This window comes from Canis lupus, chromosome 34 (genome assembly GCF_003254725.2).
Source record: "Canis lupus dingo isolate Sandy chromosome 34, ASM325472v2, whole genome shotgun sequence".
Classification (NCBI taxonomy): domain Eukaryota; kingdom Metazoa; phylum Chordata; class Mammalia; order Carnivora; family Canidae; genus Canis; species Canis lupus.
This window is the reverse complement of record NC_064276.1, coordinates 28084478-28329296: the sequence shown is the minus strand read 5'-3', so window position 1 is coordinate 28329296 and position 244819 is coordinate 28084478. Positions and strand designations below refer to the sequence as shown.

The 244819-nt window shown below is 35.1% G+C and overlaps 1 pseudogene; it reads right to left on the bottom strand.

Moving 5' to 3' along the window:
- Window positions 1-18265: 18265 nt before the first annotated feature.
- Window positions 18266-195893, bottom strand: LOC125754325 (tigger transposable element-derived protein 1-like; annotated as a pseudogene).
- Between the last annotated feature and the right edge of the window lie 48926 nt (window positions 195894-244819).

The following is a 244819-nucleotide window of genomic DNA, read 5'->3' as shown; positions in this document are numbered from 1 at the left end:
TACTGGATATCCAAGTGACAGCAACCAGAAAACAAAAAGAAATAAAAGGCATCCAAATTGGCAAGAAGTAAAATTTTCACTATTTAAGAAGATGTGATACTTTATATGGAAAACCTAATAGATTCCACCAAAAAACTGCTAGAACTGATACACAAATTTAGTCAAGTTGCAGGATATGGAATCAATGTCCAGGAATCTGTTGCACTTCTATACACCAGTAATGAAACAGCAGAAAGAGAAATTAAGGAATTGATCCTATTTGCAGTTTCACCAAAAACAAAACAAAACAAAACAAAAACAAACAAACAAAACAAAGAGACACCTATGAATAAACCAAGCCAAAGAGATGAAATACCTATACTCTGAAAATTGTAAACCCCTAGGAAAGAAACTGAAGATGGCACAAAGAAATGGAAAAACATCCCATGCCCATGGATTGGAAGAAAAAATATTATTAAAACATCTATGCTATCCAAAGCAATATACACATCTAATGCAACTTCTGTCAAAATGCCAACAGCATTTTTCTCAGAGCTGGAACAAACAATCCTAAAATTCATATGGAACCACAAAGGACTGCAGCCAAAGCAACCATGAAGAAGAAAAGCAGAGCAGAATGCATCACAATTCCAGATTTCAAGCTGAATTACAAACCTGTAGTAATCAAAACAATACAGTACTGACACAAATATAGACACATAGATCAATGCAACAAAATGAAAAACTCAGAAATGGACTGACAACTATATGGTCAATTAATCTTTGACAAGGCAGGAAAGGATATCCAGTGGGAAAAAGTCTCTTCAACAAATCATGTTGGGAAAATTGGGCAGCAACATGCAAAAGAATGAAACTGGACCACTATCTTACACTATACATCAAAGTAAATTCAAAAATGGGTGAAAAACCTAACTGTGAGACTTGAAACTATCAAAATCCTAGAGGAGAACACAGGCAGGAACCTCTTTGACATGGGCGGTAGCAACTTCTTTCCAGATATGTCTCCTGAGGCAAGGGAAACAAAAGAAAAAAAGAACTATTGGGACTTCATGAAAATAAGATGCTTCTGTGCAGCAAAGGAAACAGTCAACAAAACTAAAAGGCAATATGTCATTTATCAAATGACATATCTGATAAAGGGTTAGTATCCAAAATATATAAAATACTTAGAAAATTCCACACTTAATAAATGAAGAATGCCATTTAAAAATGGACATAAATAAATAAATAAATAAATAAAGACAAAAAACATGAATAGACATATTTTCAAAGAAGAAATCCAGATGGCAGACACATGAAAAGATGCGCATCAGGAAATGCAATCAAGGGACACCTGGGGGTCCAGCGGTTGATCATTTGCCTTTAGCTCAGGGCGTGATTCTGGAGTCCTGGGCTTGAGCTCTACATCAGGCTCTCTGCATGGAGCCTGCTTCTCCCTTTGCCTATGTCTCTGCCTCTCTCATGAATAAATAAATAAAATCTTTTTTAAAAAAAGTAAATGCAAATCAAAACTACAATGAGATATCACCTCACGTCTGTCAGAATGGCTAAAATGTACAACTCAAGAAACAACAGGTGTCAGCAAGGATATGGAGAAAGGGGAACCCTCTCTTACTGTGGATGAGAATGCAAACTATTGAGGCCACTCTGGAAAATGGTATGGATTTTCCTCAAAAAGTTAAAAGTAGAACTACACTATGATCCAGCAATTGAACTACTAGATATTTACCCAAAGGATACAAAAATACTAATTCAAAGGGATACATACACCCTAATGTTTAGAGGAGCATTATATATAATTGCCAAATAATGAAAACAGCCCAAGCATCCATTTACTGAAGTATGGATAAAGAAGATGTGGTATAGACACCACATCTTTATGTATTAATACACACACACACTGGAATATTGCTCAGCCATAAAAAAAGAATGAACTGTTGCTATTTGCATACACATGGATAGACCTGGGACACCTGGGTGGCTCAGCGGTTGAGTGTCTGCCTTTGGCTCAGGGCATGATCCCAGAGTTCTGGATGGAGTCCCACATCAGCCTCCCTATGAGGAGCCTGCCTCTCCCCCTGCCTGTATCTCTCCTTCTCTCTCTGTGTCTCTCATGAATAGATAAATAAAACCTTAAAAAAAAAAAGACATGGATAGAGCTAGAGAGAATAACGGTAAGCAATATCAGTCAATCAGAGAAAGACAAATACTGTATGATTTCACTCACATGTAGCATTTAAGACAAAACAAATGAGCAAAGAGAGACAAAAGAGAGGGAGACAAACCAAGAAACAGACTCTTAACTATAGAGAACTGATGGTTACCAGAGGGAAGGAAGTGGGGGGAAAGGTGAAACAGGTGACGGGGATTAAGAAGTGCACTTGTGACGAGCACTGGGTGTTGTACGGAAGTGCTGAATTACTATATTGTACACTGAAACTAATATTACTCTTATGTTAACTGATATTTAAATAAAAACTTAAAAAATATTTTTCCGTACTAATATTTTTCTCCTCACCTTCTAACACTCCAATGACAGAAGTATTATGTATTTGGATATTATCTCAGTGAATACTGGTTCTGTTCACTTGTTTTCTTTTTTTCCCTCTGTTCTTCAGCTTGGATGATTTCTAGTGACCTATCATGAAGTTTGCTATTTTCTCTATTATTGCCATTCTGCTACTGAGCCTATTCTGTGAACATTTTTATTGCAGATATTGTGTTTTCCAGTTCTAAAACTTCCATTTGGTTCTTTTTACAGTTTCAATTCTCTGCTGAAATATATCTTCCCATTCATTTCAAGAGTTTTTACTCTTCCTTAAAAAGCATGGTTAAAGCTGCTTTAAAATTTGTCTAATGACTCCAACATTTGGTTGATCTTGAGTGGGCATTTGTTCATTTGGGAGAGACCAAGAATATGTATTTTTAATAATCACCTCTGTTGCAAGTCATTTATAACATCTGAATGAAATAGATAATATAGAATAGAGTAAGATATCTGACTTACTTCTTAACAAAAGTATTCAATCTTAAAGAAAAAGTTTAATAAAGACATATTCTCTCCCCAAAAAGGAACAGAATTATCCTACCTTATAGTGTCCATCACCATTGATAAACCACTTGCTATGATCATTTTGTTTTTTTGTTCTGTTGTTGTTTGTTTTTTAAAGCTTTTATTTATTTACTTAACCATCAGAGTCACAGAGAGAGAGGCAGAGACTTAGGCAGAGGGAGAAGCAGGCTCCTCACAGGGATCCTGATGTGGGATTTGATCCCCGAACTAGGATCACGCCCTGAGCCAAAGGCAGATGCTCAACCGCTAAGCCACCCAGGCGTCTCTACCATGATCATTTTGATGTAATTATATTATTTTAATTAGGGATATACTATCATACAAAAATGTTGATACCTCTTAGATTACTGGTGTGTATGTATATATGTGTGTGTGGCGGTGTGTTTGTGTGTGTGTATGTGTGTCTACTAGAGTAAGACGTCTGAGTCTCAAACATATAAGAGAATGCTAAGCAAAAGAAAAAGTCATTTGTGCATAATTAGATGCATAAAGCCCATTTAATAAGACATATTGAGAATGTTGAGTGCATAAAGGCCCAGTTTTAATCTGATTGGTACTGTCTGTGGAATTGACATTATAATTAATAATGAAGAAAGAAATGCTCATAGAGCCACTAAAGCTTTTTGTTCCCTGGATACAAAAGGTCCAGTTGGAGCTGCTTACCTCAGTAATTGTAATATTCTCATCAAAAACCTAAGAGTAACAAGAAAAAAATGCACAGAAAAATTGCATTATAGCTTTCCTCCAAGAAGATTATGGCATAGAGAAACAAAGTCTCTTTTCAGTTCTCTTCCTTTATATGAAAAGTGCAAGTTAATTCTCTCTTGTCCCTGGAAGAACAACAAAATTCTAATCATATTTACTTTTTTCAGCTTCAATTTTTTGCATGTACATATTCATCCATGTAACAAGGAATCCCTGATCCATCTCCTCTACCTGAATAGCTTTTCTCACCAGAAATTTTCAATTTTTCTCAAGCTACTAATCCATAAAGAATTATTCCATCACAAAGACTGCTAATTATCCAGACAGAAATCATAGACAGCACCACTGTTTTGTAATCATGATAGTTTTTTATTCATTCAGTTTACTCAGGCAACAGATATTTCTTTAGTCCCTACTTTGTGAAAACATTGTGTTAAACTCTAAGAAGACTGTGAAGAAACAGGTCATAAATTTGGCTTTAAAAAAAAACAGCACCTTGATTCCTTTCACAATCACTGAGTATACACCATATTTGCACAAGGCACCACACCATGTATTTATACGTGTATATATATATTTCATATAATGTATATATATGCAGAATTTTAATTTATATTTATAAATATTCTGAAATAATAGAGCTTAGCTTCACTAATACTTAATATGCATCAAGATATTATATATGTACATATTTTATGAATAAGCATACATGTATTAAGTTACATACTCAAAAACTTGAGGAAATGTCCCTTTTTGGATTCTGATGCAGCCATCATAGTAATACCATATTGAACTTTAGTTTGTTCCTTTGAGAAAAGAAAAATTAAGATTTCTTATTCCTTAACGTGCTTTGCACAATATTTAGCAGCTTTACAAAAAGAAAAAAAAAAAAAACAAAAAAACAAGCTTGAATTAATTAAAGAGATGATAGCCACAGAAATATGGAATCTATGACCTATGGTAGGGAATTATACAAAGAAGTTATTCAAAAGGAAATTTTGAGAGAGTATCAAAATGGTAATAGAAAGTAACCTAGTGGGTCAGATAAACAATGCAATACTTTAAATTGCTTTCTATAATAATCCCTTATGGATTTATTATTACTATTCTATTTAGTTTCTTATAAGCATTATATGAATAAAACAAAATATCTATGCCCTCTATATGGAAAACATTTGTTTTAACAATATGTTTTTGTGGTAAATCTATTATTAAGTCATTTGAATTTTTTTTTCTTTCAAACAATGTGTTTACTGAGATGTGTATTAGTATTCTTGAACAAAAATTGCCATTTTACACCTTTTCATTTTATGTAAGGCTGGAGAACATCTCCTTTGAGCTAGCCAAGCCATAGAAGCCAGGGATAATTACCTATTTTTTTTTTTCAGATATGACCCATGCATTCTAAAATACATGCAAGGGCTGACAAAAGAAGCTGAAAATGAGCAGAAGGAAATAAGCAGTAAGCAAAAAGAGTGCAAGGGGCCTGACAGGACCAGACTTTTAAAAACAACTACCTACATAAATAATCTTGTAGAAGAGGAGGGGCTCACCCTGAAGTGCAAAAGTTGAATTTCCTGTTTAACACAAGAACATGGAACTGAGTGTATGATGTCTTTGGGCAGAAATCGTGCCAGACCTAGTATCAGATGCCATAAGGGATGCAAAGTTATTCACAAACATTACATGGACTAGCAATTTTTACAGGAAGCAAATTTCTCTGTGACCACAAAGGAAAAGGAACTTCTAAGTTGAATAATCTCCAATAAAGTGGCCCTTCCTATCTTACACCAGCACCTCCTGCAAGAAGCCACACCAGAATATTCAGATCCATCATTTAGCAGAAATAAAAACAAACTGACAAGAGATATTTTTTAATGCAATAAGAAAACATGTAAGAAAAAATCCAGTAACAAATAATACTCAATAGATATTTTTCCATAGGGTAGAATAAAATTCTGATCAACATTTTGCCGCAAATAAAGAAAACAAAATCGTAAAGACATAATCACTTCTATTAAAAAAGGTCACAAAGCAGAAAATTAAGAATTAGGGTCAAAATGGAATGACAAAAGGATTTGAAAAATATCTGGATGACAGGGGAAAAAAGGGAATTAAGACTTAAATGTTGGAATTAATATGTATCACAGTCCAAGTCCTCAAAACAAAATAAAACTGATCCTGAAGGAAAATATAAGCAAATGTTGAGAGTGCAATTTCAGGAAAACAGAAGCTAGAGAAAAGGGGAATGAAAGAGAACCAAAGTTATAGAGGGCTTTCCTGTACTGGCGATAGCATCACGACAAGCATTCCTTACTGCTTTTATTGAGGGGCACTTTCTCAGAGGCCTTATTGGACTCTGGAACCATCTATCCTTGTGGGGGGAGATTTATCTGTAGGTTTCTGTACCCTATCAATCAAAGTTTGCCCAATGGGTCTTCAACTCTTGCATGCTCTTGAATTGTACCAGTCCCCCATGGCCCTCCACCCAAACAATTGCTGCAGAAGCCAGTGCCCGAGAGAGCAATAATATCATTGTGGGCCCCACACAAGTCAGTGAACTCTCATCTGTTCACTGTTGCCTATAGGTTTAACGGCCTGCCCTGGTATCTATGGGTGACAAGCACACCCTGCTATTTTTTATGCCTCATTGGCGTCAGGGAAGCCCTGGAGCTAAGGGGGGTGGGAGTAGAAGTAAAGCAGGCATCAGAATACATATCATTGGGGCTTTTTTTTTTTTTCTGTATGTGACTGGGAGGACCTGGGAGCAATGCACCAAAGCAGAATGGTCTTGAGAGTTTGCAGTAGCAATAATACCCCTAACTTCCTGCTTGTTGGAAGAGCAAGTCTGGCTGGGGTCCTGTGGCCAGATAGCAAATGAGTTCACAGATTCAGTGTGGAAACTGACTCCAGTGCAGTGTGACAGATCAGGATGCAGATATAACATGCAATGAAAATGCAGGCATAATGCAACTAGAAACAAATCTAAATGTAAGGGAGAAAGAAAGTGGTAAGCAGGGTAAGTTTGCTAACTTGGAGTAATTGGCTAACATAAATAACAGTTGCAGATGGAGCCTCACTTCCATCTATCATTAAGATAAGGCAATAGTCCTTGTATTAAGGCAAGGGACGTCTCTTACAACTGTCCAACCAAGTAATAGAAATATAAGCATATTCGATAGTATAAATTAAAACAGTAAGAAAAATTAAATCACCTCTTAAATTTAAATGGTAGAGGACAGAGATGGAAGAGAGAGAATAGTTATTCCTGTCAATGAAAATGAATGAAATTGAGAGGCCTGGGTGGCTCAGTGGTTTAGTGCCTGCCTTCAGTCCAGGGCATGATCCTGGAGTCCTGGGTTCCCTGCATGGAGCCTATATCCCTGCCTATATCTCTGTATCTCTCTCTCTCTGTGTCTCTCATGAATAAATAAGTAAAATCTTTTTTTAAGAAAAGAAAGTGAATGAAATTAACTTGCCTAAAAGAAATCTAGTGATGTGGCCAAGGTCCACAAAGTTATTAAGAAGTAGAAACAGGGGCAGCCCAGGTGGCTCAGCGGTTTAGTGCCACCTTCAGCCCAAGGTGTGATCCTGGAGACCCGGGATTGAGTCCCACGTCAAGCTCCCTGCATGGAGCCTGCTTCTCCCTCTGCCTGTGTCTCTGACTCTCTTTCTCTCTGTGTGTCTCATAAGTAAATAAATAAAATCTTAAAAAAAAAAAAAAAAAAGAAGAAGAAGTAGAAACAGGAAGAGAGTACAGGTCTTCTGATCTTTGGCAAGTGCTGAAAGAGTGCCCAGTGGAGTACTGTTCCATAATACTTAAGAAGCAAGTGGTAATCCTTGGAAACTTTTGAGCTGTAAACAACAGGCTTTATGAAAACACATGAGGGACTGTGGGAGCACACACACATTCATAAGAAGACACCTTAAAAACAGTATACCTAGCTTTGTTATTTTAATAAACCCTAAGTTCAGAGAGGGTAAACGTATGTTCTCCATTTTTGTTTTATTTTGTTCCAATTTGGACATTTAGCTTTGTGATATAAACTTTTTTTTCAAACATTTAGAAGAATTGTGACAAAAGACAACCTGCTGCACATGAAACCCTAGGAGGGACTCCTCTATGACAAACATGGTCATATATTGGATGAATAGCATCCTATAGAGATGGAAGTGTGCTGCGCTACTCAAGTACCAGAGAAATTTACAAAATTGCTGTTCATCTTATGCCTAACATCCCTCTTCTTTAGAAAAACAACCTGGAACAAGAGCACCTGGGTAGCTCAGCTGGTTAAGAGTCCAACTCTTGATTTTGGCTCAGGTCATGATCTCAGTATTGTGAGAACGAGCCCCGTGTTGGGCTCTGTGCTGGGCATGAAACCTGCCTAAGCTTCTCTCTCCCTCTCTCTCTACACCACCCTCCCTCTCGCCAAACAAACTGGAATAAAAAATAGTTAAATTTCAATCACAAAATGCATTTTTGGAGCATATCTCTGGAATGTGATATAGACTTATTTAGACCTGCAATTTGGGCTTTCAATCTTGTTTCCGAATTTTTGCAACTCATTACTTTTAGTTCATTACAGTCAGAATTAGAAATCTTATAGCCAATCTTTCTTTCTTCTGCTATAAAAGTATATCTGGCTGCTCTATTGTTTAACTTGAGTTCTTTCAGCCTGAAATATTGAACAAGAAAACAGTGAACACGACCAGAGTAATAATCTTACAAATATACAGAAGAGTTAGAGATAAATGCCCCAAGAGTCAAATGACAGACCTCCTTTATTTGGCACTGTTTACTCGGGCCCAGCAAAGAGAAGTCTGACAGACAATCTGCATCCGAGAAGTGTCAGCAGGTCATCAAGCCAAATCCTGGCTTGAAGTTCCATGGCTATTTGCAATACAATCTTGTACCAAGGGTCACAGAAGCTGAGCTTAGCTTTTCATTTGATGCTGGGCTATATCAATAAATTTAAGAAGAGGGTGCTGCTCCTGGAAACCTTTGTGAGCTGTGGTGCAATAGAAAGGACTTGCCTAAACCAGAAGAATGGCTGCTTCGACAGAAACCATTTGGTATGTGGCATAGCTAGACCTCGAGGGTGAGAAACAGTAGTCTGTTAGGGCTGCTTTTTTCCCTCCTGAAACACAGAATCCCAGCACATATTTCTCTTCTGGCCATGGCTCAGTGATCATCAGAACCAGGAAAACAAGGTTTGACAGACTGATGGGTGCAGCGAAAGAACAACAAAGTATGATAAAGCGGTGACTAACCTAGTGGCCTGTGGTTCAGATAACGCTGCCGCAATGATGGCCTGAAACCAGTATGCTCTTCCAAGGCTCAAAATAGTGAATCCCAAACTCGCTGCCACTGCCACTTGGCTGATGTCTGAAACAACTTAGGACAGAGAAGGGCCGGAGAGTATTTCAGAAAGTCACTGCCAACAAGAGTTGAGGGAAGGGCATCTTCTGTTTGTTGTCATACAGAGGCCAGTTTCCAAAGTTCTCAAACACTTATAAGGTCTCTGGGGTTGAGACTATTGATTCTGAATGTCCTGTTAAGGGATAGTGTAGATAAATGGAGGAGCCATCTCATCACGTAAAGAGACCTATGGCTTTCACAGGGCTATGCTTACATGACGTCTCAGACAGGGCAGGACAGGCAGCTAGATTTCTTCATTTACTGTTTAACTTTGCAAGCAGCAAACTGGTAAAAGGCAGACTTCATCCATCAATGCCTTCAGACCCAGGAGGTCAAGCCTCCTATGGATTCTTTATGGCAATTTCATCTAGTTTCTGTATATTTGGTGTGTTACATGACTCTGCAGGTTGGAGTGCTTTTAAAGACAAGTGCTTGAGTACCCAGAATACATTTATGGTGGATGAAGCTCATGGGGCAGAACAGATTGCTTTTATTGTAAGATTAACTTCCTCCCCTTGAGATATAAGGTTATGTAGAATTTCCATCAGTGACAAGCCACCACTTTTGATGTTATGCGTTGCTCTAGCCCAGCACCAGTGTGCGGATACATTATGATGCTACCATTTCTATACCACCTGCATGCCTTAAATGCATGTGCCTGACACAAAATTAAACTCTGGAGTAATTGGCTAACATAAATAACAGTTGCAGTTTAAAGAAAAAGACTGGAAACCCACAGTAGAGCTCAGAAAAATTACCATGAATTAGAGTTGACTCTCTCCCAATATGGGAGGAATAAAGCTACAATCTCATTGCATACTGCCTGCCACCCCAATACAGTGAAGTGGTTCAAATATAGACTTTGATACCCAGCAAATCACTGTGAGTAATTTCTCTACCACTTCCTATGTGGCTTTAGGCAACCATAATCTCTTTAATCATCAGAAAATTCACATACAAAAAAAGGGAAAACAGATGGAAATCATACTGAACACATGCAGCTTTTAAAAAGGATTAGAAGAAGATAAGGTTAAAAAGTGCTTAGCATAGAGCCTAATCTAACAAAAGCCTGAGAAATGTTAGTTATAATGATAACTCTTATCATATCACTGTTTAGTTTGATAAGGCATTTTTTTTTCCCCAAGAAATCTCTTTCTAGTTGGCAGCTCTGTTATGGGATGGCCATCCAATCAACATTTGTGACAATGGCTTAATTGATTACACTAAAATTGTAGAGTGGATTTGGAATAGAATGACAGATCTAACACAAGGCAGGCTGAATCGAACCTGTTACTAGCTCAGAGGAGCAAGAAGGGCTTGGGCATGTGCACAGGATAGCAAGACTGATGAAGAACGCCCTGAAAAACAAGACCGATAAATCAGGGGAACAAAACAAATTCATCCTATAGGTTTTTCACTAGTTGTTTACAGTGGAGCCTTCCCATCATTGTTGAAGGCAGAAAATAAATCCAATGCAAAGAAGATAACCACTTTACTGACAAAATCCAGAGCCTCTCATCCTGTCGTCGGCTCATTAATGCACTCCATGATAGCAAAAGTTTCTCAAAAGTGAATCCCTCAGCTGTTATGGTCTCTATGCAAAATGCAAGAGCATTTCAGATATCACCCAAATCCTCTAATGGAACCTGGGATTTCTTTCTCTGGATCTTTTTTCGCAGATCCCTGTGATCTCCTGTTTCTCTCTCTCTCTCTCTCTCTCTTTTTTTTTTAACTGGAGGGATCATTCACAGACCGGCTTGTGGCTGAGAAGCTCAGACAGGACCAGATCCATGACAATGTGTTGTGAGCGTAAAACACTGCTGAATTTTCACGTCTAGGAAATCAAATGGCCAGCAACAAACAACCCTCTTCTAGAGCACTGTGTCTTTAGTACTACTGTAAAATTGCCATAGGCCTCAGTGACAGAAAGATACGAGTTCAGGTGTGAGCTCTAACACTTAGTGATTCTATGACCTTAAACAAGTTACTTTTTCTAGCAAAAAAAAAAAAGTAGGTAATAAGAGAAACTGAGAGTGTGTGTGTGTGTTTGTGTATGTGTGTGAAGAATGTATTCAGTGGCAGGGATAATAGGAATCTTAAATAATTGCTCAGTGATCAAAAGAGTTAAGAATGTTTTTCAGTGTCTTAGCAGGTAAGGATACATTTCCAAAACTATGGGTCTGATCAAAAGATGTGAGAGAAAATGAGGAGAAAAAATGAAGTTATGGTCACATGGAGAAGCATTCTAGCAATTGGCACAAAAAGATTTTCTGATTAAAAAACAACAACAACAACAACACACTAGGATGGTTCTCTAGGAAGAATAAGGATGACCTCCCTTTTTTACTGAGAACAGACTCGATGGGTTCCCAAACAGAGAGTGAAGAGAAACTGTGGATGGTGATGACAATGTATGGAAAATACAAATCATAAGGCAGCTGGTCAGTGTGGCTATGAGCCAAGAGCTCTCAAGATAACTCCAATCCCCACTCTTCAAAACATACACACAACTTTCAAGCCCTCAATAGGTTTTGACCTTGGAGCCATGTAGCCAAGAGTTCTAAGTTAATTTCAATATTCCTGGAACATTTGGGGCCTCTTCTGAAATGGCCAAATACCAGAAATACTATCAATGAATGAAAAACATGATACCAGAGATAATGAAGAACTTTCTACAGTACGTAAAATTTCACTCAAATATGTTGTAGCAAAAGGAGCAGTACAACTGTGAAAGCAGTAGTAAAATCACTTTCTGTAGTTAGGAGGAGTAAGCCATATGTTATAATAATCCAACTCTAAGTAAAATGTGTACCTGTCTTAGAGTTAACGACGTGGGTTAGCACAGTAGTCAAGAAGGTAGACAATACAGGATGGAGAGACATAATGAGAAAAATAAATTATAACATGCTTCATAGCCAACAGGATATTAAAATTTGGCCTTTGAGACTACACATGACAGTACTTGTACTACGAGGACTGACCTCATCCACTTAATTACGTGGGGATGGGTAATTACAGCCTGAATTACCACGGAGAAAGATACCAGAGTTGAGGCAAAGTGATCACAACTGACTAAAGAAGGAACAGAAAGGAAACAAACAGTTCAACCCTCAGGATTATACTTCTTGGCTGAGGACTGCATCAATTTATATTTTTTGAGCTTTATCATCACATTTACTAGATTAATTTGTACGCAATACCAGCCAGGCTGCCTTTTAGTATTATTCATGGAAGATATTTCCATAGGCTACAAAATAAATAGCACATCCAACAAATTCAGCAAGCTATTCTTTGAAAACATGAAAAGCACAAATAGTCTCCAAATTCTAGAGTGTAAACTTAAACAGTTAAATAGATTATATAAGAAAATAAGTCAGTCTTTTTCATACATATCACAAATATATCAACAGTCTCTGGTAGCTGTTCCAGCTTTAGCTCTGTCTGGGGTAAAGAAGAGAAGAGGATTACCATGATATTGTGAAATTATCTGCAGGTAGGCAAAAATGAAAGGAAGCTAAGAGGGCTGTGGGACCAGACTTCTGCCTTATTTGGCACCACTTCTTAAAACTAGAGCTGGCAATATTGTAGGCAGATACTTATCACTGTAAATTATTAGGTGCCTCGGGCTTAAAAGTAAAATGTATTGGCTATATCTCATGGTTTCCACAAAGTCAGTATTATTGGACAAAATAATGGTACTAGTGAGACAATGAGCACAGAAAGGTGCCTCTGGTTGTATTTTCAATTTATTATTCTCCAAACACTTCATTGTAACTTGGCCAGCTTTTTAGTTCAAAGGGTACACATTCTGAACAAAATGAATAGATGATGAGGGAACCACCATATGCCTTGAACATTCATCTAAGCTTTAATTTTAAGGATAATTAATAAATTAATGATTTTTACAATCTGTGTTCCAATGGAAAGAGAAAATTAGCACAAGAAACAGATAAAGGGTAATAATTCCATATGATAAAAATGCTTTAAGGGAAATTAAACTATAGCTTTGGTTTAACATTTTCTTATAACTTGTCCTATGCTGGTTTTGAATTCATCTGTCACTTAGGCGTGCTCTCAGAAACCCAAAAATCGACATTAATAACAATCGAAAAAAAAAAAAAAAAAAAGAAAAAAATAACAATCGAGTAAAAAATAGAGAAGAATTAATTACAGTTGTGACAAATGGTATATATTAAAAAATTTTGAGTCCAAATATATACCTTCATATGTTTATTTGCTATTACTATTAGATTAATGGATTATATATGCCTGAAGATTATTCATGAATCAAGGTTAAATATGTGATTGTATTGTCCTACATAATCATTTGTTGATTCAGTACATTTATATATATAGGAAAATATTTTTTGTCAGGAGAACATATTAATATTTGACTTTAAAATTTAGAAAGTGTTAATACATTTTTCTACATCTCATTGGCAAATGTGGATTTATTAAAAAGAGAACATCTGACTCAAAGTAAGTGATTTGTCTTGACAAATAGCTCGAGTGGAGTTGCTAATAGCACCTCTGCTGTGTATTAAAAGGGCATTAGATTAGAAGTAGAAAAACCTGGATATTAATATGGGCTCTGCCATTAACTCTCTCTGAGTGATCTGAGCAAGCTGGTGGAGGTTTTAATTTCTGTACAAAACAAGAATTGTCCAGGCTGTGCAGATCCAGAGGAAATAGAATCTGGAATTTCTTCATCTTGCCAAGTAGGAGAAATGTCCAAATCAGAGACTGATTTCATTTGATCTTGTTTTCACATTATTGCTATGGGAGCACTCTGTAGTACTAATTTTGATCAAATAAGAGCATCAGATGGCATGTAGTACTTTTATGCATTAGGAGTTTTTTGAGCAAGATTTGTATATTAATGAAGTGAGACTACTCATCTTTCTACATGTATTTGTAAAATGAAATCAGCAGTTTCACGGATACTTACTACTTATATACTATGTACCAGCATAATGGTAAGCTCCAGAGGGATGCAGGATGATCCAGACATTCAAGATATCAAAATTTACTTGAATTCTTAAATGAAAAGAAAGTTAGTATTAAAAAATAAAAGATAGGGCAGCCTGGGGAGCTCAGTGGTTCAGCGCCTGCCTTTGGCCCAGGATGTGATCCTGGAGTCCCAGGATCGAGTCCCACATCGGGCTCCCTGCATGGAGCCTGCTTCTCCCTCTGCCTGTGTCTCTGCCTCTCTCTCTCTCTGTCTCTCATGAATAAATAAATAAAATCTTTAAAATAAAATAAAATAATAAAATAAAAGATATCATGATGGAGTACAGGGTTTTTTTCTGTGTCAAATATAGTGAATTCTCTCAGTGGGTAGCATTGTTGTTTGCTTACTGGAAAGGAATAAACAATTGGGAAATAAATCATGTTTTTGGCATTGCCCTTTTATCTTCATCCTGTTCAAGTGCCTTATTCCAGGGAACACTTACAAAACAACAAATGCCACTTGGCATTTTGCTATAAAATATCAGATTTGTTTTTCAGCTCTCAGTATAGAAAATGACTTTATAGTCTCAGGAAATGTAATTAATTATCAGTACATTTGCAATAATTTAAAATAGCCATATCAATGAAGAACACTTATGACATTCAACTGAGCTCATTTATTATTGGGTAGACTTTTAGCATCTCTATAGTTAATGGCCTCTCAGTATCTTGTTACCAACACCATTTTTTATAACTTTAATTCAACAAGATTGGAAATAAATCTGTTTGGGGGCTCAGGCTAAAACCTAGTACACCAGTTTCTAGGTGAACCACAATTATATTTTCATCATTCATTTTTAATCAATTGAAAATTTAAAACTAAAAAGAAATTTGCCCTTATACATACTCATGTGTAATCTCAAAGGCTAAATTTTTAATATATTATGGGATATGAAGTATTTTATAATGAATATATATCTTTAATATGTAATATAGATCATAAGCAGATGCTGCACTAACCCATTTTCATATATTTTTTGTTGATTTAACATAAATTTTGAGAATCTACTATGTGTCATGCCTATTTAAGGCAATAAGTGTACAACGATAAGAACAGATACAAGATCTCTACCTTTATGGCACTCCCAGTGTGCAAGGAAATAATTAGTTATAAATAAATATAAAATTACCACTGTTATAAAAAAATTAGCACATGCTATTCTGAGAAAACATAACCTCATGTTGACTTCCCAATTATATAGGTAAGAAGTTCTATATTTTGCTGATGGAAAGACAGTTGTTTACTTAATCTCTATAAACCTGAATTCTCAAAAAATGAGTAAAGCCAAGATTCAAACAGAAGGTATAATTAATGCCAAAGCTAGCATTCATAAGCAGTAAATGATAGTCTTTAAAGCTTCCGTATTTGTGAAAAATAGTATTATAGCATTTGTTCATACAATTCAGGAGCAGGCTTAATAAGAATAAATGGCATGTACCTCAATTCAGGTTAAGATAGGAGTTTAAATCACAATCATTTTAAGATATAAATTATCTGTGATAAAAAAAATAAATAAATTATCTGTGATATATATTCTATCTGTAGTTCATAGATAGAACTATGCATAGCTATATGTTATCTTTAATTACCCTTTCTCAAACTTTTTTTTTCTAACAAATCAAATAAGGATATTGAACCATGGCATCAATAGTAAATATCAACTTACTATTATTATTTTAGTGAAAGTAGATCTAGCAAATATCAGACTATATTCAGACCTTAAGTGTAATGACATCACAATAACATCTAAGACTATCTAAAAGATACTTTTTTTTTCTATTTTCTTTTACTATATCATGAAAATAAAATTGGATGCTTTTTCCTCCCCTAACCATTTGCAGGAAGAGCAGGCAGGACATAAGATGTCAATAAGGCCATGCGGCATACATGAAATTTGCTATTGAGGACAGGTGTAATTTCAAAACAATTCACACCCGAAGTCTCAAAAGGTAGATATTCAGAACTACTAGGGTTGTTTTGTAATCTAGCTGTTTCTCACACATGCAGCTCAAGGTGGCATATTCCAGGGCAAACAGCAGCAGGGATTTAATTATTTAACAAAGGTCAACAATTCTCCAGAGCAACACCATCTAGGCCTACTTCACTTGTGTATATAAGCATACTGACAAAGACATAGTGCAATGTTGTAAAAGCATCCTTGTTGTCTTGTCTTCTACTAAACTATCACAAACTCCACTTTTTGTCTTTATAGAATAATACCTTCTCCTAAAGTGAGGTTATAAAATAAAATGTATGGAGGGCATTAACAGTATACCTGACATGTTTTCTTTTTTTCTCTTATTCAAACATTTTCTTCCTTTTCAGCATCTGTCTTATATGTTGAGAGTGTGCCCTACTGAGTTATAATTACAGATCCCTCTCATGAAAAGGCAATAAGTAACTGAACTCATGGTACTGGTCCTCACTACTAACTTCTAACCAAATAAAACAAATAATCTTTAAGGTACCTAAATATCTGTGAATGGCTAAAAGTTTGTAGAAAAGTACCTTAAGAGACATAAAAACTTGTAAATATAGAACTGCTGAAATGAAAAGTGGTATGGACTCACCACTGTAATAAAAAGAGTAATATATCAGTATAATAGAAGAATATACCACAAAGAAATGTTAGCAAGAGGCAATTGGTAAACAAATATGTTTCAATGCATTTGGACAAGAATGGTATGCTTAACAAACACTGCTGGAGATCATACATCTGAAAGTAAGCAGTGCATAGAATCCTTCTTAATATCACATATAGTTTATATAGGATAATAACTATAACTACATAAAGGAAAATTTGAAACATAATAAAAATAATAAATTATTTTAGAGCACACCTTTACATCCAATCAAGAAACCCAGAAAGGATTAAGGAAACAAGGCAGATTTAGCAAAGAAATTTAAAAAGCTAAAAGATGAATAATGGCACGGGGAAACACAGGCACCATACATAAGAAATAGAGAGTTAATCTTATTATGCAGAAAATTTATACTACCTGATTTTAAAAATAGAAATGAAAAAATCCAACGTAAAAATCTGCAAAGAATCAATAGATATTTGAAAACAAGCTGAAATGCCCAGTAGCCAGGGAAATATAAAGCAACAGTACAGTGATAGATCAATTTTTCATCTATGAGATTTAAAAAATTAAGAAACACCATACAGAGGGATGGGTGAAAGAGATGTTGGGGATTAAGGAGGGCAATTGTGATGAGTACCGGGTGACATATAGAATTGTTGAATCACTATATCATACACTTGAAACTAATATAACACTGTCAACTGTACTAGAACAAGAAAAGAAAAGAAAAAGAAAATAAATGAAAAAGAAAAGAAATTAGAGGTTGAGGAGTCAACAAAAGAGACTGAGAAATAATGATCCATGAGGTAGTATACTCCATTTGACCCTTATTGCAGTGTGTATGTGTATTTGTCTGTCATCCTTTGGGACTAAGTCCCTTATGGAGGGAAGCCATTTCATATATCACAAAACCTAAAATAGGACAAAAAATAGACGATTTTAAAATGTTGCCTAAGTGAATAATGTATTTTCATTATAATACATATTTTTATAACTTTATACAAGCTATTTCCCTATGTATTTGGTAGTTGCTCATGTTTATAATCTAGTAAAGTTGTCCATTCTTATGTAGCAAAAAAAGAGAAGGAAAAGAAATACTGCACAAGCATATCTCAGAGATATTGCCGATTCAGCTCCAGACCACCACATTAAAGTAAATATCACCAGAAAGCAATCAAATGATTTTTTTTGGTTTCCCAGTGCATATAAAAGTTATGTTTATACTCTACTGTAGTCTATGAGGTGTGCAATAGGATTATGTCTAAAAAACAATATGCATAATTTAATTCCAAATACTTGATTGCTAAAAAAAAGAAAAATGATAAACATTACCTGAGCTTTCAGAAATCATCATCTTTTTGTTGGGGTCGGTCTTGCTTTGGTGTTACTGGCTGCTGAAGAATGGTCAAGATGATGGTTGCTCTAGGGTGAGGTGGCTGTGTCAATTTCTTATGACAATGAAGTTTGCTGAATCAATTGACTCTTTCATGAACACTTTCTCTGTGGCATGTGATGCTATCTGATAGCATTTTACTCAGAGTAGAATTCCTTTCAAAACTGGAGTCAGTCCTCTCAAATCCTGCCACTGCTTTGTCAACTAAGTTTATTTAATATTTTAAATCCTTTGTTGTCAACTTCACCAAGAGTAGATTCCATCTCAAGAAACCACTTTCATTGCTCATCCACAAAAAGCAACTCTTTATCTGTTTAAGTATTATGAGATAACAGCAATTCAATCACATACTTGGGCTTCATTTCTAATTCTAGTTCTCTTGCTATTTCTATCACATCCACAGTTATTTCCTTTACTGAAGTCTTGAACCCCTGAAAGTCATCCATGACGGTTGGAATCAACTTCTTCCAAACTCCTGTTCACCTTCATATTTTGACTTCTTTTCATGAATCACAAGTGTTCTTAAAGGCATCTAGAATGGTGAATCATTTACAGGTTTTCAACTGATTGCCCAAGTCCATCAAAGGAATCACTGTCTATGGCAGCTATAGCCTTATGAAATATATTTCTTAAATAATAAGACTTGAAAGTCAAAATTACTCCCTGATCCATGGACAGCAGAATGTATATTGTGTTTCAAGGCATGGAAACAATATTAGTCTCATTCTGCCTCTCCATCAGAGATCTTGGGTCGTCAGGTGTTTTGTCAGGGAGATGTAATATTTTGGAAGGAATCATTTTCTTCTGAGCAGTTTTCAGCAGTGGGTTTCAAATACTCAGTAAACCATGTTGTAAACAGATATGCTGTCATCCAGGCTTAGTTATCCCATTTATGGAGCACAGGCAGGGTAGATTTAGCATAATTTGTAAGGGCCTTAGGATTTTCAGAAGGGTCAATGAGCATTGGCTTCAATTTAAATCCACCAGCTGCATTACCCCCTAATAAGAGAGTCAGCCTGTTTTTTGAAGCTATGAAGCCAGGCATTGACTTCTCTCTAGCAATAAAAGTCCTAGATGTCATCTTCTTCCAGTAGAAAGCTGTTTCATCTACATTGAAAATCTGTTGTTTTAGTGTTGTCATTTTCATTAATTATCTGAGCTAGATCTTTTGCATAACGTGATGTAGCTTCTACATCAGCATCTATTGCTTCAACTTTTACTTTAATGTCATGGAAACAGCTTCTCTTTTCAAACCTTATGAACCAACCTCTGTCAGTTTCCCTCTTTTCTTCTGTGGCTTCCTCATCTCTCTAAGCTTTCGTATAACTAAAGAATTAGGGCCTCGCTCTGGATTAGGCTTTGGTTTAAGGGAATATTTTGAGGCTGGTTTGATCTGTATAAACCATTCAAGCTTTATCTGTATAAGTAATAGGGCTGTTTCTCCTTCTTATCATTCATGTGTTCAGTTGGGTAGCACTTTTAGTTTTCCTGGAGAACTTTTCCTTTGTATTCACAACTTGCTTACCTGTTTAGCACAAGTTCATTTGAATATTTAGAGCCCATCTTAGTTTTTTTTTTTATTTTTTCATCTTAGGGTTCTTAATTGACCTAATTTCAATATTATCGTGTCTCAGGGAATAGGGAGGCCTGAGGTAAGGGAGACAGATGAGGAACAGCCAATAGTGAGGCAGTCAGAATACACACATTTATCAATTTATTTGCCATCTTTATGGGCACAGTTTATGGTGCCCCAAAACAACTACAATAGTAACATCAAAGATCACTGGTCCTAGATCACCGTGACAAATATAATAAAAATGAAAAAAAGTTTGAATTATTGTGACAATTACCAAAATATGACACAGAAATGCAAAGTAAGAAAATGTTGTTAGAAAAAAGACACCAGTAGACTTGCTTGACTCAGACTTTGCACAAACCTTCAATTTGTGAAGAATGCAATATCTATAAAGCATGAGAAAGTGAAGCACAATAAAACAAGGTATGCCTATACATTAATGATATATTAATCATGCATTTGTGAATTTCTACTGCTGTTTGGGTTTTATTCTAGCAATATATTTTAGAATTATAAATATGAATGCCCTTTGATCTAACAATTGCACTTTTAAGAAATAACTTATAGGGCAGTCTCGGTGGCCCAGTGGTTTAGCACCGCCTGCAGCCCAGTTGTGATCCTAAAGATCTGGGATCGTGTCCCACGTCGGGCTCCCTGAATGGAGCCTGCTTCTCCCTCTGCCTATGTCTCTGCCTCTCACTCTTTCTGTGTCTGTCATGAATAAATCAATAAAATCTTAAAAAAAAAGAAATAACTTATAGAAATAATTAAAGAAATATCTTTTAATCAATTCAGTGGTTGCATTGTTTCTTTACTAATTTTGTTCACAGTTTTAAATTTTTTTGCAACCATTCCTTCTAAAACAACCTGTATACTAAATACATTTCTAGGTTTTTCATAATATAAAAATATCACAATATATTATCTTTTCTTCCTAAAGAGTTCATATTTGGGAAATTGCTTAAATATCATGCCAGGGATTTCAAAGGAGGGAAAATTTATTTTATTTAAAATCAGGAAATTTTCATGGATGAAAAACTTTTAAATGACATGAAAAGAAAACTAATTTTAGCAAATTAAATATAAATGAAGCTTTATTTGAACTTCTAGGTAGAAATGGTAAAAAAGACACACACGCAAAGGTATATCAGAATATTTCCTCCTTCAGTACTGAGGAAATATAAAGAAAATAATAACAAAAAAAAACAGGAATAATCAGAGGAAACTGCAGAAGGCAACTTCACACCACATACCGTGAGAAATATGGTACAAAGAAACATAACAAAAAAAAAAAGAAATAAAAGATTCCGACATGATTCAGTGTCTGCTGGCTCTATTCTTCTCCCTCTATCCCAGATGATGGGAAAAAAAGCGCACCAATAAAATCTTAACATAAAATCCTATTATCTCTCATTCAATATCATCTAACTTCCAGAAAAACAAACTGTGACATCCACTGCCAATGGTCAGAGTCTCATGAGAAGAGGAAACATTGCAAAAGATTGTTTATATATAAACATTGCAAAAGAAGGCTCACTATTAAAATAAGACATCTATCCAAAACCCAGATATATTCTCCATAATGAGAGAATAAAATCCAACTGGGTGAACCAAACTCTTATTTACATATATAATGACACCATAGCACCAAACCCCACCAAAGTTACACTGTACTACAACACTCTATCTCCAACTACAAAATAAATATGACAACAATCATTACTCAAACTAGATAAGGGTAGAAGAAAAGCAATTCTCAGATAAGATAATATGGATATTAACAGTAGTTTACTCATGTTAACTAGGAACAAATTAAATGTTTGGATAATGCTGCTAACTGAAACAATCAACTTGAAAAGAGATTTATAAGGGAAATTTTGCTAGCGTACTAAGGAAAACAGGTAAAAGAAGAATACTAGGCAGAAAAAAGTAAAACATGCTGGTCTGGAATAAAATAATCTTAGAAATAGCAATACATCTTTCCCAAAATGTTTTGTACACTGAAATAATTAAAATGAAAATAATTTCAGTAAATGGAAACCTCGGAGATTATATGACAATACAGAGAAGGTGGAAAGGAGAAACGGGAAAGTTAAGGAAATCAGACCTACGCTGTTAAAGGACTAATGGCCAATGGCCTTCGTTCAAAGACTACCAAGGACCCAACTGTTGAACAATGAACTTAGTGATGCCTTTCAACAATGGAGATCTCACACCATGGGAAACCATGGGATATATCAGTATGAGGAGGTTAGAAAGAACTTATTAAAGGATTTGAGTGTATGTTAGGTGCTTTGGGAAAGACTTCAAAGAAGCAAGACTCTACTCTGGATTAGATGCTCTTAGAAAGGAGGGTAATTCTATGATTATCTTTAATTTTTTTTTCAGAAAGAAAGAAACAACAAAGTGAGACTAAACATGTAATTGGAAGGAAACAACAGTCATTTATATTAAGCAGGATGGCAAAATATTTAGTCTTTTATTATTCTATTGATAACCTCTGTGTTTTGTTTGCAGACATGATTACAGAGATTTGATTTTGTGTTGATCCATCATGGTCACATAGTGACTTAATCTGATGTCAGTGTTCCGTGAAATTGTTTGGGTTCAATGGGAGAACTCCAATGTCAAGTTGGGATACAAGTCCATCTCCTGAAAATATCAGGGCCTCAAAGCAATGCTAGGCCATTTCCAGGCTCAATAATTAATTTTCTTTCTTTCTTTTATCTTTTAAGATTCTTCTTTTTAGTTAACAAATTTTATTTTTAAGAGCATTTTAGGTTCATAGGAAAATTGAGCAGAAAGTATAAAGTGTTCCCATGCATGCTCTGTCTTCACACATGCACACACTCCCTCACTCACTACTGACATCCCACTGAACAGTGGCAAATTTGTCAAAATTGATGAACCCACATTGACATGACATGTCATTATCAATCAAAATTCATAGTCTACACTAAGGTTCACTCTTGGTATTGTTTATTTTATGGGTTTTGACAAAAGTATAAATATGGATTGATCATTAAAGTATCAAACAGAATAGTTTTCACTGACCTAAAGACACTGGGCTCTACATAGTCCTGCCTCCCTCCTCCTAGTCTTGGGCAATTGCTGATTTTTTTATTGCCTCCATAGTTTTACCTTTTCCAGAATGTTATATATTTGGAATAATACAGTGGGAAGCTTTCAGAATAATTTCTTTCACTTAATAATATGTATTTAAGGTTCCTCCTTATTTTTTCAGGGTTTGACAGCTTATTTCTTTTTAGTTCTGAGTAATATTCCATTGTGTGATGTATCACAGTTTGTTTATCCACTTACCTACTGAAGGCCATCTTAATTGCTTCCATGTTTTGGCATTTATGAATAAAGCTGCTGTAAATATTTACATGAAGCTTTTGGTGTGGACATAAGTTATCAGTTTATGTGGGTAAATGTCAAGAAATATGATTGCTGGGCTATATGGTAAGGGTATGTTTTATTTTATAAGAAACTGCCACATTGTCTTCTCATTCTCAGCAGCAATGAATGAAAGTTCCCATTATTCCACATCCTTATCAGCATTTGGTGTTGTCAGTGTTTAGATTTTGGCCATTCTAGTAGGTGTTCTGGTATCTTGTTGCAATTTTCAATTTTCTAATGATATATGATGTAGAACATCTTTTTGTGTGTTTATTTGTCCTCTTCATGCTTATTTATATCTCCTTTGGTGAAGTGTCTTTCCTGTCTTTTTGCCAATTTTTAAGTCTTTTTTTTTTCCTTATCATTGAGTTTTAAGAATTCTTTGTATATTTTGGGCAACAGTATTTTATCAGATGTATCTCTTGCAAATAATTTCTCTCAGTATGTGGCTTATCCTTTCATTCTCTTGACATTGTCTTTCACAGCACAGAAGTTTCTAATTTTAATGAACCCCAGCTTATCAATCTGTTCTTTCATGGATTGTGCTTTAATATTTTATTAAAGAAGTCATATCTTATACAAGGTCACCTACATTTTCTGTTGTCTGCTAGGAGCCTTATAGTTTTGCATTTTACATTTAGGTCTATGACTCATTTTGAATTAATTTCTATTAAGAATATAAGGTCTATGTTTAGATCCTCTCTCTCTCTCTCTCTCTCTCTCTCTCTCTCTCTCTCTTGCATATGGTTGTCTCACTGTTTCAGCACCATTTGTTGAAAAACCTGCCTTTGCTCCAGTGTATTGCCTTTGCTCCCCCGTCAAATACTAGTAGACTACTTATATGGGTCTATTTCTATTCCATTTATATGTTTATTCTTTTACAAATACCACACTATCTTAATTATTGTAGCTTTATAAAAAACCTTGAAGTTGAGTGTTATAAATCCTCCAACTTTGTTCTTTTCAATATTTGGTTGGCTATTCTGGATCTTTGGCCTCATTATGACCAAGTCCCTTTGGAGTTTTTGAGTATACGTTGTCCACATTGAGCTTCCAGAAATCTGTCAGTTACAGTTTAGGTTTTCCTATCCTGGTACTGCTTCCCATGTTCTGTTCAGAGGTTTCTGCTCCAGTAAGTTGTGATTCTGTGTTCCTATCCTGTTTTTCTCTCAAATTTTGGGAGCAACAGCCTTATGACCTCACTTCTAACAGATCTAAGAGGAGTTGTTAAATTTTCAGTTTGTTCAGCCTTGTATTATTTGTTAAAACAGAGTAGCAGCTTCCAAATTCCTAACAAGCCAGATCAGAAAATAATAGTAGTCTGTTTTTCTATTTCTAAAAAAAAAAAAAAGAAAAGAAAGAAAAGAAAAGAAAGAAAAGAAAAGAAAAGAAAAGAAAAGAAAAGAAAAGAAAAGAAAAGAAAAGAAAAGAAAAGAAACCACCAGTGGGAGAATAGCTATGGCTGAAAATTCAACTATTGACTTAGAATAAAAGTCGTGAGATTGCAATAATAAAAGAGAAAAACAGTTGGCAAAAGATGAAAATTTACAAAAATAACTGGCTTCCATGAAGTAGAAAATAGAACCAAACAATATTCAGAGACAAAACCAGAAGAATGGAAAGAAGATATAAATATTCAGATTGAAAGAGAGTATCAGTTTTAAAAAAAAGGTAACTGACTATGAGTAGTAGTTGAGGAAATCTAGTAGCCTACACCTCACCAGAAAAGTAAAGGTCTGTAGACATTTGTAAAATTTCGTAGAAAGCTTTACCTTAGAATATGACAGCCATCCATTCTGTTATTAACTAGCAAAAACAAATGATAAATTTTCTCACTGATGAAAGAACTCAGATAATACAACCCTGATGAGTTCTTCTGACATAATGTGAAACAAAATAAAGCAAAACAAATAGCAACATGAACAACAACAAAAAACAACTTGATGAAATCCAGCCAACTAATAAGTGAATGAATAAGTTATTAAATTTCAGTAAAACTAAATGTGTTACTTTTCTCGTGTAAATAATCTTCTAGTTTTCTAACCATTAAGAGAGTATCATTTCATAGATTTTTCCAACTCATTGTTTATCTTCTCTTATTTTAAGAATTATGACTGTGTTACATATAAGTACACGACTGTATACTAGAATTTAATAGGAAAAATATTAAATTTCAGGAATTTATGAACTTCAGATTAATGTCCCATTAAAAGAGATACTCTTAAAATTTCCAGTGAGAGCAAAGCAAATTATTACATTTTACAATTGATTTTATTGTAAATGTTCTTTAAATTTAGGTTCAGGAGGGCTCATATTCTTGAGCTCTTTCATAGGTAAGAATGGCTTTCTATCTTCATTAAACCTGAATAACCATGTAACTACAAATAAAATTTTCATTGATCAAAAGTTATTTTTAAAAATTGTCTAGACATTGCATCAAATAAAATGGAGAATTTGTGGAGAGTTGTGATGCTTTCCCTTTATATAGAGAAAAACTGCTTTTCTGCTTGCTTATCTGGCCATCTAACACTTTCTAAATACACTTAGATAAATATTTGAGAAAATGTTCAGCTGGTGTTAACAATGTAATTTATGATGATTTTTTATGTATTTTCTATTTTTTCTATTTTTTTCTTGTCTTTTATACTTATTTACTTTATAAAGTACTATTTACTTTATAAATACTTATTAATGTATACATTTTAAATGAAACAAAGGCATATTTAAAAGAGAGGAATAATAGAAGTAGTATGGAACACAGAAACAGATTTAGTGGAAAGCACAGAATATATTTGAGGAGAACGCATGTAAAGACAAATGTGCAGTTGTTGCATAAACTGAAGAAAGTCTTCCATGCTAAGGTGAAGAGTTTAAACATAGTCAAAAAAAGAGAAATTACTGGAAGGTTTTGCATAAAGCATCAGAGGAAGATATGCTCTTCAAGAGAATCTATATGCCAGATATGGTCAGAGAAAAGATATTAGGTAAAGAGACAATTAAGAGACATTTGATACAGAAGAAAAACTGCAGTTTCTTTCTTTAGCTGATATAGAACAGGTAATGAGGCTTGCAGTGAAGGAATGATGAGGTTTTTAGTTCTTGGTTTTGTTTTGCTTTTTTCCTTCTAGCAACCTCCTCACAAAAATGCTGTGTGGAGTCTACTGAAGCATATGGAAAGTACTAAGGTCACACTCAGGATAGACTTAAAACACCTGAGCGCTGTGATCGGCTCCCTGTCCTTAGCTCCAGATCAAGTTACCTAAAAATGCATTGCAGCTATTATAACAAATCAGGGAACCTTGGATAAAGAATGAAAGTAATGCAGCTCTTCAAAAGTTGTCTTTTTAGATTTTAGTTGCAAAATAACCAGTGTCAGTGTCTTAAGACATGGGTGGTTTAACCCATGGCTAGAAAACTAAATAAGCAACATTCTTTCCTATATAAGTTCCATTTTCTGTTTGAAGTTTTTTTGTGGGTTTTTTTTTTTTTCCAGTGTATCTGTAAAGTACTAAAGTTTTAAAAAGAAAATCACTCCATTATTTTACCTAACACCAATATAATGTCTGGAAGATTCTCAAATGCCAAAAATATTACATAGCTATTTCATTCTCAAGAACCTTAATCCTGTTCTAGCCTAGGGCTTTAGGATTGTTTCCTCCAACAAGATTTTCTGGTCAGAGCAATTTATAATCTAAATTTTTTTACAGAACTATAAAATATATCTACTAAATGACTGCTTTAGAGGGGAGGGATTGTAGGATATAAATTAGATCATGTGCAATTTTCCATGGAAATAAGAACAATTTTACATCATTTTGTACTTTCTACTGAGTTTAATATTTTAATTCCAAACATTCTATTTTCTTCACTTTATATAAAAATGTGTTATCTGATAAAACAGTGAAGCAGGCTAGGAGTTTAAAGAATACATCTTTAGTTTCATTTTTTTCTAATAGGATGTCACTCTTCTATTTATAAACAAAAGTGATGAATTAAAATGCAGTTCTAAAAATATAACCTTATGATTTTATAATAGTATATTAGAATGCTATCTAAATATTAGGAGAAGGCAGGGGCATATGATTGGTTCAGTTGGTAGGGCATGTGACTCTTAACCTCAGGGTCATGAGTTCAAGCCCCAAGTTGGGTGTGGAGCCTCCTTAAAGAAAAGACAAAAAAACAAAACAAAACAAACAAACAAACAGAAACATTGATTGCCAAACATTCAGGAAACATACATACATTATTTTATATAATAGCCTTGATTAAACAAATGATTTGACTGACTTTAACTGAAACCCTACAACCTCCATCTATTAATCAAATGACTTTTAAAAGCAGATCAAATTGAGCTTAAATGTTACAAATACATTCTAATGATGCAATCCAACTTCTGATAATGAATCAAATCCTAAAAATTACTCCTCTCCCCTTGAATCCATATATTTAGAATCATATTGTGCTCAAACCTAGACTCACAGTAGTTTATACTATTAATTTAAAAGGAGACAGGGCACCTGAGCGGCTCAGTTGGTTAAGCATCTGACTCTTGATTTCAGCTCAGGTCATGATCTCAGGGTCTTGAGATTGAATCCAAGTAGGGCTCTGTGCTGACTGGGGAGCCTGCTTAAGATTCTCTCTCTCTCTCTCTCTCTGCCTCCGTCCTTTCCCCCTGCTGATGTGCACTCTTTCACTCTCTAAACAAAATAAAATAAAAATAAAAGGAGAAATATATTTGCCTTTTCCCCAATCTTTATTTCAATATTAATGCCTACTTGATAATTATTTTTACATATAATTTTTTAAACATCAATTGTTTTTGCAGCACTGGATGCATTGCTTGAGTGTCTAGAAAGTACAATGTGTAGTAAAGGATAGAAAAAATTCTTAGGGTAACACCATTGAGACTTTATCAAGAAAATATAAACAAATAAACACTTTCACATCTCTAATTCTAATCTCAATGGCAGTCTCACAGACAAAATAACAGACTAAACGTTTGTTTCCCTTGTTCACAAATAATTTAAGATTTATACTGACAAATCATTAATAAAGGGATTAAGAACAAGGTGGACCAAAGAAGCAGTAAACAGGTTCAGTTAAATTTTTAGATTTCTACATTTGGCAGCCATATACTTGCAGGAAAAGCATTTTTAATAGCTGTGTTTCCATGTTTTTTTTCTCCTCCCCTCTTCTACCTATCACAGTTAGACACATTCTTCATAGACCAGCTCAAGTATCAGTTCTTACATGGAAACTTCCCAATCAGTACCTCACTTCAAAAGAAAGTTAATCTCTATTTCATCTAATCATGTGCATATCCACTTCCATATCTATGTCAAAGATATTATGCAATTTATATTTTAAGACTTGGATTATGGCATAAACACCAATATTTGTGATTGAAATTTTGAAAATAACAAAGTAGCAAAATGGCCAATTATTGAGTTGCTCTTACCTGCCAATAAACACTTGCTGCTTTATTTTTAATTCTAACAGTGTTTCATAATAGGTGTTAGTTTGCTCAAGGTGATACAGTAGATTCAAATAGGATTGAATCTAGAGATGCCAGTCTCCAAATCTCACACTTTCTCTACAAATATATTCTCTCTTATTCTGAATAAAATAAAATAACATAGACTACCTCAAGATAGTCCTTACACTCATTCTGGTCATAATTTAATATTGTTCTCATAAATTATTTGACTGATGTCAACAAGATATGCTCAAGTTTCATTTGAATGCAATAAAAACATTTATAGCCCCTGTGGACTTAATAGAATATAAATGTCAATATTGTCTCTGGGTAGGCTTGCCTGCCAGTAAAATTTGACTATATATATATATATATATATATATATATATATATATATAATCACATAGAAATTCTTCTAAGTGAAACAAAAATTGAATATGTAAGAGGTGGAAGTCTTGTCTTAAAACAATGGTGTCAATGAATAGCAAATAAAAGGAAGAGCAAATTGTGTCCTCTTCTCACCAAAGGCATATTTTATCCACATACTGATGTGCCTCTCACTGTTGGTTGTGGACCAAATGACTAATTTAAAATATTGGATTTTCCTCCTATTAGCCTGAACTAGAATTAGCATAAATTGCTAATAGGTGAATGATGGTGCATCAAAAGCCTTAGGATCAGAGGATCCAGGATCACCACTAATGTGCTTAACCATATTAAAAGGAACTACTGAAAAATTCTACTTGCATTGCTTTTTATTTGAAAAGAATTTATGTTCGTGGCTAAATTCAAACCCAAATCATATTTTAAGGGACAACAAACTCTTTGGTATTTTATCTAATAGTTTCCAACTCAATAGTACTCCTTCCTCTTACTTTTGATTTTTTTAAAGAGTGAAAACTTAACTATTTATCTTTCATCATATTAATGAAACCCCAGGATAATTGGATGAAAAATTCTTGTAACCTTCTTCACAACGACAGATATTTTAACTTTTCTTAGAGATACCCATAAATTAATTCACATATGTATTCATCCTACCTTTACCAATTCCCTTACCCATGCCACATGCATAAAGAGATAAAGAAGGCCTAGATCATTCCCTTAAGGAATTAATAGTCTGTGGCTGCCCTGTGCCATATGGTAGCCACTAGAGCATGTGCACTATTATGCACCTGAAATATAGCTACTTAAAATGAGAGGTGCTATAAGTATAAATTACCCACCAGACTTCCAAGATTTGGATTTTTTTAAACATACATAGTATCTTATTAATGTTTCAATACTGATCACACGTGGAAGTGCTTATATGCTGAATATGCAGGGTTAAATATTCTATATTTAAGGCAATATTTCATTTGCTTCTTTTACACTTTTTCATAGTTGCACTAGAAAATTTAGAATTACATCTGTGGCTTGCATTATGTTCCTTTGGGAGTGCACTAGTCTATAGAGTCACAGACATAGTTTATAGATTTACGAGAATATACATTTGAAATATGTATTCGAATATTAGGTGTACAAAAACATGTCACCTGGGGCTTTTCTAAGAGTTCCATCTAAGCTTCAAAGCTGAACTGAAAGAGCTACAAATACATGAAATTTTAAATAGGAACGTTAACACATAAATGCAGGACTAACTAAAAATGAGGCAAACAGGTTGAGTAACACCGGTCCTCAAGGTACACTAGCTTGGCAAGTCTTGATTGGTTGGACAGGGGAGCTGTAATAGAGAAATTGGCAGGAGAATAGAATCCTGCATCATTTCATCTTTATCCCCACAGCAAAGAGGATAGGGATTTCCCCACCCTCACCCCACCTAAGGCAAGCAAAGGAAACACCAAGAGAACACTTTCAGAGGCTACAGATGCTTGCTAGAGGGGAGCTTACATCCTACTACCAGGACTCTGAGCTGCTTAAATTCTTCAGCTTGTCCAGTGCAACCACCAGGACAGAAGCCAAGAGCACTCTTGGGAGAGCTTTACATATATAGGTTACAGGTGGGGCATAGATACCTATACCAGCTTTTGCCTAGAATAATCTAAAGACAGGTGGCTGCCTTGAGCAGCCTGCAAAAAGAGAGAAAGAGAGGGAGAGAGAGAGAGAGAGAAAAAAAAAATGGGAGCAAGCTGTCCTGTGCTTGGTGGGCAAGCTCGCCTCCGGTATCTAAGGCAAGGTAGATACCACACAGGTAGCTAGAGTTGACATATTTTTAAAGGATACTACCCTAAAGCAATCTCTATTGTGGCCAACGGATTCCCAGAAGAAATAATCTGTAGGGGATCCACTACAGGATAACAGTTACAGGCTGGTGACTATGAAGTCAGCCAAAGAGCATATGGCCAGATCATGGGACAGTGAGATTCAGGGGCTTTACACAGTCTTTGAAAGAATGGGCTAGTAATCCCACACAAAAAAGCAAGCATTAGAACACCTGCTTTGAAAAACAGCCTTCACTGGCTGACTCTGAACTGCAGTATTCGGCTAAATAGAGAAATATATGCCCTCCTTACCATGCTGCTTTACTACTAGCCCGACTCTACTTGAGCCAGAAGTGGGGGTGAGGAGTCAAGGAAAAGAAGTAAATGGAACAGAGAGGGTCCAAAACAGACCACAAAATTCTTTCCTATTGCTTGTCCTCAAAAAATAGATCAGGCTAGAGATGAGGGTTCAGGGAGAAAACTGAAAATAGATGTGAGAACAAAGCTTTGATTTAGACTTGTCTTAAATTTTAATTCCTCAAAATGAAGTGGTTTTAAGGTCTCAAAATAAACAATATTAATGGGGTCTACCCAATATGTCAATTATAGGGTAAGAAATTCACAACTGATGTTTTAAATAAGTGGTCAGAAAAAATACAGTAATTCCCTGATCATACAATCCATTTCAGCCTACTCAGAACCTGTTAAATGGAAATGTGCTGAACTGTGAAAGATAACTTATTGGGAGCAATTCACCAATGATTTTGAAGCTTTCTTCTAATACAGATTAATTTTTCATACTGTCAAAGGAAAGGAACTGCTATTCTTATTTGATATTGCCTTGAAATTCATTATATAAAGCTTATTAAATTTTAAATGTTCCAGCATGATACAAATTATAAACCCTCACTTTTTTAGCAATATAGGAACCAATTAAGTCTATCTTACAATTTAAATTCCAAGCCTAAGTTAACTAGACAAGTTTTCGAATACATAGGCTAGTGAGCCTCTTATAGGATGTGAAGTGTAAAAGGTACATATGAGTGTGTGTGGAGGAGGGTGTGAGGAGGAAGGCCCTAGAAGTGGCTTAAATAGGACTAGAATAAACTCATCAAGAAATAGGAACTAATCTCTGTCTGGGAGAAATTTATAGCCCAAATAATTAATAGAATTATAGAAAATCCATGCCCCAACAAGGCTTCAGCACCCATGTATCCACAAAGAACCAAGAGAAATTGTCAAGATTGGAGCAGCTTTATGTCAGTGTGGTAGCTATTTATCTCTTGAAAGAAGGCCATCAGGGTGATGTACAAGATTTATTAGAAGCATGATCCAGTCTAGGAAAAAAAAAAAAAAAAAGGAGCTCTAGGGATGGGGAGAGCTTTAGGCAACATGCTTGAGTTTCTGAAACAAACCTTTGTTCAAGTGATAAACATAAAACACAATCTCAGTACAGAGAAGATAGGCCAGAAAATAAGAGGTGGGGTTAGGAGCAAAAAAAGAAGTCTGCTTATATGTAACTCACACACATATATATTCTTAACATTTGATTGGATTGTAGTAGAAAATCAAAGTGCAAGCATTGTGTCAGCTTGATAACTTTGCAAATTAAACACACCTATGTAACCCGAAACAGACTACTATCAGCGCTCTAGATGCTTCAAAAATTCCTTCCAGTCATTACATTTTCCCAGAAGTTCCCATTCTCCTGACTTCTAAGATTGATTCTCATTGCTGAATAATATTCCATTGTGTCAATATACCACAATTTGTACACTATTCCTACTGGGAACCTGGATAATTTCTAACATGAGGCAATTAGAAATCATGCTGCTGGGATGCCTGGGTGGCTCAGCAGTTTAGCACCACCTTAGGCCCAGGGCATGGTCCCAGGGTCCTGAGATCGAGTCCCACGTCAGGCTCCCTGCATGGAGCCTGCTTCTCCCTCTGCCTGTGTTCTCTCTCTCTCTCTCTCTCTCTGTCTCTGTCTCTCATAAATAAATAAATAAATAAATAAATAAATAAATAAATAAATAAATAAATAAATAGAAATCATGCTGCCATAACATTCTACCTCACATCTTTCTGGGTGTATATTCCTTCTGGGTGTATATGTGGGTATTAATTGCTTCATCACGAGGTACACAAGTCAACTTTAGTAAATGCTGGTTAACTGGTTTTCCAAGTTGTTTTAATAATTTATATGCCCACAGGAATATAGGAAATTTTTGTTGGATATACACTTTCATCATTATTGACTTCTGTGTCATTTTAGCCATTCTGGTGGTATCACACTGCAAGTTTTGATTTGCATTTTTAATAACAATGAAGTTGGACAACTTCTCATATCTTTGTTGGCCATTTGAATCTTTTCAATGTTGTGTCTTCAAATTTTCTGTCCATTTTTGCTATTATATTTTTAGTCTTTTCTTTATTTATTAGAAGTTCATATATTCTGGATAAACCTATTTTCAGGCATATGTATTGTAAATATTTTCTCCTTCTCTGTGTGTTGTTACACAAATTTACTGGTGCCTTTTGATTATGAAAGTTAATTTTAATATAGTCTAGCTTATCTTTATTTACAGTTAGTGTTTTTTAGTGTCCATTTTAATAAATCTTGCCTACTTCAAAGTAACAAAGACATTCTCCTCTAAGTTTTCTTCTAAAACTTTCATTCCAGGAGCATTTCAATACCACATAAATTAACCCAGGTGGCTGGGCAAATGGTTCTGTCTAAATCCCACTAACTTGAACAGAAGTTCCTAATACCATCAGACCAGGCAGGGCTGTAGGTTCAGAACCAAGACAGGACCATGCCTACTTAAAGCAGGACTTTTCAAACATTGACCTGAGCTCTGGACTACGATTTTGAAGAAAAGGAATAAGCCAATTTCAGGACACTTACTGTCTGATTATGATCCCAGAAGATGTATGAGAGTAGGAGTTAAATAACTCACTAGTTGTTACAATAGCAGTGATTTCCATAAGCTGACATCGGGCTGTTCCAGGCATGTCTGAGGCACAAGCTACGGATACACACAGGTATAACAGACTTCCACTCCTATCACATCTTTAAGAGAGTTATTTGAATCTTCCATATAGAAGAATTCAGGGAGGTAGAGACAAATTTGCAAATGCTTATTTATATGCCAGTAAGTTAGATATTAAGACAATCATTGGTTGCTTGTTACAGGTTGATTGATCTACTGATAGCATTAGTGGTAATACATGTTTAGATATATATCCCAATCTACCCTGATGACTGTTTTTTCCCAAAATCTCCAAGGTCTAACTTTATCATCCTGTTTATTATCCCAAACAGATTTCCAGGAAATACGACTATAGCAGATACTCTGACATTTGAGGGTGTATGTTAGGAATGGCCCATTCCAGGTAACATACTTTTATCATGTGGAAACTTGCAAAATTCAATTGGTACTTTAAGGTCTTGATATACCTTAGGGAAGCCAGATTGTTCTATAATCCACACTGCAAAGTTCTATGTATTTAGAAATTTTGACAAAAAGTTGAGATATTTGTTCATATTCACCTAAGATCAATACATTTTCCCAATGAGTAGATGCAGAGGAAAAAGAAAAGAAAAATTTCAGCAGTTAGCTCAAATTCATTAGTTCCTCTTTAGGCTAACAAAAACTATATTTTACAAAGTCTAATATATAATACTTGGAAGACAATGTGTTTTACTCATAGCTAAGACATGCATTCTCTAGCACTATCATTATTACCTGTGTAATTAATCTCTATTTAAGATGGCATTTAATGCCTCAGCAATATTTATAATTCAGAACATCTGTATTATTTCATAAAATGCACATTGCTCACAGCTGTTCATGGTACTGCCTGCAGCTGTGGGATAGTTTGCTTAGTAATGCCTGGGCTTCCTGTTTTATCTATGAGAAGAAAAAAATGAAGCCCAGATGTCCCATATCAATTATGCTGCAAAAAGTTGGCTGGTCTTCTCCTTCTCTGTAGGACTTCTATTGATCTCAGTTCTGTCAGGATCTGATACAGTGATTGTGAGCAAATCACTTTGTCTTTATGGTCTCATTTTCCATACTACTAAAACAAAGATGTCAGTTTCAATTCTATGTTTTGCTAAGACTTGAGTTTTCATGGGGTCATAGAGTAGTACTGCAGTCAGGCTGGGAGTGACAATGATAGGAAAAGCAGACATAGTTCCAGAAATTTCTGCTCCTCTTTCATATATTGGAGTTCCAAGAAAATATTTATTTGAATAAAATATTGTTCTTTAAACCTCTAAGCAAGATTGACAACAATGCCCTTTGATAGTGGAATGATCATTGAATCCCTAGTAAGGAAAGGCAGCTTAAAAACTCTTAAGGATAGCCAGAACTACGGTTTGATCATGACTGTAACTCAACCAGCTTTAAGGGGGAAAACAAAATCTCCCTCTCTTTTGATCACTTCAGCTATAAGAAAAGAAGATTGTAAAAGTTAATGCCTCATAAAGTTGATGAGTAATATATTAAATAATCCATGTAACTGCACTTAGTACAGATCTTAGCAAATAGTGGGCACACACAAAAATATCAGTGCTCTTTCATTTTCTTTGTCATATATAACTTGTACTCTCGATCAAATGTAGTAATAGTATCAAAGTGAAACTGATTGTTATTGTTTATAGTACTTTTGTAATAACCAGTGAAAGGCTACACTCAATAACACAATTTTGTATTAGTTTCTTAGGGCTGCTATAACAAACAACAACAAACTGAATGGCTTTAAACAACATACATTTATCCTCTCACAGTTCTAGAGGCTGGAAGTCTGAAAATAAGGTCTCAACAGGGTCATACTCCCTCCAAAAGCTCTCGTCAAGAAATCTACCTTACTTCTCTAGCATCTGGTGAGTACCAGCAATCCTTAGAACTTGGCTTGTCTCTTTCTGCTTCCATCTCAACATGGTCATCTTCTCTCCATATGTGTTTTGTTTTTTCTCTATCTCCTCAACCTTTCTCATAAAGACACTGGTCATTGGATTTTAGGTCCATCCATATTTAGTATGACCTTGCCTTAACTTGATTGCTTTGGTTACAACTTCAAAGAATCAATTTCCAGAAAAAGGTTACATTCACAAGTAATGAGGGTTAGAACTCCAATATGCTTTTGAAGAGGACACGATTCAACTGCATTAGGCTCCATGCAGATATAAACAGATGTTAAGTACAAAAATGCTAAATAATATAATAGAAGTATGCACATTCTGAAAATAATTAGGCATTAATAATTACAATAAGCTGAAGAAGTCTTGACATAATACGGAAAATACCTAAATATTTTGACAGTATGCCATGTTAATGTATGGAAAACTCAATAATTTATGGTGTCCTGAAAACTCCTCCACAAATTACCAGTTCAATTCAATTCCAGTCAAAATAACAAAAGATTTTTTTTTTTTATTTTTTTTATTTTTTTTATTTATTTATGATAGTCACAGAGAGAGAGAGAGAGGCAGAGACACAGGCAGAGGGAGAAGCAGGCTCCATGCACCGGGAGCCCGATGTGGGACTCGATCCCGGGTCTCCAGGATCGCGCCCTGGGCCAAAGGCAGGCGCCAAACCACTGCGCCACCCAGGGATCCCACAAAAGATTTTAAATATGCATGCAGACCTTAACAAGCTAATTCTAAGATTTGTAGGGCTCTACAAAGGGTCAATAATATCCAAGTCAATTTAGAAGGAAAGGAATCTGTTTGTAAGCTTGAACTATTATAAAATGAGACATTATTAAGCTACCATGATTATAACATTCTAGCATTGGCACATCAACAAAGAAAATAGATAAATGGACCTAATTTACTACTGCAAAAACAGACCCAAATAAACATGAAAACTTGGATTGCAGATCAGTGGTGAACACTTAAATGGTGCTTTAACAATTGCTTATTCATAAAAGATAAATAAAATTGAATTCCTATGTTACATAACAAACAGCTCCAGATATAAGAAAACTAAATGTGAAAAGTCAACTTAAAACTTCTGAAAGACATGTAGGAAATTATTTCTATGATCTCTGGGTAGATAGAATTTCTCAAAAGATTCTAAATTCTAAAATGATATGTTAAAAAAGTGATACCATTAATAACATTAAAATTCAAGTCTTCTGAATTATAAGTAAAAGTGTAAGAATGTGAAAAGATAAGTCAAATCTTGGAACAACAAAAACCATTAGAAAAAAGGAATTCTACACAGCAATAAAAATAAATAAGCTATAACCATTAAAAATGAGTTAAAAAACAGTTTGCAGATAAACTTAAACAATGGCATCCCATTTGTATGGAATTAAAAGAATAAAACAAGGCTTAGAAATGAGAAAAAGTAGTTTTTCCAAAGAGGATGAAAATAAGAATATTATTATTATGTTGGGATATACATTTCTGCATATGAGAAGTGGTCCATGAATATTAATGTATTATTCTTTACACCTTTTGTATGTATAACTTTTCACAATATTTTAAAAATCACATATCATCTAATAATAAATTTCAGCTTGTCGATTCCTTTCTTAGATCACAAAAATGTGTTTTAGCATCTGAATATGTTTTATGACAAATTTCATAAGGAGGTTCTAAGAAGATAACAGCATTTTTTTGTACAATCACCTCTATCTCTCCATTTAAAAACAGATGGGGAGAACCTAAGAATAGCAAAACAAAAATCTATGTACAACATCAAAAACAAAGCTAGTTTACTACATTATCCTTAGCTCTAAAATATAATCAGATGATGCAAACACAGACAACAACAAGGATTGTTTGTGTTTTGCCCACAATTGTGCAAGAGAAAGCAATGGAACATCTGACTAGAGTGAGAATTCCAAAAGTTACTCATTGTAAAGCTCAGGTAACCAATAGGAGAATGGTAGCTGGCATGAGGAAGAATAGGATTCCATAGAGTTCCACAGAAAGGTTTGCAGGGCCCACAGCAGTATGGTTTCGTAATTTTAAAGTGTGACATAGAAAAAAATTATCCTTTATCATGTTTCTCTTAAAATGTTCAAGTAGGGGCATCTGGATGGCTCAGTTGGTTGATTGCTTGACTCTTGATTTTGGCTCAGGTCATGATCTCAGGGTCCTGGGATTGAGCCCTGCATTGGGCTCTGTGCTCAGAACACAGTCAGTTTGGGATTCTCTCTCTCTTTCTCTCTCTGCCCCTCCGCCCACTCGTGCTTGCTCTCTAAATAAATAAATAAGAAACATCTTTTAAAAAAAAAGTTCAGGTAATCAATTGTTTGTAAAAACAGACAACACAAGGGATTGGGTCAAAGTTGTTAAAAGAAGGAGAACAGGAGCAAAGTACATCCCTACAAACAATAAAAGCTTGCCAGAAACATGCTCAAAAATTTGAGAAAAACAAGCCATATAAAAACCAGCTATAAGATATTAAGAAAATGTTATAAAGTATTGAAGAAAACTCAGAATTAGAAAACTCATAAGTGTGGTGATAGGACTCAAGACATAATTAAAAATAAAAGAAACTATTATTTCAGAAATAAGTTTTAAATTTGAAAAAAATACATAAAGGTGTGTGGGGTGTCTGAGTAACTCAATTGGTTAGGCATCTACCTTCAGCTCAGGTCATGATCTCAGGGCCCTGGGATCAAGGCCCATGTTGGTCTCAGCTCAGGGGGGAGTCTGCTTTTCCCTTTTGTGCTCTCTCTCTCTCTCTCATAAATAAATAAAATATTTTAGAAAAAAAGAGAAAAACCATAAAGGGAAATAAACCCAATATATGTTTACAGGAAATAAACCTAATATATGTTTCCTTTAGCAATAAAGAAGGTAAAGGGGCAATACAGAGAAAAAATTAAAACAGAAAATAAATGGATAAGGAAGAAATGATTGAAGAAAGAATAACAAATTTAGATCAGTAGAGGAGACCAAACCTCCATCTAGTAGGAACACCTGAAGACTTAATACTGAAAGATATATTTAAGAAATATTCATTTAAAAAATTATTTGAATCTATACACAATCCACTGCAATTCTGGCATTGTGCTATTTGGATTATGATGGAAACAAACTGAAAAGGAAAAAGCTTCTGAAGCAAAGAAAACAGATTTCTAGAGGAAATGTAATCAACGACTAAATATTTGATTATATTAAGAAATAACTGGTAATATTGTAGTGTGCCAATGTTATTGGAACTATGTTCAAAAAGTTTCTACCTTTTAGAAATTCATAGGAAACATAGATGAGATGAGGTTTGTGCTTTACTTCAAAATAATCCATTGACACAGTGGGAACAATGGTTAGTGATCTAAATAAAACAAAATTTGCCATGCTGTTAATTGTTGAAGCTGGTGAACACTTACCAGCAGGGTTGTTATAATATTTCTCTCTCATTATATAACATTTTTTCTTACTCTATATATGTTTCAAATTTTTCACAAAATGTTAAGAAATATAAAAACTGATATTAGGAGGTAAACATCAGTGTCTTATAACATAAAGAACAGAACACAAATTATGAAAAATGAAAAAGATGATTCACATTGAGGGCAAAGAATGCCACTGTCTTCTTCTCAAAATAAATTATTATCATTTAAAAGAATTAAGTTTAAAAACTTAATTGGGAAAATTTTTATGAATTGAAAACAAAAGTACAAATAAATACATTGTTTTCTTCAACTACTACTTTCTTTAGCAAGTGTATTGAGCACAGCCTATGGGATGTATATTCTTCCAGATATAGCAGTTAATCAAATAAGAAAAAAATGAGTCTTACAAATATTTCATGGAAAATTAATATTCTGATAACTTTTTAAAAATAAGGATAGTTAAAATAATCTTACATGCAACCAGGTAGTGAAAAGCATTTTCATTCTAAGTAACAAAAGTCAGTTCTACTTTTTTATAGCATAGAATATGAGGGGAAAAATTACTAGAAATAAAATCAGACTTTTTCAACTTGTAGCAAATGGAATTAGGGTGGAATTAAGGTGGCGGAAGACTGATAGGGTTATATGGGAAAAAGAAATGGAAATAAGTGAATAGAAACTGGTATAGAAACTAAGAATTGTGTTAAAGACTAGTTAAAATATTTTTATTAAAGGCTATAATACATTTTGAATGACACATCCACTCAATTTGGGGCTAGGATAAACCAAACTGTTTTTTCTTTTCTTTTTTTTTCCTTTAATTTTTAATGAATATAAATTATGTTGGGCCAACTCAAAAAAACTTTCTAAATTAAAAATATAGGACTGTGTTTGTAATTCACCACAACAATTCGAGAAATATTCCCAATAGCCACCAGAGGAGAGGAGGACCTTGACCCCTTTCTATAAAAGTGCCCATGTTCAGAAATTACCATGCTTGTTATTATATGAAACATGTTAAAGTGTCACTGTGGTTGTTAGTACTGTTTAAGAAGCCACAGTGCTAGCGTTCTGACCATTAGAAAAACAAAAAAACAAAACACTTGCTTGTATACTATGTATGTGCACTGAATGAAAATAATAATAATAATAATAATAATATAATAATTATAATAATAATAATAATAATAATAATAATAATATATTCTCCAGGAAGTAGATCCAAAGCAAAAAGTATTTTAGCTAAAGACAGAAAATTGTCAGTGAACCAAAGCAGGTTGTTAAATTTCTATAAAGCCATTCCTCTAAAATATTAGTGATTGTTAAATGTCAGTTAAAAAGCCTCCCTTTTATTCTTAAGTCAATTTATGATCTTTGGTATTATTCAATAGTTTTTTTTTTATTTTTTTATTTTTATTTATTTAATCATGAAAGACACACACACACAGAGAGAGAGAGAGAGAGAGAGAGAGAGAGAGAGAGAGGCACAGGCACAGGCAGAGGGAGAAGCAGGCTCCATGCACGGAGCCCTATGTGGGATTCGATCCCGGGTCTCCAGGATCACGCCCTGGGCCGAAGGTGATGCTAAACCACTGAGCCACCAGGGCTGCCTTATTCAATAGTTTTAATAGGCAAAAAGTATTGATATTATAGACTGCTCAGCCATTTCTTCAAAAAATCATTAAAGTTGAAGGAATACACTAAGCAATCAAGATGTTTCAATAAATCTTTAGTACTAATATTTTTTAAATTAACTCAATCAAGAACAGAATTTTTTACATGGAAAGTGCACTCTTTTGGCTTTCCATTAATTTATTACCACCCAACACAAAAGATAACTTCATGAAAGCTGTCAGGAACAACTGACTTCCAGTGTAGTTCATGGACTCACTGTAGAAATACTAATATAAACCATGAAAATCCTATATTGTCTTTGAATACAGTAAATGTTCATAATCACTCTTTATTAACCATTTTCAAATTTTTCCCAGTTGATTGTTTGGTGCGTATTTTTTACTGTATCCAGTAGTATTGATGATACTAATATTTAATGGGTATTGAGTACATGTGTGTGCCAGGCACTGTTCTAAGTGTTTTATATGCGCTAACTTTCTTTCCTTTTTTTTTTTAAGATTTTATTTATTTATTCATAGAGACACAGCTAGAGAGAGAGAGAGAGAGGCAGAGACACAGGCAGAGGGAGAAGCAGGCTCCATGCAGGGAGCCTGATGTGGGACTTGATCCCAGGTCTCCAGGATCAACGCCCTGGGCTGCAGGCGGCGCTAAACCGCTGCGCCACTGGGGCTGCCCTGTGCTAACTTTCCATAAGAATCCTATGAGCAAGATGCTTTGGTTACTGTATTTTAGAAATGACAAAACTTGACCTAGAAAATTAAGTAATTTGGATAAAAGTACACAAGTGGACAGGAAATGAAGATAGACTTCACACTGAGATAGAATCTAAAGCCTGCAATTTACTGCTTCAAAATACCACGTCCATGAGTCAAGTCTTACAGACACTGATATAAAAGTTATTTTTAATAAGTTCCAAACATCATATGTAGGAATCTCTAATGATTATATGAAGGTAGAGCATATAAAAGTGTTCCTTTAAATCACACATCATGTCCTAGAAATTTCCCTTCCAAATAAAGCATTTTTATATGTTTGGATTATTTCCTTTGTAATTCTTGTTTTATTTGCTTTTGGAGGGATTATAATATATTTTCTCTCTGAGAAAGATGTTTATGTTTTCCAATTTAAACCTGATGTTCTTCTTTTTTTCCAAGCTTAAAGTATACTAGAAACACATTCTTAAATAGGATTTTTAGAGGTGAGCCTATAAGCCTCTGCAACTTTCCAGAGAACCAGCAGATTAAAAAGATCATCTCCCCTTCACTTCCACTTCCTTCTATTATAAATCTGTGAAGCTTATACACTTTCCAAAATTCTCTTGCTGTCTAAGGGTCAGACTGAAATTTAGAGAGGAGAAGGTGTGCTAAGTTCAGAAAATAAAAATACAGTATGCCCAGTTAAATTTTAATTTCAGATAAACAACAAAAATGGAGTATTATATTTTATTGGGCAATATTGAATTAGAGGCATACAAGAGGCAAAATAGAAGAGACATTTAAATTAACATTATAAATTATCTTTACATATTGCTAATTAAAATAAGTCACCATCAGTCAACACAGCTCTGGTAGATAGGTCACGTGACTCACTGTCCACTGCCAGACATCTCTGATCAGAAAGTAATTAAGCTGGGGACCATCTTGGCAGGTTCTGGTGGTCAGTTCCATAAAGGGGACAAAATAACATTGGAACATAAGTATAGAAGTAGAAGTGTAATAATATGTAGATAAAACCATGTGCCAGAACTCTGCTCAGAGGGGGAACTATATGATTAAAAGGAATAATTTGAGATCCTGCTTTAGATCCCATGGATTTTTGTTAAACTATCTTCTAAAGAGCATCAATATGTTAAGCAACATGTCCTTTTTTCCCTTCTTTCTTTCCTTTTCTTTTTTTTATAAATTTATTTTTTATTGGTGTTCAATTTGCCAACATATAGAATAACACCCAGTGCTCATCCCATCAAGTGCCCCACTCAGTGGCCGTCATCCAGTCACCCTCCTTTTCTTATTTTAGTGAAATAAGAAAGAAAGTCTGAAAAAAAGTGCCACATTGCTTACTGTAAAGAGATCAAACTTGTCAATAACATTTATTCTTTCCCATTCCTCTTATTCCTACAACTTAATGACTCCACCTAGTTAATCTTGAAAAATAGTTTTAAGAATATTGATTTAAATGGAATCCACAATATCATCCTTCCTAGGCCATCAATTTTGACGTATTTGATATACCTGGTATGCTGGCAAATCAGTTGTGAGAAAGGATAGGGAGGTTGATTTCTAGCATGTACCAATTTCCATGTGTAAATACTACAATCATGCTCAATTTCAAGTTCCTCAAACTGGCTTGTTAAATCCCTAAATATTTAGTATACAGCTCCCAAAAGATTAAAAGAGCAGCCCCAGCACACATGTCCCCACAACACATTCTACCTCAAGCTTGAAACTACAAGAAAGTGCTCAAGAGCCCTTTCCAAAAGTAAGTGACACCCAGGAGTTCTAGATCCATGAGGCAAAACTCAAGGACTGAATAACCAAATCCTTGAATCCAAGGAGAGAAGAGGGGAGGTAGAGAGGGATGTCACAAATGCAGGCTAATTTGAGTACTTCAGAAATGTTAAGCTTCATACTTGTATTTACAGAAATTCCTTTAGGTATTTGTTTAATCTTCATATCTCTCAAAAGACCTTCCATGATCAGTTTCTAAAGCCCTGGAACATTCTCTTCTCTATACTTACAAGAATACATAGTATGTTTTAACTCTCAGTAAATAGTCAAACATTTTTATCACAATTAATTTTTAATATCTGTTTAAGTATCAATCATAACTGGCTATGATATCTCTGAAGCCAGAGACAGGTATTATTTGTATCCCAGAATTTTTCAGAGTCCCTGATATATTGTAGAAGATTAATAAAATACAGTTTGATAGAACTCAATATTAAAAATCCTTAACCTGATTAGAAAAAGAGCTGATACTTATAGGATTCTTATGTCATCACTTCAATTTTAATTTCCAAAGAAAAAAGAACACTTATTGTCCTTTTTAGGATGACAAGTAAACTGAGTTTCTTGTGATTGTTTATTGCCCTCCATTCAAAATGTTGATAGAATTTCCTTTTTGAAGGTGAAAAAAGCTTCATTCAATTATCTCTATGGTGAACTCTCAGAATCAGAGCCCCTGCTGTAATTTTACTATATAGTTTCTGTGACTCATATAGACAGCATTTCAACAGGAGTCATCTTGTGATGAAAGTGTCAAGTTCACACATACTGATCAACAGCATGCAATTGATAAAAGTGGCCTGTCAGTGACAGACTGATGAGAATGTATTTCATTTCAGGCCTTATGCCTAGCTAATGATGAGAAATAAGAAAAACAGGGCATAAATAATGAATTTTCTGAATTTGTTTTGATATTGTATAAAGCAATGTCATTTCCATTAAAATTATTTTCTCTTAAAAATTATATTGTTTCCATTCTTAAAGTTTACAAAACAAAAACATAAACATTCATCCCTTAAGGAGTAAACTAAGGTAAAACTCTGAATTAAGGAACTTTGAATCATGCCATAGACATTTTTGAAATATGTTTTTCACTCAACTTTTTATGATACAGTGATGTATTAATGTCCTCTGCATAAAATATTGAACAGCATTTAAGATAAAGTTAACAACAATCCTCTGCTTAACTTTGAATTACTAGGGAGAGAGTGTCTAAAAAGCAGATCATGAAACATGATCTTTCAAACTCCAGAAGTCACTGTTAAGAAGCACTATGAGATAAAACAAAATAAAAAATACTTACCCATTTATATTTTAAACATATAATACACAGAAAAGTTTTATATGGAACTTTTTTTTGTAAATGGAAGCATAACAGAACAAATCTATGGAAAGTGAAAATATTTCTCCATTATATTAATTAAAGGAAATATGCTTGTTAGAAATAACTTTCAGGAAACAGAATCAAATGATATCATATTGAACTGATAAAAGATCCAAAAGCAATGTTTGTCAAATCAGTTAACTGGTATAGACAGTTTATTATTAACTCTATTGTTTCCATTTGACATTTTGAAATATTATACCAGAACTTCAAAACTACTCTAAGAATGTCTAGATATCTAGGAATTCTAATAAATAAGCATAGGACATAGCTTAACTATTAAAATACAGAGAGAAGACATGTGCTTCAGAAACCAAAATAGGTACCAATTCTTGAGGATGGGTTTAAAATAAAGCCAATGATCTAATTATAGAAATTAGTTTTAATGCATACAGCAAAAACATATGAAATACAAACATTTTTTTTGGAAAAAAGATACTGTTATTGAAAGGCATTCTACTGAATCTCTGGTTATGTAGTCTTTATTAGAGATGGACAGGGTTATGATGCTTTCCTTTTTTTTTTTTAAGACTTATTTATTTATTTTAGAGAGATAGAATGCATGAGCACGGGGAAAGGGCAACAGGAAACGGAGAGAAAGAGGCAGAGAAACAGACTCCCCACTAAGTGTGGAGCCCAATGCGGGGCTTGATCCCAGGATCCTGTGATCATGACCTAGGCTGAAACCAGAGTTGGTAGTTTAACAGACTGAGCCAGCTAGCTGTTCCGACATTTTCCTTTCTCTTAATCTGAATTTACCATTAAACCAATTTCTTTGTGCCATTCAGATATAAAAATAACAAAGAAAAGGCACATTTCAGGCAATTACTAGAGAATGTTGTTTCATCTTTAAGATGGGAGAAATAAGCAGTATATTGTATGTAAGTGACAGAGACCCTAAAGAGGGGGTAATATTAAAAACATAGGTGAAAGTCCATAGAATGGGACATAACTCTAACTAACCACTCCCTTGTGGAATTTTGATGTAAATGAACTAAACTACCAACACTCTTGGATTCCTCTGTAAAGCACACTAGCAATGTCTGGCATATTGAACAGTTATAGATAACAAATTTCTCTATAGATAACATATCTGCACAATTCTGCAACAATAAGGTCAACCATATAATTACAAAGAATCAGTGGGTTTTATCCAAAAATCTACCTATGTCAGCTATACTTATCATTATGCAAATTAGCTTTTAATTAGGTAAAGAAATAATATACGAATGTTTAAGAAAACTGTAAATATTGTCAAACTATAAAAGAGAAGCACTCATAAAAATGTAAAAGAAGTTTGCACTAAGATTTATTTGAAAGTATCTTTAAGTTACTTTCCACTTAAAAGAAATGGAAACTTTAATGTTATCAAATATTTTGTGAAATTCATTTATAAAGAAAAATTGTCAGATCAAAAGAGCACATACTTATTTAAAAAGAAGACTTGGAAATGCCTAGTCTGACACAATCAAGTCTCAGTTAGCTCTAGACTGGTGTAGTAACACAGAGACCAAATGCTGCATGCAACAGGCAAAGAGATTGCAGATAATGGGAATGAAGACAAACCCAGCTCTTTCAGAACATCAGGGAGCACACAAAACACATAGGAGACACCCCTTAAGCACCAGGTTCTGGTGAATAGGGGAAATTGCACTGCAGGGCAGTACAGGACCTCTTCTTCATAAAGCCATTACTTTTAAAAACTGGAGATGCAGCTGACTTTCCCAACACATAGAAACAGACACAAAGAGCTAGACAAAATGAGGGGACAGAGCAATATGCCCCAAAAGAAAGAACAGAGAAAATCACAGCAAGAGAACTAAACAAAATAGACATAATATGGCAGATAGAGAATTTAAAGTAATGTTTAAAAGACACTCACTGGACTTGAGAAAAGACTGAAATATCTCAGTGAGGCTCTCAACAAAGAGATAGAAAACATTAAAAAGAACCAATCAGAGATGAAGAACTCAATAAATGAAATTAAAAATACCCTATGGGGAATAAATACTATACCAGAATAAGCAGAAGAATGGATCACTGCCATGGAGGACAAGGTAATGGAAAGCAATCAAGCTGAACAGAAGGGGAAAAAAGAATAATACAAAATAGAAATAGATTAAGGAAACTCAGCAACACACTTGAACATGATAACATTTTTATTATAGGGATTCTAAAAAGAGAAGAGAGAAAAGGGGGACAGAAAACCTATTTGGGGAAATAATAGCTGAAAGCTTTTGAATCTGGAGAAGAAAACAGAAATCCAGACTCAGAAAGCAACCTCCAACAAAATTACCCCAAGGAGGTCCATACCAAGATACATAGTAATTAAAATGGAAAAAAGGAGTCATAAAGAGAAAATTGTAAAAGCAACAAGAGAAAATAAGTTACATAAAATGGAAACCCCATAAAGCTATCTGATAATTTTACTGCAGAAATTTTATAGGCCAGAAGAGTGGCATGATATATACAAAGTGTTGAAAGGAAAAAAAAAAATGCAGCCAAAAACATGCTATCCAGCAAAGCTTCCATTCAGAATAGAAGGAGATATTAAGAGTTTGTTAGACAATAAAAGTTTCATCACCACTAAGCCAACCTTAGAAAAATATTAAAAGAGATTCTTTGAGTGGAAAGACCATAAGCAGGAGTAAGAGAAGTAGGGAACATGAAAACAATAAAATTAAGTATATCTATAGAAATCAGTCAAGGGAGGGGCACCTGGGTGGTTCATTCAGCTGAGTATCTGACTTTTGAATTTGACTCAGATTATGATCTTAGTCATGAGATTGAGCCCTATATCAGCTCTGTGTTCAATAGGGAGTCTGCTTGAAATTTTCTCTTTCCCTGTCCCTCTGCTTCTTCCCCCACTTGCTTGCTCTCACACACACACTCTCTCTCTCTCAGATTAATAAATCTTTTTAAAAAAAAGATTTTATTTATTTATTCATGAGAGACAGAGAGACAGACAGAGAGAGAGAGAAAGAGAGAGAGGCAGAGAGACACAGGCAGAGGGAGAAGTAGGCTCCATGCAGGGAGCCTGATGTGGGACTAGATCCAGGGTCTCCAGGATCACACCCTGGGCTGAAGGCAGTGCTAAACTGCTGAGCCACCTGGGCTGCCCAGATTAATAAATCTTTTAAAAATCAGTCAGTGGATTCACAAAATGAAAGGATGGTAGGTATGACACAATATACATAAAGTGTGAGGGGGAGAGAAATAATAATTTAGTGCTTTTAGAATGAGTTCCAACTTAAGAGAGAGCATCAATATAATATAGATGTTATATATAAACCTAATGGTAACCATAAATCAAAAATCTTTAATATAGATACATAAAATAAAGAGAAAGAAATCCAAGCATATCACTAAAGTAAGCCAGCAAACCACAAGGGAAGAGAGCAAGAGAAGAAATGATTAGAGAAGAAATACAAAAACAACCTTAAAACTTGTAACAAAATGTCAATAACTACATACCTATCAATAATTACTTTGAGTGGAAATGGACTAAATGCTCCAATCAAAAGACATAGGGTAACAATATATTATCTGATATGATAGAAAAGGAAGAGTCATCTATGTGCTGCCTATAAGAGACACATTTTCAGACCTAGAGACTGAAAGGGAAGGGATGGAAAACATTCACCATACAATTAAAAACACAAAAAATGCTGGAGTAGTAATATGTATATTTGACAAAATAGACTTTAAAACAAAGACTATAATAAAAGACAAAGAAGAACACTACATGATCATAAAAGGAACAATTCAAGAAAATATATAACAATTGTCAATATTTAAGCACCCAACATGGAAGCACCCAAATATATAAAGCAACCATTAACTGACTTAAAGGAAGAAATCAATAATAATAAAATAAGAGTAGGAAACTTTAACACCTCACTTGTATCAAAGGATAACTGATCCAAACAGAAAATCAACAAGGAAAAAGTGGCTTTGAATGACACACTGGACTAGATGAATCTAACTTATATACTTAAAACATTACATAAAAAATAGCAGAATACAGATCCTTTTCAAGTACAGATGGAACATTTTCTAGAGTAAATTACATGTTCAGCCACAAAATGAGTCTCAACAAACTCAAAAAGACTGGAATTATATCACATACTTTTTTTGATTTGCAACAGTATAAAACTAAAAATCAAACACAGGAAAATTCTGGAAAGAATACAAATACATGAAGGTTAAATAACATGCTACTATATGATGACTGGACACCAAGAAATCAAAGAGGAAATAAATATGTGGAGATAAGTTAAAATGGAAACAAATGATGTAAATTCCTAAAGATGCAGCAATAGCTGGTCTAAGAGGGAAGATTATTGTAATATAGGCCCTCTTCAAGAAGCAAGGAAAACCTCAAGTAAACAACTTAACCTTATACCTAAAGGGGCTAGAAAAAGAAGAACAGAGGTGCCTAGGTGACTCAGTCAATCAAGCACTAGACTCTTAATCTTGGCTAATGCTTCTGATATCAGGGTTTTTGAGTTTAAGCTCCACATTTGGCTGCATGCTGGGCATGTGGTCTTTAAAATACAAATACATACATACATACATACTTACATACATATATATGGAAACAAACAAACAAACAAACAAAACCCAAAGCCAGAAGAAGGAAGGAAATAATAAAGATGAGAACAGAAATAAATGAAATAGAGACTAAAAACAAATAGACCAGATCAATGAAACCAGATGATTCTTTGAAAACAAACAAACAAATTTTTAACTCTTTAGCCAGACTCATGAAAAACAAAAACAAAAACAAAATATTCAAATAAATAAAATCAGAAATTAAATAGGAGAAATAACAACGTCACGGAAATAAAAAGGATTATAAAAGAATACAATGAAAAAACATACTGCAACAAGTTGTACAACCTAGAAGAAATGGATACATTTCTAGGAACATATAACCTCACAAAACTAAATCAAGAAGAAATAGAAAATTTGAACAGACCAATGACTAGCAATGAAATTGAATCAGTAATCAAAAATTTCCCAACAAGCAAAAGTCCAAGACAAGCTGGCTTCACAGGTGAATTCTACCAAATATTTAAAGAATTCTTAATACCTATTCTTCTCAAATTTTTAAAAAACTAAGAGGAAGGAAAGCTTCCAAATTCATTCAGTGAAGCCAGCTTTATCTTGATAACAAAACCAGATAAAGACACTACAATCAAAAGAAGAAGAAGAAAAAGAAAATAAAACTACAGGCCAATATCCCTGATGAATGCAATGCAAAAATGCTCAACGAAATATTAGCAAACCCAAATCCAACAATACATTAAAAAAAATCATTCACTATGATCAAATGGAATTTATTCTAGGTATATAAGTATAGTTAAATATTTGCAAATTAATCAATGTGATATAACACATTAACAAGAGAAAGATAAAAATCATGATCATCAGAATAGATGCAGAAAGAGCATTTGACAAAGGACAACATACATTCATAATAAATACTATCAACAAAGTGGGTCTGGATAGAACATATGTCAACATAATAAAGGCCATATACGAAAAACCCACAGTTAATCACATACTCAATATTGAAGAAATGAAAGCTTTTCCTCTATGATCAGATACAAGACAAGAATTTTCACTCTCACTTCTTTTATTCAACAGTGTACTGGATGCCCAAGCCACAATGATCAGAAAAGAAAATAAATAAAATGCATCCAAACTGGTAAGAAAGAAGTAAAACATTCACTATTTACAGAAGACATAATGCTATATATTGAAAACCCTAAAGACCCTACCAAAATGCTACTAGAATTGATAAATGAATTTGGTAAGGTTGCAGGATACAAAATCAATCTACAGAAGTTCACTGCATTTCCTCTATACACTAATAATTAAGTACCAGTAAGAGAAATTAAGAAAACAATCCCATTTACAATTGCACCAAAAAATAGTAAAATACCCAGGAATAAACTTAACTAAGGACATAAAAGAGCTGTACTCTGAAAATTATAAAACACTGATGAAAGAAATTGAAGATGACACAAATAGAAAGATATTCCATGTTCATGGATTGAAAGAATTAATATTTTTAAAATGTCTATAGTACCCAAAGGAATCTTTGCATTCAATGCAATCCCTACCAAAATACCAACAGCATTTTTCACAGAACTAGAATGAATATTCCTAAAACTTGTAATGAACTGTGAAAGACCCCAAACAGCCAAAATAACCTTGAAAAAGAAGAGGTATCACAATCCCAGATTTTAAGATCTACTACAAAGCTATAGTCATCAAAACAATATGATACTGGCACAAAATAGACACATAGATCAATGGAATGGAATAGAAAACCCAGAAATAAACTCACAATTACATGGTCAATTAATCTACAACAAAGGAGGCAAGAATATGCAATGGGGAAAAGACAGTATCTTCAAGAAATGGTGTTAGGAAAACTGGACAGCTATATGCAAAAGAATAAAACTGGACTGCCCTCTCATGCCATGCATAAAAAATAAACGCAAGTGGATTAAAGTCCTACATGTGAGACATGGAACCATAAGAAACATAGAAGAGAACACACACAGTGATTTCTCTGATGTTGGTTGTAGCAACATTTTTCTATATGTCTCCTGAGACCGGGGAAACAAAAGCAAAAATAAAGTTCCGAGACTAGTTCAAAACAAAATCTTCTGCACAGCAAAGGAAACAATCAACAAAACTAAAAGATGACTTGCTAAATAGGAGAAGATGTTTGCAAATGATAATAAAAGGCTATTGATAAAGGGCTAGTATCAAAAATACATACAGAACTTATAAAGTCAACACCAAAAAGCCAAATAATTCAATTTAAAAATGGGCAGAAGACAAGAAAAGACATTTCTCTAAAGAAGAAATATAGTGGCCAACAGACACCCAAAAAGATATTCAACATCGCTAATCATCAGGAAAATGCAAATCAAAACCATAATGAGATATCATCTCACCTCTGTCAGAATGTCTAAAATCAACAACACAGGAAACCAGCGTTCACAAGGAAGTGGTGAAAAAGAAATCCTTCTGCACTCTTGGTGGGAATGCAAACTGCTCTAGCCACTGTGGAAAACAGTAATGGAAGTTGCTCAAAAATTAAAATAGAGTTACCATATGATGTAATAATTCCACTATTGGGTATTTAGTCCAAAAATATTTCAACACTAATCCAAAAAGATATATTCACCCCCATATTTATTGCAGCATTATTTATAATAACCAAGTTATGGAAGCAACCCAACTGCCCATTGACAGATGAATGGTAAATATATATGATATCCAAAATGTCAAATATATACATTTATATATATATATAAGTGTCAAATGTCAAATATCACCATTTGCAACAATATGGATGGACCTAAAAGATATGATGCTACATGAGATAAGGCAAATGCCATATGATTTCACTCATATGCGGAATTTAAGGAACAAAACAATTAAGCAAAGAAAAAATAGACAAACCAAAGCAGACTCTTAAATATAGAGAATAAACTGTTGGTTACCAGAGGGGAAGCGGGTAAAAGAATGGGTGAAATAGGTGAAGAAATTATGAGTACACTTATGGTCATGAGCACTGAGTAATGTATAGAATTTGTGAACCAGGGACACCTGGGTGGCTCAGTGGTTGAGCATCTGCCTTTGGCCCAGGGCGTGATCCTGGAGGCCCAGGATCTAGTCCCACATCAGGCTCCCTGCATGGAGCCTGCTTCTCTCTTTGCTTATGTCTCTGCTTCTCTGTGTGTCTCTCCTGAATAAATAAATAAAATCTTTAAAAAAAAAAAAGAATTTGTGAAGCACTGTATTATACACCTGAAACTAGTGTGACACTATATGACAATTATACTTGAATTAAAAAATAAATTTAAAAAAAGCCTTGGACTTTTCTCAAAATGTTGATGAAAATATTTTATTTTATATTAAATTAATCTCATTTCTATTAGGTAACTATAAAATGTTTTAAATATGTTTGAATTGTTTTGTGTGATTGGCCAGTAAAATAACTTAATTAATTGACCATTAACAGCATCAATCAGTTCGGATGAAAATCTTAATACTATGTGTCTCAAAAATCTGTAATATACCTAAAATGGTAGAAAGGGAGGAGGTTTATTTTTTTTAAGATTTTATTTATTTATTCATGAGATACACAGAGAGAGGGAGAGAGAGAGAGAGAGAGGGGCAGAGACACGGGCGGAGGGAGAAGCAGGCCCCATGCAGAGAGCCCGATGTGGGACTCTGATCCTTGGTCCTTATTCATTTTTTATTATATTATTTTTTCTGTAACATTTCAACATAAAAGACCTATTTATTTCAACCTTATATTTTGTTATAATTTTATTTTTAATGTATTCAAGTAAGTTTTAAACTTACTTTAAACCTCCTCCCTGGGCAGCCTGGGTGGCTCAGTGGTTTAGCACCGCCTTCAGCCCAGGGCATGATCCTGGAGACCAAGGATCAGAGTCCCACATCGGGCTCCCTGCATGGAGCCTGCTTCTCCCTCTGCCTGTCTCTCTGCCTCTCTCTCTCTCACTCTGTGTCACTCATGAATGAATAGATAAAAATCTTTAAAAATATATATACTGAATAAAATTTCCCATTGTATTTTAAAACCTAGAAAATGATTATTTTTTATTAAAAACTATAAATAGTTAATATTGATACAAAAATATGAATAGACAATTTGTATTAAAGCAATCAAATCCTATAGTCTAAATTCTGCCCTGCTTTACTAGGATATAGGTATTTTATGATTTTGCTATCACAAATCTATCCAAATATTGAAAATCCCTTTCATATACTAGTGGTTTTAGAAAACAGAAAGTAGAAAAAAAAGAGGAGGCTATTTTCAAGACTAGATTTACCTTCCCACCAGTCACTACAAAAAAATAAAATTATAGACTACTGCTGTTTATGAATGAGGCTATGGAAATCCTAAATAAAATGATAAATTACATCATACCATAAATAACTATATCATATCTCATTCATGCACAAAATTTGTTCAGCATAAAAATTTGCCAATATGGTAATTATCTAAATTAGAACATTAAGGGACAAACTATGATAATTATTCTAAATTTTAAAATCTATAACCATTTCCTTTTTTATTTTTTTAAATTTTTATTTCTTTTCTATAACCCTTTCTGATTAAAAAGCAATGTATTATCAAACTAGAAATGTTGAGAAACTTTGCTAAGTTGATAAAAGATATTTTCCATTAATATCAACAGCAAAGTTAAGATAAAACCAGAATTCTGTTTCTAGTAAGGACAGGGTTGTCCACAATGACCAATTCTGTATAATACCTTCTGGATTTTTTGCCAAGAAAAATAAGATCTAAAGATACAATGAAAAAAATCCATGTACAAACTATTAGAGCCATCCGTAAAGTTAAGCAAGGTTGCAGTACACAAGATATATATAATCAGTGGCATTCTTATACATTAGTAGTAATAATTAGAAAGTGTAATAGACAAAAATATGCAACATAATAGCAACAACATACAATTAACTTGTATTACATTTTTTAAGAAGCACAAGAAGTTTGTGAAGGAAATACAGTTTATTATTAATGATCATAAAATAGATTATGAACAATTGAAGAAACCAAAACTTCATTAAATAATAGACACGCTGATTTTCTCAAGTGTAATCTATAAAGTCAGTGATGTTACTACAAAATTTAAGTAGAATTTTCATGGAACTAAGAACTGAGTCTAAATTCATGAAGTAGAGTCATTTTCCATGAATAGTTAACTTTGAAACAGAAAAATAATGAATAGATTTGCCTCTGATACACGAAGATTTAAACAGGAAATATCATAATTAAGAGAATATGATACCAGTAACATATAGACAAACAGACCTATGGAATTTAGGAAAGATTCCCAAATAGACCCAATTATACATTTAAAGATAAAAATGTATTCATAATAGTGTGGAAGACAGATTATGAATTTAATGCATTCGTACAAAAGACTTTTTGATGAAAAATATTAGATCTGTATTAACAAATACACAACAAACTTAGGTATATTAATAAATCAAATGAAAAAACAAATTTTTTTTAATTAATTTATTTATTTAGTTGAGAAAGAGAACGAGTAAGCAGGAGAAAGGCAGGACAGGGGGAGGAAAAGAATCCCAAGCTAACTCCCGCATTGAGCGCAGAGCATGATACAGGGCTGGATCCCAGGACCCTAAGAACATTACCTGAATGGAAACCAAGACTTGGTTGTCCAACCAACTGAGCCATACAGGTGCCCCAAATAAATTTTTAATTAAGTATAAAATTGACTTTATGGTCTAGGGGCATAAGTTTTTTCTTTTTTTTTCTGAAAAAGGCAAAGAAGTTACAAATCTTAAAGGAAAATATTCATACATTTATTCACTTAAAAATATTGGTGTGACATAAAAAAGAAAAACCTCTTAAAGTTTTTAAAAAGAGAGAGGCAGATGGAAAGTATTTGCAAGATGTAACTTGCTTTCCTATGTAATGTTATAACATTTTTTCTATTTCTGGTGTTAATATAAAATAATATATTATACTTTAACCTCCAGACAGTAGTTCATAGCATAATATTTGATATTTTAGATATGTATTCCCTTCCTGATGGACATTTAAGTTGTTTCTAATTTTTTTGCTGGCAAACTGTGAACTATAGCCCTCTGTTGTTAGCAAATGTGGAAGTTTCCTTACTCTCAGAGCTTCTAGTTCCCAAGCAGTATCCGTTTAATGGTCAAAAGCTCTCATTGATGCTATTCCATATAAAGCCTACTTTACTAATTAGGAAATGGGGCTCAGAGAAATTAATTTCAAAAGATCATCAAGCTGATTTGTAGGGATCCAATATTTGTACACAGGCTTAGCTCATTCAAGAAACACTGTTGTAATCAAAGCAAGTATAATATATACCGAATTCACAGAAGTTGATTGTTATACTAATTTTTCCCCATGTTTTCACAAAGAACATATTTTTCCCAAACATGTAATTGATAGCAATGCCGGTGAATATCATTCCCTAAATAAGCTAAAATCCAACTAATACAAAGCTTTATTTTAAAAAAAGGATACAATTAAAAATATTTTTACTTGGTTTAAAGGTTTAGTTACAAAGAAAGATAAGGTTTGATGTAAAAATGATTGACTGTTATGCACTCAGTTTAAGACAATCAGATGATAAGGAAATAAACTCATGGGATTACTGCTGGGTGAAGAAAACTCAAGTTTATCACCTTCAGGTCACAAGTTTGAATCTTTGCTAGCCTAATGCACACTGAAGATCACTACTCTCTGACAGCTGTATGTGTTTCTTTTTTTAATCATAAAACAATAGGAATCAACATTTTCATCTCTGCAAAAATGCTTCAGTAACAAAATAAAAGATAAAGTGATGGTCAGGTTCTCTCCTCTCAAAATCAGAAAAGCAGAAAGACAGAAAAAAAGTGTTCACAATTAATGAAAGTTCCACATTTTAATAACAGGAAAGAAAATGTTCAGAATGTGTCCATGTGTTATGAATTAGGGAGGTGATAGGAGTGGAGTGAGATCCTCTCAGACAATGAAAATAGGTAAATATTAATTTCACTCAGAGAGAAATGGTACAAAACTGGAAATCTGCCATCTGAATATTTGCCAACAACCACAGATTCCCTCATTCTTTTATCACACTCACTTTTCATCAGAAAAGTTAAACAGGACACAAACAAAATTTTCCTTTAAAGCAGTCATTAAAGAGTAAGTGAATATATACTAAAGTTTTCATAAAGTAGATTTGGCTACTAACACTTTGCAAATATATTTTCAGGGACTGCTCATTATTTAGAAATGTCAGATATTTAGGGCCCTGAACATGCTCAAAGTAAAAATTTAAAAATCTTACCAATATGAAACATTTAATGTCAATGGTTTCAGGCTAGACTTAAGATATCAATATAGGCTTTCCTGCAGAGAAAGTTTATTTCCTTTCTAAATCACCCTGCTTTTTAAGTGTATATAATTTTTCTTTAATTAAGAACTATTTAAGAATACTTTAGTCATATAGAATGGATATTTTTAAAGGGATTTTCCTTATAAGTGTTGATGAATGGGGCAAAAACACGATATTTATGACATAAATAACCAAGCAAATAATTTGTACAGAAAATATATTACTCATACAAATCTATAGGAAATGAAGCAGTGTAATAGGTAAAATAAGATGTTCCGCAGAACAGAAAATACAAATGGTCAATAAATATAAGATGACCTCCATTATTAGAATTTAGAGCAATGCTACTTAAAACAGTAGGAAATGATCGCAAACACACCAGGTTGACAAAATTAAAATGTTAAACGATGAATAGTTTAGGATACAGAGGACCAGAAACTCTCATTTGTTATAGGTGGGAGAGAACCCTGATACAGTCACTTTGGGAAAGACTGTCATATAACCCAGGAAAACTTTATAAGACCCTACCCTGCAAATCCACATCATGTATAACCTAGAGAAAGCCTTGCCTTTGTTAATCAAAGATGTGTACACAAATGATCATAACAGCAGTGCTAGTAATAGCAAGAGATTGGGAACAACCCAAATGTATCCATAAAGGAGAAGGAAGAATGAATAGTGGTGTATCTGTAAATAGAACACTGCAGCACTACAAAGGAATGGACTTCGTCCTCTACATCATTATAGTTGCATCTGAAAAGTATGACATTGAGTGATAAGTCTCAAAGGGATACAATACTGCTTACATAAAGTCCAACACTTGCAAAATTAACAAATATTCTACTAGTAAATAGCTGTGTAGTCAACTATAAAGCCAAGCAAGAGGATAATACAACATTCAAATTAGTAATTGCCCCTGGATTCCAAGGCACGGGATCTGATTGTGAATGGGTACACAGAGATTTTCAAAGACTTTGGTGTTATCAGTATCCTATTTCTTAAGCATTTTCTAAAATAAATATAAAACTGAATGAATGAATATTGGTGCAAAGGAATAAATGAAATCAAAAGATATAATTCTGCCATTGATAAATTCTGTGACTTCAGTGAAGTTTTCCACCCTTTTACCTGTAATTACACATTGATTAGATGAAGACATTATATGGGACCCTATCCAAGATCCCTTATGGTTTTAACACGCTTTGATTCCCTATAATAATTTCTGTGACACACACTATTTTGATAAATGTGGGGAAAGTATCTACAAATTACTTAGAAGCAGAGGCTTACCCTCTCATAGTTTTCTACATCTGGTAAGCCTTTACCTAATCTTTTCTCTGAAAAAATAAATCCCTAATGAGACCCACTGAATTAATTCCACTTCTGTAAACAAAGATTAAGAAATGTTAAAATTATTGATCTATGTGTGAGCTAATATAATACCACATCTGCAGGTACCAAATATTGTGTTGCTCATATAAGCAATGAGAAATCTTCATGTACTGCATCCAGATAAAATTTTGAGAGTACTAAAATTTTCATATTCACAATCAACTTTCTACCATGAGGAACTATGAATACTTGTTTTACTCAACTTTAAAGTTAACTTTGTTCTCGAAATTATGAATGAATACATAGACGAAGTTAACTTTGGAGTATTCCTCTCCCTTTGCTTTCCCGGAAGTTATCCTGCATCTTGTTGAAAAGCTTTCCTGCCAATTTTAAATCTGAAATGAAAGATATTTGATCAGAATTTTGTGGGTACCTTAGGTTCAATCCATATGCAAACCATTATATCCATTTGTTTAAAAAAATCAATTACTGAAGTGGATAAGTTTCTTTCTGTGGGTCACTTAATATTTCTTTTTTTTAATTTATTTTTTATTGATGTTCAGTTTACTAACATACAGAATAACCCCCCGTGCCCATCACCCATTCACTCCCACCCCCCGCCCTTCTCCCCTTTCACCACCCCTAGTTCGGTTCCCAGAGTTAGCAGTCTTTACGTTCTGTCTCCCTTTCTGATATTTCCCACACATTTCTTCTCCCTTCCCTTATTTTCCCTTTCACTATTATTTATATTCCCCAAATGAATGAGAACATATAATGTTTGTCCTTCTCCGACTGACTTACTTCACTCAGCATAATACCCTCCAGTTCCATCCACGTTGAAGCAAATGGTGGGTATTTGTCATTTCTAATAGCTGAGTAATATTCCATTGTATACATAAACCACAACTTCTTTATCCATTCATCTTTCGTTGGACACCGAGGCTCCTTCCACAGTTTGGCTATCGTGGCCATTGCTGCTATAAACATCGGGGTGCAGGTGTCCCGGCGTTTCATTGCATCTGTATCTTTGGGGTAAATCCCCAGCAGTGCAATTGCTGGGTCGTAGGGCAGGTATATTTTTAACTGTTTGAGGAACCTCCACACAGTTTTCCAGAGTGGCTGCACCAGTTCACATTCCCACCAACAGTGTAAGAGGGTTCCCTTTTCTCCGCATCCTCTCCAACATTTGTTGTTTCCTGCCTTGTTAATTTTCCCCATTCTCACTGATGTGAGGTGGTATCTCATTGTGGTTTTGATTTGTATTTCCCTGATGGCAAGTGATGCAGAGCATTTTCTCATATGCATGTTGGCCATGTCTATGTCTTCCTCTGTGAGATTTCTGTTCATGTCTTTTGCCCATTTCATGATTGGATTGTTTGTTTCTTTGCTGTTGAGTTTAATAAGTTCTTTATAGATCTTGGAAACTAGCCCTTTATCTGATATGTCATTTGCAAATATCTTCTCCCATTCTGTAGGTTGTCTTTGAGTTTTGTTGACTGTATCCTTTGCTGTGCAAAAGCTTCTTATCTTGATGAAGTCCCAATAGTTCATTTTTGCTTTTGTTTCTTTTGCCTTCGTGGATGTATCTTGCAAGAAGTTACTATGGCCGAGTTCAAAAAGGGTGTTGCCTGTGTTCTCCTCTAGGATTTTGATGGAATCTTGTGTTAATATTTCAAACAGATGCAAACATAGTTTTCTTTTAACTTCCCCTCCTTCTCAGATTTTTGAGGAGCGTTAAAGTTGAAAATATCCAGTTGTATTTCCAACCATGGGACCTAATTCTTGTGCATAGTAGAACAATATGTTACTAATCAGTAAAGCAGATATGGAAGGATTGCTCTAACATTCCATTTGCCTTTTTTAAAAAGATTTATTTACTTGAGAGAGATGGGATGGGAGAGGGGCAGAGGGAGAAGGAGAGAATCTCCAGCTGACTCCTTGCTGAGTGAGGTACCCAACTCAGGGCTCTTCCCAGAATCCTGGGTTCATGAGCTGAGCCAAAATCCAGAGTCAGACCTTTAACCAACTGAGCCACCCAGGCATTCTCCTCTTTGCCTCTTAGAAGAAAGACAGTTTCATTTAATAAATGACACAAGGAATTGGAGGAAAGGCTGAATGCCTGATAGTAAAAGGTCTCTGTGCTCACTATAAATAATGGAATAGGGCCAATAATTCTGTGAATCCTCCAGCCTCTCTCTCTCTGCACCTCCATGGATTTTAGTTGACAGCAGTTCTGAGACCACCATCTTTCCTGCAGTCAAGGAATAGTGGGTGAGTCAAGGCCAACTAAAATAAATTGCTTTTTGAATTCTTATTTGATATTCATCAGGAGCTTGGCCTATGCCAACTCTTTATGGAGTATTCCTCTCCCTTTTTCCCTCCCTCCTTCAAATTGAAAGCAAAGCAAATGTTTTGTTTTAATATTCAAAGACCTGTTATTATAAGACCTATTGATCAAGATCTAAAGAAATAATAATTGCTGAGTATATATTAGAAATGGTCTATTCATGCATCATCTAAAACTCATTAAACCATTTTTGAGAACCAAAACCTTCCTCATCTTAGTTTTATCTCTTTAAACATATGCCTCATCGAAGAGATGAAGCAAATGATACTGTAAATTTATTCTACTCTTCTCTTTAAGTTTTTTTCATATTTCTTAAAAATGGATTAACAGAGGATGGTTATATGGATATTAGGATTTGACAGGAGATTACCCAAATACAAAAATGCCTTGCAGATTGTTCTATAGTCAATGGAATAACTCATCATTGAGGTTTAAAATTTTACTAAGTTGAAATAGAGTGAGTTCTAAACATTTACCACCTACTATATGGCATATTTGATTTCTGATCTTTGGCAAGCAGAAGCAACATTTCCCATGCAATAATTTAAACATTTTTATACTGTACCCTATTTATAATAGTATATTTTTAATTTATATTTGCTCATTTAATTTTCAAAATATGTTTGGAAAATAAGCATAGTCATCCACATTTTATAAATGAGCAAACTAAGGTTGATATAAAGTCCCATAGCTAGCAAATGGCAGAACTAGGATGTACTTTCCTTCTTCAATATTAATGATTTTAAAAAGGAAATGTAAAATTATATTTGTGGAAGATAGATGTGTGGAATGGTGTTAGACTATATATAAGAATACAAATCTAGCTGCTTCTTTCTAATCTGTCTGCTGAACCTCCTACCTAGTAGAGGAAAGGGGGATAATTGGACGAGCTTTAAATTTGTGAATCTCAGCATTTCCAGGTTTTATGGTCTCTACTGAGGGATTGATACCTTCAGGTACAAATTCAGACACTTACATTAAACTCCATAATAGAACTTCCTATCCAGGATGCCATTAGCTTGGTGCCATAGAAAATCTGTAAGTGTGGGTCACCAGGCAGTAGGTGTACTGGGGACAGGGTCCATATGTGTCATTCTCTAATTCTAAGTAGAAGTGAGTAGATGTAAAGGTAGGTATCCTGGACTATGTCCTCTGAACCATCATCTCTCCTCTCATGCCTTCTGATGTTTAAGGGCATCTACTATTAATCCCTGCCATCCCTGCTATTGGTCATCAGGATCCTGCCTACACCGATCCTCAAAATGACCTCTGTGGAATAAAAGTACCATCAATACTTTCACATACACTGCTAGGTATACAAAAAACATCTGGACCCTTGTACATGGGGTCTGGAAAGCCAGAAGCTTATAACCATCCACTTCACACCACTGCTATGCTTTCATTACTTTCTTGCCAGATATGGTTACCTGCAGGGCTTCTCCCTGGGTGTGATTTGTAAACTTTATTGGTCATTAAAACTATCCAGGAGGCCCTGAAAAATACCAATTTTGCAACCGACTCTTTGAGACTGATTTAATTGGATTTGTCACCATCAGAAAAATTAAATCAGAATTTTAAGGGATACAGGGAAACACTGGTATTTTTTCATATTTTTCAGCTAATTTGAATGTGCTATCAAGACCACTTTCCTGGAGTCTGGCAGCCTTTCCTGGACTGTTTGCAGGAAGTTATCATACTAGTCTTTGCACCCATGTTCTAGGTTTGCCTCATATATGCCTCTATGGCTTAACTGTGCCACGTGCCTCCTTTCTTACTCTACTATATTCTAGAGAAGAAAGAAATAAAAGACAGTGTGACCTGTTCTCTTTACATCCTTACAAATCTCAGCTTTAATGATTACACTTGAATAGAATATTATTCATGAAAGAAAATAAATCATACTACCCATATCAATTATTTATCAAAACAAAAGTTCTACATAAGCATTTATTTACAAAATAAATCAAGTTAAACAAATTACAAAAGGTAATCACATAATCGGATTTAAAGTTCTTTGATCACAAAAAAATAGTAATCCCAGCTCCATCCTAAGAGTAAATTGCAATAAGATGAATTTGATAGTATAAAACATGGCCTAAAGATGAGTATTAATGAATTATAAATATATATATACCTATTTCCAAGAAAGAAAGTGTTTACGCCTGATTTACTTGTAAATTTGTACTAATTTACAATTCACATTTCATACTATAAAATAATATATGTTCCTTAAATCTATTTAGTTTCTTTTTTTTAAGAATATTTATTGAGTACTTCCAAATCCTACAGAAATTCTGAGAATCATTATTCCCAATTTATAATGTTAAGGTAATACATACAAGTTTACATAGCTACCAAATGAAAAAATTGAGGGCTAAACTTGGTTCCACCTATATCTGAGAAATGCTTCAATGTTCATGAAATCCTTCACCTATGCAAAGATAAAGCAATGCTATAATTGTTTTGTTTATTTGTTTCTTCTGTTCAGTTTTGGAAAAAAAAAAAAAAAAACTGCTGCCCTAGACACATTGTTTCCTCTGAGGGACTGCATATACACCACTTCTAGCCCTGCAGCACTGGTTTTCCCCTCCAGATTAGTCCCCATCTTTTGAGGTCTTTAACAATATGATGCCTCCCCACCCACCCCACCTCCAACACTTTCCACTACTTTATCCAGCTCTATTAAACTGAGATTTATTCGGGTGGAATTATCAATCCAAGATAAACTTTGCCAGTACTCTGAGCTTCTGCCTTTCTGCACCGTTCTTCCATCAAGGACATCTGGAGTAGGTCTCTTTTCCTGCCCTTAGACCAGAATAATACCAAGGTTCCCATCTCACTTTGCAATCAAGGTCAGTTTCTGGCTGCCCAAGATGCTGACATCAAATGCTTCCACTTCGTTCTTATTTTCTATTATCATCTCTGCCTCTCGACATCTTCCTTTTCCTTGGAAAGCATTTGATTTTCAGAGTAAAAAAAATGAAAAATCTAGTTCTGCAGTCTTTGTAGTTTTCCAAGCTGGCACTGTTATTAGTATCCAATTTTTCTGTGTTTTAAGAGGCCAGATACTTTCTGTATTTCTAAACATTTTTGTCTATTTGATTATGTAAGATGACTGTATAACAACATATTAATATATATATATATGTATACATGCATATAAATATACATACATATACCTTCACATCAGAGCAAATGCCATATCATGATAGAGGGGAGAAAATGGTCCAACTAAAATCAATGTACTTCTTTCTTTTCTCTTTTTTGTTCTGTTTGAATTTTATTAACCAGTTTACATTTAATTTCCCCCCAATCAATTTTAAAAAGACAAGTAGTAATCCTGCTATGCTCCTATCACCTATCTTTGTAAAAATAAACACCACTGAACTCAGTAACTTTTTGCTATTTGTAATTGAATTTGAAAAAAAAGAAAACTTTGACATTCTGAGAGTTCAAGTTAGGAAAACAGCCCTCCTTGTTCTGATTTGGGAGCATAATCATTGTGTATGCATACATTCCATGTCCTTCAATGGTATTGCTATTATTAGATAAGAGAGAAAAAAGAATGACTCAGAGCTAGGATGAAATTTGTCTGAAAACTTACAATAGAATCACTTATTTTTTTCTATCTGAGGGCTAATCTGTCAGCAAACAGATATGCCACTATGTCAGTATTTATGAGAATATTACATTTCCTGTGAATTATCTATCATGGAGTATAAATGTATTCTTTTCAAAATTTAATTGCAAATAATATTTGCATTTTCCAATTCTTGTATTTTGCTATTAAAGCAGAAAATGATCAGAATTCCTGTCAATGATATCAAAACAGTTTCAATACAATCAGAAGTCCATTTATTTATTAGAAACAAGAATTTACAACAATCTATGATTTACACTTTTTAAAATTATCAGCAGTTTCACATTGTAATCTGAATTTGAAAAAAAAACTTTAAGGAAGCCAAGTATATTATGAGCAACTTTATGGTATTTTGTTACAGTTGTAACCAATCTTCTTCTGCCTATGTCTTTGCCTCTCTCTGTGTGTTTCTCATGAATAAATAAAATCTTTTTTTAAAAATTATAAAAAAGAACTGAGAGGCTTATTTGTTTAATCAGTATGATATAAATTTAGCTTCTCATATGTTGCCACATGTTTAATTTGTAAATAGTAACCTGGTGAATCATACGATTTTAAAAAGCAACAAAAATAAAATAAAATAAAATAATAAAAAAATAAAAAAGCAACATTAAGTGTCTCTCTTTTTAAAGGGATGTGTTTGTCCATAGAATGTTGTCTTTCAACTCTTAAAAGCTGATTGTTACAATGTATTTGTAATAATATTAACTAAACACTCATCAAGGATTATTCTTAAAGCTGACTTTGAAATAAGTTTCTTTAAGTTTAATCGTGTAACAATGTATTCTAATTAATTCATACCATTATTCAGATCCTAATTTTCTGTATATAGATGCAAAAATCATTCTAGTGTAATTTTCAAGAGACATTAAAATGCAAACATATGGTCTTCCAAAAGAATCTAAGTTATTTGAATTTTCTATTCCACAACTTTATAAAGTCTTCTATTATTGCTTCTGGGCTAAACTCATTAATTAATTCTTGATAGTAGTAAATTCAATATTCTAATTGCTAATTACACTATCATTATGGATGTATATACTTTTGTTTCACTGCTGATTCAATAAAGATTTTGACAGAACAACATTTTATTTTTTTCTTCATTGGTATAACATTTTAATTGCTTTTTAATAATTTCTGTGGGCTCATTTTTTTACCTTTCATAAAACTATTTAAATGGATTATTTCTGGTGTTAGTTTGTTAACTAAATGTAAACATCTAGATTAATACAAATGGTATAAGCGCCTTACTCAATAGTGAAGTTTAAGACCTTGAAATATTCTCAGGTAGACATTTCAAATAGTTGATTTGATAAAAGATGTTGTGTTAGTCACATAAATTTTTGTGCTCAATTTAAAAAATCTAATTTGTCAGGCCAATTGGTTCAGAATTCAAGTTTCTGTCATCAATTTTTTTTCTGATTATAATATTGTACATTCCATGATGGCATGTATTATTTGTAATATAAACGTACTTATATTTTGAAATAGCATTTAAATAGTAGGTACTATGTGTCAAGCAATATTCTAAGCATTTTTCAAATAATAATTCACTGAATTCTTGTTTTACAAATAATGGAGACAAAGCAAAAAGGAGATTAAATAACTTTACCTAAATCACATAGGTAGTAGGAAAATACAACCAGAATTCTAATCCAGGCAAGCCCACTTGAGAGTCCCTGTAAGCAATTAAACATTGCACTCTACTGTCTGGAAGAAATTTTTATAACAAAATGGAACAAACTGGTAGTGGCTGCCATAGCTCTAAATTAAATTATCATATTTTTAGTTTTGGAATCAGTCAGATTAGATGATTTCAGGCTATAAACCCAAGGGAGGGACCATCTGTGTTTACCATTCATCAGTGGTGACTCTGTTGTCATGGTCTCCCCACTAATCAATGTATTTGGAATCCTTTAAGTCCCCTGGCTCAATGTTCTTATTTAACTTTCAACTGAAGATATAGACTTTTGCATACGATGTATTTTGAAGGAAGACTCTCCAACTAGACTCCCTGAACTACATGGAATTTTTTCCTTCTGGGCTCTTAATTCCTGTGAAGCTATGAATGTGAAGTTTAAGTTCAGTTTGGCAAATGTCCTCAATTTTCAATGTCAACTGTAGAGCTCTACTTCTCTATCTACCTAGATTTTAAAAATGAAAACTCCTTACTTTGTTCCTTACTCATCCAATCATTTCCATTTAAAAAAAAAATCCAGGATATTAGCTGTTTGTAGTGAAGAATTGATCCATGCTCCTCCATAATACCAGAAACTGGAGTTTATTTTAGGTTTTCTTTAAAAACATGGTATTCAATGTCTCTTCATTTTGACTATCGATGCTTGTATTCAGTCATATTCATAAGGGAACTTATTGAATGTTTCAAGGAAGCTTAAATGGTACAAAGGGTGAGGACAGGGATCCCTGGGTGGCGCAGCGGTTTGGCGCCTGCCTTTGGCCCAAGGCGCGATCCTGGAGACCCAGGATCGAATCCCACGTCGGGCACCCGGTGCATGGAGCCTGCTTCTCCCTCTGCCTATGTCTCTGCCTCTCTCTCTCTCTCTCTCTCTCTCTCTGTGACTATCATAAATAAATAAAAAAATTAAAACAAACAAACAAAAAAAAAAAGGGTGAGGACAGGAATGCTTGCCATAAAAACCCATATCAGGTGGTTATTTAGAATAATAATGTATGCTACATTCGTATATTGGTTTTCCAATGTGAATCAATATCATCAAAATTGTTTTTCTTTCATCTTCAGATCTAAATATGAGAGACTGGAGATAAAATGTTTGGAATCCAACTTATAAAACTTTAAAACTGTTATTCTACCAAATTTGACTTACTAATAAAATTTTATTTTTTTATCTTTGAATTTATACATTTTGCCAAATACTTGGTTTCCAGATAATTTTATTTACAAGTGCTATGTTGCAGTTAAGTGTTTTGCAAGCTGTATGTGGAAAATACTAAAATGAAAAGGATGAAAGTAAAATATCTATCAAAAGGTTTGTATTATTATTTTTTTGGAGAGAGAGAGCATGAGTAGGGGTTGAAGGGGGAGTGGCAGAGGGAGAGAGGGAGAGAGAGAGAGAGAGAGAGAGAGAGAGAAACCTAAGCAGATTCCATATCCAGGATGGAGCCCAATGCGGGGCTACTTCTCATGACCCTGGGATCATGACTTGAGCTGAAATCACGAGCCAGGTGCTTAATCGACTGAGGTACACCTAAAAGATTTGTTATCACTAATATAGGACAAAAGCTGAGTGTTTGGACAACTGACTTTGCTACTGAAGTCAAAGATATCATGTGTCAATAGAAATTATTATTAATTATAATGGTTACTTTTATTCCAAATATTCTCATAGAGAAATTTTTATAAATGATGTAAGAAGGAATTGGAATTTTAGATTAGTATTTTTATATACTGATTGGATAAATCAACTGTTTTAATAATGTGGCTAGAGGATGCTTCTATCTCAGAAGGGAGTAATAAAGTTCCCTTTAGTTTTGTATTTATAATTATTAGTCATATCAACTCAGAATAAAGTTTACTCAAGGAGTAAGGCCCTGTTGATTTACTATTTTCCTAATGTAATACAGACCATGGAATTACTACATATTTTCAGAGAGAGAAAGCTAGGGTTGGAGTGAGCTTTAGAGACTCAAACAATATAGATCAAGGAATGAAGGAATATAATAGAGTCTGTCTAAAAAGTTTGGTGGTCCAGTTGGAAAGATAATATGATTTTGTAGAATTATTAAGGAAAAATATACACACCTTTTAAAACAAGAGAAGATAGGAAGAATTATAAGGAAAAAAGGAGCCTAAATAATATAAATATGTATCAACTACAGTATGTGGTTGATGAAAAGATAATCTGCTCAATCATCTTCTCCAAAACCCCCTCACAAAATGAAATAGAGCAATAAAAAATAGACAACATTAAAAAATATGACCTATAATATTATAATGTCAGAAGAAAAAACTAAAACAATTTAGTATTGAGTTTGATGTTCTGTATTCAAAGGAAAGCCCCAATGGTTTGGGAGAGAAGAGTGCCCTTCAAGCAGTAGAATGCTGTTCCCAAAGTTTGGGGGGCAAACATGACCTTTACAGAGTGTCAGAAAAGGCAATGTGAATACGGTGTATGATTGGCAAGGAGATTAGAGATTTTCTTACAAGGCAGCAGGAACTGTTTTCTAAGGTAAGTAAGGTAAACCAACTAAAGCTGAGTTGGAGAATTGTGACTGGCCCATATAAGATTTCTTACAGTTGTTTTCCAAATGCAAGCTGACTTAGGTTTAGATTTGTGATGTGGGCTGGGTCACGGGGGCAGCCTACATTTTGTGAGTCCCAATATACAAATTAACTTAGCAATACTACACATATTTTTTTATATATATAGCTTTCCTTTCCCAATTCTAATGTGGGGGGATAGAGGGGAGAGGGGGTAGGATTCCCACAGAACCAAGCAGTTCGCCGTGACCAGTGGGGTGTCCTATAATTTAACTCAATTCTGATACTCTCTATCTGGGGATGGAACCTGATTCCAAAAGGTAAGGGCTCAGCTCCACTGCCCCCATCCCACTTTAGTTGCCAATCACAAGTCTAGGCTGTCATCTGTGCTTCTTTTTCTCCTCCTCCTCCTCCCCCTCCTCCCCCTCCTCCTCCTCCTCCTCCTCCTCCTCCTCCTTCTCCTCCTTCTCCTCCTCCTCCCCTTCTCCTCCTCCTCCTCCTTCTCCTCCTTCTCCTCCTCCTCCTTCTTCTTCTTCTTCTTCTTCTTCTTCTTCTTCTTCTTCTTCTTCTTCTTCTTCTTCTTCTTCTTCTTTCTTCTTCTTCTTCAAGATTTATTTATTTCTTCCAAAGAAGGAGTGCAAACAAGGGGATGGACAGAAGGAGAGAGAGAATCTCAAGCTAACTGTGTGCTGAGCATGGAGCTCGATGTGGGGCTCAATCCCAGGACCCTGGGATCATCACCTAAGCCGAAACCAAGAGTTGGCTGCTTAGCTGACTGAACCACCCAAGTGCCTCTCTATGCTTCTTTTACAAATCAGTTTCCCAAGATCCCCTCCTCAGGTTTGATCAATTTGCTAGAGTGGCTCACAGAATTCAAGGAAATAGTTACTTTTGTTCATCAATTTGTTAAAAGGATACAGATGAACAGCAAGATGAAGAGATACATAAGCAGTGTCTGGGAGGCTCCCAAGTGCAGAAGCTTCTCTTCCTATTGAATTGGGATCCCTTACCATCCAGGAATGTGGATGTGCTCACCAACCCAGAAGCTTTTTGAACTCCAGCCTTTTGGGACTTTTTTTTTTTTTTCTTGAATCTCCATTTCACAAGCATAATGGATTAAATTATTGGCCATTGGTAATTAATTCAACCTCAAGCTCTGCCCTCCCTGGGAGTCAGGGTAGGATTTGGGGTGGAAAGTTCCAACTGCCTATTCATGGTTGATTCTCCTGACAAGTAGTTTCATCCCTGGATGCTTTCAAAAAGTCACCTTATTGACATAAACTCAGTAGTGGTGAAAAGGGGCATGTTAGGAATTATAAGAACCCTATTGCACCTTTATAAAGTGGCTTCAGGAATTGAGGACAGAGAAATTTTTATGACAAAATTTGGTCTTACGCTCAGGAAATTCCAAGGGTTATATGTGCTATGAGGCAGAAACCATGAATGAGACCAAAATATATACGTATTTATTATAAATCAAAATATCAATATATATTTATATATATACACCCCCACACACAATAGCAGACATGCTAGCTCTTCAAAATACCCTATGTTGATCAAATGACATTTGTTAGATGGTAGTAGGTAGGATAGTGAGAAAAATAGAAACCCTATTGTTTCATTAGAAATGATTCCTTGAAGGAATTAGAGGCCCATAATCAGGTGGATAAATACAGAGTAATGAGATAGCTGTCTTCAGAGAAATTGGATTTGTTGTGCTTGGTCATAAGGATTGAAATTAGGACCAATGATAAAAGCTACAGTAAGATAGGATTGAACTTTATGTTAATAAAGAAGAATTTCCTAATATTCAGAGCCCTATTTTTAATAATATGCCTACTTTAGAGGTAATAAATTTGTTATTTTAATTGTTCAAGCCATAATTAGAGTCACTTGGTGCATCACCATAGATGTCATCCAAGCTTAAGATGTGACCTTATAGTTAATATCTTTAAGGTAACATGTTAGACTACAAACCATTTGAAACTAATGTAGGGGGATCAATTTAACAGGATTTATTAAATTTTTTAAGATTTTATTTATTGATTTGAGAGAGAGAGAGAAAGAGAGAGTGAGTGCACAAGCAGGTGGAATGGCAGAGGGAGAGAGTGAAGCAGGCTCCCCACTGAGCAGGGATCCTGATGCAGAACTCTATCCCAGGACCCTGAGATCATGACCTGAGCTGAAGGCACTTAACCAACTGAGCCACCCAGGTTCCCCTAACCTTAATTTTTAATACCCCCTCGTTTTTCCCTTTTCTGAATGGCCTAGCATTCCTGCCATAAGGAATAGAGAAAGTGGGTTGATTACGAGTATAAGCTATTATAATCACTGCACCATGAAGCCCAGCTAAGGAAATAGAGGTTGTCTTTTCCCTGCATATGTTTCCAGTAACTCAAATCAGTAAAAGAGGCAAAACAATATAAATGTACTGACCTTGACTTATTTATACTGGGTCTGTGAAGAGTCTTTGAAGCACCTGAGAAAATTCAAAATGCACATGGTTCGATTGTATTTATTAAGTAATATCAACAAAACAACAGTGAAACCTTCATCCTGTGCTTCCTTTTATAACACCCATATTTCCACCTATTTCCTTTTTAAGGATACCTTTCCTGACCCTGGATACAGCATTGTACCAACACTTTTATTATCAAAATTTTATATTATATCAAAATTTTACATTGTAATATGGGGAATGGCATGAATTAGTCCCACCTGAATTAATTCTGAGTAGATATTCCTTTGAGATAACCCTAATGTGATTTGTTTTCCAAGGAAGTATCAACAATATTATGTTTTTCAAGATTAAAACCTTGAAAGAGCCAGCCCTCTGCTTTTCTTTCTCTCCCATTGATGTCAATTGGTATTAATATATCTTTTACCCAGCCTTCATATTTCTGGTTCTCTTTTCATGAGAAAACTTTCCTTTCTTTAGATTGTAATTACATATTTCAAAACACTATCTGAACTCAAATATAGTAAATATATTATATTGGAATTTTACTCTTTCAACATTATATTGCAAGCATAAAATACTTAGCATAAAACTTAGGAACCTTCTCAAAAACAGTATTCAAACACAGAGTAGTTTATTATTATCTGAATAGCAAATCTTCTTTCCGAGGAATAATTAGAAATAGACTTGAGATAGAAAACTCAAAAGATTCCACCAAATATCTGTAGAATTGATATATGAATTCATTAAAATCATAGGATACAAAATCAACATACAGAATTCTATGCATTTCTATGCACCAAAAATGAAGCAAAAGACAGAAAAATCAAGGAATTGATCCCATTTTAATGGCACCAAAACCCATAAGTAATCAATGAATAAATCTAACCAAAGAGGTAAAATATCTGTATTCTGAAAACTATAAAACATTGATATAAGAGATTGAAGAGGACACAAAGAAATGGAGAAACATTCATGCTTATGGATTGGAATAACAGATATTATTAAATTGTCTATGCTACCCAAAGGAATCTATAGATTTAATGCAATCCCTATAAAAATACCACCAGCATTTTTCATTTGCATGGAATCACAAAAGACCCTGAATAGCCAAAGCAATCTTGAAAAAGAAAAGCAAAACTGGAGACAGACAATAAGTTACATTACAAAGCTACAATGATCAAGAAAGTATGGTACTGGCACAAAATCGAACACATAGATCAATGGAACAGAATAGAAAACCCAGAAATGAACCCATAACCATATGGTCAACTGATACTTGACAAAGAAGGAAAAAGTATCCAATGAAAAAAAGACAGTCTATTCAAAAAATGGTCTTGAAAATCCTGGACAGCAACATTCAAAAGAATGAAACCAGACCACATTCTTACATCATACACAATACATAAAAATAAATTTAAAAAAAGAGGCACTTGAAAAAAAGTGGTGGGTGCACTTGCATGGCTCAGTCAGTTGATCAGCCAATTCTTGGTTTTGGCTCAATTCATGATCTTGAGGTCCTGTGATCAAGCCTCATGTTGGGCCTCACTCTCAGGAGGGAGTCTGCTTGAGGATTTTCTCCCTTCCTCTCCCTTTGCCCCTCTCCTCTCTCTCTCTCTCTCTCAAATAAGTAAAATAAATCTATAAATTAATTAATTCTAAATGGATGAAAGACCTAAATGTGTGACAGGAATCCATCAAAATCCTAGAGAACACAGGCAATAACCTCTTTGACATTGGCCATAGCAACTTCTTACTAGATATGTCTCCCGAGGCAAGAGAAATAAAAGTAGAAATAAACTATTGGAACTTCATCTAGATAAAAATTTCTGTACAATGAAGGAAACAAACAAAACTAAAAGGTAACCTATGGAATGGGAGAAGATACTTGCAAAAGATATATCTCATAAAGGATTATCCAAAATATAAGGAACTTATCAAACACAACACCCAAAAAACAAATAGTCCTGTTAAAAAATGGGCAGAAGACATGAACAGATATTTTTCCAAAGAAGACATCAGATGGCCAACAGGTGCATGAAAATATGCTCAACATCCTTCACCATCAGGAAAATGCAAGTCTAAAACCACAATTAGATACTACCTCATAGTCAGAATGGCTAAAATCAGCAATACAAGAAACAAAACATTGGAGAGAATGCAGAGAAAGGGGAACCTTCTTACAACTGTTGATGGAAATGTAAATTAGTGCAACCACTCTGGAAAACAGTATGAAGGTTCCTCAAAAAGTTAAAAATAGAACTACCCTAGGATCTTGCAATTGTGCTACTATTTACCCAAAAGATACAAAAATACAGTTTTGAAGGGATACATGCATCCCAATGGTTATAGCAGCATTATTAGCAATAGCCAAATTATGAAAGAACCCAAATGCCCATTGACCAATGAATTGATAAAAAAGAGATTTTATATATATATATATATATATATATATATATATATATAAATTCCAATGTGTGTGTGTGTATATATATATGTGTGTGTATATATATATATATATATATATATATATATATATATATATATGAATATCACACAGCCATAAATAAAGAATGAACTCTTGCCATTTCAAAGACATGGATGGGGTTTGGGATTATTATGCTAAGCAAAAAAGTCAGTCAGAAAAAGACAAATACCATATGATTTCACTCATATGAAAATTAAGAAACAAAACAAATGAAGATGTGGTTAAGAGAAGGAGAGAGAGAGACAAACCAGGAAGCAGACTCTTAACTACATTGAAAAAAACAAGGGTTGCTGGAGGGGAAGTGTGGCGGGGTGGGCAGTGGGGGCCTGGGTCAAATGGCTGATGGGTTAAGGAGTGCATTTGTTGAGATAAGCCCTGGGTGTTGTATGTAAATGATGAATCACTAAATTTTACACCTGGAACAAATATTACACTGTATATTAACTAACTGGAATTTAAATAAAAACTTGAAGAGTTTTTAGAAGAGGATTTGATAAAAAAAGTCACTGTGATATCTGAGATTTCACCTCATTTTGTGATCCTATAACTTATATAAAATATCTACTTGCATATATGTCTTACTTTAATTCACATTATAATAGGGCCTTAGATTATCAGTACATTTTTTCCTGAGAATAGCACTCTTCTGAAAAGATAACTTTATCTCTAAAATGAAAATCATAAAAAGTCTTAAACATTCCTATAATCAGATTATCTTAGTTTTTATTAACTATTCCTTCATCTTGTGTATTTTTCAGTGTTTACCAAAAATAGTCATTTTATACACTCTAGTTATATTGTTTTAATTTTTGATTAAAAAGAAAAAATATTTTTATTTTATTTTATTTTATTTTATTTTATTTTATTTTATTTATTTATTCATGAGACACAGAGAGAGAGAGAGAGAGAGAGGCAGAGACACAGGCAGAGGGAGGAGCAGGCTCCATGCAGGAAGCCTAATGTGGGACTCGATCCCGTGTCTCCAGGATCCCGCCCTGGGCTGAAGGCAGAGCTAAACCTCTGAGCCATGGGGCTGCCCTGAAAAAAATATGCTAAAAGAAAAATACACATATAGACGCATTTCCTAAATTTATTTCCCATACAAGTGAAACTTCTGAAAGTTTGATAAACCATACCTTCAGTGTCTTAGCTCATGTTACTAAAGTATAACCTGGGCAAGGATAATGAAAACAGAAATTAATGGACCTGCCAGTTTGAGTCTCAATTCTTTCATTCAAGCTATTCTAAGCTATTCCTGAAAAATACAATCTTAATGCTTAAAAGCAAGGCTTTTCCTAAGGCCCTCTTTTAGTTCCCTGAGAACATTAGCTTCGTCTTATTGTAGTTCCTTTATTTCAAGCATTCTTAATTTTTATTAAGATGGAGTGACTTAAGATAGTTTCCAAAATAGGAGGAAATACTAAAACCATACAATTTTTCTGTCTAGTATAAACATGGATATTTCTGTTTACTCTTCCTCTTTGTACCTATTGCTGTTGTTCTTAATGGTCACCTTAGTCAATTCCATTCTATGAGAATAATAATTCTCTTCTCAAATTCCAGCAAGCTAACATAGCAATGTAGGTTAACCACTGTTAAGATTAATACATCGCTTAATTTAATCAGCATTTCAAGATATTTTATTAAATCTATTTAATGCATGCAATATAAATAATACATGTAATTAAATATAAATACAATATATAAATATGTTAGAAACTATTATTAAATACATAAACCACTTCACTTATAAATAAATACTTGCTCAGGCATTGCTCTAAGGCAGGTTTGCTGCAACATTGTTCATTGAGAACTATAATTCAATCTAAATGCATTTATCCTGACCATTCTATAAAGTCACTCTTTGCATAGTCAAAAGATTTTATGAAAATGTAGCTTCAACTTGTAATAGGTCTCCCAGTGTGCTTCGCCAACCTCATATTGTTTAAGGGGAGCCTCTTAGCCTAGTAAAACACGAGGTTGGCCTCTCTTACCAGTGAGCCCTATGGCTTGAGGCAACTACTGTTCTCTTCAAAGGAACCTGACAGTACTTGTTACCAGGCTTGTTCAGCAGATTGGACAACAAAACAGTTAAATCACTGAGACACTGGGTCAGCCTATGCCTACCTCATATTGATCTATCCACAACCTTGGTCAGAGATTGTAAGCCTTCCAACTAACCCCTTTGTTGGTGCACAGGGTGGGGACAAGTGGTGTCAAAGGCAAGGGCACATCCAAGGATGCCATTTATCAAGCCGCAAAGTGCTCAGGATGGTCCAACCCACTCCTCTCTGATGCCTATCAGAAGAAAAACTAGAGTTAGAGGTAGTCTTGAAATCCTAAATCTGAAAATACATGCAAATGTAGACATGAAAATACATGCAAAATATATTCTTTTCTATTTTTTATATAGACTGCCACCCCAAAAAAGTAAAACACTCTATTTGGCTATATCTGTTTTCACATGAGTTTTCCACATGTCCTCGAATTGTACAGACTCCTAGGTTGTGTTTCACACTGAGACTGCCATTCTCTTTCTAAAGGGTTAGAAAGCATCTACAGGTAAAGTGGAGGGGCTTGCTTAGTGGCTGTGACAAATGCAGCGATATGTGTCTGTTTTGTGTCTATGAGACATGCTGACACAATGCCAACGGAGTGTGGGAATTTTATCATGGCGACAGCCACTTGTCCCTTTAGACCTTCAAGCATTTTCTCTCTCACGCACACATGTGCCCCCCCACACACACACACACTCACACACACACACACATTCTACTCTTGCCTCACTGTGCCTTCACTGGAACAGGACTCTTCCACAATGTCATTACAAGCTATTATTCTCTTTGTGGCCGGTAAGCCCCAAGACCCAATTTTTCTTTATTGGCAGGTCCTAATGTTCACATTCAAGGGAAGAAAGCATGAGCTTCAGGTCCAAGCCGAAGTCTTAAATACAGTTTTACGAGCAATGCAGTGCTCGGGGTATTTTAATTCTCACTTAGCTCCTTAATGCACTGCTCAATTGTTCAGTCTCTGGAGTAGAGGCAGGTGAATGAATGAAATCCCCCCAAATCTCCCATTACTTCTGTGAGCAGAGTAGTTTTATATAAGCATGCCAATTATTTAGATTGGAAAAAAAATCCATTTTAGGTGTTCAGAATATTGAAATATTACCTTAGTTAATGAGCTAACATAGTTTGCTAAGATCCTTAATTTATAATTTACCAAGATGCTATGAAACTATGCTTAAAATAGCATGGCCAAAGACAACATACAGTCAGGATGTGATCATTGTATTCAAATTAACTTTAGTAAAGTAATTGTTTAGAATCAGAGTACTGAAACAGGTTCACTATTAACCAAAAGGCCACAATTCATCACAGAACATCAGTATTGGGCTAGAATGGAGAGGACTTCAAATCTGAATCCCTCCCCATATAAATGAAGTAATTGAGGTCCAGGGAGGTTAATGAACTTGCCTAAAGTCGCCTAGCAAATGAGGTGAAGTAAGAAACGTAGAGCCAGGCTGATAGATTTGAGCAAATGGAAGCACTTGCCACCCATTTCGGGGAGTGTCTGTGTAAAGGATCAACTAGGAAACAACTATTTAATCACAGCAGAATCATTCTGACTAGTAGTAGAATAGCTTTTTTCAGGATGCATATTTTAGTAATAAAGTTTTAAAACACAGCAACTACCTTTCAAGCATGAGAGCCTGAAAGCAAATTTCAAATGGTTTCCATAACTTGGAAATCAAGCTATGTTTATTTGCGGGTTTTAGAGATGTCTGAATCTGACATAAACAGCAGATATATCACAGAAGTACTGGGACTTTAAAAATCCGTATGTTGCATTGTAAGATAACATGAAAGTGTATATTTTATTTCTATACCTCAGTGACATGAGATGCTTGAGACAGCTTTGAAACCAGCATTCAGTCACCTTAAGATGAATCAAAGCAAAATTCTGAAGGAAAATGAATGAAAAACATAAAGCGATTCTGTTCCTAGAGATGATTGAGCACACAGAGAGTTTTACGATACACACTCTGTGATGGAAGGTGACTTAACAAGTAGCAATTTAGCCACAATTTCCTATTTCCACTTCAGCTGAAATGTTAATCGCACATACCAAAGGGAAGGATGGAAACATAGTCTGTAATAACGGAGACATTGAAAATTTAAGTATTAAAGGAGAAATATAGGTATTTTGATATCATAGTCTTCAAAATTTTAACCTGTATATGTCACCTCACAGAATGCCTCAAACCTATTACCTTACCAATTTAAATAGAGGCAGAGATCATTAACAAAGGCAGCGTGTTATTCCAACTAGCACCTTAGATTAATTTAATAGAGAGTTGATGATTATTTAAACAGTTTAACAGCTATGTTGATCTTAAAAATTTCTCAAAAACTAACTTGGCAGAAGACCACAATGTCCATGTGGTATTTTAACAGCAAAATTTGAATATTTTCTAAATGTCCAAGAATCATTAGTAAGCCATTTATCGTTGATAATGATAGATTTAGGAATGAGTATTGCTGACATAATAAAAAGAAATAAAGGATATAGGAAGTAGGCTAGGGAAAAGAATAGTAACCTCGCTATTCCAAGTTTGTGGAAAAGACTCACTCTACTGCAGTCATGTGTTATATTTGGAAAAAGATTTTTCCATGAGAAAATCAGATTTTCTGAATTTTTTTTTTTTTTTTTTTTTTTTTTACCATTCACCAATGGTATGATATTCTCTTCAGTCTTAAGTCTGTGGCAGATACATGCAGTGATGAGATAATCAATGCTCTAGCACCCAGGAAGCCTGGCTTGGCAAAACAAGAGCTTCAGAAAAGGGGCTTAGAAACAGATGCAAACCACTCCAGGCCTTAGGGTTGTCACCTGAAAGGCAATGGTTCCATGCTATTTTGCAACATTAGCAACATCCCCTGGTTCACCTTCCCTTACCCAATTCCATAGTAAAATGAAAAAGCAAACAAACAAATAAACCCCAGAAACAAAAACAAAAAAGAAACCCTTTTCCTTCATGGTTACAGATACTTTGCTATTTGTGTTTTTTAAGATTTTATTTATTTATTCATGAGAGACACACAGAGAGAAGCAGAGACATAGGCAGAGGGAAAAGCAGACTCCATGCAGGGAGCCTGATGTGGGACTCAATCCTGGGAATCCGGGATCAGGCCCTGAACCAAAGGCAGACACTCAACCGATGATCCACCCAGGTGTCCCTATTTTTGTTTTATATCATATATTAAAGTTACAATTTACCTCCATATTTTCAATGTCTGTGTCTCCCTTGAGAATATAGCATTCAATGAAGAGGGCACATTTTTGTCTTATTACTTTATCCTTTATGTTTTGGTAGCATAGTGACTGGGACAATAAACATAGGGAGAATTTTAAAAATAATCAATGAATGAATATTGGGCATTCTCATCCTTGTGTTTGTAGGATACCTATGAGTTTTCAACTGTCTGTATTTCTAGAATATAGACAGCTACTCTTACTTTGGCCCAATTCCATCTCCTAGGAGACTATTTTAATTTCCAGTCCCTCTAGTTTTGTACTAAATTGGCTTCCTCAGTAAGCAACATTATCTGCATTGATAAAGAGCTGCACCACTTTCCAGAAATCATAAGGTCACACTCCTGACTAATTCCTTAATTAGATCTTTCTTATATATTGACACATGCCTGAAATTGAACTAGAGCTTCACAACACTCCTCAGAACTTGGCTGTTGCAGTTGTGGGTAGCTCAGGAAAGTCGGGAGAGCAGGTGCAGACAGAGAGCACTGTTGTTTCTCTCTTCCAGCACTTTCACTATTTAAACTTAAGTTTTCCCTATTTCTTATATGTCCATATCTCCAATATTGTAGCTACCATTGTGTATAGCAACATTGTAGTGTATATTTACCCTCTCAAGATTGACAATTAATTCTAAAAATACAGCTGTGTGGGGGCCAGAACTCATGACTATGAGACAAGACATTGGTACACCTGGGTGGCTCAGTCAGTTAAGCATCTGTCTTCAGCTCAGGTCATGATCCCAGGGTCCTGGGATTGAGCCCCACGTTGGGCTTCACTGCTTATCAGGGAGTCTACTTCTCCCTCTACCACTTCCCCTTCCCATGTTCTCTCTCTCTCAAATAAATAAATAAAATCTTAAAAGAGAGAGAGAGAGAGAGAAATGGGACACCTGGGTGGCTCAGAGTTGAGAGTCTGCCTTTGGCTCAGGGCATGATCCTGGAGTTCTGGGATTGAGTCCCACATCGGGCTTCTGCGTGGAGCCTGCTTCTCCCTCTGCCTGTGTCTCTGCCTCTCTCTCTCTCTGTGTCTCTCATTAATAAATAAATAAAATCTTTTAAAAAAATTAAAAAAGAGAGACTAGACATTTGATAGGGTCTTCATACATTTAATATCCTCAGCCTTATCTTTCATAGTACCAATTATCCATCATTCTATTCAATTAATGTGAGACTTCACATATACTTTGAGATTTGAACAATTTTCACACTTGTTCATTATTTTTATCTTATTTTAGTGTGTGTGCATACAGAATACTTGTAGTGAATGGGTTTCTAATTTTTTTAAAGTGTCCATATCTATAGCTCAGAAACCATTTTTTTCCCAAATTTATGGTTAAGATCTTTGGAAAAAGCTATCTTTGTTTTCTAGCTAACCAACTACTAAAAATTGATATGAAATACTAACTCTCAGAGGCCTCCAAGAATTTATAACAGAAAGGAGATAAAAATATCATTAATAGAGGCACGTGGAACATGAAGTAAAATACTGTAATAGAACCTGAGTGAAATAAAACTCAGATGGAACATCAAAGAAGACTTTTCAAGGAAGAGTGTATTGTCATAGATTCACAGGGAGTCATCGTGGGAGAGGAGGAAACTAAAGGCTTCAATATGCCGTGTGCCAAAGGATGGGCTTTATTTCTTTGCTTACTTTCTGTCATGGCCTTTGGGAGAAAAAGTTGAAAAAGTTAATAACACCGCAAGGAAATTCAGACCATGAGAAACAACCAGTTTCCATCCTGCTTCACAGCAAGGAATGCATTTAGACGTATCTGAGAACCATTCAGCGTTTCAACCTCAGGCAGAGTTTCTGGACAGCAAACAGAGAAGAGAGCTGGAAGTACAGCAGGGAGAGCTATTTTTTCCACTTGTTCGGACATGACAATGTTTATTTTTAAATGCCAACAGACACTACGTGACAATATTTCTGGCCCCTTAGGCAAGTGCATATTTCGCAGTCCCAGGTATCAGCCATGAAGGCTAGGTCTCTCTAATGAAGAAGAAACTTCTTGAAGAAGGTCAAAGAGTTTTTTAAAGCCCAGTTCCATTCTAAAATTACAATAAATATAGAAAGTTAAAGAAAGCAAAGATAGTGATTTATGTGACTAAGTTATAGTCACTGTCAATTTCCAGTAAACTTAATTTTACAGGGCCTTGAACCTAGTAAAGTCTCAATATATAGTAAATAAATAATAGAAAATGTCAATACTGGGGGGCAGGGGCAGCACCTGGGTGTCTCAGTTGGTTTAGCATCTGCTTTAGGCTTAGGTCATGATCTCAGGGTCCTGGGATCGAGCCCTGGGTCAGGCTCCCTGCTTAGTGGGGAGTCTGCGTCTCCCTCTCCCTCTATCTCTCCATCCCCCACCTCAGCTAATGCTCTCTCTCTCTCTCTCTCTCTCTTTCAGATAAATAAATAAGATATTTTTTAAAAAGTCAATACTGGTTAGTATTTAAATGATACACAGAACATTTTATAGTAAAAAACCAGTTACTTCAATAACTCAAGGATATTCACTGATTCTGAGGCCTTTAAAACTCCTAAAATAGGGCATAAGTAAAGATCATACCCCATTTACTAAGCATGAAAGGTTGGAGAATGTAAATATTTGAACTAAGTCATAGTATTTTACTTCAGACCGCAGCCAGAGAATGTCATAGTTAAAAGCGTAAAGTAAATGAAATTTGCCTTTCTTTGTGATACTGTTCTTTCACAACAATTTCCTAGACAAATGCCTTGTCCTGGATACCACAGAACTTACCTCCTACTCATTTCTTTTCTTTTTAACCTGAAATTCTCATTTCCATGGATTCTAAATCTGTACTTCACTCTCCTCATGCCTTTAAAATACATTCATCCTTGGAGTGCATGGGTAGCAAAGTCAGTTAAGCATCCAGCTCTCGGTTTCAGCACAGGTCATGGTCTCATGTCCTGAGATGGAGCCCTGTGTCAGGCTCCATGCTCAGCATGGAGTCTGCTTGAGATTCTCCTTCTCCCTCTGCCCCTCCTGCTTGTGCTCTCTCGCTCTTGTTCTCTATAAATAAATAAATAAATCTTTAAAAAACAATACATTTTTTAAATAAAATATATCCATCCTTTATTTCGTCTAATCTAAGGCTGCAAAGAGGTCATATGCTAAATGAGTCCCTCACACACAGCAGAGAGAGTAGCTCCTTCATGCAATATGATCCTGACCTTTGATAAATCCTTAATTTTTAACCCAGGTATAAGAAAAAATTTACTGAATTGTTCACTCTAAATTTTCGCCTCCAGTTTGGCATGCCTGAAAGGACAGTTTGGGGGAAACCATGAAAGGTAGCAGTACGGAATCTGAAAACTTTATTTTAGCAACTGTGGAGGGGGATTTGTTAGCCAGTTTATGTGGTTTTGCCCTGCTACTGACCAAGGATATACTAGAAAAGTCCTAGGCTCTCAAGTCTCAGGCTGCTGCTGAATACCTAAGGATCTAGAAGGCAACATTGAGATCCTATCCCTAAGGTAAGCATAATCAAAGTCACAAAATCATGTGTGAATCATCGTGACTGTTTTCACACGACCACATATTCTCTGACACTCCGCATTACAGCAGAGTGGCCATCCTTTTCTCTTGAAGGTAGGCTGGCTGGGACTCTTTTGACAGAGAGACTAACCCAAATAACACTAGGTGACCCTTGGCCCAGCCATTAAGAGACCTGACAGCTTCTGTTTTGTTCTTTGGGAGCTTAAAGCCACTGTGTAAAATGTCTGACTGCCGTGATGGAGACGTCTACACAGAAAGAGAGAAGAGCTCATTTGAACCCAGTCCCTCCAAGATACCAGGCTTTTAAATGAAACTGCCAGGGACCTTCCAAACCAGTTCATCTGACAGCTGAATAGACCAAGTTTATTCTTCTTTGCCATGTGGAGCAGAGGTATCACCCAGTCAAGCCCTTCCCAAATGTCTGACCTACAAAAAATATGAGATGTCATCACAGGGGTGTTATTGTAAGACAATAAATTTTGGGGTTGTTTATTATGCAGCAGCCAATAGCCAGACGGGCAGAGTGTGCTGTGTCATTTTCAGCAGCTTGGCTAACCTGTTCTTGTACCCAACTGGGAGAACTCTAAACTGCTTTTTCAAAGAAATTCACTAAATCTGCACAAAGCTGGAGACCTATCTTGACATCAGACTTTGAAGACCTTTCTAAATGACAAGTTTCTATTCATGCTCTATGAACAAACTGTTACATTAATAGGTAAGAGTATTAAGTGCTTTGGTCTTGCAATTGCCTCCTAAACAGAAAGAGTGGTTGTAGGGGATTCAGTTAAATAATGTTAATAAACTGTTTGCGAAGTCTAAAAGAAGCCAAAAATAAGATACTACGATTGTCAAGGTTTTATGAATACTTCTCTCTCTGAAACATTTTGGACTAGAAAACATTTAGTCTGGAACCAGGGGAACTAAAGTATAATGATACTGTTATAAGAAAAGCACTGTTAAAGCCAACAAACAGGCGCACATGGGTGGCTCAAGTTGAGCATCTGCCTTCAGCTCAGGTCGTGATTTCCAGGTCCTGCTATCGAGTCCCAGATCAGGCTCCCCGCAGGGAACCTGCTTCCCCCTCTGCCTGTGTCTCTGCCTCTCTCTGTGTGTCTCTCATGAATTAAAAAAAAACAAAAAAACGGGAAACTTTTCAAATAGATTTGAAAGCGATGGTTTCTTTAGGAAATGTTTAAGATAATTCACAAACCATAAAATGCATGCTCTTAAGGTACAGATCTCAGCAGTTTTTAGTATATTTCCAAAGTCATGCAGTCATCACCACTAATTCCAAAACACTTTTTTTGTTACCCGAAAACAAACCTTGTACCCAGAAGGTATCATTTAGGAATAAAAAAAAAAAAAAAATGGGGCAGCCCGGGTGGCTCAGCGGTTTAGTGCCGCCTCAGCCCAGGGCGTGATCCTGGAGACCCGGGATCGAGTCCCATGTCAGGCTCCCTGAATGGAGCCTGCTTCTCCCTCGGCCTGTGTCTCTGTCTCTCTCTCTCTGTTGCTCATGAATAAATAAATAAAATATTTTTAAAAAATGTTGATGGTGATAATCAGAATTTAGGACAAATACATAGGTTTAAATATAAAGGAAAAAAATCAATGGAGTTACAAGTAGGGAAAAGTACAGAAAATTTTTTCTGTGTGTACAGAAAAAATATAGGCCAGCCACAAGGGTTGGCTCTCAGCTTACATCTGGGAACTTGACTGATAAACAGGCACCCACGCTGATATGAAATGTTCTGTGAATGATAAGAGTACCTCAGTGTGTAAACTGTACAAATTATATGATTCACAATGGGACTTCACTTCACTGCTGGGAGTCTGGAATTTTGGTTTGTGATAGGCCAAAGTGGCTGCATGACCCAGTAAACACTTGGCATTTGATCTCTAATGAGCTTCTCTGGCAGAAGACACGAGACTTGTTGTCACAACTTGTTGCTGGGGGAATTAAGCCCAGCTTGTGAAACGCCATTATGACAAGACTCTTGGAAGCTTGTGCCCAGTTTGCAATGGACTTTGACCTATGTGCCTTTTCTTTGTACTAATTTTGATTCGTATCTTTCACTACCATACATTTTAGACAAAAGTTTGACTAGATACTATGAGTCCTCCTATGAATCATGAAACCTGGGGGTGGTCTTAAGAACCATCCAACAAAACATGTTACAGAGGGTCAGTCTTTAATTACTCCCAAAAGCATTTTACAATTCTGCTCTAAGATCTTTCCCTTAGCTTCTTGACAACCACATCAAGTTATAAAAATGAACAGCTAAAACTGTGCCCCAACTTCCAAGCTGTCTGTAACTTTATTGTTAGGGAGACAAAAGGAAAGTGTCCAGCAGAATTAGAAAAGAAATTTTGTCAAGCAGCCTTGGAAAAGTAAAGAAATGTAATTCTTATATGCTACAGAGAAGCAGACTATATATACAGAGATATAGTTACAGTATAGATATGCTATATATAGTACGTAGTATATATACTGGATGGAAATAGATTGTAGAGTTCTAAGTTTGTCTGATCAGGGACATGAAATCAACATGGGAAGAACAAATATTATAAATACATATTGAGCAAAAAGTCATTTTGAAAATTCCTGGAATTATGAAGAGTTTTTTTTCCCCCATACCTACACCCAGTTAAGTTAATGTATCTTATGAAAATCTTTCCTTAAATATTCCATCATGGGAATTGAAAATAAGTAGATTGAATGTCACTAGATTTCTTTATAAAAGAATATATTGTGTGACAACACATTATTTATTTGTAAAGAATCATCAGGAGAGAGCTTAAGGAAAAGATATAATAGAAATTGCCTTTGCTTGAAGTTGAACTGAAAATAGTTTTCTTTTTTTTTTTTTAATTTTTATTTATTTATGATAGTCACAGAGAGAGAGAGAGAGAGAGAGGCAGAGGGAGAAGCAGGCTCCATGCACCGGGAGCCCGACGTGGGATTCGATCCCGGGTCTCCAGGATCGCGCCCTGGGCCAAAGGCAGGCACCAAACCACTGCGCCACCCAGGGATCCCAAAAATAGTTTCCTTATTGAAGATAGAAGGCCATAAAAATTGAAGAAGAATCCTGAATAAGAGATGTGTTCCTTTATACATTTTAGTGAAAAGAAGCTGAACTACAACAAAAGACACACACACACACACACACACACACACACACAAAGAAAAAAAACCCTCTTAAAATCAAACTATAAATATAAGGAATTACAGTGAGAGACCAGGCTTTTATCAGTGATGGATAACATAAATATTATAAATAATGAAGTGGTCATCTGTAATTAGCAACGATTTTAAGTATTCTTAAAAGGTACATGATTCATAAGCACTGCTGTGAAGAAGCTATTGTGAGCTTAGTATAGCTTAAGTCTCTGAGAAAAACAAAATAACATAAAGCCCACTTGTCATTTCAAATTGTGATTATGAGTTCAATAAATACCAGCTGTGTCTGTTTGCAAATGATGTGTCAATAAAGGGTTAATAACCAGAATATATAAAGAATTATATAAGTCAACACCAAAAAACAAATATTCTGATTAAAAACTGGGCAGAGAACTGGAAAACAGATATTTTTCCAAAGAGGACATACGGATGACCAACAGCTGCCTGAAAAGATGCTCAATCTCACTAATCATTAGGGAAATGAAAATCCAAACCACAACGAGATTACTACCTCACACCTCTTAGAATGGTTAAAATCAAGAAGACAAGAAACAAGTGCTGGAGAGGATAAGTTAAAAAAAAAAAAAGAACTCTTATGTACTATTGGTGGGAATGTAAATTGGTGTAGCCATTGTGGAAAACAATATGGAAGTTCCTCAAAAAATTAAAAATAGACATACCATATGATCCAATAATTTCGTTACTGGTTATTTGATCAAAGAAAACAAAAGCACTAGTTTGAAAAGATATATGCATCCCTATATTTTTTACAGCCCTATTTATAATAGCCAAGATATAGGAATAACTTAAGTGTCCATGGATAGATGAATGGATAAGGAAGATGTGGAGTGTATATGTGTATGTGTATACATACATATTATTTTAAATTATATTGCATTATATCATATATTATAATATCAAGCAACCATAAAGAAGGATTAGATTTTTCCATTTACAACAACTTGGATGGACCTAGAAAATATGATGCTAAGTGAAATAAGTCAAACTGAGAAAGATAAATACCATATGATTTCACTTACATGGGGGATCCAAAAAACAAAACAAATGAATAAACAAAAAGTAGAATCAGACCCATAAATATGGAGAACAAACTGATGGCTAACAGGGAAAGAAGGTGGGGAGATGTACAAAATGAGTGAATAGGAGTGGGAGATACAGCCTTTAGTTATGGAATGAATAAGTCACAAGAAACTAAGACACAGCATAGGGATAGCATTGTATGATGACAGACAGCAGCTACACTTGTGGTGAACGTAGCATAATGTATAGAAATGTTGAATCACCATGTTGGTGAATTCAGCATGAATTCATCTGAAACTAATGCAGCATTATGTGTCTGCTATACTCAGATTAAAAAAATAGATAAAAAGTCTATTCTCTCTTACTCATAATTGAATCTTTTCTGTTTACTCCATACTGATTGGTTATCTCAAAATCACTGTTTCTCTAATAAAGTTCATTTTAACTTAAACAATTCTGTAAGTTAAGCTCAATCAAGTTCTTAATACTATCACTTGAAACTCACATTTATCACTTACCTTCACCTTTTATTATCAAAACAAATCTCATGTCTTCGTGTATATACTAAGGAGCACGGAAACTGACATTCCTCCCGTGCATCTAGAAGAGAAAGAACCAGAATGTTTTTGAAAAGTCCAAATGATTATTCCAACTCATTTTGACAGTCACTTAAAGATGTTTCCACTTCGGCCTACTTAAGGAACTACATAGGTGGTAGCTGCCATCCAAAGAATACAAAGAGGCACAAAGAACTCACTATCGTTGACTCGGAGTACGCCAATGATCTTATTTTGATAAAAAAATAAAAAATAAAAAAAAAAACTAAATTTTAAATCATTAATTTACTCTAAACCCTACTAATCTGTGACCCAGATGTTATAATAATGATAATGATTCATTGGTAAAAAAAAGTCACAATAGCTTGCTCTTAGGTTTTTAACATAAGCCTATGACTTTTCATGTTAACTCTAAATACATTACTGACTTCGAAAGTATGTACATGTACTACCTTCATAAAAATGTTTTTTAAATGTATGTTATTAGCTAGTGGTAAATAAGAACATACAGGGAAGGAACATAAGAATGTTATAAATGTTACTATAAGATTATATACCAGGTTGTGAAGGAATAAAATAATCACAGAAAATACTGAACCTTGAGATGTGCCCCATTAATTATTGCCAGTGCATCTTGTATGGATTTCCTCTTGTGAACAGAAATGACTAGATATCTTAGATTCAATCAATGATCCAAACAGTATTTGTGAAATGTTAGCCAACCACTGGATGCCTTGGAATATCTTGAGTCTAGGACATGTGTCTGAATGGTTTATGAGGATATGGATTGAGAAGATTATGTGCCTAGTAAATTTGAATGCGGAGTTTTTAGGCTTTTTTCCTCATCTCCACTCCTGAACAAAATTCCACAGGTTAAATCCAGAGGCTTTACCTCTTAAATAACCTAGGACCGCCTACAATCTCCAGGTCAAACATCAGCACTAACACCATATAGATCTTCATTATGCTGACTTACGGGTGTTTTCTGCTCATCTCAGAAAGCACTCAGACATTGCTCTTTAAGATATTCCTAAATAAAGTTTTAAGGTCACCCTATAACATCTAGGCATTTAAGATGAGTCCAAGAAAATTTTCTTCGACCATTTCTGCACTTATAGGACATCAGACCTAATAAGATACATTCATGGGAAGTCTCTCACACCACCAAAGGTAAGAGAGAAAATACAGTGACTTATCTATTCTTTAAACTTCATTTTGAGGCCTTCGTTTTATCCAATGCTTACTTTATTTTTTTTTTAATTTTTTTTTTAACTTTTATTTATTTATGATAGTCACAGAGAGAGAGAGAGAGAGAGGCAGAGACACAGGCAGAGGGAGAAGCAGGCTCCATGCACTGGGAGCCCGACGTGGGATTCGATCCCGGGTCTCCAGGATCGTGCCCCGGGCCAAAGGCAGGCGCCAAACCGCTGCGCCACCCAGGGATCCCCAATGCTTACTTTAATAAACCTTACATAGGTGGTAGGGGAAGGTGCTAGATATCACAAGTCCTAAGGAAGTTTAACTTTTCTCCATCTTTGTTTACATCATGAAAGCAGTGCTCTAGAAGCATAAAGAAGAGGCCTGATGTAATTGTGTGTTTGTGGCAAAGGGAATGATAAAATGTCTAATTTAGGCACTAAAGAAATGTAGCAACAGAAATAATACTCACCACTTCTGATTTTTTTTTCTTCACCTAATGGGTATTCAATTACCATGACCCATGTGGCTCCTCTCTGCCCTTTATAAACTCTTCCCCAAAAAACTATGAGGAAAAAAAAAATAAACTACTTGCTGAGCTGACAGACGCTTGAAGCCATTGAAATATGCATTATATTGATTATGTTACTTGCTGTCCTCAGCTGGTGAAAGTTGGAATTTGCTAGAGACTTTGTTGTTGTTGTTTTTAATATTTTTTGTATTTATTCATGAGAGACACACAGAGAGAGGCAGAGACATAGGCAGAGGGAGAAGCAGGCTTCCTGTGGAGAGCCTGATGCAGGACTCGATCCCAATACCCTGGGATCATGACCTGAGCCAAAGACAGGTGCTCAACCACTGAGCCACCCAGGTGCCCCTTGCTAGACTTTGAAGCACGTAGTGAGGACATGAGGAGACTCCTCAGTCTACTGAATAAGATGAGAGTATAGGGAAGAATGTTGGCTAACTTTGCAGTGGTCTCATCCTGCTTGTGCTCTAAACAGTAGAACTTTCTTTTGGGAAAGACTTCCTTCGTTTTTTATGGTCCTAGTGGGGATGTCATAGTATTCGTTTCCCCAGGCTGCAGCAACCGTCACCTAACACAGACCCTGAAAATTCTCATGCCTCAGGCTGCAAGTAACCCAAAAATGGCCCTCTACAGTTGGTAATCTGCTTTTCAGGAGTAAGATATTTTTTCCCTCAGAGAGAACTTACTGGAATGGTATGAGCCTAGAACTGCCAATTGTCAATGTCTCTGCCTTGCACATAGAAACTACACAAAATTAATCTGAGTGGAGATAGAAAAGAAGATTTTTGGTGCATTGAGACCCTTGTTCCAATCCTTGAGGCTCGTTTACCTATTCTGCACTATTCTCGCATCCTCCCCAGTTTCTTGAATCAGTTTTTTTTTTTGTTTTTTTTTTTTTTTTTTTGCATAAATTTGTTGCATTGGGTCCTCATCAATGACAAAACTTCAGTCTTTTGGAACTAAACAGAGGTAGAGGTGTCTACAAAAGATCATGCCATATACTCCATAGAGTTTTATAATTTAATGAAGCCATGATGACTGACCACATCAAAGGAGTAACTCCCATGATTTTTTTTTTTTTTTGAGATTTTATTTGTTTGAGAGAGAGAGAGAGCAAGAGAGAGAGAACAGGAGCAGGGGAGAGGGGCAGACAGAGAAGCAGACTCTGCTGAGTGGGGAGCCCAATGCAGGACTGGATCCCAGGACCCTGAGATTATGACCTGAGCTGAAGGCAGACACTTAACAGACTGAGCCACCCAGGCACCGCGCCCCTAACCCCCTGGGTACTCTTTATATGGCCATGAAAAACAGCACTGGCAAATGATAAAGTAATGCAACAGAAAACACATACCTTCACAAAGGCCAGGAAGTGGGGGTCGGGGGGTGGGAGACAAGAGTGAGCATCATTGTACAGGGTATAAAAGAAATCATGAAAGATGATTATAATAACTTTAAGATTTAGATACATCATCCAAAATTTAGAAGTAACACTAGACAGTGTTTGAGTTATGAATTTGTCATACTTTAAGCTATTGTTTTTTCTCCATACAAGATCTACTATCAAATAATTAGTTTTTCTTAAAAAGCTTTTTTTTTTTTTTTTTTTTTTTTTTTTTGTCCTGAAACATCAAGGCCAGTATTTTGGCAAGAAGCTTGATTTTTTTTTTTTTTTATTACTTTTTTTGCTGGAGCCAGAGCCAACTGATCTTGCCTTTGTGCCATAAATTCTTCTAGCCTTAGGGATACATAATGAGCCCATCTCTACTAAAATGAAACTGAGTTTTCACATTTTAAAGTGAATATTCCTAATATATAGAGATAACCTCAGTGCTGACATTTTCCCAAGAGATCTTAATAATGCTGATAATTTAAATATTAAAATATTATAATTTGAGTATATTAACAATTGCAGGGCTGATCCGGTGTTCTTTAAAAGAATTGAACCTAGGGCAGCCCCGGTAGCTCAGCAGTTTAGCGCTGCATTTGGTCCAGGACCTGATCCTGGAGACCCGGTATCGAGTCCCACGTCAGGCTCCCTGCATGGAGCCTGCTTCTCCCTCTACCTGTGTCTCTGCCTTTCTCTCTCTCTGTGTCTCATGAATAAATAAATAAAATCTTTTTTAAAAAATTAAATAAATAAAAGAATTGAACTTCAAAATGTCTCAGTTTCAATTATTTTCTTCTGAAACAACAGAATAATAAAAGTATTTTATTAAACCACCTAGAGTTCACCATCTGCCCAAAACCTTTGAACCATCTCTCTATATTGTGGCAGTTCCTAGATTATACATCCTTCCTTTTTCAACAGAGAGGAAAAAAAAAAAAAAAAACAAAAAAAAAACAAATACTACATTTCCCATATTCCCTTGCCACCAGGGTACAGTTATGTGGATGAAGTTTTACCAATGTCACCTGACTTTCTGAAATGATGATGTGAGAGGGACAAATATGAGGTGATACCTGTGTGAAAGAACTGTCTCCTGCAAGCAGGGTGGGAAAGGTATCTGCCTTTTCTGGAGTAGCTCCATGTGCTCACAGAAGGCTCAGCCCTGAGCCCCTCAGGACCGTTAATTAAGTCATGAGGTCTGGGGAACTCTGTTACTGAGGACTTTGTCCTAGAATCCGAGCCTGGATTCCCCAGAACCAGGGGGTGCGTAAGATATCAAATACCATGACAGAAGCCACTTTCTGCTTAAATTTGCAAGAGTGAATTCAAATGTTTCAATTAAGGAGTAATAACTGTAGGTGTAAAGCTTAAAAAAAAAAGGAAAGGATACAGATGAAAATGCTCAGTAAACCTTTACCTACTTCATAAATAAAAGATGGTATCATCCTATGCTGGTTATTACATGCCCACAAATAATTCTCATCTGTGACTCTACCACACTTTTGGTTTTTGTATTTCTTAAAAACAATGAAAAATATGTATACATTTTATATAAAAAACAAAACAAAACCAACAATTATGCTAGGTTTTTAAACCTATTTCACCCTACCATTTCCTTCTTTATACTGGATACTACTGGACATAGGAACAGAACAAGTTTGTCCCAAAGATTTTAAGTATCGTGTCTGAAATTGTTCAAAAAAATGAGGAACAAGGAATGCCATGAGCGAACAACGCTTTCAGCTAACTATGAAAGTGAGGAGGGCAAGAATGACTCTGACAAGCTCATGTTCTTAAACTCAGCACCACTCTATGCTCCGTCCCAAGAGGATGCCTAAATAGCTCTAGAAAATGGAGATATCTGGTAATAGGGCTCATTGATACAGAAACATTACACACATGTAAACGAGAACAGTCAACTCCCAGAGGAATCAGCTAGGGAGCAAAATTGTCACTCCTTATAAAAAGAAAATACACACATGCATATCCAAGAGCAGCGACAGCAGTAGTGGCAAGGGTAGGATTATAAGTAACAGATCAGCCCTATTTAATACATAATACAAACAGCATCACTGAATTTTTAAAAACTTATTTTCAATAGAGTATCTTAGACATGCTTTAAGAAAAAGATATTGATGGAGACTAGATGAGTTTTAAAGTGAAAAATATTTCCAGAAATGTTCTTTGTTCACATGTAAAAGAACATTAACTTACCTTTCAATTTTCAAACTCATTAAACAAAAGATTTTGCACCAATTGTCCTGCCGGGCTCCCTTCCCCCTCTGCCCCCTTGCTTACATCATACTGTAAACACCTTCTCTAGGGCAAAGCCATTCTCTGCTTTTCTTTGCCTCTTTCTAGCTCTGGTTTCTGCTTTCAGAGCATGGACTACCACATGCTCTCCATTTGCAATGAGAAAGCTCATTGAGATCACATTGGATCTCTGAAGTTAAAGTGCCATCTTGTGCCAAAAGAAAGCATCTCAATATAGACTTTATTTAGCCTTAGCAAGATACATGATCATTTTCATATAATAGAGATATATCAAATATATACAATACTTCCAATATTAAACTGCTCAAATATGAACATTTTAATAAAAATAGATATCTGGCTTTATTTCATTTTGTGAGCAGCTTCATGTTCAGCTTCATTTGGGTGGTTGTAATCATGCATTCTGTATGCTGCATGCTGCTGCACTCCACCTGTGGTTGTTGCAGTACTATCAGCTTAAAATGGATGCTATAGACCTCATTCTTTCACACAACAATAAAGATTAAGACTTAAGTAATAGTTCTTTAGTTCTTTCATGACCAAGGGCAAGCCCCGGCCTCTCTAATAAACTTGTACTGCCTGTACCAATCATGCCACTTGGAACTGATCCATTCTATTGTAAGAATTTAAATGGCAGCAATGCTCAAAACATACCCAGGAGGAAAGGCCAGTGCCAGTGCACAGTCAGCGATGGCAAGGAATTCCGTACAGCAAACGAATTGGTTTCCTGCATCTGGCCTGACAGCTTTCAAAAGCTGCCTCATGGGACTGCCAAGAGGTTTCATCATACCTGTCATGCTAACACTGCTGTGATCCTAACGGCACACAGGATCGCCATTGACTTGGTATTATAATTCTTCACATTAATAATGTATAGGTGGGAAAACTTTACAAAAAAAAAAAAAGGATCTAGACTATATTTCTAAAGTGTAGTCACTAATATAAACCATGAAACAAAGAACAGTCAACTATCTGGAATGGAAAAACATCTCTCAATAAACCCGCCAAAAATATATTTTTCATACGACCTCAATCATGATGAAAGAAAAGCAGTTACAAAAATAGAGACACTATTCTAAAGGGAATGTGAAATCACTTAGAATTCCAGGAGAGCCCAATTTAGGGGTCAGTGGATCTGATGATTCATAGATAATTAAGAACAATTAGTGTCCAAATATATTGCTAAAATATACCCAAAGGCTCAGTAAAATAATGATAAGATCATATAAAGGTTAGACGTGTATTAAATTATTCTACCCAAAAAATATACTGTCTTGATCTTTTTTTCTATATAAATTTTGTAATATTGAAACTCCTCAAAATATCATTTCTTTACTTTAAACACAGTCCTTGGAGGAGTCATCATATAGAGAAATATTCTTGAGGGTATTTTTGTCAACTTTGGTACATCAAGAAATAAACAATACCTGTTGAGTTTCTTTTTTAAAAAGATTTTTACTTATCTGAGAGAGAGTGAGCGAGAGAGAAAGAAAGAGAGAGAGAGAACACAGCGAGGGTGGGGCAGGAGTAGAGGAAGAACCAGACTCCGCACTGAGGCATGGAGCCTGTTGCAGGTTCAATCCTAGACTCTGGGATCATGACCTGAGCCAAAGGCAGCCAAAGGCAGCCACTTAACCTATTGAGCCACCCAGGCACCCTTGTTGAGTTTCTAAATAGCTTGGCCCTATATCTAATTCTGCTCTTTTCGTTGAAAGTTGTCAGAGGATATGGTAGGACTCAGGAGGATTATTCCTAGTATTAATCTCCTCTAAAATATGGTAATAAAATGGCATCAAATTTTAATCTTTTGTTTAAAGATTTAGCAGGTAGCGTTTTTATAATTAATTATTTTAATTGACCACAATTATATGTCTATCACTTGACTGTTTAGAAAATTTATCTTATTCAATCCTCACAACAGCTCAGATCGGTAAAGCAAATTTTCCAAGATCAAATAGCTAATGTAGGTTGTAGGTGGGATGTAGCTTTCTTTTTATCTATCTATCATCTATCTATCTATCATCTATCTATCTATCTATCTATTTATCTATCTATCAAGGATTTTATTTATTTATTCATGAGAAATACAGAGAGAGGCAGAGACATAGGCAGAGGCAGAAGTAGGCTTCCTCCAGTGTGGGACTTGATCCCCTTTCCCAGAACTCCGGGATCATGCCCTGAGCCAAAGGCAGAGGCTCAACCACTGAGCCACCCAGGCCTCCCGGCAGGTAGCTTTCTTTTTAATTTTTACATCTGTTAAAACCATACTTTCAACCACCAGCTTTCAACAACCACAGCAATCAAACAGGAAAATATGCTCTTTGTTCTTCATGTAATGGTCAAAAACTATTACTTCAGTTTCAACATCGTTTTAATAAATGTATATTTCACTTATACATGTAGTTTATGTAGAGTTTAACTTACAGAATATAAATGCTCTTGATGTATTCTGTTGAGTTTCCTCCTAACAATTAAATATATGGAATGTGCTGTATTAAGTTCTTCTGCTAAATATCTCAGGATATCAACCCATGAATTAAGTTTAGTGACATCTACTGTCCCTGTCACGTCCACTGGGCCTCTGGGTATTACCGTGCTTCATTACAAAATGGCTTTCCATTGTGTTCAGCTGTTTTCTCTCATCTAGTTGGATGTCTATAGTACATGCTGTGTCTAGAGTGGCAATGTCAGTGATATACAAGAACCCTGAGGCAATGCTGGTAACATTCTCACTTCATACAGACATGCTCCTTACCCCACTCCACTTTCCCCTCTCTTTCTACCATCCTTCTCTTTCACTCCTTTGAGTGGGTGAGGTTGTGAGAATGGATATTTTAGGAGCATTGCCCACAACTACAAGATACACAGACTACCAGTCTTGAAAGAAAACAACAAAAACCATTAATGGCTTAATCACTTTGCTGAAGCACAAGCACCATTGTGTGATCTTCCAGTAGACATGCCACATGGTACAGACTACAAATCACTCAACACTCTGAAGGTCACATTAACTTCAGGTCACTAATTGACAAGGGGCCCTTGAAATCCATAACGAGGTCTGGTGGCAGCTCAATGTTTTAATGAATGAAAATCATGTCCCTTTATGACCATCAACCACTCTCCTTTTTTCTTTTCCCTATTCTTTGGGTTCATCAGTTGCATTTTGGAGGGCATGCAGGTCTGTAGAACTGCTAAAGACTTTGACCAAATAACTGATCTTTTTTTTTTTTTTTCTTGGTAGCCAGATTTTCCTTTTAGAAACTCCCCTTTTCCCTCTCTACATAAACACACACACACACACTCAGACACACATTTTCAAATATATTTCTGATGCAATTTGTACAAGGTGGGGGAGAAAACCCATGCTTCAATTTAATGCATTTCTATTCAAAAGAACTGACAATACAACATACTGAATGCCTGACTATTCTCAGGTCATAAAGCAAAAAAACATAAAATGCAAGCCATTTCCAACATGCCCATGCTTATATGCTATTATTGATTAGTTTTGAATCCCTCTTTACTCTGACCCCAACTACTGCAAGCAAAAAAGTATCTGCCCTTCTGAAGCTTCTAACACAAAAATATGAAAAAAACATAACCATACACTTGAAAAATAAGAAAAAAGATGTGCCTGTCTCACGTCTCCTGTCTTGCCTCTGGATACGATTCTATCAAGGCGAGTGGCAGCTTTTCCTGACAATGTCACCCACATCTGCCCTCCTCCTCTTCTCATTCAAATTGGCAAAATGGAAATCTGAAGCTGTAAAGTGGATTTAAAGGAAAAAAATAAGCTGGAACAGAAAGACTTGTGTATTGTGCAGAAGTATGACATGTACTTTGAGTTTCCCTCAATCATCTCAAGTTCTTCTCTGCCCTAGAAGGATTGAAATGGTGTCACATGCCCAGAATGCAAACCAAGAAAGCATCCTTCATGTTTTCATTCATTCCTTGCTTCCATAGCCACTGTTTGAACATCAACTGGGTGCCAAGTGCTGGGCTAGATACTCAGCATAGTAAGACAAGAAGCAAAATCTCTGCCTCCACATTACTGAGAGTCCAGGACAAGAGACTCCAGGAACCAAAAGACAGAGCAAGAGAAGAAGGCACGGAAGGAGGGGTTTCCTGCTAGTTATGTGAGCTGAGTCATAGGAACAATTAAGCATTATCCCATTGGAAAGGGGGCTATTGATAGACCAATAAAAGCAGAAGACACTTCATGCTGTAAAGCCCAGAGGTCAGAAATAGTGGAATATACATGTTGGTGCAAACAAGGAATTTGCCATTGTTTCAGATTTCCAACATCAATCTTCTCAGGACCACATAGTTTGGTGTGTTTTTTTCTTACTTGTTTCTTCATTGTATAACATATTACTCTTTATCTATTAGGGGCCTCACAATGAGTCTTAACTTACTTGATAGCAAGAAGTTTGGTACTGTCAGAATGAATTCACGTCACTCTTTTCGATAGCCTGAAGATCACAGGTCCCCTCTTCACTACCTATTCCATGAAGCTATATTAAACAATGTCTGATGAAGAGTGCAGGGTACATAGAGGCTTTTAAAATTGTCATAATCTGATTTATATTGAGTTTAGTACTAAGAATAAATTCCCTTTATAATAGTTCCTTATATTAAGCCATTAGAAGTAAGGGAGAATTCCTACCTAATACCTATCAATATCTAGTCTTAGTGGATTTCCAGATAAACATTTAAAACCATTTCTAATGTAGATGATCTGATGCATTTTTTGCAGGGAAGAACTCTCAACCCAAAGATCTACTTCTTAGGTTATGGTGGTTTGAAGAAGAGGGTTTTTTTTTGTTGTTGTTTTTTGTGGGTTTTCTTTCTTTTTTTTTTAAGATTTTATTTATTCATGAGAGACAGAGAGAGAGAGAGAGAGAGACAGGCCGAGGGAGAAGCAGGCTCCCTGCAGGGAGCCTGACATGGGTCAATCCAGGGTCTTCAGGAATACGAAGGTGGTGCTAAACCGCTGAGCCACCTGGGCATCCCTGAAGATGTTTTAGTTTAGAGCTAGGTCCAATAGCTATTAGAGAATATATACTTTGTAATTTTTCCTTTTGATATTATAAAACATGTCTTTGAATTTTTAATAAGGTGTCAGAACTGATAAAAATGATTGACAAATGCATGTGTTTTGCTTTGACCACATGTCAAATGACCTGTGAAGTCCAACCCTATTGTCATAATTTGGGGGTTTAAAATAATGTTTTTCTTAAAAAAAGTGGATCTCATAATTTAAAGTCTGCTTTACTACAGTTATTTGACCTGAAATATATGATGACTAACTTCTCCCTTCTTTTTTTTTTTTTTAAGATTTTATTTATTTATTCCTGAGAGACACAGAGAGAGAGCAAGAGGCAGAGACACAGACAGAGAGAGAAGCAGGCTCCATGCAGGGAGTCCGATGTGGGACCCGATCCTGGGACCCGATCCTGGGACCCCAGGATCAGGCCCTGAGGCGAAGGCAGGCACTCAACCACTGAGCCACCCAGGGATCCCCCAAACTTCTCCCTTCTTATTGTATACTTAGTTTTCTTCCAAAGTTGTATAGGAAAGACACTTTCAATTCACGTATTTTTTTCTCTGACAGTCTTATCATTCTTTCTGCTTCTTGCTCTGAAAGATATATCTATATATCTATCTGTAACTTACAGATATATATATATATATATATATATATATATATATATATAAATTCTTCTTGGTTTTTATGTTTTCTCCAAGACAGAATCAATTTGATGAAGTTTACGCTTAATGGTGAACCTAAAAATGCATCCAGTGTCATAAAAATCACAAATAATTAAATTATTATTTGCCAAAATCTCCCTGCAAATGAAAAATGAATGCATTGATTTTTCTTGCCACAATTTCAACCATTTTATGTTTTATGTCAAATGTGCAATAGATTTCCTAACCTAAATTATTTTAAAATCCCAATTTCAACATCAATCCCACGATATGCTGCCTGCACACTGAGTGAATAACATGATCAAAGTTACTAAAGAAAGTAGAAATAAAAATCAAATCTACCTAATTTTTTTCCAATACTGTTTAGCTTTATTTTTAATCAAGTATTTAAGGCACTTTGCTTTTGTAATATTTCATCGTTCTCATGTCTTCTTTACTAGATTATCCATCCATTGGAGCTTGACTGTATTTCGCATACATTTCCATGTCTCCAACATTTAGCATATTTTCTATACACAGATGACATTCAAATTATTTTCTGTGAACTAGTTAAAATTATATAAGCAAAACAATATAGAAAGATATTATGAAGGGATCTTGCTAAAATCATTACTGCTATAAGAGGCTAGCTAGTCTTAGTCATAGGATTTAGAATATCTAAAAGGATTTAAATTTAAAATACATATTGTCTACTAACACATACATAAAATAGCTGATTTTGAGAATATGGAACAATTTGTGGCAATTTTTCTACCCTCAGATGTACTGCCTTTGTACTTTCTTTACCAATTCTTTTACTCTAACCTCTTTTGCATGTTAATTCAACCTCTTTGCAAAGGAAATCAAATCAAGTCTACTTTAGATATGTACACTGTCAAGCAATTAAAATGATTTGGGGTAATCAGAGTCTAGATGTTATGTTCATTTTATATCAAGTATTAAACATAATTATCCTAGACCTTTGCTAAGGTAACAGCAGTCATCTTGTTAGAATAAATATTTCTAAACAGTATCTCCTAAAGTAAAAAATATCAATAATTTGTAAAGTAGTAATTACTTATGTAGTCCACTCTTTTATGGTTTTCCAACAAGTTAAATAAACTTCTTGAGCAAAATTCCAGTGTGAAAATTAATGATTGACCCAACTCCTGGTATCTCTAAGGTTTTATGCTATATAGTAAGTTTCAACTTTTTATAATATTACTTGTAGATGGTCTTGTAGATATATATTTTGCAAGATATTATTCTAAGTGTGCCTACCTCATCATCTCCAAAGCACCCCATAAAAGTCACCCGCAAATAATTGATGTAGAGGGAGATACATGACTATGAGACTTTCTACAGTTTCAGGAAGCAGCTGAGGTGATCTGGAGCAGGGTAGGTGCCTAGAACGATGGACTAGAGTGGAGTCTTCTGGGGTTTTAACTTCAGGCTACTGTGAGCACTTGAATCACAGCAAGACATCTACCCACCTGAGTCTCAAGAGCCATGTATGCCCAAAGTTTTGGCTGTGAAAAATCACAAGTAATCTCTAGGTAGAAGCTAAAGAAAGATAAATAATTTTTAAAAATGTTTTTCTAGAAAAGAGTGCCTGTAGGGACTTAGGAAAAGTGATTATTTTCAGAAAAGTTACTTTAGATAAACCATCATAAAAAAAAGCATTACTATTATTACTTGAGAACATAGAACACAATGAAAAGTCAGAAACCAGAAGAAAAATAATGAGATTAAATGAAGATGTGAGCATAGCATTCCATCTCTGAATGAACTAGCTGTCTTCAAAAGCATGTTTGGGGTGCTAGGGTGACTCAGTGGGTTAAGCATCTGCCTTCAGCTCAAGGCCATGATCCCAGGGTGCTAGGATCCAGCCGCTGTTGGGCTCCCAGCTCAATGGGGTGTCTGCTTCTCCCTCACTCTCTCCATCTGCTCCTCCCCAACTCATGCTCGTGCTCTCTCTCTCTTAAATAAATAAACAAACAAACAATCTTTTATAAAAAGATTGATGTAAGGTTTACATAAAAAAATAATAGGAAAGATTCTTTAAAGCAGTAATTGCCAAATACTTGTGTACATTAAAATTAGCTGGAGCACTTTTTAAAGGCAAGCTCTTGAGTCTCTTTTCCCATGATTCTCATTTTGATTTGCTGATTAAGAAATTATTGAGGAAGAATTTTATTTTTCCTCTTCAATTAACATCATTCCTTTCTAAAAGGTATTTTATGTAAGGTAATGTGGTAATGATTTTTGAGAATGACATCAAAGCTTTACTTTGAGGATAAATGGGCAACTTTGGATTTAGAAACATTTTCCCCAGAAAATAAGCGAAATCATTTATTTTGAATAGTACTATTTTAACGGAGATATAATGTAGAACAACATTGGGAAACCTAATGCCTTACATGAATTTAAAACTACTTTTGTCATTATTAGAATTATTATCTTGTAAAATATTCCTCAACAACAAAAATAAACAGATTGAAAGGAGCTATAGAAACAGACACATGAATATCACCCATATACAGACATACACAGAAAGTCATACCAAACTGCAGAAACATAGCCTAATGTAAACTTAGATAAAATTAACAGTCATTTGTGGTCAAAAGGCATAAATACTTACTTTAATACACTCAGGCACTATTTTCTGCTGTTATAAAAAATCAGAATTATGGGAATGACTTTTGCACAATGATTATATATCTAACGGAGATATGTCATCCATTTTAAAGTATAATATTATTAATAAAAGCATAGCTAATAGAAATAGTTCTCTAAGAAAGACAGAGTCATTTAGAAAATGCACATTTCAAAGGTTGTTTTGGTTTCATTTTCTCTAATCTACATTTTTCCTTGTGGAGGTCATGGTTGACCTTTTATACTCAAGAAAAATAGGACAAATAAACTAGAAAATTTAAAAATAAAACAAACAAACAAAAAAACTTTCTCACAGGCTGAAAGGGAAAAATTCCAGTGTACTTGAGTCACTCTTCCATGACTCACAGAGGAGAAGCTCCTTTGTCATGTATGAAAAAAAATGAATATTCCCTAATGATTTCTCCTATGTAAAACAGAATCATGTAAATTAACTATACCAATAAAACAAATTAAAGAAACCCCAAAGAATTAAACACAATAACTTGATATCTGTGTGAAAGTGTGTTTCTTGGCATTAAAATGCTCTGATTATGTAATGGTTTGATTTTAAGGGAAGTAACTGAGAAAACAATAAAGAGAAACTCAACAGCATTCAGAAAGTAATTTCTTTCTTATTTATAGGCAATATTATAAAATAAGATATATCAAGATTGATGTCACTATTTACTGAATGAATAAAAGATAAACCAATAAAAAAAGAACCAATAATAGGAATCTCTAAAACAGTGTTTTAAAAATCATCATTCTTAGATATATCTTTTACTTAGTAAGCTTTAAATTGCTGTGTAAAATTAATTATCAAAGCTTTCCTGAAGTCAATTAGTTTTCTAAAACTTGTTTTCACACTCAAATATTTAATAGTCTAGCCCTACAAAAAAATTTATGTGAGAATGTTTGCCTTTCAATATAAATAGATTTTGGAAAAGGATTTATATTCAGTTATCGACCCAAACTCTCATAGTTTTTTACATCTCTTGACTGTATTTGAAATTTCAACATGATTTCTAATACCACTGATAGGTATTTATGGCAAAAATCATTCTAATCTTTACTTCCTAAGTGGTTCCTTGAATTTATTTTCAAATATTAATAGTTGTATCATCCCTTTTATGAGAATAATTGTCTCGGATTTGTTTCCTCCTATTTTCTTTTTGATTCTGCCAAATGACACTCTACACTATCTCTCTCCGAAGTGGAATGACAGACTGACAGGTGTTGTCAGCAAGAAGTCTGATGACTGAGTGACGTGTTCGTCTTCTAATAGATTCAATAAGGCATAAAGGAGAAGCAAAGCAGCAGTGCGTGCAGCACTGGGAAAGCCTTTGGCAAACCCCCTTTGAAAGATGTGAGATCTCTGAATATTCTGATCAAGGCACAGATAGTTACAGTCTGCTCTGTTGTCTTCTTAAAATATTCAGCCAACATGCCTAATGGCATGCTATTATCTAGAAAACAGTGATACATATCATAATGAGGCCCAAATATAACCGATTTTTATACTGCCAAAAGAAGCTGTGGTCTAGTGTTGTTAGAAAATGACATAAAAATCTCTTAAAGGTCTGTTATCTCTTATTTCCTCTGCAACATCGCGACTGTGCTGTGAGCATCTTCTCAGCAGCACAGAACTCAAGCCCGCTGTGAGTCTTTACACCCTCAGCAAGACTTCCTCCCCTCTTCCTCCCACCTTCATTTAGTTCCCCTAAGAAAACACTGTGTGCTGTGTATTCATTTTCTGCAGCCCTCGGATCCTGAGAGTAGCTGAACGGAAACTGACCAATTCCGTAATAAACAACCTCTTCAATTAGTCACACTGTCACCTGTGATAATATAAATTCTTCTTTGTGATTCTAATCATCAGCTGTCATTCATATAATGCCAGGTGCTTGGCAAAGCACTCTGGAATTTTTCATCCATCTGTCCAGTCTTAGAAATGACCTTCCATTACTTTCCTTTGTACACATGTTATCTTTAAATAGGGCATTTGCATAATAAAAGAATTCCTCTGCCTACACTAGGAAGTTGCGTGGTGGGAGAAGTGACTGTATGTACTATGGCCTTTGTAATCCATATGATATCAAAGGCTGTTGCCATTCAGCCTCAGGCCACCAACACTTTATTTATTTAAGGGCAGCGAATGCTAATTGTTAACAAAAATACAGCTCTCTCTTTTATCAACCACAAATGTATTAGCAGCAGAAAGAAATCTATCCTACAAATAGGTATTTATATTGTGAATGCTTAAAGGAGCAACTAATGAGGCCATTTATTGTCCAAATTTGACTAATTATTATGCTGAGAAACTGCCTGGGAGCCAGTATGTGCTTCGAAATCAAGCATTTTCAGTAAGTGCATCAAAGGAGTGGGAACCAAGCTAACAGCAAGAACTTCAGAAACCTGTCTATTCGTAAGGATCCCAACTTGCACGGTGTTATAGAGAAACTAGGTGCAGACACTTGAAAAATAAATGGTCACAGGTAAACATAAAGCAACCATAAATAGCCTCCCAAAGAGACTTATTGTAACTAGATTGACCATATAACTAATCCTCCAGACTGAAATACTTTTGAGTGTTGTTGGATAGATCAAGAACTTCTGAACTTGTTTTCTTATCACACAGTAACTTGGCACTCAGTGTATGTTCAATAAACATATATGACTTTGAAATGACATGTTAGTAAAATATAACAGTGAAATGAAATGTTAAAAACGGCAGTATAAACAAGAGGAATCAATAGTCCTTTAATTCTAAGATGTTGAAAAACAAGTCACCACTCATTTCATTTCTACTTCGCCATCTCTGTCATTCGCACACTAGGTATAGAGGAATAGAAGAATGAATGTGCATTAAATAAAACTCTTTGTATGATAGTAACTAAGACACCAGAAATGAAAATTGTGGTACGATATATCATATACTCTTAAAGAAGTGTGCATTAAAGTTTTATTTTAGTTTGAGAGGGAAATCACTTCAATTTTATACAGTCAACATAAATAACAGGATACAGGATCAGTAAATTCGCTATAAAGACATTAACTTAAAAAAATCATCAGGAAAAAAAGAGGTGCATATAAGCTGAAATAAAGAAAAACCCAGTCTGTCTTTTATCAATTTTTATAGACTTTTAAATGTCAATTAATAAGGTTTGGTTTATAAGATGTTATAATGAATATCTATACATATATATATTCTTCAATATACTTATTCAATAAGAATCTTATTGAATAATCTTATTCAATCTTATTCAATATCTTATTCTTATTCCATATATATTCATATATATTCTTCAATATATATTGATATATTGATATATTCTTCATATATATATAAGAATATATATTTGTATATATATTGTCTTGAGAAAAGACTGCAAAAATGAACTATTGTCACTGTAGGGGTCCATAACTAGTTCTCCCAAAATGTGCCAATTTGGCATGTAGACTATTTTGGGCTGAAGGCAATCAAGAGCCTGTAGACTCAAGAGAAATACTTGTTCCTCCCTTAAATCCCTAGAAGAATCTTCAGTGGGTGTCTTTCCCAGAGTAAGAGTTATTACCAGAGAAAAATTTTATCTGAGTGACCCAGCTGTATGACAGGGCAAACATCTAATTCCTAAACATCTGCTCATTTTCTTACCGAAGAAAGAATTGTTTGTGAATTGCCCTCTTCACCTTTGAAGCCCCAGAAACCTATCCCATTCTTTAGCTCAGAATGGCATATATACCTCATTTTATTTTTCTGTTTTTGAATCTCTTATGCATGTGGAGTTCTCCTACGTATAAAATTAAATTTGGTTTTCTCCTGTCGATCTGTCTCTTGTCAATTCAATTCTTAGACCAGTTAGAAGAAACTTTGAAGGACATTGGAAGATTTTTTCCTCCCCAACACCACCATATCACTGAAAATTCGAGAAATGTCAAGGACTGAAAGGTCATTACATGAATCTACAATGGAAATAAATTAAGGTCAAAGTTCATTTGACCCAGAATTATCATATAAAGATTAACAAAGAATTTAACATTCTTGTCTATCACAAGCCAAATTTTACTTTATAATTATGAAATTATTTTGGCAGTTTCCTGGCATATCTAATTTTGGTCTTTGCAAACAAAATGGAGCAAAACATTTTATCACCAAAATATAATAGACTAAATTTTTTAGCTGCTTCCTAAAGCTAAATAAAGCTTCTTTTCATTAAGATTTGAAGAATTCAGAGACTACTGGGCACACTTTAATATGATTGGATCCCTTTACTTTTATCCTTCAGCTCCTAACAAATGCTTTTGATCAAAATTGTGTCCTCCCAAGTGAAAATCTCATTGGTTACTGGATAATACTGTTCACTTGCATGTTAGGAAACTAAATTTTGGAACCAAAGATATAGGGGAGAAAAGTCACTATACACAAATACTTAAAAAGGGGTGTGGGTAAGGAGAAAAAAGCATCACACTAAACAAAGGAAAACTCCGTTGTGGAATGTTGCAGTATTAATTAAATACAGATGACTTAATTAATATTCAGGATAACTTCTATTTTCACCAGAAGCAGTTAAATATAAAATGTATAAATGACCAGCTAAAGTCTCGTGAAGTCTTTTTCCCTTAGGTTTAAGAATGGGTTAAGATTTCCCGCTGGGAGAATTGCATTATATTATATCTCTGAGTCTTGGTAAAGAAGTATGGGATGAATTTTCTCATTGAACTTCTGTCCTGCTCTAAGCTGAAAAAAGAAATGAACACATCAGTGAATGGGGGGTGGAAGGAGTGGTTAGAGTAGCATGATAAATGCAGAAAAATACTTTTTCTTCCAGGGCATTGCAGATACTGTTCAGCAGTTTAGTCGTAGAAAAATAAAATGTGACCCTTTATAAAACAGCCAAGGTCAGTAAGTATTGGTCAGGCAAGTTAAAGTTCCCTCAGCCTTTTCAATCTTTTACAAGATTTTTCCCTTTTTCCAAAGAAGAATAAGACCTTTACAGAGGGTTGTGGCGTCCATTTGAATGTCTCAGTGAGCTTTCTAGTTTCTTTTACTTGCATTTCTACCAAAACTGTTACTAAAGGAAATTCTAAAACACCCGGGATCATTTGGAAAATTAAAGACACCTCATGCTAAGCAACAAACTTATTTGCTACAAATTTTGTTTCAAGTACTCATGTTGCAACTGAGTAATTTTTTGGTGCTAGGCATATGGACTGACCTCATTTCCTCCATAATTTTGAAATCTTAGAGTGAAGAGGGACTCCACAAATATAAGCTGCATGAGGCAGAGATATACATCTGAAGGTCCACTTTTGCTTGAAATTTGCATTTAATTTATCAAAAAAAAAAGTAACTAAAAATTTACATATTTAAATTCAGCAGTTGTTAGGCTTGGATATTTATTATAGTTTGAGATATTAATTTACTATCTGGTCACTGTCCTTGACAAGATAATATAACTAATAGCTCAAAAACACAACTTCTTTAAGGGAAGGTTCCTCTCTCTCTCTGTCTCTCTGTCTCTCTCTTTCTCATATCCTATTGTTTGTTGAGTAGCTGGAATTGCATAGCACACAGAAGACCTCCACTAAATATTTTTCAATAAATGAAAGAATACATAAATGAATGAATGATTGACTCAGGCATTGAACCTATACTACACATAGATTCACAACTAACCTTATAATTTAGCCAAAAGAGAAAAAGGTTATTTCCAGGATATGAAGAAACCAAAATTCTGAATAGGCCTCCAACCCAAAATTTCACATTTGGTTTATAATATTCCTGAGGATATCATTTGATTTATTTATTATTTATTAAATTTATTAAGTATGATTTGAAGAGAATGGAAATATCCACTGAGGACTGAGAGATACCCACTGTGGTCCTTGCCTGTCCTTGTCCCCTGTAGTTGTTGCTTACCTCCCCTGTCTCACCAGCACATGGCCTGAGCCTCAAACTCTCCCTCTCTCTTGCCCTTGGTAAAATCCAAATAGCCCAAATAATGGTTGTTAATCTGCAAAATTAATTCCTTCCTCTCCTGAGTGTCATCCCTGACCAACCAGTGTCAAAACTAGCATAAAAGAGTCAGCCGTGCCAAGTTGGTCTCCAGGCTCCTTTGGAGCTTTCTGGTGCCTGGTATTTTCAAATCAAGATTTATGCTAATTGTTCTTGTTTGCCTTTCTTCCACAAGAGAATCATCCATTTTAGAGCCAGAGTAATAGATACATGTGACTGGGAACACGCATCTCACAGGTCAGAACACTGAGGTCTCAACCTCAGCAAGGAAGGTAAGATAGGCAAATGTTTTCCTGTTTCTCACTCTATGGCCATCAAGCCCCGAACACGTAAGTATAAAGTATATGCATACATTTTAAATTATGGGGCAAAACAAAAATTCTATACTTTTAGCACTTTGTTTTCATAAAAAAATTAATTTTTTAACTCCTCTCAATTATTTTCTTAGAATTTAATGTAATTTCAATTGAGTATTAGTTGAGTTTTTTGTTTGCCTTGTTTTGTCATGGTTTTTTGTTTGTTTATTTGTTTTGTTTTGTTTTTTAGTTCTGGAAACAAACATGTATGAATAAATTACTCTTTGAAAGTACCTGTGTCTTGCTCTTACAAGACCTCATCATGAAGAGGATGAGCTCTTCAGGTGTTTTTTTGATGAGAAGGCTTTGATGTTCATTTTTCTAGAAGTATCTCTAGGAGCAGTGCTTATACCCAACCTAGAGATCCATGACATTCATCAGCAAACATATTTCTTTACCGACAAAGGAGAAGCTGTACCCTCTGGACTATGCTTGGTCCTTCTCACTGCCTGTAACAGGAAGCTGATTACCAGGCTTCCTGCTAATTCTACTACTGAAGCCAAGACCATGAAGGTCCCCAAAGGCGTCCTCAGATCACAGAGAACAGCCAGCAACAGGAGTTACCTTACCCTTTGTGCCCTGAGCACCTTGAGACAAGGCTACTACTACATAATACCCATCAGAGTATTTCTGAGATTAACCCTTTAGTAGTCATTTGCCCAGTTACTATATCTGCCAGGTTTTGTTTATGACCCCAAATATAAACTTCCCTAGTTACTTGTGCTTTCCTGAAACTCTCTTTTATTCTCAAAGTAATCTGTACTTTCTTCTCCTTAACCCCATGTCATTTCTTCTAAACTTTTTACCACTCCCCCTCAACCATTCCTTCCACTGTAGGAAACATTAAAAACAAACATACCAACAAAAAATAGTTTAAAAACAAAACAAAGCAAAATAACAAACTCTACATCAACTACTTTACTGAGAACCCCTCCATCTTCTTGACATAACTGGATCCTGGTCCCTACCTAGGGCCACAGATTTTCCCAGAACTTCCCAGAGTGGAGGATTTTCATATCATATAACTCAAGTTTCAAAGGAAAGGTAGCATCCTAATTTTCCTGAGTGCTTTTGCCAGACTCTCTCTATATAATGCTCATATTCATGATAAAAAATAATGCTCATATTAAAATCTTCCTCCAATGACACTGAGGACAGATTGAACTCTCCCTCGTTACTCTCACTACCGACCTCCTGATTATTCCTTCTCTTTCAGAGAAAACAATTTTAGCCCTGGCTTTTGGTCTTCCTCTCTACCACAGCTCTGCTATTCAATAAGGAATAAACTGAAACAATAGGTTTAGCTTTTTAAATTTCTCATTTTGTGTTCCTACTTCTTCCTCTATTCCCTTTTAGCCACCTAAACTCATGGCCACACTAAAGCACTTTTGCTAACTCTAAATTGTTCTACTTCTGAAATTTAAATAATAATTAAAAATACCACTTTCTGAAAATATCTTTTATCTCCCTTTGGTCTCTCTTATAATCACCCAAAAGACTTGTACTTCAACCTCACAGGGACTCCAGATTTTATTTTCTCCATAACCTCTGCATCTCTCAGAACCTTCCTGCTTCCACTCTAGCTTCATCAATTTCATAGAATGTTATTTTAATTCATTTCTTTTTAATGTCAACAACTGATCTTTTGTATCTCTCTGACACATCTATTTGGAAGAATCCAGTTCTGCATCATTTCGTCATTCAGTATCTTTGTACTTATGTTTGGAATGTTCAGTAATTGTTATAAGAAAAAAAAAGACCACAATGCTACAGATTAATGTCCTATAAAGTCACAGACAAGTTTAACCAAATCCTTTGAACCAAGATATAGAAATACTGGGAGTACAAAAACAAGACTTTCCAAGGAATAGCAATGAAAACATTCAAACAAACAAACAAAACGTCTTGTTTTAAAGCAATCTTTTTCCCTGACTTCAACCTCTGTATGGATTCTATTCTAAATAATATAACTGTCAGAGAGTCCCAATAAGTATTGACCAAATAAAATACAAAACAACAGCAACAATAGCAGCATATCAATAGCTAATTCTAGGGATTAAACTATAATCATAATGGAATATTAATAGGTAACAATAACGTGGAGATTTAGAAAGTGGCAAAAAGTTGCTAAATTCATCCAGTGCTTTTTTTATTTGGGTGGAAGATAGAGTAATAAATTTTAACCTTTTCATTGTGAAGTTTTCACGTCAGAAATTTAAGAGTAACCATTAAAAGTACAGAATACCTAACTTCTGCAAGCAAAATAAGAACAAAAAGTTAATAGAAATTGAACCATATGAGAAAAAAAAGGAAACACCCATCAAATGCATATTAAGTAGGGAATACAAACAAAAATGCTAGAAATAAAGCTAAGTATATTAGGATACGTATCAATATGGATGAACATTTTGAAATATGTGATGGTAAGGGAAAAAGGTAACTACAAACACCACAAATCATATGACATTCTTTATGTAAATTGTAAGCATTCCCTGAACAAAATAAATATATGTTATAAATAGTATGAAAAAATTTGCATAAGAAGCATATATATCATTTGCTGAGTTAGTAAAGGAAAGGAAAGTAGATGGGCTGTGGAGTAGGGTAGACTTTTTTTGTATTTATATACTCTTTCAAAATACATCAAACAAATATGGGAGTGTGCCAATATTAACTAAATCTTCAGAAGAATACATTTATAAGTAATATATCATTTTCTTTATGAATATTCAACACATTTTAGTATTTTATACTCAAAAACAAAAATAAAATTATGAGGTTTTTCAACTAATCAATAAATCAATAAAATTAATGAATTGAGCCAAAGTTCAATAATAATGTATAGAAAAGTTGATGAAATTCTAAGATGAAAATCAAGGCATGAATTTGACTCCACATAATTTTTCACTAAATATCCATTCTTTGAGGGCATCACTGAATCTAAGTATTTGATAATAACAATAATCTTTTATGGACTCAAGTGTACACAGCATTTCATATTTCAGATGAAATTTATGATCTAGATTTGACTTTCTTAGAAATAGCCATTTGTAATCATTTATTTCATTCATAAGCATTGTTATGTAATTTGTCCTTTCAACTGCTTGCTTTTATTTTGGGGCATTACAAAATAATAATCAAAATAAATTCCTGTTATAACTAATTTCTCACAATTCAAAATTAATTTGTCTGTCCTGGATATGATTGATATGGGAAAGATGTCATCATTTAATATGATGCTCTACTAATTTTAATAACTCCTTTAAAAATAATAGTAAAATAGCCGGAAAGCCAACTTGCAACCTATTTCAAATGATACAGTCTGAAGTGTTAGCCCCTTGAGCACAGGACAGGAAAAGAAAGGGAGAGATAATACATCTAAGGGCCAGGAGACAAGGCCATGGTAAAATATACAGACTAATATAGAATATAAAACAATATAGAATGGTAATTATATAGTATATAGGTAATACATAGAATAATATAAAATATACGTTTAATAGTATCATGCATATAAATTGAGTTCAATAGTGGCTACATCTTTCCTTCTATTTTTTTGTAAATGGCAAACTTTTTATAAGTAGATAAACGCTTATAGTAGCTTGACAAAATGTATTATGCAGGTAAACTTAAACTCATAGTCTTTTAAATTGTTGTAATAACATATACCATATTAACTATTTAAATTAATATCCATTATGTCCTTATTTTTTCTCCTCATTTAACTCATTTTAAAAGCTAACAGTTGGCTTTTAAAATCATGCATTTAACACTATAAGTATTTCATGGGGTTTATTTGTTTTTAATTTCAAAACATTTTAGCTATCAGGGAAAAAAAAAAAAAGGCATAAAATTGTAGCTTTCAAAATGTCTTAACCAGAAGTCTCATGAATCAAACATACTGAAAGTTGAGAAACTCCTTACAGAATTCCTGAACGAGGCAATAAAAACATAAAGTTATGGGACCAGTAGGAAAATGAAATACTACAGTAAACACAAGAAAGAACAATGAAGATTGAGAGGGATTATGATGAGAAAGGGGCACAGGTCCTGTCAAAAGGGGCTGTCACAACTCATTTCAGGCCGAGTGCAGCCCTGTTGGAATATGGTTCTAGGGACCCATATGTTATAATTGCTCTTTTCAAATAATTGCTGGCATCCAAATATTTGGTCAATGTAACGAGCTTCATCCAGTATAAGATAATAAGTATTTATTATTAGAAATTGCCAGAACACAGGAACTGTGTGCGTGTGTCTGTGTGCTTTTTAAACACATCTTGGAAACAGACATCCTTTACATGGGTCTTTGTTATAAAATATGTCCTTCATTTTCTGTGAAGTCATCTTAATGTATTCTATCAAATTTGGAATGAAAAAATTCAATTCATTTGGCACTTGAATTTTTGATCAATTTCTTTCCGATACAATGGTGATAAAGTTGTCAAGTTCAAAAGTTAAACAATCTTACAGATTTTATTTGAAGAATATGATATATCATGAATGGTTTTAAGAAAGGCTTCCTTAAAACTCGTAGCATTTTACCATCTCTCACTTAGTATCAATCTTGAAGCTTAGACCTGTGGACATACAGTGCTTAGAGCAAGCATTTACAATGATCTCATACAGCTGGCTCCCACACACTGAAGAAACCCTCTAGGACAGAATTTGTCCTTTTACTCATGCTGGAGCCACACCTACAATGAGATGGAATATTGTACAAATTGGTATGATTTCATCATTGTTAATCATTGGATCTGTTCTCTGGTTGGAAATAGAACATGTAGCATATTCCTAGTGGTGTCATCCTCGCTGGCACCCTTGGATTGAATGATCCACATAGACAGGATTCAAAAGCTTCCCAGGAGTATTATAAAACTCCACAGGTGATCAACTTGCAGCCCACATTTCCACTTCTTCAGTCCTTACTTTTGATGCTTTAGTTGTGACTAATATCTCTTTGTCAGTCATTTCTGTATAAAAACTTGTTCCCCACTTAGCTCTATTGTATTCAAACAGGTAACCTAACCTAAAGGAGATTTCTTTTCTGAACAAAATACTGGGGAAAAATGGTGTGACTTCTTTGTTGCTTTCACTTGAAAGCTATTTTCCCTCATTTTGTGTTGGAAGGTATCATTTGACTATTAGTATTACACTCTCTTTCATCCTCTTTGAAAATGATTTTCTTCACTTTTTCTCGGCTGCAAATGATCTGGCTAACAGCTTGTCTAGGTGAGGAAAAAAATCCCCCAAAATGCTATTCCACTTAACTAAAAATCTTTCCTTTTCAATTAATATATGGGTATTAATAACAGATATGTGAGACCCTATTGGTGAATAACCAACTGAAGGACTATATACAGTAGCTTTCAAATACTTTATAACAACAACATTTTAAAATCTGGTCTCTGGGAAAGACACAAATGGTGAAAACAGTACTAAACCAAGGGCCTGCAGATGATGCTTCAAGTTCAGGAAACATCACTAAATACTGTTCTGACCTTGGGCTTAACCACTCTGAGACTTCACTGTCCTGTTCTCCATGATGAGAAGATGAAAACACTTATTTCCCAGATGACGTACTTGTGGAAAACATGTGCAAGTGAGACAAACTATGCGACAGAATTTTGTAATAAAATGCTATTGAAACACAATCAATCACCACTACTGAACACTAATCTGAGCTCTCTTCATCCAAACCTTCCCAATCACATCTCTTCTGGAGGGTGTTATATTTCCAGAGGTCCCATTTCACAGGATGAATTCTCAAGAAGTGAGGCTGGACTTTGAACCCAATGGAACGGTACTTAGTCGTAAAGGACAATCAAAGACACCCTGGCGTCTGTATCTGGGCAGGGACAGGCATTAAAAGACCCAACAATTCTTTTTTTTTTCTTTAAGATTTTGTTTATTTATTCATGAAAGACACTGAGACAGAGAGAGGTAGAGATACAGGCAGAGGGAGGAGGATGCAGTACTCGATCCCAGGATCCCAGGATCATGCCCTGAGCCGAAGGCAGAAGCTAAGCCACTGAGCCACCCAGGCATCCCAAGAGTGGCCAGTTCTTATCAAGCAGGAAAGCCAGAAATCAGAGCCTCCATAAACACAGAAAAACTCAGGAGAAAGTTTTCAGGAGACAGGGCCTCAGGATTTTCTAAGAGCCAAGCACTCAGCAGAAGGAAATTTTTGTTGCATACTTGCAGCAGGGATAGTGAAATGGTGAGAACAATTTGACAAGTTTGATGTAAGATGAGAAGATCCTGGGGCAGCATTTGGCATTCATGTCCTAATGTAGTCTCTCCAACATTCGTACACAGTAAATGCAAGCCTACCGCTGATTTGTCCATTTAGAAAGAAGCATATTAACTTTTTGTAGCCAGTATCAAATTTCCCTATTAATCTGTCATATGGATTTATGCCTCTGTCAATTCAAGCCAATGGCAGATATGAAGAGAGCATGAGAAGCGTTCAAGAGCAGGGCACCTGGGTGGCTCAATGGTTAAGCATCTGCCTTTGGCTCAGGTTGTGATCCTGGGGTCCTAGGATGGAGTCCTATATCAGGCTCCCCTCAGGGAGCCTACTTCTCCCTCTGCCTCTTTCTCTGCCTCTCTCTCCATGTCACTCATGAATAAATAAATTAATTAAATAAAGGGACGGGGTAAAAAACAAAATCTTAAAATTAATTTGTAATATCAGTATTAAAACAAAATATTGTACTCTTTGTATTTGTTTATTATTTTTTTCAATTCCACCTCCCCCATAACTATACCCCAAAGTAAGCTGTGTGCACAAATAGGGAAGAGTCCTAGGTTTTAAACTATCATTCAAGGTTATTTTTCGTTAAGGAATGCTTTGTGAAGCAAAGCGGAAGTAAAGCAATAGAACATTTTGATCCATTCAGGCCATAATGTTGAATTTATTTAAAAATAAAGTTTCAAATAGGATAGTTCATTTTTGAAATAATTGATGCAACTTCTAAAAATGATGAAGCATTAAAAATCAAAACAGAGGTTTATGCCAAAGAAATCAGGATAAAATGACTGGAACAATTTGTTTCAGCCATAGGTTATACTGACATTTTTCTTGGTTCAAAATCTGTCAGGCTATCAAGTTCCTTTCCTTGGGACATTTCAGTTTTGAATTCTTTTTCTCCTAAATATTGATAGAACATTAACTCTGATTCTCTTAGATAAGAGATCCAGATTTCTTTTGCATATAGCTATCCAATTGTCACCATGACACTAATTGAGCAATTTATATTTTTTCCAGCTATTTATTTGGCTACCGTAGCCATCTACATAATCCCCAAATACAGTAAGTCTGTTTTTTATCTTATCTTATTCCAATTATTATTCTTACTTTAGTATTACATCTTTGAAAACTGCTTTAGATTTTATCTAGCATGCACATCAGCACTGTCCAATAGAAATACAATGTCGGCCACATCTATAACTTTACGTTTTTTTAAAAGCCTTATTTGTAAAAAAAGATAAAAAGAAGCTAGGGACATTAATTTTATTTAGATATTTTTAACTCAATGTATCTAAAACTTTTTCATATGCACTTACATTTAAAGATGTAATCAAATATAAAATGGTAGTTAATGAGGTAGCATATGGTACTTTTCATGTTAAATATTTGAGAATTAGCATGTAGTTTATACTTAAAGCAGATCTCAATTCAGATCAGTCATGGTTCAGCTGGCTACTATATTAAACAGTACAAATATAGACAAGAAAATGCAAAAGAAAAGAAACATTAAAAGTCTTGAAAGAAGATCATCTTTCTGACAAATATATAAAGAGTTGTAGAACAGTAGCCTTTAAGAGCTTTCAGGATCAGAGTGGCCTGCATCCAGTACTTCTATGGGGAAATAACATTGGGCGGAGTAAAACATACGACCTTTCCAGGTAAAAATCAAGCATCTCCTAATTAAGCTACTTCTACTTATTGTTCTTTCAAGCTTAAATGAACTTCTCTTGAATCAGGCCCAAAAGCATACAACAAAGTTCACAGTTGTCTCATTTAGTAACTACGTAGAAAGTTTGTCAGTATTGTTTAATAAAAATATCAATTGTAATTCTATATTCACTGGGGTATTTGCATTGAAATTAATTTTATTCATCATAGATTTTACTCATCATCATAGGCATCTGTAGCAGCCTAATTTAATTATTTTTTTCTAAATAACTTCCTGCAAGGCTACCAGTTCCATCCTACTCTCCCCCTCCCCCCAACTAGTTCAATCTCCACAGGGGGTAATCCTTTTAATATATAGTCAGGTCAGGTTACTCTTTTGTTCAAAACCCTCCAAAGAAATCTTGCTCATCCACAGCCAAATCCAACATCTTTACAGTGGCCTATATGACCCACAGAGCTGACCTGTTCTTTAACCTCATCCTTGACCTCTTTTCGACTCCATCCAGACACACCGGGATTATCACTGCTTCTCAGACTCAGCACTTAATGTTTCCTCTGGTTAAACATGTTTCTGCAGATCTTCACATGACCCTGCCCTCAGCTCCTTTAAGAGTTCTCATGAATGTCCACTTCTCAACAGCGTCTAATCTGGTAACATTACAGCATCTCCCATCACCACTCATCCCTGTTCTCTACTTCACTTTTCTTCATACAGTTATCACTATCTAAAATAGTCTAGTTTTCTATTACTGATTTTGGTTGTTGATGTTTCTTCTCCTCTACAATATAAAGTCCAGGAAGGTAGCAGTTATATTCTGTTTGATTTGCTACTATATCCCCATAGCTAGAATAGTCCTATCATTATTTGTCAAACTGAAATATTTGTTAAAATGATTAATTTAAATTTTTGACTAAGGCATATATTTAAAAGAACATGATAGAAAACATACACCACAAATATCACATATTTTTAATTTATCTGATTATGTTTATTTTGATGGTCTAAAAATATGAATGCATTTTACATGCGTTCTTTATAGCCAATATTTCAAGGAGCAAAATGCTTACAGCCAATATTACAGCTAATATTCCAAGGAGTTAAAACTAAATAAATTAATGAATTAAACATGATTATACTGTAGACATGCAGCTTCTCAATCCTGTTAGCACTTCATTGGTAGGTGACAGTGACAGGATTTGAAAAAATGAGATAAACATATTGTCTGTTCACAGTTATAATAGAGAGTTAAAGCATTCAAAAACATTAGAAATTTAAATGATTTGAGAGATTTCTGAGACAAAATTTTATGCTTTCTTCCACATTACTAAAAGCAAATGTTAAGTAAAAGAAATCTCAACCTTAAACTGCTGGAAATTATCCAAGGGTGTTTTCTTTCTTTTCTAACAAGCAATTGTTCATATTTTTGAAAATTAAATAAACCACAATTATCACACTGTCTTTCAAAAAGCCTTTGAAGTTTTAGAGAAATGTGAATTTTTACTGCCTAAGTTTTAAGAATCATGAAACAATACTACATACAAATTAAAAGCTATATTCACAGAAGGATTGAATTAAATACACCCGTAACTCACAATCTGAGGAGTTAAATGTATTTTAGGGGGTTTATAGATTTTATTAAGAGATGCCTAATGATAAATATAACATCAATTAAAAATGAGCTGCAATTTTTGAGAACTTACTATATACTACTCACAATGCTCAGGATATACATTCCAAAAATTCTGAGAACAAACCTGCTCCTTCTGTGATGGTCTGCATTTCATTAAAGAGAACTCCATATACCCAGGTACTTGGCCCCAACGAAATTAGTCATCTCTAGTATGAGGGAAAATGGCCATCAAAGGATACCATGTTGTATTTAGTTATGTTAGCTTATAAGGAAGAAGAATCTTTGCAGCTGTATTTAAGAATCTTGATATGGGGAGATTATACTGGATTATCTATCTGGGTCTTAAATCCAATCACAGTGTCTTTCATAAGAGGCTGAGGGACATTATACATATATAATGGAGAAGACAACAGGACATGCAGTCAAAGATTAGAGTGATTTAGCTATAGGCAAAGAAATATTACCAGAAGCTAGAAGAAGCAAGATAGGGAATCTGCCCTAGAGTCTCTGGAGGAAATGTGGCCCTGTTAAAATTTTTTATTTCAGCTCAATAAAACTGATGTTGACCTTCTGGCCTCCAGAATTGTGAAGGAATAAATTTCTGTTCTCTTAAGTCAACCAGTTTGTGGTAATTTGTTATAGCAGCCTTAGGGAATTAATACAGATTGTGGTAGGAAAGTGGGGTGCTGCTATAACAAATACCTAAAAAATGTAATCAGATAGTGAGTAGAGACTTGGAAAAAATTTGAGGTAGATGATAGAAAAAGCCTGGACTGCCTTGACCAGAATATGAACAGTAGAAGTATGAAAGATGACTTTGATGAAAACTCAGAAGGAAATGAGAAATATGTTATTGGAAATTGGTGGGTAGATCATCCTTTTTATTTACTGGCAGAAAATTTGCCTGAAAGTGTCCTATTGCCATGTGGAAAGCAGGACTCATAAGAAAGGAATTTAGATTTTTGGCTGAGGAGATTTCTAAGCAGTGTTGAAGGTGCAAAGTTGTTTCTTCTTGCTGCTTATAGCAAAACACATGGGGCAAGAGAGAAATCCAGCAAAGAGTTACTAAGAAAAAAGGGAATCAACACTTAAAGATTTGGGAGATTATAAGACTGTTCAGATAGCAAAAGATGCTAAAATTCAGAGACTAGCTCTTAGGAAATTGTGCTCTGGAAAGAAGGCCACGTGTGTGGCTAGAAAAATTTCACTGAAGATATTAGTTTTGTGACTCATGGATTCACTCCATCATCTCAGCACAAGCCAGGAATTGAAATGGAATTATCTAGGAAAGATCTATGGAGGACTCTGTTGCTAATGTTCTAATTCCCATGAGATAAACAGAATACCCAATAGGTTTTTGAGAACGTTATACCTGCAGAAACATTTCCAGCTCGGGATCAAAGAGACAGAGACAGGACAAAATGAAGGAAAACTGTCAGGGTTTCAAAATTCTATAAGTAGAAAACATACTGATAAAACTAGTCATCTGAAAACATGTACTACCCTTCAAGAAGAGGTAAGGATATGTTGACGGTAGAGCCATGGTCCCAAAGAATGGAGCTGTAGTGTCAAAGGCAGATGCCCAAGCCTAGGAAACAGAGCAGAGCCATGGGCCCAGAGGGCAGAGCCTAAAAATACATGGAATTATTTCTAACTCATAAAACATAATGGAATTTTACCTGTTGGATTTCAAAATTCTTTGAGAACACTGACTTCTTCCTCCTTATATTTTATCCCTTTTGGAACAGACATGTCTGTAACTATTATCCTAAGCCAGCTGATAAAGGAAATTTTCAACTTTTAACATTTGTGGTTCCTGCTCCTGGGCTCCCAGGGAAGCTACACTTTAACATTTACCAAGGTCAAAACGACTCCACAAAACCTCAAAGCATGGGCTCTTATTTCTACCCCAAGCACACATTGTATGTCTGCTTTGTTAAAACAAAACACCAAACAAAAAGGAGCATTCCAGACATAAGAAAAACAAAAAAAATTTCCTGGTTCCCAAAAGATTAGTTATACAGCCTTGCACATACTAAAAACATAAGATAAAGTCTACAACTTTCTGCAATGTCCTTTGTCAGGATGATTTGTAATTCTTTATGTGAAAACAAAACAAAACAAAACAAAACAAAACAAAAACAAAAAAAGTATGTAACTCTACTGAACATTCCTTCCCTGGAGCACTCTCTTCTTTGTAAAGATTATGTACTTTGGCCAACAGTCCTAATTAGGCTTGAATAAAATTCTTTTCCTTTCTTTTTAAAATTTTAAGAAAAGATTTGTTTATTTTGTGTCGACATGGCTTTACATTATGTTTGGGGACCAGATAGCTAGATTTCTATTTTCACAGGATCAGAGATGGGGATGAAATTTTTCCCAGGATGGAACATAGGCAGAATCTAAATTATGCTGATTTTGCTTATTTAAATAATGAGATTTGAAAATTTTGAGTCGGTGATATTTAGATACATTTTGGGCTTGTGTTGATGCTGTAATAGATTGATACTTTTGAAGACACAGGGATGGAATAAGTGTGTTTTGCATGTGGGATGGATATGAATCTTTGGAGGCCAGAGGGAAGAGTGTTGTAGACCGAAATATTCCCCACAAAGATGTCTGTGTCTGAATCCCCAATTCCACATTCCCATGCCTGGGGACATTACCATCTACGTAAAAAATCAAAAACAAACAAAGACATTGAAGATGTACTTTGGTTAAGGATCTTGGATTATAGAATTATCTAGCTGAGCCGTAAATCCAGTAAAAGTGTATGTGTAAAGGGAGGCAGAGGGAAACTTGAAACAGTGAAGAGAAAAGGCAATGGAACAGTGGAAGCAGAGATGGAATAATCTGGCCACAAGCCAAGGAATGTTAGCTGCCGCCAGAATCTGGAAGAGCAAAGAGCTGATTTTCCTGTAGAGCATCTGGATAGAACGTGAATACCAAAGAAATAGAAAATACTGATTAAAAGCTAATAATAATAAAAATAAACTCTCTATGTGTCAAAACTTGCAAGGCATTGCTGAACCTGACTCACAGGAAACTTTATAGCCCTTAATACCTTTATCAAGAATAAGCAAGATCAGAAACTGAAAAGTCTGGCTTTTGGCACAATTAGAAGTAGAGTGCAACAGAGCAAATTCAAAGAAAGAAGTTCACAAATTATAAATGTAAAAAGAGACTCTCTGCTCTTCCCCATTCGACAGACAACCTCATCTTCTGGTGCAGTGCCAGCTGTGTCCCTGAGACACAATGGCTAATATTAAACAGATCAGGCCATACTGGGCACGTGGTGTCACCATCAATGACCATGACCCTTTCTTTGACTTCAACTACATTGTCTACCTATTCCAGTATATTCCTCCCAGGACAAATTCAACAGCACAGTCAAGGCTGAGAATGGGAAATTTGTCATCTATGGAAAGCCCATCTCTATCTTCCAGAGGTGAGATCCCACAAATATCAAATGGGGTGATTCTGGTGCTGAGTATGTTATGGAGTCCACCTCATGCTCACCACCATGAAGGGGCTGGGACTCACTTGAAGGGTGGGATCAAGGAGTCATCATCTCTGCCTCTTCTGCTGATGGCCCCAGGTTTGTGATGGGCTTGATGACAAATCCCTCAAGATTATCAGCAATGCCTTCTGCACCACCAACTGCTTAGCTCCTCTGGCCAAGGTCATCCATGACAATTTTGGCATCATGAAGGGACCCAGGGCCACAGTCCATGACATCACTGCCACCAAAAAAATTATAGACAGTGCCTCTGGGAAGTTGTGGTGTGCTGGCTGAGAACATCATCCCTGCTTCTGCAGGTGCTGCCAAAGGTATAGCAAAGTCATCCCTGAGCTGAATAGTAAGCTCACTGGCATGGGCTTCCGTGTCTCCACCTCCAATGTGTCAGTCATGGATCTAAACTGCTGCCTAAGGAAAGCTGCCAAATATGATGATAGCAAGAAAATGATGAAGCAGACATTGTAGGGCCTCTTCAAGAGTATCCTGGGCTACATTGACCAGGTTGTCTCTTGCAACTTTGACAGTGACATCCATTCTTCCACTTTTAAGCTGGGCCTGGCATTGCTCTCAATGACCACTTCGTCAAGCTCATTTCTGTTATGACAATGAATTTGGCTACAGCCACCAAGTGGTGGACCTAATGGTCCACATGGCCTCCAAAGGAGTAAGAGCTCCCTGGACCATCAGCCCCAGTGAGAGCAAAAGGAAAAGAGAAGCCCTCAGATTCTGGAGAGTCCTTCATCCAACTCATCCCTCAACACACTGAGACTCTCCCAACCTCTCCTCCCAGATCACCTGAAGAAGGGGTTGAGGAGCACTACCGTGTCACGTGCCATGAATAAAGTGCACTACAGCCAGCTTAAAAAAAAAAAAAATCTAGAATACCAATAAGAAAAGGAAAAGACAAATATAAATAAATATATTCTGAAATTAAAAGGAGAAATATCTACAGATAAAAATAAGATATAAAACTACTAAAATTATGTTAAAAGTATGAATTTCTGCCTCTAGTCATGATGGAGTAAGAAGTATCAGACACACTGTTCCACTATGACCAAAGAAAAATCTAGATAAAAGAAATAAAATATTTCTTTCAAGCACTGGAAAACAGGCATGCAAGGCTACGAAAATGGGAAGGTGGAAAGCAAATGAGATGACCCATACCATCACTCTGACTTTTCAGTAATTTCTAGACAGCTTGTGCAGGATTGGTTAAAAAGAGAGAGAGAGTGTGTGTGAACTCAGTGATATTAATGAATTAAAGAGATAAAAATTGAAGTTCTGGAGGCTGTAGAGGATGGAAGTTGCAGAGTTTCAGGGAAGGAAGGGGGCTATGAAGAAAAAGAGTCTCCAATATCTGCTTAGAAGGCTCCTTGATACTTCACTGAATATGAGGCCACCTACCTCCAAGGTAAAAACCCTGTGAAGCCAGGCAAAAGAGAGTGCTTGTGCTCTCAGTTTAGTAATATCCAGGGTTCAAACATGTTGGTAGACCTTTGAGTTCTTACCAGCCAGAATTAGGAATCCTTGGCAATCACGTGAGACATTCATTAGGGTGTTACCTTGGTAATAAGACTGTATTTGAATTATCCCTGGAGTGAAGGCTACTCAAGTCCACCCTAATAAATCTTTAAAATACTCCCCGATGTATTGATTCCATAAATCAATTAGCCATTTGATAGAATAAAACTGAATGATCTATAAAAAAGTACAACAAAACCCCAGTAGTATTCAACAATGTACCAATCATCATAATTATAGTTGAAAAGCTTAACACTCCTCTATTAACAATTGATGGGACAAACAAACATTAAATTTGTAAGGATATAGAGGACTTGAATAACACTATCAACCTACTTGGCATGGCGTAATTGATATTTATAAAACACTCTACCTAATAATGATAGAATACACATAAAATATTCAACAAAATGGATTATATGCTGAGCCATAACACAAGCCTAATAAAATTTTAAAAGTTCACATCATACAGAATATGTTCTCTGAACTTACTGAAATTAAATTAGAAAACAAAAAGTGAAGTAAAAAATATCTAGAAATATCCCATACTGTTGGAAATTCCACAATAATTATTTTCAAATAATCTACAGATACTATGTATATAGTCAAGGATATTATGATAGTATTTGGTGACAGATGGTAGCTACATATGTGGCAAGGACAGTATAATGTATAGAGTTTTCCAGTCATCTGAATGTTGCATATTTGAAACTAACACTGTTTATCAACTATACTTTGATAGTTTGGTAGACTTCACCAGTGGGACAAAGGGGAGTTGGATAGAAATTAAATAGTATATGAGAATAAGTGAAAATAAAAGTACAATATATAAAAATCGTTGAACTGTAGGTAAAATAGTGTTTAGAATGAAACTTGAATATTTTATTGCATAAATTATAAAAAAAAATTTTTGAAGTTCATAATCTAAATTTTCATTAAAAAGCTAAAAAAATAATTAAAGAAAAATGAGGAAAATAATAAAGATAAAAGCAGGAATAAATTAATCAGAAAATGAACCAACAAGGGATCCCTGGGTGGCGCAGCGGTTTGGCCCCTGCCTTTGGCCCAGGGCGCGATCCTGGAGACCCGGGGTCAAATCCCACATCGGGCTCCCGGTGCATGGAGCCTGCTTCTCCCTCTGCCTATGTCTCTGCCTCTCTCTCTTTCTCTCTCTGTGACTATCATAAATAAATAAAAATTAAAAAAAAAAGAAAAAAGAAAATGAACCAACAATAAATCAAGGAAATCAAAAGATCATTGTAAAGATCAGTAACATTGGTAAACCTCTCTACTCAGTGTGATCAAGAAAAAGAAGTACACAAATGATCAGAATCATGGAAAAAAGAGGAGACATCACTACATATCTTAGAAACATGGTAAGCACAAAAAAGTCATATTATAAACCAGTTTATAGCAATAAATTTGACAACTTCAATGAATTATTTAATAGATACATGGCTATTCAGGACATCTATTTCTTATGGAGCAAGCTAGGTGTTGAAATTCAATTTCAAAGAATTTGTCCTTTTGTCCATTTCATTGAAATAAAAGAACAAACATTTCCTAACTTATTCTACAAAACTACTGCCACCTTGATTAGCAAAGTGGACTGGGAAAATACAAAGAAAATAAATCACAGCTGCTTTGATTGGAATCACAAAAGTAGAAATCCTAAAGAAAATATCAGCTGATTTCCATTATACCTAACAACAATAATAGAAATATAAAGGTGGGATGCCGTTTAATATTTGCTTATATTTATAAAGATGTGGAATGATTAACTTTGGTCACTAGTATGGAGCTTATCAGCAATTTTGTAGATTTTGGTTCAGTTTCCCCAAGTACAACCTCACCTCTGACTCAGAGCCATAAGGAGGAAGGGCCAGTGTTCCCACAAGCCAGTCTCCCCTTATCCAGCATGTTGTCCACATCAAATGAAGCCTGCTGGTAAGAGCTGGGCTACTTACTATCCAGGCAGGGCTGTCGTGTTCTTTTGGGTTGTTACTCTCCAATTGTTCTCCAAGTCTGCTTTATGGGAAAAGGCAATGCAAAAATCCTGGGATCCCAATCAGCTTTGCTGCAACATCTGCTTGACAGACAGCATTTCCCCCAACCCATTATGTTGTCATTTATTAGTTATGGGATTCAAATAGAGTATTTACTGTCCTTCTGGAAGTATAATCGATTCTCATTCTGCTGGCAAAATGAACGGGGCATCGGAGTTACCTCATTTCTTGTTTCACAGCAATGTGCTCATAGCTTCTTTATATGCTCCTCAAATTCCCTTTCCGTGACATATAAGCCGTGTGTTTCTGTGAGCATTTGTTATTGGTGGTACATATTGGACCCTTTCTTAGTTTCAAAATATATGATGTTATCTCTTCTATTTTGCATCTTCTTGCTCATTTCTGTACGTGTTGAGGTGACGGATGGTGCAAATCTCTACTTGTGACACTTTCTTTGCAGTCACTCTGCCGATAGATATGTTGTTATTTATGTGCTTGTATTTGTAACTTTATACTTGGGCTACAGAGAGTTTTCATTCCTCTTATTTAAACTAACTGCTGTTTTTCACACATAAGAATAAAAATATTAATCTGCCATCAATAGGTATTTCAATTTAGGTTTTCCCCCCATCATAAAGATAAATGGAACTGAATCACTTGCATTCTTAATCAAGTGCAAGCATTTACAATATAATGATTCAACAATTCTACATATTTCTTAGTGCTCATCAAGGTAAGTATACACTTAACCCCTTTACCTATTTAACCCATTCCCTCCCCACTTCTCTGGCAGTCACTAGCTTGTTCTCTAAGATTGTTGTCTCTTTTTTGTCGTTGTTTAGTCGTTTGTTTTTGTTTTTCTCTCTCTCTTAAACTCCACATACGAATGAAATGAAAGAGTATTTGTCTTTCTCTGTCTGACTGATTTAGCACTGTACTCTCCAGGTCCATCCATATTATTGCTAATAGCATGATCTTCTGTTATGATGAATATTCTGCTGTATGTGTGTGTATGTGTGTGCGTGTGTGTGTGTGTGTACATCACTTGTTCAAATTCGGATGTATGCTTGGGTTGCTTCCATGTCTTGGCTATTGTAAATAATGCTGCAATAAACATAGGGGTGCATATATCTCTTCAAAGTAGTGTTTTTGCTTTCTTTGGGGAAATATCCAGTAGTGGAATTATTGGATCATCTGGTAATTCTATTTTTAACTTTTTGAGGAACCTCCATACTATTTTCCACAGTGGCTGTACCAGTTTGCATTCCCACCAACAGTGTAAGAGGCTTCCTTTTTCTCCCCATCCTCATCAACATCTGTAGTTTCTATTTGCATTTCCATGATGATTAGTGATGTCGACCATCTTTTCACGTGCCTGTTGGCTCTCTTTCAAAAAATGTCTATTCAGGTCTTCTGCCTATTTTTTTTTTTTTAAGATTTCATTTATTCATGAAAGACAGGGAGAGAGAGAGAGAGAGAGAGAGAGAGAGAGGCAGAGACATAGGCCAAGGGAGAAGGAGGCTCTGTGAGGGAAGCCCGATGTGGGACTCAATGGATCATGACCTGAGCTAAAGGCAGATGCTCAACCACTGAGCCACCCAGGTGCCCCCGTTGCCAATTTTTAATTGGATATTTGTTGTTGTTGTTTGTTCCTGAGTTGTGTAAGTTCCGTATATATTTTGGATATTAGGCCCTTATATAATACGTTTCTTAAAAATATTTTCTATTAAGTGGTGTGCCTTTTTGTTTTGTTGATGGATTCCTTTGCTGTGCAGAAGCTTTTTATTTTGGTGTAGTCCTAATAGTTTAGTTTTGTTTTTGTTTCTCTTGCCTGAGGAAACATATCTAGAAAAACATTTCTACAGAAAATGTACAAGAAATTAGTGCCTACATTTTCTTCTAGGAGTTTTATGGTTTCAGGATTCATATTTAAATCTTTAATCTACTCTGAGTTTATTTTTGTATGTGGAGTAAGGAAGTGATCCAGTTTCATTCTTCTGCATGTTGCTGTCCAGTTTTTCTGGGAAAAAGTCTGTCTTTCCTCCATTGCATATTCTTTCTCATTTGTCATAGATTAATTGACTGGGTTTATTTCTGGGTTCTCTGTTCTGTTCTATCAGTCAATGTGTCTATTTTTATGCCAGTATCACACCGTTCTGATTACTATAGCTTTGTAGTATATCATGAAATCTGGAATTGTGATACTTCCAGCTTTGTTCCTCTCTTTCAACATTGCTTTGACTACTTGGGGTCCTGGGTTCTACACTGATTTATTTGTATTTGTTCTAGTTCTGTGAAAAATGTTGCTCATATTTTGATAAGAATTGCACTAAATCTGTGGATTGCTTTTTTATTCTAGTTTTAAACTTATGTGAACTAGAAATACATGAGGAGACATTCTGGAGATCTTTTATTTGATTTGGCCCTGTTGCTATTTCACAGATTTATTCACCCATACAAATCTCAGGCACAGAGAATATGTCACATAGCAGGTAACATACCCATTTATGTGTCTAAAATATTTATACATAATATTCTCTAATATTCTCAGAAGTTTATGTAAATGAAAAACAGAATTATTATAAAATAAATTTCAAGTCAATCAATGTTTTCAAAAGTGGTAACTCAATGTACTGTTCCATTCCTTGTTAATGGAAGAATTGCAATTTATATACTATAGTATTAATACTATAATATCTAAAGAAAATTATTTTTATGTCTTGAAATTCTTCAAATTAAAGGCACTCTAAAGGAAATTTTAAAAACTAAGAACAATATATATGAGTACTTTAACACTATTAAAAAAATCCTCTATGCCTGAGTAAGTCTTTATTTTCTAGAAGAATGTTAAATTCCTAATGTCTGCTAGAAAGATATTAAACTATCAGAAATTAGTATTTTTCTTTGTAAATTCTTGCTCTCTTTTAATTGTCTAGCAATTCATTGTTTTAAGTTTTCAAATATATGCCTATTAATTTTATAGCTATTATTTATTATTTTATATACTATATTTTGAAGTAATAGTATTTTTAATACAACTATTAATAAATCAAGTTTTTAGTTATACTTCATATTAGTCCATTGGATGTATATTTATTATTTGAGGATAAATAGCAAACATAATGTAAATATTTCACTGATTAACATTGACCCAGAAACTCTAAACATACTGAATAAAATGTAAGTTGTGTTAAACAATGAAATATCTGTGAAGTACAAAACAAAATATAATCACTTGAAATAAAAACCTCCTGAGGGAAATAATATAAACTTTATTGAAAACATTTATGAATATAGCACTAATAATTACACATTTGTAATTTAATATTGACCTTAATATTAACTTGATATTGTATATTTTTTTCCCCTGGAAATATTCCTTTTCTGTGAATTTACCAAACTCTAGACTGCTTCTTTGATTTGAATCATCTCATCACAATAAGCCAAGGAATTCAATTCATATAAGAATATGTATTGTCTAATCTGTCTTAATAATAATTCAGGGCTTTCTTTTTGAATATTTACTCTCAGAGAATAATTCCTTCTGCATCAGAAATCAGGAACTTGATGTGAAGCTCACCTGCCTTCAAAATATCAAAATACTATCATCTTCTTATATCTTCCAGACAAAAGAAAAGATGGCATATCTTCCTAATACATTAAGGCAAAGATTATAGCATTGTGGGACAGAAGTCTTGGATTTGAGCCTGGATATGACTTTATTGACTGCTCATATCATCAAATACTTCTGAGTTTTACCTTTCTCTCCTGGGAGAATGAATGCATAAATGAAATTTACTTGGAAAATGTAAATCATCATCCATGTATTGATTATTACCTTAACCAGCAACACTTCAGTGACTAATCAGGACTGATTGATTTGTCCTTAAATTCAAACTGATGGTAAAGCAATGTGACATTTTTCTCTTTGATTTCCTATTGGTCAAGATCCAAACAGCTAATAGAGGCAGTTAGTATGAGCATCTGGTCACAAAGGAAGTGGAAAGGAAATCCGAAAAGGAAATCAAACACCACCCTTGGTGGTATCTGTGACACTAGAGAGCAGAACTGACCGGCAGGAGGTAAAGCCAAGGAGCTACCATGAGAAATTCATCCAAATCACAACAGGGAAGAGTGTCCTGGCTTTTTCCTTCTTCCTATCCTCCAGTGTTCTACCCTGGACTTCATTGACACTTGCTAAAAACCAGCCTGGGGACAGCGGGTGTAGCATTCAGCGTTTTGTGATAAAAAGATTAGGGTCGAGGCTGGAATGAATTTGTGAGCAGAGAGGCAAGTGATCAGGTCAGAGCTTATCTCTAGGCTGGCCTCTTCTCAGAGGATAATAGGCATTTCCAGAAAGAAAGGTACAGATTTGCCAAAATAACACTGATAAAATGTGTGCCTTCAATCACAAATTTACTTAGTACTTGGTCTATAATCCTATAAACACTACTTCTCCCAACTCCAAATTTTTGCTTCAATAGAATGAATATAATATTTTCAGAAGAACAAAATAAGGAGAACTGATTAAAATAGTAATGGTCCTTTCCTTTTGTCTTGATATCCCTTTAGCCTTCCCCTGCAAGAAGAGAGGCTGCAAGAGCTCAGCTTCCTCTGTCAGGAAGGACTTAATGCCATGATCTCCAGGCCTGGACATCAGACATTCCCAGGCAAAGGCTATTAATATCTAGCATACTAAACCAGTTATTTGGCTTGGCACCAGAAAGTTCTAAATTCATCCCCTTATCCCCACCCCACAAACATGCACACATAAGGTTGCTTTCATGTTTGATGTATCAGCATAAAAAAGAATGGGAGTATATTAAGTTCCTGTGGCTGCCATAGTTTAATAAAGTAAATTAATAAATAATTATATCCAGATTATCCAAAATTTAAATGAAATTGAAGGCTTGGAAAAAAATTTCTCAGAAGTGTGCTTAATGTAATGTTTATTACAAAGCATGTTTTTGGGGCACCTGGATGGCTTAGTTGGTTAAGCATTTGACTCTTGATTTTGGCTCAAGTCATGATCTCAGGGACCTTGGATCAAGCCCCACATCAGGCTGCACACTCAGTCAGGAGTCTGCTTGAAGATTTCTCTCCCTTTCCCTCTTCCCTCCCATCACTTGTGTTTGCTCATGCTTTCTCTAACATAAATAAATCTTTTTAAAAATGTTTTATTATAAATTATGCTTTATTATAAAATGAGAGAGCCTATATTTTCTTAAAAGAGTAACCATCATGGAAGATACAAGGGGAGAGAAGCATTTCATTGTTTAGATTGGGATTAGCAATCCATGGCCATTGCCTGGTTTTACATAATAACCCATGGAAGAGTTTTGAAATTGCAAAATGGTTAAATAACCAATAGAAGACAATATTTTACAACATGTGAACATTTTATGAATTCAAATTTTAGTGCGCATAAGTGAGAGTTACACTAAATATAGCTACACCCACCCTAAGGTACACCTGTGGCTATTCACATGCTCCAACAAGAGTTGAGCAGTTGTGACAGAGATGATATGAGCTACAGAGCCCAAAATATTTGCTGCCTCACCCTTTATTGAAAAGCTTTTCAGGGCATGATCCCAGGTCCCAGAATCGAGTCCTGCATCAGGCTCCCTGCGAGGAGCCTGCTTCTCCCTCTGCCTGTGTCTCTGCCTCTCTGTGTCTCTCATGAATAAATAAACAAAATTAAAAAAAGGAAAAAGAAAAAAAAGTTTTTCCAACACCTAGGGTAGATGACTGAACCAAAAAAAAAAAAAAAAAAAGCCCCCCAAACAAAACATATCACATATGTTATAGTTTCTGTCCCCCTACTGTTTCCATCTGTCTGTCTGTCTGTTTGTCTCTGTTTGAATTTCTTCTGTAACCTTCAATGGATCACTAATGGCTGGGAAAAAGTTTAAATTCCCAAGCCAGAACTTCAAAACTCTCGAATCTAACACTAACCAAATTATCCCAGTTGTAGCTCCTGTGACATAAACCAAAATCTGGCAAGTTGTTCCATTACTCATCATCCTCACAAATCTAGAGGGTTTTCCATCTTATTCCTGCTCCTGAAGGAAGGCCTATATCCTCGGCTCTCCATCCCTTTCTATCAAATCATTGTATCTCACTCTAGGACAGAGTACATCTCTCCTTTTTTTAAAATACTTTTCATGAATGATATTCTGCTGTATATCATACTTGTCTCATTTTGTTTTTGTTTTTATTTTTGTGTTTTGCATTAAGGACTACAAATGTCAAGTAATATTTTGGAATATCTCCCCACTTTTACAATAGGCATCTCTAACCTACAAATTACTGCATCTCTCTTCTATTATTAGGGGCTACTCCTCCTATAGCTTGGGTTCTTTAACTACTTCCCACAGTGTTTTTCAAGTTATAAGTACTTGATTTCTTTTTATTGTATCTAGAATATTCTGAAACAAAAACAGTGATATAGAAATCAATGCATATTTTAAAAGCAATGATTATATGCATCATTTATTAATGTTTTAGATTTATGGGAGATATATGAGAAATAGGAAAAGGAGGGAGGGAGAGGGAGAGAAGGAGGGAGGGAGGAGGGAAGAGAGAGAGAGAGAGAGAGAGAGAGAGAGAGAAAGACATGTGCAAGGCATTTGAAAGCAACACCAGAAAATACCAACAAAGCCCGGTCTGCCATCTGCGTTCCAGCCCCCGTATCCAGATCTCTGCTGAACGAAATGGTAGGATCAGTGCTGTGGCCATCTGTACCAATTAGCTGAACACTAATGTTCTTGCTGCAGCTGATGGTTGAGACCTCTGCAGCACAATAAAGTGCCTGGAAATTCTATTTGCCATTTTGTGGAAAGAGGCAGGAAATATTGATCAAGGCTATAACATAAGAGCTCATTCAATTCAAAGCAATAGAGAGACATTAAGACAACAAATATTTTCAACTCAAGAATAAAGGGGGTGGTTGTTCATCAGATATGCATAATTATGAACAGTTGCTACCTTCTTAATTAGATGACTGGGAAAAGCTTTTTAGCTGTGGGCATCCAACTGCCAGGGTCAAAATTGTTCACTGTGTACACTGATGTCTGATGAACAGTCTTTTTTTTTTTTTCTAAGATTTTATTTATTTATTCATGAGAGACACAGAGGGAGAGAGAGAGACATAGACTGATAGAGAAGCGGGCTCCCTGCAGGGAGCCTGATGTGGGACTGGATCCCACAGGACCCCGGGATCACACCCTGAGCTAAAGGCAGAGATGGTCAGCCACTGAGCCACCCAGGTGTCCCTGAGGAACAGTCTTCATACCCAGAGCTCTTACTATGTCTAAAACTACTCACCTTTAGACTTTCAATAACAAAAGCCAACCAGCCTTAATTTACATTTTGATGAGAAGCGGAAAAGGAGCCTGTTGCTAGTAAATGAGAAAGATAACTTTTTTCTTAAAACCTGAGACAAATTCACATCAGCTAAATCACAAAAAAAAAAAAGGTCATTTTTGTGTTACTTCCTAAAGCCACAAGTTTCTGAATTTTTATCCACTAATTACGTATAGTTCATACAAAAATGCTGACTTAATTTTGGTGCCAATGAATTTGGAGTTATGTATATTTATACAAAAATATTTTATTTAACTCAGTATACAGGGCTGACAGCATATTATGTAAGGTGATAAAAATATACTTTGGCATCATTGAAGCAACATCAGCCGAAGGAGCAACTGCCTTTGGAAATTAGACGGAGGCTAGTGATCCAGGGAGAGCACTGGTATTTTCATGGTCCTGTAGCACTGGTCTTCATTTTATGTGAAATAATCTGGACACTCCCAGTCCATTTCACACACTCCACTGTGCAGTATATAGTTGCCTGCGTCAGCCATCCCACATTGTTTTTTTTATAGCAACTTTCAGTAACAAAGTAGATTTTATCCAAAAAATAGCTATCATACAGTAGGGCAAAATGCAACCTTTAGAGTAGGATGAAGAAAGCATTTCTTCCAATGCACTGCTACACTGGAAACAAAACAAAACAAAACAAAACAAAACTAGGTTAAGATTTAGCTTACTTCTCAGATAATACACTGCAGCAAAATCAGCAGGGAATTTATGTCTGCCAGGGCGTAGTGATAGTGACAGATATAGATACTGCAATCTGGTTTCTTTCTAATTGTTCTGTCATTCAAAACATTTGTGTGAAGATTAAGAAAGAAAGAAAGAAAGAAAAAAAAAGACATACTTAAGTATGGGTAAGGCTGAGAAAGAAAGTGAAAAGCATCCTTATCCTCCCAGTTGCCTGTTTCCTACATTCTTGCCTTTGTGTCTATGAATTTCAATATTTGTTAAGTACAACTCTGCTGTGCTATAAGACTCTTTCAAAATACAACGGACTAGAACAGGAGTTGAGCCTCCATGTTTTATGATGCTATTTCCCCAGGCAACCCAGCTTACTGCACCTCATCTGGCCCCAGCTTTACCATTAGAGGGAAATATTAAGAGTTCCATCATTGCCTGAGAGGTGAAATACATCTTTGAAGGCTTCATAAAAGCTAGGAATGGAAATATTATAAAAACTTCACCAGAGAATTAAAAACACATTCCAAATTTGTTTTTTAGGTTTAAGAGTAAATGCCTGAAAGTCCGTTCTGATAGTAAGTTTCAACAAAAACATGATCATTCCACAGCTTTAGATATAATGTGGCAGTCATATTACTTTCCTAATTATAATTTGTCAAGCAAAAAACATGCAACATACAACTATAACAGCAAAAGAATACAGCTTAATCTAAAACTAAATTATTAGAGTAGATTCTTCATTATTTGATAGCCTACTAAATACATTCTTGAACAGCGTGTGTACTAAAGCCCTATGTGATAGTGGTAAAACAGCACGGGTAATTGGTCTCCTGCATCAATATCTTAAAGCTATTAAAATTATTACGTATTTTTCAATTTCATGCAAAACTTCAAAGTCTCAAAATTAGAACTTTCTTTTTTTTTTTTTTTTTTTTTTGCCATACAGTAAGGTCCATGAGGGTATAAACTTTTTTTTGTTTGTTTGTATTTGCCATTGATAATGATGAGCACCTAGTTCATGATAGAAAATATCTGCTCAAAAAATACTAAAAAAAATAAAATGGTAATAATTTTCAGAAGTAAAAGCGACAGAGCATTTTTAAAGTTTCTGTGATTGCCACGTTTTTATATTTTGCAATATATATAATGTAAATTCTGGCAATTCCTTTTAGATGATTTTATTGTTGGTTGTATTTCAAAATATCACACTGAATCTCTAAACTCACAATTTGCTGTTATGTTTGCGTCCCCCTCAAAATCACGTGTTGAAGTCTTAATCCTCTATACCTGAGAATGAGCATTTATTTGGAGATAGGGTCTTCACAGAAGCAATCAAGTTACTTGCAGAAGCAAGCATTAGGGTGGGCTTTAATCTAATTTGGCTGGTGTCCTTTTGAAAAGGACAGACATATGCATGGAGAGAATGTCATGTAAAGATGAAAGCAGAGATCAAGATGATGTTTCTACAGCCAAGAGACATCAAGGATTGCCAGTAAACCATGAGAAGCTGGGGAAGAGGCATGGAACACAGTCTCCCTCACAGACCTTAGAAGGTACCAACCCCCTGACATCTTGATCCTGGACTTCTAGCTTCAGGAACTAAGGGAATACATTTCTGTTGTGTAAGCCACCCAGTTTGAAGTAGTGTGTACAGAAGCTCCAGCAAACTGATACTAATATTAGCAAACTAATAATGTGCGTCAGGTATGTTTGGTGCTTCTTTCTCAGGAAATACAATTATTCACAGCATGCCACGGATATTACACTATGTTGTTTAATAAACAAATATATTTTACTTGAAAACACTGTTATAAAAAAATAAAAAAAGCCTACGAATTGGCTCTCCTTCTTTATATAAAAGAGATGTTTCACAAACCCTAAAACATTTTTCAGTTAGTTTTTCAAGGACTTTAATGAATAATAACAAAATTTTGTGGTCTTCAATGACTATAGCATGTATATCAAGTTTACATGTGCAAGACATGTTTCAAGAACTTTTTAAATTCTCTGGTTAGTTTGGAAAGTCTAACTTGCTCATAAGTTTAATTTTTTTTTTTAATCACCATGGGCTCATTAGGCAAATAAACAAGAAGAATCTTTTGTAAGCCAACAAAAAAATATTTTATGCATAAAACAAACTAAAATAAATATAAAATAACTATATATTAAATTTATACAAAAATTTATGATTAAAAAATAAGTCTTTTAATCCTCATAACTCTATGAGACAACATCTCAGGTGTTATTTTAGCAAATTTGCCCATATGTCAAATTGGTCAATACCTGGAGGAACTAGATCTTAGACTGTTGTATGGGACCAAGTTTTGAAGAAAGGGAAAATGTAACACAATGTTTTGCTTTGGTGATTATTATTATCATTATATATTACTATGGTGATTATGTACTATGCGAAAATAAATCTCCCTAGGACTTTAAAACAAACCCCACCCTAAAGTCTTTTAATGAGACTTGGCAGAGATATGTGTCTTCAACTCTAGCTTTGTTTAAATTTTAAACTCTTCAAATTAACTACAACTGGAAAATGTTTGCTTACTTTGCTCAAAGGTCTCGCAAGCTCAGCAAATCTTTTTAGAACACAAATTCAACCCTGTGTCTTCCCTTCTGTCTCTGCTACACAATGCTTCAATAATGTTTTTTAACCTTTTAAAATGTCTCTCTTTTTTTAACTATACATTCTGTGTGTGTGTGTTAGATGTCTCATCCATGCTAAGAAAAACTTGCTACATATCTGTAACTGTGATTACTCATGATTTAAATGTCAGATCCATGTAACTTAACCTTGAGTTAGAACGTGTTTAAAATAAATAACCGGGAAACCTGGGTGGCTCAGCGGTTTAGTGCCACCTTCAGCCCAGGGCGTGATCCTGGAGACCAGGTATCGAGTCCCAAGTCGGGCTCCCTGCATGGAGCTTGCTTCTCCCTTTGCCTGTGTCTTTGCCTCTCTCTCTCTCTGTCTCTCATGAATAAATAAATAAAATCTTAAAATTAATAATAAAATAAATAAAATAATAAAATAAATAAACTAAAATAAATATCCACTTACAAAGTTGAAGAATTAAAGTACATATTTTCAGAAATTTTATTTTAAAAAAGTTTGCTATTGTTGCAATTATTCTTCCTTTGTCATTAATAACTTTGAGAAATAATTGGGAATCCAATTCAGATGACCTGTCATAGTTAATAAGTATGCACTGTTCAAAATATTACCTACATATTTATTTTTGTTATTCAAAGATTTGAAGCTGTTGCTCATATTTGCATTTTAAGTAGTATTATTTAATATTTAGGTGCAAAACTACATGTAAACAGTAAGAATATAATATTTGGGGGAGTGTTTTATATAACATCAACTGCCCCTAGTAATGAGAATTTGTATTTTCTTTCACCTCAATTAGAATGGAAAGCTAATTCTACAGGGTATATCTCAGTCAGAGAATGTTTTCTATGACCCCCCTTCAATAAATGAATGTACTGATAAAAATGGAAAACTCTAGAATGCCCAGATACAGTCCTCTACACTGGTGAAAAGTAATTTTTCTCCTCAACCGAAAGTTTATAAATATGTTATGTGGAAGTTCACCCTTAGTCACTGGTGCCATTGAAACCTTGGCTGCCTACACCAATAGCTATTCCAGTATAAAAGAGCTTCTGTGGGCAACCTTGTAGCATGGTTACTGTTAAAATGGCTGCTAACTACTGAAATTTGCTTTAAAAAAGACTCTGATAAGAAAAAGACTCTATAGCTTGGGGGTTTTATCCATGCTGCCCTGGAGCTTTAGTGATTCTGGCCACAGTAGACTGGCAACCTCATCATCACATCTGCATAACACTTTAGGTTATTGTGAGAAGTTCATGCCTTTGTTTTCATTTTACCTAATACTGCATCACAGATAAACTGAAAGATCTTAAAACTCCTTTTTTCCTCTTTTCTTTTTTGCTTCTTTTATTTTCTTCCCTTTCTGACATTATTAATGCCTCTCATGTATAAGGAACTTGTTTTATACTTCACATTAGGAAACATATGAATAAACAGATTGGGGGTTTACATACAACAGAATCATAAGTAGAAACAGAGTAAAAGAAACATAAGTGAAAAAAAAATCTCAGTTCAAAGGTACAGGTGTTGTTTTTTCCAGTATCAGAAGATGTATTCACATTTCTAAACTTTCCATTTGCAAACCCCTAGCCCGGTTCAAGATAATTTCTTGAGGTTTTAAAGATTACCCTATATTTACCTAAGTAAATGAAGACATTTTCTACTAAATAATATCTAATTGGGAGTCCTTTGCTTTGGGAACACTCCCAATTCACATAACGGGAATTTCCTTCTTTAAAATGTAATACTGTTTTGAGGTTCAGCAAGCTAGTATCTTTAATATTAATATTAATGAATTTGAGATCAGTTTTGCACCTGGAAAATCAATAAGAAGCATACATGCGTTTCACTAAGAAGCCTACAAGAACACCCTGTGGCATATAAAAAGTATCTAAATCCACGGTCTAAAGATCAAAATATGTCAACTGTTAATTTGCTGTGCTGTGTAAAGTAGGTATTCATAGTCTCTTGTTGTTGTTAATTATGTTGCCAATTACAATATTATGATCTTTCAACACTATAGAATGTGTATACAATATATAATTTACATATCATAAGTGCACTTTCATAGAGCAGATGAATACAAACTGAGTCACTAGAAAAACAAAGATCATTACTTAGAGTTAAAATTTAGGGCTGAAATTTCCCACTTCTGAATTTCTCATACAACTTTCTTAGCACTAACAGTGCAGTGGCCATATCCTTCTACTAACCTCTCTGCTTCCAGGTCTTAATAAAAAGCTTGATTTAGAGTCTGTGTTCAATAAATCTGTCTTTTTTAAATAAATGGCATGAAATCTGTAGTACATAATAACAATGTTTGAAAGAATAAATGAATTTTGAATCAGTTAAAAAGTCACGCTTTGATTAATCTTAACTTTATCAGTGCCATTAATATCACTTCAGTTAACTTAAAAAATAAAGATAATTGAATTAAGTTTTAGCAATATTAATGTTTATTTTCTTTTAAAATAAATTTAATTATATTTAATATGCACTAAAATCTTGTAATAAAAATGCTATGTGCCTTCAGTTGACAGCAAATAATTTTTAATTTGAATAATGAACTTCTACTTCATTTATCTTGTCAGTTCACATTTTCTGTGATAAATTTTTTGAAAGCATACTAGTTATAAATGAGATATAGACAGCATGTACATTAAATTTTCATACAAGGGGCATCTGGGTGGCTCAGATGGTTAGGCGTCTGCCTTTGGCTCAGGTCATGACCCTGGAGTCCCAGGATTGAGCTCCTATGGGGCTCCCTGCTCATTGGGGGTCTGCTTCTCTCTCTTCCTCTCCCTCTGCCCCTAACCCTGCTTGTGCTCTCTCTCAAATAAATAAATCAAATCTTTAAGAAAAATAAATTTTCTTGCAAATATAGACATTACTATTCAAGATATAAGGTCTTGATTTTTTTTTCTTTATTGATTTTCAGAAACATGGAAGTTTCTACCTGGATAATAATGCAAAGTGGGAAGGGCTGGCTCCTGAAGAAATACCTGGAGGATATACATCGATGGCATGAATGCATCTCAGGTTTCGTGAGCTGCTGGCACAGCATTAGAATCAAACACAGATTTACCAGGAAGAGGCAGGGAGAGGCACAGTCATAACTCAGCCCTTGCAATTATTAAAAGCTGATCACTGGAAATTTACAAAAGTTAGCCACTAGGTTTTGAAATGCTAGATCTTCATTAGCATTTTAAACAGAAGTCTAATATGCTACCCTAGCCATGACCATTAAGAAGGACTCCTTCTCTGAAAAAAGCAGACCCTGGGCCGCACAGCTGTGCTTTAATGCAGACGGGAAGGAAAGGGAGGACGAGGTGACCTCCCAAAGTTGCTTGCTAAAGTAAAATTCAACTCAAGCCTGGAAAAAAAAAATTTCTTTTACAGCTTGCATCTTGTTAGCTTAATTGAGTTCCTCCTTTATTTCAGATAAGCAACAGAGCTCCTCTCTCTCTTTTTTCCATCAGTGAGTTTCAGAACTTCCAAGTTCCTATTTTATTGCTTATTAAATGTTTGTCAAATGAGGAGCTTGCTCAGGCCTGTTAATTGGTATGGTTTCCCATATCCTGTCACATTGACTTGGCCAGAAACGTAGCAAAATAAAGATCTGCTAATTAGTTGTGTGAGTCTGTTACAAGTGATTTCACAGTGCAAATGTGCACAGAAAACATTGAAAATGCTTTCAATTTTCTTTACCTCCTCTTTTTTTTTAATTTTAGTTTTAAAACCTGTGCTTACTAGACCTGTGCTTACTAGACATAACACAATAATTTTATGAAGTTTTAGCAAAATTGGTGAGATTAAATACATACAGGCTATTATTGAGGATAATTTATATGATTTAGAAAAGATAGTAACTTAAGCAGAATTATGCAGAGTTATGTATTCTTTTAAAAACATACCAGCTATGTCAGGTGAATTCAAAAGCAATTAATTATGTGAAAAATAAGAAGGGAAATTAAAAGTACTTCCAAGACCTCTGCAAAAAGCAACAATAATTGGAATAACAAAGTTTTAATCCCCAACTTTTTTCTGCAAAGATATAATGAAATTGATGATAATGCAGCAGAATGGAATGCACCCAAATACCCCTTTATGCAATTACCTCTTTCCAGTGTTTATGGCTTCTCTGGGACAGAGGTTCCCAAAATTATAGTCTCTGTAGTTGGTGAGTCAGTCACAATGGGCATCAATATGTTGGAGGATCTAATTTTTAATACATAATTTCCTTCTATTTGAAATAGAAATATCTTTTGCATTTTCTTCCTCAATTAAAAAAAATGCATGTAATTGGCCATGCCTTTCTATAACTGGAACCTAGGAAGAGAACTGCAACAAGAACAGCCATTGGACACTTATTGTATATGAAGCATTGCTCTATGAATGTTATTATTTTTTTAATATTTTATTTATTTATTTATTTATTTATTTGAGACAGAGAGTGGGCACTCATGTGTGTGAGTGGAGGGGGTGGGGTGGAGAGATAAGCAGGCTCTGTGCTGAGAGTGGAGCCCAACATGGGGCTGGATCCCAGGACCCTGAGATCATGACCTGAGCTAAAACCAAGAGCTGGGTGCTTAACTGACTGAGCCACCCAGGCACTTCTGAATATTATTATTTAATGTTTTATTAATCACATTTTACTGATATAGAACCTAAAACTCGGAGAGGACAAGTAAGTTGTCCGAGGTCACACACTATAGTAGTATTTGAATCTATGTCTGCCTAATTCCAATAATGAGAGCTCATTTTATTGAGAATTTACTATATACGAGGTGGCATTCTAAGAACTTTATTAAATCTATACAACAATCCAATGAGATAGGAAATATTATTGCTTCTATTTCACAGATGAGGAAATGGAGGCACATGAAGGGAGTAACATGCTCACCTTTATACATTTAGTAGGGTCCGAGCCAACATATGAACATAGGCAGTCTGGCTGAGGAATAATATCTGGGCCATCTTGCTCTCCAGCCACACATGTTTTTGCTACCATAGCATTGTGAAATAACTTAAAATTTCAAGTTTTTTTTTTTTTTGAGATTCAAAATTCTTATTTTCAGAAACACTTGATATAGCTATAGTTAGAGCTACTTATATAGTATAACTTAAGAGACTCTTGAAAGAGTCACAATATATAAATCAGACTTTTAGTCTTACCTCCTTAGAGGGCTTCAGAATATATCAGAAAAATACAGGTTTTGGTGCTTATATAAGAAAAAAGAAGATGTTTAAAAATGTCTTCATTTGTTTCCTAGTAGAGCCATAGCTCTACTATACATTAATTTTCTTCTATCACCTTTTGATTTATACATCACTCAAATCTAAAGAGCTCAAAGATAGGGAGGGCAAAAAAGGGAACTAGATTCCAAGACGTTATATTATTTCATTTAACTATCAACACTTAACTGCTCTCCTCATTCTCCAAATTGGGTATTTTTACCTCTGCATTTTACAAATTGTAAAATTAAATATCAAAGAGTTAGATAATTTACTAAAGTCATTGATTAAAGTATAATAGAATATGGACCCAAGCCTGTTTCTTCTAATATATCCAGATGCCTTCTGAAACGGAGGCAGGACTACCAGCCTAACTCATCTAGGGAATAAGTACAAATAGATACCCTTCTTTTAATTTTAAAGTGAAATCCTTAAAATAATAGGAACTGTGATGATTAGAGAGCAGGAGATAACTTTAATAACAAGCCTAATACAGGTTATGAGGTGCCTGTTCTCCCATTTATTTAAGATTTGTTAACTGAAATTATTTTGTTCAATGATAGTGTTAGAAGTATTATTGTCTTTGTATTTTACATCATCTCATTTAAATTTCACAAAAGCTTGGTAGGAAAAAAACACAGTGTAATATTATACTATACTTGCAAATGACCTATCTGAACTGAGTGAAGGGACTAAGATGATAACGTGTTGATAACAGATTTGGGTTACATACGTGTATGCATTCATCAAAACTTTTGTAAATTTACAGTTAAGACTTATGCATTTGTCTGTAAAACTTAACTTCAAAAGAGTGAAAACTACCTATAAATAAGTATTAAGCTTTAAATAATGATATTCATGTGAGAGTATTTAAGGGGAAATATACTTAAATCTGCTACTTACTTTGTATATAAAGTATCGTGAATTGACGGATTGAGGAACAAATAGACAAATTGGTGACAAAGCAAGCATAGCAAAATGTTAATCCAGGTGGTGAATATGTGGATGATTATTATAAAATGTTTTTACACTTTCTATACATTTGAAAGTTTTCACAGAAGAATCTTGGGGAATCTCACTTTTCAATGTGAGAAAATTTAGTATGAGATTTCTTTACTTAAAAATTTATTGGCAAATTTTACTGTCAGATGATTGAGATTTGTGATTTCTCAGGAAAACCTTTATGCAGCATCTGGATTCTCTCCTGGTTTTACTGTTGGCTCCTACTGTTGATGCAGTGTTCCTGGATGCTGCAGACACACGGGGAAATAGAGCAGACTCGTCTGCATAGGACCTTCTGGGCTGTAGTCTAGAGCAGGGGCTAAATGTTCATGTGCATGTCATGGTAAGAGCAATGAGGATGAAAGCCTGCTCCATAAGACCTCACCTGGATGACATCTTCAGGAAAGCCTGCCTGGAAGGAGTCTCCTGGTCTGAGATGTGCAGTATGAGTAGGAATTTACATGAACAAAGAGGAAGGTCAGAATTGTTGAGGCATTGAAAGAAAGTCAACATGGCAGAAAGCAAGTGGAAAAGGTCTGTCAGGTACAGCCAGAGAAGTAGTGAGGGGCTGGCCCTAAGGCAATTCACGCTATGTAGTGTGCACTGCCATAGCTGATACTTAAACAGATTGCCTCTCAGAATTTAATATCCAGCGAGAGTCCAGATCCAGAGGATTCTGGGAAAATGGCACCACCATGAGTCCATGTTGCTCATACCCTTCCAACTCCACTTTAATATTTAGTTACTTCTACAGAGATAAGCCATCCCTGGCTCTACAAGAGGTGGTCTAGAGGGTTCAGGCAAGAATTTTTGCCCTGCCAGAACCCAGGATGGTAAGAGCTAGTATGGGAATTTTATTCCTCCTATTCCCAGACCTTGAAATGAGAGAGGAGAGTTGTCATTGGGAATTCTGAAGTAAGGATTAGTGTGAGTTTGAGACAGATTGAAATTAAGAGAGAGAGAGAGAGAGAATATCAATGAATAAGACAGAGTGAATTTTGCATGAGAATTTGTGGGCCTCCACTCACCTGCACTCTGTCTTAGGGAAACTAGGGAAAGGTGTCCACTTTAGACATATGATTAGAAATAAAGCATGTCCTCTGGGCAGACATCATGGTAGTCAGATGGTGCCAATAGTGTAGAAAACTACGTATGCCTTCTTCCAGGTGGACATAGCCCTGTTGTGGTATGCAGTTGGGGAGCAGAAGAAGAGCTGGGCTTTGGCCCAGATTTTTTTTTCTTTGCAAAATTGATTATAAGTTGCAATTTTGCTCTTAGTGAAAAATAAGCTAACTATTCATGAGTAACTTTGGGATGATCTGGCTACAAGAAAGCTGCAGAGAGCTGAAAAGATCAGCAGATTCCACCTGAATTGTGAGGGCTAGAGGGTGACAGCTTTTGCCGTTGAATCCTCATGATCAGAGAAATGGCAATTTGTAGAGGTCTGTAGGCAGCTGGTCCCCAGGGAGAGGTGCTGGTCCTGCCTTTATTTAAAAGATCCCTCCTGCATAAAGTATCTCAGCAGTAAGCATGAACCCCAATGAGGGAGTCAAAGTAGGAAAGCGAGCAGCCAGGCAAATCATAAGGGCTGCTCCAAATAGAATGTCACTATATGAAAAGACAGTTAATGCCTTGAACAAAAAAGAATACCCAAGGGCATTTGCTCAATTATAGTTACACAAATTTTCTGAACATTGAAAACTCTGTTTCAGAATTAAAATATTCGAGAGGCCAAAAAAAATTTTAGAGACGAACTGAGGGAGAAGGTGGTCACATTTGAAACCTGATTTATAGACTTGAGATATTGAGTATCTGAGGTGGAAATCACGAAGGGAAAGATTCTACAGGAGAACTGAGAAATAAATCCACAAAAATAAAAAGTAAGTGATGGAGGAGAAATAATACTTAACCAAAAAAACCCACAAATAGATAAAAACATTTAACATGGAAAAGGGGGAAATTCTACAACGGCAAAATGCTTAATTTTTGAAGAATATAAGCACTATAATAAATAAATAAACAACAGCTAATTAACATATTACTCCAAAAACTATTATACATTCAGATAGAACACGATAAATATTAAATAGTTGGAACATTTTAATAACTGTTCCAAAATCTGATAGAACTAGCAGCTAAAAATAAGCACAGATACAGAGAAATTGAATTAATAAAATTGCTAAAATTGCCAATTTTGGCTTACCATGAAAATATACCAATTTTCAAATAAAAACTATGTACTTAGCACAAATTACTAAAAATTTGAAAAGTAAAGTCACAGTTCACAAGCATACTCCAAAAGTTTAAAAGTTTAAAATAAAAATAAATAAAATATTTGCAAATGTTAACCTCAAACACCCTGACTCTTTGAAAATTAAGAAAAATAATCTTAAATCTATTTTGTTCAAAGAATGAATTAAAAACCTGAAATTAGGGCAGCCCAGTGGCTCAGTGGTTTAGCGCTGCCTTCAGTCCAGGGCGTGATCCTGGAGACCAGGGATCGAGTCCCATGTCGGGCTCCCTGCATGGAGCCTGCTTCTCCCTCTGCCTGTGTCTCAGTCTCTCTCTCCCACTTTCTCTGTTTCTCATGAATAAATAAATGAGAAATCTAAAAAAAAAAAAAAAAAAAAAAAACCCTGAAATTACACATTATCTAGAAAACAATGAAGATAAAATACTTAATCAAAATATTGATTATATAGAAAACTACACTTTTGAAAAAAATGTCTACAACATTAAAGGCATATTAAAGAAAAGAACTGCTCAAACTTAAGATTCTTTTTAAAGTATACACAAAAAGAAGTCAAAGAATTTAAGAAGAAAGAAGTGATAAGCTAAAATTAAAGAAATACAAAAAAAAAAGAAAGGCCAAAAAAGCAGCTTCTTTGGTTCTGTTTTATTACCTTGTTATTTTATGTATTTATGGTTTTTGATTTTATTTATTTTATATATCTGAGTCTGTATTATTATTTTCCCAATAAAATAGATAAATAGGGAAGCAAACAAACCGAGACAGGAAAGCATCCAAAATCAGAAATAATAATAATTTATTATTATAATTTTATATAATAATAATAATATGCCCTTAATAATAATATGCCCAGGGCTGGATCACAAAGTTCCATGGTCATGCTAACTCTTCTCCACTGGCTTCACTACAGGGGCTGATCTGGGCACAGAGGATATTAGTATCCTTTAGGAAACCGGAAGTTAGGAGTATCCCTACATTTTCACCTTTCAGGGATTTTCACCAAATTCTTTCAAGGTTAGAAATCATTTTAACAAACCAAAAACTGGGTAACTGTACATAGCCTTAAGTTCGATTTTGACAATGAATACTTTATCTAATACCTTGTGATGTGGTAAGTACCCTGCCTTTCAAAAAATTGCTACCAATACCATACTTAATCTGTAGAAAATGTATGAGTTTTTCAAAATGCTTTTCACAAGTATTTTCTCATTTCATCTTGACAGCAGCCTTGTGAACCAGGCCGCAGCCTTTGAACCCTAAGTGTTATTTTACACAGGGAGAAGATAGAGACCCAGCAGAAACTGAAATCTGGAGATTCCTCCACATACCACACTTTACCTCACTTCCTTTATTTCTCCCGTATGTTAATCATCATTTTAAATAACTGTCAGTCTTAGTATCCCTGCACAGGCCTTTAGAGGCTATCCCTGCCACTTAGACCATGACCAATAATCAAGCCATCCATATATATTGGACCATCTGTGTCTTATATAGCTTATTTTATCCTGGAATGATTTGTAAGTTGTTTTCAAATTCCTGTTTTTATAACAATGATAAATGTAATTCTCATTCCGTGCTTTCTAATTAAATCACAACCTTAGTTTTAACTTCATCTCTCTTCATTTTACCTTCTGTCCTCTACATGTAGACCTGAAATTTCTTGCTATTGATTTATCACATGAATTATTTCTTGCAAGCTGATTTATCACTTTTTAAGACCATATGCCCTGCATATCCACCCTGCTCCTAATTTTTCAATAAGATAAATGCACACAAGAAAGGATGAGAGAAACAGAGACTGAGAAATAAGAAGGAAGAACAAAAGAAAGAGGAAGTAAAGCTCTTGATGACGCCTCTTCTCAGTCTCTCAGATGAAGTCAGTTACTGCATTTGTGGGCCAAACATTTCTAAAGTTTCTTTGCAACAGGATGTTTATTTTATAATTTTCTCTTTATTCTTAAGCTACCCAGTAGGTTTGTTAAAGGAATACTCATAGCCCCCAACCCCAAGCCAGTGAAGTCACAAGGTTTATAAACTTCTGAACCATTAATCTGTGTGTAATGAGGGGGGATTTTTCTAGGATCTTGGTTGTGGGGAAATCTTGAGCTGGTTCTGCTTAGGAACAGCTATCTAATATTTGCAAATATTGTTGAAGAGGAAGAACCACATCCCTCTTCTCCCATCTCCTTGTGGATTGGGGATGGAGGTACCTGAAAATGTCCTGAAGTCTGAAGCTGGAAGACAATCCAGAGGGGACATCTTAAATAGAATGAGCATATTTTGAGGTCACTCCAGCTAACAATCCCTGGGTAACATAAAGGCAGCTGTAGATGTGCTACTTCTCCAGAATGATATCAACACAGATTTCAATTTCATACACACATTTCTGGTTAAGAACTATTTGGGTGGGACTGCAAACTGAGGAATACAAGAACGTTTGAAAAAGCCCAGAGGATAGAAAATACCAGATAGATTTGGTGAGTAAAAAGATTCTAATTGCACAAAAGAAAAAGATATTTAGTGGGGAACAATTTCTTCTAGTTAAGGTAAAAATGATAGATCAGGAAGGGCCATGAATGCTATGAAATAGCACATCAGCAGGAGGCTGACAAAATTGCAGCCATTCTTTATATGAAGTTTATTTAAAAATCCACGCATATGATACATTGAGGGATAAGACATAGGAAAGCCAATTATGAAGTTACTATAATAAAGCAGCTGAGAGGGGCACCTGGGTGGCTCAGTTGGTTAAGCATCTGCCTTCGGCTCCAGTCATGATACCAGGGGCCTGGGATGGAGCCCCGCATTGGGCTCCCTGCTTAGTGGGGAGCCTGCTTCTCCCTCTCCCTCTGCCATTCTCTTCACTTGTACTCCCTGGCTCTTTCTGTCAAATAAATAAATAAAGTCTTAAAAAAATAAAGCACCTAAGAGAAACTAGGGCAATTACTGGAAGATTAGAAAAGCAAAGATATGTATGAAAAATATTCCAACGATGGACCCTAGTGGTTCTGCAACAACTCCATAGGATTACAATCAAACTCCCTTGTATTGCAAAGGAAGTTCCAGGAGAGGTAGGTCTCCACTTCCTTATTTAAAGATCTTTGTTGCATATTCTTGATTAGAAATCTATCACTATTGGAAAGCTGTCAGAATCAGTAGTGTGCTCTCTGATTTCTAAGTTTAGCAGGAACCACACCTTTATAATTATAAGCACCTATTAAAGAATATATCTATTAATTCAAAATATTTATCAACTATTTATTAAATGCTATATATTTTTCTAAACTCTGGGGATATAGCAGCAGTGAATAATTTTTTTTTTCCATCAGGTAGTATACTATCTGGGAGAGGAAAACAGATAATGCATTATATAAAGTGAAAATAAAATAGTACATTGGATGATGATAAGAACTATGGAAAAAATAAAGCAGGGAAAGCAGATAGTGTAGGTCAGGGAGGTGGAGAGTCATTATTTCAAATGGTAGCCAGGGGAGGCCTCAGTGAAAGATGAACTTTGAGGACTTGAAGGAGATGAGGAAATGAACTATGTGGGTGCAGGGGACAGAGGAGTTCCAACAAAGGGACCAGCCGTGCAAAGATCCTGGGGCAGAAGTGGATCTACCACATTCAAACAAGTGCAGGGAGGACAATATGGCTGAAGAAAGGTAGGTAGGAAAAATATCAGTAGGAGGTGGGGTTAGAGACATCTTGGTTCCAAATTATGTAGGACACTGTAGGTCATTGAAAAGCTTGGGATTCAGCTTTTACTCTGGTGGAGAAGAGATCTCATTGGAGGGTTTTGAACAGAGGAGTGAGTGGATGTGACTTAAATTCTAAAAGAATGATTCTGTCTGCTGTGGATATTGGATTGTTGGGAGTGGGGTACAAAGCAGGGAGATCAGCTGGGAGGCTATGGCAGTGGCTTAAACCAGGGAAATACTGGTGGAGGTGATGAGAAGGGTCCAGTTTTGTATCTCTGTTGGATAATAGAAAAAATGGAAAATCTCCATAGCCCCCGTTATTTATAAACCATGTTCATTTAGTTATATAGGTATAAACATGAATATTTGGCCTTAAAGCAAATTTAAATGTAAAAAAAATAATTTTAAGGGATGCCTGGGTGGCTCAGTGGTTGAGCATCTGCGTTCGGCTCAGGACATGATCCCTGGGTTCTGGGATTGAGTCCCACATTGGGCTCCCTGAGAGAGGTTTGCTTCTCCCTCTGCCTGTGTCTTGCCTTTTCTCTGTGTCTCGCATGAATAAATAAATAAAATCTTTAAAAAATAATAATTTTAAGCCAGATTGTTGGATCCCAGTCAGTGCTCCACAGTCCCTAAATTTGTTGAGCCTTTTCCTCAAGCATAGTCTAACACTGGTTAAACTGTACAGATTGATATGTGCGTATCAATCAGCAAGACATTTCCCTTATCTAGGGAAACTCCAACATTCATGTGTATATTCAAAGCCTTTCCAGCTGGTTCATCCATATCCTTAGAACTCTCTTTTGCCTGTATTTCACATTTACTGCAGGTGAATTTAATTGAAATTTGTAGAGAAAATGACAGATGACATTTAGAGGAAGAGGGTTTAAGTTTCTAAAATACAAAACCAATTTTTAAATTTAAAATAAACCATGCCAAGAGGTTAATATCAAAAATATATGGGTGCCTGGGTGGCTTAGTTGGTTAAGCACTTGACTCATGATTTCAGCTCAGATCCCTAGGTTATGATCCCAGGGTCATGAGATTGAGCCCAGTATCAGGCTCCACACTGGGCGTAGAGCATGCTTAAGATTCCCTCTCCCTCTCTAAAAACAAACAAACAGACAAACAAACAAACAAAGATAACCCCCAACCATATGTACGGCACCTGCATGACTGCATCAGTTAAGAGTCTTCTTGCTTTCAACTCAGGTCATGGTTCAACAGTCCTGGGCTGGAGCCCTGCATCAGGCTCCCTACTCAGCAAGGAGCCTGCTTCTCCCTCTAAATATATAGTTATATATAATATATAATATATTATATATTAAACTCCTAAAACTCAATAGCAAACAAAACGAAAACCAAGCAGTCTGATGTTAAAATGGGCAGGATATCTGAAGAGACATTTTTCAAAGACACACAGATGGTCAACAGGCACCTGAGAAGATGTCCAACATCACTAATCATCAAGGAAATGCAAATCAAACTTACACTGAAATATCACCTCATATCAGCCATAAATCAAAATATCAATCAGTGTAAAAAGTACAAGAAATAATAAGTGTTGGTGAGGATGGGAAGAAAAAGGAATCTTAATGCCTATTTTGGCAGAAATGTGAATTGGTGGAGTCACTGTGGAAAATAATATGGAGGTTCCTCAAAATTAAAAATAGGATTACCATATGACCCAGTAACTCTGCTTCTAGGTATTTATTTTTAAAAACCCACTCATCAAAAATATATATACACCTCTATGTTTATTGCTGCATTATTTACAATAGCCAAAATATAAAAACAACCTAAGAATCCATCAATACATGGATGGATAAAGAAGATGTGGTGTACACACACACACACACACACACACACACACACACTGGAATATTACTCAACCATAAAAATGTATGAAATTTTGCCATTTGCAACAACATGGGTAGACTTTGAAGGTACTATGCTAAGTGAAATAACTCAGATAAAGAAAGACAAATAGCATATGATTTCACTTATATTTGGAATCTAAAAAAAACAAATGAACAAAGAAAACAAAACCAAAATCATAAATAGAGAGAACTGAATGGGGGCATGTGCCCAGCCTAAAGCCATGTAGCCCCAAATCTGGAGGCCCTGGGGTACAGAGAGAGCTCTAGCAGAGGTTCTCTAGTCCGGATTCCAAACAATCCTGTAGGTGTGGCAGTACCACCTGCATTTAGACCCCGTAGGAACCAAAATTATCAGAGTAGATTCCCCTGTCCAATCAGTACAACTGTGGTCCCAAAAGCATGAGCTGAATTATCTTTGCAATATCTACTTGCAATTTTTTCTTAGCCTCAGATGTTGGCAAAGCCAGAAAAGTATCACCAGAGTAGGGTAACTAAAGCCCCAGCTTTCTGGCAAAAGATCCAAAAAGGGAAGCCCTAGGGAACTAGAAAGTACTGAGGAAACTGCAGAGGGCTCAGGAAAGCAAACCCATAAAGTTATTTATAAAAACCCTGGGCTTCTTTCCCAGAGCTGTACACGCTTGATTCTGATCCTAGTCAGCAAACTAAGTGTTTGAGAACTAAACTAATAGAAAACCTCCCTGGCCCATAAGGGTCACTGAGTGAATACTCTGCACTGAGGAAATAGTACTGCATCCGGCTTTAACTGAACTGACATCGAAAACACAGTTAGGCTAAAAGCCTGAGCTATCATTTTTTTCTACAAATATGAGATCATATTTTGCTGTATACTTTGTAAAAATAAAAAATACTTTCCTAATGGTGAATAGCAAAGGCTAACAGTGTAGTTACTCCATGATAATGAAGCTCCTATTATTTGGTATGATTTACACTGTGACTATAGTAGTTTATAATGTTTACCTCTTATCTGTTAAAATGTTCACTTTTCCTTATTTATTTTTCAGTAAAAATGCATACTTATTAAGCAATATTAGAAAATGTGAAAAAAAGAAAATGTGCATATTTCAAAAAAGGAAAAATGGTCTAAAGATTTCTCACTCATTTGCTTCCAGTCTTTTATTTTTGTACAAAAGTTTTGCTTATTTTATTATTTTTAAAGATGTAATGAGCACTGGGTGTTATATGCAATTGATGAATTACTGAAGTCTACATCTGAAACTAATGATGTACTATATGTTGGCTAATTGAATTTAAATAAAAAATTACTTTTACAACAAAGATCATTCATGAGTATTTTCTGGTTGATGTTATTTTTTTTAAGGATTTTATTTATTTATTCATGAGAGACACAGAGAGAGAGTGGCAGAGACACAGGCAGAGGGAGAAGCAGGCTCCTTTTGGGGAGCCCAATCCAGAACTCCGGGATCACAACCTTAGCCAAAGGCAGACCTCAACCACTGAGGCACCCAGGCATCCCTGATTGGTGTTATTTTTATTTTAGATATAATCCATGCAGAGTATCGCTTACAGGTTGTTCCCATTTCAAATAGTGATGCAAGGAAAATTTTTTAGCAACTACTTTTTCAAATTTGTGCCTCTATTTACTAACAGATTTATTGAGCCATAGTTGACATGCAGTAAGTTGCACCTAAAGTGTACAATTTGGCAAGTTATGAAATATGTATACATTTTTCATGCCACCACCACAATCAAGATGGTGAATATTTAATGAGCCTCCCCCAAAACGGTCCCTTTTTCATTCTACCCTCCTGTCCCACAGCCCCTTCCCCAGGTAACAAGTGATTTGTCTTCTGTTTCAATAGATTAGTTTGCCATTTTCTGGAATGCAGGTATATTTTAAGATAAATTTATAAACTAAAGTTTACCAAGACATATATTACCAAATCAGCAATTAAGTGGTTGATATTATCAAAGTTGTCTTCAAAGAGTCTGTATCAACTCACTTCTTCAGCAACATGTACAAAAAAGTTTGTTTTTGCACATCCTTGCCAAAACTGTGTTTTACTACACTTATTGAAGTTTTCTGTTCTAGGGGAAAGAAAAGAAAATTGTTTTGCCTTTGTTTTCATTGGATGAAGAGTGAAGAAAGATTTTGTTTCATTGTATTGGTAATGGATGTTTACACTTGGAGAAATTTGTTGTTCATGTCATTAGCCTAGTTTTGTACTGGGGTACACATTTTTTAAAAATGATTGGAGCATTTTTATTTAAAAAAATTAAGCTCTCTGCTGTTATAGATATTTTAATTACTTTTTTAAACTCTTTTTTTCTGACAGAATAAAATTCTAAAATTTTTATATAATAAAGGTATCATATCAATTTAGTGGGAACAAAGTGTGGATATTTTTCATAAGAAGTTTGAGGGTAACTGACATTCATTTTATAAGGAAGGAAATAAGTAGGAAAAGCTCATTCCATACCTATATGACATCCAAAGTCCAGATGTATCCAAAAAAAATAATAATAATAATAATAAATCACAAGTATACTGGAAGAACATTGGTAAATGTGCTATGATCACAGAGGAGAAGGAAAAGCTCATTCCATACCTATATGACATCCAAAGTCCAGATGTATCCAAAAAAATAATAATAATAATAATAAATCACAAGTATACTGGAAGAACATTGGTAAATGTGCTATGATCACAGAGTAGAAGGTTAATCTAAGAAAAACACATAAAAGTCATGATAAAACATATACTTACATAAATATTAAACATTTCCGTCTTCAAAATACCTCTTATTTTTAAGTGATCAAAATAGCTCTTGTTATATAAAAATCTACACATATACACAGAGCTATTTTCCTAGTTTTTATATTCTATTTTTTCTGCTTATATATTTAAATGGGATTTTTAGCAATGAATTACAGAATTATATTTTGTGATTAATTCAATATTTACAAAATAAATGACTTCACTCTTAGAATGTATTATATACTCTGATAAAAATCATAATTTTAACCAGAGCAAAGCTGATAATTCATATATTTTCAAGAATTCCTACAAAGCTCTTTTTATTGCTGTTAGAACAATCTTCCAAGGAAGCTATTATTTGACAAATTAATAAGTGATAGGAGTCAACTAATATTCAAAGCAGAGGTGATAGGTTAGCATATATAATACATTTAAAAATTCCCAATAGTAAATTTAAGGTGTGAAATTTATTATGTTTTATCTCAGATAAAACAGATGTTTTATTTCAGACATGTTCTCAAAAATATCAGTTTTAAATTAGAGTATTACATTATAATTTTGTCATTTTCAAAATATCTAACAGTACTAAATTAAATTTCACTAAAAAATTTGTCAATGTCTGAAACACCTGGCTGAGAACGACTTATGAATATTTCAGGATACTCTATTAATCACGTATCTATTTTCATTATGTATCTCCTATAAATAGTATTCAAAGTAAGCACAACTTGATACATTTGGCATGGAAAGTCTAGCTAATCAAACTATTTAAAGTCACTTTCATTACTTCTTTAAAAATACTAACATATTATTAAAATGGTGTTAAAATGCTTAAATTATTATCACAATCATTATGATATATGGTCCTAATTTAATTAATATCGAGCCCACCATATCCTGGATATAACTTCAGTGATTATTCTTGGCCAGGTTAAGTAGAGAGATTAGAAGACAGTGCTCTGTTTGTTTTTTGTTTTGTTTTGTTTTGTTTTGTTTTGCTTGTTTTAGAGATAGTGCATGAGGGCATCCAGCTAGCAGGGGGCAGGGAGGGGGGTGAAGGTGGGGGAAAGGGAGAAGGAGAGAGAAAATCTTAAGCAGGCTTTGCCTGTTTTCATGACCCCGAGATCAGGGCCCGAGCCAAAATCAAGAGTCAGAGGCTTAATGGACCAAGCCAGGTGCCCCTAGAAGACAGTGATTTAAAAAATTGCTTGAGAGAGTTAGGAAAAGCTTCATAATGAAATTGTCAGAGGCATTGTATGTTACAGGAAATTTGAGTCTCTTCATAGGGCTTCTGGTTATGAGAGGATAAAAGGAGCAGTATATAGCTAAGGGTAGTGTGGTGAGCTTGTATTATTCACAGGGGCTGCATTGAAGGCTCTGAATGCAAAGCAAAAAAAGGAAGAAAAGTTTTGACTTTTTAACTATAAGGCCAATATATCTTAACGTTTTAAAACCATGTTCTTTGTTTTTTTAAGGCTGAGTATATTACATTGTATATACCACACTTCCTTTATCTATTCATCTGTAGGTGGATACTTAGATTATTTCCACATCTTAGGTATTGTGAATTGTGCTGCAATCAATATGGGAGTGATAATATCTTTTTGAAATCTTGATTTCAATCATTTTGAATAAACACCTAGAAGTGGGAATGCTGTATTATACAGCAGTCCGTCCTATTTTTAAGTTTTTGAAGAACCTGTACACTGTTTTCAAAAGTGGTAATACTATTTTGCATTCCTACCAACAATGTACAGGAAAATTCCAATTTTCCCACATCTTCACCAATACTTGTTGTCTTCTGTTTGTTGGTTTATAACATAGACATCGTGAGGAAATTCTGCAATATGTAACAACGTGGATGAATCTTGAGGACATCATGCTAAGTCGAATAATCCAGCCATACAATGATTTAAACTACATGATTCCACTTACATGAGGTATCTAAAGCATAGAATTAATGAGTAGAATGGTGATTACCACGGGTTAAGAGCGAAGGGAGAAAGAGAGAGTTACTAATCCATTGTCATAAAGTTTTAGTTGAGCAAGATGATTAAATTCTAGAGATCTGCTGTGCCACACTGCATAGATAGTCAATGATACTGGATTGTACACTTAAAGTTTTATTAAGAAGGAATATGTCACTAAATATTTTTATCACAATAAAATTAAATTAAAATTAATAAAAGAAAAAAAAATGCTTCCTCTGTTTTTTGGTTTGTTTGCCCATCATCTATATATCCCTACCAGGCAAAAAATAGTTTTTTTCAGTAGTTCGTATGAAGAAAATAACAGACATATTGAACATGCTTCTTTATGTTATATTTTGCCAACTCCTCCCTCTGATTTCTTGGGTTGAGACACTTCTCTCCTTCTCCCAGAGTTGAGAATCTTTACAACAGCCTTGGGGATATCATCATTTCTTGGACAGATATTAGGTACTACTCTGTACATTCAACCAAGGATTTTGAAGAGGACAGAAATATGAGCAGATAGATGTGATAGGCATATGTCTCTGGCAGCACTTGATGGAAGGACTATGTGGAAGATCATTAACTGACACACCTATAATATCTTATATATTATAGAATGATAGTGGTGATTGAGGATGTTAAAATTGAAAGTCTTGGTCTGGGTATTCAAAACAAAACTTTGGTAGCCCATGTTTTTGGGGTAAAACCATGTTGGGCCTCCAAGAGCAGATGAGTTTCTGACTGTCATATTACACTTCCTGTGTTACTGGGGTGCATACAAGTTGGTAACAGGGGGCACAGGGAGAAGGAATATAGGGTCTTGATTATTATTTCCAATCAGTTCTCATAACCTCCTCTACCACAGATTAACACTTTATGCATGGTCTGGTTTAACTGGAAATGTGTCATCTTAGACCAATGAAAGACCTCATCTGTGTTCTCTGTCCTTCTTAGCTGACTACCTCCATTTTCACATTACAGTGCCAGACCTCAGAATTCAGCAGTGACTTGAAAAGGGAGCCTCAGGGAAGGATGGAGAGGGCTTCAGCAGCTGGAGGTAGAAAAGGCCTTAGGTTCATAGAGAAGCAATCATACCCCGGTCTTCCACCTGCCTAAAAAATAGTCTTTCTCCATAATTAAATCTTGAGGCTTCTTGATTTACTTTACTGTATTTTTTATCTTTAAAGATAACTTTGCCATTCATTTGGAAACTATATGATCACCATGCAGTTTACTGAGGAGATGAGAAGCACTGAAGATTGACTATCTCATACCTAAACATGTTACTTTTTTTTTTTTAACAGCCTAGGAAGTTAAATAGGAAGTGATATATACCTGGACTAGAGTCTGGCTTATGTTAGCATTTCCATTATAAACCCTTTGGGAGGCTATTAAATATGTTCATTAAATGTATTGAGGTACAAAGCAGGCAAAAGCTTTATATACTTTTGGTTTATAGTTCTATTTTTTAAAAAAAGGTTTTCCATTTTATATTATCTTAAATTGGTTGGTCAATAATTCTTTTAGGATTTTTTTTTTATTTGCACAAGAAAAATGGTGCTATATTTTAAAGTATACATGGAAATAAAATGCATTGGGGCAATATCACAAATCTGTATAATGACTTTGGGTGATATACTACTTTTAATTTCCCTTAAAATACTATTGAACTACTTTAGAATATATTATATTTATAAGTTTGCTTAAGGGAGCGAAAAAAAGGTATATAAGAGAAAGTACCTTGCCAAATGAAGTCTTTGTCCTAATTTCAGTGATTTATATATATATGTATAATTATATATATATATGCTTATATATATATATGCTTATTATATATTAATATATTTATATATATATATGCTTAAAGAGAAACTTAGAGATCCATCTTAACCTCTCCTAGCCTCGATTCCTCCATGTATAAAATGAGGGTGATAATGGTACTTCAAAAAGCATAGCTATTATGTTCTTTTACACTTTTTTTTTTTTTTGTAGGAGGAAACGTGTAAAAGTAGTAACTGAAAATCAGTGAATTAGCTCTACGTACTACATTCTGATTTTGAAAGTCTAGAAATTATATGAATATAGTCAATTTTGTTCATGTATATAACTGATACAAATACCCTTCCCTTCTCCAATCATGGAAAAGTAGAATATAGCTCAATATATAAGAAATAAATATATTCTTTTTTAGTAACACATTTTCATTATTTGGCTTCTATAAAGTTTAAAGATACTTCTTCCTACTATCAGAGAGACTTGTTAAATGATCTGGGACCACAAGGTCACCAAATTTTGAAAACAGCTTGTATTTGCCTGTTTGATCAATACTTACTGTGAAACACCAAAGGATTTCATGGCTGCCATGACAACCATGGGTTTTCTGAATACAGCTTCTGGTTCTAAGCATTTTACAGCTTTCAATCAGCTGTAGAAATAACCACTATATCATGGCATAGTCAGATTTATTAGCATGTCACAGAGATCTAAAAGGAATCAAGATACAAGCTAGCGTTTATGAAATGTAAGAGTTCTGCACAATGATACTATATTTTAAAAATAAGGTGAAACTTCACAGTACACAAAATATGTTCACAGAAAAAAAATAGTGGCTTTTAATGATTAATCTCAGGTGTCTTGCTTCTGTTTCCTTTATGAAAACCAGTAAGTAAAAAACCACTAAGAAAACCAGTACGTATGAAAATACATGATCATTATCTTTAGAGGATTTGAACAATTACTAATAAGCAAGGCTCCAAGCACATAAAGGGGCCATGCGTTATAAACCATATCTAGGTGACATAAATATTTTAGAAACTGAACTGTGAGCTTTTTCAAATTGCATTGCAGAGATGAGTAACCTGTGGCATCTGAAGCTATTTTGAGTGGCTTTACAGTGAGTGTTCAAATGATAGCACATAAAAATGTTGAGGCACGTATTCAAGGGCGGCTCAATTCTCTTGTCATCCTCATAAAAAGAGAGGAACAACAGTCTCTTTCTTAGGTACTTAAGCTGGGAGCAGTGCAGAGAGAAATGGAAAGCGAAAAAGCAATATTAAGAACAATAACAAAACTGTGTTGGGCTTTTGAGCCCAAGGTCACCACCCCTAAGTCTCCTTTCCGGATATTACTCTGATTCCCAAACCCCTCCAAGTATCTCCGAGCTCTGTGTCTGGGAACATTACCATGGCAGTGAGATGAGAGTAGGGAGGAAGGCCCAGTCCCATTTTCGGGTTTCCCATTCTACTTGTGACTAGCGCTTAACTACATCTAAAAGGAAATCAGGCATGATTCTTTGCAAATGACATGGATTTTATCCAGAGTTGAGCAGGAAGGAGAGGGACACTGCATCATCTCTGTCCTGAGCACAGAGTGTGAAAGCCACTGCCTGACCACGTTGTTTTCAGAGCTGTTACAGTTTGCCTCCCTCACAAGGTGGTTGTGAAAATTAAAAAGTAGTTAAGGAAACAGTTGGTAACTATAAAATACAAAAAGAAGGAACTCTCCATCACAAGAAAAGTGTCTGCCAGTGAAAATTCTCAAAATTTTTCTTTCAGGCGGCACTACCTCCTACAAACCACATGAAAAAACTCCCCGTAGATAGCCACCAATGTTGTGAATAAATTTGTGGAATGAGTAGCCCTTAAATTAGTGCAAATGTCTGGGTAATAAAGACAGAAGTGTTGGACCAAATCTTGAATATCTGCCTTGGGTTAGTCAGGGTAAAGAAGAGTATGAAATACTTGAGTACACACTGTGATTTTTGAGGACCACAGCTAGCCTCAGATTTATAACTAAAGGAAAGGGTTATGCTTCATCTTTGGGGTGGTTTTTAGCAAAATCTGTTTCTGGCTATGCTGATACTTTTTCAACTGAAGGAAGGAAGTGCTATCTCTCCCCTGACCAGAAGAAGATTTCCTATGTTCCACAGGACTCTCAGTTTAACCTGGAAGAGCATCTTCTACCCTTGCACTCAAACACAGCTGACCTCAGCAAGGGGCCTCCCCTGCTCTGCCCTTTTCACCTACCACCCTTTTAGGTTGACCTCCTTATGCCCATGGGAGGAAACAAAACAGAACTTTGTATACAGGTACCCTACTTTAATATAAATATAAATGCTAAGGACTTGATAATCGGATTTCTAGACTAAAAAGACAAATTAATTATTCAGTAACACAATCATGTCTCTTATAGCTAGATTGTTTTCACTGAGACACTCAGCAGCCTAGATTTAGCTTGCCTCTTTTTCCCATATCATTTTTACCTCAGAGCTGAACATAATTTTGGTGGCTAAATTGGTGTTTCAGGCCCTATGAAGGGCATCTTATTATATTGGAGACTTTCATTCTGTTTTAGGACTTTTCCTTCGTTTATTTATAAAATCATAATGTATATCCTACCCATATATATCTACTTTCAAACAAATAAACTGGCCACAAATTAGCTCTTATCTTTATAGTCTGTGTTTCAATATGTAGTGGGTCAAGTTAGTAGAGTGAGGCAGGAGTGGGTCTGAGCAAGTGTGGCTTGTGTGTGTGGATGTGTTTTCACGTGTTCAGGAACAATACTGCCAGATTAAGGTATACCAGAATGCAAAGATGCTAAAAATGGTTTTTTTTCTATTTTTTTTCATAAATTTTAACCTCTGGCTAACAAGGGAAAAGTACAATCAAATAAAATAATAAGTCTAGGAGAGTCATGAAGAGGTTAGCTATCCCCAAAGAAGAAATGATGAGTTCAAGCTCCACTTCTTATAATCAAGAAGTCCCCAAATATCATGTACAGTCACTAATCTATTTAGCAACCCATTTTAAAAATAAAAGGTAACCTTTACTGTCCAACACTTTCCATCACAGCCCTCTCCCCAACACATACACTGTTTTTGTTGTTGTTGTTGTTGTTATGTTTGTTTGTTTGTTTGTTTTTTGTACTTATATCCATCCTGGGGTAAATAAGGAACCAGGGAGGTAGAGAATATTCTGGGTTTCATACCCTATGTAGACTTTACTGATAGCATGCTGCACCCCAGTACCTTGGGAGGATTCAATGCTTCAAACCCATCTCAGGGAATTAGAAATTCATTAAATTTTATGTAGCCTGGATGTCTTTCAACAAAATCTTTTCAACTACTTCCCATTTCACCCCTTTTCACAGCCAGATACAAGAGATGGGTGCCAGAAATTATTGAGAAAGATAGCTGTCCCTCTCCAATTGAGAGATATTTGTAGTCAAGGATCTTGGACTAGGGTAGCCCTTTGATATGCAGAAAACCACTGTGCTGACCACATAGGATTTGCAATCCCTCTCCTAAACCACCTTCCTCTTGATGGCATCTTGGTGTAAAGACCAGACAGCCAGCCCTCACACTTCAATGAAGACACAAGCACAAGATTTAATAAAGTTGATGTAGAAAAATGGCACAGGTGAAGATATTCAATAGTATTTACCTCTGCTAATCTCAACTCTTTAAAAGCAATCAATTTTTGCTTGATTATTTTGAATCAGAATACACTTTGATGCAGCCATTCTGATACAGTCAATTAAATGTAGCAGGAAAGGATGGCCTTGTGAAAGCACTAGATTTACATCTTATTTCTTGTTCCCCAATTGCCAAGAGCTTTCACTTTATACCTTATTCACAAATGTCTATGATTAAATGTTACCTTTGTAAGAAGACAAAATAAAGATGTATGTTCAGATTGCAATATATGTTAATTTCTAAGGGAGCATCAATTTTGTTTCCCAAAGTTTGAGTTTCCAGAAGTTTCATAATATTATATGTAATAAGTATACTGACAGAGTTGTTAGAAGCGTAGTAAAAAACTGGGTATTCCAGGCTATTCAGAGATGATAAGTAAATATCACTTTTCTTTTTCTCTTAAGATTTTATTTATCTACCTGATAGAGAGAGAGGGTATGCACAAGCAGGGGGAGCAGCAGACTCCCCACTGGGCAGCCTCAGCCTGATAAGGGGCTCAGTCCCTGGACCCTGGGATCATGAACTGAGCTGAAGGCAAAAACTTAACAGACTGAGCCACCTGGGCATCCGTAAATGCCACTTTTCCATGGGTCTTCAAGTTTATAGGAAGAAAAAAGCAGATAATTCAATAGAAAGCAATCATGTGTATGGGTGATTCCTGAAAGAATGAGCATGTCCTTATCATAACAATTGATGGGTACTGTCATGTGCAAGCAACAATTAAGTATGGAATCCCAGATGCAGGAAGTTTTTGCCAGCCTGGGCCTCAGCCCCAGAGTCTCTAACCCTCTACGTAATCTCTGTCCCACCCTAACACCTACTCTCTGCACAGAGCCCATCCCATCCCACATCCTTATTATGGGGTGAGGTTAGTTCAGGGATAGAGTGAGGCTGATAATAATAGTGGCTGAAAGCTTAATAGTGCCTTTTTTAAGCCATGTCAGAAACAACCTTGCATCAAAATTGCACATTGAAGTGACATGTCAGAAAGCTTCTAGCATCAAACTGCTTTTGTCAGAGAAGTTGCATAGGTCAAAAGAGCCCTATCAAAATGTCATGTACACATCTAACTCTTCCGAGCCCAGTCACAAAAGAAGACCAAGTTGTCCTAAGATGAATGAGAATTCAAGATGTCACTGAAAGGCCCCAGAGAATAGAGTGGGGATTTTATGGAGGGAGGGTGAGAAAGGGGAAAGAGTAAAAAAACAAACAAGTAAGCTAAACAATCCTTCAATCCTTTTTATTCTTTTACCCTTAAGCTGATAAAGGACTCACCCCAAAAGTATTTAAATATTCCTTTCAACAAAACTTTAGTTTAGGCTCTCACAAAGATTAGCATTAGTCACTAGACACAATAGTAAGGTTTTTTTTTTCCAACTAACTTAAAATATGGCTTCCCACCAAACTGGCAATTCAAATACACACCAAGCATAGAAATAAAGTGCTTAGTAAGGATGGAATGTAATACAATTTTCTGTAAAAGCCAAATCCCATTTTAAGAAAATCTTAATGGTCATGGGGATAATTTATTTTTTTCAATAATAATATATTTTGTAAGTGGTTCAGTTTGAAGTAAGGATAACCAAGGGCATCATTTTCCCGTCAGAAATAAGATCTATTGAAACAGCTAACAGATCTTTTTCATTTATAATTTCTGTATCTCATAAATGAAGAAAGTTCTGACTTCTCACTTGGGATTTAATTTTATCTTTTTTAAAATTTTAACCTCCCCTAGATGCTGCATGACATATATTTTTTGAAGAGTGAAACACTGGTCTAAAAAGTAAGATATTTTACTCGGCTTTTGGGGAGGGGACCCTGACATTTTGGTGTAGTTACTAGTCCAAAGAATAAGGAGTAGCTGAGTTCCTTGCATGAGGAACATTTTGAAAAGACTTTACTAATATATGTCACATCAACATGGGGTCTCTGTCAATATGTGCATCTGATCCTACCTGGGGATCTGTCTGTCCCTAAATTTTCTTTCCCTAAAAATCCCATGCCAGATTCCAGTAAGATTAGGTTCAATGGTCTCCTTCCTTCAAGGGCTTCTAAGCTTCTTCCTTATTCTCATCTCTAACAGCTAAGAATAATACAGCCCCCCAAATAGGACAGTGATTACTATAACCGATACAGTTCTGGAGGTTATACTTTTATTTTATATTCCTTATTTTTTCCTCATTTCCCAATTTCTTCTTTTTTGGTTGTTTTGCATGTTTAATGTTGGTCCAAGTTGATCCTCAACTGACAGCTTATATTCAAGTTTGCGGATAAGGGAACAGTGCACTCACATTCAGTAATGAAGTGGTTGGATGTATGTGGACCTGCTCCCTAATCTCCCCATCCCCTCAGTTCTAACAACTGCAGTTACAACTCATCCTTAGCTGTATCAGTTGCGGTGGGTAGTAGATCTCTAATACAACTTCTAAACTTTAATACAGTTTCACTGATTGAGCACATTGACAGGAAAGTTGTGAGAATCTACACACTGATGATTATGGTTTAAGGAAATCCTGATGGTTTAGCTGGGCATCCATAATTATGCAGGGTGGGAGGGGCGGACGAAGAGATAAATATTTGTATTTGTCTTTCAAATCCCTGAGATGAAAAAAAAAAAGAAAAAAAAACTTTTGCAGGAAAAATTAAACTGCGACTTTATTCAGGCCTGGATTATAAGCAGCAAAAGAAATAAAGAATAATAATAATGTCACCAATTGTAATCTGTTTCCTAAAGCTACTTATAGACTCTACACCATTTTAGAGTCTTTTACTTTTCATTTGCTTTCATTTTTTTTTTTTTTTTTTTTTTTTTCTGCTACAGGGCTCTTGGTTCACACAACAAAAACTATGGAAGAAGGATGAAATGTGTTTTTGACAAAACAGATGCTAAAAATATAGATAAAGAATATGTGACTACTCTGTGACTACTGGGGGAAGAGAGATGAGAAAATCATCTTCCTTGCCCCTGGGGTTCTAAAAATATACAGAAATGAAGAAAAAAGGACTTCTTATACATAGGTCTCAAATGAGATAGTCACTGTTTAAGAAAATATGGTATGGAATATGATGTGATATACATTTTAATGAAAAACTGAGTCAGTTTTTAAAAAATATTGGAGTATGGGATGCCTGGATGGCTCAGCAGTTGAGCGTTTGCCTTTGGGCCAGGGCTTGATCCCAGGGTCCATGATTGAGTCCTGCATTGGGCTCCCTGCAGGAGCCTGCTTCTCCCTCTGCCTTCTCTCTGCCTGTCTCTCATGAATAAATAAAATCTTTAAAAATAAATAAATAAAAATAAAAATATTTGAGTATAAAGGGCCACTAAAAAACTTGAAAAGTTTTTGCTTTTGAATTGTGTTTTAACTGAAGAGATTGAGAAAACAATGACAAAACCTAAAAAAACATTAAATACTGTTAAATGTAGCTCAGTACTCCACCCAACACACACACACACACACACACACACACAACCCCACATATACTCATGCACCCACATGTATACACATACATGCACCAACACATACATGCATCCCAACTCACACACATACCTCCAAAGAGCTTCATAAAATTGTAGCAGAAAATATTTCAGCAAAAATGGCTAACACACAAACTGTGGAAGGAGCCTCGGTGTCCATCAAAAGATGAATGGATAAAGAAGATGTGGTTTATGTATACAATGGAATATTCCTCAGCCATTAGAAACGACAAATACTCACCATTTGCTTCAACATGGAGGGACCTGGAGGGTATTATGCTGAGTGAAATAAGGCAATTCGAAAAGGACAAACATTATATGGTCTCACTCATTTGGGGAATGTGAAAATTAGTGAAAGGGAATAAAGGGAAAGGAGAGAAAATGAGTGAAAATATCAGTGAGGGTGACAAAACATGAGAAACACTTCACTCTGGGAAATGAAATGTTAGTGGAAGGGGAGGTGGGCGGGGGTTGGGGTGACTGGGTGATGGGCACTGAGGGGGGCACTTGGCGGGATGAGCACTGGGTGTTATGCTATACGTTGGCAAATTGAACTCCAATAAAAAAAAAAGTTTTAATGGCTAACACAGGACTGTAATGGTGAGTTAATTAGTGTGGGGGAATATTTTTTCCTGTTTCTTATAAAAGCAAATGTATATTTACACTTATTATTTTAAGAATATTTAAATTATTTTTCTAATCAAGTTAAATTTGTTTAATATTAAAATTATATTTGACTCTTTTAACATCAGCTGGCTCAATTTGCTCCTCATTTTATAAATATGGAAAGTAGAATCTAGAAAAAGTAAGTGGATTTTCGACATTCACTGATAGAAACAGGACAGGAATCCTGGACTGCTCATCTTTAGTCTTCTTCTTCTTCTTCTAAACATTGCTACCCTGAGGTGCCTGGATGGCTCATTCGGTTAACCATCTGACTTGATTTTGGCTCAGGTCATGATCTCAGGGTCATGAGATTGAGCTCTGCAATGGACTCTGCACTCAGCAGGGGATCTGTTTAAGATTCTCCCTCCCTCTGTGCCCCTGCCCCCTGCACCCTCCCTTCAAAAAATTAATAAATAATTTTTTTAAAAAATTAAAAAAAACATTGCCAACACAGTCCCTCCCCCAGTTGTCAATATTGGTTACATATTTCAGTAAAAATATGATTTTTCCTTCTTTAGAAATTTAGAGCTTACTTAATTAGCAGGAGTAGTTTGTGAACAGAATAGCAGGTGTATCAGGTCCCTCCTCCAGCTCCATTTTATCAGTTCACAATTTTCTTTAATATCAGAGCTTCAGTTTCACTTGGAACCTAAGATATAGCAGGACATTTTTTGTACCTTCCTCCTCATCTGTTTATAACTATGCTCCTGAAGTTAATTTTTTTAGTAATTACACAGATATGTGGTTGATCTTAACACATGACTAACACATGATGATCTTAACAAGATCATCATTGACTACTGTGGAAAGGGGCCTGGGACCTGGGAAAATTAGGCAGAGATTAAGAGATAAAAACTTCTTGTTATAAAATAAATCATGGGATGAAAACCACAGCGTAGGGAATATAGTCAATAGTATTGTTATAACGTATGGTGACTACCCTTATCATGGTGCACATTGGGTAATGGATAGAATTATAGAATCACTGTTACATACCTATGACTAATGTAACACTGCATGTCAACCATACTTCAATTGTACTTAAAAAAGCTCATCACTGGCTACTGTATAAAGTCTAAATCTCCATAATTCAAAGCATACTACAATCTGACCCCAAAATAATATGCTACTTAATTTTTATACACTCAAGTTAGCCAAAATTTGGGGTTTTTTTTTCTTTCCTTTTTGTACACATTGTATACTTTCTCATCCATGACTTTGAACTTAACTGCTTCTACTTACTGGAGCTAAAAATCACAAATTTTTTGAATGCTGTGTGCCACAGTGTTAAGAACTTTACATTCACTCATTTAATTTCTACAACAGCCTCAAAAGATAGTATTGAATTCCTATTGTATTACTAAAGCTACTGTATAAATGGAAAAACTGAGGTTCAGAAAAGTCTGCTTATGATTATATAGTTACTAATTGGTTAAGCCAGGCTTCCCCACGGGACTGCCTGGAGAAGAAAATAAGGTCCCGGATACCATTTAAAAATAAAATAGAAATTCTTCCCCAATATAATAACTCTACATGTAACACAAAGTCTCATCAAATATAGCCTTAGGGCAAATGATTCAAAAAGTATAAATTACTGTGATTTTAAAATATATAATTAAGAGTTATAAGCATTTCAGACTCTGCTTATTCTCTATATTCATAAATAATATAATAAAATATATTTGTGCCAGGACAAAATAGTAATTATGAGACTAGCTATTACTTATTAAGTAAACACTATATGACAAACACTCCCAAGATTAATTTCTTATAACCACCTATAAGCAATTATGCTTTTTGCAACAAGAGGAAATCAGGAATCAGAAAGTACAGATGACATATTTCAGATTTTGGAAGTGAGTTGGGATTCAAACTCAGAAGCAGGGCAGCCCAGGTGGCTCAGCAGTCTAGCACCGCCTTCAGCCCAGGGCATGATCCTGGAGTCCCAGGATGGAGTCCCACGTCAGGCTCCCTGCATGAAGCCTGCTTCTCCCTCTGCCTGTGTCTCTGCCTCTCTCGCTATGTCTATCATGAATAAATAAATAAAATCTTAAAAAAAAAAACCTCATAAGCACTGGCTGCAAAGCCTAGACTTTTTGCTATAACACCTAAAGAGATAGCATATATTAAAGTGCTTTGTTTATCGCAAATAGTAATGAAGCATTTCCTGGATTCTGAAACAGTATCAGAGAAAATATGATTGAGTTAATATGTTTCTTAAGGGGGAAAAAGATAAATTGCATACCTGATTTCTTAAGATAAGTATCGATTATTAAATTTTCAGAATGAAAAGAAAAATATATTTTTTTGATAATTGAGGAAATAAGTAGTTATAGCCGCCAATTAAATTATCTTCTTGAAGAACAGGAATTTGTTTTACTCATCTTTGAATTCTCATCATTTATCTTTGGTCTTCATACAGCAGAGACTTAAAAATGAAATAAATATAGTGAATGGAAATAGTTTCACACTGTCTAACACTGACACCAAAACAATACTCTACTATGGCTCAAATAAACACACAATATGATCCATATCCTGATGTTTCTACTGTCCAGGAACCATGGTGAACTGTGGTAAATCACTCTGGTGCCCCAATTTGTCAGCATATACTAGTTACATAACACATCCTGTAAATGCAGATTAGTCATCCTGAATTCTTTTTTTTTTATATGTTTTTATTTATTTATTCATGAGCGAGTGTGTGTGAGAGAGGGAGAGAGAGGGAGGGCTGGGGAGGGAGAAGCAGGCTCTCTGCAGGGAGCCCGACGTGGGACTGGATCCCCAATCTCCAGGATCAGGCCCTGGGCTGAAGGCAGCGCCAAACCGCTGGGCCTCCTGGGCTGCCCAGTCATCCTGAATTCTAATGTGTTTTCTAAATAATTTTTATTTCTGATTTCTGGGTGAGATCAGCTGCTTCTATAGAAATGTATCTAATATGAATTAGATCAAATACAGTTTTAATTTTTCACTCTAACCTGTTGATTCAAGATTACTATCACTAGTACTGTAAGAGATATAATGTATATACAATATTGATCAGAAGGAGAATGTGTATTATTGGTGTGGGGAAAGAATCAGTGTTAATGAGTAGAAAAAATCAAATATGAAATAATGTATGAAATTGGGAGAATGTGTTAAGGTTACCAAGACCTTGTAATAAAGAAACAAAATAAGCAGTGCAAGAACTGCAGCAACTGTACATTATTATAATAACATGGGATGAGAATGCAAGCAGGGTTTTCATAAGCATTTATTTAGATTCTAGATAATGTGATGCTGTCACACCTGGTTGCCATGGCAATAGGGTTCCTACCACATAGTAATAGTATTATAAGGAAAACCACATGCAAATTTAGTAAGTAATATTTAGAGATAAATCTATGTGCTGTCCTACTTCTATCATGGGGAAAAATCTGGAGGGAAACCTGACATGGGGGATGCCTGGGTGGCTCAGTGGTTGAGCGTCTGTCTTTGGCTCAGGGCATGATCCCAGGTCTAGGGATTGAGTCCCGCTTTGGGCTCCCTGTGAGCAACCTGCTTCTCCTTCTGCCTATGTCTCTGCCTCTCTGTGTGTGTCTTTCATGAATAAATTTTTTTAAAAATTTTTAAAGAAGAAGAAAAAAGAAATCTGACATGGATTATTGTAAGAAAAGAGTAGGATATGATGGTATTAATCTGAAATATTTATAAAAGATTAGGAAATTAGGTTTAGTTTTACGGAGGAGTCTCTTGCTATGGCACAACCTGTTTCTCCTACTCACAGTAGTCAAGGTCATTGCAGATAATTAAGAATGTAGCTGCAGATCCATTGTGTGTAACCAATTCTATCAACTGACAACAATGCTTAGAAGGAAACATAGACTTAATCACAAAAATACAATGTCCTTATGATCTGTGCCAACTGGCATGTAATCAGAGCAACAGTATTAGATGCTTACTAAAATTGCACTCCTACTCCTAAACTCCAGGAGAATTGCGTGCACCAGAAGGAATGTGTGGAGAGCGTAGGAAGCAATCAGTTTTGAGGATTTGCATAAAATTAGGACATTTTGAACAACATTATCATATATATGCTATCCTCATTTTTTTTTTAGGTTAGAATTTATTTATTTATTTATTTATTTATTTATTTATTTATTTTAATTTATTTTTTATTGGTGTTCAATTTACTAACATACAGAATAACCCCCAGTGCCCGTCACCCATTCACTCCCACCCCCCGCCCTTCTCCCCTTCCACCACCCTAGTTCGTTTCCCAGAGTTAGCAGGCTTTACGTTCTGTCTCCCTTTCTGATATTTCTGATATTTCCCACACATTTCTTCTCCCTTCCCTTATATTCCCTTTCACTATTATTTATATTCCCCAAATGAATGAGAACATATAATGTTTGTCCTTCTCCGACTGACTTACTTCACTCAGCATAATACCCTCCAGTTCCATCCACGTTGAAGCAAATGGTGGGTATTTGTCATTTCTAATAGCTGAGTAATATTCCATTGTATACATAAACCACATCTTCTTTATCCATTCATCTTTCGCTGGACACCGAGGCTCCTTCCACAGTTTGGCTATCGTGGCCATTGCTGCTATAAACATCGGGGTGCAGGTGTCCCGGCGTTTCATTGCATCTGTATCTTTGGGGTAAATCCCCAACAGTGCAATTGCTGGGTCGTAGGGCAGGTCTATTTTTAACTGTTTGAGGAACCTCCACACAGTTTTCCAGAGTGGCTGCACCAGTTCACATTCCCACCAACAGTGTAAGAGGGTTCCCTTTTCTCCGCATCCTCTCCAACATTTGTTGTTTCCTGCCTTGTTAATTTTCCCCATTCTCACTGGTATGAGGTGGTATCTCATTGTGGTTTTGATTTGTATTTCCCTGATGGCAAGTGATGCAGAGCATTTTCTCATGTGCATGTTGGCCATGTCTATGTCTTCCTCTGTGAGATTTCTGTTCATGTCTTTTGCCCATTTCATGATTGGATTGTTTGTTTCTTTGGTGTTGAGTTTGATAAGTTCTTTATAGATCTTGGAAACTAGCCCTTTATCTGATACGTCATTTGCAAATATCTTCTCCCATTCTGTAGGTTGTCTTTTAGTTTTGTTGACTGTATCCTTTGCTGTGCAAAAGCTTCTTATCTTGATGAAGTCCCAATAGTTCATTTTTGCTTTTGTTTCTTTTGCCTTCGTGGATGTATCTTGCAAGAAGTTACTATGGCCGAGTTCAAAAAGGGTGTTGCCTGTGTTCTTCTCTAGGATTTTGATGGAATCTTGTCTCACATTTAGATCTTTCATCCATTTTGAGTTTATCTTTGTGTATGGTGAAAGAGAGTGGTCTAGTTTCATTCTCCTGCATGTGGATGTCCAATTTTCCCAGCACCATTTATAGAAGAGACTGTCTTTCTTCCAATGGATAGTCTTTCCTCCTTTATCGAATATTAGTTGCCCATAAAGTTCAGGGTCCACTTCTGGATTCTCTATTCTGTTCCACTGATCTATGTGTCTGTTTTTGTGCCAGTACCACACTGTCTTGATGACCACAGCTTTGTAGTACAACCTGAAATCTGGCATTGTGATGCCCCCAGATATGGTTTTCTTTTTTAAAATTCCCCTGGCTATTCGGGGTCTTTTCTGATTCCACACAAATCTTAAAATAATTTGTTCTAACTCTCTGAAGAAAGTCCATGGTATTTTGATAGGGATTGCATTGAACGTGTATATTGCCCTGGGTAACATTGACATTTTCACAATATTAATTCTGCCAATCCATGAGCATGGAATATTTTTCCATCTCTTTGTGTCTTCCTCAATTTCTTTCAGAAGTGTTCTATAGTTTTGAGGGTATAGATCCTTTACATCTTTGGTTAGGTTTATTCCTAGGTATCTTATGCTTTTGGGTGCAATTGTAAATGGGATTGACTCCTTAATTTCTCTTTCTTCAGTCTCATTGTTAGTGTATAGAAATGCCACTGACTTCTGGGCATTGATTTTGTATCCTGCCACGCTACCGAATTGCTGTATGAGTTCTAGCAATCTTGGGGTGGAGACTTTTGGGTTTTCTATGTAGAGTATCATGTCATCGGCGAAGAGGGAGAGTTTGACTTCTTCTTTGCCAATTTGAATGCCTTTAATGTCTTTTTGTTGTCTGATTGCTGAGGCTAGGACTTCCAGTACTATGTTGAATAGCAGTGGTGAGAGTGGACATCCCTGTCTTGTTCCTGATCTTAGGGGAAAGGCTCCCAGTGCTTCCCCATTGAGAATGATATTTGCTGTGGGCTTTTCATAGATGGCTTTTAAGATGTCGAGGAATGTTCCCTCTATCCTTACACTCTGAAGAGTTTTGATCAGGAATGGATGCTGTATTTTGTCAAATGCTTTCTCTGCATCCAATGAGAGGATCATATGGTTCTTGGTTTTTCTCTTGCTGATATGATGAATCACACTGATTGTTTTACGGGTGTTGAACCAGCCTTGTGTCCCAGGGATACATCCTACTTGGTCATGGTGAATACTTTTCTTAATGTACTGTTGGATCCTATTGGCCAGTATCTTGTTGAGAATTTTTGCATCCATGTTCATCAGGGATATTGGTCTGTAATTCTCCTTTTTGGTGGGGCTTTGTCTGGTTTTGGAATTAAGGTGATGCTGGCCTCATAGAACGAATTTGGAAGTACTCCATCTCTTTCTATCTTTCCAAACAGCTTTAGGAGGATAGGTATGGTTTCTTCTTTAAACGTTTGATAAAATTCCCCTGGGAAGCCATCTGGCCCTGGACTCTTGTGTCTTGGGAGGTTTTTGATGACTGCTTCAATTTCCTCCCTGGTTATTGGTCTGTTCAGGTTTTCTATTTCTTCCTGTTCCAGTTTTGGTAGTTTGTGGCTTTCCAGGAATGCATCCATTTCTTCTAGATTGCCTAATTTATTGGCGTATAGCTGTTCATAATATGTTTTTAAAATCGTTTGTATTTCCTTGGTGTTGGTAGTGATCTCTCCTTTCTCATTCATGATTTTATTAATTTGAGTCTTCTCTCTCTTCTTTTTAATAAGGCTGGCTAATGGTTTATCTATCTTATTAATTCTTTCAAAGAACCAACTCCTGGTTCTGTTGATCTGTTCCACAGTTCTTCTGGTCTCGATTTCGTTGAGTTCTGCTCGAATCTTTATTAACTCCCTTCTTCTCTTGGGTATAGGATCTATTTGCTGTTTTTTCTCTAGCTCCTTTATGTGTAAGGTTAGCTTTTGTATTTGAGTTCTTTCCAGTTTTTGAATGGATGCTTGTATTGCGATGTATTTCCCCCTTAGGACTGCTTTTGCTGCATCCCAAAGATTTTGAACGGTTGTATCTTCATTCTCATTAGTTTCCATGAATCTTTTTAATTCTTCCTTAATTTCCTGGTTGACCCTTTTATCTTTTAGCAGGATGGTCCTTAACCTGCTATCCTCATTTAATGCTTAGATGTATTCAGTGATACTCTGAAGTCATGGTATGTTTTTCTGTCCTAGGTATTTGGATTATACATCTTAAGATATAATATACTCTTCTGAATTGAGATGTCCAGTTCATACTCATTAAGTGTCACACAATAATTTAAAAGCACTCTAAGTCAAATATTTCAAGATGTCAACAACTACAGTAGAGAAGTGCTTATGTGTCTTTCACATATCAAGTGGAATAAGCATGGGCTTGGAACTCAGGTAATCCTCCCTGGAGTCACTCTTTTCAGTGGAATGACTTTTACTTTTTTATTCCTGAATAATGCCATCATTGTCTTCCTTATCTCATTGCCAATTTTAATTTAAAAATTATAGATATTAAGGCATTTTACATTTTGAAAACATTGTTGTGAGTGTGGCATTCTAACCATTATGTGGTATATTTTGCTTTTCTCTCCTGAGTGGATGTGCAGGACTTATGAGAGGAAGAATAGGAGATATACTTAATTGGGTTCCAGGCAACAGTGTTGTGACACCCAATGTGGGACTTGAACTCATGACCCTGAAGACAAGACCTGAGCTGAGATCAAGAGTCAGATACTTAACCAACTGAGCCACTCAGGCACCCTCATTTTTATAAAGGAGCTAAACAAACTCCTGACCAAGAATGTGGGGGTGGGGGTGGGGTGTGTGTGTGTATCATATATGTGTAGTAAAGAAACTGACAACTCGTTGATAGGGTAGGTGAAGATCACATTTTGAGAAGCAACACATTAGATCTTTGATACAGTCATGTTAGTAGTTCCCTGTTCCCATATGCAGCAAGAAAGACAATCATAAGTACAGCCCTACAATCACATGACAGTACTCAGTTGCAAAGCGCTCATCCTGGGGATTCAGAATGCTTACAATACTCTTTTACTTAGTGTAAATGTCAAAAATGAAAATAAACAAGTAAATCCTTACAGAAAATTCTGAAGCACCTCAGAAAAAAGATCCATAGATGAAGAAAGATTACAAGACCCAGCTAAGCTTTCATGTTTTTGCATTGTTTAACTCTTAATGTAATGTTAGGACCAGCATGAAAGTCAAACTAGAGGATCCAGACCCTCGATTCCCTAGTAATATTATCAATAATAACAAGATCCAGAATATGGCAGAGACATTTGCACCCAATTATGGTATCTTATTAAAATTCTTTTCTTTTATACATATATACAACAGAGAGAGGAAGAAGGGAAAGTGCATCAATTACAAAAAACAAAAGTATGTTCTTGAAAGTAACGAATACTCTCTCAAGTGTGGCACCATGTATAATTATTTATGTTTGTGATTGCAAGATACTTGACTTAACCTTTGAATTTCATTATTTAATCACATCTGTATGTAGGATAAAAATTCAAATTCATTGGAAAATTTTAGATGTGTACAACATTTATTATGTCTCTTAGCTAATCTTTCAAGTAGCTCATTAAAATTATGTTTGTATTGGAGGGAATAAAATCACAAGTCAGAAGAAAATACTGATTTATCCTAATCATGTATTTACACAGCCAATCTATCCCCCCCAAAAATGCTCATTGGTATGTTTTCACATATCCCCCCAAAATTGGACAATTATAAAGTCACTGTAAAATGCCTCTTCCTATAAAGAACTAGAAAACACAACAATGAGTTAGTGCTGTAAGGTTGGCCTAACCCATCTAGCCCTAAGAGCCAAGATCTTTTCTGGTTTGCTTCAGAACTCAAAAACTGAAAGGATAGCAGAAATTCACAATCCAACCTTCCAGTATTACTTTTTTTGTTTCTAATCATATTTCTTCAGACTCCGATTGCCCCACTGTGATCTTACCACTAAAATGAACAAGTCTTATTCCTTTTTTTCCCTATTCATAAACACTCTCTAAAGTCTTCCACTGTCAAAACCCCGACAGCCTGCAGAGGTTCACAACAGTTCTTTTTCTGACTTGGATCACCGTCTTTACTTCCCTGAACCCATTTTTATTTTTTTGCTGTAAAGTGAACATTCTCTCTATTATCTTTTAATTTTGAAAGCACTTGTGTTCATCACAGGTCCTGAACACAAATCTAAGAGCTCTGTTGCTTAACAGTATATATTTTATAAAACATATCTAAATAATAGGTCTTACAATGCTTATGAAAAAAGTGACCCTCGATTCTTTCAGTAGCTCATGATATTGAGCCATGTAAGCTCATTTGCTATGTTTATTAACACATCATATGTCAAACTCATGGGAATATGCATATATATGTGTGTGTGCTTGAGTGTACGTCTGAAGTGCATAAGCCTAAATGTATATGCATACATATGCACATGTGTAATATAGGTAGTGTGTCATTGATTTTAAAGCATTTTCATATCAATGTCGTATCATCATTATTATTACTATATTACAGATAAGGAAACCAAGACTCACAGTAATTAATATTTTGCCCAAGGTCACAAAAGCTGTAAATGACAGAGACTGAGACTCATTTGGAATGACTCCAAATCTGCACATTTTTTTCTACAATATTTTTGTCTCTCCTAAACAATCCTGTAAGAACCGCTTTAGATTTTCCCATCTCATTGGTGGGTTTTATATCCATCTGATCCTATTGTTTTCTGATACTGGGGCTCTAGTCCAAGAACTAATTACCTCATCTCTTTGATAATCATCTTTTAAGGTTAATTGACTCCACCTCACTTCCGTGTTTTTACATAGCTGTCAGTTAAAATTGTTTTAATGTCCTTGCTTGCTAATTCTAACAGCTGTTGACAGTTTTGGGCGCATTCCAATTGATTGATTCTTCTTCTCACAATAGGTCATGTTTTTGTATGCCTGACAATCTTTGAATGGATACCAGAAGTTGTGAATTTTACATTTTAGGTGCTGAATATTTTTTGTATTCTTAAAAACACTCTTCAGCTTCATTCTAGGGTGTAGTTAAGTTCCTCTGGGATGGTTTGACTATCTCAGGTCTTGCTTTTATGATATGTTAAGGGAAGGTTCCTGCAGTCCCCAGTCTAGAGCTAATTAATCTCTCTGTAATTGCCTCAAATGGTTCTTTCCCTTGCCCCCAGGCCTTAGCCAGACTGGAAAATTTCATAATTCACAGGGCAGTGGGTAGAATTCTTAAAAGGCAGGTTCTCAATATTAGGGAATGATTAGCTATAGACTACTAAGTGCTACTCTGGTCAAACTGTTCTTCCATTAGTCAGTGTAAAAGAGGTTTAAATTTCCCTATTTCATATTGATTCGTTGATTAACCCTAAATTTTATATTAGTCTTACTTCCTTCAAGCACATTTCCTTCTTATTCCTCATCAAACTTTAGATTTTTCATCTGTAAAACAAGAAAAATAATACTCATACACACAGTCATTGTGAAGGAAAAAAATATGAGACAAAGCATATGAAGCCTTTAACCCTTTCCTGGCATGGAGCACTCATAGATTTTAGCCATTGTTATTATTACTGAGTGCAGCTGGAATTCTTGTATGACTTTAAGGTTAAGTAGAATCTAATTTTGCACCCTCCTCCCTACCTAATTTATTAGTTTTGGTCTTATAATCAAATTCTCTAGTTTCAATTCTTCATTCTATTTGTGATTTATAAACACCCCCATGACTTCCAACCCTCTGCCTTATTTCTCCCATTATTACTGGAGCTTGGAAGTTCTCATAATGTCCATCCATTTAGATCCTTCTAACCCTTTGTACCTGGCTCGAGTCACTATCTCCAAACCCTCTCTGATCTCTCCAATTCTCATGATCCCATCTCCTTTAAATTCCTACATAGGCCATGTGACATGATTTAGCAATTAATTTGAAAGTATTTTTCACCACTGACTTTTCACCAAACAGACATATTCCTTAGTAGTTATTTTATTAACCTTTTCCCCCTCATAACTATCACCCTGCTTCTCACAAGTGATTAGCAATACTTAGTAATTTATTCATTGATATTTTTCACGGAGAATTGTTTTAATATTATTTTAATCTTTTTTCACTTTTCAAAATATAGAAAAATTTACATTTAAGAAAGAGATATTCAGATTTGCATAGCCTACATATCATATTGCATACTCTGTTGCCAATATGTATAAAATTATTTTACAACAGGGCTAATAGCATAAGCATATTACATGGGTCACTTATAGTTAATATAGTTCTTTCTCATTATTCACAGATTTTGTTTTTGTGAATTAGCCTCTTCATTAAAACTTATTTGTAACCTCCAAATCCATACTCATGGCATTTTCACAGTCTTTCATGGACACACATAGAGTAGGAAATAATCTGAGTCACCCAAACACACACATTCCCAACTGAGATCGAACAAGGAGACATTTGCAACAACATGGATGAAACTTGAGGGCATTATACTAAGTGAAATAACTAAAAAAGAAAAAATAAATAAATACTATATGATTTTACTTATATGTGGAATCTAAAAACAAAAACACCAGCTCATGGAGAATACACTGTTGGTAATCCAAGGCAAGTTGGAGGAGAAGGGGTGAGTAAAATGGGTGAAGAAGCAAAATCAGTCAGAGAAAGACAAATACCATACAATTTCACTCACACGTGGAATTTTTTAAAGAATATTTATTTATTCATGAGAGACAGAGAGAGAGAGAGAGAGGCAGAGACATAGGCAGAGGGAGAAGTAGGCTCCATGCAGGGAGCCTGATGTAGGACTGATCCCCGGATTCCAGGATCATGCCCTGAGTGGAAGGCTGACACTTAACTGCTGAGCCATCCAGGCGTCCCTCATACATGGAATTTAAGAAACAAAACAGATGAACACGGTGGTGGTGGGGGGAGAGAGGCAAAACATAAAACAGACTCTTAACTATATAGAACAAATTGAGAGATGCTGGAGGGGAGGTGGGCTGTGGGATGGGTGAAATTGGTGGTGGGGATGAAGGAGGGCACCTGTCATGATGAGCACCAAGTGATGTATAAAATTGTTGAATCACCATACTGTACACCTGACACTAATAAAATACTGTATGTTAACTAATTATAATTAAAATAAAAACTAAAAAAAAAACAACACAGCAAACAAACAAGAGGGTCAAAAAATCAAAACAAAACAAGGAAACATGGCTTTCTTGGTTCAGCTCTCACACTGAAAACAGGTGTCCTTTTCAGTCTATTCAGTATTGTTTTTTTTTTTTTTTTTTTTTTTTTTTTTTGCATTTTTGTGCTTTCTGTTGGGGCTTTCTCTGTTTAAGCTGGCTCCTGAACATAGGGCTAAAGTGCCCTCTAGTGTTCCTAAGCATGAGAAAGCTGTGATGTGCCCTGTGGGGAAAATAGGCACATTAGATAAGCTTTATTCAGACATGAGTTAAATGTTGTCATCCCTAAGTTCAATATTAATGAACCAACAATTTATATTGAATAAGATACTTTCAAAAAAACACACATAAAATAGGTAATATTGATCAGTTAATGAAAGTATTGTAACCAGATGCCCACAGGAACCTAACCCTGTATTTCTTCTAGGAGCAATAGTATAGTATTGGCTAATTTAGAATTTGCAGTGACTGTATAGAACAAATTTATTGTGAAGAATGAGAACTGACTGTAGTTAGTGTCTTACCTTTACATTAAAGAAAATGTATAACAAAAAGAAAAGAAAATGTATGAAACTACCTCAGTGAAAGAAATGGAAGGAAAAGGCACTGACCTAAGTAACCGTAAAATGTGTGAAGTCCCTGAGAGTGAAGGCAAAGAAACTTCACCTAACCGTACTCTAGTTGATTAAGTTGTTTCCCATGACATATGGGTTAAGACTTGAGATCCTGCTATTCATGTATATTGCAAGTAAAAAAATAAGTAAATGTATGGCAGATGAGGGAACCAGGTATTTCACAGTAGGAGTGGAAATTTATAAATATGCAAGGGAGGAGGTTAGAATGAACCATGTAGTAATGGATTAGGGTTGGAGACATTAGTATAAACTCATGTTTAGTTTAATAGAGTTAATGATGGTCACATTTAGAAATATTTATAAATATATGTATATACATGGGTTAGCATACACATATATATTTTCTTGCTTTGACAGCTGAGAAGGCCTGATACCCCAGTAGGAGCATAACTAGAGGCCAGATCCTAATACTCTTCTCCAGCAAAAAGGAACTAGCTTCCTAGGATAAGTGATTGGTTCTAAGAGATATATTTTCCCAGAAAAGAAAATATACCATAAGGGTTTATAGAATCTTAGGGATCCAGAAAGTGAGGAGGTGTTCAATAAAAAAAAAAAAAAAAAAAAAAACTGATAGGAATATGTCGAAGGGGCATTGGAGCCAACTAAAAGAGCTCCCAGTGGCCAAAGCTTAAACAACTTGAACAAAGAAATTAATGAAATAAAGTAATATTGGATTGTAGCCCAAAGTACAAAATAAATATACATGAATCCATACAAACATAAATGACTGAATAAGAAGATGAAGGAGAAGAGATAAATCTCCTTTACCTAAAAATTCCAAATAATTTAGATATTCTGTCTACAAGGAGAGGGAGCATAAATGTCTACTCTCTAAGTGTAAGTGGTGCATAGTGACTTCCTTCGAAAGAGTTTAGTAAAGGAAAATGGGGGGAAAATAACCCTACAGGGGAGGAAAACTGACCGTCACCACCTCAGCCAGTCAATATCAGCCATGACTAATCATGCTGATAGTATATTCTCATGCCACAGTGTGATAGAAATAGCACTGTACCTCTGTGCTCTTCCTCCCAAATACAACCCCATCTACTCATGAGATAATTTTCAGTAGAGAGATGTCCTACAAAATACTTGACCAGTACTCCTCAAAACCATCAAGGTCATCAAAAACAAGGAAAATATGAGAAGCTGTCACAGCTAACAAGAGCTTAAGGAGACATGGCAACTAAAAGTAACATGGCGTCTGTGCAGAAACAAAACTGAGGACACCGTAAGCCACAAACACGGCCAAATGTCCTCTTTTCCTAACATGAGTGATTGTTGATTCTTAACTAATCACGGCTTTAGTCTTTATCCTTTCCCTCTATCTCCTAGATTGAAAAAAAAAAAAGTCTTTAATGTACTCAAGCCTATATTTAGCCTACTTTCTGCCAGCACCCAAAGCAGAGCAAGCCTCCTGCTTTCTTAATAAACCTTCCTTCAATTTATTTAACAGAAATCAACCAGTCTCTTCTTAAACTTCCTCGGTGAGATGTCCTATCATCACCCACAATGTTCCTTACTGTAATACTAAGAAACCAAATTTTGTTTGACTATAGCTATGTTCCTGGAGGCCATGGTCTGGTGGGCATTGACCAAATGAGACACACGAGGGCCAGGGCCATAACACAAGATTACAGGCTGTGTTACGCAGTTTCAGCTTAATCCTGTAAGCAAAGGGGAGACTGACAGAAGAATTTTATACGTGGAATAATATGCCTGAGGCTGCATTTAAATTGTCACGATTAACACATAAACAATGATTGGGAGCCATAAAAGAGTGTACCACCATCCAAGCCTGGATCGAAGGACAAAGTAAGAATGGAGGGGAAAGTGATGGATTGGAAAAATGTTTAGTAGGCAAAATCTATAGTCTGTAGTAATTGGTAGTGAGAATACAGTGGGAATAAACCCTCAGTCAAGGATATTGATTACTGGTTGACCACATTATTATCTCACAATTGATTGTCTCTATAGAGGTGCCCACACTGCAGACTGGTATAGGAATGGCAGCAAGAGAACAGAATGGATAAGGCACTCACGATTAATGATTTGGATTCAAATACAAGGCAGATGGCTATTTCCACACTTAAAATTCTACCATGGTAATATAGTACCAGTGTTCTTAGATTAGAGGCATTTTGAATTCAAGGGATGTACAGTATATGCTTGATCAAAAGGGACAAAAATAAAAAACTGTATATTTGATTTTTTTTTGCTTACAAGAAAGACCAAGAGTTGACAGTCTCCCTGAGAAAACAAAAATGCCCTCTGATGAAATAAAGATAACCTCAGAATATTATCAGTTCCACCTGAATGAAAACTTCACAAGGGCAGGCAGTGTGCCTGTCATGTCTATCATGCTATTCTTAACACTCATCATCATTCCCCCTGGTATATAATAAGTGCTCAGGGATTAGTTAATTAGTAGAGAACATGGCCCTAACAGAGCCCAACGACACCAAGGACTGGTTGTAGAAAGAGCTCTTTAACAAAGCAGCAGCATGGACGCCTGGGTGGTTCAGCAGTTGAGTGTCTGCCTCTGGCTCAGGTCTTGATCCCAGGGTCCTGGGATCGAGTCCCGCATCGGGCTCCCTGCATGGAACCTGCTTCTCCCTCTGCCTGTGTCTCTGCCTCTCTCTCTGTATCTCTCATGAATAAATAAACAAAATCTTTAAAAAGAAAAACAGAGCAGCACATGAAATAGAAAGCTACCTGCAGACCTAAAACATGAAAGTCAGAGAGCAGCAGCAGAAGAACCAGGTTGAGCGAGCACAACAATTTATGCTAAAAGGGAGTGTTCTTACCTTGGGTTCCCAGGCAGAAGAGATGCAAGGCTGCAACAGCTCAGAGAAGAGTAAGGAGAGGAGATCTGTGTCTATAGATTTTTGGTGAGGATAATAGAGTCATCATACAGGGTACAGTACTGGGCACTGGGTGTTGAATGAGCTGCAATAATTTCTCCATCCAAAACAGGTGTGGCCAGGAAGGTGAGGCATTATTGGCTGGGATGTGTTCACACTGTCATTCCATCCCTAATCTAGATTCTGGCAAATACGATGAGATTATGTAAAACACAGGACGGAGAAATCTGAGAGAGCCCTTTACAAAATCATAGGGCAAATGGAGAGACAATGACAGTGGAGTAAGAGGAAAAGCAATGACACCCAAAGTTAAGAAAGTCCAGTTGGAATAACAGCCAGGACTCAGTGAAAATGGAGTGCTGGTCAAAATTAAACCCAAGCAGTTCTGTGTAAGTATTCCTCTATATCTAATGTAACTGCCAAATACATACATTTTTCATTTATCTGTAATATAAATAACCTTCGATTAACTTAAAAGTGAAAACATGTGGTTAAAGTCTTAAAAAATACTTTTCATTTTAATAAGAAATATCTAAATTTGAATAGACTCTAGCCAGGGCAACCTCAGAAGTCCAAGCAATAAATGTATATGGTGCATCTCCTCCTCCCAAACCCACAAACTATCTTACATAATGAAAAATTATACACACGTATTCTAAAATAAGTTCGCTGAGGCTGACTTTTTATTCTTTCCCTCCTTCCCTCTCTTTCTCTTCTGTGCATCACTTTGTGACTCTTTTTCTGCTGATCCTAAAATGTGTTTGGTCTGTCAGCATGATATCTCTCCACTGACCTGCTAACTGCTAGACTACAAAGGCAGAGGTGAGTTTTCCTTAATGCTTTTTTCTTTCTTTCCTTTTCTTTCTTTCTTTCTTTCTTTCTTTCTTTCTTTCTTTCTTTCTTTCTTTCTTTCTCTCTTTCTTTCTTTTTTTTGACACTCACCATGCAGAGAGGACAAACAAGACTGGATTCCCAAAAATTAGTTATAATGAAATTTAATATGTAAAATGATATAAAATAAAATGACAATTTTGGGAGGTGCCTGGGTGGCCCAGTCAGTTAAGCTTCTGCCTTTGGCTCAGGTCATGATCCCAGGGTCCTGGGATCAACCCCAGATGGTTGGACTCTCTGCTCAGAAGGGAGTCTGCTTCTCCCTCTCCCTCTGCCTACTGCTCCTCTGCTAGTGCTCTCTCTGTCAAATAAATAAATAAAATCTTTTTAAAAAAATGACAGTTTTTGTAGATAATTAAGAAAGCTACAATTTCAGTCAGCAACCAATTAGCTGACCACTAAGCAAAGAGTGCTTGATTTTTAATCTGGTAGGACATTTCTGTTTTCACATGGACATCATCTGGCATATTTAGAGACCCATGGCTTACGCAAAATAAACTGGAGCTGCTTCCCAGCAACATCATTTTAAATGAATGTAATGTGTCCAAAAATTTAACATTATTAAACACTCTACTAATTTGTCTGTTAGGTTTTTTGCATCAGTTTAATTTTTTCTCTAGCCCAAGTCAGTCCATGCCTTTCCTTACAAAAGTTTACTAAATATTGCTTATTTGTTGCATGGCTGCAAGTGAAATGTAATCCTTTGAAACAAACAAAAAACAAAGAAAAACCAAAATAAGCAAAAGGTTTATCTGAGAACAAAGAATTCCTTCATCGGAACTAATGAAAGCTCATGTTACCATGAATATGATAATTTTTTATCATAGAATACTTTGAAATAGAATTTTCAAAGTGATAGATGTAGAAGAATCAACAGGATACATGACTGTGGGTGGCAGGCTCTTCGTAGTGCCAGGCTAAATCTTTTCCTGATGTGCGTGTGTGAATGCAGCCGTGTGTACATATTGGCGTGAACTTCCATCCAATGTGCTGGAGGGTAAGTAAAGGTTAGCAGTTATTAGACATTTTCAACTAAAGAAATGGAGGCATGGTGACAGTTCACAAAAATCTAAATTAAGTATGGATCTCATTGACTGTTTTGCTAAAAACTTTATACTTACACATGGTACTACATGCCATCTATTATAGGCAAATACAGGAATTGTGCATTTCTGTAGAGTATTTAATTTTGGCAAGACCATAGATCCACTGAGAATTTGATAAAAATCTATGGACACCATCCCTAGAAATTTACAGTTAAACCTGACTCTAGCATGGACTTTCAAAGAGTTCATATAGGAAGAGGCCATTGTACATACCCCAATTTCCATCAATCTCATACTTTAAAATCCGTTTCTAAAAAATGTGTTGATGGCAAGTGGGATAATAGGGAAAGCCCTCTGACCAGGGCAATGAGAAGAGTAGATCCCTCCAGACCTAGACTGTAGGGAAACAACGCTGTGTTGACTCTTCTCTAAGAGAAATACTGTAGGACAAGTGGAATGAGGGGAACCAAGCCATGAATATGCTGATTGCGCTGCAGAGGGAGTTTACCTCTCAAGCCATTTAGTTAATTGGATGTTAACTGAGAGAGATATTTTAGTGACTTCTACTCAGTATAATTAACAATGAGAGACATTCTAAATCAGGCTCTGAGAGAAAAGAAAAAAAAAAAACTTGGAAGGAAAAATAAAAAAGATAACATTTTTCGAATAAGGTGAAGAAAACTGAAAAGAATGCTGGCCGACCTTATCAGAAATAAAGGATTTGCGCAGTCCAGTGTCGTTAATAAAACCAAAATTACGAATGAACGTAACTTGAAACATTAGCATGCATATTCTTTCTGAGATGGGGAAGAAGATACTTGATAGTTTTAAAATGATTTAGGAGGAAATTTACCATTCTGCAGAGCTAGTTTTGGCTGGAGACCCTAATCGAAAAGAATATAGATAGCCTTGCCTAGTTAATAAACCGTTAATGGAAAAGAGTAGCGAATAGCTTAACTGACCTTCTGGATCTTGTCAGGATCCTGTCAAGGAGGTGACAGTAGAAGAGTGACAGAGAATCGGTGACTAAATGACAATGGCTGGTGAGACTGATGTTAATGAAATACATCTTTGAGAAACTGATACAGAACAGATGTGCTTAGAGTTTTTACGCAACACTTGGAATTCTATTGCGCTATTTGCTCATCTGCAGTTGTCAGTATGTCCAGGTGCTTGCAAATCTAGCAAGGGGAGAAAGAGCAATGTGTATGCGCATGGAGGGTGAGGGTCCCTCCCATCTGCCCTGCTCTCCATCACCCACATTACCTCCCTCCAAAACCGGAAAGCCTCTGTGGACCTTACTAGTGAATAGTATGTCATTTTTGCCACACTTGCCAATGCTGTCACTTGATCAGTGTCCTAAGCATATCCTTATTTTGGTGTTTTATTTTAACAATTTTTTAAATTTATTTATTTGAGAAAGAAAGAGTGCGCATGCGTCCTATGAGTAAGGAGGGGTTTAAGGGGAGGGAGAAAGAACCTGAAGTAGACTTGACTCATTTTAAAGTAGATAGACAGGGTCTATCACATGACCTTGAGATCACAACTGGAGCTGAAATCAAGGGTCAGAGACGTAACTGACTGAGCCAGACACCCTTTCTATTTTGGTGTTGAACATTTCTAGGTGCAGATACCCCCTGAGTTCATACAAATATATACGTAGTATTGAGTGATAGAATTCCTTTATTATTTCATTTATGTAAATTGTATTGTTTTTATTTTGTTACTATTTTTATATTATGTCAAATATATAATTATAATATACAACATATATACAACATAATTACATTATAATACATATAAACAGCAAAGATTTGGCAAAAGTTATATTGCAGGATGGCTTGATCACAGCGAAGTTTAAAATTTTGATAGTCAAAATAATTAAGTGCTCAGCATTACAGACTAACTAACTGTTTTTTCCCTCCAAATTCATATGTTTAGCCCCTGATCCCCAGTGTGATGGCATAGGACTAGGGCACCTTTGACAGGTAATAACTAGGTCATAATGGTGAAGCCCTCATGTGGGATTAGGGCTTTTTAAGAAGAGAAGGAAACAGATTTTGTTCTTTCTCCCCCCACATGAGGGTACAGTAAGGCTTTCATCTGTAACCAGGAAGAGACCCTGTACCAGAACCTGACCATGCTGGCAGGAAGTCTAGTGACTGTATGTCTGGAAGTCTAGACACTTCTAGCCTCCAATCCAATACTGTAAAAAAAAAAAAAAAAAAAAAAAATTTCCATTGTTTAATCCACCAGCCTGGATTTCTGCTATTGCCACTCACACTGACTAAAAAACTCAGATGAAAGTCAAGAAGTAAAAAGATACTGTGGTGTCACTGAAATGGCCTTCTCAAAGACAGATGTAGTTCGAGCATTTCTTAGTGCTCTTATTGTGTTATGAAGGGCTCTAAGACCTTCTTTCAGGTCTTATTGACTCTTCCTTGTAAACAATTCTAACTTTTGGGTTTTTAACAATTTTTAAAACTGTTGCTTTTAGATATCAGTCTTAGAGCTCAGCCTAGATACCTGCATATAGTAACCACTACGTTTGCTGAATTATAATAAACAATCTCATTATTTCCCATGCTATAAGAAATCAATGTTTTGTATTTCTTACTCATGTTGATAACTTACCTTCACCAGTAAGACCTATTCAAGTCCATTAATCACCAAGGGGCTGGAGAGAGGCTAACAGAGTGTTCCCAAAGCTGGTGCTAGTTTTAGGTGAGGCATCAGGAAGGATGCCAGTCAGCCCCTGTGTGACATCTGCAAATCCACAACAGTCCCAGCACCAAAACCACATTTACTACCAAGTCTTCTCCCAAGCCTCATGGGCCATTTAATTCTATCCACAACTCTTTGGTCACTTGTCAGAATTGCAGCCACTTCTTTTTCTTAACTCGTCCTTCTCTTGTACCATACAGTTTCCTCTCTCCTCTGATATTTTCTATCCCCACCCAACACAAATCTGCCCTCAGAATATAAAGTCAGCAAATTTCCCTCACATCTTCATTTCTTTTCACAGAATGTTCCCATTCCCCAGTCCTTGTGGGTACCTACATTCTCCTCCAGGACCTAGCACTCCTAGGATTTTCTAAGGCCTGATACTCCAACCTCAGTTCCCACTGTCTCAGCACATGGAGAGGAAAGAAAACAAGAGCAGATGAATCAGAACTCTCACAGTATCATTCTTCATTTTCCAATCTCATAGGGAAACTCCCCATCTTTTACCCCTGGTACCCAGCTATATCAGCTTCTACCCACTGTTAGCAACCAGGTAGAAAATTCTACTTTATTTTTTGAGACTTTTGTTCTTAGTTCAAAGTCTTCACCTACATTATAATTCTATTCATTGTAATCACTGACCCATCAATAGATTTCCTTCTATTTGAGTTCCCAAGGTCATAGATACAGCATATAAAAGATTAGATGTCTCAAAAAATTCTATGTGTGGAAAGGTAGAAAGCAAGTTATCTATTAGTTTTCTCTTCCATATGCTTCCTTGATTTCTCTTGTCCTTTCCAATAATTTTAAATCTTTCAACCATTTATGTGATTTTCTCTTAACACCATGTACTTTGTCCACATTTTTGTAAGGAGTAGCAAGCAAAACTAGCCCTTATGTCCTGAAGCTTTCCTTCCTTCCTTCCATCTTTCCTAAACTATTGCAAAAGAGAACTTAAGGCAATTGATAATAATATTAAGTTTAATGACATAAGATTAAAGAAGCAAAGTATTTGTGGCAGTGGAAAATTAGAGTTTGAGTATTAAACAGGAATTGTAATAGAACAAAACCTTTTGTACAAATTTTTAAAATGAGATCAGTAGTAAAAGCAAATGGAGAAGAATAATCTCCAATAATCCCCCATTCATTTATATAAATATGAATTCCCCAGACAATTTATGAAAAATGAAGGGTCCTTGGAGATAATGAGGCAGTAGGCCTTTGATGGGTCTCACAAATCTGCAGTTTTGTTTTGTTTGTTTGCCACCAATACCCAAAATGGTTATTAGCAATTGATCCTTGAACCCCGAATTAAAAAACACTGATCCAACATAATAAATAGGCTGCTTATTCTTTGGGAAAACTTTCACAAATTTATTTCTCACACACAGTTTTGAATAAAAATTGGCTGCAGAGAACATAAAATCATCATTTCTGATAAGTTTCTGGAGAACCAACATTCTTTTTGATTGATTAATACTGAAATCAATGGAAAAAATAAAGCTTTCCTCTTTTTAGTCATATTTTACAATAAAATGAAATACCTAATCAAAATAGGTACCTGGAAAGAAAAAGATTTTAGAGTGAGGGCAAAACTTTTTTCAGAAAACAACTTGGATTATCCCAAAACAAAACAAATGATTCTAAAAAAATTGTCTATGAATTTAAAAAAAAAAAAAGGTGGATGAAATGATGGAATCTCTCAAATTTCAGCAGCTTCTTTGCAAAGATTTTTAGCCAGGACAACTCATAGAAAAGGTGTCACTAACTATCCATAAAAAATGTATGTTTAAATACATATATATAGTTAGTATATATAGTTTTATATATATTATATCTTTCATAATAATATATCCAAATCATATACATACATTAAAAATAATTATATATAAAATTTAATAAAAAAATTTAAATCCCTACAGTATTTTGATAACATTTAAAGAAAAAGGGAAATAAAATCTGATTCATCTCTCATTTATGAAATAAATTGGCCTGCTTATGTTGTTGCCTTAAACGCTGATGCATTTCAGTTGCGATCATCTTGGTTTTAATATTGTTGACATGAAAACATTCTCATATTTTCCTGACAGTTACATATACCAGACTATATTAACATGTTCAATATCACTGCCCATTTGTTTTCTGTTTGTTTCATTCCTTTTTCTTCTTAACCATCCTTATTCTTCTCATTGTGTGCAGGATTCTTCTTACACTTTGGCCATCTGAACAAATGCCAAAAACATTTAAATTGCCTGTGCCCTCAGCTTAGCTCTGCCATCACTATAACCATCAAACTAGGTATTTTTAAGAGGAGCTTGCTCCTGTTAGCCATTGCCACATACAAACATCCCCAAACTTTGTGACAGTAACTGATATAATAAGCTCTCACAAATTAGATGCCACAGTGGGGGTGGCTTGTCATTGTTACAGTCAGATGCCTTAGGGAGGGGAAGGATGACCAATGGCTGAGGGCAAGAATCAGACAGAGGCTTTTTCTCTCACCTGTCCTGTACTGGGCCACGGTCACCCAAAACACCTGCACTCGCAGCAAGGTTACCTCAGAGATGTTTGACTTGTTCCATGGTGGTTCAGGGTTCTAGGGATGAGTGTTCCAGCAAACAGGGTAGAAGCTGTAAAGTCCCTATGACCTAGCTTTGGGACTTTACAAAGTGTCACTTCTTTAAAACCACAGTGCAATATAACAGGTTAACTATGTGCCGGGAGAAAAACAAATCATGTCTAAAGATAAGGGAGGTGGAAAAAATGGATACAATAGTAATAGCTAAGGATGCCTGGATGGCTCAGCAGTTGAGCATCTGCCTTCAGCCCAGGGTGGGATCCTGGGGTTCTGGAATCAAGTCCCACATCAGGCTCCCTGCATGGAGCCTGCTTCTCCCTCTGCCTGTGTCTCTGCCCCTCTCTCTGTGTCTCTCCTGAATAAAAAAAATCTAAAAAAAAAATTAAAAAGAAGAAAAATAATTAAGTCTTGTACATATTTTAGGTTTTATTTTTATAAAGTACTTAAAATACACAGGCAAGTATGTATAATAATAAACTGCAAAATAATGTATATAATAATGTCTAGTCTCTGCCCAGCAGGGAGCCTGATGTGGGGTTGGAACCCGGGACCCTGAGACACTTAACCAAATGAACCACCCAGGTGCCCCCAGAGACACTTTTTAAAATCCTAGAACAGAATAGAGTTGAAGCATCCTGTATAAATTTCTTAATCGCATTTGTCTTCTTACCTCCCCAGAATTAACAACTACAACTGATTTGGAGTCTATTACTACATATTTCCAAATGCTATTATTATACAAATATATAGCCATAAAAATACATAGTAATTCTTTGTAGTGTTTTAAACTTTCTATACACAAAAACAGATTGAGCAATTGCTCTGTACCAGATGCTGTTCTAAATATTTTACATTTTTAATTTAGGTAAGATAATAATTTCCTATGGACAGAAAACACCACACACACACACCCTTTTATTCTACCGAGGAGAAAAATAAATCAGGCAAAGACACATTTGCAAACAACTGTGAAGGTCTGAGATTTTATCCCACTTACAGGCCAATAAGTTAGGCTGCCGAAGATTCGGGGATACTCGCAGAAGACAGGAGACTCTTAGGTCAAATGAAATATAATTTATTGCTCATAGCAACAGCAGGAGCCAGAGTATCAACATTTATTGCTCTGGCTCCCCAAACCCACTTACCACAGGGCTTCAGCAGGAGGGTTAGATGAGATCTGCACATGCAGTGGATTGCTTTATAGAAGAGGGACAGCAAGCTTAGGGGACCTTTAATAATGTGTTGTAAGCATGCCTGTTCTTTGCTCCAGCAGGAGACACTACCTCTATCTTCAAAGAGTGTTTACCATACAAATATTCTTGAAAAGATAATTGTAAACAAAGTGCGGTCAGTGCTTCACTCACAAGACCTGCAGAAATGTATGACCCATGGAGATTTGTTTCACAGCAAGATAAAGTAACTTGCTCAAGGCACATGACTATAAGGATTATTAAAGAGTTTGAAACAAGCAAGTGACTCCAGAACCCATGCCCCTAACTGTTGTGTTATCCAACATCTTCACCGGCAGATAAGAATTTCTGCTTCTCATTAATTAGAAGGATTAATGTCCTTCTAATTTCTTGAAGGACATTAATATGTCCTTTTTAAAAAAATCTTCTATGGGTGTGAAATGATACTCTGATTGGTAAAATTAGTGATGAGTTTGAGCATAATGTGTTTATTGGTCATTTAGTTTACTGTAAATTGTTTATAGCTTTTGCAATTGACTGCTATTAGCTTTTTTCTTTTTTTTTTAGATTTTATTTATTTATTTATTTATTTATTTATTTATTTATTTATCCATGAGGGACACACAGAGAGAGGCAGAGACATAGGGAGAGGAGAAGCAGACTCCCTGTGGGGAGCTCAATGCAGGCGGGATCATGACCCGAGCCAAAGGCAGATGCTCAACCACTGAGCCAACCAGTTGTCCCTCTATTTTTTTTTTCCCCTTTGATTTATAGAAACTTTTGTAAATTCTGGATTACAGAACCTCATTGGTCATGTGCTTTGGAAATATTTTTTCATCTGTAGCGTGTCCTTTTATTTATAGGATCTTATATTGCATAAATACAAATAAATATGAAAAAACTTTTTATTTTAGGCAAATAATCAGTGTTTTCCTCTGTGACTTGTGCTTTCTCTTTTTATACAAATCACTTTAAAGAAATATTTTATTTCATTAGGTCTATAAACTTATAGATATTTCTTATAACTATTTAAAATTTTTGCTTTCCAAAAGTAGGTCTTCAGTCCTTAGTGATCTCTGTAAGGGATAACTGTTCTGTTATGTATATTAAATATTTACTTTAAATTATTCAAAGTTTTACACACCATGAATGACATCTTATCTCTGTTAGCAGCTGTCAGTCTTAGCTCAAAAATAGAAAAGAAGAAAAAGAAAAAGGACCTCTAGGATAACCTCTAAGCCTCAAACAGAGTTTCTAAACATATTTTTTGAGCTATTAAGACTTATATCCCCAGGGGAGTAGTAAGCATGATTATACAGTAAGAAGAGTAACTGGAAAGTTAGATAAAAGTAAATAGTTACAATGTAGAGTTTTATGATTCTTGTTGTACCTATAGGGCAATCTTTTAAAACAAACAAGAAAATAAAGCTAATTCATTTAAAACCCATTCACATGTCAAAATAAGTGTGAGAGTTCTAGTGTGATACTGATTGCAAATGTCATAGTTTTTCTATACTCATGCTGTTTAATCACTTCATCAAAAGAAATTAATACTCAACAGCAATTATATGTCTAAAAAACTGAAAATTTATCTATCACCAAATCTTTTCACTTTCTTTTCCCCTCACAAATTTTCAGCTAGAGAAGACAGCGTGGCACATGCTAACCTTTTCATTTTGATTTGTTTGGACTTGACTCTTAATCTAACATTTCAGAAACGCATGCTATTCTTTTTTTCTTACAAGCTAATCATCTACATTGAATATAAGTGCTTATAAAACAGTGGGCATCAACTAATTATAGACCGATCTGGCTATATATGACATAATTTATTCCTGCACTTTTTCTCTTATGGAGTAGCATACTAACTTCAGCTTTTGCTTTTTAGAAGGAAAGAAAAACAGTGACCGTCACATAAAACACCATCATATAAAACAACCTGAAATTGGAACCATTATGCTTGAGATGTTTTGCTTTTTCAAATGTAAGAATAGCAGTAAAAATATACAACCTTATTAGTTTGAGTCTGGAAAATCTATACCTAGCTGTACAGATTAAAGGTGGCTTTAATTTTTATATTCATACTTTTTTTTACTATTTTTCCAGATTTTATACAGTTATTTATATTATTTCAGTAAGAGTGGTAATATTCATAGAGAAAGTACATTTAGTTTGAAAAATAAATGTTGATTAATTGATTTACCATCTATGGAGATATATGTGGAGAGAGATAACATTCAATAGTGATGTGATTTAACATAGAAAAAAATAACAGTTGCCCTAAATTAATCTACAAATTCCATACTGTCACAGTTCAAATTTCAGCTGGAAAACATATTGCTCCATATAAAATACATGCAAAAAAAGTCTATAAAAAGTGAATTCAACCCAAAAATAAAAAATGAAAAGAGTAACAGAGATACATTCTTTATACTAGATAGTAAGCCATAATGGAAAGACCAAGTGATAGAGATATTAGAGAATACCACAGAAAGAAACAAATGGAATTTTTATTTTTTAGAAAAGGAAAAAAATAAAAAAAAGGAAAGGAAAAAATAGTAGAAGGACTTCACTTAAGAGTAGATCAGGTTTATTTAAAAAGATCTCCAAAGCACAGAATCTAGGGCAAAAGAAAAAGATTTGATATTATCAAAATTAAGGATTTCTGTTCAACCATAAAGTTTAAAAAGACACTAAAAATAAGAGAAAATATTTTCAACATCTAAAAATGGTGAGATTAATATCTAAAAAATACCACTCCCTCCTCCTTCCAAGAAATACCCAAGAGAATTATAGGAAATTAGTAGAAAATAGGAGTAGAAAGATAAATAGAAATTTCACAGAACAACTAAACAGGGAGCAAAGTAAGTAAAGAGATCTTAAATCTCATCCATCATCAGAGTAATAAACAGTAAACAATGAAAAAGTATATTATGTCTATAAAGTAGAAAATTAATATTATCTAGTGTTGGCAACAATACAGATGGTCAATAATCCCTGTGCAGTAAAAATAGACACATAGAAAATGGAACAGAATAGAAAACCCAGATATAAACTCACAAGTACTTCATCAACTAACCTTCAACAAAGCAGGAAAGAATATCCAATGGAAAAAAGACAGTCTCTTCAGCAAATGATGTTGGGAAAACTGGACAGCCACATGCAGAAGAATGAAACTGGACCAGTTTCATACGGCACACACAAAAATAAATTCAAAATGGATTAAAGACCTAAATATGAGACCTGAAACTATAAAAAATCCTAGAAGAGAATGCTGGCAGTAACTTCTTTGACATTGGCTGTAGCAACTTTTTTCTAGATTTATCTCCTGAGGCAAGGGAAACAAAAGCAAAAATAAACTATTGGGACTTCATCAAAATAAAGAGCTTCTGTGTAACGAAGGAAACAATCAACAAAATTAGGTGGCAACCTTTGGAATAGGAGAAAATATTTGCAAATAACATATCTGGTAAAGGGTTAGTACCCCAAATATATAAAGAACTTATAAAACTCAACGCCCAAAAAACAAATAATCCAATTAAAAAATAATTAGAAGACATGAACTGACATTTCTCTAAAGAAGACATACAGATGGCCAACAGACATGTGAAAAGATCCTCTGCATCATTTACCATAGGGAAATGCAAAACAAAACAATGAAATATCACCTCACACCTGTCAGAATGATTAAAATCAACAACACGAGAAACAACGGGTGTTGGTGAGGATGTGGAGCAAAAGGAATCCTCTTGCCCTGTTGGTGAAAATGCAAACTAGTGCAGTCACTATGGAAAATAGTATGGAGGTTTTTCAAAAAGTTAAAAATAGAACTACCCTACAATTCAGCAATCACACTACTATTTACCCAAAGAATAAAAAACACTAATTCAAAGGAATTTCTGCATCCCTATGCTTATAGCAGCACTATCTACAATAGCCAAGACATGGAAGCCGCCCAGGTGTCCAATGATCAGTGAATGGATAAAGATGTGAGATATACATATATATATACATATATATATACATATATACATATATATACCTATACATATATACACATATACACATATGTGTACATACATAATGGAAAATTATTCAACCACATAAAAGAATGTAATCTCACCATTTGAAATGACATGGATATAGCTGAGAGTAAAATAAGTTAGAGGAAAGCAAATAGTATATGATTTCACTCATATAAGGAATTTAAGAAACAATACAAATGAGCAGAGGGAAAAAAAATGAGAGCGAGAAGACAGAACTCTTAATAATAGAGAACAAACTGATGGTTACCAGAGGGGAGGTGGATGGGGGAATGGGTGAAATAGGTGACGAGGATTAAGAAGGGCATTTGCTGTGATGAGCGCTGGGTGTTGTATAGAAGTAGTGAATCACCATATTGTACACCTGAAACTAATATTACACTATGCATTAACTAACTGGAATTAAAATAAAAACTTTTAACAAGAAGAATTCCTGGGCAGTAACTGAGGGTATAAATTGGTATAGATATTCTGCAAGGCAATGTGGAAGATTATACTGAAATTAAATGTAAGTGCATCCTAAGACTCTGAGGTGTATATTGTGTGTACACAACCAAAGAATCTTCTTCCTAGGATCGGGATGGGAACCTGTGCTGTGAGGATTTATTCCAATAGTCCATCCGGTGGATGTAGCCTGAGATGATTTACTATAGCTTGAGCATGGCACCGACCCCAGCCAAGGCATTAAATATTTGACTTAATGATGTTGCTTTGTAACCATGAGACTGAAGACGTCTGGAGTAACTTAGTTCACCAGCATTGTTATTGGTATTAGAGAGATTTAAGGATTTGAACAGAGTCTCCGTGAAGTATTCCCTTGGAGAGCTTTGCGGTTAAATCTGATTAGGTAGTTGCTTTATTCATCTCTTATTGACTGGATTGTATTATCATGGTTTATATTTCTGTTTGTTGCAAAGAAGAGCTCATGAATGCTCTATTCCATGTGTTTGTATATACTGTGAAATATGTCTATCACCAAGAACTTTTGTAGGATTAGTTCCACTGCCTTCTCACATTGAATGTTGTTGCAGAGATTTTTCTTCTTTTTATGTGATTTGTTTTTTGGCCCGCATACCCCTGTAGAAATCTTTAAAGTCCGTAAAAATCAACAAGGTATATGTATCAGTGCTGAATGCACCTCAGTCAACTGTTTATAATACCTAATAGGAGAAAAGGCTTTTTTTTTTTTCCGTAAACTTTAATCCACTTTCCAATATTTCCTTTGGAGACTAGTTATGCTTACTCCAATCTTCTTTTTCTTCCACAATTATTATTTCCTCCATTTCATTTTGCTTAATTTTCTCATGTCTATACTGAGTGTCCCTGTTTTCAGCATTGTTCATTCTTTATTCAGATTCCAAATTGACTCTATGATTCTGTTTTTCCATTTATTCTAACATATTCCAGGTCATTTTTCATCTCTTTCTAGGCCTTGATCCTCTTCTTTTAGTCTTTATCGCCAGATTTCTGGTAGGCAGGCCCTGAAGAACATAAGGGTGGAAATCCATTGTAAGTATCTGGTGTCCATTTGGACTGGTCACCAACCCCTGTTAATTGCTTGCCATCCTTCTCATTTGCTTGGTTTAAAAATTATCCTGGTGCATGACTTTCATCTCTGTTTTGGTTGTCATGTTCATCTCCTTTTTTTGTTTGTTTCAGTTTTTCTTAGGTCCATGGCTAGTTGTTTTGTGGTTATTGGTCATTTTGTAGTGCAGGTTTCTCAAGTCATTTTTTGGTTGACAGTATTGGAGAAAATGGTAAGTTGACCTGGTTGTTAGTAAGACCTTATACTTTACAAGTCCTATATACCATGATCTAATATTCACTTCTACTTAGAGGACAACTTTTTAGCATTGGAACTGATTAATACCTACACCTAGTTTTCTGCCTTCAACCTGCCAAGTTGATAAGGAAGTTTCCTTCCTAAACCTCTTTCCCTGTGCTGTCCTCTGATATGACAGTGTTAACTGGAGAACTCCCACATGCTTACCATGGACGATGGAGAAAGCAACTATTTTGAATCTGTTCCATATTGTTTATCATTCTGACCATGTACTGATATTATATTTAATTCTCTTCTTAATTTCAAGAAACATGACCTGAGTAGGAGGGCTAAGGTTCCTGTTAGGGATACCTATTTTTTCTGCCTAAGTAGCATCCATTTCCCATTCTTCTAAGATTGTGTACTGCTAAAAGATACATTCAAGTCCTGACCTGCTTGTACATGCCTTATTTGAAAATAGGGTCTTGGCAGATGTAATCAAGGCAAAATTAAGTCATCAGACTAAGGTGGCTCCTAATCCAATATGACCAATGTCCTATAAGATACAAAGAGATGCAGACTGAGACATACAGAGATAATACCATGTTATGACAGAGGCAAATATTGGAGTGATGTGTATATAAGTTAAGGAACACCAAAGAATGCCAGGAGCACTGAAAGCTAAGAGAAAGGCAGGGAACAGATCTTCTCCTAGTGTCTTCAGAGAGATTTTGAACTTCTAGTCTCAATAACTGCAAGGTAATAAATTACCACTTTTTAAAGTTACCTAGCTTGGTGATTTTTTATGCTATCCCTAGGAAATTAATACAGAGAGCAACATGCTAACTGGACAACTACCAACCTGCTATTCACATGCAACTTTTATGGTTTAAAAACTGTCTATGCTTCCTTTGCTTGGCAATTCATCAAGAATAGGAAACTATTCCATGAATTATTTTATAAATAATTATTAGAAAGAAATGTATATTATTTATACATATTAGATTGAAGATAGTGACCAAAATGTTATTTACAATAAATCCATAGAGCAGTCCCATCATGAAACTCTTAATCTTGGGGCCATGAGTTTGAGCCCTATATTGGTAAAGATGACTTAAAAATAAAATCTTAAAAATAATTAAAAAAGAAAAACAAAAAATAAAATCCATTGAGACATAAGCTTGTATTTCATTCATTATTGCTAGGTGACTTTATATTCTATTTCACTGCCATTTATTACTTAAAATATTTCCATGCAAATTTGGTTGCATAATTCCTTTGTTTTCAAAAACATTAAATGTTTTCTTAAGCAGACGTTATTATATAAACTTGTTCCAACTAAAGAAGAATTTGGAGAAAGGATATAGGAAATTCACACAGAACCCAAGAACAAGAAGTAAAACTGGGCTTTCCATAGGAAGAGACCCAGGAAGTAGAAAAACAATAACTACAACATATTTTCTTTTAATTTCGCTCTTAATTTTTCCTGTGAGGTTGAATGTTCTATCACTCCTGCTTTCCTTGCTTCCCTGCTTCACTCTTGCACATTAGAGTTCTCTGCTTATTCAGTCATTTGCACACTGTTTTTAGTGGCCACCCCAAAACTGCCATCTCAACTCCTGAGTCTGCTTGAACTTAACAGGCTTTTTCCAGAACTTTGAACTCAGTATCTATGCTCTAAATCAAAATTCCTGGTAGAGAGAAACTGATAGGATCGGTGTAAGTTAGGGATGCCTGGGTGGCTCAGCTGTTGGGCACTTGCCTTTGACTCAGGGCATGATCCCAGAGTCCTGGGATCAAGTCCCACATTGGGCCCCCTGCATGGAGCCTGCTTGTCCCTCTGCTTGTGTCTCTGCCTCTCTCTCCATGACTCTCGTAAATAAATACATAAAATTCTAAAAAAAAAAAAAAAAAAAAAGAATTGGTGTAAGTTAGATACCAATCTCTGATCGTACAAACTATGGTCAAAGGCCTGAGTTTATATGGAACATAGGGCTGTGAACTCTAAGATTATGGGAAATATAGGGTCTTTAAGAAAGGAGCGTGAGAACAAGAAAGGAATGTTCAGTATTTCTAACACAAAATCTTCTTTTTTAAAAATGATTTATTTATTAATGAGAAAGAGAGCAAGCATGCAAGCAGAAAAAGGGGCAGAGGAAGAGGGAGAGAGAGAATCCTCAAGCAGATTCCCCACACAAAGCAGAGCTCATCTCAGGACCCTGAGATCATGATGTTGAGGGCTGATATCAAGAGTTGGCCACTTAACTAATTTAGTCACCCAGGCACCTCTACCACAAAATCTTAAAGCTTTATAGATTTCAAAGGTGATTGCTTTATTAAAAGCTCATTATGATCAACTTATTCTACTTTTTATTTTTTTCATTTTAATTTTTAAAAAAATTAGTTTCAAATTTGATTTAAGTATCAAAATCTAGGTAATGCTTCATAACTGTTTGAATTGGTAACTATAGTCATGCAACATAGTTAAAAAAAAAAGTAAATGTGATTTGAAACTAGAAAATCTTAAGACCAAGCCCACTGTGACTCCTCAGTCACAACATCCTGGGCAAGTCATGCAAACTCTTTCACCCTCACATTGTTATCTATAAAATGCAGATAAAAATAAAAAAATATATATACTTAAGTGGTAAATGTGAAGACCAAAAAAAGGTTCGTGTATAGGTAAGGACCTCAAAAAAGTGTAAGTGCTAAAAAGCTGAAAACAATGTCACGTTACTTTGTTGGAACTCCCATAACAATATACATATAGCTCTGTATTTGATGCTTGGATGCCACCTGTCCATTGACCAATGCCTATCTCTGTTATAACGGTCTTTCTCCTACTATCATGTACTAAATTGTTTTAGTTGCATGTAACAACAATAACAACAAAAGATTCTTGCTAAGTGAAAGTATGGAAAGGAACTATATTTAAATAAAAACTTAAAAAATATATAGGATCCAAGTCTTAACCAAGTACCAGGATGAGCAGGACCCACGCTGGCACTGGGGATCTTGGCAGGTTCAAGGAACTTCCACTGGAGAGTACGTACTATGGCCATATACACTTGAGACTATCACTCTGTTCAATAGTTCCACATTTCTTCAAGAGAAAACTGGATTTACCTATGTTGGCTAAAATGTCTAACTCAAGCCTGTCAGCATCCCATGATCAAAAAAATATATAGTTCTTGAGGCTCCATCTTGATACTGATAGCAGGTTCAAGAAGGCAAAATTAGTATGAGATAGGGCATCATCACAAGAAATATCTGCTATAATTGAACGGCAAATGCTTTTATCAATCAGTTATATAAATGCTATTTTCCCTATAGCCAATGCTCATTTTTTCTATCTTGAATTTTGATTTAACATGGATAATTTGCCTGCATATGTAGGTAAAACCATATCTTTTCCCCCTGATTCTATATGTTCTCTCATCACTGTATCTTTTTGTAGATACAGTGCATGGTTTAATTCTATTGTATATTTATTGATCACATTTTTTTTTGTCTCAGCCTACACATGCCTGCTCCAACTCAAGTTCAAGCAACAAACCAAGCACTAAGAAATGTCTCTGAAACCCAAATTCAAATTCCTGGGAGAGCTGAGAAAGATTCTGATTTGATCCAACCTGGTCGCAATGTCTATTCAGCTATGACTGGGAGACAAGTCACAATGCCAGCTACCTACTCAGCAGTGCTGCTGGAGCTGTCCTAGGGTGGGTGGATGGGGGGTCAGAGTAGGAGTTGCAGGTGATTATTTTCCTTTAAGAAAGGAATGAGCTGGGCAGACACACAGAAGGTATAGATGATTAGCTCTAACCCATCCATTGAATACCAGAAATATTTATAGACATCTTCATCTGTATATACCATGAACACTTTAAATAGAGTATATCCAAGAGTGAGTTCATCATCTGTACCTCAACCTCTGGTCCTCCATATTTGTACTGAATGCATTGCCATTCTTCTGATTTGTCCCCCTTTTTTTTTTTTACACTATGACAATCTATTTTAACTTATTGTCTCTATTAACCCAATCACCACTTCCAATCATTTAACAGGTAAGTCATTTTTACATATACAGTGCCTCTCAATTCTGTTTGCTCCTTCATTTACCTATTGATACCACTCTGTTTCAGATTCTTATTACCCAACCAGTATATGCAACATTATATGTAAAGAAAAAAATCTTTGTCTCCAGTATCTGTTCTTTACATCCTATCCACAAACTGATGTCAGAAAAAGTTATTCCCCAAAGATCAGCCTCTAGCTCAGAAATATTCAATGTTTGAAGAATTCCAAAGGCAATATTTAAAATAATACCTGGAATGTGTTCCTATCTGACTTCTTTGATCCCAAACTGCCTCCTCTCCATGTAGGAAAAATATGACCTTTAATGCATTCTCTGTTCTGATGACTTATCAATGCATGTAGGACTTCCTCTAGATAAACTGGACCTCTTCTCTTTCTTGCTACCACTATTTTGCTCATATCATTGTTTTACCAGAGAATTCTAGCTTGCTATCCAGACTGATCAGAATTTTATGGATCAGTTTAGAAAAAAAAAAAAAAAAAAACAAGATAAGCAACAAACAAAAACAAACAAATGAAACTCCTTTGCTTAAATATCCCTTTTCTTGTACCCTCCTTACCACAAAATATGGAAATAATCTTTTTTAAAAAATCATCTATCTTAATATAAACAGTCAGTACAAATTTTCTGTATCTTTCCTATATTACATGTCACATTCTGATATTGATATGTTTCCAATGTTTTTCATCATACTTTTCCCTCCTCTCCATCAAAAGAGAGAGAGAGAGAGAAAAAAGAAAGGAGGGAAGAAAAGAGAAAAAGAGGTAGGATTATAAACTCCTTGAAGAAATTCCTTGAGGGCTCTGAGTCATTTTTCCTTTCCTCCAGACCACCAAAATACACAGAGAGTATAAATAAGGGCCTTATTTATACACAAAATACACAGAGAGTATAAATAAGGGTCCTTATAATATTAAGATGGAATAGTGTTCAGGAGCGCCCACAGATTATTTGAACCCTGCTTTGGCTCTCTCTCTCATAAAGAATTCATACATGCAATGCATAATAGAGAAAATAAGTTCCTACCCTCCAATAGAAAAACAAACAAACAAACAAAACAAAACAAAAAACAGAGCCAGGGCCTCATTTGGATACAAGATTGCATTTTCAAAAGCCAAATGACACTATAGTCATAACTAAAAAGCAAGTCAGTGATTGTGACCTAATTTGGATTCTTTACTCTGATCACTTATTTCTGCAACTTCCCTTTTCTCTACATATTAGCAGGTGAGTGTCAGACACACAATAAAGAGAGGCAGGGAAGCTGAGGTTCAGAAGTGCTCCCATCTCTCACCCATAGGACATAGTTTCCTCCATTTCTGGTAAGATTTAATAAATATTAAGAGCTAAAAATTAATTTGGAATTCAGATGATATAATTTGTAGCCTTCTAGTGGTAATCATTCTATATATCATCTAATATATATATATGTATATATATATATATGATTATCCTAAGAAATTTTTCAAAAATCAAATATTTTGACCATAGATTTTTTACCTTCAAGATCTTCTATGACCTAGTGCCTGGTTTCCTCTGAAACCAAATTTTCTGTCATAAATACAGTGGCGTATATGGGAAATAAAAAATTTTATGGAAATTGAAATGTTGAAATTTACTCCTTTTATCAATAACTAAAACATAATACAAAAAAAATATGTTACAGGTTTACTAAACACTCTAAATGTCCTAACTTCCCAAAGGACATGTGGTAACTTTCAACTTGTTCTATTTTTTCTTTTGTGCAGTGTAAATTATATGAAAATAGCAAATTGCATGATTTTTTTACTTATGGATGAAAAAAATAGCACTAGCTTAGAAAAATCCCTGGAGGCTTTGTTGGACCATTCTTCTATGAGGAGTGACAATTATTCTGCTTTTGGCAGATGCTATCTCATGCTGAGGGAATACAAGTACAGTAATAAAAAAAATCCTATGAAGAATGGCACAGAGATATTGTTTTAGTATATTCAGTGTTAAGGATATTTTACTTTGAAACATTTGGGGTTTGAAAAAATCATACAGTGGTAACATATATTAGAACTCACCTTGCACAGGCAATATATCTGATGTGCAATATAAAATCCTATTGCTGAACTCTAACAGAATGGCTGAAAAAAATAGAAATATCTTCTTCAGATATCTATCTGTAAGGTTAACCCCACTGTGGGATATTAATCCATTTTTATAATTAAACTAAAATAACAGTTTTATGTACATTATTCATGGTTGAAAAGTCTGCCAATGCAATATCACTCTCAGCAAATGTTTTGTTTCTCATACTCATGTGGCCAAAAACTTGGCATTAAGAATACTTAATAAAGTCACTTTGTTATATTTTAATCCTAGTGATCCTGATCTGCCAAGAGAATTAAAGTGTTCCTGAGGAAATAAAGCCTCCCTATAAGCCTTGAAATTAAGTTTCTGTTTCAATGTTTATAATCTAAAAGTCATAAGGGGTAGTTAAATGTATATAAGACAGCAGGTCAGAAAGAAAACGTAGGCTGTCTACATATAATCACTGACTAAGTTGTTTTGATCCAAACCTTTATTTTTGGCAAACAACCACCTACACAAGAAGAATAAAATAATAATCAACCAGTGAAGAAGCAAATAGCTTCTAACATCGACTAGGGAGGAAGTTGGCATGTGGAGGAAAATAAAACAAAATTTTACCATGGAACAGAGTGAGCAACCATAGACAAAAGGTCTTAGCATAATTTGGAGTCAGTTTTAAATACTGCAATGAACCTAGAAAATCACATTTTCCCACCTAAAGTCATTTGTAGTACTCATTCCAGGAACACAGATTTTTATGAGGGCATTTTCTGATAGCATTTTTATAGATGACATTAGAAGAGGCAGTTAGGATAGTTAAAGCTCCTGAATGTGTACAGACTTTTGAAATATCAAGTAAAACAAACACAATAATTCACCAACACAACAAAAATAACACTTTTCTAGCCATTCGAGGTGAGACATTATAAGAAGAGACATTATAAGAAGACAAAAAATTAAGTAACAGTATTATTATGATGACCTCACCACAAAAACATTCTAAGGTACTTCTAGGATGTTTATTTATTCAGCATATTTATTAAGCTCCTACTAAGTTCCAGGCACAGTAGATACAGCAATGAATAAACTAAGTAAAAATCTCTGCTCTCAGATATCTTAGGATCTAGCAAAGAAGATCAAATTAGACAAGTATAATCAAGCAATTCATTATTTATTTTATCACTATGAAACATATCATGAAGGAATATAGGATGCTCTCAAAGTACATTATGGATTTTGAGTCTTGGGAGAAATCTTTGGGGCAGGTCTCCAAAGTGGTTTCCAAAGATATTCATCATCTCTTTGACTTCCCACCTGACATTTATCCTCATTGACCATCTACTCAGCTGACAGCTCTTGGTGTTTTGGCTTCACTGTGGTGATGTGTGAGATGAGAGTTCTCATGTATGGGGGTGATGATTCAGAAGATCAGAGAGGTCAGATATTAATGATACTAGAGAAGACTTCTATCTTTCTGTGACTCTATTACTTCATTTTGAATCTTTGCTATTTCCTGATACTTCTCTATTACCATATTTTCCGCAACCAGTAGCAATCACCTATTGAGTTGTTTTCATCATCTTCTCATGATGATATGAGAATACATGTCTTATGACATTTTCAATGAGTTGGATGCCATTATTGCTATATTAACACAAAAATACTAAGACTCAGAACTCATTACTTGAATGAGCAAGCAAAATCCATCAAAGACTTAGGTGATGATGTAGCCAACCTATGCAAGCTGTGTGCTCCCAAATCTGCCATTGCAGTACCTCTTTGACAAACACACTTTGGGAAACAGTGATAATGAGAGCCAAGCCTTAGGCTATCTTCCCAAAGCTGCAAGAGTGACTTCCCTGGTCACCAAGGCAATGCACGCATGTTGGAGTCATCTTTACCTTTTCTGTAAGTTGTACCAAAACACCTACTTAGCTTCTTTCACTAGTACCATTTCCTTCAAATAAAGAAATTTGGTACTCCCCAACCTCACCAATAATATTCAGAGAAGTTAAGCCTAAATGAGTTGTCATGCAAGATGAATTGCTACTGTACATCCGTCAGCAGTAAATACATCCTGAGGTATATTGTGCTGGGACCAAGTCCGAGAAAAGTGGAGGATAGATGTGCTCCATCCTTTTTTTGTCTGTTGCAATTTTGGCATTCTATTTTAAGTGTCTAGATCTTATGCCTAAAGCAGAATTTTTTGTGCATAAACATTGTGTATTCCATATCTGGGCAAATGAGCTATTTTCAGGCTCTTCTATGGACCAGGACTAGGACTAGTCTTCAGAAGCTCTATAATTTTCCAAAAAGGCTAATACTGGGAAGCAAACAATGAGAATCTAATCCTTTTTTCCCAGCCAAGATGTCAGTTTTGTTATAGATTATACGTAAGAAGGAAAATAGAGAATCACCTTGGGTGTTTTTATTTGACTTGTTCATACTTTCCTGGGAATTTAGTATCTGATTAAGACAATCTTTAAAAAAAAGACAATCTTGGGATCCCTGGGTGGCGCAGCGGTTTGGCGCCTGCCTTTGGCCCAGGGCGCGATCCTGGAGACCCGGGATCGATTCCCACGTCGGGCTCCCGGTGCATGGAGCCTGCTTCTCCCTCTGCCTGTGTCTCTGCCTCTCTCTCCCTCTGTGACTATCATAAATAAATAAAAATTTAAAAAAAATATATTTAAAAAAAAGACAATCTTTTAGTGAATTGGACATATTTCAGTGAACTGGTTTCATAATGTGAATTCACACATTATAAATTATTATTTTAGTCAGCACCGCAGTATCTCAAGTTAAGGAACACTTTCAGTTTTTAAGAGTCCTTACCCAAGCGGAAGGATCCTATTTACTTCTGTTATGAAAATTCCAGTGCCCAAATTAGGCTGTGCAACTAAGCAGAACAGTCCCCCCTCCCCACCCCCTGCCGACCCCCAGTCAGACATGAACCTTCCTTACAAGTTGAAGAAACTCAGCAGTTCTCCAGCCTGGCTGCACATAGTCACATAAGATAAAGATGTCTTTTTCTTACCTTCAGATATTATGAATTATTTGACTCATGTGGAGCCCAGACATTGGTTTTGTTTTTTGAAACCACTTCTCAAAGTGATTCTAATGTCTATCCAGGGTTGAAAATCAATGAGCTCTGTTGGCAGAATAAAAATAGAGTAATCTCATCAAACTTAAATCTAAGTAAACTTGAAGAGAGAAAGAGGAGAACATTTTAGTGCTTCATTGTGGCCACAGCAGAGTTGATGGTAGAGGCAGTGATAGAGTGGTTGCAGGTTTGTTTGTATGTGTTTTTGAAGAGAGGCTGCTGAGAATCACATAGCTAGACTGTCTGTGGGTAGATGAGATGGGTGTTGTACCTTCAGTGGATAAACATGATTAGAAATGCATTTCTATGAGAAAAAAAGGGGCTTCTGAGTTTAAATTAATCCAGTGGTGAGTTTTAGAGAAAATATACAAGGGCCAGTTTACTAAATTTGCGTGTAAAACTCAGGATGTCAGTGCAACAAAAGATGGGACAGCTCCAGTGTGAGCACAGGACATGAAAAGCCGTCCAATTAGATTAGTATTGCCACTTTCTCTTTTGCTGTGTGTGTTCCTCACAATAATAATGATTTACTGACTAATCAGAGGCCATTATTTAAATAGCATTCATTTTCTCAACAAAGGTGAAAATGGGCATATTTCTTGTCTTTCTCTCAATGTCTAATGGTGAATGCTTCTGTTAGTAAATTATCACAGAAGGGATGAAGCAAGATAGAATAATAAAACCCTTCCCGGTTTACTTTGAATCAAGGTTCACAGTTTTGGGACAATCAGCTGAAATGCCCACATATTCTCTGTCTTTTGCTTTTTAGTTCATTTTTTTCCGTGTGATTTTGTGCTGAGGAGACTGTTTTACTGTGATTATTTACCTTTGACCAGGATACTTAACCTCACACAATGTAGATTTTCCATTGCTATAATTATGAGCTTACACAGTACAGATTTTCCATCTCCTTTGGCTAGTATATCTTCTGGAATACAACAATGATTTCACTTTCCTTCCCACACAAATTTATATCTTATTTTTATTTAAATCACATACTGCTTTATTTTTACCTAAACCACAAAATCAGATAAAGTAAGGTGGATTATGTAGGGAAAGTGCTGCTTATGGAAGTGGTTACATTATCACTGATGCAAGCAAATTCAGAGAATATATATTAGGCTTCTGCTACATGTCAGGTATTATGGGATCAGTGGCTCTCAAACTTTCCTGTATATCAGAATCAGCTAGTAGACTTCTTAATACACAGATCACTGGGTCCCACTTCCACAGTTTTTGAATTAGTGGGTATGAGATGGGCACAAGAATTTGTATAAAATACTATATGATGGTACTGCAAATCTATCCCCTATTTCATGTTCAGTACCAGAAATGGCCATGGTAGGAGTATTTATACCACATATACCCCCAAAACCTACAAATCAGTGATTCTCCCTTTCTTCCTCCCTCTTTTTTCTATGACACACTTTTGAAACACTCATCAGCATACCACGGAGGACATTGGTTTTGGTTAGCTAGCCCCCTTCTGGTTCATGTATTTAATTAGTGTTGAGAATCAATTCTTTATGGGGAAGTTCTAGTAAGGAAGACAGATGAAAACATAGTACTTGGTGTGGTAATATATGGTGTCATTTATTGTCAGGGGGAATGAGAAGGAGTGATTGAGTCTCTTTGGGGGAAAGAACTAATGGAGGAACCTTGGTTTGAGCTTGGATTTGAATGCCATATAAGACTAAAACCAGAAAGCCAGCAAAAAGCATTTAAAGAGAAAAAGGACATTTCTGTTGAGAACAATGACAAGAACATGTCTGGGGAACATATTAATTTTGGATTAATTTCATTAAAGCCAATATACATTATTGAAATCAGAGCACGTACTTAATCTGTCTGACTGGACTTACAGGCCCCACAAGGGTAAGGATTTTGCCTGCCATCGTATATCCAGCCCTGATACAGTATCTGATACACAGTAGGTACATAATAAATGTTTATGTATAAATAAAAGGACAACTAAATAGCATAAAAGTGAAATACAGGGGAGGCATTATTTACAGGGACTGGATCTATAATATGAAATTAAGTCCTGCTGGATAAGCAGTTTACAGTTACATAGGAAAAAAGAGTTGGTAGTTAACCATGCCTAAGAAGGAACAAAGATTTGTGGAAAAAAACAAATGAACAATGATTGGTGGAGAAAAGATAGGAACCATGCTATCTTAAGACACCACAAAATCTGGAAATTTTTAGGGAAAAAAAATGTAAAGACCAATGAAATGATATTTGTTATACATTTTTAAAATGTAAAATACTTATTGGGCCTTACTATTTAGGTGACAAATGCAGCTGTTAGAGGCAGATATCATTAACCCATGAGGGGAGATTACTACAAATCCCATGAACATCAAGAAGATGATACAGAAATACTACAAACAACTCTCTGCCCCTAAATTTGACAGCCTAGATGAAATGAACCAAATCTTTGAAAGACACAATATGTTAAAACTCACATGAGAATCAACAATTTGAAAAAGCCTGCATTTACTAAGGATATCAAATCAATTATTAAGCCTTGCAAAACAGAAAACATCAAGCCCAAATGGGTTCACTGGTAAATTATACCAAATATTTAAAGAAGAAAGTATACCAATTTTTGCAACCTCTTCTGAAATATAGAAGCAAAATGAATACTTAACCCATCTCTGAGGTTAAGAATTACCTTAATACCAGCACCAGATAAATGTTGTTTACTACAGACCAGTATGTCCCCGTGAACATGAAAATCCTCAACAAAATCTTAGCAAATTGAATTCAACAATGTATAAAAAAGGATTAATACCATGACCATATTGGATGTATCCCAGGTATGCAAAGCTGGTTCAACATTCAAAAGCCAATTAATGTAATCCATCACATCAAGAGGCTAAAAATCTGGTAGCTTATAATGCTTAATGGTGAGAAGCTCTTAGCTTTCCTAGTAAGATTAAGAGAAAACCAAGGATATCCCCTCTTCACTGCTTTTCTACATCATACCGAAGTTCTAGTTAATGCAGTAGACAGAAAAGGAAAGAAAACATATACAGATTGAGAAAGAAGCAATCAAATGACATAATTGTTTATGAAGAAAATCTAAAAAAAAAATTACCAGAAAATCTTCCTTGAATAATAGAATAGCAAAGTTGCAGGATACAAATATTGCACAAAACTCAATCACTATCTTATATTTTCAGAGCCAATTAAATCTAATCTTAAATGTTTCAAGAGAACTAAAAAAAAAAAATTAAATGTATTAATTTTAAAGTATTTTTATGCCAAAATTATATAAGTATTCAATGAAAACAAAAAAAATCACAGGCTAATCTCACTTATGAGAATAAATGCAAAATTCCAAACATAATATTGATAAATTGAATTTAATTATTCAATAACAATATTGAATTAATAATATTTCTGTTATGGCTAAACTGAGCTTATCTTGGGATTTTAATGATAATATAACACTACAAAATCAATAAAATAATTGATCATATTAAATGATTATGGGAGAATAGCCTCATAATCAGCTCAACATTTAAAATTGCTGAAAATTACTGTCCACTTATGGTTTTTTAAAGATTTTTTTTTAGCAATCTAAAAGTTGACAATTTTTTTTAAAATAAAAAACCTAAACCTCTCATACTTACTGGTGAAATGTTAGGAGAATTTACTTTAAAATAAAAAATATATATAGATATTCCCTATCACTTCTCTTAATATTGTGCTAAAAACTTGACAAATGAGAGAAGTAGTATTGAGGATTAGTATGGTGTTCAATAAATGATGTTACAGTAATCGGTTATCTACAGGAAAGTGTAAAATTGGTTTACTACTACCACCAAACTTGAAACAGAAGTTTAGGTAAATAAGAGTAAACATAATTTTTAAAAAAGTATATAAAAATAAAATATTTCTTCACAATTATATATAGAATACTATAAAATATCTTAATGAACTTGGAGTAAAAATGGATGTTAAACAAGTCATAGAAAGCATATCACAAAAAACGATTAATAAACTCAACTGCCTTGCCATTGAATATTTTATGCATGCACATACAAATAATAGGTATCATGACAAGACAAACCACATTCTACTAGTGTGAAAAATATAGATTAAAAACATAATGACAGATGGTAGTTACATTTGTGGGGAGCATAACAAAGTATAGAGAAGTTGAATCACTAGGCTGTACACCTGAAACTAATGTGACATCGTGTATCAAATATACACAAGTAACTTTTTAAAAAAACCACAGTGAGATGACTTTTCTTATTTATCCAATTGTTAACAAGTTATAATTGGGATAATTCCTAAAATTTTTGATAAAAGAACTGAAATTCTCATTCGCAGCTGATAGTACTACAAGCAGTGTTAAAATCACTTTGGAGATTACAGAAACATTATCTAGTAAAAAGAAGTTGCTTATATCTTATGACTCATAATTTTTACTTCTGGATGAATTGCATAGAAAAATCCTTGTAGAGAAATAGACAAGATTTCATAATGATGTCCATGGTAGGAATGCACAGTACTGAAAAATTAGAAATGATTTAAAGGTCCATCAACAGAATTATGTTGTCATCAAATGACAGGATACCATACAACAGTTAAAATGAATAAACTAAAGTTACTTATATATCAACATAGAAAAATATCATTTACTAAGCAAAAAAACAGAGTGCAGAAAATATATACACTTGTTATCAAATTTTAAACATTACAAAATTATATTATGATTTAGTAACACATACCTATGAAAGTTAAAATAAAAAGGTCATCATGATAAACACAAACATTAAATATATCTGTGCAGAAAAAAAACCTGGAATTAGGGAAATAAATTTATAAACTTTTTTTAAATGTAGAAATTAAATTCTTAAATTATTTTCATTTTGCATCATCTGGGGACAGGTACATACTTTTATTAAAAAAACTACATTTAGAAATTTATCTACGTCTACCTTCATGTCATACATGGCCTTGCCAATACTATAGGAACACCTAATGTCCATATGTCCATAGGTAAATTAAATAAGGCCATGAGTTCATTAATCCTCTTGTTATAGAGAATTGTTATCTGTCTCCTTCCTCTTGAATCTGGACAGGTTCTGCATCTGCATTTTATAACAGAATACATCAGAAGTGATGTGAATCCAGTTTTGGAGTTTTGCTCTGAAGAGATGGGCAGCTTTTCCTTTCTGTCCCTGGGAGCCCTGAGCAGCCTTCTGAGAAAGCTGACTGTGCTGGGAGCACATACAGGTACTCTGGCTCACAGTTTCAGCTGGACTCAGCCATCCAATGGTCTCTGCCAAGAAACTAGGCTTGTCAGTGAAGCCATCTGGGACCTTCCAGCCCAGCCATTCATCAGCTAGGTACATAAAGTGACCTTAGTAAACTTCATAGAGAGCAGAAAAATCATGCGTCTAATACCTACAGGAATTCCTGACTCTAAAATTGTGCTAAAATAAAATGGTTGTTTCAAGTTATAACATTTGGGAGTAGTTCAATAGATAACTGAAGGAAATCCTTTGAAAATGCTTCTAAACTCTGTTTTAAACTTTGGTTAAGCCATAGACAAACAGTTTTTCTAGTGTCCTCCAGATGATCCTTTCATGCCAAAAAGCAAGGCATTATTTTGAATTTTTTAAATAGGAATTACTTGCTAGAAAACATTTTCTCTCTCATTTTATTTTGCCTATATTCTATCCACGAGTCATTGACAACCATGTTAATTTATCCTGTGTCTGCCATATAGGTTCCAGTTATTGTATTTCTGTGCTTCACCTCACACGTTTCCATTATTTAGCATAGGCTGAACTATTTTAATAAATCCTGAAAGCATTTTTGGGAACAAATGGGAATTCTAAGGTTGATATGCCATGTAAAGGGACTAGCAAATGCAAAGCCCCTAAATAGAAACAAGTTCAATGTGAAGAACAAATGAAATGCAAAAAGCACATGGGTTTGTGGTAAAAGAAGAGAGACATGTAGGACACATAGCCCACTGAGTATGTTAAGTAGTTTGCATTTTATTAAAAGCAATGGAGAATCTTTGGAGGGTTTAAAGCACGAGCATGATATTGATGTTTTGTTTTATAAGAATCCCTTTGGCCTCTGAGGAGGACGGATTTGAAGAGGATCCAACATCCCCTATTTCCTCGTTGCCAGCCCTGGTTCCTAGAGCTGGATCTGGTTCTCATTTTGCTCAGCCTCATCTTCATTGGACTCTCTGATGATCTCACCATGCCTGTAAGGCTCTAATCATCTTCTTTATCCTCATAAGGCTGGGCACTCACACTGCTACTTTAGTATATTATGCTTGATTATAAATAGGGCTAGAACAGAATAGCGATATTCTGATGTTCATCTGATCCCGCTCTGAAGCACCACTTCAATATTTATCTTGTGTTATGTTCTAATCTTCCTGCTGAGAGTGAATAATTTTCCAAATCCTCAAATCTAGCTGCACACAAGCAGACCTTATAACATTATTCCATATAATCCACATTTGGTTCCTAAAACTATTAGTTCTAGGCAAGGACATACTACTTCATTATTATCCCAAACAATTGGTAGGATCAACTAGATGCATGCACCCTGACCTTTGTGCTGAAGCCAAAGTTTATGGGATGTCATTTTATTTAGGATATTAGTGAAATTTTTACCTCTAAGGGAAAAAAAGTAAAATTTAAAGATTCTATAAAGTTTAAAGATTAGTTATCAGTTTCAAATAAAAATTGATTTAAAAATTAATTTTGAGGGGCATGTGGATGGCTCAGTGGTTGAGCATCTATCTACCTTTGGCTCAGGTCATGATCCTGGGGTATTGGGATCAAGTTCCACACTGGGCTCCCCACAGAGAGTCTGCCTCTCCCTCTGTTTATGTTTCTGTCTCTCTCTGTGTGTCTCATGAATAAACAAAATCTTAAAAAAATAATAATTTTGAAAAATAAAACCCAAAGTTGTGAAATCATAATGAGTAAGGTATGTTTTCAAATATAAACAAGTTTGTGTGTGTACATATGCCTATACATATATACCAATAAACACATTAATTTCCTAAAATTATCTTCCTTTTTATGTAATGGAGTAGTTTGCTGAAACACCCGTGTGCACACACACACACAATAATAAGGTTTTCTGAAAATTTTTTGGAATCAATAAAGGCATGTGCTTCCATTGACTGGATGACTGAAGTTTGTGTGCTTATTGGGACTTGAATAGGTAGATAGGATAGATCACCTTACATTTAAGGGAAAGAACTTAGAAATGTCATAAGTAATCCCACTGTCTAGGAAATGGTATAATATGGCTTCATTTTATAAGAAGATTATTAAGATTAAGAGAAATTTGCTGAATCCCTAGTCAGGAAGAAAGAAGAATAGGAGAGCTAGGTCTATGAGGGGTCAGAATCTAGAGATTACCTAACTTCATGCTCCTGAACCAGTGTGCAGCCTGGGAGATGACCATGAAAGATAATCAAATAATCTGACCACTGAGGGCTACAATCTTAAGAAGATACAAATGGGACTGTCCAGCACAGAGGAGGGGAAATGTCCTCTCACTAGGAGCCACAGGAGCCAATGCTGGCCTCTGGAAAAGGAGAACATCATCATAGTAGTGGTCACTCATGGTTTTTATACTGTGTTGGCAAATCTTCCACAAGGACCTCGGGTCACTGAGGAAAGAAATGGTCACAATAAACTGATTAGATTCCAGCTACACTCTTCTTGAGCATGGATTTTAGTCTGATACTTTTCAGACCATGAAAAACTCCAATACTACCCAGCAATTTAAAAGAGAAAAATAGCCTTAAGTGAGAATTACTGAATATCCTGAGGATGAGGCAGTGGGAAGTCAAAAAGGTTGTTTGAAAAAATTAAATGTCTGTGACCAGATTTGTTTGTTGATTTGGTAAAGCAGTTTATGTAAGTTATATCAGAAGAAAAGTTCTGAATAGAAGAAGAAGGAGAAGGAGAAGGTGAGGAGAAGGAGAAGAAGAGAAAGAGAGAGAAAGAGAAAGAGAAAGAGTAAGAGAAAGACAGGAAGGAAGGAAGGAAGGAAGGAAGGAAGGAAGGAAGGAAGGAAGGAAGGAAGAGGGAGGAGGAGAAAAAGAGAAAAACACAACATTCTATAAGGCCTAAATATATCCCTTGTATAAAGCAATTAGTAAGAAATAGCTTAAAGTGCTATAGAAAAAAGGCAACTTCCTAAGGAAAATATTATTTTTTAAAGATTCATGTTATAATAAGAACAAATGAACACAAATATGCTTTATTCTTTCCCTCTAACCTCCATTATTATATGTCATCATGCATCCTGAACTGTGAGGCTAATACATGAAATATATTTTTAGAACTAACATGTAGAATGCTTTAAATTCACCCAGAAAAATAGTGAATTTTATTCATCAGCAGAACAAGTTGATATTTGTCGCTCTATATTCAAAGTATACTATAGCTTCTTGTCATTAGTAGAAACAAACCACTCAAATTATAAAATTCACATTTTTAAAGTGCTTACCAGTGCCAGATACTATTTAAGTGCTTTCATGAATTTCCTTACACACAAATGCGCAAGTCCATGATTAACCCATTTGAGGTGATATTAAGTTACTGTACATCTAGTAATTATCAAGAGCAGGCTATGAACTCAGCCAGGCTGTCTCCAGGTCACACATGTGTAACTATTCACCTGTGCTACCTTTTGTTAAATAATATCAGATATCTAAAGAGAGTCAAAATGGGCAATCTTGCACTATCTTTATGGACACTGGGTTTTTGTGAAGAATTTGTTTCAGCTTCATGGTTTACAATAATTCTAGAGTAGAAATTATATTGTTTACTACTAAGTTAATGACAAAAATTTCATAACTGTAATATAAGCAACGTCTATAAGGCCTCCCTCACCATCAAGGTTAATCAATAGCCTAATTTATCCTAGCTCCTGAAAGTTTTTCACACGAATTCACTATTTTCCATTCCTAATCCCTCTAATTCAAACCTTTAAAATCTCTTGCCTTGACATTGCAGCCAAATTTAATAATCCCCAATTTTCTAACATTCATATTTCATCACACTAATTTTATCTAAAATTACTTAACATTTTCCCATTTGATGCAGAATAATCTCATAACAACTCAGAGTGATGTTCAGTTGTCTACAGTTGATTCTCTTTATTCATAAAAATGTTCTTTCTATAAAGTTGCCTCAAACACTGAATTACCGAATGAGGAACTTTTGCTCCTAGTGGAAATATAGGGCTGTGTTCCTATAAGCCTCTGGTAACATCTTTATTGTCATAACTTTATTCTATGCCTGTTCTGGTTTGAAGAAATCTTGTTTAATATAGGTTTCTTAGAACTAAATAATTGAATGGCCTTGAAATGATTAAAGCTAGGGGCTTTGGAAGCCACTTGCCTTATATCTATTTGTTCTCTAATGTCCTTGTAAAACAAGACACTCTCATGCTCATCAACCTACTCTTCCACAGAACTGTTTTCCTGCATTACATTCAGCAGGTTTACAGGATGAGAGCTGAAACAAGAAGGCAGAACTTTGTCTTGTTTGTCCTCAGCTGGGAACATGTGCATCCAGCAACTCAAATTTTTCACTGCTCTGCTCATGACTGCAAGTGACTGTGTAAGCATTGCAAGGATTGATTTTGGGGTTACAAATAAATTTTAGCAACCAGGTGAATACTTAAATATAGAATCTGCAAGCAATGAGGATCAACTGTATCTCTATTTACAGCCTTCAATCTCACTAAAGCTTTGGTCTTCACCTATAATATCTTTAGCTTTTGCTAATTTTTAAAATTTATTTATTCATGAGAGACACAGAGAGAGAGGCAGAGACATAGGCAGAGGGAGAACCAGCTTCCCTGTGGGGAGCCCAATGTGGGACTCCATCTCAGGACCCTGGGATCCCACCTTGAGCTGAAGGCAGATCCTCAACCACTGAGCCACTCAGATGTCCTTAGCTCTAACTACATTTGAATCACTCTTTCAAATTCTTCATTGTTGAATCTTTTTTAAAGATATATTCATTGTCCTAATTGCCTTTATCTGACTTAATGTGCATCAAGTTCCACACTTCAAAGGCTCAGTTCATTAATAATTCAGCCTCAATTCTCTGTTTAGGCTTTTTCTTCCTAAGAGATTCTTTCAGCATTTTTTTTTTGATCACTCTGGTAGGCAGAATAATGCCCTCCCACCAAAGATGTCTATGCTTTAATCTCTGAGACCTGTGAATATGTTACCTACACAACAAGAAGGATTTTGCTAATGCAATTATGATCATAGACCTAAAACGAGTAGGGTACTGGATTATATGAGTTGGCCACAAGGGTCCTTAAAATAGAAGAGGAAGACAGAGGGGTGGTCAGAGAAATTTGAGGCTAGAAAAAGAGGAAGGAGAAATGCAACGCATAAGAGAGACTTGATCTGCCATTGCTGTTTTTGAAGACAGAGGAAGAGTCACAAGCCAAGGAATATAGCAGCCTATGGATGCTGGGAACAGCCCAGAGCTGACAGCTTCAAGATGAGAACCTTAGTCCTACAAACACAGAAACTGAATTGTGGCAACAACCTAAAGAGTAAGAAATATATTTACCTTAGAGACTCCAGAAAAAAAAAAAAAAAAAGCAATTCTGCAGACACCTTGATTTTAGTCTGTGGAGACACATCCCAGATTCCTGACCTAGCGTCCTATAAAATAATTATATTGGGAAAAAGACATTGCAGCATATGTGATCATTTTGTGAGTTTATCTTCTACTTAGTAAATAGTTTTTTTTAAGAAAGAAAAGCTGTTATTAAGAAACTCTATATACTGCTTACATTTTAGCTATTTTAATACTTGATTCAACTCACAGTTCACATCTATACTGTGTTGTAGTATGTTCCAGATGAGTAAGCTAAATCTCCACCCTAAGAGGAACTTACTGTTCAGTGAAAATCCCAATTACTAAGATGAAACATTTGTGGTTTTCCTAAGAACAGCTGGTCATCCAGTTAGTTCCAAGTATAGGGTATGGAAAGAAGAGATAAATCTTAACATCTTATTTGAAATTTCATTATTAATGACCAGAATAAGAGAAATATGCATTTAACTTGCATTTAGCAAGGAATGGAGATACAGAGATACTGTTGCTTTGTTGTTTTTGTTTGCGGGGAGGGGAGGTTGTTTTTTTTTTTTTTTTTTTTTTTTCCTGAGGACACAGTGGTATAATCAAATCTTACTTTGGGAGAATTAATCAGGAAGTTAGTATAAAAGATAAAAGATATACTGCCAAAACAGAAGGAGATTATAAGAATAAATCCTAGGAATTTATTGAAATAGTTCAGGGCATATGTGGTGGGAATTTTAACAGGAATGGAAAAATGAATCTAATAACAAAATTGCACAGAAGTTAGATAGACAAAACTTGCTGATAAATTTGATAGGAGAGTGAAAGGAATAGATAATTAAAGCAAAATTTCCTGATTATGAATATGAATGACATAAACATTAGTGACATTTCCAACAGAAATTTGGAAGTCATAAGATTAATGTGTTTTTAAAAAGGAAAAATGATCAGTTTGCCTTTGGGCCCAATACCAACTATCTGAATGAGAATAAAATAATTTACCTAAATATTTGGATGTTTTCACTCTTATAAAGTGTGGACCTAGTGTTCCTACATGTGGTTACTTTATGATGTAGCATTAACACTAAGCTTTAGGTATATGACAACATGACCTTGGTTACTCAGATTCATCCTCTAAATACTTAGCCAAATAATTTATCAGGACTGAGACACTAAATGAGATTGCTAATTGAATCTGCAGATATCTTAACATAGACGCTAATGCTTAATGGTTTTGACAGTGAACATGTTTAAACTGTCTAGGAAAAATAATATTGTAAGACATTTTAGGAAAGTGACAGCTGTAGTGAAAAAGGCTGCAAGTATTTATACAGCATGACATCCAGTACCCTAAATGTGCCTAAATGGGCAACAATCTTGATGACATGAGTCGATCCCAATCTGCCAAGACTGACAGTGCACACATACTGGATTGGCTGTTGAATTTGTGATTTGATAACTACAGAGTTACACTGTTTTGTGAGAGGATCATAGCTATCGAAACTCACAATGAGGCTTGACATTGCTTTATCTGGTCACATATAAATAATGTTCTGTAACTTTTTAGGATAATAACTTTTTTATAGTTTTGAAATATAGAATATCAGAAAACTGACATTTCAAGTTAAATTTATTCTTTTTTCTTGATACTGTCATTTCTCTCTAATTTAAAAAAAATGAGATTGAAGTCCTAATATATGAGAAATAAAAAGGCAGGCAGCATTTTCTTTGGCTAATCTGTTTTCAGTTTTGAGAGAACTGCCTCATGCCAAAAAGAGGCATAGAAAGGCAGCAGGCAATCTCTCAAACATTCCAAATTGCTCCTAAATTAGAATACTTTTATGATTGCTTTAATGTATTATTTTATATTTACTTGACCCCTGGGGTGGACATTTACTTGAGTGCAAGAAAGATAGCATCATCATCAACTAAAGTATGTTTCTCAACAGGGGAAAGAAATCAAAGCCTTTCCTTTCCTTAATCATTAATTTCTAGTTTACTTCTGCTGATGCTATTTGTTTATGTGAAAATTTGAAAAATAAAAGTAAGAATTCAAATGCTTACTGTTCATTAGATGGACACTGTCACGATGGATTACAGAATGCACTGCAATGTAAAGTAATAATTCTGATTCAAGTGCTATTTAATAATATTTAAATAATCAAATGGATATAAATCTTTTTAAACTTGAAGATGCAACTATATGAAGATATTGGCTATATTTTATAGGTTAGTGCTAACTGGAAACAAGAAATATTGTTTTTATAAGTACTTCTTAATTCATTGTTCAGTGTATCTCAAATCTACATCACACTTGAGAATGCCTTACCATAGGTAGGGACATACAGCCTAAAAATTAAAATTAAGTCTTATTCTATGGACATATTTTCCGTTTTGAGTTATCATTGCAAAAGAGAAATTTTGTTTTTATGACTCAAAAGATAGTTCATCAATTTTTAGGATATAAACAGCATGATTTTATTAATTTTCTATTAAGACAATATTCTTAAACCCCAGCTTGAAAATATAGGCTTAATCATTGCCTAAAAATCTAGTGCTCACATTAAGCCAATATGGAAAATCCAAGTCATCATTCTGGAGAGTGGGTGGGAGAGAAATCAGCATGATATGAGGCCCATTAGTATTCCAGGAGTATTCTATTTTCAGTTCATGAAAATTATGGCCTAAAATGTTTACTGTTGAAGAGGCACTTTGTTAAGTTATATGAAGCATTCAAATTAAAAGATTCACTCTCAAGAACTAACACAGGGCACAAGCTCCCAATGTGTGCAGTATTAGATAACAGTGAAAGAGTTAATATGATTGTTATTTTAATTCAGCCCAGCCAAGTCAGCAATAAATATCAAAAGCCTTAAAAATTTGTAACCCCACGGATCACTCTCTCTCTAAAATAAAAAATAAATAAATAAAATAAAATAAAATAAAATAAAATAAAATAATAAAATAAAATAAATAGAAACAACACTTTGTATAACTTTTGATCTAATCCTTTCACTTCTAAGAATTTCTCTTGAAGATATAAGGGTTTAACTGAACAAAAATTTAGAAAAACTTTTTTCATAAGAATGTTGTTCACCCTGGCAAATAATCTGAAAAATCAAATATAGAACTCTAGAGTACTGATTAAATATGTATGTAATAGCCACAAAATGAAATGCTAACCTATATAAAATGAAAAAATTATGTTACATAGGAAAGTTAAAAAAATATTGTTAAGTTGAAAATATCAGGTTTTTTACTTTTAGATATGAATGGATTGCTAGAGATAGGTAGAGGGAGAAAGACAAAATATAGATACATAGATGATAGGAAGACAGATATATAGACAGATTATTAAAATGTTGACAATGAATATCTCTGGGTAGTGGTAACAACATACCTGATTTTCCTTTTTCCTTCTTTACTTTTGTACCTGTGGCTTTGAATTTTTTTTGCCAGGAGCATGTATTTAATTTCTAACAAGGAAAAGGCAATTCTTAAAAAAGAAATAAACATTATAATTGAGTCAACCTAGACATTACATGAAAATGTCATGCACGGTAATTTTTTTAATTAACTGCTCTGAGATATATTCCTCATGATTCTATACTAAAAATAATAATATGAGTTTAGTTGCTCACAGAGGAGTGATTGGTATCTGAGTACGTAGAAAACTGGGAAATACATTCTAAATTGGATGGAATTCTACTATAAAAGGACAGAGATTGAAAGGACACAGGTTTATTTCATAATAGTGAGCAAAGTAGTGGCGTATGGTGGAAGTTCAATCAGATAAGAAGACTGTGGCCATTTATGGAGGGTCCTAAATGCCTGACTGGAGACATAGGTTTTATCAAACAGAATATGGTCCCTCTCTATTCTCTACAACCTCAGCCTACATCACTTTCCTCATTAACCCACTCTTTTTACCTAGATTTACCTCCTTTCTGCTCTCTGTCTCAACCCTATCCTACCTCAGGGTTTTATGCCACCTGCTCATCTCTGTCTCTGAAATTTCCTTCCCCTTGATCATCGCATGGCTGGCTGGCTCGTTTTAGGCACTCAAATCTCAGCTGGCACTTCCCCTCCACTAAGGAAGCCTGGACTGACTTTCCACTTTAACTAGTCATACACCACCACAGAGCACTTATTAGTAACTGTATTTCATGTGTTTACTCTCTCTCTTTGGAATGTAGTCTCCTTGCAAACAGAAAATTTGTCATGTTGTTTGCTACTATATCCCCCAGGACCTAGAGAAGTGTCCATAAAATATCTTTTGGGTAAAGAAATGAATAAATAAACACTGATATGTCCCTGACTGAGGGAATTAAGAGATATTTCCAAAACAGAACTCAGAAAGATAACAGTACCTAAATCAACCCTAAGAGTTAAGTTTATAGACCTCAAAAAGATAATCCATATTATTTTTACATTGCTATACTATTTTTCTAGATTCCCTTAAATATGTTATGAATATTATTAGTTCAACATTTAATTATCTCTTTTTTCACTTAAATTGTAAATTATTGCGAAGTAAGCATTCAAACTGTGTCCATTTCTCAATACCACAAACACTCTCCCCATCCCCAACACACATACCCCATATACACAATACCAAGATACCAGAAATAGGAGTAAATAGCATTTGTTCCTAGACATTCAGGGACAAAAGGCTATCAAAATAATGAAGGTCAATCATACATAACCAACACATAAATAAATCTGAAAAATACTCTGAAAAATACGTATATTTTAGGATCAGCTTGCAAAAATATTACATGAAAAATTGCCAGATTAATTTCCAAGCATATTCAGAAGATAATTATATCAATAATTAGTAGATTTAAATTTTATGTGAATGAATCTTAAAAATAACTCACAAACCTAGTTAAAATGATCAATGTCAGACAATGTCAAAGACATTTTCGTTTTCCAAGTATGAAGCATGAGCTCTGGGCTCATGTTAGATATTTTTGATGCTTGAGCTATAAACAACCAACATTATGCTTTTTGTATGCTGTATTTATTCACTGCCTGACAAAGGCAGAAGTCAGACCACTGAAGAATTATACGTTTATAGAAGAATTTCTATCAAGCCATCACTTTTGTCCTCCTGCAATATCTTATTTTCTAGAACATGATTAGAATCCTTTCAATTCTAAAAGGATTCCCTCAGAGACATTGTTCTGAGAAATTATTATTATACCTGACAAAAAGTTATGCATCTCTGGAAATATACAGAACACTGTATTAACATATTTTAGGGCCATATTTATTCTTTGTATATATAATTAATTAAGATGATAAAGTGTTATTAGTGTTATTGAATTAGAATATTTAGATCTAAAGGTACTACTAAAAAAGCATTCTAAATCATCTTTTTTTGCCATTAATAACATGTTCCAATTTTCCTGATATTATATGTATATATACTTATATATTATACATGGAAGCAAAATGATGCAGAAATTGGTAAGTTTCTAAATGGCAATAATAACTCAATTTAAAAAAAAAGTATATCTATGAATTTGCCTATTCTATATACCTCATTCAGAAAGTATAATAGCGGTTACTAGTGCTCTGAGGAGAGAAGTAAAAAGTAGTTCTTGTTTAATGGGTACCACGCATCTATTTGGGGTGAAGAAAAGTTTTGGAAATGGATAGTGGTGACAGTTGCACAACACTGTGAATGCAGTAATGCTGCTGAATTGCACACCTCAAAATGGGAACAATGGTAAATTTTATATTATGTGTATTTTGCCACAATAAAAAAGAAAAGAGCAAAAGTCTATTTTGTGTTGAGCAATATTTACAAGGATAGAGAGGCAAACCTGAAAACAGAAGGGACCTCAGGCATTATCCAGCCCCTCACTGTCTCCTTAACAGTTAAGAACAAAAGGCCCAAGTTGATTTTCTGAAATTCAGACAGTAGCAAAATTCAGTCTGAATTCAATTACATCTCAATTCACCTCCTCTTCAATAAACGACACGATCAACCAGATGAGTATCTCAGCAACACCACACACTGAACACATTAGAAACTGAACAAATAATCATTTCTCCAAATCAGCTCTTTATTCAGTATTCTCAAATTTGACTAAAGACACCCTCCTCTCCTGAAGCACGTATTGCCTCCCACAGCCAATGACCCACAAGTCCTATCCCTTGAATCTTCTCCAAGTCTCTGTACTTTTGCCACTTAGTTTTCTTTTCCTGACCCTGCCTAAAGTCACAAGGCTGCATTTGTTCCTCACCTCCTGACATTAGGAAGACAACTGACATCTGGCCTTCTTGGATTACATCATTATTTGACATGACATGAAACATACTGTATTCTTCCTATTTTATTCCAAAGTCATTTTCTTTCTTTGCCTATGGAAATCTTACACATTCTTTGAACCTAGCTGTAACACTCCAAACACTTTTTCTTCTCATATTTTTATGCAAAAATTGTTGACTGAATGCCAAGCATGCTACACCATGTTAGGTTCCAGGAGATCCAACTGGTAAGCCAGACGGATCAACCAATCCTCTCCTTATGTACTTTATAGACATGTAAAACAGACTAATACTAATCAAACACTGGTAAACAACTCAAGTATTCTCTCAATTAAAGCAAGTGTTAGATGCTAAGTTTCAAGCAAAACTCAGTCATGAGGATAAACCTAAGATTCTGGATCTTATATGGGAGGCAGACATTCATGTGAGTATGCAAAGCTTGAGAAAGCCTACAAACTCATCATTCCCAAGATGAACCAGACCAACTCTCTTAGGAATGACTAGCAACAGCTTCCATGGTAGAACAATTTCATACAGAGCTTCCACTTCTCCACTCATCACTGGGAAGGGTCATGGCATGCTAAGGACTGAATGAATGTTGGTGTCCTCTGAAAATTCATGTTGAGGCCCTAATCCTCAGTGTGACAGTATTTGGAGGTGGAGCCTTTAGAAGTAATTAGAGTTAGTTTAGTGATGAGGTGGAGTCCTCATGGTGGGATTAATGTCCTTATAAAAAGAAAAAAGAGACATGAGAACACTGTCTCCACCGTGTGTAAAGGCAGCCAGAAGGCACCCATCTCCAAGTCAGGACTAGACACTCAGCAGACACCGAATCTTCCTGGCACTTTACTCTTAGACTTCACAGCCTCAAGAACTGTGAAAAACAAATATTTATTGTTTAAGCAATTCAATCTGTGGTATCTTGCTATAGCCACTCGAACAAACTAAGACAGTGACAAAAAATAAATAAATAAAAATAAAATAATAAAATAAATAAAAAAATAAAATAAAATAAAAACCTTAAGAAAAGCCTATTATACACAGATTTAAAACACTGAGAAATCTAAGTGGTCACAGTTTAAAAATCATATTTTAGCTGTCACAAAATTTCCAGTTGCTTGAGTATGTGCACTGGTAGAGAAATACATGCCACATTTCATCATTTATGTAAACTAGATCTTTTAACTTATTTCTCAGAATGAGAAAGCACGTGTGGCATAACTTTTTCTTCACATTTTAAACACATATTACCATATGATTTAGGGAAATTATGGTGAGCAGAATCTACTCCATTTTATAATGTAAGTATGATAATTGAGGTACAAAATTAATGTATAAACAAAAGATATAAAACTTCCAGTTACAAAATAAATAAGTTGTGGTATGTAACTTATAGCCTGGTGCTATAGCTAAAATACTGTATTGCATATTCGAAAGTTTCTAAAAGTGTAGATTTTAAAAGTTCTCATCATAAGAAAAATTATTTTGTAGCTATGTGTGGTGACAGATACTGACTAGATTTATTGTGGTGATCATTTTGTGATATATGCAAAGATTGAATCATTATGTTATATGCCAAAAACTAATAGTATTGTATGTCAGTTATATGTCAGTTATACCGCAGGTATAGTAGGGTGGCTCAGTCAGTTGAGTACCCAACCCTTGGTTTGGCTCAGGTCATGATCTCAGGGTTGTGAGTTCAAGCCTCACGTGGGGGGCTCTGAGCCCTATGTCAGACTCCATGCTTGAGGCAGAGTCTGCTTGAGATGCTTTCCCTTCCCCTCTGCCCTGCCCCCTGCTCTTGCTCTCGTTCTCTAAAATAAATAAATAAATAAATAAATAAATAAATAAATAAATAATAATTTAATAAGAATTATACCTTAATAAAATGTTTCAAATGACTTCATATGAAACTTGAGTCTGAAGACACTGAAGTCAAGATAAAATTTTAAGAAGCTGTTCAAATCTATTTGAGTGTTTATTTTTAAAAATCTTGATTAATTCATTCATTATAGAAGTATCTGTTTGAAATAGATTCATAATAAGTATTTCAATTATCAAGAGTATGATGAAATATTTTTTTCCTTTCCTTAGTAAAGCAAAAAAGAATCAAATTATTAGGAAAATGAGAAAGAAAATAGAATGATCCCATTCTGTTAAAAAGGGGATACAGAAGAAAGTGAAATTTCCAGGATCAGCTTAAATTCTGAGAAGAAGAAAAAAAAAAAAAAGCCACCTATAGTTTCTAAATTTCTAGAAGTTTTTACAATTCCTTGGATTGCCTACCTCTGGCAGCTTGCCGGAAAAGATTTGTTGTAAATTCTAAAATGGAAAAGGATTGTGAATGGGCTAAGGGTAGGTATCAACCCAGAAACTCACCCTTCCCACCCTCCTCTACATGGCCAGGTCCTGGAAGCCTTCCAGCTGAATTCCTCATACACAAGGCTTCCAAGGTTTCAACGGCATTCTGCCGATAAGAAGCAATAGCTGGAGAATGAATAGAGGATAAAAGGAAAGGAGATGCCACTTTTTCTGCTTCTAATTCCTGGAGCAGCATCAGGGAGCAATTGTGTGCTAGGAGAGGTGTCTATGAGTCCCAATAGAGTGGGGATGGGCAAGACAATGGTAGCAGTAGGTTACTGAGATTGCCCACAGAGGACTGAAGGTCCCAGCAGCATAAGCAGCAAACAGCATTGTCAGTGGGACTGGGGGGTCCTGGCTCCCTGCCCTGCACTGGGGACACCAGCTCCATAGCAGCAAGGGCAGTAACATCACTCTAGGAGCCTCAGCGACAAGTGTAATTGCGGGCTCTGGATTACACTACCGTTCCCTCTTGCAATCTGCTTTACTAATCAATTTCCTATATTAAATGTCTAAATTTATCAATATGATTAACTTCCCAACGTCCCTCTATTCAATATGTTTGTTTCAGCTGTTGGCAGTGGCTTTAACAATAATCGGTTGGTTGACTAGGACCTGGACTTGAAACTGATTTATATCAAATGAGCGTGAGATGCCTGAACTTGCCAATTAGGATACAGAGGAAAACTCCAAAGCATAAGGACACGTGCATATTGGAGAACACAATTGTATTATGTGCGACCCACCCACCAGCCACCCTGCCATCATCTCTCAAACTTGAGATGTACACTAATGGAGGGGGAATTCCTACATTCTTACCAATTTCCATGGTTGTTCTCTGCAGGTCAGAGATAAAGGTGGGAGCCATTACCACTGAAATGTGAATTTCCTGGCTGGTAGAGGCCCCGTGGCAGCACCTTACTCCTGAGCCAGGGTAGTCACAGTCACTATAAAAGTAGTCAGAATATTTTGACCCACAGACATCTTTAGCTATGGTTAATTTATTAATAGAAATAAAATAAAGGTCATCCTTCTAAATAATTCATCAATATGTAAGCACAGGGAAACACTAGGACTTGTGAGCACCGTCATCACAATGAAGAGTCCCACCTCCTCACCACGTTTCCATCTGGAGCTAGGTCACAGACCATGGATCCTTTGGATGAAAGAGAGGCCAGGTCTACTTAAAGAAGGACCCTAAAAGGCCATGGCAGGAATGTTCTATAAATCTTCCTTAAATGTTCCCTGATGGGATCCCTTTGGCCATTTATCAGGGAAGCTAGATACACACACCAGGAAAAAAAAACAAAGCAAAACAAAACACAGACCATTCAGAGATTGAAAGACAGTGATAGTGATTTTATTTCATCTAGGGACCCAAAATACCATCGGGATCAATTGGTTAAAGTTGAGGCTTATGGGAATTAGGTGATAAATGGAGTCATGACCTGAGTCTATCTCTCAAAGAACCCAATGGATTTGACAATGCAACTTTGGGTAATTTCCCAATAATTGAAATAAATGAGCCAGTGGAAACCCTTAGAACTTCTGCTCTCTACCAAAACTATAACCAAAGGCAATAACATATAAAGGGAGGATAAGTGGGATGCCCGAGCCATATAAGAAAATGCATTAAAGAGAACTGGACCTTGAGACCCTTATCCCTACCCTTATCTCTATCTTAGAGACGGAAACTAGACTCACAGGAAATAAGAGATTATCAGTCATATGGAGAAAGTAGCACAGGCTAAATTAATGAGACCTGTAAGAACAAAGGTAAGCCCAGTCTGCTGGTGAAAGAACAAGAAGTGGATCTATGGATGTGGCTGGAAGGAGATCATGGGAGGTTCTCCCACAGGCAGACCTACTTCATTATTAGCTTTAAACATCAACATAGTCTCCATAGACAATTCTCCAAATAGCTACTTTAACAACATTTGACAAAAGTGATAAGTCTATTTTGCCAAAAGCCCCTCTTGGGCAATATTTTATTTCCATTACTAGCCTGTTTTTTCCTCTATTTTTCCTCAAGCTGCATTTAATTTCCTTGAATAAGCTCATTGTGGTCACTGCAAAGACAATCCCATGACATTAACAAATGAAAATAGCATAAAAGGACATATGTCTTGTTAGCTGCATTCCCTCAAAAGACTTCAGGGCCTAAGATAGAACCCAGAGTATTATTTTGATTAGTTGAAAACCACTCAGAGGAGAAAACCAATTTTAAAATGTCGCTCAAGCCATCCCTGTTGGTTTCAACTGCCCAGAAATTCAGTTGTATAAAGTTGTGGCATATAGTTTTGCATCCCATAGTGCTGATGTCATAAGCATCAGTCAATACATAAGCATCAGTCAATACATCAACAAACAACAACAACATTCCAATTACTTCAATGATATCAGTAAATATTGTGAAATAATAAATTATTGCATCTACAGTGTAGCATTTAGTTGTAATATGTTGTCTAATTACACCAGATTTAAACATTTATTGATGGTTTTAATACTAAGTACATTTTACATATATATTGATATATGAGTACATTTTACATATATATATAGATAGATATATGATATGTATATCATAAGCCTTTTATAGTATATCTTTGGCTGCTTAATATCAAAAATCAAAATAAATTTCCTGTTGGACTTATGCAGAATCTTCAAAGAATTAGATAGGGAAATAAAAATTCAGAAAGAAAGCTACAAGTTCAACCAACTACATAAAACGTGAACTCCTTGGATAATGATAATGAAACACTTCAGGAAGTTTAAAGTGTATATTATAATATGTGTATACATATAGCTACTTCATCTCTGTTGAGTTTTTCTTCTTGCTCAAAATTGAAATATATTATTACAGAAAATATCTGGACCCTTGAAAATGATGAAGCGTTTAATGAATCATTTAAAATATATAATAAAATTTGCTATTAATTCTTAAATATATATTATTGATCATATACTTATTATTGATATATATATTTTGGTACTAACTTTACAAGCATCTTATATAATAGCCTGTCTAATCATAACAACCCGATGAGGCAAGTATTATTTTCATATTTTTACAACTAATGTTTTAAGCCTGAGAAAAATATAGGAGACTTAAGTAACTTGCTTGAGAAATTTCCATAGAAGAGACATATATGGACTCGTTTCTTCAAAAGTGCTGTTTATACAAGTTTGTACAATTACTTCCTTTTTCACCTTTAAATTCTGAAACACATACATACACACAAAGTGTTGCACGAACCATTTCATATATTTCTATACACGTTTTTAAATCTCTTGAAATGTATCTCCCATAATTAATTACATTATTAACTATTCATGGGTCATTAACATATAGTTCAGATAGATGATTTCTTTAAAGCAATAGTTCCTGAGTATAGCTATTAAAATATGTGCATTATCCGATTTAAATATCTCATACAATGCTGCTTGTTAACAATTACTCCTTTGTTAAGTAGAACTAAAAATAGTCAAAGACAATTACTAAAACTTTTAGTTTTAATATACTGAAGTATATTAATATATTCTGGAACTTACTAGGATGGCAACAGTGAATCCTGTGATATTTTGTACCTTGTTTGTACCTTGTACAGGTACAAAATACCACAAAATATTTCTTAAATAAAGACTCCTCACTTTAAGTAGAATTATGGCTCAAACACATGTCATATACAAAAAGTCAATAACACAGGTATAGTTCATTATAGTCCTTTTTGGAGGATTTGAGATTTTGATTAGCAGCTACAAAATGGAACAGAAGTTTTTAATATATTCATGAAATGAAACTATACCTCTATTAATACCACTACCACCACCTATTTCTTGTCTTCTCTCCATTACATATTTTCTATCTTAATCATTTTTGGGAAGACACATAAGCATGCAGACAAAAAAAAAAAAAAAGAGTTTGGTCAATGACATCATCAAATTGGAAACATTTTCTTGACATAAAAGAAAACCTGAAATAAATTCAGGTGACAAGAGACATCTAACAAAAGATATTCTCTGGAATTCACATATAGATATGATGTTGGTTCAAGACCTGCCAAGTTGATCTGGGAAATGACGTTTATGAATTGTCAGGTATCTCCTTCTTATCCCCATTTTTGTGCGTGTGTTTTGTTTTGTTTTTGTTTTTACTGACTGATTGGATTATTTTAGAAGGCCTCTGTTAGTGCTCTTTTCCCTTCTGCTTTGGCCAGGGTATAGAAACAGAACTGGCTGACTTAGATAACCAACTCGTCACAACCACACCCAGTTTGCAAGTAGAATATTTTTATTACTTTATGAGAACAAATGCTTATCAGGAAACAGATAATCTGGAAAACGCTCCTTGAAATACTGCTGGGATGTCTTTTAATTTTTTTTTATTTTTCTTATTTTTTAAAAATTTTATTTACTTATTCATGAGAGACACAGAGAGGGAGAGAGAGGCAGAGACACAGGCAGAGGGAGAAGCAGGCTCCATTCAGGGAGCCCAACGTGGGACTCGATCCCGGGTCTCCAGGATCAGGCCCTGGGCTGAAGGCAGCACTAAACCGCTGAGCCACCTGGGCTGCCCTGGGATGTCTTTTAAAGAAAAGTTTCCTGCTCTGTTACTTCCAGCCACTATTGTGTTCATCAGCAGGCTAGATTTTAAGTCTCTTAAAAGATGACCTCATAAGAAATGAATTAAAATTTTAGAACACATTTAAAATCATAAACACCTTGAACTCTACATATGACACAAAGTAATATTACTTCACTAGAGCAGTATATAAGAAATATAATTTTAATATACTACATAAATATTAAATTACTGTCAATAATAAGCTTATCAGATCTGAACTTGCTGCTTTGTTATGCATAGGCTGCTGTTTTATTGCTTTGATTGCTTTTCCAAAGATGATCTTCACATAAATGATAATATCAAGTGCCATTAGTTACAAGCAGCACATAATAAATAAATACTCATTATACTGCATGAATATCTGTCATTACCCTTTGTTAAGCTATTAGCAGTGTATAGTCCCTTGTCACCAGAGTATGTTTCTACTGTTCATCACAGGGGCAGTTTCAAACTGTGCATTCTCAGTGGGTGTTGTGATAGTGGAAGCTTCTCAGCTCTGTGGCAGGATAAGGTTTACTGCATAGTGGCAGGGAATGAAAGAAGTTTGGTTAGTCAAGATCTGCCCTTGCAGCTTGTCAGCTGTTATATTTGAAAATAGGGTGCTTCAGATCAGGTGCTGAATGTCACATGGGCTTGGGACACATAATTAATGAAAAAAATCAATGGCCAGTTGTTTTTGAAATGTCAGGGAGAACTAAGAAAATATCTGAAATGTCAAAATGCACTTGAAATAGGATATAGTGATCCAAAGGCACTGAAGTAATTTAGGGTTTCATACACAAAAGCCCTGAAGCAGGGCAGTGGAAGTCCTTCAGCAATCTGTAGGTCTGTAGTCTATGAACTACTGCATTTGGTTCAGTACCAAAAAATTCTTAAGGAAATGGAAAGGCTTTAAAAGAGAAGAGGCAGAAATAATCACAGTGGAATGACCAGCAGTCTGGAATAAGACAAGAAAGAAAGTAATTATGCCTGAAACAATAAAACTCCTGGAAGAAATCATAGGTGGTGAGTTGTTTAACATCTTGGCAATGATTTTTTTTTGGATTTGACACCAAAAGCAAAGGCAACAAAAGCAAAAATAAACAAGAGAGACTATATCAAATCAAAAAGCTTCTGAACAGGCAAAGAAAAACATGGACAAGATAAAAGGTCAGCCTACTGAGTGGTAGAAAACATTTGCAAACCATATAATTGATAAGGAGTTAATATCCAAAATATATAAAGAACTCATGCAACTTAACAGCAAGAAAATAAACAAGCCAATTTTAAAAATGGGCAACAGATCTGAATAGATACTTTCTAAAGAAAACATACAGATGGCCAACAAGCACATGAAAAGATTCTCAATATCACTCATCTTCAGGGAAATGCAGATCAAAACCACAATGAGGGATCACCTCACATCTGTCAGAATGGCTATTATCAAAAAGATAAGAAATAAAACATGTTGGTGAGGATGTGGAGAAACAAGTGTTCTGCATTCATTGGTGGGAACATAAATTGGTGCAGTCACTGGAAAACAGTATAGAGGCTCCTCAAAAAGTTAGAAATAGAACTACCAGATGGTCCAGCAATTCTACTTCTGGTATTTATCCAAAAAAAAAAAAAAACAAAACAAAAACCCAAAACATAACAATAACTCAAAAAGATATATGCACCTCCATGTTCATTACAGCATTATTAATAACCACAAAAAGCAACCTAAATGCCCACTGATGAGTGAATGAATAAAGAAAATGTTATTATGTATATGACCAACATTTATAAACAATTTCATCAAACTCAAACGTTGGAGTCTGGGTGGATTTACAGCTTAGCTACCTGGTCCTCCTAAGATTCCTCCAGAAGAGTTTCCCAGCAACTCAGAGAATCCTGCTCATTCCAGACCCTCAATTGCAATTGCCAGAATTTTCTTTCTTGTATTGCTTTTCTTCAATGAAATCATCGACTTTATGAAATGGGCAAAAGACATAAGCAGAAATCTCACAGAGGAAGACATAGACATGGCCAACACGCATATGAGAAAATGCTCTGTATCACTTGCCATCAGGGAAATACAAATCAAAACCACAATGAGATACCACCTCACACCAGTGAGAATGGGGCAAATTAACAAGGCAGGAAACCACAAATGTTGGAGAGGATGCGGAGAAAAGGGAACCCTCTTACACTGTTGGTGGGAATGTGAACTGGTGCAGCCACTCTGGAAAACTGTGTGGAGGTTCCTCAAACAGTTAAAAATAGACCTGCCCTACGACCCAGCAATTGCACTGTTGGGGATTTACCCCAAAGATACAGATGCAATGAAACTCCAGGACACCTGCACCCCGATGTTTCTAGCAGCAATGGCCACAATAGCCAAACTGTGGAAGGAGCCTCGGTGTCCAATGAAAGATGAATGGATAAAGAAGCTGTGGTCTATGTATACAATGGAATATTCCTCAGCTATTAGAAATGACAAATACCCACCATTTGCTTCAACGTGGATGGAACTGGAGGGTATTATGCTGAGTGAAGTAAGTCAATCGGAGAAGGACAAACATTATATGTTCTCATTCATTTGGGGAATATAAATAATAGTGAAAGGGAATAGAAGGGAAGGGAGAAGAAATGTGTGGGAAATATCAGAAAGGGAGACAGAACGTAAAGACTGCTAACTCTGGGAAACGAACTAGGGGTGGTAGAAGGGGAGGAGGGAGGGGTGGGTGTGAATGGGTGACGGGCACTGGGGGTTATTCTGTATGTTGGTAAATTGAACACCAATAAAAAATAAATAAAAAAATAAAATAAAATAAATAATAAAAAAAAAAAAGAAATCATCGACTTTAACCTAAAACACAGCACATCTGGCATATCAGCTTCAACTGGAAGCTGATTTTTGTACCGAACCCCAACAGTCTCAGAGTGCAAGCAACCAGTAGAAATGGCTTCATATAGAAGTTTCATATAGTTGTTTTCATCTTGAATCATCTGCTTCCAGTCAGGCACCCCTACAAAGGAGCGTACTGGTGACCTCAATGTTCTTATAAGCTACAAGGAGTAACCAAGAAATAATGGTAAACATCCCAGCCTGACATTTTTCTAAATCCCCTCAATTCCTTTCCCTAAGAAGTTGTGTGTTCTAGATTCTAAAATTTTGTGTTCACTGTTTTTCTTTTACAAATCCATGAACAAACAGCTTTATTCCTGGAAAAAAGGGATTCTACATGCCTTCTTCCCAGACATGACACTTTAACAAGTCTTGCAAATTCTCTAGACCCCATTGCTTGCAACCACATTCAGAGCTAAATTTTTTTTTCGAGCACAGAATCTTTGAATATAAGGAACAAAACTCCCTCTAAACTTTGATGAAATGAAAGCTAAGGTTTTTGTGTGTGTGAAAGCAGATATCTAAGACAATCGGAAAAGTATGGAAATGCCAAGCCTGCTGCAAATTGAACTTAATAGGAACATCATTGAAAAGTGAGAGCAATCCTGTCCATGCTCAGGAAGAAGGCCACATGGTGTCTTGTCACATTAGTGTGTGTCTATGTGTGTTTACTGCTTTGGAGTGTCTGTCCCCCCACCCTCCACCCCCCACCTCCACCCCGCCCCCGTGGACTAGCTCACTTAGCTTTTTTTGTTTTGCAAATGCTCTGTGGCCTTCTGGACCGAGCTCCTGCTGCTTACTCTAGTCTCCGAATCTAGCTCTCATTTGCTGAAGACATGATGGGATGGTGAGATCAATCTGCTGGGATGACAGATTTACTCAGGGTAGCCCAAACATGGACTCCTCTTATGTCAGCTTTCCACTTTGAATCAATCTGCTACAATAAATCTTGTTTGTTTGTCTTAACAGGGCTTGGAAACTTAAGGAAGGGTGATATATTTTGCCAGAGAAAGTTGCTGAAAGTCACTATCAAAGACCAGACAGAGGATAAGGGAATCCAAAGGTCAAGACAGCTCTGATTTATCACTTTGTTCACCTGTTTATGAACTATTTCATTTGAATGACAAATTCTACAATTAATAATAAGAGTTTGAAGAAATCTAGTCTCACCCTGTTCCACTTGAAAGTGTCTTCCCTTTAACCAGTGGTGCTTCGGGACAATTTGTGGAAGGCCATGGCTATCCTTTTCATTCCTCTCATAAACTGCTATTGGCACTCATCCATAAATCTAATTTCTTCTTTAATATATTTTACATGTTTAGCCTGATAATATTCCTTCTCAGTTTTCTTTCTTTCCAGCAATATAATTCAAGCATAGATAAACCACGGAGTCCCTGGAGGGCGTTTTCTATTTGGTTTCCAATTTTGTTGCTGATGAGAGAGGACTGGCCTTTAATTGAGCAATTTATTAATTTTACAAGATTAGTTTCTTTCTCTATTTCCTGGCCAGCCCCCTTTTTTTTTTAAAGAAAAAAATTTATTTATTCATGAGAGACACACAGAGAGAGAGGCAGAGACATAGGCAGAGGGAGAAGCAGGCTCCCTGCAGGGAGCCCAATGTGGGACTCCATCTTGGGTCTCCACGATCATTCTCTGAGCTGAAGGCAGTTGCTCAACTGTTGAGCCACCCGGGTGTCTCTGGCCAGGCTTTTAAAAATGAATCCAATAGAAAGAAATTTCTACTATTCCAAATTCTTGGTGAAATGCCCTTAGTACATATTAAATTCTACTATTTAATCTGGGATGATTAAATTTATGTATCAAGTTAAGTGGACCATAGGGTGCCTAGGTATTTGGCTAAATACTATTTAGGATGCATGTGTGAGGGTGCTTCTAGATGAGATTAACATTTGAACTGGTAGACTCAGTAAAGCAGATGGCCCTCTCCAGTGTGGGTGGGTACTATCCAATCCATTGAGGGCTTAAAAGAAACAAATAAACTGAAGGAATTGGGAATTAGGCCCTTTTCGCCTGAATAGTTGAGCTCAGACATTGATGATCTCCTAGCCTCAGACCAGTATTTACGCCATTAGCAACACTGGTCCTTAAACCTTTGGAGTCAGATTGAATTACACCATCGGTTTCACTGGGCCTCCACCTTGCACATGGCAGATCCTGGGACTTTTCAGCCTTCATAATCATGTGAGTCAACAAATCAATTGATAGATAGATTAATATATATATATATCTCCTATTGGATTCTACTTCTCTGAAAATCCTTTACTAATACAATATCATTAGAAGCCAAACACAATGGTAGCATAAAGAAATTAAAATTAAAATCATGGAGAGTTGGTGAAGACACCATGGAAGAGACAGTTTGGAGTTATACCACTAAGAATGTGGAGGGCTTCAAGAGACAGGAAAGGTGGAAAATGGGCCTTTGAGACATAGGTGATAGAAAAAAAATGAAGGTAAGGGTAGAGAAAAGCCTAATGTGTATAGAGCCCAGTTCATCAAAATGGAAGAAAATATGAAAAGATTAGAGGGGTACACAATGGGAGTAAACACTAAAAAGAAGATGGAATGCCTGTCAATGAGGTTATAAATGACAATTGTAAAGAAAAACAAATAATTGCCATTTACTAATTAGTTACTATGTCACTACTATTTGCTATGTAATTGGTATCTAAAGCTTTTATTTAATTCTCAAGTATGAAAATACAAGTATCATTATCCCTGCTTTGCAGAAGACTGAGGGCCTTACTAATAAGCAGTAGATGTGGGATATTAACACGGGCTAATTTGATTATAAAACACTGCTAAATTCTGTAATTTTATAAGAATAATTAGAACTATTCTACTTGTGATATAATAGTCACCTTTTATTTGCATTTTAATGTATCTTTCACTATCTGCTTACTCAAAGAGAGCTTCTTTAATAATCCAGGAAGGAAATAATCCATGATTTTATTCTTATGGACCCTCAAAACATAAAAAAAAAAAAAATATGTATTCAAAATGAGGCCAAATAACCAACAAGTCAGGTTTAGGGAAAGAGCCAGGAGCACTTTTTAAGGACTTGCCCTGTGGGCCTGTGCACAGGGGTGTGTGCATAGTCCATGCAGAGACACTCAGAACACACACATCATCACTGCCTTTACCCAAAAAGTGGCATCAAATCATTTACTCCTGTCGCTGCAAAGGGATATAGGGAGCTGATGAAATAGGGCCAAGGATGACAACATTCTAGACAGTTTAGAAAAAGACAGTGAGTTACAGAATTTTTTTTTATTTTATTTTTATTTTTATTTTTTTTTTCAGAATTTTTTTTTAATGCACACAGATTTTACTACGGCAGTTCACTTTTTTATAATTCAAGTAGAATAATCAAATTAAAGTAATAACCTATCTCATCTAGAATGGTTCAGGGCAGACATCATCAGACCAGAGCAAGTCTTATCAGTGAAAGTTCTCTTTGACTACTGGCTTAGGAAGAATGTCAAATATAGTGAGATCTGTGATAAAATGCAGGAAAGAACATCACTAAAACACTGAATAGTTTTTGGGGTCCCTGGTGGCCTCAGTTGATAGAGCACAGGACTCTTGATCTCAGGGTTGGGAGTTTAAGTCCCATGATGGGTATAGAGCTTACTAAACAAAACAAAACAAAACAAAACAAAAAACAAAACAGAATAGTTTCTCCCAGGGGCTAAGTTTTCTATTTATCTGACATCACAATCAAATTTAAATTGAAATTATGAGTATACAAGCACAGACTCACTCAACTTGCTTATCTTCCATTATAATCTCAAGATCATAACAATACGCTTATTTTGACTATTAACACTCATTTACTAGCCTTTGTTATGTATGACGAAACTCTGTATGTATCTCTGTCCTATGTACACACACACGTGGGTTTTTTTTCTAGAAATAACCACATTTTTGTTTTAGCGGACCTATACTGATGTATTTTTTTTCCAGTCCAACACCCCTATTCCTTTGGGAAGCTTCTCCTCCTCGTTTTTACTCTAATCCCATAAGCAACCCTTCCTCTATTTCAGATGTTAGCCTTATCGAAATGGTGACCCACATAGAAGGACACTTTTTACCTTGGCAACATTTTTTGTTGCTCCCATGGAGAATCGATACAGCTAGCATTTTCATTGGAATCAGACTGCTGTGGTCTAATCTTGGCTCTGTCACTTATTACATATGTGACTTTAATCTCTCTGTGTCTCAACTCCCTCAAGGGAGGAATAGAAAGGAGAGATAATAATAGTGTACCATCTTAGAGTTTTTATGAGGACTAATGAGCTAATGTTTCTAACACTTGAAGTATAGTATGTAATATGCTGTATAAATATTTGTTAAATAAACACGGGTTTAAAATCATGCAAAAGTATTCAGTATTCTACTCAGAATGGATGTGTGGGAAGAAAAGTGTTTTTTGTTGTTGTTGTTGTTTTTTTTTTTTTTTACTATAGTTGCTAAGCTAAGTCGAAATGGAGATGAAGGGAATAGAGAGGTGTCTTGGTCTGTTCAGGCTGCTGTAACGAAATAGCCCAGGCTTCTATAACAGACTGAGAGCTTGTAAACAAAGACATTTCTCTCTCGTGTTTCTGGAGCCTGGAAGTTATAGCTTGGGGTAACTGTACCATCAGGTTTAGGTCTGGTGAGGCTGACTTCCTAATTCTTAGAAGGCATCTTTTCAGGGGAGCATTGTCAAGCAGCTTTTATAAGGGGCAATGACACTATTCAGGAGGACTCTGTTCTGATGACCCAGTTGCCTCCCAAAGGCCCCACCTCTTAGGATTACCTTGGGGGTTAGGGGTGAATTCAACACATGAATTTGGGGGACACCCAAACATTCAGACCATAGCAAGAGATACACTTAAGGAGTCAGAAACCTTCTTTGTTACTACATGCAGAAACTGAGAAATGAAGTCAGTAACACAATTGGCAGCAGAATCAAACCATGCAGAAAGACAATATACTAAAAATACTACGAGTCCTTGCGCCTAAATGTGGCTAATAATAGCATGACCCTTAGAATTCTTAAAGAAGTCAATAAATTCCTCCTTTTAATTTTTTTTTCTTTTCCTAAAGCTTTTTTGTAATGGGTTTCTATTGCTTGTCACCAAGGACTCCCAATAAAAACCTTAAGATTTCAATATGTCTTTAAAGGAATTTTTGTAAGTCTACTCGTGTCCTTTAAAGAACCACCTCAACTTATGACTGTCAAAAGAAACACTTGATTTATTTTAGCCTCCAAATAAGTCCCTACTACCACTTGCTAATATATCTTCAGAATTTCATTTGGTTGAATATCAAGCCATTTCAGTTTTTTCACAGCTAAACTTTATTTCCTCTTAAATATTTATTGAGCAAGAATCAATTTCAGTCTGCTAATTAGTTTGCTACCATGTCTTCTTGTCACCATAGCTCAAATCACAATATATTAAAGAGGTGTTAATTGTCTAATGCTATTACTATGTTGCACCAGAGCCCATATGCCAGGAAAACAAGTGGTTTTATGAGGGTTATCTAAAAGAACTTGGAATAGACCATATTATTTTTCTCTAATCCCAGAAGCAACCCTTCCTCTATTTCAGATGTTAGCCTTATCGAAATGGTGACCCAAATAGAAGGACACTTTTACCCTGGCAACATTTTTTCTTGCTCCCATGGAGAATCGATACAGCTAGCATTTTTATTGGAGTCAGTTTAGTTCATAAAGTTTATATAAACTATATTGCTTGGGAAAATGATCTTAAATGTGAACGATCTCAATGAGGTTTAAGAAAAAAAGTGAGAAATAAATAAATAAATAAATCCTAATATTTTATAATTGAAATCATTTATAAGAAGAAACAAGAGATATTCAAAGGGTAAAGAATATCAAGTCCAAAAAATATAAGGTTCAAATCCTGGCTCACGTTTGGGAAATTTACTTAACCTCTTTGATCCATATTTTCTCATTCCTAAAATGAGTGAATATAATGTCTATCACTCAGGTCTGTAATGGGATTTGTATAATGTGTGAAATCACATAGCATCATGCCAGGCACAAAACAGTAATATTAGCAATAAGAAAGGAACAATTAAATATATGAACAAAGATTATGAAGATTCTCAACATTATTGTGCAGATACATGTTGTTGCACTATAGACATTTCTGGATGAGAATGCATTTGTAATGCAAAGAATTAGTTACTTACAAAACCGTGGAATGGACAAGAGAATCAAGGATCAGTGAAAATTTTTCAGAGGAAAAGAAAGTTTCGGGAATTTCAATAAAGCATCCCTGATACCTCAGTTGTCTGTAGCACCAAAGCAGGAATGTTGCTACGAGTTTCTTTGATCCCTTCCTGTTTATAGAAAAATGTTTGTTTGCTCAAGACACTATACTTCCATCAGTTGTAAAATGACCATAATATAAAGATTTTGTTAGAATAGTAAATTTAATTATATCTGCTAAATTTCTTTAATTACATCTGCTAATTACAAGTTGTAATGAAGTGCATGTCCATCTGCCATATAAAGGCTGATCCCTTAGAACTCCCCGTATGCAGTATATAACAGGACTGTAACTGGCTTAACTTATTTCCCTCTTTATGAGACTACAGTTTTTACTTCTCTATTACATAAGAACTATTACACTATAATAATAGTGTCAAGCACCAAGAGGCTCTATTTCTTCACTGCTTCATCCTAACTAGTAAAATGGGAATTTTATATTAATTTTGCATATGATTTTAATTCTCAATTCTATATTTTGCATATATGAATTCACAAGGGCTCATGACTTTTTTCTTCCACTTATTTCTTTATTCCTATATTGAGATCTGTGTTCTAACTCATTTTTAGCTTGGTGAGACACTTTTTTTTTTTTTTTTTGAGAGAGTTTTCCTCATATTGGATACTCATGTGATATAGTCTCTAGATGCCTATATATCTGCAAATATATATGTTTGGCCTTAACAGCTGAATGTTATTTTGACTGATTTCTGATTATTATTTTTTCGATGACCTATGTGTGATACAGATGAGAACTACAACCCCTTCCTGATTCCTTTCTTCTCCTTTTAAGCTACATTATTTTGTTGTAGAAGATCATGTGATTTCTGTTTATTCCCCTAGTCTAACATTATTTTAGGATATACTTTTATATTACTTTTCTAGTCTTGCCTAAAACTTAGTGCAGATTTTCAATCTGCTTTTCCAGTCTGTTCAGTTTTTATTCTGTTATATTTTAACTAGTGTCCCAAGCTCAATTATTCCTATTTCTCCTTCCTTAGCAAGTTATTTCCAAATTTATTCTAGATCTTCCAATTCTTATTTTTTTCTCTCATAATCTCCATCACTGTTTTTGCTCTGTATTTTGAGATACTTCTCCCACCTTCCTTGACCACATATTCAAATTTCAAGAGTGAATATCCTCATCATTTTATCTACTGGATCTTAAATCTAAAAAATGGTTCTTTTTATGTGGGTTAATTTTTTTCATATTGGTATTAGTTCCCTTCAAAATGTCATTTTGTTGAATTCTATCTTTTGATAATTAAGTTATTCTAATAAAATGTGAAATTCTCATTCATTCTCATTCTCTCTCTCCCTTTGTCTCTGTGTCTCTCTCATCTTCTAGGGCACACATCTTCGTGCTGTGCTTCTTCTGTTGCTTATTCATCACTTTGTTTAACTTGGTATAGGACCAATAGTTGTGATGGTTTACATGGTGGCAATATTGTTAGTATACTATATCATTAGTATCATTCATGACAACCTGTCCTGTTGAGTGTACAGTAGATAGGCATGTTTCCAGGCTTCAACCAAGAAACAATCAGGAAAAGTTCAGGTTGTCCCTGACATCTGGTAATATCAAGAGATCCCACTGGAACTGGATCCCACTGGTCATTAAGCCATTTTATGGCTTAAAAATGGAACCTGATTTTCATAGGGCAAGCTTTCTCCATGAATCCCTGATAGGTAGACACTTCTAACAGAAATCAGAAGAATGATAGATTATATGAGGGCAGACTGACCTAAAGGAAATACGAGACAAATTTATGGTATGAAGGAAATGTCCTATATCTTGACTATAGGATATATACATTTCTCAAAACTCATGAAATTTTACCCCTAATGTCTCTGGATAATGCCATAAATAAATTCTCGCTTGAAATATATATATTTTTTGAAGACACTAGAAGAAAACTCTTTTTTGTTTATTTCTAGCCATCCTATCCATCCCTCTGTGTATGAACACTACCGATGCCTTGAATGCATTGAATGTTTTTTTTTTATGAGCACTTGGGATTTTTAAAAATTTATTTTTCATGGTTGTGTGTGTTTGTGTGTGAGAAAGATACAGAGACAGAGGTAAGACAAAAAGAAAAAGAGAAAGAATCTTAAACTTCTTTTTCAGTTTGAAGTGAATTGACAACTTGGCAGTATGTCTTTTTTTGAGGGCCTTTATTTGATAAGGCATATCATTCAGGGGCTCCCCCTTCCCTGAATGCATACTTGCTTGTGTTAGCAGCTTTCTTTTTATACATAATATTTTTCTCTTCTAAAATTTTCATTTTTTAACATCTTCCTTGTCAATGGGAAGGAAAGTGGCCTATTTCAGATACTCTTTTAAGAATTGCTTCTGAATTGTGCTGCCTCACATTTTTCCTGGCATTTTATAGAATTCATTAACATGAATTGGCTGTCTCCTTACATCACTGTGGCTTATATTTGTAGACACAACTTGTTCATATTGTAGATAAAACTGTATTTTAACCAAGAAAAATAAATGTGCAAAGAAACCAATTTCTGATTAGAGGCCCCAGGAACTGTTTAGCTATAATGTGATTACTTTGTTCTAAAACTTTTGACCTCAGAGTATCTTGTTAGGACATAAGATGAAGTAACAATAATAATAAAGTTTATACTTTGTTGGCTTATGTTTATTTTTGTTTTGTATTTATCCTGGCTTTGGAAAAATTTTTACTTCTTACTGTCATTTTGAGTGTGAATAAATTTTGTATTTATGAAAGATAAACTTCTCTTTATGGCCACGAACACTTTCTCAAAATGATGAGTATCCAAAAAGGCTCTGACAGACTCATATCTTTGATTTGAATGATTTAAGTGTTTTTTTTCCTAGATCAGAAATTATAAATAGTTTAAATAGTTGATAAGGCAATCTATTTTTGTGTCAATTTCCCATTAAAGATTCACTCTAACTACAACATTTTAGTTGGAAACATTTAGATGAAAAACTCTAAGGAAGTCATTGGCAAATGAGATGCTGATAAGTTTTCAAATATTGATTCAACTATTTATCCACAATCTGCTCCTACTCATTTAAAAGAAGGGAGAATGCCTTGCACCTTACAAAATCTCTCTCCATTTTACTAACTTCCATTAGTAAAATATTATTGTCTTCTGCAAATGCTGTGTAGCACTACAGGCCAAAAGCTAAGAGTATGAAAGCATTACCATAGAAAAGCTGATGCTATATTTATCACAGAGATTATACAGAAGTCAAGTGTAGTGGTGTTGGGTCTAAATAGATTTTTTTTAAATCTGTTTTTCACTTCTCTGTTAGCATTATAATGTTATAAGAAAAAAAGGACTCTGACAGCTACATTATGGATTTATGCAAATTACTTACCACAAACTAAGAAAAATAACAGATACCTTTATACAAGGGGAAAATGTTCCTAAACAGGTGCACTAGAATTCTTTCATGACTGTCAAAAACCAAGCCCTATGAACTCTTGAATCAATTTAGAATAATTTCCTCCAAATATAGAAGTCTTCATTTAGACTATAACTCATAGTGGCTTTCTAAATGTCAAGTAAACATTCTTTATTATATTTCCTATCTGATTGTATGCAAACAATTAACTGAAAAGAAATTTCTTCCGTAGTGTGTTTCAAAAATTTTTAGTGTTAGCTATTTAACAATATTTGAGTTTTATTTGTTTTGTCCCTTCAATCACTATTTATGTTATCCCACACTCATGTATTTAAAAAAAAGTTAATATCTACTTCTGATTTATTGCCTTCCTTTTCAGAATGCTCCCTGGTCTCATATGATACAGAATAAATTAGATTTCATTGATTTCCGTTGTAATCATAGCTATTGTGAAGCCTTCATCATTACATCTGTCATTTGCTTTCTATTCCCTCGTAGGTAAATAATGACAATATTTCCAATCGTTTTTTTTTTTTCTTCATAACTTCTCAACAAAGGGTAACCTTGTGCTTTTTGATAGGCCTATTCGCTTCTCAACTTGTTTAACCAATCCTTTAAAAGTTAATTTAAATAAACTTAACTGTTACATTCAAGATTAAACATACTCTATCCAGGATTTTGACTGCTTTTTCATTCTGTCAGTGAGATTGAAGATTGATCACTGCTCATTAAAAACTGATAGTAGAAACATGAATATTTGAGATTGTGCTATATGGATTTTCCTTCTCCAGAAAGTAAGAGCCCAACAAGTACTTTATAGTATCAAAAAGAAAGCCTAAATTTAAAGTAGGTATGGAGAAAGCTGGCTTAATTCAAGGGGAGAATATGTAAATTTAACAATTATTTAATTAATTACATCTTACATTGTTAGATAGGTAATGTGACTGGAAACCTACTTTAGTTTCCTATCATATATATTTAAATTAACAAAATAGTTTTCAGAAACTGAACTGTTAAATCCTAAAAACAAATCAAATGTTAAGAAATTAAGAATCCAAGTTTTAAAAGATCCTATGAATGTCCTTAGTGTATAAGACTATTTGTTTAACCCTCTAAAACTTCTCAGTATGTTTTGTAGGAAAAAAAAAAATCTATCATTTGTACTAATATAGAAGACAGTACTGTCATGCACATTATTTTCCAGTAGAAAGATCCTCCAAATCAAATTAGTGAATGAAGCCAGATATTTGAAAACTAATTTGGACAAAAATGAAATAGTACCTAGTCTATTACTATTAATTGCAACTGATGTTTTAATATCTTTTCTTTTCAGTTGTGACTTTATTTTATAATAGTTGCTTGTAAAAAAAAATAAGTGAATATTTAGAGAAGTATAAGTACAGATGACTAAGAAATGTGTTGTTAAATGTTCAACATTAATAGTATTAAGTCAAGACAACCAAAATTCACTTTTCTCTTAGCAAATTAATAAATCATTGTAAATATCAATTTCTCATATACATTGTTGTGGGAGGGTATGTACATCATTACAGACCTGAAGGACAGTATGGACTATCATGTAATATACATCAAAGTCCGTTACAATGTGCACATGAGGCAATCTCACTTCTAGAAATTTATGTCAAGGAAATAATAGTCATAGCATTTTTGTTTCTTACAGTAAAATATGGAGTCACATTTTTAAAAATCTGCCAATCGGTTTATTAAACTGTGGTACATGCACAAAATTAAAAACAGTGTAGCCATTAAATATGAAAAATATTTAATTATATTGAAAGATGTTCATATATTAAAAATTAAATACAAAACAATCAGCAACACAGTATGAAACTGGGCAGAAAGAGTTAACATAGCAGGTACCTGTTATTCTTTGAAAGGCTTACATATATATAAAGTTGTCTCTTGACTGACATCTGAGAATTTATATTTCAGGAGAGTTACCAACACCATTAATGGTGAAAAAGTGTTCATTGTACATAAACTATGCAAAAAATAAGGTTTATACTGAACACCTGCTTTTCTTCTGGGAATCTGAAATTTGGTTATATGCCCACAGAGGGTACCTATGTGATCAACATCCAATAAAAACCCTGGGAACTGAGTCTGTTACACACTTGCCTGATTGGCAACCTCTCACATGTGCTATCACAATTCACCATTGAAGAAATTCAGTATGCTTTACAGGACTCTACTAGGCAGGATTCTTGAAGCTTGCACTTGGATTCTCCAGATTTTCCCTATATGCCGTTTCCCTTTGCTGATTTTGCTTTGTATCCTTTCATTGAAATAATCATAGTCTTGAGCATGACCATATGTTGAGTCATCAGAGTTCTAGTGAGTTATCAAATGTGGGGGTGGTTGGTATCACTTCCACTGAAATATATATTTTTGAATATATAAATACTTACAAATGAATAAGGAAAACAAAATATACTAATTATATGAGTGGTGAATCATAATTTTTCTTAGTCTTCAGTCTTGCTATCTTGTCTACAAAGGGTTTGTCTTACTCTTGTAATAATTTTTAGAAAATACATGGTAATTTAAATGATTGAATTATTTCTTTCTTATTCTCAGAATTAAAATAACAACCCTAGAATAAAGACAACAACTGCTTATATTTACAAAAAAAAGTACTAAAATAAAATAAAATGAGAACCGAAAGACAAATCTAATATTTCTGTAAGTTACAATATAATTGGAAGTAACAAAATGGATGGTAGATACTAAATATGTAGAAACAAGGTCTGGAGTAACTTTCATTATTGTGACAAATACCTAAGATACTATTAATTTCATCATTGCTTTCATAACGTGTCATGATATTCCAGTATATACAAAATTATCATACCATTAGCTTGCTACTTACCACGTTCTCAAACCAAACTAAATTTCGAACAAAAGCCAACCTACTTTTGTGTTCAGCACCTAGAATATTTTGTTTTGCAGCATGCATTTTACGTTTTTATAATTTAGCTTCCTCAGGGCACTAGTTTTCTCAATAAGAGTGATGTCTGTTGAGGTCTGAAATGTTACTGATTTGTGTAATTGTGATTTACTCATCTTCCTATATGTAAGGTATACAATGTAGCAAAACCTTAGGAAATAATTAAATGGACACACAACTGAGATTAACAAATATTGGTTAATTTATTTCTAATGAAAACTGCAGAATAAAAAAAATAAAATACTGTGTTTAATTTATTTACAACAAGCTGCTAATCTATATGGACATTGATTTCTCCAACATGTCACCTAACAAGAAAATACAATTGTTTCCATTTCAAGTGAATAAGCTGTAGTACTAAAGTCTATATTTTTGTTCTTTGGCCAAGAATTCAGAAATTTCAAGTCATTAAAATATTTCACCTACAAATTTTGTTGTTGTTATTTTTGTGTATCAAAATGAGGGAGTTAGGGAACGCAGGTTTAAATTTAATTTGATTTGGCTCTCGGTGCAAGTGGGAAAAATATGCGAATGTGTATGTTCAGAGATATAGAAAGATTCTCAAAAATTTAAGAGCTCAAATTTTAAAAGTCCTCATTAATGCAGATCTTTTCCTTTGTAAAATGATTGCATAATGCTTCAGATATCATGAAGTAGAAATTTAGGAAAGAGAACATTCCAGTTAGGCATCTATATTTTATAATTAAAAAAATTAAATAAAATCTGACTATATTTATCCTTTCTTTAACTAGAGGATTGCATTCTTTTTCAAATATCCATGCATAACTAACCTGAATGAGCTACTTTGCATTTCAAAGTATGACTTTTTGCATGTTAAAATGCAGTTCTTATCTGGTACATAGTCAAAAGATTACCATTGTTACTGTTATTTATTTGAGGTTGTTAAGGTTTTCTGGTTTTGATGGGATACTTGGAGGGGAAACTAGAGAGAATGTTTTCCTTTGTTTAGAGCTGTCATTGAGGTTTCCTACCCCATTTCACTTAATAGAAATTTCTGGGGCACTCTATTGTTTAAGGTCTCTGGCGAAATCACACACTCTTCAGTGTTTGACTGTTTATTCGGTTTGGCTGCCACTGTGGGAACAATTTAGACTGTTTGAAGAATGTGCTCAAAATAATGAGAATGATTGACAGCTGAGTGAGATTAAAAATCCCATAAAAGTAAAAGAAAGGTGAAACGTAGTTTTCTTATAACTATAGACTTCCTTTTTTTTCTTTTTCTTTTTTTTTTTTTATTTTGAACTGTTATATACTGAATTCTCATTTAGTTATTAATCAGAGAGATTCTCACTTTAGGTAAGAATAGCCAAATTTCAAAGAAACATTTATGTCTTCTTATCCTTGTTTTAATAGCTAAGTATTGATGGTTTTTTATTCTAATACTAATGCACCAAATAGTTTTTTTATCAATTTCTTTCTAAAAATGCTATATATACATTTCAACAAATAAATCTTATATTTTCCAGATAATTTATTGTTCTTCAACATCCTTTATCTTTTTATTGGTAACAGGATTTCACAATGAGGCTTCTAGAATTTTTATATTATGATTTAGTCTGATGTTAAAGAAGAATCCAGATCTCTTTCACTATTATAGAGGTTCTATCCCCAATATCCCACCCCCTCAAAAATATGCAAGAATAAATCACAGTGAAGCATGGTGAAAATAATTTGTCCACACTTCATAATAAAGCCAGGACAACATGGGATTATGAAGGATAATTGTGCCTAAGTTCCAGCTAAATTTATAAAATAGTTTTTTTTACCAAATTTTGTCTTCTAACAACATGTTTCCTTTGGAAATATTGTTAAGAATAAATAAAGGTACTTAAAAATAATATTTAGGTATTAAATCTCCAGAACCAATTTAATAAATCTCTCATCTCTCCTTTCACTGTTTCCCACTTCTTAAGTCATATCTGCTCTCTATAGGAGGGCAACATGTTCTGAGCTGAAGTTCCCTTCTAACCAACTGCATGGCTGTGAATGATCATAACTCCCAACACCAAAAAGACAGCCCTCAATCTCTATGTCGTCCTTTGGAAAGGACCAAAGTAAACATGGCCGTGTCAAAAAAATCCAAAAGTCAAGATAATTTTTGAGTACTGTCACTTTTTGACCTGGAAAGAGACAATAAGTCACTGATTCTTCCTAGCTCATACATCTTCAGAACTACTTTAAATCAAATTAAAGGAAATTAATGTTAGACTTACTGATTAATACAACGTTTGAATCAAGTTTTATAAAATTCTTAAGGACAGACAACTTAAAAAAATATTTTATTTATTTATTTGAGAGATACAGAAATAGCAACAGAGATAGAGAGAATATGGGTGGGGAGAAGAGAGAGAAGCAGGCTCCCCATGGACCAGGGAGCCCAACTCAGGGCTTGAGGACCCTAAGATCATGACTTGAGCCAAAGCCAGATGCTTAACTGACTGAGCCACCCAGGCACCCCAACACAGAACAACTTTTATGAAGAATTTTTAAGACATCTGTCCATATTACAGGTGAGATATGCCAATCTTCAAATAAAATAAATGTCCCATATGAACCTGCAGTTTATTTCTAAGCTGAGTTTTGGAGAGACAAAGCTTTCCAAACATATATATCAAGACTTCTATATGAATTTACAAGTTAGATTATGGCATCTAAATTTGATGTGTTTAAGAAATGGAAAAAACATGAGGAAAAATCCCAAAATAAGTTGAACCTTCTACCTGAACAAAAGCAATGACTAGGAGAGTCTGGCATACATATTTACATAAGTAGGGGGAAAAAAAACTGTTACTATGCCCTTAGATTGGTAACGTAAGCATACGTGTTTTTGAATGAACTGACAAGTTAAGATTTTCATCGGTCCCAATATATTAATTTCAAAATATATAATACCGTTTATGACAGCAAAAGATAAAAATCAAGTAGATTTTAAAAAATGCTCTAACTAGGAGAAATCAAGAAAATGACCCCACTTAAAGTTGCACAAAAGTAAAATAAATATACAGGAATAAATTTAACCAAGGAGATAAAAGACCTATACTCTGAAAAAACTAAACATTGATGAATGACATTAAAGATAATACCAACACTTGGAAAGATATTCCATGCTCATGGACTGGAAGAAGAAATATTATTAAAATAAACATACTAGCAAAAGAAATCTACAGATTTAATGCAATCTCTATCAAAATACCAACAGTATTTTTCATAGAACTAGAACAAATAATACTAAAATTTGTATGGAACCACAAAAAAAAATTCTGAATAGTGAAAGCAATCTTGAAAAGCAAGA